The following is a 267,057-nucleotide window of genomic DNA, read 5'->3' as shown; positions in this document are numbered from 1 at the left end:
GAAATAACCAAGAATTTGGAAATGTAATACAATACAACACAGAGAGTCGGCCAACACAACAGTCAACACCCCACCTGGTTGATTGCGTTCCTCCAAAGATTGCTAAATTTGAGAGAGACAAAGCATAGACACACAGATAGACACACAAGCAGAGAGAGACTCACACAGAGACAGAGAGAGACGCACACAGGCACACAGAAAGACAACGTTTCTGTGTCGAGGCCTTAAATAGAGAGAAAGGGGGGGGCAGAGGGGGAGTTGTGTGGAATTATTATTTGGTTCTTTCGGTTAAGTCACGTCTAAAGATAAAATAATAAATTAAATTAAATAATAGAATACGACGTTTCGATTGCAACACAAGCAATCATCATCAGGTATAATGAAATAGCGACATAAAATCTAACCAGAAAACTATAGACAGACATATTAGCAGACAGATATCACCAAGATACATAGCGAGAGCAACACAGGTAACAGAGAGGGGGTGATCGTCTCTGTGGGGTGGCCTTAAATAGACAGAGGGGGGGCGGAGGCAGAGAGAGGGAGGGGGGTTAGAGAAAAAATTAGCATATCAATGAGTGGTCAACAGACGTGGTGCTGCAAGTACGATGGCACGGCAAGCAAGCCTGAAAATCAGGAGAAGGACACACTAAAATTAAATAACCTAGTAAAATATCGAAATGTAATGTAATACAACACAGAGGGTCGGTCAACACACAATTAACGCATAGCCTGGTTGATTACGTATTTCAAAGATTGCTAAGTTAGAATTTAAGTGTGAACATTCTAAAGAGGACACAGGCAGAGAAAACAAGTCGCCAGAGTGAGAGAAAAAAGATAAGCTTAAAACTTCCCCGTAGAAGTGGTTCAATCTTAATTTTAGAACTTTTGTGACTGCAGGAATTATTATTTGGTTCTTTCGGTTAAGTCACGTCTAAAGATAAAATAATAAATTAAATTAAATAATAGAATTCGACGTTTCGATTGCAACACAAGCAATCATCATCAGGTATAATGAAATAGCGACATAAAATCTAACCAGAAAACTATAGACAGACATATTTAGACGTGACTTAACCGAAAGAACCAAATAATAATTCCTGCAGTCACGAAAGTTCTAAAATTAAGATTGAACCACTTCTACGGGGAAGTTTTAAGCTTATCTTTTTTCTCTCTCTCTGGCGACTTGTTTTCTCTGCCTGTGTCCTCTTTAGAATGTTCACACTTAAATTCTAACTTAGCAATCTTTGAAATACGTAATCAACCAGGCTATGCGTTAATTGTGTGTTGACCGACCCTCTGTGTTGTATTACATTACATTTCGATATTTTACTAGGTTATTTAATTTTAGTGTGTCCTTCTCCTGATTTTCAGGCTTGCTTGCCGTGCCATCGTACTTGCAGCACCACGTCTGTTGACCACTCATTGATATGCTAATTTTTTTTTTCTCTAACCCCCCTCCCTCTCTCTGCCTCCGCCCCCCCCCTCTGTCTATTTAAGGCCACCCCACAGAGACGATCACCCCCTCTCTGTTACCTGTGTTGCTCTCGCTATGTATCTTGGTGATATCTGTCTGCTAATATGTCTGTCTATAGTTTTCTGGTTAGATTTTATGTCGCTATTTCATTATACCTGATGATGATTGCTTGTGTTGCAATCGAAACGTCGTATTATATTATTTAATTTAATTTATTATTTTATCTTTAGACGTGACTTAACCGAAAGAACCAAATAATAATTCCTGCAGTCACGAAAGTTCTAAAATTAAGATTGTGTGGAATTCTTGCCCATAGCGGCAGGAGAGAATGGACCCGTAAACAAGCACGGTAGAAATCTAATTTAGTAAAATTTAGCAAAAGTATGTTGAAATTGTTTTGACATTTTTGTTCAAGAAAACTTTGTGTGAGGTTTGTTCGCCACTAGAGGGCTTCAAGGTTCGCGTTTAAAATGTTTTGGAAATGTTATTTCAATGTTTTACGAATGTTTTAACAGGCAACATTTTCGTTCTTTGTTCTTTGCAAATGTTAAAGAAAAAAATGAAGATAAATTTTGAAGACATTTTCAAAGTACAATTTATAATAAATGTTGCAAAAAGAATCCTTGAAGCCCCTTCGTAGGAAGAAACCCTCACGCGACATTGGCATTTAGCTGCTGAAACATCGCTGCTGCTGCTGCCATACACATGAATAGAATAAAGATGCTGGTCCCATTGAACCTGTGGACTGATAAAATGCTACTAGGAATGTGTCTAAGGTGTGCCCTGTGGGCTGTTATAATCAGCGGAGCGAAAAATTTTATACAAATTTTCGTTTCAATGTTTTCTTTGAAATGTTAAAATTCATTGATTGAAAAACAATTATTGAAAATGTTTAAATAGTTTTCAAGGTTCTCGTAAAAAAATATTCCTGAACGCATCTCTGCTGGATTTGAAGCTTTCGTGACTGCAGGAATTCATACTCTTTAGTTATTTGGGTAAAGTCACGTAGGTAGAAAAAATAATAGATCACGACGTTTCGATCGCCATACAAGCAACCGTCTTCAGGTGAAGACGTCGTGATTTATAATTGTTTCTACCTACGTGACTTTACCTAAAGAACTAAAGAGTATACGTTTCTGCTTCATGACACCTTCTTTGCCAGTACCAAAAGATGAAAATATATTTTCCCCTTTTTTCTGGCAACAAAACAGCTGTGTTAAGATGTTATAACACCAAACTGAAACCTTTAACAAGGAATCGTGTCTGTATTAACCGCAATACTTGTGGTCAGAATGCAAAAAAAACACTGATAATATATGCATTAAATTTTGATTTAAAGCTTTCGTGACTGCAGGGATTCATATTCTTGGTTCTTTCGGTAAAGTCACGTAGAAGGGAAATAATAAAATATATAATATTTATTATTTTATTATATCCCTTCTACATGACTTTACCGAAAGAACCAAGAATATAATATATGCATTGTCTTTTAAACGGATTGGTCCACACCAGAGACAGATTTCTTGGAGCCGATTCTCAAATGGTGTTAGACCAGAGGATGCCAGAAGGCGTATATTATCAGAGTATGCTTTTTGTTTGCATTCTGAACACAAGTATTGTGGTTAATGCAGACATGATTCCTTGTAAAAGGTTTCAGTTTGGTATTTTAACATCTTAACACCTGTTTATTGCCAAAAAAAGGGGAAAACTTATTCTCACATCTCTGCTTATGCCCTATGCAAGAGAATATAAATGCTGGTCCGATTGCACCTGTGGACTGACAACATGCTACTATTAACGTGTTTAAAGGTGTGCCTTGTGGGCTATGTAGTCAGCGGAGGAATTAGATTGCGTAAATGTCTATTTTACGTTCGATGGGTGGGTGGCTGGTTGAGTTGGTATGTGGGTGGGTAGGCGGATTGTTGGGCAGATGGGTGGGTGGCTGGCTAGGTGAGTGGCTGGTTCAGTTGGTAGGTGGTGGTGGTGGGTGGGTTGGCCGCTTTATTGGTTGGCTGGGTGGGCGGGTAGCTGAAGGGTTGTTTGGCTGGGCGGGACTCTGGGCAGGACGGTGGCTGGGCAGGTGGATGAGACGCAGCAGTCGGTCTTGTCGACAGGCGTCGATGGTGTAAGGCCGCGTGGCTCCTCTGTGCGCAGCGCTGTATGTGGTTTGCGCACACGAAGAGAACCGCCGTCGAAGTTATTTTAAGTTTGAAATGGATTCCATATTCGCAAGCACATGATCACCTACACTTCTCAAAACAACTAATAATTCGAAATTATTATGAAAAAAATGAAATGTATTTTCAAAAAAATTTTTGTTTATTTTGAGTACTAAGCATTTATTTTGCATTCTATTACAAAAATCCGTATTTTTTACATTTTATGTTTCGTTATGAAAGAAATAATAAATAAATATTTGATCTTTAAACACAAATTCTTTCAATGTTTTCTAACGAGTGTAAAATATTTATATATTTTTGTAACAAAAAAAATGTAATATTTGAATTATTTTTATGACAAAAATATTAAATATTTTTTATTAGCTAATCTATTTTATTTAACGTAAAAGTTTTTATTTTATTTTACAATTTGTAAAAAATGAATTCGTTAAAATGTTTGTTCAAGAAAAATTGTGAGGTTTGTTGGCCACAAGGGGGCTTCGAGGTTCTCGTTCAAAATATCCTGAACACGGCGCTGCTGCTGCCATACGCAAGAAGAGAATAGAGATGCTGGTCCCATTGAACCTGTGGACTGACAAAATGCTGCTATTCACGTGTTTAAAGGTGTGCCTTGTGAGCGATGTAGTCAGCGGAAGAATTATATTGCGTAAAAGTCTATTTTACGTTCGATGGGTGGGTGGCAGAGGTCGCAACCGGGTACCCGATACGCGTACTCTACCCGATACCCGGCTACCCGTACCCGGCCGGGTACGGGTACCCGTTTTCGACCCTGGTGCGGCCGGGTACGGGTACCGGTAGGCCGTGAGTCACTGGTGAGTAACTGTTTGTCACTCATTTCCCAACGTCTTGTCTCTTCTCACAATTCAAGTTCCTAGAATCAACCCACCCGCGCCTGCAACATGGCTTCATCCCAGAGGTCGCAATCGGGTACCCGATACCCGTACCCTACCCGTACCCGGCCGGGTACGGGTAGGGTACGGCCGGGTACGGGTAACGGTTTGTGACCCTGGTGCAGCCAGGTACGGGTAAGGAATCAAAACCCGTTTGCGACCTCTGGTGGGTGGCTGGTTGAGTTGTTATGTGGGTGGGTAGGCTTTTTATGAAATGATTAATAATAAAAATCGATTACTTTATCTTTTAACAAACATTCGTTTAAATGTTTTCTATCGAGTGTAAAATATTTATGTCTTTTTGTAACCAAATATATATATATATTTTAGATTATCTTTTTTATTTCAGATAAATGTTTTTTTTAAAAATCTACGTATTATTTTTACGACAAAATATTAAATAAACATTTTTAGATAATCTATTTTATTTTACGTAAAAGTTTTTTTTAATCTTAGAATTTGTAAATTTCGTCGAAATTTTTGTTCAAGAAAACTTGTGAGGTTTGTTCGCCACAAGGGGGCTTCGAGGTTCTCGTTCAAAATATCCTGAACACGGCGCTGCTGCTGCTGCCATATGCAAGAAGAGAATAGAGATGCTGGTCCCATTGAACCTGTGGACTGACAAAATGCTGCTGACAAAAATATTATTAGAAAAAAAAATTGGTATTTTTTTTTATTTTACGACAAACTTTTTTTCAATCTTACAATTTGTAAAAAAAAAAATAGAAAAATGTTTGTCCAAGAAAAATTGTGAGGTTTGTTGGCCACAATGGGGCTTCGAGGTTCTCGTTCAAAATATCCTGAACACGGCGCTGCTGCTGCTGCCATACGCAAGAAGAGAATAGAGATGCTGGTCCCATTGAACCTGTGGACTGACAATATGCTGCTATTCACGTGTTTAAAGCTGTGCCTTGTGAGCTATGTAGTCAGCGGAGGAATAAGATTGCGTAAATGTCTATTTTAGGTTCGATCGGTGGGTGGCTGGTTGAGTTGGTATGTGGGTGGGTAGGCGGATTGTTGGGCGGGTGGCTGGGCGGGTGGCTGGGCGGGTGGGCGGGCAGATGGGTGGGTGGCTGGTTAGGTGAGTGGCTGGTTCAGTTGGTAGGTGGTGGTGGTGGTGGGTGGGTTGGCCGCTTTATTGGTTGGCTGGGTGGGCGGGTAGCTGAAGGCTTGTTTGGCTGGGCGGGATCTTGGGCAGGCAGCCGGGCGGGACGGTGGCTGGGCAGGCGGATGAGACGCAGCAGTCGGTCTTGTCCACAGGCGTCGATGGTGTAAGGCCGCGTGGCTCCTCTGTGCGCAGCGCTGTATGTGGTTTGCGCACACGAAGATAATACTGCCGTAGAAGTTATTTTAAGTTTGAAATGGATTCCATATTCGCAAGCACATGATCACCTACACTTCTCAAAAGAACTAATAATATGAAATTATTATGAAAAAATATATATATTCAAAAAATGTTTTCATGTTTATTTATAGTGCTCAGCATTTTTTAACATTTTATTTAAAAAATCCTTATTTTTTACATTTTGTTTTTTTTTGTGAAAAAATGAATTTTAAAAATAATTCTCTTTTAACAAACATTTGTTTGAATGTTTTATTTCGAGTGTAAAATATATATTTTTTTAACAAAAAAATTATATTTTTTTAGGTAATCTTTTTTATTCTAGATAAATGTTTTTTTAAAAAAAATCTTTGAATTGTTTTCATGACAAAAATATTATTAGAAAAAAATAAATTTGGAAATTTTTTTTATTTTACGTAAAACTTTTTTTTAAAATCTTACAATTTGTAAAAAAAAATTCGTAAAAATTTTTGTCCAAAAAAAATTGTGAGGTTTGTTGGCCGAGGTTCTAGTTCAAAATATCCTGAACACGGCGCTGCTGCTGCTGCCATACGCAAGAAGAGAATAGAGATGCTGGTCCCATTGAACCTGTGGACTGACAATATGCTGCTATTCACGTGTTTAAAGCTGTGTCTTGTGAGCTATGTAGTCAGCGGAGGAATATATTGCGTAAATGTCTATTTTAGGTTCGATCGGTGGGTGGCTGGTTGAGTTGGTATGTGGGTGGGTAGGCGGATTGTTGGGCGGGTGGCTGGGTGGGTGGGCGGGCAGATGGGTGGGTGGCTGGCTAGGTGAGTGGCTGGTTCAGTTGGTAGGTGGTGGTGGTGGGTGGGTTGGCCGCTTTATTGGTTGGCTGGGTGGGCGGGTAGCTGAAGGGTTGTTTGGCTGGGCGGGATCTTGGGCAGGCAGCCGGGCGGGACGGTGGCTGGGCAGGCGGATGAGACGCAGCAGTCGGTCTTGTCGACAGGCGTCGATGGTGTAAGGCTGCGTGGCTCCTCAGTGCACAGCGCTGTATGTGGTTTGCGCACACGAAGAGAAAACTGCCGCAGAAGTTATTTTAAGTTTGAAATGGATTCCATATTCGCAAGCACATCATTACCTACACTTCTCAAAAGAACTAATAATTTGAAAAAATATATATATATTTCCAAAAAATGTTTTTATGTTTATTTTTAGTGCTAAGTATTTTATTACATTTTATTTTTAAAATCCTTATTTTTTACATTTAGTTTTTTTTTTTATGAAAAATTCACTTAAAAAAATATTCTCTTTTAACAAAAATTAGTTTAAATGTTTTATGACAAAAATATTATTAGAAAAAAATATTTTGGTATTTTATTTTATTTTACGTAAAACTATTTTTTAAAATCTTACAATTTGTAAAAACAACAAAATTCGTAAAAAATGTTGTCCAAGAAAAATTGTGAGGTTTGTTGGCCACAATGGGGCTTCGAGGTTCTCGTTCAAAATATCCTGAACACGGCGCTGCTGCTGCTGCCATACGCAAGAAGAGAATAGAGATGCTGGTCCCATTGAACATGTGGACTGACAATATGCTGCTATTTACGTGTTTAAAGCTGTGTCTTGTGAGCTATGTAGTCAGCGGAGGAATATATTGCGTAAATGTCTATTTTAGGTTCGATCGGTGGGTGGCTGGTTGAGTTGGTATGTGGGTGGGTAGGCGGATTGTTGGGCGGGTGGCTGGGCGGGTGGCTGGGTGGGTGGGCGGGCAGATGGATGGGTGGCTGGCTAGGTGAGTGGCTGGTTCAGTTGGTAGGTGGTGGTGGTGGGTGGGTTGGCCGCCTTTTTGGTTGGCTGGGTGGGCGGGTAGCTGAAGGGTTGTTTGGCTGGGCGGGATCTTGGGCAGGCAGCCGGGCGGGACGGTGGCTGGGCAGGCGGATGAGACGCAGCAGTCGGTCTTGTCCACAGGCGTCGATGGTGTAAGGCCGCGTGGCTCCTCAGTGCACAGCGCTGTATGTGGTTTGCGCACACGAAGAGAAAACTGCCGCAGAAGTTATTTTAAGTTTGAAATGGATTCCATATTCGCAAGCACATCATTACCTACACTTCTCAAAATAACTAATAATTTGAAATAAAAAAAATATATATTTCTAAAAAATGTTTTTATGTTTATTTTTAGTGCTAAGTATTGTTTTACATTTTATTTAAAAAAAATCCTTATTTAAAAAAAAATGTTTATGAAAAATTCACTTAAAAATAATTCTCTTTTAACAAAAATTAGTTTAAATGTTTTATGATAAAAATATTATTAGAAAAAAATATTTTGGTATTTTTTTTTATTTTACGTTAAACTTTTTTTTAATCTTACAATTTGTAAAAACAAAAAAATTTGTAAAAATTTTTGTCCAAGAAAAATTGTGAGGTTTGTTGGCCACAATGGGGCTTCGAGGTTCTCGTTCAAAATATCCTGAACACGGCGCTGCTGCTGCTGCCATACGCAAGAAGAGAATAGAGATGCTGGTCCCATTGAACCTGTGGACTGACAATATGCTGCTATTCACGTGTTTAAAGCTGTGTCTTGTGAGCTATGTAGTCAGCGGAGGAATATATTGCGTAAATGTCTATTTTAGGTTCGATCGGTGGGTGGCTGGTTGAGTTGGTATGTGGGTGGGTAGGCGGATTGTTGGGCGGGTGGCTGGGTGGGTGGGCGGGCAGATGGATGGGTGGCTGGCTAGGTGAGTGGCTGGTTCAGTTGGTAGGTGGTGGTGGTGGGTGGGTTGGCCGCCTTTTTGGTTGGCTGGGTGGGCGGGTAGCTGAAGGGTTGTTTGGCTGGGCGGGATCTTGGGCAGGCAGCCGGGCGGGACGGTGGCTGGGCAGGCGGATGAGACGCAGCAGTCGGTCTTGTCCACAGGCGTCGATGGTGTAAGGCCGCGTGGCTCCTCAGTGCACAGCGCTGTATGTGGTTTGCGCACACGAAGAGAAAACTGCCGCAGAAGTTATTTTAAGTTTGAAATGGATTCCATATTCGCAAGCACATCATTACCTACACTTCTCAAAAGAACTAATAATTTGAAATAAAAAAAATATATATTTCCAAAAAATGTTTTTATGTTTATTTTTAGTGCTAAGTATTTTTTTACATTTTATTTAAAAAATCCTTATTTAAAAAAAAATATTTATGAAAAATTCACTTAAAAATAATTCTCTTTTAACAAAATTTAGTTAAAATGTTTTATGATAAAAATATTATTAGAAAAAAATATTTTGGTATTTTATTTTATTTTACGTAAAACTATTTTTTTTAATCTTACAATTTGTAAAAACCAAAAAATTCGTAAAAATTTTTGTCCAAGAAAAATTGTGAGGTTTGTTGGCCACAATGGGGCTTCGAGGTTCTCGTTCAAAATATACTGAACACGGCGCTGCTGCTGCTGCCATACGCAAGAAGAGAATAGAGATGCTGGTCCCATTGAACCTGTGGACTGACAATATGCTGCTATTCACGTGTTTAAAGCTGTGTCTTGTGAGCTATGTAGTCAGCGGAGGAATATATTGCGTAAATGTCTATTTTAGGTTCGATCGGTGGGTGGCTGGTTGAGTTGGTATGTGGGTGGGTAGGCGGATTGTTGGGCGGGTGGCTGGGTGGGTGGGCGGGCAGATGGGTGGGTGGCTGGCTAGGTGAGTGGCTGGTTCAGTTGGTAGGTGGTGGTGGTGGGTGGGTTGGCCGCTTTATTGGTTGGCTGGGTGGGCGGGTAGCTGAAGGGTTGTTTGGCTGGGCGAGATCTTGGGCAGGCAGCCGGGCGGGACGGTGGCTGGGCAGGCGGATGAGACGCAGCAGTCGGTCTTGTCGACAGGCGTCGATGGTGTAAGGCTGCGTGGCTCCTCAGTGCACAGCGCTGTATGTGGTTTTGCGCACACGAAGAGAAAACTGCCGCAGAAGTTATTTTAAGTTTGAAATGGATTCCATATTCGCAAGCACATCATTACCTACACTTCTCAAAATAACTAATAATTTGAAATAAAAAAAATATATATTTCCAAAAAATGTTTTTATGTTTATTTTTAGTGCTAAGTATTGTTTTACATTTTATTTAAAAAATCCTTATTTAAAAAAAAATGTTTATGAAAAATTCACTTAAAAATAATTCTCTTTTAACAAAAATTAGTTAAAATGTTTTATGATAAAAATATTAATAGAAAAAACATATTTTGGTATTTTATTTTATTTTACGTAAAACTATTTTTTTTAATCTTACAATTTGTAAAAACCAAAAAATTCGTAAAAATTTTTGTCCAAGAAAAATTGTGAGGTTTGTTGGCCACAATGGGGCTTCGAGGTTCTCGTTCAAAATATTCTGAACACGGCGCTGCTGCAGCTGCCATACGCAAGAAGAGAATAGAGATGCTGGTCCCATTGAACCTGTGGACTGACAATATGCTGCTATTCACGTGTTTAAAGCTGTGTCTTGTGAGCTATGTAGTCAGCGGAGGAATATATTGCGTAAATGTCTATTTTAGGTTCGATCGGTGGGTGGCTTGTTGAGTTGGTATGTGGGTGGGTAGGCGGATTGTTGGGCGGGTGGCTGGGTGGGTGGGCGGGCACATGGGTGGGTGGCTGGCTAGGTGAGTGGCTGGTTCAGTTGGTAGGTGGTGGTGGTGGGTGGGTTGGCCGCCTTTTTGGTTGGCTGGGTGGGCGGGTAGCTGAAGGGTTGTTTGGCTGGGCGGGATCTTGGGCAGGCAGCCGGGCGGGACGGTGGCTGGGCAGGCGGATGAGACGCAGCAGTCGGTCTTGTCCACAGGCGTCGATGGTGTAAGGCCGCGTGGCTCCTCAGTGCACAGCGCTGTATGTGGTTTGCGCACACGAAGAGAAAACTGCCGCAGAAGTTATTTTAAGTTTGAAATGGATTCCATATTCGCAAGCACATCATTACCTACACTTCTCAAAAGAACTAATAATTTGAAATAAAAAAAATATATATTTCCAAAAAATGTCATGTTTATTTTTAGTGCTAAGTATTTTTTTACATTTTATTTAAAAAATCCTTATTTTAAAAAAAGATTTTTATGAAAAATTCACTTAAAAATAATTCTCTTTTAACCAAAATTAGTTTAAATGTTTTATGATAAAAATATTATTAGAAAAAAATATTTTGGTATTTTATTTTATTTTACGTAAAACTATTTGTTTTAATCTTACAATTTGTAAAAACAAAAAAATTCGTAAAAATTTTTGTCCAAGAAAAATTGTGAGGTTTGTTGGCCACAATGGGGCTTCGAGGTTCTCGTTCAAAATATCCTGAACACGGCGCGGCTGCTGCTGCCATACGCAAGAAGAGAATAGAGATGCTGGTCCCATTGAACCTGTGGACTGACAATATGCTGCTATTTACGTGTTTAAAGCTGTGTCTTGTGAGCTATGTAGTCAGCGGAGGAATATATTGCGTAAATGTCTATTTTAGGTTCGATCGGTGGGTGGCTGGTTGAGTTGGTATGTGGGTGGGTAGGCGGATTGTTGGGCGGGTGGCTGGGTGGGTGGGCGGGCAGATGGGTGGGTGGCTGGCTAGGTGAGTGGCTGGTTCAGTTGGTAGGTGGTGGTGGTGGGTGGGTTGGCCGCCTTTTTGGTTGGCTGGGTGGGCGGGTAGCTGAAGGGTTGTTTGGCTGGGCGAGATCTTGGGCAGGCAGCCGGGCGGGACGGTGGCTGGGCAGGCGGATGAGACGCAGCAGTCGGTCTTGTCGACAGGCGTCGATGGTGTAAGGCTGCGTGGCTCCTCAGTGCACAGTGCTGTATGTGGTATTGTGGTTTGCGCACACGAAGAGAAAACTGCCGCAGAAGTTATTTTAAGTTTGAAATGGATTCCATATTCGCAAGTACATCATTACCTACACTTCTCAAAAGAACTAATAATTTGAAAAAAAATATATATATATTTCCAAAAAATGTTTTTATGTTTATTTTTAGTGCTAAGTATTTTATTACATTTTATTTAAAAAATCCTTATTTTTTACGTTTTGGTTTTTTTATGAAAAATTCACTTAAAAAATTATTCTCTTTTAACAAAAATTAGTTTAAATGTTTTATGACAAAAATATTATTAGAAAAAAATATTTTGGTATTTTATTTTATTTTACGTAAAACTATTTTTTTAAATCTTACAATTTGTAAAAACAAAAAAAATCGTAAAAAATTTTGTCCAAGAAAAATTGTGAGGTTTGTTGGCCACAATGGGGCTTCGAGGTTCTCGTTCAAAATATCTTGAACACGGCGCTGCTGCTGCCATACGCAAGAAGAGAATAGAGATGCTGGTCCCATTGAACCTGTGGACTGACAATATGCTGCTATTCACGTGTTTAAAGCTGTGTCTTGTGAGCTATGTAGTCAGCGGAGGAATATATTGCGTAAATGTCTATTTTAGGTTCGATCGGTGGGTGGCTGGTTGAGTTGGTATGTGGGTGGGTAGGCGGATTGTTGGGCGGGTGGCTGGGTGGGTGGGCGGGCAGATGGGTGTGTGGCTGGCTAGGTGAGTGGCTGGTTCAGTTGGTAGGTGGTGGTGGTGGGTGGGTTGGCCGCTTTATTGGTTGGCTGGGTGGGCGGATAGCTGAAGGGTTGTTTGGCTGGGGGGGAACCCGGGCAGGCAGCCGGGCGGGACGGTGGCTGGGCATGCGGATGAGACGCAACAGTCGGTCTTGTCCACAGGCGTCGATGGTGTAAGGCCGCGTGGCTCCTCTGTGCGCAGCGCTGCATTGGCTTAGCGTGCATGTCGGGCAAACCGCTGTGGAAGTTATTCGGAGTTTAAATGGATTCGATATTCGCAAGCACGTCAACAGCCAGCACATCTCGAAACAACTTATAATAAAATACATTTTCATATTTTTTTCTTTCAAATTTATCCACATTTATGAAATGTTTTTAACATTTTAAATTTCGAAATATTCATTTTATGGATATTAAATTTATATTAATCTCTACATAAAATTTACATAAATTTGTATTTTAAATTACTTAGGTTGTCAGTTGAGATTTCTTCTAAAACTTCACCTATGTTGTGCATCCTATACAAAATGAACATCTTAAATGTCTTAAAAAATCGCTCTCTCCTCTAACATCTCCCGATTCCTTGGGCCGATTCTATCGGAACATGACTCATTAGATTCTGCCTTGAGGACCTCTACAACGCTCTTGTCATCTCATACTTTTCCGTGCTTCCCGAGGGAAGTTATGAGCGATTGAAGCTTCGTGACAGGCTAATTATAGACTGTCAATGTTGTAAGTTTCCTCTCCAACACGCCGGTGTGCTCTACTCGTAACGAATTGGCGTGTCCTGTTTCCGTGACAAACCTTACTCATTGGCCGTGTCGGGGTGGTGGCGGGTTGAACGACACATTGTTATATTCACCCAAAAAAACCCTCTTGTGGATGTAAAAAGATATATGAATTAAATTGTACGCGAATTATCGCACCGACAATTGGCACGGAAACGATGACACTGCTTGTTCGAATGTTCAAGGTTACGGCTCACCCCCCCCCCCTCCGTGCTGCCGCGCCGGGAAATCGATCGGAACCGGCGTCGCTTTCCCCGTGACGCCACTGCGATGTCCAGCTGTCTTTGTTTTTATTCAAAACACAACAAGTGGTCGAGCTTGTATTTCAAACACATTCATACACGCGTAACAAACCGGTTATAACCGGTTTACCGGTCACACAACAACAACACAACCACACATCGACCAAACCCGACTCCAAAGACACTGAGAAGCAGCTGCCCCCGTCGGCCACTGCGACCGTTCGCTTTTCCGGCTTCCACCTTCCACCCCGGGGGGGTCAACAGCTGCCGTGGGGGGCAAAGTCGGCGCGCTGCCTCCAACCTTTGACCCCCAACAGCCCCCCCCCCCCCCATCATCATCAGCTCTGCGGACAAACGAAGCGGCAGCCACCCCCCCCCCACACCTGGCTCGGCATCGACGAGACGAGCGGGCGACCCTGGGCTCTACCTGGGGGGTGTAACACTTCCATCTGGTGGTCGATTCAGGTACAGCAACTCACCTGGACCACGAGGGGTCCTGCTGCTACTGCTGCTGCTACGAACTCCCTTTGGCAGTGAAGATCACGCGACATGGGAAGCTCTCTGTTGCTCCATCTCTCTCTCTCCTCTCTCGTTTGAGCTGCACGTGGAGTTGGGCGAAACCAAACGAGAGACCGCCGCGGGGGGGAGGGGGGGCAACAAGCAAGGGGGCCCATCGACGTTCACGTTGTGGGCGAATCCATTCACCGCCCCCCCCCCGCCGCTCCCCCCACCTCGGCTGCAAGCTGCGGGGGCCGAACTGGGAGCGAGCAGCGAGGGCGTCGTGGGGCGGCCGCAACTTTGAGAGCCACGGCGCCCGGTGATGGACTCCCCTTGACGATCGCCACCCAGAGCCCCAGCACGCACGGACATCATCGTCGTCGTCGTTGTCAGCAACGGCGGCATTGGGGGGGGGGGAGTCCGGGGAGGAACGAGGACGTTCGGGTGACGTTGAGGCCGACGTCAAACATCACCGCGGAGGTCTCGGGACCGCGCCCGGCGGGGTTGGGGGGTCAACTGGCGGGGTTGGAGGTCACCCGGCGGGGTGGGAGGGTCACCTGGCGGGGTTGGAGGGTCACCTGGCGGGGTTGGGGGTCACCTGGCGGGGTTGGAGGTCACCTGGCGGGGTTTGAGGGTCACCTGGCGGGGTTGGAGGTCACCCGGCGGGGTTGGAGGGTCACCTGGCGGGGTTGGAGGGTCACCTGGCGGGGTTGGAGGGTCACTTGGCGGGGTTGGGGGTCACCTGGCGGGGTTGGAGGGCGAGCGGCTGATGATGACGAGGGACCCCCTCCACCCCGACACCACGAGTCGGAGATGTGGAGCCTCGCGGTCAGCGGTACATCGGCCTGGAAGTCAACTACTCACCCACTCGCCTACTCACCTACTCACCTACCCACCTTCTCACCCACTCACCTACTCACCCACTCACCTAACAATCTACCCACTCACCTACTCACCTTCCCACTCACCTACTCACCCAATCACCTACTCACCCACTCACCTACTCACCCACTCACCCAGCCACTCACATACTCACCCAGCCACTTACCTAATCACCCACGCACTCACCTACTCACCTACTCACCCACTCACCTACTCACCCACTCACCCACTCACCTACTCACCTACCCACTCACCTACTCATCCATTCACCCACTCACCCACTCATCTACTCACCTACTCACTCACCCACTCACCTACTCACCCACTCACCTAGTCCCCTTCTCACTCACCTACTCACCTACCCACTCACCCACTCACCTACTCACCCACTCACCCACTCACCTACCCACTCACCTACTCATCCATTCACCCACTCACCCACTCACCTACTCACCTACTCACCCACCCACTCACCCACTCACCCACTCACCTACTTCCCTTCTCACTCACCTACTCACCCACTCACCTGCTCACCCACCAACTCACCCACTCACCTACCCACTCACCCACTCACCCACTCACCTACTCACCCACTCACCTACTCACCCACTCACCTACTCACCCACTCACCTACTCACCCACTCACCTACTCACCTACTCACCCACTCACCTACTCACCCACTCACCTACTCACCCACTCGCCTACTCACCCACTCACCTACTCACCCTCTCACCCACTCACCCACTCGCCTACTCAACCACTCGCCTACTCACCTACTCACCTACCCACTAACCTACTCACCCACTCACCTACTCACCCACTCGCCTACTCACCCACTCACCTACTCACCCACTCGCCTACTCACCCACTCACTTACTCACCTTCTCACCCACTCACCCACTCGCCTACTCAACCCCTCGCCTACTCACCTACTCACCTACCCACTAACCTACTCACCCACTCACCTACTCACCCACTCGCCTACTCACCCACTCACCTACTCACCCTCTCACCCACTCGCCTAATCAACCACTCGCCTACTCACCTACCCACTAACCTACTCACCCACTCACCTACTCCCCTTCTCACTCACCTACTCACCCACTAACCTGCTCACCCACCAACTCACCCACTCACCTACCCACTCACCCACTCACCTACTCACCCACTCACCTACTCACTCACCCACTCACCCACTCACCTACTCACCTTCTCACCCACTCACCCACTCGCCTACTCAACCACTCAACCACTCGCCTACTCACCTACCCACTCACCCACTCACCCACTCCCCTTCTCACTCACCTACTCACCCACTCACCTACTCACCTACTCACCCACCAACTCACCTACTCACCTATTCACCCATTCACCCACTCACCTACTCACCCAGCCATTTACCTTATCACCCACGCACTCACCTACTCACCCACCCACCAGCTCACCGATTCACCCACCCACTCACCTACTCACCCACACACCGACTCACGCACCCACTCACCCACCCATCCACTCACCCACACACCGACTCACCCACCCACTCACCTACCCACTCACCTACCTACTCACCTACCTACTCACCTAGTGAGCCGTCCATCGACCTTGAACTCACTGCAGCTGCGCGATGCTCGAGACTCTTCACAGACATTGTAACCAGTTGAGTAGAAGCAGCAAGACACGACTGTTGACTCGAGATCACGATGTAAGAATATCGCGCGCTTCCTGATAGCCTAAGTTATAAGAGTTACGCGTGTATAAATGTACTGACTTACACAATTATTCGACTTATACGTAGTGGTGCTGGTGGTGGTTGTGGATATTAATTGATTGTTGTCGTTTTGAACGTGTTAAAGGCGCAGCCCTGCAATTGCTTTGCTTGTGTGATGTGAAACAAAAAAAAGCTTAATAAACTTTAAATTAAAATTCGGTCTAATGTCACTTCTTTAAATAGCGCAATGTTACTTAAACACAACTTAGTCGTTGTACTTGGCAAACATATCACGGTGTAAATGTGTCATAATATAATCGTTGATAATAGGGTTTTCCCCTTTTTTTGGCGACAAACCAATTAGTCCACACCAGAGACAGCTTTCTTTAGATTCTCGTCTCAAAGAATTAGACCAAAAACAACTCCAAAATGCACACGGCAGAAATTAATACACGAACAGGGCATTTATAGTTTGCAGGGTACAGCTACACTATGGGACGCATGAAAACAAGAATAAGGATGACCCTTTCAGGCAATAAATCGGTTTTCAGATGTTAAAACACCAAAAAGAACCCTTTTGCAAGGAATCTGGTCTGCATAAAGCACGCGTAATTGTGGTGAAAATGCAAAGAAAAAGGCATCTTCTGATAATAAATATATGCATTGCGTTGAAACTAATTAGTCCACACCAGAGACAGCTTTCTTTAGATTCTCGTCTCAAAGTATTAGACCAAAAACAACTCCAAAATGCACACGTCAGAACTTAATACACGAACAGGGCATTTATAGTTTGCAGGGTACAGCTACACTATGGGACGCATGAAAACAAGAATAAGGATGACCATTTCAGGCAATAAATCGGTTTTCAGATGTTAAAACACCAAAAAGAACCCTTTTGCAAGGATTCTGGTCTGCATAAAGCACGCGTAATTGTGGTGAAAATGCAAAGAAAAAGGCATCTTCTGATAATAAATATATGCAAAATGCACACGGCAGAAATTAATACACGAACAGGGCATTTATAGTTTGCAGGGTACAGCTACACTATGGGACGCATGAAAACAAAAATAAGGATGACCCTTTCAGGCAATAAATCTGTTTTCAGATGTTAAAACACCAAAAAGAACCCTTTTGCAAGGAATCTGGTCTGCATAAAGCACGCGTAATTGTGGTGAAAATGCAAAGAAAAAGGCATCTTCTGATAATAAATATATGCAAAATGCACACGGCAGAAATTAATACACGAACAGGGCATTTATAGTTTGCAGGGTACAGCTACACTATGGGACGCATGAAAACAAGAATAAGGATGACCCTTTCAGGCAATAAATCGGTTTTCAGATGTTAAAACACCAAAAAAAACCCTTTTGCAAGGAATCTGGTCTGCATAAAGCACGCGTAATTGTGGTGAAAATGCAAAGAAAAAGGCATCTTCTGATAATAAATATATGCATTGCGTTGAAACTAATTAGTCCACACCAGAGACAGCTTTCTTTAGATTCTCGTCTCAAAGTATTAGACCAAAAACAACTCCAAAATGCACACGGCAGAAATTAATACACGAACAGGGCATTTATAGTTTGCAGGGTACAGCTACACTATGGGACGCATGAAAACAAAAATAAGGATGACCCTTTCAGGCAATAAATCGGTTTTCAGACGTTAAAACACCAAAAAGAACCCTTTTGCAAGGAATCTGGTCTGCATAAAGCACGCGTAATTGTGGTGAAAATGCAAAGAAAAAGGCATCTTCTGATAATAAATATATGCATTGTGTTGAAACCAATTAGTCCACACCAGAGACAGCTTTCTTTAGATTCTCGTCTCAAAGAATTAGACCAAACACAACTCCAAAATGCACACGGCAGAAATTAATACACGAACAGGGCATTTATAGTTTGCAGGGTACAGCTACACTATGGGACGCATGAAAACAAGAATAAGGATGACCCTTTCAGGCAATAAATCTGTTTTCAGATGTTAAAACACCAAAAAGAACCCTTTTGCAAGGAATCTGGTCCGCATAAAGCACGCGTAAATGTGGTGAAAATGCAAAGAAAAAGGCATCTTCTGATAATAAATATATGCATTGCGTTGAAACTAATTAGTCCACACCAGAGACAGCTTTCTTTAGATTCTCGTCGTATTAGACCAAACACAACTCCAAAATGCACACGGCAGAAATTAATACACGAACAGGGCATTTATAGTTTGCAGGGTACAGCTACACTATGGGACGCATGAAAACAAGAATAAGGATGACCCTTTCAGGCAATAAATTGGTTTTCAGATGTTAAAACACCAAAAAGAACCCATTTGCAAGGAATCTGGTCTGCATAAAACACGCGTAATTGTGGTGAAAATGCAAAGAAAAAGGCATCTTCTGATAATATTAGACCGAAAATGGCCTAAATGGAAACGGCAGAAATGACTAACACTAACAGGGCATTTATATCCCGCAGTGTACAGCTACACTATGGGACGTTTTACCTTTTCTGGCACACGTACTTGTGGTGAACATGCAAACCAAAAACGTGCTCTGAAAATAGACGCATTGTCGTTGAATCTGATTAGATGCTGGTCCCATTGAACCTGTGGACTGACAAAATGCTACTATTAACGTGTTTTAAGGTTTGCCTTGAGCGGAGGAATTAGATCGCTTAAATGTCTATTTTAAGTTCGATGTTTGATTGGGTTTGTGAGTGGGTAGGCGGATCGTTGGGCGGGTCGCTTGGTGGGTGGGCGGGCAGATGGGTGGGTGGCTGGCTAGGTGAGTGGCTAGTTCAGTTGGTAGGTGGTGGTGGTGGGTTGGTTGGCCGCTTTATTGGTTGGCTGGGTGGGCGGGTAGCTGAAGGGTTGTTTGGCTGGGCGGGACCCTGGGCAGGTAGGCGGGCGGGACGGTGGCTGGGCATGCGGATGAGACGCACCAGGCGGTCTCGTCGACACGCGTCGATGGTGTAAGGCCGCGTGGCTCCTCTGTGCGCAGCGCTGCATTGGCTTTGCGTGCATGTAGGGCAAACCGCTGTGGAAGTTATTCGGAGTTTTAAATGGATTCGATATTCGCAAGCACGTCAACAGCCAGCACATCTCGAAACAACTTATAATAAAATAAATTTTCATAATTTTTTCTTTTAAATTTATCCACATTTATGAAATGTTTTTAACATTTTAACTTTCGAAATATTCATTTTATGGATATTAAATTTATATTAATCTCTACATAAAATGTACATAAATTTGTATTTTAAATTACTTAGGTTGTCAGTTGAGATTTCTTCTAAAACTTCACCTATGTTGTGCATCCTATACAAAATGAACATCTTAAATGTCTTAAAAAATCGCTCTCTCCTCTAACATCTCCCGATTCCTTGGGCCGATTCTATCGGAACATGACTCATTAGATTCTGCCTTGAGGACCTCTACAACGCTCTTGTCATCTCATACTTTTCCGTGCTTCCCGAGGGAAGTTATGAGCGATTGAAGCTTCGTGACAGGCTAATTATAGACTGTCAATGTTGTAAGTTTCCTCTCCAACACGCCGGTGTGCTCTACTCGTAACGAATTGGCGTGTCCTGTTTCCGTGACAAACCTTACTCATTGGCCGTGTCGGGGTGGTGGCGGGTTGAACGACACATTGTTATATTCACCCAAAAAAACCCTCTTGTGGATGTAAAAAGATATATGAATTAAATTGTACGCGAATTATCGCACCGACAATTGGCACGGAAACGATGACACTGCTTGTTCGAATGTTCAAGGTTACGGCTCACCCCCCCCCCCTCCGTGCTGCCGCGCCGGGAAATCGATCGGAACCGGCGTCGCTTTCCCCGTGACGCCACTGCGATGTCCAGCTGTCTTTGTTTTTATTCAAAACACAACAAGTGGTCGAGCTTGTATTTCAAACACATTCATACACGCGTAACAAACCGGTTATAACCGGTTTACCGGTCACACAACAACAACACAACCACACATCGACCAAACCCGACTCCAAAGACACTGAGAAGCAGCTGCCCCCGTCGGCCACTGCGACCGTTCGCTTTTCCGGCTTCCACCTTCCACCCCGGGGGGGTCAACAGCTGCCGTGGGGGGCAAAGTCGGCGCGCTGCCTCCAACCTTTGACCCCCAACAGCCCCCCCCCCCCATCATCATCAGCTCTGCGGACAAACGAAGCGGCAGCCACCCCCCCCCCCCACACCTGGCTCGGCATCGACGAGACGAGCGGGCGACCCTGGGCTCTACCTGGGGGGTGTAACACTTCCATCTGGTGGTCGATTCAGGTACAGCAACTCACCTGGACCACGAGGGGTCCTGCTGCTACTGCTGCTGCTACGAACTCCCTTTGGCAGTGAAGATCACGCGACATGGGAAGCTCTCTGTTGCTCCATCTCTCTCTCTCCTCTCTCGTTTGAGCTGCACGTGGAGTTGGGCGAAACCAAACGAGAGACCGCCGCGGGGGGGAGGGGGGGCAACAAGCAAGGGGGCCCATCGACGTTCACGTTGTGGGCGAATCCATTCACCGCCCCCCCCCCCCGCCGCTCCCCCCACCTCGGCTGCAAGCTGCGGGGGCCGAACTGGGAGCGAGCAGCGAGGGCGTCGTGGGGCGGCCGCAACTTTGAGAGCCACGGCGCCCGGTGATGGACTCCCCTTGACGATCGCCACCCAGAGCCCCAGCACGCACGGACATCATCGTCGTCGTCGTTGTCAGCAACGGCGGCATTGGGGGGGGGGGGAGTCCGGGGAGGAACGAGGACGTTCGGGTGACGTTGAGGCCGACGTCAAACATCACCGCGGAGGTCTCGGGACCGCGCCCGGCGGGGTTGGGGGGTCAACTGGCGGGGTTGGAGGTCACCCGGCGGGGTGGGAGGGTCACCTGGCGGGGTTGGAGGGTCACCTGGCGGGGTTGGGGGTCACCTGGCGGGGTTGGAGGTCACCTGGCGGGGTTTGAGGGTCACCTGGCGGGGTTGGAGGTCACCCGGCGGGGTGGGAGGGTCACCTGGCGGGGTTGGAGGGTCACCTGGCGGGGTTGGGGGTCACCTGGCGGGGTTGGAGGTCACCTGGCGGGGTTTGAGGGTCACCTGGCGGGGTTGGAGGTCACCCGGCGGGGTTGGAGGGTCACCTGGCGGGGTTGGAGGGTCACCTGGCGGGGTTGGAGGGTCACTTGGCGGGGTTGGGGGTCACCTGGCGGGGTTGGAGGGCGAGCGGCTGATGATGACGAGGGACCCCCTCCACCCCGACACCACGAGTCGGAGATGTGGAGCCTCGCGGTCAGCGGTACATCGGCCTGGAAGTCAACTACTCACCCACTCGCCTACTCACCTACTCACCTACCCACCTTCTCACCCACTCACCTACTCACCCACTCACCTACCAATCTACCCACTCACCTACTCACCTTCCCACTCACCTACTCACCCAATCACCTACTCACCCACTCACCTACTCACCCACTCACCCAGCCACTCACATACTCACCCAGCCACTTACCTAATCACCCACGCACTCACCTACTCACCTACTCACCCACTCACCTACTCACCCACTCACCCACTCACCTACTCACCTACCCACTCACCTACTCATCCATTCACCCACTCACCCACTCATCTACTCACCTACTCACTCACCCACTCACCTACTCACCCACTCACCTAGTCCCCTTCTCACTCACCTACTCACCTACCCACTCACCCACTCACCTACTCACCCACTCACCCACTCACCTACCCACTCACCTACTCATCCATTCACCCACTCACCCACTCACCTACTCACCTACTCACCCACCCACTCACCCACTCACCCACTCACCTACTTCCCTTCTCACTCACCTACTCACCCACTCACCTGCTCACCCACCAACTCACCCACTCACCTACCCACTCACCCACTCACCCACTCACCTACTCACCCACTCACCTACTCACCCACTCACCTACTCACCCACTCACCTACTCACCCACTCACCTACTCACTCACCCACTCACCTACTCACCTACTCACCCACTCACCTACTCACCCACTCACCTACTCACCCACTCGCCTACTCACCCACTCACCTACTCACCCTCTCACCCACTCACCCACTCGCCTACTCAACCACTCGCCTACTCACCTACTCACCTACCCACTAACCTACTCACCCACTCACCTACTCACCCACTCGCCTACTCACCCACTCACCTACTCACCCTCTCACCCACTCGCCTAATCAACCACTCGCCTACTCACCTACCCACTAACCTACTCACCCACTCACCTACTCCCCTTCTCACTCACCTACTCACCCACTAACCTGCTCACCCACCAACTCACCCACTCACCTACCCACTCACCCACTCACCTACTCACCCACTCACCTACTCACTCACCCACTCACCCACTCACCTACTCACCTTCTCACCCACTCACCCACTCGCCTACTCAACCACTCAACCACTCGCCTACTCACCTACCCACTCACCCACTCACCCACTCCCCTTCTCACTCACCTACTCACCCACTCACCTACTCACCTACTCACCCACCAACTCACCTACTCACCTATTCACCCATTCACCCACTCACCTACTCACCCAGCCATTTACCTTATCACCCACGCACTCACCTACTCACCCACCCACCAGCTCACCGATTCACCCACCCACTCACCTACTCACCCACACACCGACTCACGCACCCACTCACCCACCCATCCACTCACCCACACACCGACTCACCCACCCACTCACCTACCCACTCACCTACCTACTCACCTACCTACTCACCTAGTGAGCCGTCCATCGACCTTGAACTCACTGCAGCTGCGCGATGCTCGAGACTCTTCACAGACATTGTAACCAGTTGAGTAGAAGCAGCAAGACACGACTGTTGACTCGAGATCACGATGTAAGAATATCGCGCGCTTCCTGATAGCCTAAGTTATAAGAGTTACGCGTGTATAAATGTACTGACTTACACAATTATTCGACTTATACGTAGTGGTGCTGGTGGTGGTTGTGGATATTAATTGATTGTTGTCGTTTTGAACGTGTTAAAGGCGCAGCCCTGCAATTGCTTTGCTTGTGTGATGTGAAACAAAAAAAAGCTTAATAAACTTTAAATTAAAATTCGGTCTAATGTCACTTCTTTAAATAGCGCAATGTTACTTAAACACAACTTAGTCGTTGTACTTGGCAAACATATCACGGTGTAAATGTGTCATAATATAATCGTTGATAATAGGGTTTTCCCCTTTTTTTGGCGACAAAACAATTAGTCCACACCAGAGACAGCTTTCTTTAGATTCTCGTCTCAAAGAATTAGACCAAAAACAACTCCAAAATGCACACGGCAGAAATTAATACACGAACAGGGCATTTATAGTTTGCAGGGTACAGCTACACTATGCGACGCATGAAAACAAGAATAAGGATGACCCTTTCAGGCAATAAATCGGTTTTCAGATGTTAAAACACCAAAAAGAACCCTTTTGCAAGGAATCTGGTCTGCATAAAGCACGCGTAATTGTGGTGAAAATGCAAAGAAAAAGGCATCTTCTGATAATAAATATATGCATTGTGTTGAAACCAATTAGTCCACACCAGAGACAGCTTTCTTTAGATTCTCGTCTCAAAGAATTAGACCAAACACAACTCCAAAATGCACACGGCAGAAATTAATACACGAACAGGGCATTTATAGTTTGCAGGGTACAGCTACACTATGGGACGCATGAAAACAAAAATAAGGATGACCATTTCAGGCAATAAATCGGTTTTCAGATGTTAAAACACCAAAAAGAACCCTTTTGCAAGGATTCTGGTCTGCATAAAGCACGCGTAATTGTGGTGAAAATGCAAAGAAAAAGGCATCTTCTGATAATAAATATATGCAAAATGCACACGGCAGAAATTAATACACGAACAGGGCATTTATAGTTTGCAGGGTACAGCTACACTATGGGACGCATGAAAATAAAATAAGGATGACCCTTTCAGGCAATAAATCTGTTTTCAGATGTTAAAACACCAAAAAGAACCCTTTTGCAAGGAATCTGGTCTGCATAAAGCACGCGTAAATGTGGTGAAAATGCAAAGAAAAAGGCATCTTCTGATAATAAATATATGCATTGCGTTGAAACTAATTAGTCCACACCAGAGACAGCTTTCTTTAGATTCTCGTCTCAAAGAATTAGACCAAAAACAACTCCAAAATGCACACGGCAGAAATTAATACACGAACAGGGCATTTATAGTTTGCAGGGTACAGCTACACTATGGGACGCATGAAAACAAGAATAAGGATGACCCTTTCAGGCAATAAATCGGTTTTCAGATGTTAAAACACCAAAAAGAACCCTTTTGCAAGGAATCTGGTCTGCATAAAGCACGCGTAAATGTGGTGAAAATGCAAAGAAAAAGGCATCTTCTGATAATAAATATATGCATTGCGTTGAAACTAATTAGTCCACACCAGAGACAGCTTTCTTTAGATTCTCGTCTCAAAGAATTAGACCAAAAACAACTCCAAAATGCACACGGCAGAAATTAATACACGAACAGGGCATTTATAGTTTGCAGGGTACAGCTACACTATGCGACGCATGAAAACAAGAATAAGGATGACCCTTTCAGGCAATAAATCGGTTTTCAGATGTTAAAACACCAAAAAGAACCCTTTTGCAAGGAATCTGGTCTGCATAAAACACGCGTAATTGTGGTGAAAATGCAAAGAAAAAGGCATCTTCTGATAATATTAGACCGAAAATGGCCTAAATGGAAACGGCAGAAATGACTAACACTAACAGGGCATTTATATCCCGCAGTGTACAGCTACACTATGGGACGTTTTACCTTTTCTGGCACACGTACTTGTGGTGAACATGCAAACCAAAAACGTGCTCTGAAAATAGACGCATTGTCGTTGAATCTGATTAGATGCTGGTCCCATTGAACCTGTGGACTGACAAAATGCTACTATTAACGTGTTTTAAGGTTTGCCTTGAGCGGAGGAATTAGATCGCTTAAATGTCTATTTTAAGTTCGATGTTTGATTGGGTTTGTGAGTGGGTAGGCGGATCGTTGGGCGGGTCGCTTGGTGGGTGGGCGGGCAGATGGGTGGGTGGCTGGCTAGGTGAGTGGCTAGTTCAGTTGGTAGGTGGTGGTGGTGGGTTGGTTGGCCGCTTTATTGGTTGGCTGGGTGGGCGGGTAGCTGAAGGGTTGTTTGGCTGGGCGGGACCCTGGGCAGGTAGGCGGGCGGGACGGTGGCTGGGCATGCGGATGAGACGCACCAGGCGGTCTCGTCGACACGCGTCGATGGTGTAAGGCCGCGTGGCTCCTCTGTGCGCAGCGCTGCATTGGCTTTGCGTGCATGTAGGGCAAACCGCTGTGGAAGTTATTCGGAGTTTTAAATGGATTCGATATTCGCAAGCACGTCAACAGCCAGCACATCTCGAAACAACTTATAATAAAATAAATTTTCATAATTTTTTCTTTTAAATTTATCCACATTTATGAAATGTTTTTAACATTTTAAATTTCGAAATATTCATTTTATGGATATTAAATTTATATTAATCTCTACATAAAATGTACATAAATTTGTATTTTAAATTACTTAGGTTGTCAGTTGAGATTTCTTCTAAAACTTCACCTATGTTGTGCATCCTATACAAAATGAACATCTTAAATGTCTTAAAAAATCGCTCTCTCCTCTAACATCTCCCGATTCCTTGGGCCGATTCTATCGGAACATGACTCATTAGATTCTGCCTTGAGGACCTCTACAACGCTCTTGTCATCTCATACTTTTCCGTGCTTCCCGAGGGAAGTTATGAGCGATTGAAGCTTCGTGACAGGCTAATTATAGACTGTCAATGTTGTAAGTTTCCTCTCCAACACGCCGGTGTGCTCTACTCGTAACGAATTGGCGTGTCCTGTTTCCGTGACAAACCTTACTCATTGGCCGTGTCGGGGTGGTGGCGGGTTGAACGACACATTGTTATATTCACCCAAAAAAACCCTCTTGTGGATGTAAAAAGATATATGAATTAAATTGTACGCGAATTATCGCACCGACAATTGGCACGGAAACGATGACACTGCTTGTTCGAATGTTCAAGGTTACGGCTCACCCCCCCCCCCTCCGTGCTGCCGCGCCGGGAAATCGATCGGAACCGGCGTCGCTTTCCCCGTGACGCCACTGCGATGTCCAGCTGTCTTTGTTTTTATTCAAAACAAACACATTCATACACGCGTAACAAACCGGTTATAACCGGTTTACCGGTCACACAACAACAACACAACCACACATCGACCAAACCCGACTCCAAAGACACTGAGAAGCAGCTGCCCCCGTCGGCCACTGCGACCGTTCGCTTTTCCGGCTTCCACCTTCCACCCCGGGGGGGTCAACAGCTGCCGTGGGGGGCAAAGTCGGCGCGCTGCCTCCAACCTTTGACCCCCAACAGCCCCCCCCCCCCATCATCATCAGCTCTGCGGACAAACGAAGCGGCAGCCACCCCCCCCCCCACACCTGGCTCGGCATCGACGAGACGAGCGGGCGACCCTGGGCTCTACCTGGGGGGTGTAACACTTCCATCTGGTGGTCGATTCAGGTACAGCAACTCACCTGGACCACGAGGGGTCCTGCTGCTACTGCTGCTGCTACGAACTCCCTTTGGCAGTGAAGATCACGCGACATGGGAAGCTCTCTGTTGCTCCATCTCTCTCTCTCCTCTCTCGTTTGAGCTGCACGTGGAGTTGGGCGAAACCAAACGAGAGACCGCCGCGGGGGGGAGGGGGGGCAACAAGCAAGGGGGCCCATCGACGTTCACGTTGTGGGCGAATCCATTCACCGCCCCCCCCCCCCCGCCGCTCCCCCCACCTCGGCTGCAAGCTGCGGGGGCCGAACTGGGAGCGAGCAGCGAGGGCGTCGTGGGGCGGCCGCAACTTTGAGAGCCACGGCGCCCGGTGATGGACTCCCCTTGACGATCGCCACCCAGAGCCCCAGCACGCACGGACATCATCGTCGTCGTCGTTGTCAGCAACGGCGGCATTGGGGGGGGGGGAGTCCGGGGAGGAACGAGGACGTTCGGGTGACGTTGAGGCCGACGTCAAACATCACCGCGGAGGTCTCGGGACCGCGCCCGGCGGGGTTGGGGGGTCAACTGGCGGGGTTGGAGGTCACCCGGCGGGGTGGGAGGGTCACCTGGCGGGGTTGGAGGGTCACCTGGCGGGGTTGGGGGTCACCTGGCGGGGTTGGAGGTCACCTGGCGGGGTTTGAGGGTCACCTGGCGGGGTTGGAGGTCACCCGGCGGGGTTGGAGGGTCACCTGGCGGGGTTGGAGGGTCACCTGGCGGGGTTGGAGGGTCACTTGGCGGGGTTGGGGGTCACCTGGCGGGGTTGGAGGGCGAGCGGCTGATGATGACGAGGGACCCCCTCCACCCCGACACCACGAGTCGGAGATGTGGAGCCTCGCGGTCAGCGGTACATCGGCCTGGAAGTCAACTACTCACCCACTCGCCTACTCACCTACTCACCTACCCACCTTCTCACCCACTCACCTACTCACCCACTCACCTACCAATCTACCCACTCACCTACTCACCTTCCCACTCACCTACTCACCCAATCACCTACTCACCCACTCACCTACTCACCCACTCACCCAGCCACTCACATACTCACCCAGCCACTTACCTAATCACCCACGCACTCACCTACTCACCTACTCACCCACTCACCTACTCACCCACTCACCCACTCACCTACTCACCTACCCACTCACCTACTCATCCATTCACCCACTCACCCACTCATCTACTCACCTACTCACTCACCCACTCACCTACTCACCCACTCACCTAGTCCCCTTCTCACTCACCTACTCACCTACCCACTCACCCACTCACCTACTCACCCACTCACCCACTCACCTACCCACTCACCTACTCATCCATTCACCCACTCACCCACTCACCTACTCACCTACTCACCCACCCACTCACCCACTCACCCACTCACCTACTTCCCTTCTCACTCACCTACTCACCCACTCACCTGCTCACCCACCAACTCACCCACTCACCTACCCACTCACCCACTCACCCACTCACCTACTCACCCACTCACCTACTCACCCACTCACCTACTCACCCACTCACCTACTCACCCACTCACCTACTCACTCACCCACTCACCTACTCACCTACTCACCCACTCACCTACTCACCCACTCACCTACTCACCCACTCGCCTACTCACCCACTCACCTACTCACCCTCTCACCCACTCACCCACTCGCCTACTCAACCACTCGCCTACTCACCTACTCACCTACCCACTAACCTACTCACCCACTCACCTACTCACCCACTCGCCTACTCACCCGCTCACCTACTCACCCACTCGCCTACTCACCCACTCACTTACTCACCTTCTCACCCACTCACCCACTCGCCTACTCAACCACTCGCCTACTCACCTACTCACCTACCCACTAACCTACTCACCCACTCACCTACTCACCCACTCGCCTACTCACCCACTCACCTACTCACCCTCTCACCCACTCGCCTAATCAACCACTCGCCTACTCACCTACCCACTAACCTACTCACCCACTCACCTACTCCCCTTCTCACTCACCTACTCACCCACTAACCTGCTCACCCACCAACTCACCCACTCACCTACCCACTCACCCACTCACCTACTCACCCACTCACCTACTCACTCACCCACTCACCCACTCACCTACTCACCTTCTCACCCACTCACCCACTCGCCTACTCAACCACTCAACCACTCGCCTACTCACCTACCCACTCACCCACTCACCCACTCCCCTTCTCACTCACCTACTCACCCACTCACCTACTCACCTACTCACCCACCAACTCACCTACTCACCTATTCACCCATTCACCCACTCACCTACTCACCCAGCCATTTACCTTATCACCCACGCACTCACCTACTCACCCACCCACCAGCTCACCGATTCACCCACCCACTCACCTACTCACCCACACACCGACTCACGCACCCACTCACCCACCCATCCACTCACCCACACACCGACTCACCCACCCACTCACCTACCCACTCACCTACCTACTCACCTACCTACTCACCTAGTGAGCCGTCCATCGACCTTGAACTCACTGCAGCTGCGCGATGCTCGAGACTCTTCACAGACATTGTAACCAGTTGAGTAGAAGCAGCAAGACACGACTGTTGACTCGAGATCACGATGTAATAATATCGCGCGCTTCCTGATAGCCTAAGTTATAAGAGTTACGCGTGTATAAATGTACTGACTTACACAATTATTCGACTTATACGTAGTGGTGCTGGTGGTGGTTGTGGATATTAATTGATTGTTGTCGTTTTGAACGTGTTAAAGGCGCAGCCCTGCAATTGCTTTGCTTGTGTGATGTGAAACAAAAAAAAGCTTAATAAACTTTAAATTAAAATTCGGTCTAATGTCACTTCTTTAAATAGCGCAATGTTACTTAAACACAACTTAGTCGTTGTACTTGGCAAACATATCACGGTGTAAATGTGTCATAATATAATCGTTGATAATAGGGTTTTCCCCTTTTTTTAGCGACAAAACAATTAGTCCACACCAGAGACAGCTTTCTTTAGATTCTCGTCTCAAAGAATTAGACCAAAAACAACTCAAAAATGCACACGGCAGAAATTAATACACGAACAGGGCATTTATAGTTTGCAGGGTACAGCTACACTATGGGACGCATGAAAAGAAGAATAAGGATGACCATTTCAGGCAATAAATCGGTTTTCAGATGTTAAAACACCAAAAAGAACCCTTTTGCAAGGATTCTGGTCTGCATAAAGCACGCGTAATTGTGGTGAAAATGCAAAGAAAAAGGCATCTTCTGATAATAAATATATGCAAAATGCACACGGCAGAAATTAATACACGAACAGGGCATTTATAGTTTGCAGGGTACAGCTACACTATGGGACGCATGAAAACAAGAATAAGGATGACCATTTCAGGCAATAAATCGGTTTTCAGATGTTAAAACACCAAAAAGAACCAAGGAATCTGGTCTGCATAAAGCACGCGTAATTGTGGTGAAAATGCAAAGAAAAAGGCATCTTCTGATAATAAATATATGCATTGTGTTGAAACCAATTAGTCCACACCAGAGACAGCTTTCTTTAGATTCTCGTCTCAAAGTATTAGACCAAAAACAACTCCAAAATGCACACGTCAGAACTTAATACACGAACAGGGCATTTATAGTTTGCAGGGTACAGCTACACTATGGGACGCATGAAAACAAGAATAAGGATGACCATTTCAGGCAATAAATCGGTTTTCAGATGTTAAAACACCAAAAAGAACCAAGGAATCTGGTCTGCATAAAGCACGCGTAATTGTGGTGAAAATGCAAAGAAAAAGGCATCTTCTGATAATAAATATATGCATTGTGTTGAAAACAATTAGTCCACACCAGAGACAGCTTTCTTTAGATTCTCGTCTCAAAGTATTAGACCAAAAACAACTCCAAAATGCACACGGCAGAAATTAATACACGAACAGGGCATTTATAGTTTGCAGGGTACAGCTACACTATGGGACGCATGAAAAGAAGAATAAGGATGACCATTTCAGGCAATAAATCGGTTTTCAGATGTTAAAACACCAAAAAGAACCCTTTTGCAAGGATTCTGGTCTGCATAAAGCACGCGTAATTGTGGTGAAAATGCAAAGAAAAAGGCATCTTCTGATAATAAATATATGCATTGTGTTGAAAACAATTAGTCCACACCAGAGACAGCTTTCTTTAGATTCTCGTCTCAAAGTATTAGACCAAAAACAACTCCAAAATGCACACGTCAGAACTTAATACACGAACAGGGCATTTATAGTTTGCAGGGTACAGCTACACTATGGGACGCATGAAAACAAAAATAAGGATGACCCTTTCATGCAATAAATCGGTTTTCAGATGTTAAAACACCAAAAAGAACCCTTTTGCAAGGAATCTGGTCTGCATAAAGCACGCGTAATTGTGGTGAAAATGCAAAGAAAAAGGCATCTTCTGATAATAATTAGTCCACACCAGAGACAGCTTTCTTTAGATTCTCGTCTCAAAGAATTAGACCAAAAACAACTCCAAAATGCACACGGCAGAAATTAATACACGAACAGGGCATTTATAGTTTGCAGGGTACAGCTACACTATGGGACGCATGAAAACAAAAATAAGGATGACCCTTTCAGGCAATAAATCTGTTTTCAGATGTTAAAACACCAAAAAGAACCCTTTTGCAAGGAATCTGGTCTGCATAAAGCACGCGTAAATGTGGTGAAAATGCAAAGAAAAAGGCATCTTCTGATAATAAATATATGCATTGCGTTGAAACTAATTAGTCCACACCAGAGACAGCTTTCTTTAGATTCTCGTCTCAAAGTATTAGACCAAAAACAACTCCAAAATGCACACGGCAGAAATTAATACACGAACAGGGCATTTATAGTTTGCAGGGTACAGCTACACTATGGGACGCATGAAAACAAGAATAAGGATGACCCTTTCAGGCAATAAATCGGTTTTCAGATATTAAAACACCAAAAAGATCCCTTTTGCAAGGAATCTGGTCTGCATAAAGCACGCGTAAATGTGGTGAAAATTCAAAGAAAAAGGCATCTTCTGATAATAAATATATGCATTGCGTTGAAACTAATTAGTCCACACCAGAGACTGCTTTCTTTAGATTCTCGTCTCAAAGAATTAGACCAAAAACAACTCCAAAATGCACACGGCAGAAATTAATACACGAACAGGGCATTTATAGTTTGCAGGGTACAGCTACACTATGGGACGCATGAAAACAAGAATAAGGATGACCCTTTCAGGCAATAAATCGGTTTTCAGATGTTAAAACACCAAAAAGAACCCTTTTGCAAGGAATCTGGTCTGCATAAAACACGCGTAATTGTGGTGAAAATGCAAAGAAAAAGGCATCTTCTGATAATATTAGACCGAAAATGGCCTAAATGGAAACGGCAGAAATGACTAACACTAACAGGGCATTTATATCCCGCAGTGTACAGCTACACTATGGGACGTTTTACCTTTTCTGGCACACGTACTTGTGGTGAACATGCAAACCAAAAACGTGCTCTGAAAATAGACGCATTGTCGTTGAATCTGATTAGATGCTGGTCCCATTGAACCTGTGGACTGACAAAATGCTACTATTAACGTGTTTTAAGGTTTGCCTTGAGCGGAGGAATTAGATCGCTTAAATGTCTATTTTAAGTTCGATGTTTGATTGGGTTTGTGAGTGGGTAGGCGGATCGTTGGGCGGGTCGCTTGGTGGGTGGGCGGGCAGATGGGTGGGTGGCTGGCTAGGTGAGTGGCTAGTTCAGTTGGTAGGTGGTGGTGGTGGGTTGGTTGGCCGCTTTATTGGTTGGCTGGGTGGGCGGGTAGCTGAAGGGTTGTTTGGCTGGGCGGGACCCTGGGCAGGTAGGCGGGCGGGACGGTGGCTGGGCATGCGGATGAGACGCACCAGGCGGTCTCGTCGACACGCGTCGATGGTGTAAGGCCGCGTGGCTCCTCTGTGCGCAGCGCTGCATTGGCTTTGCGTGCATGTAGGGCAAACCGCTGTGGAAGTTATTCGGAGTTTTAAATGGATTCGATATTCGCAAGCACGTCAACAGCCAGCACATCTCGAAACAACTTATAATAAAATAAATTTTCATAATTTTTTCTTTTAAATTTATCCACATTTATGAAATGTTTTTAACATTTTAAATTTCGAAATATTCATTTTATGGATATTAAATTTATATTAATCTCTACATAAAATGTACATAAATTTGTATTTTAAATTACTTAGGTTGTCAGTTGAGATTTCTTCTAAAACTTCACCTATGTTGTGCATCCTATACAAAATGAACATCTTAAATGTCTTAAAAAATCGCTCTCTCCTCTAACATCTCCCGATTCCTTGGGCCGATTCTATCGGAACATGACTCATTAGATTCTGCCTTGAGGACCTCTACAACGCTCTTGTCATCTCATACTTTTCCGTGCTTCCCGAGGGAAGTTATGAGCGATTGAAGCTTCGTGACAGGCTAATTATAGACTGTCAATGTTGTAAGTTTCCTCTCCAACACGCCGGTGTGCTCTACTCGTAACGAATTGGCGTGTCCTGTTTCCGTGACAAACCTTACTCATTGGCCGTGTCGGGGTGGTGGCGGGTTGAACGACACATTGTTATATTCACCCAAAAAAACCCTCTTGTGGATGTAAAAAGATATATGAATTAAATTGTACGCGAATTATCGCACCGACAATTGGCACGGAAACGATGACACTGCTTGTTCGAATGTTCAAGGTTACGGCTCACCCCCCCCCCCCTCCGTGCTGCCGCGCCGGGAAATCGATCGGAACCGGCGTCGCTTTCCCCGTGACGCCACTGCGATGTCCAGCTGTCTTTGTTTTTATTCAAAACACAACAAGTGGTCGAGCTTGTATTTCAAACACATTCATACACGCGTAACAAACCGGTTATAACCGGTTTACCGGTCACACAACAACAATAACACAACCACACATCGACCAAACCCGACTCCAAAGACACTGAGAAGCAGCTGCCCCCGTCGGCCACTGCGACCGTTCGCTTTTCCGGCTTCCACCTTCCACCCCGCGGGGGTCAACAGCTGCCGTGGGGGGCAAAGTCGGCGCGCTGCCTCCAACCTTTGACCCCCAACAGCACCCCCCCCCCCCATCAACATCAGCTCTGCGGACAAACGAAGCGGCAGCCACCCCCCCCACACCTGGCTCGGCATCGACGAGACGAGCGGGCGACCCTGGGCTCTACCTGGGGGGTGTAACACTTCCATCTGGTGGTCGATTCAGGTACAGCAACTCACCTGGACCACGAGGGGTCCTGCTGCTACTGCTGCTGCTACGAACTCCCTTTGGCAGTGAAGATCACGCGACATGGGAAGCTCTCTGTTGCTCCATCTCTCTCTCTCCTCTCTCGTTTGAGCTGCACGTGGAGTTGGGCGAAACCAAACGAGAGACCGCCGCGGGGGGGAGGGGGGGCAACGAGCAAGGGGGCCCATCGACGTTCACGTTGTGGGCGAATCCATTCACCGCCCCTTCCCCGCCGCTCCCCCCACCTCGGCTGCAAGCTGCGGGGGCCGAACTGGGAGCGAGCAGCGAGGGCGTCGTGGGGCGGCCGCAACTTTGAGAGCCACGGCGCCCGGTGATGGACTCCCCTTGACGATCGCCACCCAGAGCCCCAGCACGCACGGACATCATCGTCGTCGTCGTCGTCAGCAACGGCGGCATTGGGGGGGGGGGAGTCCGGGGAGGAACGAGGACGTTCGGGTGACGTTGAGGCCGACGTCAAACATCACCGCGGAGGTCTCGGGACCGCGCCCGGCGGGGTTGGGGGGTCAACTGGCGGGGTTGGAGGTCACCCGGCGGGGTGGGAGGGTCACCTGGCGGGGTTGGAGGGTCACCTGGCGGGGTTGGGGGTCACCTGGCGGGGTTGGAGGTCACCTGGCGGGGTTTGAGGGTCACCTGGCGGGGTTGGAGGTCACCCGGCGGGGTTGGAGGGTCACCTGGCGGGGTTGGAGGGTCACCTGGCGGGGTTGGAGGGTCACCTGGCGGGGTTGGGGGTCACCTGGCGGGGTTGGAGGGCGAGCGGCTGAGGATGACGAGGGACCCCCTCCACCCCGACACCACGAGTCGGAGATGTGGAGCCTCGCGGTCAGCGGTACATCGGCCTGGAAGTCAACTACTCACCCACTCGCCTACTCACCTACTCACCTACCCACCTTCTCACCCACTCACCTACTCACCCACTCACCTACCCATCTACCCACTCACCTACTCACCTTCCCACTCACCTACTCACCCACTCACCTACTCACCCACTCACCTACTCACCCAGCCACTCACCTACTCACCCAGCCACTTACCTAATCACCCACGCACTCACCTACTCACATACTCACCCACTCACCCACTCACCTACTCACCTACTCACTCACCCACTCACCTACTCACCCACTCACCTACTCACCCAGCCACCCACCTACTCACCCAGCCACCCACCTACTCACCCAGCCACTTACCTAATCACCCACGCACTCACCTACTCACCCACCCACTAGCTCACCGATTCACCCACCCACTCACCTACTCACCCACACACCGACTCACCCACCCACCCACTCACCTACTCACCCACCCACTCACCTACTCACCCACCCACTCACCTACTCACCCACACACCGACTCACCCACCCACTCACCCACCTACTCACCTACTCACCCACCCACTCACCTACTCACCCACCCACTCACCTACCTACTCACCTAGTGAGCCGTCCATCGACCTTGAACTCACTGCAGCTGCGCGATGCTCGAGACTCTTCACAGACGTGTAACCAGTTGAGTAGAAGCAGCAAGACACGACTGTTGACTCGAGATCACGATGTAAGAATATCGCGCGCTTCCTGATAGCCTAAGTTATAAGAGTTACGCGTGTATAAATGTACTGACTTACACAATTATTCGACTTATACGTAGTGGTGCTGGTGGTGGTTGTGGATATTAAATGATTGTTGCGGTTTTGAACGTGTTAAAGGCGCAGCCCTGCAATTGCTTTGCTTGTGTGATGTGAAACAAAAAATGCTTAATAAACTTTAACTGAGAAATCGGTCTCATGTCACTTCTTTAAATAGCGCAATGTTACTTAAACACAACTTAGTCGTTGTACTCGGCAAACATATCACGGTGTAAATGTGTAATAATGTAATCGTTCACGTTTTCTTAAGTGAGGACTTACAAGTGTGTGTGTGTATACGACTTGTAATGAATATAATTAATCAAACGATGCGTATTTCCATTGGGAGTAACTCCGCTAATCTCTCTTCTATTCTCGAATTGTGCTTCAGTCGCATCCTACGTAGCTGTTGGGGCCGCTGGTCCCCGAAGTCACAACGAGTCCTGTGCAGCCAATGCAACGCCACCTTCCGTCTCAAGCATCACCTGCAGGCGCACCAGAAGACCCACGCGTCCGAGGGGGGCGCTCACCCCGCCCAGCAGGCGGGGTTCCACCACCACCGTCCGCAGGGGCATTTGAAGACGCACCCGTCCGTGGGTCAGCGAACTCAAGTTGTGGCACAGTACCACGTTCAGGGACATTTGAAAACGCAAGCTTCTGCGAATCAGCAGCCTCGAGCTGTGTTACGCCAACACCCACATCCGCAGGGGTATTTAAAGACTCAAGCTTCTGCAGGTCAACGAGCTCAGGCTGTGGCCCAGCACCACCTCGTTCAGGTGCAACTGAAAACACAAGCTTCCGCGGCCGCTCTTTCAGGCGGTGGCGGGCCAGCATCGTGCTCTGCAGGGGCATTTGAAAACACAGCCTTTTGAAGCGCACACTCGTGTTTTGGTCCACCACCACCACCCGCAGGGGCACCTGGCAACACAGGCCTCTTGGAGGTCAGCAAACGCATGCGGCGAGCAGCAGCAGCAGCGACTCACAACTGCGGGGAACGCGCGGGGTGACGTCTGACAGCGGCAACTGCTGGCGAACTGTGTTTGCACATGTCCACCACATAGCAGACTTCACCACGAATTGAATGCTTGTGGTAATGCACGTGTACACCAGAGGGCACACGTAACACGTCAAGCGCCGGAAATAAAAACTAAACTATCTGGCCGATTTGCACTTCAATTCTTTATTTCTTCACGGATTTTCAAGTAACAAACTACTGCATTGACATCCCAAGCTGTCCCATACGTTTACACCGTTGCATATTTGGTGAACATCGGTGCTGAAATAGTGAAACACACTGCATTCCCAAACAGTGCGCTTCAAATTGGCAACAATCACAGCCATCATTGACTTCAATGCAAAATGCCGCCCCGGTTCCACAAGTCACACAAGCAAGTGGTGTATGCCCTTCGACTCTACTCGACAGAGTCGCGCCATATACAATTCAACTCATCTCGCTGAGACACGTTTAAAGGCATATCAATTAGGGTTTGGGATTAGGGTTAGGAATTAGGGTTAGGGGTTAGGATTAGGGGTTCGGGTTAGGGTGCGGGTTAGAGTTTTGGTTAGCGGTTTAGATTAGGGTTAGGGGTTAAGTTTAGGGTTAGGGGCTAGGGTTTAGGTTAAGGGATTAGGGTTATGGCTGAGGGTTAGGGTTGGAGTCGTTAGGATTAGGGCACCTATGCATGCCAAAATCATCAAAATTTTCATAGCTACATTTTCCAAGAAAGAGTGAATTCCTCCCTTTTGTTTAGCATTAGTATGATATATATTGCATTAAAAGTAGGATATTTCACCATGAACATTTCATGTAAAAAAGAAGCAAATCGGCATATGCCGTTTTTGGCCAATATTGGCCAAATTTTTACAGCTTTCTTTTTCAACAAAAGTGCAATCCTCGGAGTTGTTTAGCCTTATATATCCTATATAATACGTTAAAAAGTTGGAAATTTCACCATGACATTTTCAAGTAAAAAAACAGAAAATCGGCATACCGTTTTTGGCCAATATTGGCCAAACTTTCACAGCTTTATTTTTGGACAATAGTTCATTCCTCTTGTATTTAGCCTTATTATGCTATGTATTAGATTAGAAGTGGAAAATTTTACGATGAAATTTTTACGTCCCACTAAAAGAAAATAGGCATACTAACCTCTGCCGTTTTTGGCCACAATTGGCCAAATTTTTACAGTTTTATTTTTGGACAAAAGTTAATTCATCCATTGTATTTACCCTTAGTATGCTATGTATTAGATTAAAAGTGGAAAATTTTAGGACTAAATGTTCACGTCCCAAAAAAACCGACATACTAACCTCTGCTGTTTATGTCCAAAATGAGCCAAATTCCCATAGCTTTATTTTTCAACAACAAGTGCATTCCTCCATTGTGTTTGCTGTAGTATTCTACATATTACGTACAAAATTAAACATTTCACGATACATTTTCAACTCAGAAAATCGGCACACCTTTTTTTGCCAAAAAGCAAATTGGCATACTAATCTATGCCGTTTTTGGACAAAATTGTGTTAGGGTTTGGGTGAAGGTTAGGGGTTAAGGTAAGAGGTTAGAGGAAGAGGTTAGGGGTTAGGGCAAGGGGTTTGGGGTAAGCGGTTAGGGTGAATGTTAGGGGTTAGGGTTTAGGGTTAGGGTCATTTAGGGTTAGGGCTTAGGTTTAGCATTAGAGTTTAGGGTTAGGGGTTAGAGTTAGAGGTTAGGGCTAGGGCAGGGGTCGGCAACCTACGGCTCCGGAGCCGCATGCGGCTCTTTACGGGCTGCTTCTTGACGATATGTACGTATGTACAGTATGTACATAGATGCATTGCGGCTCTTGAAATACAGAATTTTGTACCGAATTGGAAAGAAATGGCTCTTCTTGTTATTTTGGTTGCCGACCCCTGGGCTAGGGGATGAGGTTCAGGGTTAGGGGTTATGGTTAGGGTAGGATTTGTGGAGGATTAGGGTCAATGTTAGGTTCAGTGTTAGGGGTTAGGGTTACGGGTTATGGTTAGGGGTTAGGGGATGTACGATATGTACGGTGTGAAAGAAGTTCAACATACACACGAACATGGACACTCGCTAAATAACCTAACCATCATGGACACTAACTAAATAACCTAACCATCATGGACACTCGCTAAATAACCTAACCATCATGGACACTCGCTAAATAACCTAACCGACATGGACACTCGCTAAGTGACTTAACCATCATGGACACTCGCTAAATGACCTAACCAACATGGACACTCACTAAATAACCTAGCCATCATGGACACTCGCTAAATGACCTAACCAACATGGACACTCGCTAAATGACCTAACCAACATGGACACTCGCTAAATGACCTAACCAACATGGACACTCGCTAAATAACCTAACCAACATGGACACTCGCTAAATGACCTAACCATCATGGACACTCGCTAAATGACCTAACCAACATGGACACTCACTAAATAACCTAACCATCATGGACACTCGCTAAATGACCTAACCAACATGGACACTCGCTAAATGACCTAACTAACATGGACACTCGCTAAATGACCTAACCAACATGGACACTCGCTAAATAACCTAACCAATATGGACACTCGCTAAATGACCTAACCATCATGGACACTCGCTAAATGACCTAACCAACATGGACACTCACTAAATAACCTAACCATCATGGACACTCGCTAAATGACCTAACCAACATGGACACTCGCTAAATGACCTAACCAACATGGACACTCGCTAAATAACCTAACCATCATGGTGCTGTAGCGCCACCGTGTGGTCATGTGGTACCACTGCAGCGCCTGGCGCGGTGACTGCAGCAGTGGCGCTGTGCGACGTCTTCACGGCTTCATCGCCGCCAACCCGCTTGGGACTAACGCCAGGACGCCGCAGCAGCAGCAGCGACTCACAACTGCGGGAAACGCGCGGGGTGACGCCTGACAGCGGCAACTGCTGGCGTGCTGTGTTGGCCTACACTGCACATGTCCACCACATAGCAGACGTAACCACGAATTGAATGCTTGTGGTAGTAAATCTTGACTTGTGGTACTGCACTTGTCCACCAGAGGGCACACGTAACACGTCAAGCGCCGGTAAAAAAACTATACTCTGCGGCTGATTTGCATTGCAATTCTTTATTTCTTCACGGATTTTCAAGTAACAGACTATTGCATTGACATCCCACGTTGTTCCATACGTTTACACCGTTGCATATTTGGTGAACATCGGTGCTGAAATAGTGAAGCGCACTGCATTCCCAAACAGTGCGCTTCAAATCGGCAAAATCACAGCCATCATCGACTTCAATGCAAAATGCCGCCCCGGTTCCACAAGTCACACAACAAGCAAGTGGTGTGTGCCCTTCGACTCTACTCGACAGAGTCGCGCCATATACAATTCAACTCATCTCGCTGAGACACGTTTAAAGGCATATCAATTAGGGTTTGGGATTAGGGTTAGGAATTAGGGTTAGGGGTTAGGATTAGGGGTTCGGGTTAGGGTGCGGGTTAGAGTTTTGGTTAGCGGTTTAGATTAGGGTTAGGGGTTAAGTTTAGGGTTAGGGGCTAGGGTTTAGGTTAAGGGATTAGGGTTATGGCTGAGGGTTAGGGTTGGAGTCGTTAGGATTAGGGCACCTATGCATGCCAAAATCATCAAAATTTTCATAGCTACATTTTCCAAGAAAGAGTGAATTCCTCCCTTTTGTTTAGCATTAGTATGATATATATTGCATTAAAAGTAGGATATTTCACCATGAACATTTCATGTAAAAAAGAAGCAAATCGGCATATGCCGTTTTTGGCCAATATTGGCCAAATTTTTACAGCTTTCTTTTTCAACAAAAGTGCAATCCTCGGAGTTGTTTAGCCTTATATATCCTATATAATACGTTAAAAAGTTGGAAATTTCACCATGACATTTTCAAGTAAAAAAACAGAAAATCGGCATACCGTTTTTGGCCAATATTGGCCAAACTTTCACAGCTTTATTTTTGGACAATAGTTCATTCCTCTTGTATTTAGCCTTATTATGCTATGTATTAGATTAGAAGTGGAAAATTTTACGATGAAATTTTTACGTCCCACTAAAAGAAAATAGGCATACTAACCTCTGCCGTTTTTGGCCACAATTGGCCAAATTTTTACAGTTTTATTTTTGGACAAAAGTTAATTCATCCATTGTATTTACCCTTAGTATGCTATGTATTAGATTAAAAGTGGAAAATTTTAGGACTAAATGTTCACGTCCCAAAAAAACCGACATACTAACCTCTGCTGTTTATGTCCAAAATGAGCCAAATTCCCATAGCTTTATTTTTCAACAACAAGTGCATTCCTCCATTGTGTTTGCTGTAGTATTCTACATATTACGTACAAAATTAAACATTTCACGATACATTTTCAACTCAGAAAATCGGCACACCTTTTTTTGCCAAAAAGCAAATTGGCATACTAATCTATGCCGTTTTTGGACAAAATTGTGTTAGGGTTTGGGTGAAGGTTAGGGGTTAAGGTAAGAGGTTAGAGGAAGAGGTTAGGGGTTAGGGCAAGGGGTTTGGGGTAAGCGGTTAGGGTGAATGTTAGGGGTTAGGGTTTAGGGTTAGGGTCATTTAGGGTTAGGGCTTAGGTTTAGCATTAGAGTTTAGGGTTAGGGGTTAGAGTTAGAGGTTAGGGCTAGGGCAGGGGTCGGCAACCTACGGCTCCGGAGCCGCATGCGGCTCTTTACGGGCTGCTTCTTGACGATATATACGTATGTACAGTATGTACATAGATGCATTGCGGCTCTTGAAATACAGAATTTTGTACCGAATTGGAAAGAAATGGCTCTTCTTGTTATTTTGGTTGCCGACCCCTGGGCTAGGGGATGAGGTTCAGGGTTAGGGGTTATGGTTAGGGTAGGATTTGTGGAGGATTAGGGTCAATGTTAGGTTCAGTGTTAGGGGTTAGGGTTACGGGTTATGGTTAGGGGTTAGGGGATGTACGATATGTACGGTGTGAAAGAAGTTCAACATACACACGAACATGGACACTCGCTAAATAACCTAACCATCATGGACACTAACTAAATAACCTAACCATCATGGACACTCGCTAAATAACCTAACCATCATGGACACTCGCTAAATAACCTAACCGACATGGACACTCGCTAAGTGACTTAACCATCATGGACACTCGCTAAATGACCTAACCAACATGGACACTCACTAAATAACCTAGCCATCATGGACACTCGCTAAATGACCTAACCAACATGGACACTCGCTAAATGACCTAACCAACATGGACACTCGCTAAATGACCTAACCAACATGGACACTCGCTAAATAACCTAACCAACATGGACACTCGCTAAATGACCTAACCATCATGGACACTCGCTAAATGACCTAACCAACATGGACACTCACTAAATAACCTAACCATCATGGACACTCGCTAAATGACCTAACCAACATGGACACTCGCTAAATGACCTAACTAACATGGACACTCGCTAAATGACCTAACCAACATGGACACTCGCTAAATAACCTAACCAATATGGACACTCGCTAAATGACCTAACCATCATGGACACTCGCTAAATGACCTAACCAACATGGACACTCACTAAATAACCTAACCATCATGGACACTCGCTAAATGACCTAACCAACATGGACACTCGCTAAATGACCTAACCAACATGGACACTCGCTAAATAACCTAACCATCATGGTGCTGTAGCGCCACCGTGTGGTCATGTGGTACCACTGCAGCGCCTGGCGCGGTGACTGCAGCAGTGGCGCTGTGCGACGTCTTCACGGCTTCATCGCCGCCAACCCGCTTGGGACTAACGCCAGGACGCCGCAGCAGCAGCAGCGACTCACAACTGCGGGAAACGCGCGGGGTGACGCCTGACAGCGGCAACTGCTGGCGTGCTGTGTTGGCCTACACTGCACATGTCCACCACATAGCAGACGTAACCACGAATTGAATGCTTGTGGTAGTAAATCTTGACTTGTGGTACTGCACTTGTCCACCAGAGGGCACACGTAACACGTCAAGCGCCGGTAAAAAAACTATACTCTGCGGCTGATTTGCATTGCAATTCTTTATTTCTTCACGGATTTTCAAGTAACAGACTATTGCATTGACATCCCACGTTGTTCCATACGTTTACACCGTTGCATATTTGGTGAACATCGGTGCTGAAATAGTGAAGCGCACTGCATTCCCAAACAGTGCGCTTCAAATCGGCAAAATCACAGCCATCATCGACTTCAATGCAAAATGCCGCCCCGGTTCCACAAGTCACACAACAAGCAAGTGGTGTGTGCCCTTCGACTCTACTCGACAGAGTCGCGCCATATAAAATTCAACTCATCTCGCTGAGATGCGTTTAAAGGCATATCAATTAGGGTTTCGGATTAGGGTTAGGAATTAGGATTAGGGGTTAGGATTAGGGGTTCGGGTTAGGGTTACGGGTTATGGTTAGGGTGCGGGTTAGAATAATGGTTAGGGGTTTAGGTTAGGGTTGGGGGTTAAGTTTAGGGTTAGGGGCTAGGGTTTAGGGGTTAGGGTTATGGCTTAGGGTTAGTGTTGGGGTAGATAGGATTAGGGCACCTATTCAGTTTTATGCTAAAATCCTCCAAATTTTCATAGCTACATTTTCCAAGAAAAAGTGAATTCCTCCCTTTTGTTTAACATTAGTATGTTATATATTGCATTAAAAGTAGGATCTTTCACCATGAACATTTCATGTAAAAAAAGAAGCAAATCGGCATACTATGCTGTTTTTGGCCAATGTTGGCCACATTTTTACAGCTTTCTTTTTCAACAAAAGTGCAATCCTCGGTGTTGTTTAGCCTTATATATCCTATATATTGCGTAAAAAAGTTGGAAATTTCACTATGAAATTTTCAACTAAAACAAGTATAACCCGTAAAAACACTATAAATCCTTTATATGCGTGGCGGCTAGAGTCCTCTCGTCCTCTGGCTTGAGATGGCTGCCACCTATGGGTCAGATGATTGCATGCCACCATTAAGCAATTGGTAATTAAATATAATATTTTTGTCCTAAAAAGTGTAACATTTTGGAAAAAATTTTCAAAATGTCAGCTCGATTGGATCACGGGAAGTGGGTTAAAAAACGACTGAAAGATTTGCACGGTCGTAAGCGCGCAAGCAAGCAAGCAAGTGAACTTAATATAAAGGATTTAAAAATATATTCGCCTGTGGAGGACGCGGTGATCAATCTCGCGAACTTTGGCATGGGAAGCGAGGGCGCTACCAACTGCGCTACTCCGCCACGACCTGTGGAGGTGTCACGCTCAGGCTCCTACACTGTGACGTTCAGCCAAAGCCATGAATGAGTTATATTTGAATAAATGTAAAAAAATATATTCGCCTGTGGAGAACGCGGGGATCGATCCTGCGACCTTTGGCATTGGGAAGCGAGGGCGCTACCAACTGCGCTACTCCGCCAGGGCCTATTGAGGTACCACGCTCTGGGCTCCTACACTGTGACGTTCAGCCAAAGCCATGAATGAGTTCTATTTGAATAAATGTAAAATAAATTTTTTTTGCCTAAAAAGTGTAAAATTTAGAACATTAATTGTCACGCACAACGAGTCTGTGTAGAAAATGTCAGCTCGATTGGATCACGGGAAGTGGGTTAAAAAACGACCGCAATATTTACACGGTCCAAAGCAAGCAAGCAAGTGAACTTAATATAAAGGATTTAAAAATAAGCAAATCGGCATACTAACCTATGCCGTTTTTGGCCAATATTGGCCAAATTTTTACAGCTTTCTTTTTCAACAAAAGTGCAATCCTCGGGGTTGTTTTGACTTATATATCCGATATATTACGTAAAAAAGTTGGAAATTTCACCATGAAATTTAAAAGTAAAAAAAGAAAATCGGCATACTAATCTACGCCGTTTTTGGCCAATAGTGGCCAAACTTTCACAGCTTTATTTTTGGACAATAGTTCATTCCTCTATTGCAGGGGTCCTCAAACTTTTTAAACAGGGGGCCAGTTCACTGTCCCTCAGACCGTTGGAGGGCCGGACTATAGTTAAAAAAACTATGAACAAATTCCTATGCACACTGCATATATCTTATTTTGAAGTGAAGAAACAAAACGGGAACAAATACAATATTTAAAATGAAGAACAAGTAAAGTTAAATCAACAAACTTGCCAGTATTTCAATGGTGACTATGGGCCTGCTTTTGGCTAATGAGATGGTCAATGTCCGGTTCCATATTTGTCACTGCTAGTCGTAACAAGTGATGCAAGTGTGCATCCGTTAGTCTAGATCTGGTTGGAGATTTCAAATGTTTCATTCTGGAAAAAGTCTGTTCACAGACATAAGTGCTGCCAAAGATGGTTGCCATTTTGAGTGCATGGTTCCTGAGACGAGGATATGTCTCAGAGGGGAGAGATGCATAGAAAGTATGAAGGCTGCTTGACTTGAATGCGTCTTTCAGAGAGTCACAATTCTGCAGTTCAGCCAGTTCCATTTGGTAAATTGTATCCACATTTTCAATGTCAATAGAAAATGGGTTACGGAAAAGCTGTATCTCCTGTTCATGGAGATGAAGCTCTTTAAATCTAAATTGGAACTGTTGGGGCCGCTGGTCCCCGAAGTCCCTCCCTGCTCCGTGCCTATGGCAGGGGCTCCGCCGTGCGCCGACCCCTCGCTGCTCTACGAGCCGCTGCTGCCGTCGCTGGGCTCATCGCCCGACGGCTCCCCTCCCCGGTCAGTCCCTCCGCGAGCTCGTGTGAGCGGCATAGCTCGCCGCACGCCCTCGTTCACCTGCAGACGCTGCGGTGTCTCTCCACGGAGCACGCGCTATGAAACGGGGGTCAGGGGTCGGAGGGCGAACGACGCTGCCCTCACACTGCGCGAGTCCCGGCGGCGACAGACGGAGCGGGGGCCTGCGGACGCACCGACCCCTTCCCCCACACTACGAGCGCACACACCTGCACACACGCGACACCCACTCGTGCGCCACTCTACGCAGCGCTCACTCACGTGGCGAACCACGGTGTACACACGCGCACCCACACGTTCCCACTGCTCGACAAGATCACGCGAGACCACGCTTCGCTATTAATGATTTATTATTCGCTACCTGGTAACTAATGTTGAATCAGTGAGTCGACGAGGCTGGCCTATTCCACCAAACCTGTACCTATTCCTTATCTATCGGCTATTATCCTACTTCACCTTCTTACTCCCTGTTAGATGCCCACGGCGGTTCGTTGATCCCGTACTCGCAGCGTGCCTCGATGCGTCTCACGGACGTTCGGGTCGCTGGACTGGAGAGCGTCCTGTCGCCTGGCGCTGGAGAGAAGAGAGCCCGATTTCCCCTTTGCGCCCACTATTTATCCTCCCTACCTCAAAGGGATGCGGCTCTGAACAATGGGCTCGCGCCCCTCTGGCACGCGCACCGCGGCTCCGGGCGCCTGTGATATGCTAATCAGTGTGCGGCGTGGCGCGGCGTACATTCTAATTAATCCCTTTCCCTCCCTAACAATGGTGCCTGCGCGCTCAAGCGTAATTATCCCGACCATCCGTGACTATGCGCAAGAGCCCCTGCGGTCCCGCTACTCATGCTGTCCCGTCCCTCCCCTGCTTGCCCCGTCGACACGTGGGTGGTGTGTGTGGGGGGTGCGCTTCAACCGCGGTGGCCGAATGCCCCTCGCCGCGGCCATGCCATCTTAAGGCAGGTCGCAGCGCCGCGGTGCAACGTAGCGTCGGGGGAGGCCGTCCAATTCCCTGATCGCCGGAAACCGTGAGAGTTAATCCCGATAAGGGTTTCTCGGATAAAAACCGGTCGAACAGGTGACCTTCCCTTCCAGCTCTATGGGGGGGGGGGGGGGAAATGCGTGCGGGTGTGTTCATGTGAGGTGAGGTGAGGGGGACGAGGGGTTGGCTCCGTTGCTTGGTGGTGGCGAGGTCGGGGATGGGGCGCCTGCCGAACGGCTTCGTGGCGGCGGCATCACATAGCTAATCGTGCTCGTGGGAGGTGCGGACCTACCCCCGTGTCTCCCAGTGTTGCCCTGTATCGTCCAGTTTCACTCAAAGTATCCCTGTGTATCCGCACCTCCGAGTAGCGCGGTTGGCTACGTAGGGTGCGAAAGAAGATCAACATACAAAACATACAGCGGGTGCACGCGTTCAAATTTTAAAAAAAAAACTTTTTAAGGAGAACCCATAATCGTGTCAATTTTTTTTTTATATATTAAGCACATTCCTGCGGAGGGCGCTGGTAGGAACGTTGGGTTGCTCGGTCAATGGCCAGGGTCAACGGCGGCGTGGTGTATTCCGCAAATATGGCCGACTGAGGGTGGGCACAATCCGGCGTGAGTAGGTTAAACGTTGAGTTTTATAGGGGCACCTAGGGGTGACCAGCCCCTCCCCACCCAGCCCCACCCTCCCCACCCAGCCCCTTTCCACCCTCCCCACCCAGCCCCTCCCCACCCAGCCCCTCCCCACCCAGCCCCACCCAGCCCCTCCTCACCCTCCCCACCCCTCCCACCCCCACCCACCACTCCCCACCCTCCCCTCTCCACCCAGCCCCACCCCTCCCATTTTTGGATGCACGACGGACGGACGGACACAATAATCCCCTGTGGGCTGGTGTAACCAGGAGGTTCCTACCAGTATAACTTACTGTCGAGTATTGTAATCGGTAAATGTACGGCAATCCCTTCAACTGTTCTGAAGTGTGTATAAGACTTGTGGTGAAAATTCAGTCACGTGATTCGTAATACTGGTAGGAACCACCTGGTTCCACCAGCCCACAAGGGATTATTGTGTCCGTCCGTCGTGCAGGGAGGGGCTGGGTGGAGAGGGAGGGGATGGGTGGGGAGGGAGGGAGGGGCTGGGTGGGGAGGAGAGGGTGGGGAGGGGCTGGGTGGGGAGGGTGGGGCTGGGTGGGGAGGGGAAGGTGAGGAGGGGCTGGGTGGGGAGGGTGGGGCTGGGTGGGGAGGGTGGGGGTGGGAGGGGTGGGGCTGGGTGGGGAGGGGCTGGTCACCCCGTGGTGCCCTTATAAAACTCAACGTTTAACCTACTCACGCCGGCTTGTGCCCGCCCTCACAGTCGGGCATATTTGCGGAATACATCACGCCGCCGTTGACTCTGGCCATTGACCGAGCAACCCAACGTTCCTACCAGCTCCCTCCGCAGGAATGTGTTATTCCCACGCCGAGTGGCTCTTCCCCATCTCTCTTCAATTCTCTCGTCTCGATTTCGACTCCCGTGCAAATGTAATTGACAGCCAGAGCATGGCCATGTCAAGCTCACGACTCACCGACCGTACGGGCGGAATTTAAAATGTCACTATAAATGTGTTTGTTTCTATATATAACCTTGCCTACACTTTGGGACCGTCCATAAATGACGTCACGCGATTTTGGACGATTTTTGACCCCCCCCCCCCTTCGTCACACGGCGTCACAAAAAGTCAGACCCCCCCCTCAAATATGACGTCACAAAGCTCTGCCCCCCCTCCCCTCCCCCCAAAAAAAAAACTTGCTTCAAATCGCTTTAAACTATTGTCATTGTAGTGCGTATTTAATGTGTCGCTGCACTCTGATGTTGTAGGAGAAAACATTTGTAGGGGTGATTGTCACTCACCATTCAACAGCCCTGCAGTTCCACTTATTGTCAATAGAGTGCAGAGGCGTTACCTCGCCGGGGCAAATGCCCATGGGCCAGAAAGAGGCCAACGGCAGATCCCAGTAAACGGATCCTGGGACACATTTCCCGGGCCCGCGGGTGGGGGGGGGGACCGGGGGAATGATGTCACCTTCCAGGATGACCCAGAGTGTTCCAGAAGGAGGGCGTGGCTAGAGCGGAGGAAGCCACCAACGGGTATATAAGCCAGAGCACTCACAGCTCTGGCTCAGTTACAGAGGTCGCAAACGGGTTTTGATTCCTTACCCGTAACTGGCCGCACCAGGGTCGAAAACGGGTACCCGTACCCTACCCGATACCCGGCTACCCGTACCCGGCCGGGTATCGGGTAGGGTACGGGTACCCGATTGCGACCTCTGGGATGAAGCCATGTTGCAGGTGCGAGTGGGTTGATTCTAGGAACTTGAATTGTGAGAAGAGACAAGACGTTGGGAAATGAGTGACAAACGGTTACTCACCAGTGACTCACGGCCTACCTGTACCCGTACCCGGCAGCACCAGGGTCACAAACGGGTACCCGTACCCGGCTGGGTACCCGTACCCGGCTGGGTACGGGTAGCCAGGTATCGGGTAGGGTACGGGTATCGGGTACCCGGTTGTGACCTCTGCTCAGTTATCTCCACACTGAAGACTGAAGCTCGGGCTGGAGGACAGGACCCTGGACCCCAAGCTCCGCTGTCCTTCTAAGGGCCGGAGCTCAGTGAGGTCAGGGGTCAGGACCCACGGACCAGGAGGTCAGGGTCAGTTAGCCTCCCATAGGTCCCAGCCGGAGGACGATAGGGAACGGGTCACCAGTGTGGGTCCCGTATCGTTCGGAGGCCACAGCTCCCTAGGAAGCGGGTGAAGGGACCGATATACCCTTGATGATAGGGACCCTGTAGTAAAAGACAATAAACTAACGTGTGACTCATAAGAAGTTTATTCGTCAGCATTTACAACACTACACATTTATAAAAAAAGACTATTTCATTAAGTAGAACGTGTTGTCGATATTTATTTAAAGTTGCGCATTTTGATGTGACGTCACATTTCTCAAACCTCCCCCGCCGCCTTCGTCACACATCGTCACGAATGTCTAACCCCCCCCCCCCTTAGGTGCGTGACGTCATTTATGGACGGCCCCTAAGTCACGGCCAGGCAAATAAAGGGGAAGCTCCGAGAGGGATCGGGGCTCGTTGTCTGGGTATCAACTGGAAGCTCTTCGCGCATAGTCGTTTATTAAACGTGTTGCCTCCAACTTATTGTGTGTGCGCCTCCGTGTATGTCACACACTACATATGTGTAACAATCCTTATAACATATGTATAACATTATGCGAGAGCCGGGGCACTATAATCCTATACACATATATAATAGCCCAGATCTGTCCTTCTGTGACTGTGATTAATGCCCCCGGATTGGTTGAAGGTTGTCACGTGACCGCGAGCCAGCAGCCAACCAGAGGTGCGCCCATCCAAAACATGTACGCTCCCGGATTGGTTGAAGTGCGTCAGGTGACCGTGACGCACTTCAACCTTCTGGTTGTTGGGGGGTGCCGCAGGCCGTGGTTGTTCGGGGACGCTGCAGACGATGTTGTTGGGGGGCGCCAACAACCTAGTAGTGCCCCGGGGTACTATAGTAGTACTATGAAACCCCGGGGTACTATAGTAGTACTATTACACCCCGGGGTCCCGCCATGAGGTTCATATATGCGTGGCCATCGTGGAGAAGGGGGAGGGGTCGCGAAGGAGAGGCGTGGACACGTGGAATTTGACTCGCACATAGACCCATAGACGACTCACAGAGACCCATAGACTACTCACACAGACACCCATAGACTACTCACACAGAGACCCATAGACGACTCACACAGAGACCCATAGACGACTCACAGAGACCCATAGACGACTCACAGAGACCCATAGACGACTCACAGAGACCCATAGACGACTCACACAGAGACCCATAGACGACTCACAGAGACCCATAGACGACTCACAGAGACCCATAGACGACTCACAGAGACCCATAGACGACTCACACAGAGACCCATAGACGACTCACACAAAGACCCATAGACTCACACACATAGACCCATAGACGACTCACAGAGACCCATAGGCGACTCACACAGAGACCCATAGACGACTCACACAGAGACCCATAGACGACTCACAGAGACCCATAGACTCACACACATAGACCCATAGACGACTCACAGAGACCCATAGGCGACTCACACAGAGACCCATAGACGACTCACACAGAGACCCATAGACGACTCACAGAGACCCATAGACGGCTCACATAGACCCATAGATGACTCACAGAGACTCATAGGCTCACACAGAGACCCATAGACTCATACACATAGACCCATAGACGACTCACAGAGACCCATAGGCTCACACAGAGACCCATAGACTCACACACATAGACCCATAGACGACTCACAGAGACCCATAGACTACTCACACAGACACCCATAGACTACTCACACAGAGACCCATAGACGACTCACACAGAGACCCATAGACGACTCACAGAGACCCATAGACGACTCACAGAGACCCATAGACGACTCACAGAGACACATAGACGACTCACACATAGACCCATAGACGACTCACACAGAGACCCATAGACGACTCACAGAGACCCATAGACGACTCACAGAGACCCATAGACAACTCACAGAGACCCATAGACGACTCACAGAGACCCATAGACGACTCACAGAGACCCATAGACGACTCACACAGAGACCCATAGACGACTCACACAAAGACCCATAGACTCACACACATAGACCCATAGACGACTCACAGAGACCCATAGGCGACTCACACAGAGACCCATAGACGACTCACACAGAGACCCATAGACGACTCACAGAGACCCATAGACTCACACACATAGACCCATAGACGACTCACAGAGACCCATAGGCGACTCACACAGAGACCCATAGACGACTCACACAGAGACCCATAGACGACTCACAGAGACCCATAGACGGCTCACATAGACCCATAGATGACTCACAGAGACCCATAGGCTCACACAGAGACCCATAGACTCATACACATAGACCCATAGACGACTCACAGAGGCCCATAGGCTCACACAGAGACCCATAGACTCACACACATAGACCCATAGACGACTCACAGAGACCCATAGACTACTCACACAGACACCCATAGACTACTCACACAGAGACCCATAGACGACTCACACAGAGACCCATAGACGACTCACAGAGACCCATAGACGACTCACAGAGACCCATAGACGACTCACAGAGACCCATAGACGACTCACACATAGACCCATAGACGACTCACACAGAGACCCATAGACGACTCACAGAGACCCATAGACGACTCACAGAGACCCATAGACGACTCACAGAGACCCATAGACGACTCACAGAGACCCATAGACGACTCACACAGAGACCCATAGACGACTCACACAAAGACCCATAGACTCACACACATAGACCCATAGACGACTCACATAGACCCATAGGCGACTCACACAGAGACCCATAGACGACTCACACAGAGACCCATAGACGACTCACAGAGACCCATAGACTCACACACATAGACCCATAGACGACTCACAGAGACCCATAGGCGACTCACACAGAGACCCATAGACGACTCACACAGAGACCCATAGACGACTCACAGAGACCCATAGACGGCTCACATAGACCCATAGATGGCTCACAGAGACCCATAGGCTCACACAGAGACCCATAGACTCACACACATAGACCCATAGACGACTCACAGAGACCCATAGGCTCACACAGAGACCCATAGACTCACACAGAGACCCATAGGCTCACCCATGGACCCATAGACTCACACAGAGACCCATAGACTCATACAGATACCCATAAACTCACATAAAGACACAAAGACGCATCACACAGAGACCCATAGACTCGCACAGAGACCCATAGACTCATACAGAGACCCATAGACTCACACAGAAACTCATAGACGACTCACACAGAGACCCATAGGCTCACACATAGACTTATAGACTCACACATAGACCCATAGACTCACACAGAAACTCATAGACGACTCACACAAAGACCCATAGGCTCACACATAGACTTATAGACTCACACATAGACACATAGACTCATATAGAGAAACATACATTCACATAGACGACACACAGAAACCCATAGACTCACACAGAGACCTATAGGCTCACAAAGAGACTCACACAGAGACCCCTAGACTCACACAGAACCCCATAGACTCACGGAAGACATTTTTCATGGCAATAAGGGAAATGTGAAGAGGGCTCATTGTCTGAAACGTCGCCAATTATATATTTTTGTATTTTTTAATTAGCTTTTTGTTTGAATTGTGCTTGTGCACTACTTTAAATGCAGCAGCAGCAGATCATTGATCAATTCCTTATTGTGAATTACACCCCTCCGTCACCCACGTGCCCCTCCCCCCGACCTACCCCCCCCCACTCCCCACCAGCTGGCTCCTCATCCCAAAGGTCCCCCGTGTAGTCTTCGCAGACTGTTGGGGCAAGTGCTGTTAGTAGCGAGCGCCTATGAAAGCCGGCACGGCACACGAAGGGGTGGGTGGCCTGCACGACGCCTGGCCACCTTTGTCTCCCCAGGCATCCCATCCCCAGTCTCACCGCGGCTCATCCCTCATCCACTCCTCCCCCCACACATCACTCCCCTTATTCCCCAATTACCCCTCCCCTCTCCCACTCGCCCCTCCCCTCCCCCACTCACCCCTCCCCTCTGCCACTCACCCATCCCCCCACTCACCCCTCCCATCCCCCCACTCGCCCCTCCCCGTCCTCCCACTCACCCCTCCCCTCTGCCACTCACCCCTCCCCCACTCACCCCTCCCCTCTGCCACTCACCCATCCCCCCACTCACCCCTCCCTATGCCCTCACTCACCCCTCCCCCTACTCACCCTCATCCTAAATCCACAGACACAGACGTACCAACGCAGGTCCACTCGGCCTCAAATGAGCGCATTGGTGCCGATGTGTAAACGTCGCCACGAGGGAGACAAAGGCGGCCGGGCGAAGTTGCTTGGGACCCACCCCTCGTGTGCCGTGTCGCCCTTCATCGGCGCCACTCGCATGCCTCCTCCTCACACGGTGCCGCCTGGGATTAATCCATGAACGTGAAGACAAATCCACAGCACAACCCTCCCCAGCAATCCTCCTTGAATCTCCCCCCTCCTTCCCCCATCTCCCCTCCACCTAAAGCGCCTTTTCACCCCCCCCCCCTCGTCTACACCCCCCCCCCCTCGTCTACACCCCCCTCCTCCCCTCTACACCCCCCCCCCCTCGTCTACACCCCCCCCCTCGTCTACACCCCCCTCCCCCGTCTACACCCCCCCTCCCCCCTCTACACCCCCCCTCCCCCCTCTACACCCCCCTCCCCCCGTCTACACCCCCCTCCCCCGTCTACACTCCCCCTCCCCCCTCTACACCCCCTCCCCCCGTCTACACCCCCCTCCCCCGTCTACACTCCCCCTCCCCCCTCTACACCCCCTCCCCCCTCTACACCCCCCCTCCCCCCTCTACACCCCCTCCCCCCGTCTACCCCCCTCCCCCGTCTACACCCCCCTCCCCCCTCTACCCCCCTCCCCCCTCTACACCCCCTCCCCCGTCTACACCCCCCTCCCCCGTCTACACTCCCCCTCCCCCCTCTACACCCCCTCCCCCCGTCTACACCCCCTCCCCGTCTACACCCCCCTCCCCCCTCTACACCCCCTCCCCCCGTCTACACCCCCTCCCCGTCTACACCCCCCCTCCCCCCTCTACACCCCCTCCCCCCGTCTACACCCCCCTCCCCCGTCTACACCCCCCCTCCCCCCTCTACACCCCCTCCCCCCGTCTACACCCCCTCCCCGTCTACACCCCCCCTCCCCCCTCTACACCCCCTCCCCCCGTCTACACCCCCTCCCCGTCTACACCCCCCCCTCCCCCCTCTACACCCCCTCCCCCGTCTACACCCCCCCTCCCCCCTCTACACCCCCTCCCCCCGTCTACACCCCCTCCCCGTCTACACCCCCCTCCCCCCTCTACACCCCCCCTTCTGTGTCTCCCCCCTCCCCCTCTACACCCCCCTCCCCCCGTCTACACCCCTGTCCCCCCTCTACACCCCCTCCCCCCGTCAACACCCCCGTCCCTCTGCCCCCCCCCCCTTGCCCCTCCCCGTCTCCCCCACCGACAGGAGTCCCCCAATCCGGCGGGTGTGGGGCGGGGGGAGTGTGCAGGCCCCCCCCGTGCCCCCCCCCCTGCCCCCCGCCGCCTCGGGTGTGAGTTGTGACTGAGGGGTTAATCCTCTAGAGGAGTGAGAGAGGAGAGGGAGTGTGAGAGATACACAACAATGTGGATGTGAGTCTATGGGTCACTTTGTGAGTCTATAGGTCTCTGTGTGATACTATTGGGGTATCTACGTCAGTCTACATGGGTTTCTATGCGAGTCTATGAGTCTCTGCGCGAGTCTTTTGGCGTCTGGGTGAGAAATCGGTGTCTAAAGTGCACACATTAGAGTAGTTGGTAACTTTATATAAATCACATGAATCTACACGAGACAACGATTGATTGGTAATTTTAATGCGCAGTAATTCGCCCATCCATCTCCGGCAGCTGAAGCGCTCGCGCAGTTTCACAAAGGGCACCCATTTAACGACGCCCGCGGGCAATTGTTTGTCTGGGCCCCACAACCATTCTCTTTTACATAATGCACCCTAATTGACATTGTACACTGGCACTGGTCAGGCGTTTATATTATGACTCTCGTTGTCATCCTCGTCTACGGTCGATCCACTTCTGGATGAAGACCTCCTGTCAAAGCCTGCTCGGCATGGTGCACCCAAAAAACAAACCACGCCGGGCCTCCCAAGGGCCTCATCCAGCAGTGGATTGACAAAGGGGGGCGGTGCCAGGGAAGGAGGCACAGGAAGAGATTACAAATATTACATAGAAAACAGGGCGGATATAGACATGGAGTAGGGAGAGAGGGGGTAGGGAGAGAGGGGGGGGTAGAGAGAGAGGGAAGGGGTAAGAAGGAAGAGAGCAGAGCGTGACGTCTTTTGTGAAATCTTTCATTTAAAAAGGGGGGGGGGCACATAAAGCAAAGCATTGAAAAAGACAAAAAACAAAAACGAAATGATGAACGAAGCAAAGTGCCGACTACACCGAGCATCTTCTTGTTTCCTCTGATCGTAAAAAAAAAGAGTGCGAGAGGGAGAGAGGGAGGGACCGTGGAGGCGGATGGGAAATGTTAATATAAAAGTATAAAATGTAATATGTAAGGTGGCTTTGTCTCGGTGATGGCCATTATGTTCCAGATTGAGTGTCATCACATTTGAAAATGCTCCGAGCCGCAGAGACTCCTATCAAATATTCATACTGTTCACAAAGCCGCGCCTCAATATTCATGGAAGACCAGTGCCGGAGTACGTGTGTGTGTGTGTGCGGTCGTGTACCAGTAACGCGTGTGTGTGTGGGGAGCGGTTAGCGCTACGCTGCGGGGAGGGGAGGGGGAGGAGGGGAGGGGGAGGGAGAAGAGGGGGGAGGGGGAGGGAGAAGAGGGGGGAGGGAGAGGGAGGGGAGAGGGAGGGAAAGGGAGGAGAGGGGGTGGGAAAGGAGGGAGGGGAGGGAGGGGGGGGTTACTTTTTTATGAATATATATTGCCATGTTTATGTGTTCCCGTGTTTTAGAATTAGGAGGCTTTCCGCAATCTGCGTGCCGAGGATGGGAGAGCCACAGCCGCTGGGCGCGGCGGAACGCATCAGCGGTAATCGCGGGTCGCTGAGGATATGGGAAAGGGAGCCCCAGCGAGTCCCGCGATCACAAATCACTCAGCAACACCAAATCAAGTAAATAAATAATCAACTGCGACTGGCACCGCTGGCCATGATTACCTTCCTTAAGGCGATCCCATATGCAGACTTTTTTTTACTGCGGCATTTATCTTGCGGTCTTGGTGGGAGGGGAAACCCTTTAAACCCAAACAGATATCGCGTGCGCCTGCTCGGGATGATAAGCCTCAAATATCAGGGGAAGTAGCCGACCCTCTGTGAGAGAGTGGCTGGCAAGATAGGGGCTTAGTTTTCTAGAGATGTATAGCCTCAAATATTAGGGGAAGTAGCCGGACCCTCTGTGAGAGAGTGGCTGGCAAGATAGGGGCTTAGTTTTCTAGAGATGTTTAGCCTCAAATATTAGGGGAAGTAGCCGGACCCTCTGTGAGAGAGTGACTGGCAAGATGGGGTTAAGCTTGCTAGGGATATTTAGCCTCAAATATCAGAGGAAATAGCCACCCCCTGTGAGTGACTGATAAGATGGGGTTAAGCTTGTTAGGGATATTTAGCCTCAAATATCAGAGGAAGTAGCCATCCCCTGTGAGTGACTGATAAGATGGGGTTAAGCTTGCTAGGGATATTTAGCCTAAAATATCAGAGGAAATAGCCACCCCCTGTGAGTGAGTGAGTGACTGATGTGGCATCTGCTGAGGACACGTGTTACAAAAGAGCTTCACAGCCCATCGGATTCCTCCGGTCTGAATAAAGATTCTGAATAGCGATCCAGACTGGGAGCCAGCAGCGTACAGCGCTGGGCGGCGAGGCGATCTTAGCCAGCGAAGTGTACCGAGGTGAGGGTGGCGTCACGCGAGTCGGCTGCCTTACACCAACAGCACCATATGCGACTGCCCAGAACCACGTGACGGGTATCTGCTGGATGGCTGAGCTTGAAATATCAAACTAGATTCGAAGCTTCGATGTAAAGCTTTCGTGACTGCAGGGATTCATCTTCTTGGTTCTTTCGGTAAAGTCACGTAAAATGGAAAAAACAAAATAACAAAATAAAACATAATATAATAATTCTCACGACGTTTCGGCCACAAAGCAAGTAGCCGTCCTCAGACCTGGTCTTCACCTGATGACGGCTGCTTGCGTTGTGGCCGAAACGTCGTGAGAATTATTTTATTATGTTTTATTTTGTTATTTTATTATTTCCATTCTACGTGACTTTACCGAAAGAACCAAGAAGATAGATTCGAAGCTTTCGTGACTGCAGGAATTACTCTTTGGTTCTTTCGGTAAAGTCACGTAGAAAGAAAATAAATAAATACAAATAGAATACGACGTTTCAATTGCAACACAAGCCACCATCATCAGGTAGGAATGAATGAGAAAACAAACCTAGTAAATTTATAAATATATATTGCTAAAGCAATCTTTGGAAGAACGTAATCAACCAGGTAGGGTGTTGTCTGTTGTGTTAGCCGACTCTCTGTGTTGTATTGCATTACATTTCTAAGTTTACTATGTTTGTTTTCTCATTCATTCGTACCCGATGATGGTTGCTTGTGTTGCAATCGAAACGTCGTATTCTATTATTTTTAATTTATTTTTCTTTCTTCGTGACTTTACTTGAAATATCTGTTCTACGAGACGGGGGTACACCGCGGGATTACAAAACAATTGAAAAACTATTTCATTATTTTATCAGGTAAGGCCCCACTGAGCTGTATTAGCTGGCCACAAAATGATAGCCCAACGAAGTGGCTCGTCGTCGTCGCGTGGAAATTTTATAGCGGTAGCCAAATCCTCTAAACGCGGTGACGTTGATTCTAAATGTGGAGGGGGAAAACCGGAGGACCCGGAGAAAAATCCACTCGACCACGGGCAGAGATACACGCAAACTCGAAATATACAGCAGGCGTCAGGGTCGGGATTGAACCCACGACCTCCTGTAGACCAGGCGAGGTAGTTAACATCTCCTAGCCACCGTGATGATGATGAGAGAGAGACACGCAAACTCCAAATATACAGCAGCAGGCGTCAGGGTCGGGATCGAACCCACGACCTCCTGTATACCAGGCGAGGTAGTCAACATCTCCTAGCCACCGTGATGATGATGAGAGAGAGACACGCAAACTCCAAATATACAGCAGCAGGCGTCAGGGTCGGGATCGAACCCACGACCTCCTGTATACCAGGCGAGGTAGTCAACATCTCCTAGCCACCGTGATGATGATGAGAGAGAGACACGCAAACTCCAAATATAAGCAGGCGTCGTCAGGGTCGGGATCGAACCCACGACCTCCTGTATACCAGGCGAGGTAGTCAACATCTCCTAGCCACCGTGTCGCCCAACTAAAGGCTCTCCCCTCCCACCTGCTGTTCCTATATACACAGCGCATGAGAGCTCGGGCAGAATGCGCCATGGACAGAGTCGGTTGCCGTGCGATTCCCCCTGCCAACTCCTCATTTTTTTTTTCAAACAAAACCCCGAGATAAGCACACACCAATTTCTGCTTCGCACGTCAATAAACAACAACAAACAAAAAAACCCACGCAACTCGTTGCGACGCAACTCTACGCAACGCAACTCGACGCAACTCGTCGCGACGCAACTCATTGGTTCCACTGCCTTCTAAGAAGCGTTCAGCAGCATTGATAAAGTTACGGCGTGGTCCAGTTGTCTTGTGACCACCATTTTATTCTCATAGATTTTATTATTTAAAACAGAAATTAATACGCAAAGAGGGAACAAAAAGCATGTTGGGTGTCAATTAATTGGGCGGGGTGGGGGGTCACAAGACATTTGGCCCACGCTTCCTGCACACAAGAAGATTCGGGACCGGCTTCGATGTGCAGCGTCTCATCCTTCGAGCAACAAAACATCGATGACCTGGGACGAGGTCGCGGGGTTGATGTTAGCGAGCACCTGTGAAGGCCGGCACGGCCTACAAAGGAGGGGGGGGGCAGGAACATGTTCGCCCGACCGCCTTTGTCTCCCTCGTGGCGATGTTTACTACCACACCGCACCAGGCACTCATTTTGAGGCTGAGTCGACCTAGGGGAGGGCCAGGGACCGGTTCAGAAAATCGTCACCGGTGTTGCACCGTGAGCGGGAATCGAACTCGGGACGCCGGGTTCGCAGTGCGGCTCGCAACACCGCTCACCGCTCCCCACTTTGAGTTGTGATTCTGACTGCCACACCGGATGAAAGTTATTTCCCCGTCCACCACCATCACCACCACCATCACCACCATCACCACCACCATCACCACCATCACTCGCTGTGTTTGAGCACAACCTCCACCACCATAGTCCGTCACGATCTCCCAGCCCACACGCGCCCCCCCCCCACATCTCCCATCCCGGCACCCAGAACCTCATCAATGGAAGCTCAACCGTGAACCCCCCCCCCACCACCCCCACTCTCCCCATCCCTCTATTCTCACTCTCGGCTCTCTCCATCCCCTCCCTGCCCCCCTCTCTCCCTTTCCTCACTCTCTCCCCTCCATTAATCTCTCCCCCCACCCGAAACCCACCCTGCACCTCTCTCCCCACTCCCTGCCTCTCTCCCCTCCCTCCCTCCCTCACTCACTCCACCTCTCTCTGCCTCCCTTCACCTCTTCCCCCTCTCCCTCTCTCCCCCTGCCCTGACCTGGTGTACAAAATCAACTTGAAACTTAAAACATAAACACACTACACACACGCCACACACACACTACACTACTACACTACACACACACAACACACACACAACACACACACTACACACACACTACACTACACACACACTACACTCACACTACACTACACACCCTACACTACACTCACACTACACTACACACACACCACACACACACACACCACACACACACTACACACACACAGACGACACACACACTACACAGATGAACCCCGTACATCATTTTTTTTGTTAAACCATTGCTGGGGCAATTGCTGTTAGCGAGCAGCTGTTCATCCCGGCATGGCAACGCCTGACCACCTTTGTCTCCACACGCCACGCCAGACACTCCTGTGATGCTGAGTCTACCTAGGGGAGGCCCAGGACCGGTTCAGATGGTGGCCGTGAGCGGGAATCGATCTCGGGTCGTAGCGCTCACCGATGCGCGACCATTCACGCTGTTTCCACCCCTCCGATTAGCACGGTTGGCTACGTATGGCGCGAAAGAAGTTCACCACACGTACAACATTCACGGGTGCGGCGTGTTATTCCGTTATCCCCGCCTTCCTCGCCAGATCTCATCTCGTTGGTCTGGTGTGCATCTCGTTCAACTGCAAGACGGCCCCGTGATTTAATTGTCCGAAGCGCACCAGGAGAACACGCGGCCACCCCAGCCGCGTCTCCACAAATCCCGAATTAAAGATCGGCGGCAGCAGCAGCAGCTGACGTAATAATCAATTCCAGGAGCGGTTGGTGGAGGAATATTCTTCACTGGCTGGATTAATCGTAGGGAGCGGTGGTGGATTCTGCAGATTTCTTCATCGGGTCACAATCCATGAATATAAACCCGCGGAAGCAGGAGACCTTTGCCACGACAGCGGTTGGTGGGGTTGTGTTAAGTGAATGGAAGTGTGGTGTAGTTCCGCAGATTTCTACAGCATGAATTGGCACCACAATGTGCTGATGACATCACGACACCAGATCATACGCCACAGAATATTTTGTTGATGTAAATGTCTGATGTTGTCAACTGTAAACATCAAACACGAATGCCTTGACCCCCATCTGCTGATGAGATCCGCGCCTTCGTCAAATCCAGCCTCGACTCCCCCCCCCGTCCCTCACCTCCAAACTCACCTCGTGTGCAGGTAAGACCTCCATATAGCAGTGGATTGAGCATGACTGCTGCTGAAAAGATGACGACGATTTGATTATATTCGTAAGTTTATTTCAGAGCTTTACCCCTCTCCCGATTGTTTAGTGCTATTTTGTGAGTGCATAAAATCTCGACGGGCTTACAAGCCATGAACATGTTGACGTATTTGTACACATACATTAACGTTTACGTATTTGTACACATGCATTTTGTTTACGTATTTGTACACATACAGCAGTGTTTATGTTTTTGTCCACATACATTATGTACACATACATTATGCATGTGTGCTTGCATGCATAATGCACCGTATTCTTGAGTGTATGTGGGTGGTGGAGAGCGGTGGCGCAGCGGTTAGGTCGACTCAGCCTCAAATGAGTACCTGGTGCGATGTGTAATTCTAGATTTGAAGCTTTCGTGACTGCAAGGATTCATACTCTTAGTTCTTTCGGTAAAGTCACGTAGGTAAAAAATGAAATTAAAATTTATAAAATTATTTTATTGTTTTTATTTTTTATTAATTTTAATTTCATTTTTTACCTACGTGACTTTACCGAAAGAACTAAGAGTGCGATGTGTAATCACCACGACTCGGGGAGACAAAGGCGGCCGTGCGTGGTGCTGGCCACCCTGCCCCCTCGTGTGCCGTGGTGACCTTTATAGGTGCTGCTCGCTAGCAGCGCTTGCCCCAACAGTCCGTTAAAGGCTGCTGCTACTACTGATGCTGCTGACAATGATCGTGTTGTTGATGATGCCGCTGCTAAGTATGATGATGATGATCATCAGGATGCTGCTGATGACGACACTGCTGCTGCTTCTAATGATGATTATAATCAGGATGAAACCGCTGCTGCTGATGATGATGACGATGATACTGCTGCTTCTTACTGGTAGGAACCTCCTGGTTACACCAGCCCGCAGGGGATTATTGTGTCCGTCCGTCCATCGTGCAGGGAGGGGCTGGGTGGGGAGGGAGGGGCTGAGTGGGGAGGGGCTGGGTGAGGAGGGTGGGGCTGGGTGGGGAGGGTGGGGAGGGTGGGGCTGGGTGGGGAGGGGAGGGTGGGGTGGGGAGGGTGGGGCTGGGTGGGGAGGGGCTGGGTGGGGAGGGGAGGGAGGGGCTGGGTGGGGGGGTGGGAGGGGTGGGGCTGGGTGGGGAGGGGCTGGTCACCCCGTGGTGCCCTTATAAAACTCAACGTTTAACCTACTCACGCCGGCTTGCGCCCGCCCTCACAGTCGGGCATATTTGCGGAATACACCACGCCGCCGTTGACCTTGGCCATTGACCGAGCAACCCAACGTTCCTACCACCTCCCTCCGCAGGAATGTGTTTTAATAATGCTGATGATTATAATTAGGATGAAACCGCTGCTGCTGATGATGATGAGTCGTGCTGATGCTGTTGATGTAGATGCAAAGCACCGGCTACAATTTCACATTCTGGTGGTCAAGTCCAGGCAACCGCGTGAGTAGCAGCGGAGAGTTACCGCCGCGATGTCTCCTGCTTCGCATTCATGGATCGGGGAATTGCGTCGTCATATGTTGTACCGCCCGTTCTGGGTGACCACAGTCGCCAACACCCCCCTGCTACTGGAGAGTTTTAACACATTCCTGCTGCGGAGGGAGCTGGTAGGAACGTTGGGTTGCTCGGTCAATGGCCAGGGTCAACGGCGGCGTGGTGTATTCCGCAAATATGCCCGACTGTGAGGGCGGGCACAAGCCGGCGTGAGTAGGTTAAACGTTGAGTTTTATAAGGGCACCACGGGGTGACCAGCCCCTCCCCACCCCTCCCACCCCCCACTTAACCCCACCCTCCCCACCCAGCCCTTCCCCACCCTCCCCACCCAGCCCCTCCCCACCCTCCCCACCCAGCCCCTCCCTCCCAACCCAGCCCCTCCCTGCACGACGGACGGACGGACACAATAATCCCCTGTGGGTTAGTGTAACCAGGAGGTTCCTACCAGTAACATTTTCGTATTTGTGCATCATCAGGTATCCCGGTATTTACTGCCGTGATGTATGCAGTGGATGCGGTTGAGGGTGGAACCATGAGCAGCTTTGTGGAATATTAAAACCCCAGGGGGATCTTCTGCGTTGGGTCTGTCACAACGAATTGATGGTTCGTGAGTTCTTTTGAACTCCATTCAGCTGCTGCTTGCTGACGCTGATGTCGATATCGCCGTTAGCCGCTAGAGGGAGCCCTTGACTGCAGAGTTGCGTTGTTAAGTGAGAAGATAATTCTTATAATAAAAATGTTGATCATCGGTAAAGGAGGTTTTTTTGGATTCGATCGCGTAAATATATAAATGTTCGTAAAAAAATATCTGGTACAAAATATGTATTACCGAAGCTATCAACAGAAGGTGTGTACAGGATTAACTGCACGTGTGGCAAATGTTATGTTTGGCAAATAGGACGAATGATCAGCACGATACTAAAAAGAACATCAGAGAAATATTAAATACTCCCAAATACAACTGTCAGCAGTAGCAGAACACTCAATTGATGTTTATAATGTTGAAGTTCTGTGCTAAACTATCTACGTGTTTATAAGAAGAATATATATATATATCTACGTGGCTTTACCGAAAGACCCAAATAATACTAATAAGAGAATCTATCGAAATTGAAAGAAATAAAAACAACAAATTGTAACCGTTCGGATAGCTACCGCCTGAGTGCTGTGTGGAAGCGAATGATAAAATAATACATTATTTAAATGCGTGCCTACAAAGGGCAGCGTACTTCAATAGGGATTACCGTTGGTACAGCTATTTTAGTAAACACAATAGACAGGAATGACAAGTTAAAAGGGCTCACATAATGCACATGCATCATGTACCTTGCCTCAGTAATCCCAAACCCCGCCCCATAATTTTGCAAGAGTGAAGAAGGGTGGTCAACACATCTACGCCTCTATATAAGGAACGAAACAGGTGGACTTCTCCACAAATCTGGCTCTCGCCTGATGAAGCTAGTTGTAATTACTGGCGAAACGTCGTACTCTGATTGTAAATGTTGTGGCTTGGCTCTCCAACACAGCGGTTAGTGCTGTACTAGTACACTACACTATACACTACACTATACACTATACTATACACTACACACAACACTATACACTTGTGCTGTACTCGTGACGAATTGTCCACGTTCTGTTTACGTGACAACCCTTATAGTTGCCTGTTACGCGATCGAACCCAAAAACAGTCGATTGTCGTGACACTCGCTGACCCGCCCATGCTGGGCATCTGTGACAAAAAGAGCTTCATAGCTCATCGGATTCCTCTCGTCTAAATAAAAGGTTCTGATTCTGAATCACATCGCTATCTGGCACCGCTATTGCGTCGAACTTGTACCGCGGTGTTCTGCACAGGCTGCATCATTGACCGAGTTCCTACGAAGAAAATTTATATCCCGGGTTCGATCTGTGGGCAAGGTGGTGACCCGAACGGTGACTGTGGATTTGACCCGGAGTCTCACCCAGAGCCCCCTCGGCCACGTTTGCTGACTGCCCACAATCCCCCAGCACTGTGGAGGCAGCAGCAGCATTAGCAGCAGCAGCGCGGGTTGGTGGAACGCCGCGCACGAACGCTGCCAAACGCGCGTCGTTCTATACTCTTTGGTTCTTTCGGTAAAGTCACGTAGGTGAAAAAAAGAATAAAAAATAAATAGAAATAATCAAATGAAATCACGACGTTTCGGAAGCAACACAAGCTTCCGTCATCAGCAAAAAAACTAAAAATTACTGTAGTGGGCAAAATTAAGTTGACTCACTACAGTATCTTCTTGGTTCTTTCGGTAAAGTCACGTAGAAGGGAAATAATAAAATAATAAAAATAAAACATAATAAAATAATTCTCACGACGTTTCGGCCATAACACAAGCAGCCGTCCTCAGGTGAAGAACAGGTCTGTCGGAAAGACAGCGTCTGAATGGGCACCACCATGCTTGGCAGCGTATATTTAAGCTGAGTTGGAGGGGGAAGGGGTGCCTTGACAAAGGAATTTGCATATCAAGAGGAATTTAGCATATTTATGGGAAATGCAGATATGGGATTAGTCACTACAGTATTTTTTTGGTTTTTTGCTGTGGTCCCACCTGATGACGGAAGCTTGTGTTGCTTCCGAAACGTCGTGGTTTAATTTGATTATTTCTATTTTTTATTTTCACCTACGTGACTTTACCAAAATAACCAAAAAGTATGGATCCTTGCAGTCACGAAAACTTCAAATCTAGAATCGCTTCGTTCTTCCTGTGGGCGTAGAGGTGGCGCCTTGTGCTCCTGTGCCCGCCAGTGAGTGAGAAGGCGCTGCAGCACGGGCGCGCTCATCGCCATCGGCTGATTCCGTCCGTGCGGGGGATCGAGCGTTGTCCCCTCGCGCGAGGCGTGGGGGGGGGGGGGTTTCTGGGGGGCGTTTCTCCGGGCTGCTCCGGTGTCCTCCTTCACGAGTGAACGACAAACGCAACTCGCCGCGAATCGTCTGAAAGCGTCTTCACAAATTAACAAAAACATCGATTTAAAGCTTTCGTGACTACAGGGATTCATCTTCTTGGTTCTTTCGGTAAAGTCACGTAGAATGGAAATAATAAAATAATAAAAATAAAACATAATAAACGTCGCGAGAATTATTTTATTATGTTTTAGTTTTATTATTTTATTATTTCCATTCTACGTCACTTTACCGAAAGAACCAAGAAGAAAATAAACAAAAACATCTTCACAAATAAACAAAAACATCTTCACAAATAAACAAAAACATCTTCACAAATAAACCCTCTTGAGTACGAGAGTCACACGACTAGGCGACGCTCCCTTGGATTGACGAATGAAAATAAATTTACGATTCAATTTATTGTCATTATTAAATAACAAAAAAATTCGATTAAAAGCTTTCGTGACTGCAGGGATTCATCTTCTTGGTTCTTTCGGTAAAGTTACGTAGAAGGAAAATAATAAAATAATAAAAATTAAACATAATAAAATAATTCTCACGACGTTTCGGCTACAACGCAAACAAAAAAAGTGTCATTATCCGTGGCTCGACATTGGCCCTCCCAAGGGGCCACAAACTGCGTCGTTTTGTCGGCCCCATGCGGCCGCTTTGACAGCCGGCAAGTTCAAGAATATTTATTTATTTAGTTCACACTAAAGGAATCCGATGAGCTGTAAAGCTCACTGCGGCTGCGGCCTCACGTGCAACACGGGGGAGGGGGGGGGGGGTCGCGTCTCTGGTCTCTCGCTGTCACTTCCCTGACGTCCGCTGGGTGGTGGTGGGTGGTGGTGGGTATTGGATGGTGGTGGGTGGGTGGTGGGTAGTGGGTGGGTGGTGATGGGTGGTGGTGGGTAGTGGGTGGGTAGTGGGTGGGTGGTGGGTGTTGGATGGTGGTGGTGGGTAGTGGGTGGGTGGTGGTAGTGGGTGGTGGTGGGTGGATGGTGGTGGGTAGTGGTGGGTAGTGGGTGGTGGTGATTGGTAGTGGGTGTTGGTGGTGGTGGTGGTGGGTGGTGGTGGGCAGTGGATGGATGGTGGTGGGTAGTGGGTGGGTAGTGGGTGGGTAGTGGTATGTGGTGGTGGGTAGTGGTGTATGGTGGTGGGTAGTGGGTGGGTGGAGCTTTGTTTTGTTTTTGTCAAAAGCAATTCTGTTTAGATTCACGATTATTGTGATCTGGCCACGTTTTTGTATGTGTGTGTCGGGAAAACAATCCGACACGGTTAAACCAAACCATTTTTGTTTTAATCTTGATTTTAAGCGATTTTTGTTTTACCAGCTAAGGCCCACTGAGCCACGCAGCTCTTTATCGGGAGGAGCGACCTGGCTATCGCAAATGACAGCTCAGCGCAGTGGCTTATTGTCATCATCACGTGGACATTTATAAGCGGCCAAAGACTCTAAACGCGTGACGTTGATTCTAAATGTGGAGGGGAAAACCCGGAGAACAATTCACGCGGCCACGGGGAGAGAGAGACACACAAACTCCAAATATACAGTAGCAGGCGTCGGGATCGAACCCACGACCTCCTGTCTACCAGGCGAGGTAGTTAACATTTCGCCACCGTGGCGAGCATCAGCTGGAATTCACAAATGAACCATTAAATTTCGATTTAAAGCTTTCGTGACTGCAGGGATTCATCTTCTTGGTTCTTTCGGTAAAGTCACGTAGAATGGAAAAAATAAAAATAAAACATTATTTTATTAAGTTTCATGTTTTAATTGTATAATTTTTATTATGTTTTATTTTTATTATTTTAATATTTACATTCCACGTGACTTTACCGAAAGAACCAAGAAAATGAGCCATTGTTCAACGTTGGGTTGTGTACATGCGCGGTGATGCATCATTGTGCGCACAGTAGCTATTCGCGTTCCATGCATCAGCAAAGGGCAGCGATCAAAACACGGACCAGAAAATCCAAAAGCTTTTGGACCGGACTGGATTTGGTCTTGCCACCGGTGGAGACTCCTGAATCCATCTTGCGCGCGCCGTGCAAATTCCACTTCGGGTCTTCCAGAAGTAAAAAACACAAATCTACCGCGTGCGTTATATTCTGGCCGTTAAGGGCAAATTGACGAAATGGGGAGCGAATGCGTAAGAGAGGCCGACTCGCGTGGAGATGGAGCCATGGAATGTGCTCGTGACGGATCCAGGGGGGGACGGAGCGCGCGAGGGGGGAGGGGTGGAGGCGATTCCACCCCCCTCTACCCCTCCCTGAGACTCCACGAATTATTATATTATTCATATCTCCCAGAGAAAAGCCATTGATTTATTTATGATCATTAATGTACGGGGCCCCATTTAAACGTCTTGAACTTTGGGACTGACCGCAAAGGAAAAGACCCCCCCGCCGCATAGCATTAACAGACTGTTGGGGCATCTATTAAGGCCGGAACGTAACACGAAGGGGATGGGTGGCCAACACCACACCCGGCCGCCTTTGTCTCCCTTGCGGCGATGCGTTTCCACGTCGCACCAGGTGTACTCATTTGAGGCTGAGTCGACCTAGAAAATAAATAAAAACCCAGGACCGGTTCAGATGATCGCAATCACGAGTGTTGGTGGCCGTGAACGGGAGTCGAACTGGGGACGCCGGGTTCGTAGCGCTGTATAGCGCGCTAACCGCTGCGCCACCGCTCCCCTACACCGATTCGCCCCCCCCACCCTTATTAATTACATCACAGGGTCGAGAGTTGGGTGACAGCTTTGGGGAGTCACTTTAAGATGTTTTCTTGTTCATGTTTTAGTTTTTTGTTTGTTGCGGTTGCACCCGATTCAAGAGCCGAATGGCTCACAGGGCTATACCAAAATAAATAAATAAATGGGTGGTGGTTAGTGTAATCATTAATCCAACAGTGGATCGATCATGGCTGATGATGGAGTCCCCCCCCCACATCATTATTTTTATTTATTTTCGCTATTATTACTACGACGACTACACACCCACCGCCCCCCCCCCTGTAAAAGAGGCACATCACTCACGGACGGACACACGCAGGAGGGAGTCACGTGGTCACGAAACGATGCATTTCCAGTGGGGGACACGGAGGGGCCGTTTGCACTCAGAACTCGTTGTATATTTCCTCTCTCTCTCCTCTCGCGCGCGCGTCTTATTCTTTCGCCTTTTAAATATGTATGACGTTGAATAGAGGAGCCGCTAAGAAGCGAAATCTGTGCTACTTCCGTTTTTTTTTCTTCCAATATCGCGCCATGAATAATGCACCGCGGTATGGGGGGGGGGGGAGAATTCCCGGTGTCAGGGGATACGGCGCGGTCCGGGGTGTGTGCGTGTGGTCTGGCTGGGGTTGGAGGATCACGAGAAGACGGGTGCAAGGCTCATACCCCAGCCAGCAAAGCCTCGCTTGAGTTTCAAGCGATGCGCTACGAACTCGATTCCCCACTCACGGCCAACACCGGTGACGATTATCTGAACCGGTCCTGGGCCTCCCGTAGGTCGACTCAGCCTCGAATGAGTACCTGGTGTGGTGCGTAAACATCGCCACTGGGGAGACAAAGGCGGCCGGGCGTGGTGCTGGCCACCCAGTCCCACGAATAGCACTTACCCCGCAAAAAAACTATCTGCTGAGGCTATATGGGGGATCTTTGTTTTTGTCTCGCTGTCAGCCGCTGTCTGTAAAAAGAAAGTAAATCGTGGCACCAACCTCTTCACCTGCCACCGCCAGCAAAACCCAACTCGCAGCTGAGTAAACAGCCACATCATTGTTGTTTGACCATACTTCACCACGTGGGGCAGTGCGCGTTGCTAAATAGTGGCCTTGGTTCCATTGTCACGGTGGCGAGATGTTAACTACCTCGCCTGGTGTACGGGAGGCCGTGGGTTCTATCCCAACCCGGACGCCTGCTGTGTATTTGGAGTTTGCGTGTCTCTCTCCCTTTCTCTTCTCGTGGCCGCGTGGATTTTTCTCCGAGTCCTCCGGTTTTCCCCGCCACATTTAGAATCAACGTCACGCGTGTAAGACTATTTGGCTATTGCTGTACATCTCCACGTGATAGGCCACTTGGTTGAGCTCATCATAGCCAGGTGGCTTCTCAAAAACAGCTACATAGCTCGGTGGGCCCTTACCTGGTCAAATAAATAAAAAAGCAAGTTCAGTGGAAATAATTTTTTTTAATTACTTATATGATTTTTCTTTTATTATTTTTTTTACCTACATTACTTTACCGAAAACAACCTAAGAGTATGAATCCTTGCAGTCACGAAAGCTTCAAATCTAGAATTAAAGTTCAGTGGCATCGTCACGAACGTCCCACGTTTCCTCTCGACGCGTCAACCGAAATTCACATGCGACGAGTGAAAACGCTCTCCCCTTTGGGCCGAATGCGCTCACAATGACAACAGTAAAAATTAAATAACCACGGACCCCCCCCCCCTTGTCAATCCACTGCTGGATGAGGCCCTTCCGCACACAGTGCGCGGTCGTGATTGGTGGGTTGATTGTGCAGTAAAGGCGCTCTTCTTCCCACCTCCCCCCCTCCAACCCAGCTTAAATATACGCTCCAAGCTTGGTGGTGTTTCATTCTTCACCTGAGGACGGCTGCTTGCGTTGTGGCCGAAACGTCGTGAGAATTATTTTATAATGCTTTATTTTTATTATTTTATTACTTCCCTTCTACGTGACTTTACCGAAAGAACCAAGAAGATGATTGTGCAGTTCTTCACGTCGCTGGAACACAAGGTGGCAACCGTGCTGATCGCGCCTCCGACTGGCGCGGTTGGTTACGTACGGCGCGAAAGAAGTTCAACATTCCGGTAGCTACAATGACCAGGATCTGGTTCCACTCGGAGTCAGGCCTCCTTTGCCTACCCCTCTCATATCTCGACTAACGGAAGTCAGTACACCGGTGGTACACGGTATAAATATATATTTTTTTAATCTAAAGTTTTCGCTATCATTATTTTATTTCCCGCGATTCGCAACCACGTCAGAAAATCTTGCGGGGTTGTAGTGGTGGTAGCGGTGGGTGGATGGTGGTGGATGGTGGTGGGTGGTGGGTGGATGGTGGTGGTGGGTGGGTGGTGGGTTGTAGTGAGTGGTGGTGGTGGGTGGGTGGTGAGTGAATGGTGGTGGTGGGTGGTGAGTGAATGGTGGTGGTGGGTGGATGGATGGTGGTGGTGGGTGGATGATGGTGGTGGGTGGATGGTGGTGGGTGGGTGGTGGGTTAATAGTGAGTGGTGGTGGTGGGTGGGTGGATGATGGATGGTGGTGGTGGGTGGATGGTGGTGGTGGGTGGGTGGATCGTGGTGGGTTGGTGGTGAGTGAATGGTGGTGGGTGGGTAAATGGTGGTGGCTGGGTGGTGTCGGTGCGTCAAAAGCAGTTCTCGGGATGTCAAAGCAGTCGGAAGACGGGCATGTTGTTATACGAGCGGCTGGACACGACGAAGCGTCACGCAGTCTGTTGTCATCCCGCAGCACCGAGCCCGATGACAAACGTCTGGCTCCGGGTTCCAAGGGCAACGTCCGACTCCTCGCGTCCCCCCAGACTCGTGTCGGACGGTTCCTTGATTCATTACCCGAATCGTTTCTGACCGGACGGTGGCATCAAACGATGACGACTCGCGATGGGTGTCACCACCGCCACGTTCGAACAGGGACAACTGCGGCTGTATGAATCTAAAAGTGTCAACTTCTGATGGAGGAGTCCTGCAGGTCACTCAAGGAGCAACAGCCACATCGTTTAGACTGCGTTACGCCGCGTCGCCGTGCACCGCCAATACGTCCGTTTGTTAAAAATGCAATCACCTTCTGTTATTTGTTTAAATCATATAATATCCCCTTGTGTGTCCTGGGCTTTTGGGGACCAGCTTGGACATCTGTGAAAAAGAGCTTTATCGCTCATCGGATTCCTCCAGTATAAATATTCAGATTCTGAGCAATACATTACACTGGTCAACACACTTTTTCTGGCATAAAGTATTCAAACGGTGTTACGGTAATTTTGGGGTGCTGATTCCAAATCTGGCATCAGTTTTTGTCTATCACGTCAGGTTTTTTAGATATCAAATATTGAATTTTCAATAACTGCAGAAGAAAAATATTAAATAAATGTGGATATCTACATAAAATTATATTATAAACACACTATCCTAAAAATACAGCACCATATTTTAACACTAAAGCATTCACTGACTCGCAACAACTTGCAATCAAAAGTGACAGAGTTAATTTCGGGTAAAATCAATGAAAATGGGGTATACCGATAGCATAAAAATGAGATGTGATAGAGCAAATCTGAGATCAGATTTGGAATCAACACCCTGAAATTAGTCTAAAACAGCTGCAAAAGTCCAGGCCAGAAAAAAATGATTTTTTTTGTTGACCAGTGTAATCGTAGCAATATCTAAAATCGAAACGGACATCGCGTTCGTGTGCAGGGTAGAGCAGCATGGGAGGTGGTGTCGGTGGTGGTGCCTTGTGGGAAGCCTTCATCCAGCAGTGCATCGATCATGGCTGATGACAACGATCAACATAATTCGCACCGTGCAAAAGCAGATTTTGTTACGAACGTTGAAGACGTGTTTTAATCGCTATTCTTATTATTCCGTAGGCATAAAAAGTAGTAGGGGAGGGAGGGGGACGGAGAGACGGCGACACGCAACGCGGGGGTGGGATCGCGTTCCGTGGCTGAGCGGGAGAATCAAACGTGCGGGTGTTTGTTTAACAAGGAGGGCGACACAACAACAACAATAATAACAATAACCCACGGGACCGATTGCCATGAGGCCGACTTCAGCTGCGCGGATAACAAAATGTGATGCAAAAACCCGCAATTGGTAAAAAGGAGGAACGCGCAGCTTGGAGCAGACTCTGGTAACGCACGCACGCACGCACACACAAGAAAAGACAAAGATCCTCCGTATAGCTTCAACACATTATTGGGGCAAGTGCTGTTAGCGAGTAGCACCTATTAAAGGCCGGCACGGGCCGCCTTTGTCTCCACAGCGGCGATGTTTACACACCGCGCCTGGGCACGCATTTTGAGGCTGAGTCGACCTAGGGGGAGGGGGAAGACCCAGAACCGGTTCGAATAATCGTCACTTGGTATCGGTGGCCGTGAGCGCGATTCGAACTCGGGTCTTGGGGGGGGGGAGGTGTTCGTAGCGCAGTGCGCTAACCGCTGCACCACCGCTCCCCACGCAGGCGCGCACACATGCTCGGGATTGCCAGGGTTCGCTGTAATTGCCGTGCCCCCATCGGTTTGGTTGTCGCAGCTGTTGGGGAGCTCCATGCACGAAACGAGCACGTGGCGGCTGCAGCCGATAGAGAACAATAGCTCCAGTTACAACAAGATCCATTACACACAGAACACAGCCCCAGCCAACACAGAACACAGCCCCAGCCAAACACAGAACACAGCCCCAGCCCACACATAACACAGCCAACACAGAACACAGCCCCAGCCAACACAGAACACAGCTCCAGTCAACACAGAACACAGCTCCAGTCAACACAGAACACAGCTCCAGCCAACACAGAACACAGCTCCAGCCAACACAGAACACAGCTCCAGCCAACACAGAACACAGCTCCAGTCAACACAGAACACAGCCAACACAGAACACAGCCAACACAGAACACAGCCCCAGCCAACACAGAACACAGCTCCAGTCAACACAGAACACAGCGAACACAGAACACAGCCAACACAGAACACAGCCCCAGCCAACACAGAACACAGCCCCAGCCAACACAGAACACAGCTCCAGCCAACACAGAACACAGCTCCAGCCAACACAGTCAACACAGCTCCAGCCAACACAGAACACAGCCCCAGCCCACACAGAACACAGCTCCAGCCAACACAGCCAACACAGAACACAGCTCCAGCCAACACAGCCCCAGCCAACACAGAACACAGCCCCAGTCAACGCAGAACACAGCTCCAGCCAACACAGAACACAGCCAACACAGAACACAGCCAACACAGAACACAGCTCCAGCCAACACAGAACACAGCCAACACAGAACACAGCCCCAGCCAACACAGAACACAGCTCCAGTCAACACAGAACACAGCTCCAGTCAACACAGAACACAGCTCCAGCCAACACAGAACACAGCTCCAGCCAACACAGAACACAGCTCTAGCCAACACAGAACACAGCCAACACAGAACACAGCCAACGCAGAACACAGCCCCAGCCAACACAGAACACAGCTCTAGCCAACACAGAACACAGCCCCAGCCAACACAGAACACAGCCCCAGCCAACACAGAACACAGCCAACACAGAACACAGCCCCAGCCAACACAGAACACAGCTCCAGCCAACACAGAACACAGCCAACACAGAACACAGCCAACACAGAACACAGCCAACACAGAACACAGCCCCAGCCAACACAGAACACAGCCCCAGCCAACACAGAACACAGCTCCAGCCAACACAGAACACGGCTCCAGCCAACACAGAACACAGCCCCAGCCAACACAGAACACAGCTCCAGCCAACACAGAACACAGCCAAAACAGAACACAGCCCCAGCCAACACAGAACACAGCCCCAGCCAACACAGAACACAGCTCCAGCCAACACAGAACACAGCTCCAGCCAACACAGAACACAGCCCCAGCCAACACAGAACACAGCTCCAGCCAACACAGAACACAGCCAAAACAGAACACAGCCCCAGTCAACACAGAACACAGCCCCAGTCAACACAGAACACAGCTCCAGCCAACACAGAACACAGCCCCAGCCAACACAGAACACAGCTCCAGCCAACACAGAACACAGCCCCAGCCAACACAGAACACAGCCAAAACAGAACACAGCCCCAGCCAACACAGAACACAGCTCTAGCCAACACAGAACACAGCCCCAGCCAACACAGAACACAGCCCCAGCCAACACAGAACACAGCTCCAGCCAACACAGAACACAGCCCCAGCCAACACAGAACACAGCCAAAACAGAACACAGCCCCAGCCAACACAGAACACAGCCCCAGCCAACACAGAACACAGCTCCAGCCAACACAGAACACAGCCCCAGCCAACACAGAACACAGTTCCAGCCAACACAGAACACAGCCAACACAGAACACAGCCCCAGCCAACACAGAACACAGCTCCAGCCAACACAGAACACAGCCCCAGCCAACACAGAACACAGCTCCAGCCAACACAGAACACAGCTCCAGCCAACACAGAACACAGCCCCAGCCAACACAGAACACAGCCAAAACAGAACACAGCCCCAGCCAACACAGAACACAGCTCCAGCCAACACAGAACACAGCCAAAACAGAACACAGCTCCAGCCAACACAGTCAACACAGCTCCAGTCAACACAGAACACAGCCAACACAGAACACAGCCCCAGCCAACACAGAACACAGCCAACACAGAACACAGCCCCAGCCAACACAGAACACAGCCAACACAGAACACAGCCAACACAGAACACAGCCAACACAGAACACAGCCCCAGCCAACACAGAACACAGCCAACACAGAACACAGCCCCAGCCAACACAGAACACAGTCAACACAGAACACAGCCAACACAGAACACAGCCCCAGCCAACACAGAACACAGCCAACACAGAACACAAGTCAACACAAAACACAGCCAACACAGAACACAGCCAACACAGAACACAGCCCCAGCCAACACAGAACACAGCCAACACAGAACACAGCCCCAGCCAACACAGAACACAGCCAACACAGAACACAAGTCAACACAAAACACAGCCAACACAGAACACAGCCAACACAGAACACAGCCCCAGCCAACACAGAACACAGCCAACACAGAACACAGCCCCAGCCAACACAGAACACAGCCAACACAGAACACAGTCAACACAGAACACAGCCAACACAGAACACAGCCAACACAGAAGACAGCTCCAGCCGATACAGGATACAGCCCCAGCCAACTCAAGGCAACACAGAACACAAGTCCATCACACAGCTCAGCACGGTGTATCTTTTCCCACCAGACTTGGCCGCTCACCTTCGTCGACGAGTAGAATTGGACTGGAATCAATAGTCGATGATTACGAGGTGAGCGGGGTCGGGTTGAGAGACAAAGCGCATGCGTGCGTGCGTCTGTGTGTCTGTGCGTGGGTCGCGCAATTTCTGAAGTTCACGATTCCTGATTTCGGCATGGCTTCCAACCCGTTAGAATCCAATGAATGAGAGTAAACAGGTTGCATGACGCCGCGCGTGCCCTGGGTTCGAACTCAGGCTCACGCCGCCCAAGGACTCGGGGACTGACTTAACGCGCAATTCTCCGCAGCGTAAAAAAATTACGTCTGGTTTTGGCCACGGAACGACTTGGCCATAATTGTGTCTTGAAGAGCCTCCACAGTCCCGTCATCGCCAAACAAGTGGCCGTGTACGTGCCGACTTTCCTGATGCTCGAGGCAGCGTCCACGCAAACATCGTCGCGCATCGAACCACTTTGAACTTTGGGTTTGCGATCCGTTCTGCAGACTCGCCGGTGAGTGAGCTGACCGGCAGATATTATTTGCTGGGCCGTGTCGTATGGTGGAGGGTCTTACGGCACAAATTTTGCCGGATCGTTACCGGCAACAACAACAAAAAACAAATTGTGAATCGACTCGTAAAAATTTGCCGTTTAATAATTCACCCCCAATCGGCGATACGATTCCATTTTGTTAACCTCATGATTCTAGAATCCATCGCAAATCAAACCGACATTGATATCTGGCATTCCCAGACAGGAGTCTCCCATCCACGCTGTAACCAACCAGGTTCACACACCTGCTTAGCTTCCAATCATCCTGCATTGAGATGTTTGGCCAGTTTCATTCATGAGTGTGGTGCTGGTAGAACAACGGAGAAAAGTCACGCACAAGAGCAGACATCACGAGACATTTCACATCCCTCCCCCACAGTGATTCTAGTCATCGTCAGGATTCAGGATCGGAGTTTCGATGCTGTTTGGTCTCATTTTTACCACCTCATTTGTATTGTTCTTGCTGTAATTTACATCTCCTTTGTATGGTTCGGTTTGTTCCATTAGCCGATGAATGACGCTCCAGCACTGATTTACTCCCAGTCCAGCCACCGACCATGGTTACGGGACAAGAACTTCGCTCACGGATTCCTTCACCCACGGTGAGGATTTGGTCTACAGGACACGTGTCGTTTCGGCGCATCCTCCGCACCGTGATCAACCACCACACTGCAGGTCATAACACCGCCCTCACTCACTCACCCACTCACTCACCCACTCACCACTCTCATTCACCCACTCACTTACTCATCCACCCACCCACTCACCCACCCACCCACTCACCACACTTGCAGGTCCCAACACCACTTCTCTTTCTGCTTCCCACGCACTGCCTCACTCTGTGATTCCCTCTTCGCCATTTGGGTCTGCGGGCTTGCACTCAGGAGCCGCTATTTAAAATAGAAGTTTACCGTTTGTATAAATTGATGACGATTCGACTCTCACACGCGTGAACCTATGCACGCATCGCGAGAATAATAATAATGAATTTATAAACTAAAAATTTTATTTAGCTGGTAAAACCTCTACGAGATATCCACTATTCAGAGGCGACCTGGACACACACAACGAAAGCTCATCGGCGAAGTGGCTGATATCATCATGATCATCACACGTGGGAATTTATACGGGCGAGCCCAATTATCTAAACGTGTGTTGATTCTAAATGTGGTGGGAGGGCGGAGGAGGGGGGGGGCAAAACCGCAGGAAGCCGGATAAACGATCCACGTGACCGCCACGGGCGAAGAGACAGAACACGCCGACTCCAAATCTGCAACAGCAGGCATCGTCAGGGTCCGGGAGCGAAACCCACGGACTCTCCTGCGTGAACAGGCGAGGGAGATGACGTCTCCTCGCCGCCGCCACCGCCGCGGTTGCCCCGTTCATTTTTTCCTTGACGCGGTGGCGCAAGCTTCCCGTGCCATCGAGGGGGGGTGGGACTTGTGGGGGTTTTGGTGGGGAGCGCGGTAATGTACAGAGGTGAGAATGAGTGCTGCTGCTGCTGCCATTTCTTTGCTTTATCGTGGAACAGGGAGCAGCGTGCGAAGCGGGTTGATCATCCTCTTTTCACAATGTACACGTATCGTGAAAGAAAGTCCGTCGTCGACAGGCAGGTCTTAAACAAAAAAATGTTTATCTTCATTTTTGTTGTTTAATTGGCTCCAGTGGTGGTCCTACGGCGAGGCAGAAACGGCGGCGCTGGGTGGGACGATAGCGCTGCATGGGGGGGGCGAGGGCCGATTACCCAGACAGGCATTGGGGTGGCGGCCTTCCTCGAGTCCAGCGACCAAGGGGAAGAGAAGGCCAAAGAGCAGATGGTGGGAGACTGGTCAGGGCCTCTATGAGTCTCTGCGCGAGTCTATGGGTCTCAGAATAAAAATCATTTTTTATCCTGGAGAAATCTGATGAGCTATGAAGCTCGTTTTCACAGATGTCCAGTCTCTGTGTGTGTCCTGGGTCTCTGTGTGCATCTATGGATCTCTGTGCGAGTCTATGGGTCTCTGTGTGATGAGTCCATGGGTCTCGGAATGAGTCTATGGGTCTCGGCATGAGTCTATGGGTCTCTGCGTGAGTCTATGGATCTCTGTGTGAGTCTATGGGTCTGTGTGATGAGTCCATGGGTCTCTGTGTGATGAGTCCATGGGTCTCTGTGTGATGAGTCCATGGGTCTCTGTGTGATGAGTCCATGGGTCTCTGCATGAGTCTATAGGTCTTTGTGCGAGTCTAACGCCAGACGGTGGAATGAGACTCTCAGGGTAGACCTTGCAGGTGGCTGTGAGTTGACTATGAAGCAGCTGCGGGATCTGGTGGAAGGGAGAGAATGCGTTGGGGATGAGGTGCGGTGGTGATGGTGGTGATGGTGGTGGTGGTGGTGGTGATGGTGGTGGTGGTGATGGTGGTTGTGATGGTGGTGATGGTGGTGGTGATGGTGGTGGTGATGGTGGTGGTGGTGGTGATGATGGTGGTGGTGATGGTGGTGATGGTGGCATCAAAAGCTGTGGCCACGATGACAACTCGATCCGGGGCTTGGTCCCAGGTTATTGGGCTGACTCACAGATTTATTTCATTAAACAAATTACTTCCCTCCCCCCAGAATTTTGGATGGAACCGCCTAACACACGGTCGTTATTCTTCGTCGAGACACGCATCGTGGCCGATCCACGTTCCTCCACGTACACTGACGCCCCCCCCCCCCGCTAAACTACCATCATCACCATCCCTCTGCCACCACCGCCGCCTACGTCGCCATCGCCGTCGCCGCCTAACGCCGAACATCGCCAAGTAACGTGACAACAACAAAAACAGCGGTGGCGGCACAGGAAGACCGGTGAAGGTTAGACGGAAGCCATAGACGCCGCCACGACACTATCGCCAGTAGCTCACCGCCGTGAGACCGCGCCCAGCGGCCAACACGAGAGACCTCCAGGGGCCGCTGGGGCGCGGGGCCTATTCGGCCTTGCGTCCCTTATTGCGCGAGCGAAGCACGTTCTCCTGCCGCTTGGCCTTCTTCTTGGCGTCGCGGTCGCGCGCCTCGATGGCCTTGGCGAGCTTCCACGAGAGGGCGGCGCTGGCCAGGAAGAAGGGCGACAGCGCCAGCAGCACCGTCGACAGGAAGCCGTACGGGTCCTTGGCGGCCCACTCCACGCAGTACTGCAGCCAGCCCTGGAGCGTCTCCCACATTCTGCCGCTGCCGCCGCCGCCGCCGCCGCTTCGGCCCGCTCCTCCGTCTCGTAGCGCCGGCGGGAGTGCTGGCGGGGCGGGCGGGTGGTCGGTCGATCGGGCGGTCGAGCGGAGGAGACGGACGACACCACCGGACGACACCACCGGCAGCAACGTCACAGCAGGACCCTGTTGCTCGCACGAAATCGCAACGGCGCTTGCTTAAAAACTGGGACGGGGCGGTGTGGCGCAAGGCGAGGCAATTTTCAGGCGATCGCCACCGGTAAGAGTCACCGGCGACGCGTTTGCCGCGCGCTGTTGCGATGACCTGGTAGGGCAATGCGGTAGAGTGACGGGAGTCGGTGTTTGGCCACCGAAACAAAGAGTTTTTACATTTCAAAAACGTGCATTTAGATTATTTAGCTGCCATATATTTCCATATGATGAGCCACTTTGTTGTTTGTGGCCCGGTCGCTTATGAAAAATAAGCTGATCGCTCAGTGGGTTTTACCTGGTCAGATAAAAATTTTTTGGTTTTATTTGTATATATATTTTTTAAAGTGATTAATTTACAATTTCCATACTTTGCACTCCTCTCCTGTTTTTGTATTCTTTGTTTTTGTAACGTTGTTAACCACTCTCCCCTACTGGACATCTGTGGAGAAGAGTTTTACAGCTCATCGGATTTCTCCAGCATGAATAAATATTGTTTCAGAGTTTGTTTAAAAGCATGCTCGATGAACAGCGACTGGTCTCTGGAGCGCACAACCTCTGGGTGGCCACGTGACGCCCGCCCGCCCGCTCGCCATCTGATCAGAAGCTGCCGTCCCGGTTAACCGGCAGCGTCTTAATCAAACGACAATAGCCGCGATTATCTCGATCGCGGCTAAGTCCGTGGCATGTACACACGACGGTGAGCGAGGGTGGGGCTCGCGAAGGAACATTCGCCATCGAAGTTTTTTGACGCCCGAGCAACAGAAACTGGCGGCGGTAAGTAACAAAAAAAAGTTTTAAAAAAACACCGCCACCGCCACAACCGGCCGCGTTTTAAAACTCCGCAAGAGTTTTTCGCGCACTCGCCAGATAACTCCGCGCTCCAAAACACGACGGGCCTGCCAGCCAGCCAGCCAACGAGAGGCTGTCAGCACATTTCACACCACGCCCCCCCCTCCCACTCCCTCACCTCGCCTCCCCCCCCCTTGCCCCTCCCTCAAACCCCCATCACCATCCCCCCACCAAAAAAAATAAACGGCGGCACTCAGTATGGGGCCGCCCTCAGCGGCTGCCGGGGAACGCAAGACGGAGTTTTAAATTCCTGCCCGTTCCGTTTATAGGTCGGGATCTTTTTTTAAAAGAGATTTTCCGTGCGCTTGAGGAATGCCGGGCTTCCTGAGACAAGAGGTTGGGAGGAGGAGGAGGAGGATAGGGGGGGAATGTATCCCAGGCCGTGCCCAGCAATCAGATAAGGGACCAGGTTATCACGACCTCACTCGCACACAGATGGCTATAAACATCTGGCAGTTCACCAGCATTGGATCAAGCAAGCTTGACTGCCAGCGAGATGCCGTATGTTGAAAGCGGTCCAGAGTTTTGCGAGTGTTAAACCAATGCTGCTGAGGTTACGCGCTCCCAGAAAGGCCGTGGTGACTGATGGGGATTTTGTCGCACACAAGGAGGGCTCACTGCAAATCTCGAAAATCTCTCCTGCACACGCGGGCGAGCGTTGAAAGAACGACATCACTTCAGGGTTTGAAATTACTTGGCGTGCAAGGTGAAAACGCAAAGTGTCCATGCACGATTGTGACAGCGTTTGTTTGGGTGGCAGGGTGACAGGTTAGAAGGGTGGCAGGGCGGCTGGGTGGTAGCATAGCAGAGTGGCAGGGCCGCAGGTTGGCAGGGCGGTCAAGTGGCAGGGCGGCAGAACGGCAGGGTGGTAGGGTGGCATGGTGGGAGGGTGGACTTGAGGGGATGTATAATTTCAACAGCACTTGCTTGACACAAGCAAAAACCTAGCCCCGTTTCAACACACAGCGTCGCATCGGCAGAGTCGGGCTCGCTGGTCGAGTGGGCTTGGGCAGCAAGCAGCATCGGTGTAAGGTACGGTGGCCCGTGGTTAAGACTAGCGCAAAGCAAACACTGCATCGTTTTCGACAAATCACTCTGGTGGGGGGATTCACAGTCGACCGACCGTAGAGACGTTTAAAAAAATATATCATTCTTTACAAGGCCGAGTCAGTCAGCCAGAATGTCGACATCTTTCCTTCCTGCGAGTGACAATACAATTCCTGGAACTCTCGTGGCCTCTGCTATTCACTGCAAACGTTCACCGAAGCAGTAACCCTACGCAGGCTAAGGTGCCCAGGAAGAGGCCACATCGGCAACGACTCTTCATTTTGTTTATTTTATTGTTTCACCGTCGGATAAAATAATAAAATCTAGTTTTGTGAAACCGTGCGCGCCCCCTTGGCCCCCAACACATCAAACTGGGCTGAAGGGCTTCTTAACAATGTTTTCGCCAGCACCACGAGGCTGGTGGAGCTATGGAGCAGCACAGTAATGAATAAAACACACCACTCGCGTGCACGCACGCACGCAAAGATCCCCCCAACGTATATAGCCTACGCAGACTGCTGGGACGAGTGCTCTTGGCGAGCACCTATTAAAAGGCCGGAGTGTAGACCGCGCGAGGGGATTGGGTGTGGTGAGCACCGTCTCTGGCTGCCTTTGTCTCCCCGCACAGTGTCGGAAGTTATTCGACGCCAAGTCAAATCCGTCCGAGGCCGAAGATCCGTTTTCCCGATATTCCCTGTGTGACGTTGGCCTTGAGCGGGAATCGAACTCATGCCGAAGGGGGGTCTGCAGCGTGGTGCGGACCACTGCTGTGCCACCGCTCACCCCCCGCCACCACACATCTTTGATGAATAACGCAAAAGGCGCGGGCGACCCGCACACGCAACTGGCGATCTGCAACACAACGGTCGGATGGAATGCGATTTCAAGCTCTAAACAAAATTGCTTTGAGACTTAAGTGTTTGCAAGAAATGTGTTTGGCATAAGCGCTCGCCCTAACACTAACCAGAACCAAATGTACACAAAACGCTTTGAAATGTAAAGCTTACAAAAGAGATGCGTTTGAATTAAAACCCGCCCCGACACTAAACAAGAACCAAATCTGCACAAAATGTCTTTCGACCGCTATCGCAAGAAGAAACAAAAGAGCCATTTACCAATTCCGCCCCTCTCAGCGATTCAAAAGATTTGGCACAATTGAGGGGTCATGATCCCATTGGAGAATCGATCCCTTTTTGTCCAGTTTCCACCGCCACGTTTGTATTTAATTTTTTGTCTCGGGTTCCACAGTTTTTGTTCGCTTCGTCCGGCTGTAAGGGAACGCGAGCGCCTTGTTTGCGTGCGACTTTACACAAAACGTAAATAAGAGATTACCCCCACAGAACAAACGATTAATAAAAAAAAATATTTTTTGGCAGGTAAGGGCCCACTGAGCTATGTAGCTTTTTCAGAAGCAACCTGGCTTTGACAAATGGATAGCTCAACAAAGTGGCTCATCGTCATCGTGTGGAAATTAATAGGAGCCAAATACTCAAACCAGATGATGGTGATTCTAAATGTGGAGTTGAAAAACCCAAGGACCTAGAAAAAAATCCACGCGACCACACGGGGAGAGAGAGACACGCAAACTCCAAATATACAGCAGGCGTCAGGGTCGGGATCGAACCCACGACCTCCTCCATACCAGGCGAGGTAGTCAAGATCTCCTAGCCACCATGGTGATGATGATGATGAGAGAGACACGCAAACTCCAAATATACAGCAGCAGGCGTCAGGGTCGGGATCGAACCCACGACCTCCTGCATACCAGGCGAGGTAGTCAACATCTCCTAGCCACTGTGATGATGATGATGATGATGAGAGAGAGGCACGCAAACTCCAAATATACAGCAGCAGGCGTCAGGGTCAGGATCGAACCCACGACCTCCTGCATACCAGGCGAGGTAGTCAACATCTCCTAGCCACCGTGATGATGAGAGAGACACGCAAACTCCAAATATACAGCAGGCGTGTCAGGGTTGGGATCGAACCCACGACCTCCTCCATACCAGACGAGGGAGTTAACGTCTTGCCAACCTTGACGCATGCATGTACCTTCAGCCTAAGTATCGATTTGATCGATAAATAATTTACTCCAAACATTAAAGTGTGTCTGACTAAGCCCCAAGCCTAACATAAACCCAATCTACTCAAAAAATGTGTTTCCAAAGTTATATCTTACCATTAAATGTTTGACCTCATCCTAACTCAAACTATACGATACTATTTTTTTGCTTATTTTACCAGGTAATGCCCACTGAGCTTTCTAGCTTTTTTTTCAGAAGCGACCTGGCCACCACAAACAGATAGCTCAACGAAGTTGCTTATCACCACGTGGGAATTTATAGCAGTGGGCAAATAATCTAAACCAGTAAGGGTGCAGCCCCGCAATTGCTTGCTCATGACACTGCTAGCAGAAGGGCCTCCACCACAGGCAGCTCCAGAAAGCCCCTCTCCAGAACTTCCACGCCACCCAGATGTCTTGCAAGTTGTGGGAGTGCCCACACTTTAACCCACCAAAACACCGGTGTAACGAATGAACAGCATCAGAGCATCATCAGGGTGACGTCTACATCTCCTTAGCAGTGTGACTGTGGCCATAAAACCGAAACTATGGCCCGCACAGTAAACACCACTGTGATCTGCGCTCCTTCAACGGAGGAGGAGTAACAGCAGCACCACGCAAATTCTCTATAGCTGAAAGAACAGGGTTTTCCCCCTTTTTTATGGCAACAAAACTGAATATCTGTAGCTGCTGAAGCCCTCTCGTCGTGACCAGCAGCAAACAGACCCTCGTCATTGGCATCGACCTCCTGAACCACAATGCTGCTGCCATCACGTGCAATAATACAAATAATAATGCCCACCACACACGAATGGCCTGCCGACTGATCGCCCGACTGCGCCATACGCATTCACGCCGCCGGGTAGACAAAGGGGCGGCTGGCCCAGGCTCGCTCAACGTTGCAGCCAGGGCGACGGCCGACTCAAACCGAACCTACAATTCAATTAATTCGTCACGCAACAGTCGGCGACGGAGGACCGTTGCGTCAAACGTGTGATCTCTTGCGACAGCAGTCGCATAAACTGTTCTTGCCGCCATACATCGGTGTCTCGAGTGATTTGTTTGATCCACGGAATCACGGGGGAGAGCACGGGGGGGCAGGCGCCATTCCTATGAGGGTCACAGTCCACTTTGCACGTCGAACCGTGAATCTAAGTGCGCGACTTGCTCGAGCTTGCGCATCGAGACGGGGCGACGCGTCCACAAAGCGGCAGCCGTCTCCCTCGAACCGAGCTCTCGATCGCGGGGAGAACCGGTCACAGATGCGGCGGTGACGTTTCTGACGAAGCCGAACCTACGCAGAATAATTTTCCCAAGCGTACCCTTAGCAAGGGTATGACTTGGAATGATTCGCACGAGCCCAAACCAGCGCTTACATCCAACGCCTCCATCGCAATCAATGGGCCGAATTCCACGCTGAGGACCATTCCAAAAAAAAAGCCACAAGCGAGTTAAAAGTCCAAATTGTAAAGCAGCCAGAGTCCAAACACTATGCTGGTTAGGGCCATACTAAACATTTTTGTTGGCAAGTCGGGCTTTGTTTTGTTGCGATGTGCGCTGTGTGTGCTAATACAAAGGGGAACAGCATCGTTGCTAATCTAAAGCCCCCCCCCATCCCCCATTGCTTTAAACCAATTTTCCGCTTGACCAATCGTATTTCTATTAGCGAGGCTGGGCGTTAACAAAAAAACAACAACAAACGCTGCGCAAAGAGAACAGAGCGGAGTTAAAACTCCGACGGTGAGGTTGCGAAGCGACAGAAACGCACGGCTGATAAAATACGAGCAGCAGATACATCGAAGGGGGGTGCAGCAGCGGTGGTCAAGTGGTCAGCGTGCCGCGGTGCGAACACGGCGACCTCAGTTTGAGTCTCAGACGTGGCTATCGCATATCGGCGGCTGCGAGTGACGTCAGAACCGGTCCTTAGGCCTCGGTCCTATCCTTTGACCCAACTAGCGCTGACCAGCGCGGCGAAGAAACATAAGAATTGTTTGTAACCAACATGGTAGTGGTGAGGCCTTCTATCCATTGGTGGGTTGAGATTAGCTGGAATAAAAAAAAAAGATCAAACTGGATCAATGTAATATAACGTTTTCCCAAAAATTTAATTGTTTATCAAGTGCAGTCTGAACAGATTCTAATGCTTTCCCGCAAACGAGAAAAACATCATATCGAACAAAAAAATGCCTGTGTAGGCTGCAAAGTATATAATCTAAGTCATCAAATACGTAAGCGGTGATTTATAGACAGCACAAAGCAGGATTGTGATTACGGAATCAGTCACCCAAAATGCCTTGCATGTCACGTGACATCAATGCCGAGGCAAAGACGCAGCCCTGCAATTGCTCGCTCACGCCACTACTAGCTGCAGTGCCTCCACCTACTCTTCCACGCTGGTCAGATGTCTTGGGGCAGGTGGGATTACCCATACACGACCTGTCGATCGACTAACTGCGGCGTGCCCACCATACTGCGTGTATCGTGCACGCACGCTCGGTTTAGACCACCGACCCGCAAGAGTGAATACTTTCTGCTGTGCAATTGCGAAAACAATCTTAAACGTCACGCGTCTTCCTTGAAACCAGCCGAACGCATTTCTCTTCTGCAATGCTTAAAATGTGTAATATGCCGTGCACATAAAGAAGCTGATAAGGCTGTAGTGAAAGACACTCAACACAATCAACCAGCAGTTCTCTCCATCTACCGCTCTCCCCCACACCGCAGGGATCTGGCCAAACTTTGTCGAAACTCAACACAAAGCACAGAAGGACCCAAGGGAATCGGTTGCAAATTTGGCAAAACAAAACGTGTTGGGCAAACCAAAACAAAAAAAAAAGGAATCGGCGCTTTCTGGAAAACGGCGAACAGTGCAACGAGTCTCCTCCACCACGGGCTGCGCTCGTAAAGCACACGTCAGCTGTTCCGTCATTTGCCGCCCTCACCGATCGTTCAACCCATCGAGGGGGCTCACTGCTTCGCGACCGACAGCCCCCAGTAGTCGCAAGCACCCAGGGGCGGTGACGTGGCCATAGCCGATAGCACGCGATGTTCCAACCTGAGGTTCGAAACCCGCAGCTGCCCTGGTTAGTAATTCCGGGTGTAGTAACCGGCCATGTGGCTTGTGTTGCGAAGTTGAAATACTGGTTGGGTGGTTGACTAATAAAATAGATAACTCAAAAAAAAGATAAGCAGACACAATATCTCAATTCGCACATATCCGTCTCTCCAGCGTAAAATAAAAAAAACCCACAAGTATTTTACATAACCCATTGATGCCACGGGCTTCTGAGAAGCACACATACTTTCAACAGGACTGGTTCAGTGCAAGCCAAATCGGGACTGGTTTTGCCATTCAGTCTCATCCTTGAAACACGGTCGTGTCGAACAACAGAGATGATCTGGGACAACGTTAGCGTTGCGGGATGATATGTAACATGGTTATACTAGTAGGAACCACCTGGTTCCACCAGCCCACAGGGGATTATTGTGTCCGTCCGTCGTGCATCCAAAAATGGGAGGAGTGGGGCTGGGTGGGGAGGGTGGGGAGGGGCTGGGTAGGGAGGGTGGGGCTGGGTGGGAGGGGTGGGCCTGGGTGGGGAGGGGCTGGTCACCCCGTGGTGCACTTATAAAACTCAACGTTTAACCTACTCACGCCGGCTTGTGCCCGCCCTCACAGTCGGCCATATTTGCGGAATGCACCACGCCGCCGTTGACCCTGGCCATTGACCGAGCAACCCAACGTTCCTACCAGCTCCCTCCGCAGGAATGTGTTGGCTGACCACGTGGCTGCCGTGGGGTAGAGCGAGCAGCTCGCAATCGGAAGTTAGCGAGTTCGATTCCTGGTTTGGGTACTAACTCACACAATCATCCATCCGGGGTTGATAAAATACGTACCTCTTGGTGGGTAAGTCAACAGTGGTTGTCCTATACATTAATTCACCCCCACCATGGGAATATGGAATTTCTACCACTGGGTCAGGGCAGGGTATCAATTTCACTCTTAAAATATAAAATACTCGCAATCCGCTTCACAGTGGCTGTTCATGATCCCTTGACTTTATTAAATCTGCAAAATGAAAACTTGCAAATTACTCAATTGGTAAAACACATGGCCACGAGTCTCTTATGTAAGTCTATGGGGGTGTCAATGCGCAATGCTGTGATTGGCGGACCTGGCCTGAGACCATCAACCTGGCTAATCCAGAGATCCCGGCTTAATCACGGGCTGCTGAAACCTGGACTCGAACCAGGGAATTGTTCCGGCGCCGGCTAGGTCTGTCTGACTTTAACCCACCCCACCCATCACCTATCCCGAGCCGCACGTGGCAATTATGTTAACGACCGTTCTTGCTGAACGTGGTGGTGACACGTACCGGGCGTGAATTCTTTGGCCCTCTATCTCACGTCATTGGTTCGGGACGATAGTTTTCGCGTATTAACGCCGCCCTGGAGGTTGTCATCACGCGGCGGCTCTTTTTGTTGTTGTTGCAAAACGCGCTCAATGGTTCGACACTTTCTAAAACAAAAAAAATGTACGCTGACAATTACCGGACATTAAGTCAGGGGGAGTCACAGAGAGAGAATTACTCATCATTCGGCTGTTCCCACGCATAAAGAAAATAATAGTCGTGTTTACAACCAAAGAGAGATCACTGTTTAAATATAAAATGACACATAATACGTGAGTAGAGAATGTCTACAGAGTGTCAGCTATTACAATGCTGCGTCATTTATCAGCCCACGACAGGCCTTTAATACAGGCATTACAAATCATGGTAGACGTGGATGAATTCCGCTCTAATTTGGGATCATCTACGAGCCGTGGCCAGGTACAGAGTCTAGAGAGTAATATGGGTCCTCGGAATCATTCCCGGCTCGATGACCAAATCACCCGCAATGTGACCCATCTCGTCAGGTCCTCGGTACGCGAAGAAGGGTTGTGAAGAGCCTGAATAGCTCCGAGACGACCACTCTACGTATAACAGGCGTGAACAGGCTGCGGGGACTACAAAGCAGGCAGTTGCAGAAATATACAGAATGTATCTTCTTGGTTCTTTCGGTAAAGTCACGTAGAATGGAAATAATAAAAATAAAACATAATAAAATAATTCTCACGACGTTTCGGCCACAACGCAAGCAGCCGTCCTCAGGTGGAGAACAGGTCTGTCGAGAAGACAGAGTCTGAATGACACACCCGGCGCTGGAACATTTCCCTGTTTTATTTTTATTATTTTATTATTTCCATTCTACGTGACTTTACCGAAAGAACCAAGAAGATGAATCCCTGCAGTCACGAAAGCTTTAAATCGAAATTTACAGTATTTAGTTTTGCTGTGCAACCACGCTCCCTTGTCTACGCTCCCCGCCTTCACCAAGCCAGGCTTGTGCACGGTCACACAACCCAAACGACCCGCATGAATGAATGAATGAAAGAGGACCCCTCATCCAGCAGTAGATAGACAATGGGAGTGTACGTCTACCATTATAGGGGCACATCGGTGATCCATGCCCAGCTGTGGACAGCCAAGGATACTCATCCAGTGTTACAATGGTAAGGAGACAACACAGTAAACAATTGAAAGCATATACTGTGTACACTGTGCACAGTTTGCACAAATCGAGAAAGAATATATATTTTTAAGTGCTGAATGCCGGGCATGATTTACTTATGGCAGCGGCAGATAAATGTTGTTTGAATTGGAGTGATTAGTAGCAATAAAACAAAACACGTTACTCTGTTCATTTAAATAGAGGCGGGGAACCCACAGCTTCATTTAATTCGCCTCGCGGCCGCTGACTTAACGGTCCCCACAACAAAAAACGTTCCTGCGGAAGGAGCTGGTAGGAACGTTGGGTTGCTCGGTCAATGGCCAGGGTCAACGGCGGCGTGGTGTATTCCGCAAATATGGCCGACTGTGAGGGCGGGCACAAGCAGGTGTGAGTAGGTTAAACGTTGAGTTTTATAAGGGCACCACGGGGTGACCAGCCCCTCCCCACCCAGCCCCATCCCACCCAGCCCCTCCCTGCACGACGGACGGACGGACGGACACAATAATCCCCTGTAGGCTGGTGTAACCAGGAGGTTCCTACCAGCATCATTTTTGTTTAGCCCTGCATCAAATCATCTGCTGCGCAAAGTTCTGGTGGTGATGGGAGAGGTTTGCCATGGGCTTGGTTCGGGTTATCGCTCGCCGCTAAAGCTCAATCAACATGCCCAGTTGCGTTTTGTAACAACGGCGCGCGGGAAAGAAAAAAAAACCCCAATAAACTTGCCGTCGGCAATTGTCGATGCTGACACTGCGGAACCAACTTTCACGAAGGTCGATAAAGTAACTTGGGGAGACGACGCGGAATTAGCAAAGTCGCATTGCGTCATTTCAAACGCGCACAACAATCAACGGGGTTCGCGATTGACATTGAACTTTAATATTTTATGAACCACGATCATAATCCACGGCCGCTCCACTGCTGGACTGACGCGGCACGGCATTCTAAACATGTAAATATTTGCTCACTAATCGTCAATTAACTTTAATCTTTAGCGGCCTAGTCAACCACAGAGGCCTACCTCACTGTACCTCGCTGCGCCTAACAACCAAAAAAGAACTCGTCGTTATTATTAAACATCCAACTGTGACACCAAAATAACAAAACAAATGTTTACACGCGCCGCTTCAAGGCGACGCTTGGTGAAGTTGTAAATGTTGTTTTTATTTAAATTTTAAAAAAATTGTTCAACTCCAAACTCTCACCTAACCGAGGTGAAGGTCCGGCGCGAAGCGGGGTGGGAGAGGGAAGTTGGCGACGGGAAGATTCACGAGGTAAGGGACCGCGGCCAACCACTCCTCGTTCACCATCATCATCATCACCATCATCCACGGTCACCATCATTCACCGTCAACCACGATCATCACCATCATTCACGGTTAACCACGACCACCACCATCATCACCATCATTCACCGGCAACCACGATCATCACCATCATTCACGGTTAACCACGACCACCACCATCATCACCATCATTAACCGGCAACCACGATCACCATAATCATCACCATCATCCACGGTCACCATCATCACCATCATCATCACCATCATTCACAGTCAACCACGATCACCATCATCACCATCATCCACGATCACCATTATCCACGATCACCATCATCACCACCATCATCACCATCATTCACCGTCAACCACGATCACCATAATCATCACCATCATCCACGGTCACCATCATCACCATCATCATCACCATCATTCACAGTCAACCACGATCACCATCATCACCATCATCCACGATCACCATTATCCACGATCACCATCATCACCACCATCATCATCACCATTATTCACGGTCAACCACGATCACCATCATTCACGGTCAACCACGATCACCATCATCACCATCATTGACGATCACCATCATCCACGATCACCACCATCATCAACGATGACTTAAAACTTTCGTGACTGTAGGAATTCATATTCTTGGTTCTTTCGGTAAAGTCACGTAGATAGAAAAAATAAATACAAATCAAATAAAAGCAAAAAACCACGACGTTTCGATCGCAACACAAGCGGTCTTCATCAGGCGGAGAGAAGACCGCTTGTGTTGCGATCGAAACGTCGTGGTTTTTTTGCTTTCATTTTAAATTTTCGTTTATTTTTATGTGATTATTTAATAAAATGTGTATTTTCTATCCACGTGACTTTACCGAAAGAATCAAGAATATATCATCCACGATCATCACCGTCAGGCCACGGTCAATCTGCGGCTGGATGAGGACTGCACCGTCTTGAACACATCACGACTCCTCCGTCTCGCGTCGACAAACGTGGCCTCGGGGTAGCGCGTTCGCGGCTTCCTTGCAAGAGGTTCGCGGTTCTAATCCAGAGCCCCCCCCCCCCCCCTGATTAATTCTGCGGGGTGTAATGACCACGGTCGTAATACTACTACACAATGCCTGTACTTAATGTGACGCTGCACTCTGATGTTGCAGGAGAAAACATTTATTAAAAAGTCTATTTAATGAAGTAGAACGTGTTGTCTATATTTATTTAAATTTGCGCATTTTGATGTGACGTCACATTTCTCACCCCCCCCCCCCTCGTCACACATCGTCACAAATGTCTGACCCCCCCCCCCCCAATAGGTGCGTGACGTCATTTATGGACGCCCCCTAAACCAAAATGCACATTATCCACTACAAAAAGGCTGTGTGGCATGTGTACTAAAGTACTCTTATTCATTTTGCAGAGTGACAGACATGCGAAGGAGATATAAAGTTATTTTCTTAACTCAAATTTAATCGATAGCTAACTGCATAGGTCAATTAAAAAACTGTCCATTTGAAAACATGTTCATGTCATTCTTATCAGGCCCCTGGGAGTAAAATAGTCTCCAACTTTTATTATCCACTCTAGCTCTCTGGCCGCTCTACGTATGTGCTATGAAGAAGGGTCATTGCCCGAAACGTTGCCTACCATATATTTCATGTTAAAGGCCACACACACACAGTGATCTTGACGACCGTGTTGAGTTTAAATGAATTTACAAACAGTTCGCCGCGACCCCTTACACATCTTGACGTTCCCTCTGCACGCGAGAGTAGTGACTGAGGCGTGCGCCGTCATTGGCTGCGCAAGGATAAGGGAGGGGGGGGAGTTGGGCGTGAAAGGGCGGGGCGATGAGGAGAGAGGCGGAGCATTGGGTGGAGTGGGCGGGGCGATTGAGGAGTGGGCGGGGCGATGGGTGGAATGGGCGGGGCGATGAGGAGAGGGGCGGGGCGATGAGTGGACTGGGCGGGGCGATTGAGGAGTGGGCGGGGCGATAGGGGTGGGGGAGGGGCGATAGGGGTGGGGGAGGGGATATTGGAGGGGGTTTAAAAGGAACGACCACGTGGATGGGGATTGGCGGTAGGGGCTCGCGTGGTGAGCGGAGTGAGCACGTGGGCCTAGCTGGGTCATTTAACACGCGAGGAGGAGGAGGAGGTTGTTTGGGGCTGGCCTCTGCTCGCGGTGTGTGCATCTGTCTGGATTGTGCATTGCCTTATTGCAGTTTCCCTACAAAGCACGTTTAATTACATTCACGCGTGATTTATTTCGTACGGAATCGCAATTGCCGCACTCTCGTCGTCGTAGTCGTCGTCGTCAGCAGCGGCTAATTAATTATCCGCCAAAATCGCGCACCTTCGATTTATAGCGCGGTTGGCCTCCGTACGGTGCGAACGTAGTTCAGCATGCGTACAAGACACTCGAGTTTAAAGATTCTGATTCTGCCTGCTCACGCCCGTCTGCCAGTGGAGGGGGACCTTCACTAGAGGGAGCCCGAGAGAGCCTCTGTAACGTGACGTTGGCCAGTACGGCTTTCTAAGAGGGGGGAGAGTACCCACCCTTTACCCCACAACTTCCCATCGAATCTTCTTCTTCTGTACGATGCAGAGCAACAACGAACATTTCACATGCGGGCGGTCAAACCAGAAAGCCGCGTCAGGAAAGCTTAGGGACCGTCCATAAATGACGTCACGCGATTTTGGACGATTTTTGACCCCCCCCCCCCAACGTCACACGGCGTCACAAAAGTCAGACCCCCCCCTCAAATATGACGTCACAAAGCTCTGCCCCCCCCCCCAAAATAAAACATGCTTTGAATCGCTTTAAACTATTGTCATTGTGCGTATTTAATGTGGCGCTGCACTCTGCTGTTGTAGGAGAAAACATTTATTAAAAAGTCTATTTAATTAAGTAGAACGTCTTGTCGAAATGTATTTAAAGTTGCGAATTTTGATGTGACGTCACATTTCTCACCCCCCCCCCCCCCCTTGTCACACATCGTCACAAATGTTTGACCCCCCCCCCCTTAGGTGCGTGACGTCATTTATGGACGGCCCCAGAACCAACTGGCGAGTTCTCGATTGTCACTCCAGCGTGAAAATCGAAACACCCCATGGCACCATCCCCGTGTGGTTTAAAACAACACACGTGGTTCTCTTACGCTTACTCTTTGGTTATTTCGGTAAAGTCACGTAGGTATAAAAGAAAAATATTTCTTTTCTTTTATTTATTTTTCTTTACCGAAAGAACCAAAGAGTATGGATCCTTGCAGTCACGAAAGCTTCAAATCTAGACTTTCTTACGCCTATTAATTCGCTGCTGGATTAAAGTGTCTCTTCCCCTCCGTGTTGGTGCTGAGGGTTTAATCATACTAAGGTGGGAAAACCGAGGAACCAGTTTAGATATCAATCGCCACTGATGTTAAGTCAACCGTGACCGGCAATCGAACTCAAATAATCGGGGTTCCTAGCGCATTGTTGTTTGCAACGAATTGTATCTTTTTTTTGATCTGCCTGATTTTATGAATAATGCAACACCGTTTGCAAAATCTAGATCCACATCTCAAGGAGAGAAATCAAAACATCCATTATTCCACTGGCTTTCATGATCTGTCTATAGAAACACTTGCTTGCTTTGCACTTGTGTATCCGTGTGATGCACGGGGATGATGAGGAGCAGGAGGAAATGGTGGTGGGGGGGGCTTACGCTGTTTGTCAATGGAGCAAGCGACGCTTCAAAGCCGCCGCTGGACTCTCTGATGAGTTTAGAAATCTGCGGCAGCACCGTCGTTTCAAGCGAACAACACGGCCTCTGGTGAGGACGCATTCGGAGATGGCCCGAGGGGAATTGGAGTCGTGGGGTTTGTTTCTGCAGGGGGCTCGATGCGAGCCGGCGGGGAGACGAGCTTGGATTGTCGGCTTCGAATACTGTAATGAATAGGTCATTGCCCGAAACGTCGCCTATATATTTTTTGCCTTTACGGGCAATGTTATTGACGAATGTAACAACGTAATTATTGTCGTCGTTGTGGAGAATATAAAAGTATTACATAAGTAAGCAGACAATACGCCTCCCTCCACGTAAAAAAATATGTAACTTTGTTTTACACATCCCATCAGCTTAGACGGCCCCCTGTGAGATGTATAAGCGGGCTCTGCATTGGGTTCATTATGGCTGTGTCGGAGACGCTAAATAATTTAAACATAAAAAAACGAATAATAATTTACATTTATGTGTAAGGCGCCTTCTACTAATGTCTAATAAATAACAATTAGTCCATGTAAAAATGTTACATTACTGTACTGTACTATGCTCCCGCATCTATGCCCACCTCCTTCACCAACCCGTACTAACCAGCGTGGTGAAGTTTAGTCAAATCAATACTCTTGGTTCTTTCGGTAAAGTCACGTAGGTATAAAAAAAAGTAAAATAAATGTAATCACGACGTTTTGGGCGCAACACAAGCGTCCGTTATCAGGTGGGACAACCACAGCAAGCAAACAATTGCTGAAGTGGGCAAAAGGGCTGCTGTGACAAGAGGCCAGCCTTAGCTAGCCTCTTGTTACAGCAGCCCTTTTGCAGTCACGAAAACTTCAAAACTAGATTATATTTCGATTTAAAGCTTTCGTGACTGCAGGGATTCATCCTCTTGGTTCTTTCGGTAAAGTCACGTAGAAGGGAAGTAATAAAATAATAAAAATAAAACATAATAAAATAATTCTCACGACGTTTCGGCCACAACGCAAGCAGCCGTCCTCAGGTGAAGACCAGGTCTGTCGGGGAGACAGCGTCTGAATTAAACACCACCGTGCTTGGAGCGTATATTTAGGCTGGGTTGTAAGGGGGGAAGGGCGCCTTGACAAAATAATTTGCATATCTTGATATGCACAGACGACAGACCTGGTCTTCACCTGAGGACGGCTGCTTGCGTTGTGGCCGAAACGTCGTGAGAATTATTTTATTATGTTTTATTTGTATTATTTTATTACTTCTCTTCTACATGACTTTACCGAAAGAACCAAGAAGATTAACTAAATTATAGTCAAATAAACCCATTCGACCATCACGACGTTGGGGATACCCTCATCCAGCAGTGGATAGACAAAAAAATTACCGGTCTATACACGCTACACGTGTAATTGCAGAATTCCACGTCCCCTTCCCAAATCAAAGAAGATAATCATCATCTCAATGCGCGCTCTGTGTCTCTCAGGTATTGAAACAAGGGGGGGGGGGGGTGCCCATCAATCAATCCACTCAATGGGCGTTGTGTCTGTAGGAGGAGCGGTGAGGTCATTGTGGAAGAGCACACGTGCACACGCGGTCGCTGTGTACACGTGGACCCGTGGCCACTTGATTTAAATCCCAGGCTCGAGAGCCTCTCCTCTGTGTAATTATCGTATGGAACAAAGACAAAGATTAGCTCCCTGGGATAGCCTGCATTAGGCGGCTGGGGTATGCGATGTTAGCGAGCACCTATTAAAGGCTAGCTAGGATTAGTACGATGGTTATTTTGGTTTTGTCTTACGTGGTTTTGCGTCCAAGCAGGACCCCACAGTCTTACTCTCAGGGAGGGTCCTTGTCGATAAACATCTGGCAGTAGACAAGCATTGATTCAAGCCACCCAGCGTGACTGCTGACGAGACAACGGTCCAGAGATCTGCTTGTGTTGAACCAATGTCTGCTGAAATCGGCCGTGCGCCTGATGCAATGTGTAATAATTTAACTTTTATTATTTAAGCGAAACACGTTTATTTATATTATTTACTTTATTCTCAAAAACAATTATCGTGATAAGTGTGTTTTGTATACAAGGCTATGATAAGCGCAGCACACGAGGAGGAGGTGGTGTGGTCAACACAGCCCCTCTCTCCCCCAAAGCCGTCTTTGTCTCCCTCCCAGTTCTAATGTCACCCTGCAACGGGTACTCATGTTTCAGTTGACCTTGTGAAGACACCAGAACCGGTTCGTACAACAAAGATCCCTCGTATCGACTTAGCAGGCTGTTGTTGGGGCACGCACTGTTAGCGAGCACCAACAACAACCGCCATTCGCCACTAAGTGGCGGTGACGTCACCACGACGCTTGTGCCAGGCTATGTGCACCTTGAGGCCACGTGAACTGTCGAATGCCCTCTGGCAGGTCACGGGGCAGACCCAGGTGCCACAGGTTGACTGACGACTGGCTGATGCACCATCTGTGCCCCCTACTGTGCCAACTTGCTGTGCTTTAGGCACCCGGCGCTCCGCTCGTTGTTGTGAGCGTCGCTCCTCCGCACCACACACACACATAGATCACCAATTCCGCATCATATACGGTTCGGTGGGGGGAGAGGGGTGCTATTAGCACCTATTAAGCAAGGCTGACGAAACAAACGAGGAGGGGTTAGTACGGCCAATCCGCCTTTGTCTCCCCACCGGTGTTGTCTTACACACGTGCTCATGCAAGGTTGAGTTGACCTCGTGGATGCTCCCGTGGGCATTTTCAGACAGCACTCGGTAGTGACGTGTTGAACATGCACAGACAAAGAGGTCTGTTAGTCTCTTTCTAGGAAATTCAGAGCCGAGCGATGCAACCCTAATCCAAACACGAGCCCGAATGCAAGACTTTGAGTCAAGCCTACCGTAGCCATAACACGATAGCCATACCCAGATGCCTAATACAAGACTCTTACCTAACATAGCCATAACACTACTGTGTACCCATAGCTCTACCCAGACTCTCAGACGCATGCCTACTACAGCTATAACACTACACCCATACCACTATCCCCAATCCAAGACGTAATTACCATTACCACAACGCTATAGCCATAGCTCTATCCCTAACCACACTACTAATGATAGTCCTAATTCGAACGGAATTCACATCCCTACCCTGACACTAATCGCAGACGTATTGCTAACTCTGACACGTCATAGGTCTACCCCTAACACTAATTATAGCCCAATCTCGAATAATAGACGCGGTCTTAAATCACTCACAATCGCCCTGACGCGAACATTCGCCGTAGATCGAAAGGCTAGCCTAGCCCTACGGTTGTAGCCCAAGTCATAGCCGTACCCCTAACACTCACACGAGCCCTAGCACTAGCCATAGCCCAAGTCATAGCCGTACCGCTAACACTCACACAAGCCCTAGCTCTACCACAAACACAATAGTTGCGAGCCGCATGCGTGCCTATCGCTAGCCGATCCACATCTCTAACACTGATCAGTCCCCGTGTGACCCCCACCCCCCTCGCGCCATCGTCCCTCTCCTACACGCGCCATCATAATGTGCCCGGCAGACAGGGCAGGCGGGGGGGGGATGAGGGTGGGGGTATTGTGGGAATGGGTGGGCGGGGGGATGAGGGGGGGGGGGTATTGTGGGAATGGGCGGGGGGATGAGGGGGGGGGGTATTGTGGGAATGGGCGGGGGGATGAGGGGGGGGGGTATTGTGGGAATGGGCGGGGGGATGAGGGAGGGGGTATTGTGGGAATGGGCGGGGGGATGGGGGGGGGTATTGTGGGAATGGGCCGGTGGGGGGGGTTCGTCATCTGGGTCACGGTGATTGTGGGTCATCGCCGACAGTACACGGCGCGCTGTGACGTAATGCGCGCAGCACTACGCTGTTGTATGTGTGACGTCACACATAATGCTGTGCCGAGTGACGTAGGCCACGGTGCACTGTCCTGTCGGTGACGTCAAAGGACAATATACTTGCGTGTGGACAGTGCGTGTGAGAGATGTGGTGTGACGTCATGTCCATGCTGTGTCTATGTGGGCTGTGATGTGTAGTGTGTGTGTGTGAGCTGTGATGTGGACTGTGTGTGATCTGTGGGTTGTGTGTGTACTGTGATGTGGTGCGTGTATGGGCTATGATGTGTCTGTATGAGCTGTGATGTGTAGTGTGTGTGTAATCTATGTTGTGTGTGTGTGTGATCTGTGGGCTGTGTGTGAGTGTGTGATCTATGATGAGTGTGTGTGAGCTGTGATGTGTAGTGTGTGTGTAATCGATGTTGTGTGTCATCTACGGCGTGTGCATGTGTCTGTGATGCAGAGGGTGTGTGTGTAATTTATGGTGTGTATGTCTCTGACCCGTGATGCAGAATACGTGTGTGATCTAAATGGTCTGTATGTATGTGTCTCTGAACGGTGATATTTGGAGTGTGCATTTGTGTGATCTATGGTGTATCTGTGTAAGCTGATGTGGGCTGCGTGTGTGTGATCTGTAGTATACGTGTCTGTGTGAACTGCGATGTGGAGTGTGTGTGATGTATGGCGTGTGTGTGTGAGATGTGGACTGTGTGATCTTTGGCGTGCTTGTGTGTGTGTGTCTTTGTGATGTGGAATGTAATGTGTGTGTGTATATGTGTGAGCTATATGTGTGTATACGTCACATTGTTCTGTGTGAGATCTGTGGTGTGTTTTGCGTGCGAGCTGTGGTGTGTTTGCACCACCCGTGGTGTGCCCATCGTCGTGTGATAATGTGATGAATAATTATCAAGTGTATGGTGATGTTGTGGTGTGTTTTGGAGTTCCCATTTTCTCCCCGCTGGTCGCGTGGATTTTTTAAAATCCTTTATATTAAGTTCGCTTGCGTGCTTGCGTGCTTGCTTGCTTGCTTAGGACCGTGCAAATCTTTCGGTCGTTTTTTAACCCACTTCCCGTGATCCAATCGAGTTGACATTTTCCACACAGACTCGTTGTGCGTGACAATTAATTTTCGTTACATTTTTTTCTCCAAAATTTAACACTGTTTAGGGAATTTTTTTTAAATATTTAATTACCAATTGCTTAATGCTGGCAGACAATCATCTGACCCATAGGTGGCAGCCATCTCAAGCCAGAGGACGAGAGGACTCTAGCCGCCACGCATATAAAGGATTTATAGTGAAAAACTTTGTTTTTACGGGTTAATTTTTTCCCCTTCCACGTTTAGAATCAAAATGCGTTTAGATTATTTGTCTGCTAGACATTTCCACATGATGCGTCACTTCGTTGAGCTATCATTTGCGGCCAGGTATGAAAAATAACCGATAACTCAGTGGGCGTTACTTGGTAGAATAAAACAGTTCATTTATTTTTTGTGATTTGCTTACTTTTCTTATAATTTGCACTGCTATCAGGTTTTCGTTGTATTGTTTGTTGTTGGAACTTTATGATCCGCCCTTACTGGACATTTGTGGGGAAAGATCTTTATAGCTCATCGGATTTTTTTCCCCCCGGGATAAAGGTTCTAATTCTGAACGTGTAACCTGTGTCACTTGTGCATGTTATGTGTGGGGTGTCGCTGTAGTGTAATGCAAGCTGTAAACTGGCGGGTGTGTGTAAAATGTGGTGTGGAATGTTGCTGAGATGGAGTGATGCGCTACGGGAGGACGTGGAGCTGAGTGAACTTGCCGATGACCGGTACCAGCGGTGTCAAGATCGGCCTCTGTGGAGGAGGAGGCTCGTGAAGGACGCTGCTGCTGGGCATTTGGAGGCAGTCGCCCTCCAGAAACAACGGAGGGCAGAGGAGCGACGCTCACAACAACGAGCGGAGCGCCGGGCGGCTAAAATGCAGCAAGTTGGCACAGTGGGGGGTACAGCTGGTGGTGCATCTACCGGTCATCTCAGTCGGCCAACCCATGGCACCTGCTTTGTCTGTCCCAAGATCTCCTGCACCTAGCCTGGCACAGTAGGGGGTACAGCTGGTGGTGCATCTACCGGTCATCTCAGTCGGCCAACCCATGGCACCTGCTTTGTCTGTCCCAAGATCTCCTGCACCTAGCCTGGCACAGTAGGCGGTACAGCTGGTGGTGCATCTACCGGTCATCTCAGTCAACCCATGGCACCTGCTGGGTCTGTCCCGAGATCTCCTGTCAGTAGCGAGCTTTCGACACTTCACGTGGTAGCCTCAAAGTGCACCTAGCCTGGCACAGACGCCGTGGTGATGTTACCGTCACTTAGTGGCGAATGGCGGGTTGTTGGTATGTTGCTATGTCTCATCATCAACTGGTGTAGGATGTGTGTTTAATCTCTTCTGTGTAATCTGTTGGATTAACCGTTTCGGGTAAAGCTGCCCACCTAACCGGTTTATAATCTACCTCAATACACCACACACAACAAAAGTCAGTAGTACAGTGAGTGTTTATTTCAGGTTAGGTCCATTGAACTAAGAAGCTCGTTTTCACTGGCGACCCGGTCAAAGCGGCAGGCACGTTACATGGGGAGGGTTTACAGGGGCTGCACACAACAGCTGATACCACGTTCACCAGCATGTTACATGGGAAGGAGGGTTTACAGGGGCTGCACAGAACAGCTGATACCACGTTCACCAGCATGTTACATGGGGAAGGAGGGTTTACAGGGGCTGCACAGAACAGCTGATACCACGTTCACCAGCATGTTACATGGGAAGGAGGGTTTACAGGGGCTGCACAGAACAGCTGATACCACGTTCACCAGCATGTTACATAGGAAGGAGGGTTTACAGGGGCTGCACAGAACAGCTGATACCACGTTCAACAGCATGTTACATGGGGAAGGAGGGTTTACAGGGGCTGCACAGAACAGCTGATACCACGTTCACCAGCATGTTACATGGGAAGGAGGGTTTACAGAGGCCGCACACAACAGCTGACACCACGTTCACCAGCATGTTACATGGGAAGGAGGGTTTACAGAGGCCGCACACAACAGCTGATACCACGTTCACCAGCATGTTACATGGGAAGGAGGGTTTACAGGGGCTGCACGAACAGCTGATACCACGTTCACCAGCATGTTACATAGGAAGGAGGGTTTACAGAGGCCGCACACAACAGCTGATACCACGTTCACCAGCATGTTACATGGGGAAGGTTTACAGGGGCCGCACACAACAGCTGATACCACGTTCACCAGCATGTTACATAGGAAGGAGGGTTTACAGAGGCCGCACACAACAGCTGATACCACGTTCACCAGCATGTTACATGGGGAAGGTTTACAGGGGCCGCACACAACAGCTGATACCACGTTCACCAGCATGTTACATGGGGAAGGTTAACAGGGGCCGCACACAACAGCTGATACCACGTTTACCAGCATGTTACATGGGGAAGGTTTACAGGGGCCGCACACAACAGCTGATACCACGTTTACCAGCATGTTACATGGGGAAGGTTAACAGGGGCCGCACACAACAGCTGATACCACGTTTACCAGCATGTTACATGGGGAGGATTTTCCAGGGGCTGCATATAAAAGCGTGGACGTTTTTTTTTATAAACGTGACGAATACATAATAATATAATTAACAACCAAAGCTGTGCACAATGGAAATCGAGTGAGCAATCCAAAATAGCATTACGCATGGCAGCAGTGAGAGGAACTGAGCCTTTTCTGTAGGATGCCTTTCATGGAAGTTAATAACAATTGCTGCTATGCAAGCACTCAAGGATGGGACAGCATTGAAACACTGCGCACATTGACACAGATACTATAAGGCCGATAAAATACACAGAGTGATGCTTAAACACCGCACCAGGCAATCATTTTAGGTCGAACGCAACTTACAGAGTCCGTGGCACGGTGCGCTAACCGTTGTGCCACCGCTCACCTACATACACACATTCACATAAGACCACAAAATAACACACGTTTCATATACGGTACTGTACCGACATTCACACACTCACACACACGTGACGACGTTGACAAATGGACAGGATGACACATTGATGCACACACACAAAGACCCCCCCCCATAGCCTTAACAGACTGTTGGGGCAAGTGCTGTTAGCGAGTAGCACCTATGAAGGCCGGCACGGCACACGAGGGGGTAGGTGGCCAACACAACGCCCGGCCGCCTTTGTCTTCCCAGTGGCGATGTTTACACACCGCACTAGGTACTCATTTGAGGCTGAGTCGACCTAGGGGAGGCCCAGGACCGGTTCAGATAATCGTCACCGATGTTGGCCGTGAGCGGGAATCGAACCCGGGTCGCCAGGTTCGTAGCGCAGCGCGCTAACCACTACGCCACCGCTCCCCATCCTAGGGGACCCCAGACACACACACACGCATTTTAACATACACACACACACGCGTTTTAACAAACACACACGAAAAAACACACAAACACGCAAGACTCGCACAGCTAAACCCAAGACACAAATCCCCCACTACCACCACCACCACCAACCCTAAACGCATTAGATCCTGCAGGGAACTCGTTTTGCGAGTCCATTGTCTCGTGAAGGTCTATAGAAGGAATGGTGCCCCCCCCCCTAACGCCCCTCCTATTCAATTTAATGATTACATTTTCAACCACGGCTGTTGCTATACGGTGGCGTTACGTTGAGAACGATGGCGCGTCCTTATTAGGCGCGCGTGTCCTTATATGGTGTGGCGACTGGGCGGGAGCCTTGGGCCCCCACCCCACCACCATTTGGGGGGTGGAGCTTTGGGTGGTGGGGGTGGGGCTTTGGGTGGTGAAGGTTGGGCTTTGGGTGGTGGGGGGTGGGGCTTTGGGTGGTGGGGGTGGGGATTTGGGTGATGGGGGGTGGGGATTTGGGTGATGGGGGGTGGGGCTTTGAGTAATGGGGGTGGGGCTTTGGGTGGTGGGGGGTGGGGATTTGGGTGGTGGGGGGTGGGGCTTTGGGTGGAGCTTTACGTGGGAAGTGGATGGGAATCCCTTTAAATTAAAACAAAACAAACATCAACACGGTTGCCAGTGACAGCACCGCCGTGTCCTTAAAAGGGATTGTAAAAAAATATAAACAAAGTACTTGAAACATATACAGTTATGTAATATACAAGAGGCGACGTTTCGGGAAATGGACCTTCGTCATAACAATAACCCTTTGTGCGATCACGTTGACTTTTGCTATCACAAAAAGGGTCATTGCCCGAAACGTCGCCTATGTTTTGTTTATTTTAAAGCGTCCGATTAGCACGGCTGGCTACGTACGGTGCGAAAGTAGTTCAATGTACACACGTAGCACCGCCAGCTGATGTTGTTGTTAAGGTTAAAGCAGATTATGTTTGGTGATTACTGTGATGGCAGCGGTGCAACAGCGGGGAGCGGTGGTGTAGTGGTTAGCGCTACGCTGCGCTACGAACCCGGTGAACCGAGTTCGATTCCCGCTCACGGCCAACACCGGTGACGATTATCTGAAACGGCCATGGCCATCCCCTAGGTCGATTCAACCTCAAATGACTGCCTGTTGCGGTGTGTAGACATCGCCACGAGGGAGACAAAGGCGGCCGGGCGTGGTTGCTGTCCTTCAATCCCCTCGTGTGCCGTGCCCGGCCTTCATTGGTGCTCACTAACACCACATGCCCCAACAGTCTGTTCAGGCTTTTCGGGGGGATCTTTGTTTGCCAAATCACGTACAATAACCTCAACACGATCGTCAAACAGTGTGGCCTTAAAATGAAAATATAAGGAAAATAATAAAATAATAAAAATAAAACAATCAAATTCTCACGACGTTTCGATTGCAACACAAGCAATCATCATCAGGTGTGAAAACCACAGCAAGACATTTTTAAAAAAAGTGGCGGTTTTGATTGCTTGTGTTGCAATCGAAACGTCGTGAGAATTTTATTGTTTTATTTTTTATTATTTTATTATTTCCCTTCTACGTGATTTTACCGAAAGAACCAAGAATATGAATCCCTGCAGTCACGAAAGCTTCAAATCGAAAAATGAAAATATACGTTAAAATTAGATAACAGTGAAATGTATCCTTACAGTATACATGTATTTGTAATTCATGTTATAATGCACGTATCCCGGTCCCGTGATGGTTGTTGTCATTTTATTCGCTGGATCGCGTTCGCTTCGTCTCATCAACCTCGTCATTGTTGTTGGTGCGATGTGCCTGCTGTATATTTTCTTAACATTAATGTGTTTTTGTTCCTTAAAGACAACTTTAGCCCGCATCTCTCACGTGTTCCCTCTCCGTTGTTGCCTCTTCATCCGTACGTTGTTCTTCTTACGTTGTGTTTAAAAGAGCTTCATAGCTCATCGGATTCTTTCAATACAAATAAATATTCTAACTCCAGTTCTGTACCGATGCACCACGAATCTTCCCTTGCAAACTCCTAGCTGGGCAACTGGCTAAACCTCACTTTGTTCCGCGCAACAAATACACATTTAATGATTTAGACGCGTTGCCGCCTTATAAAGGTGTCCTTACGTGGTATAATCATAGGCGAAGCTTACTTTATTGAGAGAGGGGGGGCTGGGTGGTATAATCATAGGCGGGGCTTACTTGATTGAGAGGGGGGCTGGGTGGTATAATCATAGGCGGAGCTTACTTGATTGAGAGGGGGGGCTGGGTGGTATAATCATAGGCGGAGCTTACGTGATTGAGAGGGGGGGCTGGGTGGTATAATCATAAGCGAAGCTTACTTTATTGAGAGAGGGGGGGCTGGGTGGTATAATAATAGGCGGGGCTTACTTGATTGAGAGGGGGGCTGGGTGGTATAATCATAGGCGGAGCTTACGTGATTGAGAGGGGGGGCTGGGTGGTATAATCATAGGCGGAGCTTACTTGATTGAGAGAGGGGGGCTGGGTGGTATAATCATAGGCGGAGCTTACTTGATTGAGAGGGGGGCTGGGTGGTATAATCATAGGCGGAGCTTACTTGATTGAGAGGGGGGGCTGAGTGGTATAATCATAGGCGGAGCTTACTTGATTGAGAGAGGGGGGCTGGGTGGTATAATCATAGACGGAGCTTACGTGATTGAGAGGGGGGGCTGGGTGGTATAATCATAGGCGGAGCTTACTTGATTGAGAGGGGGGGCTGGGTGGTATAATCATAGGCGGGGCTTACTTGATTGAGAGGGGGGGGCTGGGTGGTATAATCATAGGCGGAGCTTACTTGATTGAGAGGGGGGGCTGGGTGGTATAATCATAGGCGGGGCTTACTTGATTGAGAGGGGGGGCTGGGTGGTATAATCATAGGCGGAGCTTACGTGATTGAGAGGGGGGCTGGGTGGTATAATCATAGGCGGAGCTTGTATACGGGTGGGCGGAGCTTGTATACGGGTGGGCGGAGCTTGTCACTGGCGGCCCGTGGCTTCACGGCTATGGGGGCGTGGTTTCTACGGAACAAGGCGTAGTGACGTCACTCTGGTCGGAAAACACAGAGGCGCCGTGACGTCACCGGCAGGCGCTCGCGTCCGAGGTCGCGACAACTGCCAATCAGACGCCGTTGCGTCACGCACCGCAGAGCTAAAAAAAACGCGATGACGTTTAACTCTCCCCCAACTCGTCGCATTGCTCTGAGATGACGTCACGTCGCTTTGTTGACACCGTTCCGTTACGTCACTACGACACAGCGTCGTTGTTCCGAAATGTGATGACGTTTACGTGTGTTACTTTTTTGTCCTCAGATGACGTCACCCTCGGTCTAAGGACAGTAGAGTCAATTGTAAACATTGAGATGATTTTGTCATTGTAATGTTTGTAGAACGCGCAGCGGCACGAGGAACACAAACAGACGAACCCAAATGCTTTGGCAGTGGCAAAAGAGCACAAACATTAAATTTAAATAAACTCACCGCGTTCATCAACCATCAACCCATCATCACTCCACTGCTGGATGAAGGCATCCCCTCCCAAGCTGCTGCCAACTCTCCCACGTATCCCGCGATCCAACAATCCACCCAGGATTCCGCCCACGAGGCTTGACCTCGTCGCTCCGTCTCCTGCGGCGGACGTCCACTCACAAGGTCGCGGATTATTGTCATCCTTTGACTGCCGCTCCGTGCTGAGTCTCGACCCCCAGGGGCCTGCCCATCCCTTAGGGCCCTGCCAAGACAACTGCAGGCGAGACTCGAAATTCACTAAATCTCTAGGAGCAAACCTGGAAAAGCAGTTGCGAGTAGCAGCAACATCATCAATACCAGCTGACATCACACGCCTCACCAAAGAGAAGCATCTACACTATGGGAACCTCATTTGCCAGTAAAAAATATGATAATTGGTTCTTTACCCTTCTATCTGGCAACAAAACTGACACCTTTTTACAAGGAGTCATGTTTGCATAGACCGCAATACCTGCAGTCAAAAGGCGTCATCTGGTCCAACCCATATGAGACTAGGCTCTAAGGAAAGCTGTCTCGGGTGTGGATCAATCAACTTTAAGGACAGTGCACATTATCAGAGTTATGTTCTTTTGTTTGTATTATGACTGCAGGTATTGCGGTCTATGCAAACATGACTCCTTGTAAAAAGGTGTCAGTTTTGTTGCCAGATAGAAGGGTAAAGAACCAATTATCAAAGAGAAGCAGTTACAGCCCATCGCATTTGGGGTTGAGTTAATTAAATGTTTGACCAAATATAACAGATTTTGATTTAAAGCTTTCGTGACTGCAGGGATTCATATTCTTGGTTCACGTAGAAAATAATACAAATATAAAACTATTGTTTTATAAAACTATTGTTTTATATTTGTATTATCTTATTATTTCCCTTCGACGTGACTTTACCGAAAAGAACCAAGAATACAAATATAACAGGCTAATTTTGAAGTTGGTAATTTTCTATGGCCCGCGAATGATGTTATAAATATCCACCCTGCCTTACGGCCACACCACGCTATCCCGTGGTTCCCATGAACAGTGAGTTAGTCAGGCGCACAACACCACCACCGTATTTTAAATCAAACGTCGAGGGTGCGTCTATAATCATCCCACGTGCCTTAAATAAGGCGGACACGGCAATTATTACAGCCTCTCAATGACATCGAAACCACCCCTATCCCTTCGATGTAAAGCTTTCGTGACTGCAGGGATTCATCTTCTTGGATCTTTCGGTAAAGTCACGTAGAATGGAAATAATAAAATAATACACATAAAACATAATAAAATAATTCTCCTAGCTTAAATAGACGCTCTGAGCCCAGGAGTCACGTAGGTAAAAAATAAAAAGTAATAAAATAAAATAAAAATCACGACGTTTCGGAAGCAACACAAGCTTCCGTCTTCAGGTGGAACCGTCACAGCACGATAGCTGTATCAAGTGAGAGAAATTCCAAGAACACAGTATTTGTATATAATATTCAGGGCCTACCTTGGCTCCTCCCACCCTCAACCAGTATATATACAAATACTGTGTTCTTGGAATTTCTCTCACTTGATACAGCTATCGTGCTGTGACGGTTCCACCTGAAGACGGAAGCTTGTGTTGCCTCCGAAACGTCGTGATATTTCTTTTCTTTTTTCTTTTCTTTTACTTTAATTAATTTGAATTTTTTACCTACGTGACTTTACCGAAAAAACCTAAGAATATGATTCCTTGCAGTCACGAAAGCTTCACATCTAGAATTTACTCCTCTGCCACGTGATTGGATTGGTTTGAAGCTTGTTTTTATGATGTACAGTTTGCTGTATTGGATAGATTGTGTTGGTGCTGCTGCTGCTGGCGCACCAAGCCGTAGTTAACACGACGAAAGCTGAACACATTCTTCAATAAACCTGTCAACGGCAGTGAAGTATAAATGAGGTTTCGTTTCGGGGACAATGGTCCTTCTTCATAGCGCTGAATTCATATTAAAAGTAAAATTACTTATTGACAAAAAAACGTTACATTTATTTTGATGGTGATCTCAAAACTGCAGATGGGGTTTTTTTTTTGCGTAATGCGAAAAGGCAAAATAAGAAGTGGTTAATTTACTCTTTCTGGCAATAGAAATTAGGTCCCATTTTGCTGACAGCTTTGTGTACACGTTTCCCTGTGCGTTGTTTGAACCTCCGTTTTCCGGCCTGCACTATTCTCCTGTTAGACATGACCTGGAGATGATGATTATGCTGCTGCGTTGACACTGGTGCCCTGGCATAACTAACAAACTCAACACAACACGTTCGTCAGCAACAACAAAAAACGTGCGTGGCCTTTAAAAAAAAACTAAAATATAAATAAACGGACGACGTTTTAGTGTTACGGTCCTGCGCAGCACAAAGTGCTTATCGCTCAGAACATCGCTTATTATACACAGTATTCTAATTAGTTTTGTTATTCTGTTATGATTCGGGTTTCTCATTTACATATTTGATTAAGCGGAACGGAGTCCATAGATGGGTGTGGCTAGCTAGTAGGCGTGACTAAGGCTGTGAGGTGGGGGATGGGGGAGGGGCTGGGGGGGTTTCCACCGCATAGGGGAGCGGTGGGGAGGGCGCGCGCAGTGTCCACTGCAGAGGTGGGGGTGGTGGGGGTGGGGTGGTGGTGGTAGGGTAGCGTGGTGTCCACCGTGAAGGTGGGGGAAAATGTAGGGGGGGCGTGGCTATTAAAGGAGGGAGAGGGCGTGACCATTAAAGGGGGGAGTGAGCGTGGCCATTAAAGGGGGAGTGGGCGTGTCCATTAAAGGGGGGAGAGGGCGTGTCCATTAAAGGGGGGGAAGGGCGTGTCCAATAAAGGGGGGAGAGGGCGTGTCCATTAAAGGGGGGAGTGGGCGTGTCCACAATTAGGGGGCGGGGCATCGTTGTTGGGGGGCGGGGCGTCGCCTTGAGCCGCTTCGCTTCCGTGCGGACGGGTTCAGAGCGAGGCAGCATGGCGGAGCGCTCGGAGCCTCCCGCGAAGCGGCCGTGCTGTCGGCCCTTCCCGGCGCCTCTCTCACCGCGCAGGACCGCGGCGTCGGGCGCCGGCCACAGTCCCGAGTCGCTGTTGGACCTGAGCGCCAAGCGGGTGGCCGAGAAGTGGCCGTTCCAGCGCGTCGAGGAGCGCTTCACGCATATTCCTGAGCCCGTGCAGAGGCGGATCGTGTTTTGGTCGTTCCCTCGCAGCGAGCGCGAGGTGTGCATGTACTCGTCGCTTGAGTGCTCGGCCGAGGACGGCGAGGAGGAGAGCAAGCTGCCCTTCAATCGCGGCGTGCGACTCCTCGAAGGCGGATGCGTGGATAACGTACTGCAAGTCGGTGAGTCGAGAGTGAGGAGGAGGGGGTGGGGGAGTGACCTGTAATGACCGATTGACCTGACCCTGGACTGTGTGGCGTCACCCTACTTGACCTGGCCATGTGTGTGTGTGTGGTGTCTCCGGGTCGTGAGTCGACGAGGAGAGACGCCGATCCCACGTAAGCCGGAGAACGATGCCGGACCACTGGCCGTGAGGCAGAATGCTGAGGCCGCCCCTTTGGTGGTGATGTGACGTGCGCTTGACCTGACGTTCCATGACCTGGGCCTCCCAAAGGCGGTGGAAGCTAGCGTCGTGTGTGTGTATATGCCGTTTGGTGTGTGTTGTCGATATGCTGTGGTGTGTGTGTGTCGACTCAGCCTCAAATGTGTACCTAAGTGCGTTGTGTAAACATCGCCACTGGGGAGACAAAGGCGGCCGGGCGTGGTGTTGTCCACCCACCCCCTTCGTGTGCCGTGCCGACCTTCATAGATGCTCGCTAACAGCACTTGCTCCCAACAATCTGTCCAGGCTACACGGGGGATCTTTGTCTTTGTACAGTGTGTGTGTGTTAGTATACTGTATGTGTATGTACTGTGTGCGCTTGCTTTAAGGCAATGGGGGGAATCGAAGCTTTGTATGTACCGTACTGTGTGTGTGTTTGTACGTGTGTGTGCAGTTCGTCTCGTGTGTGTGTATATTGTGTTGCGTGTGCGTGTTGCGTGTGCATTTTTGCGCATTGTGTATTTGTCTGCCTATTGTATTGTCCGTATGTATTCTGTATCGCGTGTTGTATTATGTTGTGTGTGTTGTGAATATGTATGTGTTTTGTGTAGACGCGTGTGTATTTTGTATATGTATGTGTAATGTGTGTGTGTAATGTGTGTATTGTGTGTGTGTAGTGTGTGTGTAATGTGTGTATTGTGTGTGTTGGGGGTTTAACCGGGTTTCCACCCCCGCTCAGCTGCTCACGCGTGCCCTTCCTGTCTCCCCTCCCCTCCATCCCTCCTCCTCCATCTACACTCACACCACCTCCATCTACACTCAAACCACCACCTCCATATACACTCACACCACCACCATCTCCATCTACACTCACACCACCTCCTCCATCTACACCCCCCTCCTACCACCACCTCCATCTACACCCCCCTCCTACCACCACCTCCTCCATCTACACCCCCCTCCTACCACCACCTCCTCCATCTACACCCCCCTCCTACCACCACCTCCTCCATCTACACCCCCCTCCTACCACCTCCATCTACACTCACACCACCATCTACACTCACACCACTACCTCCATCTACACTCACACCACCATCACCTCCATCTACACTCACACCACCACCACCTCCATCTACGCTCACACCACCACCTCCATCTACGCTCACACCACCACCTCCATCTACGCTCACACCACCTCCATCTACACTCACACCACCTCCTCCATCTACACTCGCACCACCACCACCTCCTCCATCTACACTCACACCACCTCCTCCATCTACACTCACACCACCTCCTCCATCTACACTCACACCACCACCTCCATCTACACTAACACCACCTCCTCCATCTACACTCACACCACCACCTCCATCTACACTAACACCACCTCCTCCATCTACACTCACACCTCCATCTACACTCACACCACCACCTCCATCTACACTCACACCACCACCTCCATCTACACTCACACCACCACCTCCATCTACACTCACACCACCACCACCTCCTCCATCTACACTCACACCACCACCTCCATCTACACTCACACCACCTCCATCTACACTCACACCACCTCCTCCTCCATCTACACTCACACCACCTCCATCTACACTCACACCACCTCCTCCATCTCCACTAACACCACCACCTCCATCTACACTCACACCACCTCCTCCTCCATCTACACTAACACCACCTCCTCCTCCATCTACACTCACACCACCACCTCCATCTACGCTCACACCACCACCTCCATCTACGCTCACACCACCTCCATCTACACTCACACCACCTCCTCCATCTACACTCGCACCACCACCACCTCCTCCATCTACACTCACACCACCTCCTCCATCTACACTCACACCACCACCTCCATCTACACTAACACCACCTCCTCCATCTACACTCACACCACCACCTCCATCTACACTAACACCACCTCCTCCATCTACACTCACACCTCCATCTACACTCACACCACCACCTCCATCTACACTCACACCACCACCTCCATCTACACTCACACCACCACCTCCATCTACACTCACACCACCACCACCTCCTCCATCTACACTCACACCACCACCTCCATCTACACTCACACCACCTCCATCTACACTAACACCACCTCCTCCTCCATCTACACTCACACCACCTCCATCTACACTCACACCACCTCCTCCATCTCCACTAACACCACCACCTCCATCTACACTCACACCACCTCCTCCTCCATCTACACTAACACCACCTCCTCCTCCATCTACACTCACACCACCACCTCCATCTACACTCACACCACCACCTCCATCTACACTCACACCACCACCTCCATCTACACTCACACCACCACCTCCATCTACACTCACACCACCTCCTCCTCCATCTACACTCACACCACCTCCTCCTCCATCTACACTCACACCACCACCTCCATCTACACTCACACCACCTCCTCCATCTACACTCACACCACCACCACCTCCTCCATCTACACTCACACCACCACCTCCATCTACACTCACACCACCTCTTCCTCCATCTACACTCACACCACCTCCATCTACACTCACACCACCTCCATCTACACTCACACCACCTCCATCTACACTCACACCACCTCCTCCATCTCCACTAACACCACCACCTCCATCTACACTCACACCACCTCCATCTACACTCACACCACCTCCACCTCCATCTACACTCACACCACCTCCTCCATCTACACTCACACCACCTCCTCCTCCATCTACACTCACACCACCTCCTCCTCCATCTACACTCACACCACCTCCTCCTCCATCTACACTCACACCACCTCCTCCTCCATCTACACTCACACCACCTCCTCCTCCATCTACACTCACACCACCTCCTCCTCCATCTACACTCACACCACCACCTCCATCTACACTCACACCACCACCTCCATCTACACTCACACCACCACCTCCATCTACACTCACACCACCACCTCCATCTACACTCACACCACCACCTCCATCTACACTCACACCACCTCCTCCTCCATCTACACTCACACCACCTCCTCCTCCATCTACACTCACACCACCACCTCCATCTACACTCACACCACCACCTCCATCTACACTCACACCACCACCTCCATCTACACTCACACCACCTCCTCCATCTACACTCACACCACCACCACCTCCTCCATCTACACTCACACCACCACCTCCATCTACACTCACACCACCTCTTCCTCCATCTACACTCACACCACCTCCATCTACACTCACACCACCTCCATCTACACTCACACCACCTCCATCTACACTCACACCACCTCCTCCATCTCCACTAACACCACCACCTCCATCTACACTCACACCACCTCCACCTCCATCTACACTCACACCACCTCCACCTCCATCTACACTCACACCACCTCCTCCATCTACACTCACACCACCTCCTCCTCCATCTACACTCACACCACCTCCTCCTCCATCTACACTCACACCACCTCCTCCTCCATCTACACTCACACCACCTCCTCCTCCATCTACACTCACACCACCTCCTCCTCCATCTACACTCACACCACCTCCTCCTCCATCTACACTCACACCACCTCCTCCTCCATCTACACTCACACCACCACCTCCATCTACACTCACACCACCACCTCCATCTACACTCACACCACCACCTCCATCTACACTCACACCACCACCTCCATCTACACTCACACCACCACCTCCATCTACACTCACACCACCACCACCTCCTCCATCTACACTCACACCACCTCCTCCATCTACACTCACACCACCACCACCTCCTCCATCTACACTCACACCACCTCCTCCATCTACACTCACACCACCTCCTCTATGTACACTCACACCACCTCCTCCTCCATCTACACTCACACCACCTCCTCTATGTACACTCACACCACCTCCTCCATCTACACTCACACCACCTCCTCCTCCATCTACACTCACACCACCTCCATCTACACTCACACCACCACCTCCATCTACACTCACACCACCACCTCCATCTACACTCACACCACCACCTCCATCTACACTCACACCACCACCTCCATCTACACTCACACCACCACCTCCATCTACACTCACACCACCACCTCCATCTACACTCACACCACCACCTCCATCTACACTCACACCACCACCACCTCCTCCATCTACACTCACACCACCACCACCTCCTCCATCTACACTCACACCACCACCACCTCCTCCATCTACACTCACACCACCACCACCTCCTCCATCTACACTCACACCACCACCTCCTCCATCTACACTCACACCACCTCCTCCTCCATCTACACTCACACCACCTCCTCTATGTACACTCACACCACCTCCTCCATCTCCACTCACACCACCACCTCCTCCATCTACACTCACACCACCTCCTCCTCCATCTACACTCACACCACCACCTCTATCTACACTCACACCACCTCCTCCATCTCCACTAACAACACCACCTCCATCTACACTCACATCACCACCTCCTACATATACACTTGCAGCACACTCACACCACCACCTCCTCTTCTCCGCCATGTACACATCCTTCGGCATCTGCTGTTTCCACCTCATTCTATACAGAGAGAGGGTATATCCCTTCTGCATCTTTTTGACATCTACACCTCCTCATCATCCTGCTGCTAAAGCCTGCCCCATACCTCCGCCTCATCCATCTACGATTTTACAAAATCTCATCCTTATTAGCGTACCTTGCCCACCTCATCTAACACCTTCTTACAACCTCGTACACTGTCCTCCTGCTCCTATTGATTCTCCTATCTGCATTACCTCCATAATCCGCTGCCGCTGCTAATCCTACCCACACACCTCCTCCCCACCTCTTCATCGCCTTCTCTGCGATGGAGCCCGTGTGTGTGTCTTTGTCTCTGTGCTTGCGTTACTGTCCGTGTGCTTTGTCCGTGTCTCTTGTGTGTGTGTTTGGGTCTTTGTCTTGTATTTTCTGTGGCTTTGTACACACACACACACAGTCTGCTAAGGCTATCCGGGGCATCTTTGTCTTTGTACTGTATGTGTTTCTGTGAGTGTGTCTGTACGTGTGTCTGTCTGCCTGTGTTATATCACTCCCTCTGCAATGATCACAGCGGCCCAGGTCTTGGTTCATGGCACGGGTAGAGTAAGATAGACACACACACGTTGTGTTATCTTTGTGTTTATTGTGTCTGCTCCTGTGTTCCTTGTGTGCCTGTCTCTGTGTTTACATGGGGAGCGGTGGGGCAGCGGTGAGTGCTGTGAACCCGGCCACCCGAGTTCAATTCCCACTCACGGCCACCAACATCAGCGACTATTCATATGAACCGGTCCTGGGCCTCCCCTAGGTCGACTCGGCCTCAAATGAGTACCTGGTGCGGTGTGTAGTAAACATCGCCACTGGGGAGACAAAGGCGGCCGGGCGGCCGTGGTGCTGGCCTCCCACCCCCTCGTGTACCGTGCCGGCCTTCATAGGTGCTCGCTGACAGCACTTGCCCCTACAGTCTGTTGAGGCTATATGGGGGGGGGGTCTTTGTTGATACTGTGTATATGTGCGGCTGTCGCTGCTATGTTTGTCTCTATCTAACTCCCTGTGTCGATGTGCGTCTCTCTCTCTGCTTGTACCTCTGTGTGTGTGTCTCTGTGTGTCGCAATCTGTGTGTGTGTGTGTCTGTCTGTTATGTTATATCTCGTGTATGTCTGTCTCTGTGTGTGCCTCTGTCTCGCCATCCCTCTCTGTGTGTGTGCCTTTCTCCATCTCTGTGCGTGTCTCTCTCTTTGTGTGTCTCTGTGTGTGTGACTGTCTCTCTCTCTCTCTTGCTCTCTTATCTATCTGCGTGTGTGTCTGTCTGTGTAATGGCCAGGGGCCTGTCGGGGTCTTGTTTCACGGTGTGGCTCGAGAGAAGGGGGGGCTCCTGGCGAGGAGGCTAGGCTAGGCTCTGCGGATAACGCGATCCCTTTGTCTGCTGGTCGCGTAATGAACACCCGAGGGTGGGCCTGGCACTCCGGGCTGCTGCTGCTGATGATGATGGTGGTGGTGATGTATATGGGGGTGGTGGTTGTGGTGGTGATGGTCGCTATACTGCTGAGGATGGTGGTGGTGATGGGGGGTGGTGGTGGTGATGATGGTGGTGATCATGATGGGGGGTGGTGGTTGTGGTGGTGATGGTCGCTATGCTACTGAGGATGGTGGTGGTGATGTATATGGGGGTGGTGGTTGTGGTGGTGATGGTGGTGGTCGCTATACTGCTGAGGATGGTGGTGGTGGGGGGGTGCTGGTGAGGGTGGTGGTTGCTATACTGCTGCTGATGGTGGTGATCATGATGGGGGTGGTGGTTGTGGTGGTGATGGTCGCTACACTACTGATGATGGTGGTGGTGATGGTGGTGGTCGCTATACTGCTGATGATGATGGTGATGATGATGGGGGGGTGGTTGCTTTCCTGCTGCTGCTGGTGATGAGGGGGGTGGTTGTGGTGGTGATGATGGGGGTGGGGGGATGGTGGTGGTGGTGGTTGTGGTGATGATGGTGGATGCTATCCTGCCGCTACTGCTCATGCTGGTTGTTTATGCTTCTGTTGTTTGGATTGATGATGGTTTTAGTGGCAGCGATGGGTACGAGTCGTGCGGTGTTCGACTGACCGTGGCAGTGATAATGGTCTTAATTGTACTGTTGTTGGAGGCCGTGGTGGTGGTGGTTGTGGTGGTAGCAATTGTGATGGTCGTGTTGGTGGTGGTGATGATGGGAGAGTGATATTGACGTTAGTGGTGGTGGTGATTGTGGTCACTATAGTTTATGGGATGATGATGATGTTGGCAGTGGTTGATGATGGTGATCATTGTAGAGATAGTGGTAGTTGATGTAGTGTTGGTGGTGATGATGTTGGATGCGTAGTTGTGGTGGTGACGTGGTTGTAGCGGTGGTGATGGCATTACTGGCGATGGTTGTAGTGTTGATGTTGGTGGTTATGGTGGTAATTTTTTTGGTGGTGATGGTATCAGTAAGGAGTGGTGGTGACGGTAAATGTGTTCATGTGTGGTGATGCTATTGGATGGTGATGGTCGGAGTGGTTGGTGGTGGTTAGTATATTCATGTGTGGTGATGCTATTTGATGGTGATGGTAGGAGTGGTAGTGCTGGTTAGTGTTTTCATGTGTGGGTGATGCTATTGGTGTTGATGGTCGGAGTGGTTGGTGGTTAGTGTGTTCATGTGTGGTGCTGTTAACGGTGGTGATGCTTAGAGTGGTAGTGGTGGTGATGGTTAGAGTATTCGTGTGTGGTGATGCGATTGGTGGTGGTGGTGGTAGGTGTGTGCGGTGTCGGTGCTGGTGAGTGTGTTCGTGCGTGGTGCGTTTTGGTGGTGAAGGTTGGAGTGGTGGTGAAGGTTGTGGTTATTCACTTTTGGTGTGATGCTATTGGTGGTGGTCATGATGACGTTGATTAGGTTATTGGTCATAGTTTATGCCCCTGTTGATGATGCATGCAGTTGCGTCACTTCTTCTGGTGTTCTCGATGGTGTTTATGGCCTTATTTCCCCTGCTGTTGTTGATGGTGTTCTTGATAAGAGCCGCTGTAGTTGTTAGCATGGTTGATGTCGATGAATGATGATGGTTCAGAATTGTTGATGGTGACGACGTACTGTTGTTGATGGTGGTGATGGCTGTGACGTTGATGTTCCTATCCTGCTGAATGTGCTGATTATGATATCGTGTCTGCTGATGATGATGATGCTGCTGATTTCCTTGATGCAGTTGCTGCTGTTGATGATTATTGATCTTGATGTTGATGAAGCCAATGTGGTAGGATGCTGATGATGCTGCTGTTTCTCTTGTTGATGGTTCTTTGTGTTGCCATAGTTGGGGCTGATGCTACCCTTGTCGATACAGCTGTTGAGTGCACCTATGCTGCTGATTTTTGGTGTTAGTGCTCGTGAGTGATATTGGTGCCGTGTTTGCCTGCTGCTGTTGCTGCAGCCGATGCTGCTGACGATGCTGTTGTTGACAGTTGCGATCGCCGCCGCTACCCTTGCCGCTGTTGACGGTCTCTCACGACTCTACTGGTCGAAGCCTCTGCTACTTATCACATATGCCGCATATGCTGCTGCTACCGCTGCTGCTTCCACCGTTACGCCTGCTGCTGATGGTGATGATGGTGGGCGGCGATGGCGATCGTACACCGGGGCGGCACAGAAGCGAGGACGATTCCCGACTCCCGCACGGTTCTCATAACAATAAAGACGGAGAGAGAGAGAGGTGGGGGGGGGGGCCCCCGCGGTTTTTGCGCATAAAAAAACAACCGAGAGACCCCCCCCCCCCCCCACATCGTCGCCACATCGCAATCGGCGAGAGCGGCGGTGGCGGGCGGCACCTCCCCGTGACCTCCGCACACCGGCGACGTTGACATTGTGGCGTTGCTCTCGCTGGCGCGTCGTCGTCGCCCCCCATGACCGTTGTTGTCTCTCGGCCACGGCGGCCGCCGTGCGGTGGTGAGAATGAAGCGAATGGCGGAGGCAGATTTTTCGGCCGATTGTGTTCGGCGGGGGGGGGGGGGTGGCTGCGACCAGGGGAAGGAATGCGCGATGGCCGCGAGGAGTTAGGGGTCAAGGGTTGTCAGGGGTTAGGGGCTAGGCCTGGCTGTGCGTACGTCACCAACGGGGAGAGTAGAGTTAGGTGGTCGGGGTGTAGGGCTGCTGTCAGGAACAGGAGTAAGGGGTAAGGTTATGGGTGAGGTTACAGTCAAGGGTTTGGATTTGGGTTGGGGGCAGGTGTTTCAGGTACAGAGGTAAGGGTTAGGGTCAGGGACATGGGCCAGAGTTGGGCCTGGAGTGTGTCTGGAACGGGGCTATGGAAGGGGTCAGTAGTAGAGCTTACGTTGCAGCTACAGGCGTCGGGTTATAGCGAGGGGTAGGCCTATGGTAAAGGGTAGGGTGTCAGGTTGAGAAGTGTAGAGTAAGTGTGTCAGGAACAGGGGTAGAGTTCTGGATAGGCCTCGTGTGTGAAGTACTGGATCAGTATCGGGGTTAGCCTGTCTTGAACGGGTAGCGGCAGCGCTAGGCTTAGTTTGTTTGGTACAGGGGTAGCAGCATGGTTAATATGTCGTGAAACAGGGGTAGGGTTGGGAAAGTTTGTCTTGTGGCTGGGTCTAGTGCAGTGTTCTTCACTAATTTTCAGAGGCGATGGGGGGGTGGAGTACTTTCGCCCATAAGACACCATCATTGAGAGGGCCGCCACACATTTGAAACCATTGAGGTTTGACACCAGCACGATGATAGGTGGTGTTGTCACGTGTTGTGTATTGTCGGGGGCAGCACATCAAGGGCCGGTGTTGGGTTATGGGTCGGAATCTTACGCCGCGTTTGGCTTTCATCAGCATCACCAGCTTTATTTTTGCCGTGCCGACCACGGCAACGTGTAGCGGGAGTCGCTGAGACTCTGCGAGGGTGGTGGTGGTGGTGGACGCACCGACTATTAATATCTCCTACTCAAATATTACTCCTCCTGACACCGCACACCTCAAGCTGACGCCGCCGGCACACTGCACTCTCGATCTCTAACTCTTCTGCCGGCCTCATAGTCTCTTCCTGCCCACCACCATCATTGTTGCCTCTTGCACATCTTTCCTCCCCCGTCATGCCTCTCTTCTTCACGTCTCTCCTCTTCTATCTTCATCGTCATCATCAGTCACCTATTCATGTATTTCATCTTGCCGCTCCATCACCACCTCTTCTCATCCCTCCACATCCCACGTATCTCTTCACCTCCGCGGCACCTCTCTTCCCTCTTTCGTCATCACCTCCCTCCTTCGCGTCTCTTCCCACTATTGTCATCGCCTCTTCGCTTTTTCCCTCTTCCCACCGTCGTCGTCGTCGTCGCTGCCGCCATCTCCACTTCTCGCAAAAGCGATCACTGGATGAGTCGCACCCCCCCCCCCCCCCGGCGCCGTACGTGCCGCTGCAAGAGTTTTTCGCGTTGCGTCTCAATTAAAGCGGCGGCTTTACGAACAACAAGCCTCTAAGATGCATGCCCAGTTTAAACCCCCGTTCCTTTTTTTCTTCTCTACCCCGGCTCCCGCACTGACCCCCCCCCCAACCCCCTTTCCGCACGCCCCCCCCCAATCCCTGCGTCTCCATCCCCCCCCCCTTCGTGCCGTGTTTATAATGCGCACTGCCTTCCTGCGTGTTCACCCCCCCCCTCCGCCTTTTCCTCTCTCGCTCTCCCGCTCGCTCTCCCTTTCTCTCTTTCCCCCCCCCCCCCGGTTTTTTTTGTACGTTCTCTAAAAGAGGAGAATTCTCTTTGCACAATAACCGGCTTCCCAGTTGCTTGTGCTCCGCGAGAGCTGCCTTTTGAATTGAATGTACAAAAAAAAGAGGCATGCGATGGGGTCGGGTGGGTGGGTGGGGTGCGGGTTGCTGTATCTCCCTCCCCCAGGTCCCTTTTCTCTCCACCTCTTCTCGTTTTTTTTGTGTTGAATTCAACACGGGGCATTAAACGAATGGAACGCAATGGAGACAAATGCATGCGCGCACCTACATACACGCAAACGCGCGCACACACTCCACTTGCATACACAAACCCACCTGCACGCAAACCCACGCGCACACACACCTACAAACACGCAAACCCACCTGCACGCACATGCACCTACATACACGCTAACCCACGCGCACGCATACAAAGACGCACATACATGCCACGTGCACACACTCACGGGCGCACATGCACACGCGCAAACACATGCACCCGAGCGCGGCCAGGGTGTGGGGAGTGAGTGGGGAGGTACAGGGAGTCAGGACTGGGTGCATGGAAGTGCAGGGGGGTTGGAGAGGGACACCGGGCATCGAAAGGGAGTGCAGGCCAAGGCCGGGTACTGCCAGTGAAGGGGTGGGTGGCCAGGTCGCTTGTGGCCGCTGCGGTGGCTAGGAGACGTTAACTACCTCGCCTGGTCTACAGGAGGTCGTCTGTTTGATCCCGATCCTGACGCCTGCTGCTGCTGTATATTTGGAGTTTCCGTATCTCTCTCACTCTCCCCGTGGTCTCGTGGATTTTTCCCTGTTCCCTTCGGTTTTCCCCTCCACATTGAGAACCAACCGGCATTTTAGAGTCTTTGGCTACTGCTATATAGGTATGACAGCGAAGCTCATCGCTCGGTGGACCTCACCTCGTAAAATAATAAAAATAGTTTAGTTTAGAGTGCGGGGGATTGGCAGGGAGGTGCCGGGAGGTTCAGGATGTTGACGAGTGGTGCCGAGAGCATTGGGGGGCAGGGCGAGTTGGGGCGGGGGGGGGCCTCATCTTACTACCAACATCAACGAGTATGGATCCGTGCAGTCACGAAAGCTTCAAATCAAGATTCAGCCTCCTGGTATTTTCGTCCAAGAGTCCTGCTACTTAGATCTGAAACCCTAACCCCCCCCCCTCACCACACCCCCCCCCCCCCATGCCTCTTAAGCTAAACCCCCGAACCCTGAACCCTAACCCCAGCTCCAACCTGAACCCTGGGTTAGAGTCTGTATGAGGGCAGCATTAACAGCACAATTACCTTCATCGACCGCTTCGTTATGCCGTGGCCAGGGTGAGCTGGGCCGGGGGTGTTGGGGGGGGGGGTGGTGGGGGGCGGTGGGGGGGGGTTGGTGGGGGGCGGTGGGGGGGTGGGGGGGGATTGTGTGCCCAGAGTTTCACTCCTCCTCCGACTACTCCGGCCCTCCTCGCCTCCCTGCGCGCTCTCGTGTCTCTCTCGTGATTATTGGATTATCGAATGATTGGAGCGCTCTCGGGAGCAGTAGTTGCTGGTTCGTGAGACGCTCTTTGTAATGCGGGGGCGGGGGATTTGGAGGCGTTGGGAGGGGGGGGGGAGCCTTACCCCCCCTCCCTGTGAACCGCACGAACGTGAAGCTCCGCTTGTTGATGCAACGGAACAACAACACAACAACGCTACAACAACAACTCCACAACAACAACGACGACGGAGCAACGTGGATTCATAATTGCAACGTAACTTCTTAACGTGACGCTAATCACAAATGGTGACGATGTAATGGTTTTCTTATCGCCTTTGGGTATTCGTCGCCGATATTACGATTCGTGATTGATCTTTGGATCGGCACTCGTAAACGATCATTCCAACCTTGCCGGATTTTATCCCGACCTTCTGGACGTTTCCTGAAGTTGCTTCGAGCAGTTGCTAGGCGGATCGTCGCTTCTCCAATTTGCTAATTTGTCTGTGAGAGATGCCAATCGGCTTACGGGCTGGGCTGCCGCGACAGCATTTGGCGCGTTTGACGCTCGTACACCACATTGGGCGGTCCGACAATATTGGCCAGATCATCACGTGGCCCACACCAGACATCAATTATGGACGTGATTGCCGCTGCTATTTGAGACGCTTGTTACACACACGTACCGTGTGTTGAACTTCTTTCACACCGTACGTAGCCAACCGTGCTAATCGCACGTGCGACAACGGCGTGCCAAAGTGCGCGCGGCGATTTCGCAACTCGCGGCGGCCAGTACGCACATACGCATAAATACAAAGATAAAGATCACCTGTACAGCCGTAACAGACTGTTGGGGCATGTGTTGTTGGCTAGTGGCACCTATGAAGGCCGTCTGCGGCGCACCGAGGGTGTGGGTGCCGATATTTTACTACACACCACACCAGGTTCTCATTTCGGGCCCAGTTGATCTCGGGTGGGGGGGGCAGGACCTGTTCAGGTAATCGTCACTGGTGTTGGCCGTGAGTGAAAATGGAACTCTGTTTTCTCTCTAAAAATAAAACATAATAAAATAAAATTCTCTAGTGAGAATTTTATTTTATTATGTTAGATTTTTATTATTTTATTATTTCCCTTCTACGTAACTTTACCGAAAGAACCAAGAAGATGAATCCCTGCAGTCACGAAAGCTTTAAATCGAAATGGATCTCTGGTCACCGTATTCGTAGCGCAGCGTACTCACGCCTACACTACCGCTTCCCACTGCATACAAAAACAAAAGTTCCCCCGTATAACTTTAACAGAATGTTGGGGCAAGTGCTGGTAAGTGAGCACCTATGAAGGCCGCCTTTGTTAACCCCAAGTACTCATTGAAGGCCGAGTCAACCTCGGGGAGGCCCAGGACTAGTCCGGATATCCGACACTGATTTTAACCGTGAACAGGGTTCGAACTCGGGTGGCTATGTTTGTGACTGGTCTGGGTAGGCATGAACAATGCCGTAGAAGTGTCAACTGGTGGGGTGCGTGGTGTGTGTGGAGCGGTAGCGTAGTGGTTAGCGCGCTGCGAACCCGGCGACCCGAGTTTTATTCTCACTCGTGGCCAACACCAGTGACGATTATCTGAACCCTAGGTTGACTCCGTCTCAAATGAGTACTTACTGAGGTGTGTAAATATCGCCACTAGGGAGACAAAGGCAGCCGGGCGTGGTGTTGGCCACCCACTCTCTCGTGTGCCATTCCGGCCTTCATAGGTGCTCGCTAACAGCACTTGCCCCAAACAGTCTGTTAAGGCTACACGGGGGATCCTTGTCTTTGTGTGTGCACAACTGAAATGGGGATACAAAGGCGTTCTGGCGTGGTGCCTCCCGCACCACCACCCCCCACACGTACCATGCGCGCCCTCGGTAGGCACTCGTGAACGACACTTGCCCCAGCAGCCTGTGTCCTGGATACACGAGGCATCTTTGTGCGTGCGTTTTGGTACCAATCATTTGCACGTGCCTGCCATGTTTTGCATTGTGCCAAGCCACGTCTGCGTCACACGTCACTGTTTGCGTTCGTGAACACGCCGGCTCCCCGTCGTGCCACAGCTTGCTGACGATCTCTAAGAAACGCAAAGCCCGTGCCCCCCCTCCCCACCACCCTCCTACCCTTTATGTCGCGTTGCAACGATCAAACGTTTGTTTAATATTATTGACCTTGGGGGTCTGGTTTTATCATGCAAATACATGTCTATTTTTTCTGCATTACACACATTTGCGAGAGCCCTTTGTCAATCCCACCACTGGATGAAGGCCTAGCCCCAAGCCGTGCCTGTTGCCTGACCACACGTCACCAGGCCGGTCAACGCCGGTTGGTGAATGGTTGCGTAATGAGGAGACCCAGCGTTGGATTGAGTAAGATGTTACTCGCCACTGATGTTAGCCATGGGCGGCAATTTAATGCGGTGGCACAGTGCGCCAACCACTGCGCCACCGCTCCACCACCTTATTCATGGTCGCTGCCTTTTGACCAAATCTCCCGGAACGCAGCCGAGTTCGGCAGGCCTCGGAAGCTAAGCAGGGGTTGAGCCTGCACCGTGCTTGGATGGGCGGCCACTGTGAGATGAGTGGGGAGAGGTAGGAGAGTGCATGGAGGGATGTAGAGTGAGATGAGAGGGGAGAGTGAGTGGAGTGGAGAGAGGGGAGAGGTAGGAGAGTGCGTGGAGGGGAGTATAATGAGTTGAGAGGGAGGCAGGGGCGTGAGTCCGTGAAGGCTCGTGCATGACGGCGAGGACAATCTTTGAGTTGCCGCGAGCCCGGACCGAGGCCCAGTCGGTGACCGTGCATCTCTAGGCCAAGGGCGAGAGGTCACCGCGGCCACAACTGCTGATAGCACCGCGAAAACCTCGCCCCGCCACAACGCTTTCTGCTCCCTGACAGATCCAGTGCGGTTGTTACTGGGGGCGACACCCCAACAGTCAAGGTCCCGCTCTCGCGTCGCGTCGGGTCCTTGCTTGCGCGGCACATTCCCGCCCGCCCCGCTTTGGAGGCCGATGCCGCCGGCCTACCGAGCAGGTGGAGCTTCGCCGGCCGTGTAGGAACCCCGGCGATGTATTTTCCCCTTCTTGCCGTCGTTTGTTTTAATTGCGCGTTGTTGTTGCGGGGTTCTGCAACACGAAAACGCCGCAATAGTTTTTTCCAGCGTCGCTTCAACGGAGGCCCCGGAAGGAGAGAGAGAGAGATGGAGTAGCGGCCTTCGAGTTGACGCGCGCCCACGGCGTGGTTTGAGGGTCTCCGGCGGGAGAGCCGCGGTGGGTCCCGGCCCGTTGCGGTTTTTTTTGCAAGTTGTCCGGCGAGCTTCGTGTCTATCGGACGGCGAAGCGTCGACGAATCAAAAACCGGTGCAAACCGGCGCACAAGGGGAGCCGCCGCCAGCGATCGATCGGGAGGGTCGATTCACCTCCGTCGTGGTGGACAATGTGCGGGTTCGTGATTTTTTTTTTTTCGCTGACGATTGTTCGTCGGCGCGCTCGTTTCGCATTCGTGCGTGTAGTTGTGTTTGTGCATGAGGCCATGTTTGCGCGCGCGCGGTTGTGTATGCACGAAGCTAATTCTCCCTGCCTAATGAGACGGGGGGCTTTGTATCAGACGGGTCGGAGGTTCTGTGTGGGTCAGCGGTTCTGCATCGGGGGGAGGGTCAAGGGGAGGGTGGGGGTCAACGGGGAGGGGGGGGGGATTCTGCATCATCGGCTGGCTGTGGCTGCAAGTGTGAATGTAGTGGCTGTGGACTTGTATGGTAATTCGTCGATTATAATATCCATATCTTTCCATCATGATACATGCATTGAATGATGGCGGTAACAAATGATTATCACGATCATTTACATTTCACTTTGTTCACGGCGCTACATTTTTTGCGTGCGTTTGTAACCACTGCGACTCTTCATAGGAGATGACCACCGCTCTGAACCCGGCGGGCCTGAGGTTGATCCCCGGCCCACGGCTCACATTAGTGGCGAGTGACATCGGAGCCGGTTCTGTGCCAACCCCACATAGACAAAAAAAAATCCTCGCTGACTTGACCGGTTTAGGGGAAGTATGGTCAAACAATCCTCATGACTGACAACCACATGGGGGAGACCTTCATGCACCAGTGGATTGATAAATTGCTGTAAATTATTAATCAATCTTGTATTATGTATTATGTAGATTAGGGTGCCAACTCGACATTCAAGTTGGTTATTTTCGAGGCCCATGCCTCCCCCTGGTTGTATTCGCCTGCCCGGAAACTGAAGTCGCTGCGGAGTTTGAGACAATCGCTCAACGTTACCCATAATAGAGGTTTTTTATTTAGGATAGATCGCGTAAATATAAACGTGTCATTAAACTCGCCACCAGCCGACACAGCCAATTAGTAAGGCTTGTCGCGTGAAACAAAACGTGCCAATTCGTTACGAGTTCAGCTAAACCGGTCGTGTGTTGAAGAGCAAACCCACTGCAACATTTACAATTCGCGTGCCGTGAAGTTTAGCCGGCAACTAACAAAATCCAGCCTCGTCAGGCGACAGCCAGAATTGTGGAGAAAATCCTCCCTCCTGTTTAGGCCTTAAACTTTAGACCGGGTGCTCCACGGAGTCGAACAATGCATTGCAGTCATCCACACACTCGTCCAGAGGGGGCGGGAGGGGGGGGAGCATAGACTCGGCGAAGGAGGGGAGGGGGTGATCCTGAGTAACCGGTAACCACGCTACAGAGTGTAAACGACATTCTCGGCTGTCAGACATTTTTACACCGACGCTGACGAGTCGAGAGGAGGGCGCGCGAGCGAGCGCCAAGCACAATTGAGACTTCGCTTTTTCCACTTGCATTTGCCAGTGGCCCCGTCGGTGTTCGTGCGCGCCACGACAGCTTCCACGTGGTCCACGGTGACCGATGTCTCCCTCGCCCCTGTGCCCAGTGCCGGATGATCCTAGTAGCAAAAGTAGCTACATATATAACTACGGGCTCCACACTTTCAAGGGCCCCGCACTAAATGCTTTCAAGCTATCAATTCCGGTTCAGTGATTCTGCACTTGCTCTATTACCATAGTACTATACCGCCTTCAACTTTTACGAACAACTGGCTGTTTAAGGTTAGCGATTTCCCGTATTATCTGTCTGCATAGCAAATGAAAAAATACAATGACTTTACTATGCGAGTTCAAAATTTGCGTTTTAATATTTGCGTGTTCTTTTCTTAAATGTAGGGTCCCTTAATTTGTGCTACAGGCCCCGCACTAGCTTAATCCGGCACTGCCTGCGCCACAGTCTCGCTCCCTCGGTCCTATTCCCCTTTCTCGCTCCGCTGCACTGCAGGAGCCAACTCCCACTGCATCACACCGGGGGAGTCGTCTTCGCTGTCGCGACACGCAGCTTCCGCGCCTCCCTCAAATCCCGTCTCTCCTCCGGAGCCCGTTCTGCTACTGCTGCTCCCTGCGCCTGCTATGCAGCTACGGCGATGTCTACCCTAAGCCCTATCACTACCTCTATCTCTACTTCTATCCAAGCCAAATTTACTGTATCAAGTGATACAGTAAATTTGGCTGTGACGGTCCCACCTGAAGACGGAGACTTGTGTTGCCTCCGAAACGTCGTGATTTAATTTAGTTATTTTCATTTATTGTTATTTTATTTCATTATTATTTTTTACCTACGTGACTTGACCGAAAAAACCTAGGAGTATGAATCCTTGCAGTCACGAAAGCTTCAAATCTAGAATCGCTATGCATTTCCACGTGATGAGCCACTTCGTTGAGCTCTCATTAGTGATGGCCACGTCGCTTCTGAAAAAGAGCTACATAGCTCAGTGGGCCTTACGTGGTAAACAAACAAAGAAGAGTTCGCAGTTTTTATCGTTTTAAAGTGGATAAAGGGGACCTTGGCATCCGCTGTCGATGAAAGAGGATCACAGGGCCGGACTTTTGGCACCCGTGGGATCCTTGGGTTTCTTTGAGCCCCGTGCGTGGTTCCTATGAGCCGGACCTCCGGCATGTGTGCCGAGTCCAACCGGTGGGGGAATGTTCGAGACGGCGTGAAGGTGGCGTGGGGGGGGGGGGATACGGTTAGGGGAACGGTTGATCTTTGGAACCCCCGCGTGTATAGGAGAATGAACTTGCCACACGACATGTATAATTACGGTTACTTATTTACGCTTGAGTCTGTGTAGGCTCTCTATCAAGAGGGTTCTCCTGCAGTTGGATGTTTGGCCAACCCCAATGCCGTTGTGTGGTTTCACATTTTTACATCGTGTTTACTTATGAATTTACATCACGCTTGCTGCCGTGTTTGTCTGCTGTCCGAGGCACCCGTGACAGAGACCCGCATGGCTCGACCGGGTTATTTATTCGGATAATACACTTTCTGAGTCTGAAATTCGTGCAGGAGAGGGTGGTGAGAGAGAACGTAGAAACTCCACAACAGACAGGTGCCCGGGTCGGGAATCGAACCCAGGTTCTTCTCGCTGGTGAGGCGAAGTGCCACCCCTACCAGCAGTCGGTAGCCAGCCGTGTCCAGCACATTAACAGGTTCTGGCCGGAGCAGTTCAGACAGCATCCGGAGAGGTGCACGTTCCTCTCCTCTCTATCCGATCTCTGTCGCGTTACGCGGCGGACCGAAAGAGTTCCTCTTGGCTGGCCCCCCTCCTTCCCCCCACCTTCAACCCCTCCCCCCTCCACCTCCCCTCCGAATTCGCAGCGCAACCCGGACGCACGTGACTCGGCGATGAGACGCACGTGAGAGGCGGCGACGTTCAAAGCGATAGCGGCAGCCCAGTCGATGCTATCGTGGTCCAAATGCCGTCTGCCCTCCTTGACTGCCGCTGCTGCTTCTCCAGTGGATGGTGCTGCTGCTCCTGATGGTGCTGCTGCTTATGATGGTGCTGCTACCGATGGTGCTGCTACTGATTGCTGCTGTTTCTGATGCTGATTCTGCTGCTGCTCCTGCTGCCGCTATTACTGCTGCCATGCTTGCTGCTGCTATTGCAGCTGCTGCGACTGATGCTGTTGCTGCAACTGCTGCTACTATTGATGCCATTGACGCTGTTTCTGTTACTATTGCCACTGATGAGATGATGGATGCTGCTGCGGCCGATCCGTCCGCTGCCGCCGCTGCTGCTGCTGCTGCACCTGCGCCTCTCAACCGAACGCACAATCTGATCCGAAAATCGACGCGGTCTCGTTGGCGTTGGCATCGGCTGGCCTCCTCGTGCAACGCGATACTCAATTACGGGCGGGCGGCGCCCGTGGTGGCGGCGGTGGCGGCGGATCGCGTGCATGCCTGCGTGTGCATGCCTGCGTGTGCATGCCTGCGTGTGCACGTTGGTTTTTGTCCCCGGCCTGCTGCGAGCGGCTCCCTCTGTTTACGTTTCCCTCCTTGTTTCTGTTTTTGCGCCGTCACACGCCGGCACCCCAACCCCACCCCCAGCCCCCCCCCACCCCCGTGACCGAACAGCTGTGCGGCTCTGCGGTGACACTGGGGGGGTGGGGTGGGGTGCTGTGTGGCGGTGATGATGCGGGTTGTGTTGGATGAAGGGAGTGGGAGGTTAGCCGGGGTAGGTAGGGTGGGGGTGGTGGGAGGACCGACCGTGCCAAAATCCGAGGGCGTTGGGTTGCGTTCGCTCTCGGCGTTTTCTCTCCCTGCGGAGTGAAACCACCCGGCCGCCGGCACGCGGAGGCTCGGGGAGCGTGGGAAAGGCCCGTGGTGGTGGTGGCGGAGGTGGTGGTGAAGGCCCGGTGCTGCTGCTGCTGTTGTTGTTGTTGCGCCGTTGTGCGCCGACTGTAGGGAATTGCTTGGTTTGATGAGCTGTCGCTGTGGCGGAAGACGTGCCTGTGTGTGGGCCTGTGTGCGGGCCTGTGTGTGTGCATGCGTGTGGGCCTGCGTGTGGGCCTGCGTGTGGGCCTGTGTGTGGGCCTGCGTGTGGGCCTGCGTGTGGGCCTGCGTGTGGGCCTGCGTGTGGGCCTGCGTGTGGGCCTGCGTGTGGGCCTGCGTGTGGGCCTGCGTGTGGGCCTGCGTGTGGGCCTGCGTGTGTGTCGGGCGTGGTGCTGGCCACCCACCCCCGTCGTGCGCCGTGCCGGCCTTCATGGGTGCTCACTAACAGCACTTGCCCCACAGTCTGTTAAGGCTACACGGGTGATCTTTGTCTTGTGTGTCTGTGCGTGTGTGCAAAGTGCTCGCTTAGCATTTGCCCCAACAGTTTGCTAAAGGCTATACGGGAGCATCTTTGTTTAGTTTTTTTGTGTTTGCAAAGTGAACCGAGCACTTGCAACCAACCCACTTGTTAAACTACTAACTCACTCCGTCAACTCACCCACCCACCAACTCGCTCACCTAGCAACCCACTCAATCACTGACGAACCAACCAACTCTCTCACTCATTCGCAAGCTCACTCGCTTACTGATCCACCAACTCATTCACCTAGCAGCCCATTCAACCACTGACTCATCCACCCACAAACCCACTCGCTAACCTCGCAACCCACACATTCAACCATGAACCAGCTCACTCACTCACTTACCAACCTATTTACTCACTCACCCACCCACCAGACCACTAACACGTACACCTAGCAACCCATTCAACCACTCACCCACCAGTCCACCAACTCGCTCACCTAGCAACCCATTCATTCACCCACCCACCAATCCACTCACTCACCCACCCACCAATCCACTAACTCGCTCACCTAGTAACCCATTCATTCACCCACCCACCAATCCACTCACCCACCCACCAATCCACTAACTCGCTCACCTAGCAACCCATTCAACCACTCGCCCACCCACCCATTCACTCACCCACCCACCCACCAATCCACTAACTCGCTCACCTAGCAACCCATTCAACCACTCGCCCACCCACCCATTCACTCACTCACCCACCCACCAATCCGCTAACTCGCTCACCTAGCAACCCATTCAACCACTCGCCCACCCATTCACTCACTCACCCACCCACCAATCCACTAACTCGCTCACCTAGCAACCCATTCAACCACTCGCCCACCCACCCATTCACTCACTCACCCACCCACCCCTTCATTTACTCGCCCACCCACCAATCCACTGACTCACCCACCCACCAATCCACTAACTCGCTCACCTAGCAACTCATTCAACCACCGACTCACCCACCCATTCACTCACTCACCCACCCATTCACTCACCCACCCACCAATCCACTAACTCGCTCACCTAGCAACCCATTCAACCACTCGCCCACCCACTCACTCACCCACCCACCCATTCACTCACCCACCCACCAATCCACTAACTCGCTCACCTAGCAACCCATTCAACCACTCGCCCACCCATTCACTCACTCACCCACCCACCAATCCACTAACTCGCTCACCTAGCAACCCATTCAACCACTCGCCCACCCACCCATTCACTCACTCACCCACCCACCCCTTCATTTACTCGCCCACCCACCAATCCACTGACTCACCCACCCACCAATCCACTAACTCGCTCACCTAGCAACTCATTCAACCACCGACTCACCCACCCATTCACTCACTCACCCACCCATTCACTCACCCACCCACCAATCCACTAACTCGCTCACCTAGCAACCCATTCAACCACTCGCCCACCCACTCACTCACCCACCCACCCATTCACTCACCCACCCACCAATCCACTAACTCGCTCACCTAGCAACCCATTCAACCACTCGCCCACCCATTCACTCACTCACCCACCCACCAATCCACTAACTCGCTCACCTAGCAACCCATTCAACCACTCGCCCACCCATTCACTCACTCACCCACCCACCAATCCACTAACTCGCTCACCTAGCAACCCATTCAACCACTCGCCCACCCACCCACCAGGCTAGGGGCAGGCCAGGAGGTGTGTCGTCACTCCAGCGAATCGCAAACCCCCGCTCGGGTTTCCCCCCCCCACGCACCCAATCTGCTCTCACCCACGCCTTTCTATGTTTGTTCTGCGAACGCAAAAATAAATAAGTAAATCATAAAATAATATTACTCTCTACGGTTGAACCGAGTTCCGGTGGGGGGGGGGGGAGGCATCTATGTGTACCCCCTTGGCTGTGTGATCTGAGTTTGCGTGTCTCTCTCCCTCTCTCCCCGTGGTCGCGCGGATTTTCTCCGGGTTTTCCCTCCACATTTTGAATCGAGGTGCGTTCAGAGGACGTGGCTGCGATAAATGTCCACGTGTTGAGCAACTTCGCTGAACTTTCATTTATCGGCAGGTCGCTTCTGAAAAAGAGCTACATAACTCAGTGGGCCTTACCTGGTCAAATGAAAAATAGTCTAGTTTAGATTTTTTTTCGTCGTATTTTGCGATGTTAAGTTCTGCATCTCCCCTTGCTAGCGAGATTCGAGGGCGCCACGGTGGCTAGGATATGTTAACGACCTCGCCTGGTATACAGGAGGTCGCGGGTTCGATCCCGACCCTGACGCCTGCTGCTGTATATTTGGAGTTTGCGTGTCTCTCTCTCTCATCATCATCATCATCACGGTGGCTAGGAGATGTTAACGACCTCACCTGGTATACAGGAGGTCGCGGGTTCGATCCCGACCCTGACGCCTGCTGCTGTATATTTGGAGTTTTCGTGTCTCTCTCTCTCTTTTCCCGTGGTTGCGTGGACTTTTCTGTAGGTCCTCCGGCCGGTTTTGCCCTCCACATTTAGAATCGATGTCATGCATTTAGAGTAATTGGCTGCCGTTTTAAATTTCCACGTGATGACGATAAGCCACTTCGTTTGAGCTCTCATTTGTGACGGCCAGGTTACTTCTGAAACAGATCTACGCAGCTCAGTTGAAGCCTGACCCGTTTTACTCGCTGGAGATGATGGGACCATCTAATCTATGACGGTAAGTTGATGAATCGATAACGATTAAGTCGATTTTTCGGGCCCCTTTATAACCAGAATCTTTATTTAGCCCGGAAAAGGAGAAATCCGTTTGACAGATATCCAGAAGGAAGCGGGTCGGCAAGTGACATCAACAACAAAAAACAATAACAGATGAGATAGTAAGGTGGAGAAGAGTTAAGCGAGTCAATGAAAACAAAACATAAAACAAATGCTTGGGCAAAACAGCAACGAAACATTCTAGATGTGAAGCTTTTGTGGCTGCAAGGATTCATACTCTTAGGCTTTTTTCGGTAAAGTCACGTAGGTAAAAATAAATAATTGAAATAATAGAAATAAAATAATAAATCACGACGTTTCGGAGGCAAACACAAGCTTCCGTCATCAGGTGCAAAGAAACAGCAGCAGCAGCAGCAGCAGCAGGAACGAGCCAAGACCACACAGAGAGAACAGTCCCATCAATCGCGAAGGTGGGAATCCCGCATCCTGCCTTGCAAAGGAGGGAAATCTACCCCCACCCCCCCCCCCATTACAAGCCGTGACCGGCGTGATGTTTGCCGATTAAATAATTATTTCTAGATTTGAAGCTTTCGTGACTGCAAGGAATCATATTCTTAGGTTTTTTTGGTAAAGTCACGTAGGTAAAAAATTCAAATTAATGAAAGTCAACCATTCTACACAGTCAACCATTCTACACAACAAAGACTCATTTCCTGGCAGCGATTTCAGCCGCATCATGTCTACATAACAAAAAGGCTCAGTCCCTTTTACACGCACCTTTCCATCATCCACACCTAGTTTACACAACAAAGGCTCATTCCTAACAGCTTGCTTCAGCCGCACCGAACCTCACAAAAATAATATTCAAGGCCTACCTTGGCTCCTCCCACCCTCAACCAGTATATATACAAATACTGTGTTCTTGGAATTTCTCTCACTTGATACAGCTATCGTGCTGTGACTGTTCCACCTGAAGACGGAAGCTTGTGTTGCCTCCGAAACGTCGTGATTTTTATTTAATTTTTTATTTTACTTTCATTAATTTTAAAGAAATGTTTGTCTGCCGCTCTCGGCAAAAGGGGGAAGCGCTCACGTGCGACGAACCCCGACGAGAGGCGACTTTTCCCGTCCACGCCGGTGATGGTGCCGATCGTGCCCCCTCGTTTGGTTTTGTGCCTGCATGCCTGGCAGTCGACAAGTCAACATGTAAACATTGAAGTAAATAAGTAAACATTGCAGCAAACAAGTAAACAAAGTAGACATTGCAGTAAACATTCCAGTAAACAAGTAAACATTGCAGCAAACAAGTAAACAAAGTAAACATTCCAGTAAACAAGTAAACATTGCAGCAAACAAGTAAACAAAGTAAACATTCCAGTAAACAAGTAAACATTGCAGCAAACAAGTAAACATTGCAGTAAACAAGTGAACAAATAAACAAGTTAGCAAAGTAAACATTCCAGCAAACAAGTAAACAAAGTAAACATTCCAGCAAACAAGTAAACATTGCAGTAAACCTGTAAACAAGTAAACATTGCAGTAAATAAGTTAACAAAGTAAACATTCCAGCAAACAAGTAAACATTTCTGAACGCAACTGTCGATACGACTGCCATAAGCGAAACATCGTCACTGGGGAGACAAAGGCGACCGGGCGTGGTGCTGGCCACCCACCCCCTCGTGTGCCGTACCGGCCTTCATAGGTGCTCGCTAAAATCACTTACCCCAACAGTCTGTTCAGGCTATACGGGGGATCTTTCTCTTTGTAGTGGTGTGTGTGGGGAGAGGTGGTGTAGCGGTTAGCGCGCCGTGCTACGAACCTGGCGACCCGGGTTCGATTCCCGCTCGCGGCCAACACCGGCGACGATATTTCGAACCGCTCCTGGGGGCCCTCCCCTAGGTCGACTCGGCCTCAAACGAGTACCCGGTGCGGTGCTGTGCAAACATCGCCGCTGGGGAGACGACGGCAAAGTGGATGGGCGACGACCGAGCGACGGGTCGGCGAGCCTCCCGGCCGGTGAGCCCCCCGGCCGGTGTGGGGTCGAGTTGGAGGAAACCCGCTGACGAGATCGGCGGACTCTCGGAGGAGCACGCGCGGGGTGGCGGGGGGGGGGGGAGTTATTTTTGTTGGTGTGTGGGGGGGGGCGGTGGCCGGGCTTGCGAATGTTAATAAGCGGAGGAAACCCTTCTTGGCTCCCACTGGTGTTGGGTGTGGGGAGATGCTCCCATCGGGCGTCCGGCGTGAAGCCTGTCTTCCCTCGCGCTGCCCCCCCCCCCCCCCGCGTTGCCCCCCCCCCACGCTGCCCCCCCGGGCTGCCCCCCCCCCCCGCGCTGCCCCCCCGCGCTGCCCCCCCGGGTTGCCCCCCGCGCTGCCCCCCACGCTGCCCCCCGCACGCAACGAAGGAGGAGCCCCCCCGCGTCACCTCTTTGTCGCTCGCATTGTTTGCCGCAGGCCTCTGTGCGAGGCTTTATTGTGCCGCTGCCCGAAAGTCGAGATCGTGAAAGAAATAAAGGTGGCAGGGAACGAAGGGTGGGGTGGGGTTGGGGGGGGGGCAGAGGAAATGTTTTAGAAGGACACCCTCCAAAGACGATTCAAATAAACGGGTCGGCCAACATTTGCCGTGTCTCGTCCCTAGATCAGGTCTGTCCGGATCAGAGACGCCGTGGCTCACTCAGATTCTCACTCACCCACTCATTCACTCAGCTACTTACTCACCCACTCGTTCACTCAGCTTCTCACTCACCAACTCGTTCACTCAGCTACTCACTCACCCACTCGTTCACTCAGCTAGTCACTCACCCACTCATTCACTCAGATTCTCACTCACCAACTCGTTCACTCAGCTACTCACTCACCCACTCGTTCACTCAGCTACTCACTCACCCACTCGTTCACTCAACGACTCACTCACCCACTCGTTCACTCAGCTACTCACTCGCCCACTCATTCACTCAGCTACTTACTCACCCACTCGTTCACTTAGCTTTTCACTCACCAACTCGTTCACTCAGCTACTCACTCACCCACTCGTTCACTCAGCTACTCACTCACCAACTCGTTCGCTCACCTACTCACTCACCCACTCGTTCACTCAGCTACTCACTCACCCACTCGTTCACTCAGCTACTCACTCACCCACTCGTTCACTCAGCTACTCACTCACCCACTCGTTCACTCAGCTACTCACTCACCCACTCACCCACTCGTTCACTCAGCTACTCACTCACCCACTCGTTCACTCAGCTACTCACTCACCCACTCGTTCACTCAGCTACTCACTCACCCACTCGTTCACTCAGCTACTCACTCACCAACTCGTTCACTCAGCTACTCACTCAGCTACTCACTCACCCACTCGTTCACTCAGCTGCTCACTCACCCACTCAGTGACTCACTCACCAACTTGTTCACTCAGCTACTCACTCACCAACTCGTTCACTCAGCTACTCACTCGTTCACTCAGTGACTCACTCACCCACTCGTTCACTCAGCTACTCACTCACCAACTCATTCACTCAGCTACTCACTCACCCACTCATTCACTCACCTACTCACTCACCCACTCGTTCACTCACCTACTCTCTCACCAACTCGTTCGCTCACCTACTCACTCACCCACTCGTTCACTCGGCTACTCATGCACCCCACTTGTTCACTCAGCTTCTCTCTCACCCACTCGTTCACTCAGCTACTCACTCACCCACTCGTTCACTCAGCTACTCACTCACCCACTCGTTCACTCAGCTACTCACTCACCCACTTGTTCGCTCACCTACTCACCAACTCGTTCACTCAGCTACTCATGCACCAACTTGTTCACTCAGCTTCTTTCTCACCCACTCATTCACTCAGCTGCTCACTCACCCACTCGCTCGTTCACTCACCCGGTAACTAACCTTTCACTCACCCCGCTCACTCACCCCTTCGTCTTAATAATTGCTTCCGTGACCGCTGGTTAACTCCCACTCGCGCCCTGTCACCAACTTGCTCACTTGGCCCCCCGCTCATGCAGCATACTCTCCGGCTGCACCCCGGATGTAGTGGTACGCAGCGTATGTCCTCCCACCCCTGCCTAAGGATATCTTGCACGCGTTAGAAGAGGAGGCCAAGTACCTCCCCTTTTTGGAGGGGCTGTCCAGATCTACCCCCTGACAGAGGCGGTGGTGTGAACGAGCAATCGCAGGGCTGTGCCGTTACCCCCCCTCCTCTTCCCCCTCCCCTCCTACCCCCCCCCCCCCCCCCGCTTTTGGGTCCTCGTGACAATTTGCGCGACAATTTAGCCGTCAACTTGCGCCCTCCACCCGCTTCTGCCTCGGCGACTTTCCCGCGGCAGTCGCGTTTTGTAAATGAGAAGCCAAAGCTCCGGGGACGCCTCCGCGCTTGAGTAACGATTTCGCCGCATTAGTGTAATTATTGCTGCCGTCCGCTAAAACTTAGGGTGCCCCCCCCCCACGCACGCTCGCTCGCTCGTCCCAAATAGCAATGAGGTGTAGCGGCAAAGGCGCGGGCCTGCAAGTGTCTGCCCACGCCTCCCGCCATAGGGAGCTCGAGGGAGCCGAGCCAAAGAGGTGTATTGTGGGGCCTACTCTTCCACGCTCGCCCAGACTTCATCGGAGGTTGCTGTCGGCTAAGATAGAGAAGAGGTTGGGGAGCACTTGCGCACACTTTAACCCACCGCACGCGTGCCCAGACTAACTGTGGTTGTGCACGTTCACACTGCGATGGGGGGGGGGGGGTGATTTAAGAAACTCGCCCGAATTTTTTATCTTAATTTTTAACCGCCGCGCCGGGAGATGGAATCGAACCGGCGACCCCTCGATTGCAAGTCCACCAGTGCGCTGACCACTGCACCCCGCGGCAGCAGCAGCGTCCCAGAAATGAGGACGAGTGGTTTTTGTTTTCACGTCGGAAGGAGACGTTTCAAACGAGTCGACAGTTAAAATCGCCAAGACAAATTAACAAAAAAATGTTTGCGGTGCCTTTGTGTCTCCCTCTGCTCTGTGTTGTGTCGTGTTGGGGAGCGGCAGTTCTTCGACCGTAATTCACCACGCCGGTCACAGATGTTAGCCGTGGCCGGGAATCGAACTCGGGATGCCGCGGTGGCGGCACGGTGCGCTCGTAGAGTGATGAGATGATCCCAACGCGCCGTCCTACCACTCCTCCTCAACGACACACAACTATCGCCATCATCATCATCATCGTCCGTGATAGATCCACTGCTGGATGAAGGCTTACCCCCCCCCCCCCCGTCCATCCGTCCCCAAGCGGCCACTGCCTCTTGGGTTGGAGGCCGCGGGCCCAGCGGTGGTCTCGCGCTCGCTGCCTGCCGCAGAGGTTCGCGGTTCGAATCCGGCCGGCCGCCCCGGTTATTGCTCCGCCACGCGTTCGCTGCGGTACGCTGGCACGCGCCGTCTGTCTTCGCAAAACATCTCCTTGACGTCACTCCAAAGGGAGCCGGCCGGCGTTGTCGTCCAAATTTTTCGTTCACCGCAAGTTGTGTGCGCGCGCGTGTGTGTTTCACTTCTTTGCACCGTACGTCGCCAGCCGGGCTAATTGACGGCGCGGTTACACTTGCCAACATCGCCCCCACCACCACCACCACCAACCCCCTCCTCCCCACCACTACCACGAAACGTAGCGGCCCTCCGTCACGATGACAGCGCTGCTGCTGCTCTATGAGAATGGCACGCGAATGCCGAGCGTGCAAAATCGTTAGCCGCTTGCGCCGGAGTAACATCGTAAATATTTGGATGTCGCGGGCGCACGATTCTCGACGTGCTCGCAGCGCGCGTGCCTCCCGACCCCCCCCCAGCGCCCCTCGCCCCGCGTCCCGCCCATGCCGGTCAGCCACGCTCCGCGTTCCAAGACCCAAATATTTATGCGCACTGTATGGCCGCCTGGCCGCCGAGTGGGTCGGAGTTAATTATTTATATTTTTATATCATTTTTGGGGGAGGGGGTTGGTGGGGGGCGGCTGCGGTGAGCCGGGAAGGGCCGAAGAGGGAGGATTGGCAGCGGCTGTCAGCATCCAAGCGTTTGTCGTTCCCCAATGCGCTGGAGAGTTACCGATGCATCAGCTCTGCCCGTTGTCTGTCTGTGACAACAGTGGGGTGGGGGGTGAGCGGACCAAGTGGATCTGGTTTGAACAAAACCTGTTGTTGTTGTTGTTGCCATTTGGCGCTCGTCGCCCTGTAGAGAACCGCCACATTGAGCTCGGAGCGCCGCGCGGCCCCCGGCCCGGCGGGGGCGACTGTCCGGGCCGCGACGTCTCTCGGCATCCCGGCCTCGGCGACGTCTCCTGCACGCGAGCCAGAGGTCGCAAACGGGTTTTGATTCCTTACCCGTACCCGGCTGCACCAGGGTCGCAAACGGGTACCCGATACCCGGCTACCCGTACCCGGCCGGGTATCGGGTAGGGTACGGGTATCGGGTACCCGATTGCGACCTCTGGGATGAAGCCATGTTGCAGGCGCGGGTGGGTTGATTCTAGGAACTTGAATTGTGAGCAGAGACAAGACGTTGGGAAATGAGTGACAAACAGTTACTCACCAGTGACTCACGGCCTACCCATACCCGGCCGCACCAGGGTCGCAAACGGGTACCCGTACCCGGCTGGGTACGGGTAGCCGGGTATCGGTACCCGGTTGTGACCTCTGGCGCGAGCGCTTCCGATATTGTCGCCGGCTAAACGGTTCCAAAGTACGGTCAAACAACGGCGGCAACAACAACAACAACCGCTTGTGACCGACAACGGCGGTGTCGGTCACAAGGGGGGTTTTGCAAAAAGGGCCGCACAAGTGAATCAAACGAGCGGTGAAATATTTTTGCAGGGGGACGCGTGCATGCGCGTTTCGACATCTGTGCGTGCGCCCGATTTTTCTTCCTCGTTTCGCCGAGGGTTGCGCGTGCAGTCCGCCCCCTACTCTCTTTTGTTCCACCGCACATTTCGCAGCCACCGCCGCTGTAACCGTCCACCTACCGAACTACCGCCCCCCCCCCCCTTTTCACCGCTCTGTCTTTTCCGCAACATTCTCTTCCATCTACCCCCCCCCCAACTCACCGCAGCTTCCCCTCCCCTACCCACATACACATCGGGCCCCATCCCAATCTCCCGCAAACGGGAGGAGAATGCAATTTGGGCGCCTGTCATAGCTAAGTAATGAGCTATCGATCCACGCAAACTTGACCTTTGGCGCCGCCCCAGGGGATGCTGGGAGCCAGGCAGGGTGGCGGCTGGCTCCCCCACTTCCCGCGCGCCCGCCAATTAGGTGTGGCGACCGCTCGCCCCCCACCCCCACACCAGCTGCCCCCTGCTGCCCCCCAAAGCCAGGTTGTAATTTATTGATAATAGTGTCGGTTTTGCGGGAGAGGTGGCGCAGCGGTTAGCGCAGTGAGCGGCGAATGCGGCGCTGTTCGGCGCCGCCGCCGACGATCGTTATCTCGTGAATATATTTTGGCCGGGTGGGGGGGGGGGGATGAGAAACGATGACAGGGATTAAAAAAGAAAGAAAAAAATGAATGACCGCTCAACGGTAATCGCGACGTGACGATATTTTGCGAAACGGACGATCCAATACCCGTTGGCCACGGAACGTAGTACAGTCACGGTGTCGTCATACCCGCCCGCAGCATCGCGAGCAACCTTGAAATTGCCTGGCGATGATGTTGCTGCTGCGTTTGGCGGCGGTGGGGCACGAGCACAAACAACAACAACAGCAACAAAACGCGCGACAGGCATCAGAAAAGACTGCGTGCGTGTGGCTTTGTGTTTTTGTGGCCGTGAAATGAATGAAATATATGAAACGGGCGACGTTCGTGGCGCGCGTAGCACGACGTTTCAAGCAGTGGCCCTTAAAAACACTTTCCCGGCAATTGCGATTTGGCCCGAAACTTCGCCGATTGTACGTTTTTCTTTTTCTCTTTTAAGGCCACGGTGGTGTTATATTGACGAGCGCTTTGAGTTTGTTTATTTCGATTTACCCAGCTGCATCGCTCGCATTCTTAGCAATGTGGCGTCGCGGCTCCTCTCGAGCTTTTACGTCGGGATGATACAAATCTACTGTTCAATCTTATATTGTTACTACGCTTCAACGTGATTTTGAAAATATTCGCTATCTTTCGATTTAAAGCTTTTGTGACTGCAGGGATTCATCTTCTTGGTTTTTTCGGTAAAGTCACGTAGAAGGGAAATAATAAAATAAATAAAATAAAACAGAATCAAATAAAATAAGATTGTATTATGTTTTATTTGTATTATTTTATTATTTCCCTTCTAAAAATAAAACATAAAAAAATAACTAAATATTTTATTATGTTTTATTTGTATTATTTTATTATTTCCCTTCTACGTGACTTTACCGAAAGAACCAAGAAGATTCGCTATCTTGGTTATCATCGTCTTCATAATCACCATCATCAGCCATGATCTATCCGCTGCCGGGTAATGAAGTAAATTTTTAACACGTGGGCTTTCGCGAACAATATCATTCATAATAAAGGCTTTTTGGGTTAGGTCACGTAATATAAATGTTGTAATAACCAGCGAAACATCGTACTCAAATTGTACATTTTGTGGGTTTACTCTCCCACACACAAGCAGTGTGTTGAACTCGTAACTAATTGGCACGTTTTGTTTACGTGACAAACCTTATAAATTGGCTGTGTTGGTGGTGGTGGGTTAACGACACATTCATATTTACGCGATATAACCCAACAAAACCCCTCCCTCCGCCCTTTATTGTGAATGACGACGTCATCTTGTCGCCATCGCCATCTCTCGATGCATCCTGCTCCCGCTCTGCGAGCCGATTTCTGTCGGCGCTCCGTCTTTCGCGCGGCTCGGATGCTCCCCGTCTGACGGGCGAGTTTCTCTCGCGTTTATTTTTTGTATCTCTTATCTCTGACCACCCGGCAGTCCCCATCGCTACCGGATTGAAACATTTCCCACTTGGGGGGAAATCAACGTGTAAGTTTGTCCCAAGTGGACGACAAGTTTCCTCCTGCCGCAGGAACATCTGCGGGCCGCTGAAACGGACGCGAGCGTTGTCCGACGCTCGTTGCGTTCCATGGGGGGCGGGGGCGGCGAGCGGCGCGAGACACGGGATTGGTGGCGACGGGGAGCTGCCGCCACAGTGTGATGGCTCTGGAACTTGGTCGGCACATGCCGCCAGTTCAATTCCATCTGCACCCCCCCCCCCTGTGCGCGGCCATAGCAAAATTGGCACGTTTCTTAACTCCTCACCACCACCGCCTCGGCCCCCCCAGCGGTGCCAAATGAGTCCATCGCAGCAGTCCAGTTGGTAAGCGGCGTCGCGTGTGGTGCGTTTTGAGTGTGGGTACTCGCGACCTTTCCAAGACGTCTGGCCTGCGTGGAAGAGTAGGCCAAAATAGCCTCCTAGAGGAGGAGAGGGGGGTGGTGGCTGGGGTCTCTCTGTCTCTTAATGGAGGTCCTTCCACCACCAGCAGCGGTGTGAGCCGGCGTCTGCAGGGCCGCTCCCGCGTTACCTTTTCCCGCGTTCAGAGTAGCGGAGGGAGCAGCACACAGTGCTTGGCTCCCCCCTGCCCCGCCCCCCCCCTTTCCCCTTGTCATCTCGGCTCGGGACGACGGACGCGTTAGACGCAGGCGGTTGAAGAGACGCGTCGTGCGCGGTGTGAACGTCGCGGTGCAGCGGGTCGGAGCGTCGGCACAGAGTGCTAGTGGCGGCCGCCGCCGCCGCTGCCGTGTGTTTGGCATCGCCGGCACTTCCCATCTTCTCGCCGACCTCCCACCCCTCTCTCCCTCTCTCTCCCTCTCTCACCCCCGGTCTCTCTCGTGCACCGCAATCCTGCCACTCGTCGACTAACCGCGGTGAACCTGGGTTTAAACCGATGGCTGTGACTCGGTGGGGTTAGGGGGGTAGGATTCCGACTCAAATTGAGACGATCCCTTTAGGTAAATAACCGCAATTTGGCACGGAAACTCGGCCAACGCATTTAATATCCACGCCGTGCACGGTTGAAATCGTAAACGCGGTGGCTCTGTTGTTTTGAACCCTGACCCCTGGGCTGCGCGAGTTAAGGGGGGGGGGGTGAATTGTTTTTACTTTGGCGAGGCTTTGAACTGAGTAAGTGTGCAAAATTGATATTTCTCTGCGTTAGCGATACGCCGAGACCCCCGAGCCAAACTAAATAACCGCTCCGGCGAAAGGGCCTGACGATAAAAATAAAAAAAACATTCACCCTGCCCCGTAGTGTACCGGTCAGTGTACAGAATTTCCAAATGCAGGACTCGCTGGTTCAATTCCACCTTCTGGCAAGGTAGCATCCCTCCAATGGAATCGACTTCCCCTGTACATTAAACAGTGCCGTCCCTCCCTTCCGTTCCTCTCACGAAGCCTCACCTCTTCTCTGTCGCTCATTCTCTTCCTCTTCCTGTTCCCTCGCCCCTCCACTCTCCTCCCCGTCCCTCCCTCCCCTGTCGCCCTTTCATTATCCCCAAGTAGCCCTCCATCTCATTTCTCAACGCTGGCGTCTTCATCGTTCAATTTCTGTGTCACCCTTTTGTCAGATGCGTCAAGGCGCAGCCTTCAGTGAAGGCGCTCTCTATATACAAATAAATATAAATTAGATCACATTAAATCCCCCCCCCCCCCACACATTTGCTGCGACGGCTTCCTGACGGTGTGGCGAGCGAGCGATCCGGTTGAAACCGTGGTGTAAGTTTCCTAAATCTTACCACCACCGCCACCACTCTCCACCCAGCGTGTGTGTACGTGTGTTGAACTTCTTTCGCACCGTACGTAGCCAACCTCGTTGATCGGAAGTGCGGGGGAAGTCCAAGCATAGTTTTTGTTCATTTTATTATTCTGAACCTATCCACGTGACTTTACCGAAAGACCCAAAGAATATGAATTCCTGCAGTCATGAAAGCCAAGACCACAAACTAAACACAAAATGGGTACCAACACCGCAGGTAAGTTGATCGGCAGGTCACATGAGATGGGGGTAAGGTGTGGGACCCCCCCCACTCCACCCCCAGCCCTCTTCCTATTTCTGGGCACGAGTCTGAAAAATTAGGATCGGAATATTTCTTTAGACTGGAGGAATCCGATGAGCTATGAAGCTCTTAATTTCCATGTGTCCAGTCGAGTCTCGCAAGAGCCAGGCCAGGCGCCCTTTACGATCCTCAGGGTTCTGTAATGCCTGAGGCTCACAGAGCCAGGCCAAGGCGCCCTTTACGATCGGGATTTCTTGGTGATGGTGCGGTTCACATGCGGTCTGCCCCTCCCGCCCTCCCGCCTTCCCCCGCCCCTTCCACGGATGGAAGCAGCTGCTAGAGGAATGGATCAGGTGAATCTCCACTGGGAAGGAAACAGATGGGGAGGGGGGGGCAGAGAGGTGCATGCTGGGTAGTGTGTACCATTGCGTGTGGCGGGGGGCGGCCGTGCGCTGTGGAGGCGGAGTCCTCGCTTCCCGATTTGGGGGAGTGTGCGCTAGAGAGAGAGGGGGGGGAGGAGAGTGCGAGAGAGGGGGGGTGCGAGAGAGAGGGGGGAGAGTGTGAGAGAGAGGGGGGAGAGTGCGAGAGAAGGGGGTGGGAGAGAGAGGGGGGAGAGTGTGTGAGAGAGGGGGGGAGAGTGCGAGAGACGGGGGAGGGGGGGAGAGTGTGTGAGAGAGGGGGGGGAGAGTGTGTGAGAGAGGGGGGGGGAGAGTGAGAGAGAGAGGGGGGGAGAGTGAGAGAGAGGGGGGGGAGAGTGAGAGAGAGGGGGGGGAGAGTGAGAGAGAGGGGGGGAGAGTGAGAGAGAGAGGGGGGAGAGTGTGAGAGGGGGGGAGAGTGTGAGAGGGGGGAGAGTGTGAGAGGGGGGAGAGTGTGAGAGGGGGGAGAGTGTGAGAGGGGGGGAGAGTGTGAGAGGGGGGAGAGTGTGAGAGGGGGGAGAGTGTGAGAGGGGGGAGAGTGTGAGAGGGGGGAGAGTGTGAGAGGGGGGAGAGTGTGAGAGGGGGGAGAGTGTGAGAGGGGGGAGAGTGTGAGAGGGGGGAGAGTGTGAGAGGGGGGGAGAGTGTGAGAGGGGGGAGAGTGTGAGAGGGGGGAGAGTGTGAGAGGGGGGAGAGTGTGAGAGGGGGGAGAGTGTGAGAGGGGGGAGAGTGTGAGAGGGGGGAGAGTGTGAGAGGGGGGAGAGTGTGAGAGGGGGGAGAGTGTGAGAGGGGGGAGAGTGTGAGAGGGGGGGAGAGTGTGAGAGGGGGGAGAGTGTGCTAGAGAGAGAGAGCGGGGAGAGTTAGAGGGGGGGGGGAGAGTGCGAGAGATAGGGGGGGAGAGTGCGAGAGAGAGGGGGGGAGAGTGCGAGAGAGAGGGGGGAGAGTGCGAGAGAAGGGGGGGGGAGAGAGAGGGGGAGAGTGTGAGAGGGGGGAGAGTGTGAGAGAGGGGAGAGAGGGGGGAGAGTGTGCTAGAGAGAGAGAGCGGGGAGAGTTAGAGGGAGGGGGCAGAGTGTGAGAGACGGGGGGGGGGGAGAGTGCGAGAGAGAGGGGGGAGAGTGCGAGAGAGAGGGGGGGAGAGTGCGAGAGAGAGGGGGGGAGAGTGCGCTAGAGAGAGAGAGAGGGGGGAGAGTGTGAGAGAGAGGGGGGAGAGTGCGAGAGAAGGGGGGGAGGAGAGAGAGGGGGAGAGAGAGGGGGGAAGAGTGAGAGGGGGGAAGAGTGAGAGGGGGGGCAGAGTGTGAGAGAGGGGGGGCAGAGTGTGAGAGAGGGGGGGCAGAGTGTGAGAGAGAGGGGGGCAGAGTGTGAGAGAGAGGGGGGGCAGAGTGTGAGAGAGAGGGGGGGGCAGAGTGTGAGAGAGAGGGGGGGCAGAGTGTGAGAGAGAGGGGGGGCAGAGTGTGAGAGAGAGGGGGGGCAGAGTGTGAGAGAGAGGGGGGGGCAGAGTGTGAGAGAGAGCGGGGGCAGAGTGTGAGAGAGAGGGGGGGCAGAGTGTGAGAGAGAGGGGGGGCAGAGTGTGAGAGAGAGGGGGGGCAGAGTGTGAGAGAGAGGGGGGGCAGAGTGTGAGAGAGAGGGGGGGCAGAGTGTGAGAGAGGGGGGGCAGAGTGTGAGAGAGAGGGGGGGCAGAGTGTGAGAGAGAGGGGGGGCAGAGTGCGAGAGAGAGGGGGGGGCAGAGTGCGAGAGAGAGGGGGGGTGCGGGAGTGCGAGAGAGAGGGGGGGGGGGGAGTGCGAGAGAGAGGGGGGGGGAGTGCGAGAGAGAGGGGGGGGTATAGAGTGCGAGAGAGAGGGGGGGGGGAGAGTGCGAGAGAGAGGGGGGGGGGAGAGTGCGAGAGAGAGGGGGGGGGGAGAGTGCGAGAGAGAGGGGGGGCAGAGTGCGAGAGAGAGGGGGGGCAGAGTGCGAGAGAGAGGGAGGGGGGCAGAGTGCGAGAGGGAGGGGGGCAGAGTGCGAGAGAGAGGGGGGGCAGAGTGCGAGAGAGAGGGGGGGCAGAGTGCGAGAGAGAGGGGGGGGGGGAGAGTGCGAGAGAGAGGGGGGGCAGAGTGCGAGAGAGAGGGGGGGCAGAGTGCGAGAGGGGGGGGGCAGAGTGCGAGAGAGAGGGGGGGGGGCAGAGTGCGAGAGAGAGGGGGGGCAGAGTGCGAGAGAGAGGGGGGGGGGGAGAGTGCGAGAGAGAGGGGGGGGGGCAGAGTGCGAGAGAGAGGGGGGGCAGAGTGCGAGAGAGAGGGGGGGGGAGAGTGCGAGAGAGAGGGGGGGGGGGAGAGTGTGAGAGGGAGGAGAGAGTGTGCTAGAGAGAGGGGGGAGAGTATGATAGTGGGGAGAGAGTTTGAGGTTGAGTTGCATAATGATTTGCCACTCTGTACGTCCAGTCCAATGGCTCACCTGGTTTTAATTCATACCCACGCCATGGGGGGAAGGGGGAAAGGCCTTCATCATCTAGCAGTGGATTGACTCGCAGCAGCGGGAGCGGTATCATTTGGCGATGTCACCGCCTTCTCAGAGATGGACGACGCTCGCGACAGGTGAGCGGCATCTCCCCACTCGCTGTGCGCGGGGGCCGGCTGCGTGAGTGGCGGTGGTGGCGGGGAGAAAGGTGGAGGTGGTGGCGGGGAGAGATGGGGAGAGACGGTGGCGAAGCGGTCTCGCCAAGGAGCATCAACCATCATCACACGAACTGCGGTCATCGTCGCAGCAGCAGCAGCGGCGGCTTTTGGCTGGCCGTCGAACAGAGACGGTCACTGCAATTGCGCTTCTGCGGCCGTCTGGAACGCTTTTCCTTCCAGTCTTACAAGCCACTGGGAGCTATGCACTTTTAATCAACTAGATGGATAATTCATCTCTTCAGAACTGTGTTTTATGGTTAGTTTGTTGTCCTTCCACCGGAAGAGAGCTTGGCAGACAGATGGGAGAGAAAGGGGGAGAGTGAAAGAGAGGAATGGAGACGGAGAGAGAGATGTATGGAGAGAGTTGGAGGCACTGAGAGGCATTTGGAGGTTGGATGGTGATGAAGGGGGGGGGGGGGGATGGTGACATAGAAGAGACCAGGAGATGTCTGTGAGAGGTGAGATCAATGAGAGACACACACAGGGAGACCGATACACAGACGGACACAGGGAGGGGGGAGACCAAGGAGATAGAGACACAGAGACACACGGAGATGCAGAGAGTGAGCGAGCGAGAGACAGTCGAACACAGAGAGAGAGAGAGGTGCAGGGGAAGGAGAGGGTTGCAAAGGAGGGAGAGAGGCAGCAGCAGCAGGAGGATGCGTCTTGTCATCGGGTTGCACCGGAGCGCTCTCTCACCGCGATCGTGAATATTAATTCCGACAGCGCGCGCCGGCATGGGGATTGCGGCACCGACACTCGGCTCCAGCTTGGGGTGGGGGGGGCGGGCGGTGTAAGCATGGCGGGGAGCGGTGGTGCAGCGGTTAGTGTGCTGCGCTACGAACCCTGCGACCCGAGTTTGATTTCCCGCTCGCGTCCACCAACACCGGTGACGGTTATCTAAACCGGTCCTGGGCAGCCCCTAGGTCGACTCGGCCTCAAATGAGTAGCTGGTGAGTTGTGTAAACATCGCCACTGGGGTGACATGTGCTGGCCACCCACCCCCTCGTTATAAATCGTTATCGTCTTCGTCTTCAGGATTAGAACGGAGTGAATACCCGAATCGGATGCGAAGAGAGGACAGGTGGGATGAGGTTAGGAGACGGTTGAGTCAGGTGCAGGGCGTCGTGGAGCGATGCGGGAGGGGAGAGGTGATGAGAGGAGAGAGCTTGACAGAGGGATGAGAAGGCGTGGAGATCGGCCGCAGCGATGGAGAGAACCGGGATGGTGGAGCGAGGGTGGGCGGTGGGGGGGCTGACGGATGGAGCGAGCGACGCAGTGGGAGGGAGCGACGGGACGGGGAGCGATGGAGGGGACGGTGGTGGCGCTCGGTCTGGTGACAGCACCGGAGAAAGGCGGTGGGATGGGCGATGCCGGCAGGAAGAGGAGAAACCCCGGCAGGGGTGGGAGGGAGGAGTGGGGTTCTCCTGGAGGGAGGGAAGCTGCCGCCCCTGTCACGTGACCAAGTGGGGGTAGACCGGGCTTGTGGTCGTTGCGTGCGTGAGGGGTTTTTTTTTGCTTGCCGCGGCCAAAAGCGAATTCCAAGTAATGTACGTCTTATTTATTTTGCCAAGCAAGAGAAGAAAAAGCCCGGATCTCGGAAAGCTGCGTTCGCTGTTGAGGGCGCTCGCATATTTTGGCGATTATGCGGCCGCTGGACGTGGTGGTTGGTGCTGTGTGGTGCATTGTGCGTAGTGCGTGCGGCGTGGTGTGTGCGGTGTGGTGCATGCGACGGCGTGCCTAGGGGTGGCGTGGCTCGACACAGCGACCCTGGCGCAACGTGCCGTGAACCCGGTCGCCCAAAAGTTCGATTCCCGGCCACGGCCAACATCGGAGACGAATGTCTCAACCGGTCCCGAGTCTCCCCGAGGCTGACCTCGGCCTTGAGTGCATCACGAGGGCCCGGTGCGGTGTGTAAGCACCGGCACTGGTGCGCCGGCCACTCCACCGTCACCCCCTCCGGCTCGTGCGCCGTACCGGCCCTCGTGGGCACTTAGTGGCAGCACTTGCTCCAACAGCCGGTGTAGGCCGCGTGGGGGATCTTTGTCTCGTGCGCGGTGAAGCGGGGAACGTCACGCGGCGAAAAAAGCTCGGACAGCATGGGGAGGCCTTCATCCAGCAGTGGATTGACAAAACGTGGCTGCAATTTAAAAAAATCAACATCTTCAGCAGCCATTGACGAGCCACTGCTGAATGAAGGCCATCCCTCTGCCAACCCAATCACCATCATCCCTCACTTGTTTGACCATACTTCACCGTGCCGGTCGGGGAGAGCGGGGGGGGGGGCATTGCCGCTGCCACGAGAGGGAGCTCTGGAGAGCGCTCCGGCTCTTCCCGCTGCCACTCCGGCGCGAGATCGAACCGTACCGCCAATCTCTGGGACTGCAAAGTCCGGCGTGCCCGCAACCGCCGTTACGCCACCGGCGGCTGCGCAACCAATGAGCTAGAAGTGCAGGCGGTCCTCGTTTTAGCTCGCCACGTTGAGCGAAAAAAAAACTATTTCCCCATAAAAATGTAACGGTACATTTTTTTCAAGGCACGATGTACTACCACGCACCCACACGCGGTGAGACGGCGGGACAAGGGATTTAGGTTTCGCCGACGCGTTACCGTAGCATTCCGCGTGCTCTATCGCTCGGCTCAGCAGCGCACCTCGAGAAAGTAGTTCGTCATCCACCGCTCAGAAACCGCGTTATAACGGTGCTCGTTCCGCGTTATAACGGCGCACGTTACACATTATAAAGGTGCTCTCCCCGTGTTATAACGGTGCGCGCCCCGCGATACAGCGAAATCGCATTGAGTAAACGCGCATTAAGCGAGGACTTACTGTACAGTCCGTCTACATCGATGGATTTTTGCTGCACTGCCCACGTGTTCTGTGTTTACCGCCCCCCCCCCAAACCCCCCCTCCCACTACCCCCCCCCGCCCCGCCTTCTGCGCCCGAGGTCGCGTAAGACTTCCGGTCAGGGAGGAGTTCATTAACCAGCTGCACGGTGTTGTGTCCGCGTGAGTGCGGCGGTGTGAGCGGGCGGGCGGGCGGGCGGGCGGGCGGGCGGTCGGGCTAGCGAGCAGCCCGGCGAGCAGGTGAATAAGTAAATAAATAAGCGTACACCGGAGTGGCTGAATAATGCGCGAGCGCGCCGCGGAATAATTCATGGCCCCCGCGATTCCGCTCGCGTTTTTGAACGCTAAACACGCAACGCTTAAGCGCCGCTTTTATATCTTTAAAAAAAGATAAAACGACGAGATTTCCCCAAGCACGGCTGTTTACCTCCACGCATCCTTCCCCCCTCCTCCTCTTCCTCATCTTCCTCCATTCAGGCGCCTGGCAACGGTGAGCGGCAAGACATGTTTGCCCGTTTGCGGCCGGTGTGGGTTCGGAAGTCAGAACCTTGAGCTTCTTCCACCACTCAGAGCCTGGGTTCGATTCTCGGTTTTGTCCGTCTGCGGTTAAGGCCGGGTTTTCGAATGTCGTGCTTTTTCTTTCATCGGTTTTGACTTCCCATCGCCGTGTGCGACGGGCGCCCGTCTCGCGTGCGTAGTGGGCGAGCTTGCGAGATCAAAGGGGGAGAGAGTTATTACCAGCTGGCGAATGTACGAGCCTGTGTGGAGTGACTGAGCAAGCGTGTATGCAAATGAGTGTGCGAGTGTGTGATTTAGTGAGCGAGTAGGGTGAGCGAGCGAGCGAATGGACAATGGATTGACGAGTGAGCTCGCTGGTGAATTAGTTGGTAGGTGCGCAAATTAGCAAGTGATGAGCAGATGAATGAGCAAGCGAGTGGATTAATGAGTGAGTGAATTAGTGAGCGGGTGGGCAGGTGTATTAGCGAGTGGGCGAGTCGGTGGGTGAGCGCGTGAGTTATCGCGGGTGAACGAACCGACAATTGCGCGATGTGGCGGGCGGGCAGAGCGTCTGATGCCCACCGCTCGGGGCGGTGTGAGCGCGGCCATCGCCGGCAAAGCGCCGCTCGCAGTTTCCACCGACGACGCTGTGCCTCGGGGAGAGGACCCAGAAACGGAAACAGAAAAAAGAATGAAACAATGATCGCGACGAGGAATTGCGACGCCGCCGCCGCTGACACGCCGCCGACGGACCCAAACGCCAAATTTAGCTGCCGGCGCGGAGGAACGGAAAATAGCAACGAGAAAAAAAACGATGAACGAAACGAGCGCGATAGCTTCCGAGCGCGCGCGCGAGAGAGCGGGAAGTCTGCCCTGCGGTCGACCCCACTTAGGTTGGGGGGGGGGGGGTGACCTGCGTCTGCCCACTTCCTCCCGCCCGTGGCTGGGTGCCGTGGCCAATCGCAACGTGCGTTGGAACGGCAAGGGGGGGTGGGGGGGATGGCATTGGGAGGTGAGGGGGGGGCCCTGCACGTGCAGCTGAACCCCCCCCCCGTACCCCCCTCTTGTTTACCCCCGCTCCCCGTCTCCTGCACCGTGATCCGATTATTCCTGTCCGAGAGCCGATGAGTGGGCCTGTCAACTTGCGAGAGTGGGCCTCCCGAAGGTCGACTCGGCGATGAATGAGTACCTTGCGCAGTGTGTAAACATCCGCTCTGGTGAGACAAAGACCAACAACCAAAGTAGGTTAATCGGGGGAATCTTTGTCTTTGTGTGGTGGTCCAAGCAACTTCTGTTTGGCCCGGATAGAGGGAGCTTCATGGGTGTGGCACGGGCTGGAGAGGAGATGGCCTGACGTGGTGTTCCGCTGGATTTCTGGCTGAGTGGACTTGCTGACGATTGGTATAGCAGTGATATCAAAAGCAGTAGTGGACGGACGGTGCTGCGTGGGCAGTCGTGGAAGGGGACTCCCTCCAGCAACAACAACGGAGGGTGGGAGGAGCGTCGCTCGCAAGAACGAGCGGAGCGACGGGAGTCAAAAACGCAGCGAGGTGGCCGCAGTAGGGGAGCGGGGGGGGGGGTGAGGTGCATTGTAAGTCTGTCCACAAGATCCGTCTTCCTCCCTCTCCGCCACCGCCCTTCACACATGATATCTCCGCCGGAAGGGATAATGGGAAATTATGGCGAGCCTTGGGAGGGCGGCTCGCGGTGGCGTGCCTTAAAATCTGGATGCGGTCTGCCCCGACCAAGGGTTAGGGGTTGCCAGGTGCAGGGCAGAGGTGTTTAGGTTTGGGGTTCGGTGTTGGTGGTGTGGGTCAAAGGTTAGGTGTTACGAGCAGGGGGTTAGGTTAGAGGTTAAGTGTCGGTACTATGGGTCGGGGGTAAACAAAGCTAAATAATTCGTAAAGATGATCCAGTGTGAGTTAAACTTTCGTATAAAGTTGTGTTGCTATTGGGGACTCGCAGTCTGGAAAACCGATCAAATTGATGAAAGCATTGCCCAAGACTTGGGAGAGATAAAACAAGCAATGACAGAACATATTTGCAAATGCGCCGTGTTTGGTCCTGACAGCTGCCCGCCAGCTTTGTTACTGCCGATGAAAGTAAATAGTTCCCTGGACAACCGCATATTGGAAAGTTAGGGATGCACTGCCGATGTTTGGGTTGATCCGAATATTCCTAAAAGTTAGATATTTCATTTCGGACGATCCAAATTTTTCTCCTCCTCCACGTATTTATTTCTCCACATTAATAGATGAAAGTATCTGTTACACAACCTATCGACTGCACAGCACTCTGGGAGAGCATAATTTGAGCAGCATTGATTCAGTACACGCAAGCTCGGGACCGGTTTCCACATTCACTGTCTTGAATCAATCCTGGCAAGCTCCCAGATGCCGTGGACCATGCTTTCCCACCTGATAGCGGACGCTTGTGTTGCGCCTGAAACGTCGTGATTTTTTTTTATTGTTTACCGAAAGAACCAAAGAGAAAGGATGCTGTCTTGAACATATGGGTCCTAGGTGGACGCGAAATTATTTAAACGAGTCAAAAAAATTTTTCCGGATCTATCCGAAAGTATGATGTCAGCGGAAGTGACATCACTCATCTCGCGTGGCGTCCTCGCCAGGAGGGGGTGGTGGGGGGGGGGCTCGGGGCACTGGGCGACGCCGCAATTCAATTACGGTTGCGAAAATCCAAAACGGTAAATCTGAAACTCCATCCGTGTTGGGGAAATATCCTTCTGGCGTGCAATGCACGTGCATGCTTTTTCTTCCTCGTGTTTAAATTTCCGTTAAATCACATTACAACTCTGCATATCCAGTAGCTCTCTCCCGCTCCCCTCTCTCTCCCCTCTCGAAACGCGTCGTTAGAAATTTCCAAGGTCGTGCTCAAGGAAAGCTCGTTCAATCACTGCCGCTGCGCGGGATTGGATTATACGCCGCGGAAAATTATCTCCCGTGAAAGATAAGCGGCGATGAGAATAGGCTAATACGTCTCGCGACAAGCCCGGCCCGCCGCAGCAGCTGACAGGCGCGCACGGCGCTGGCGATGCACCACGTCCCGCGATCGCACGCACAGCTTCTGATCCCCGGACTTGGGGTGGGGGGGTGGGTGGGTTGGAGGACCGCGCAAAGATGACAGCTTGTGCAGGACATCCAGCATGATAATCAATCGTCGTCGCCGTCGTCATAGTAATCCTTATCATCTGGATTTTTCGCAGTCACCCTTGAACGAGAGCTTGCTAGCTCTATAAGACTTCACCCGCCGGCCCCCAAGATACCCAAAATAAAATATTTAATTTTACAGAGTACCTGAATGCTATCTGGGTGGGACGTGTGTGTGTGGGGAGCGGTCGTGGAGCGCTTCACGCGCTGCGCTACGAACCCGGCGACCCGAGTTCAATTCTCACTCATTCATCACTGGTGTTGGTAGCCATATCTAAACCGGTCCTGGGCCTCCCCTAAGTCAACTCGGCCTCAAATTAGTACCTGATGCGGTGTGTAAACAACACCACTGGGGAGACGAAGGGGGCCGGGAGTGGTGCTGGCCACCAACCCCTCGATACCGTGTTGGCCTTCATAGGTGCAGCTCGCTCACAGCACTTGGCCCAACAATCTGTTAAGGCTACACAGAGGGGGGGATCCTTTGTTTTTGCAGGCAGGATGAGTGAGGCCCGATTTCCCACATACTCAGCATTCAGCATGTAGATCTCATCTTGCAGTATCCAGGACCCATTGCCACTATTCGCCCGGATGTCATATCTATCCGGCAGTGTCCGGATCTCGGCAGGTGATTTCCGGAACTCCCTGGTCGTTGAGCGGGAGCCGCGTGTTCCTCCACGCCGCCGCTGATCTCGGTCGGATCGCAGTTGCGCACCGGTGATTGCGGTGAGATCGGCGTTTCGGGGGCTACGGTGGCTCGGAGATGTTAACTACCTTGCCTGGTATACAGGAGGTCATGGGTTAGAACCTGACGCTGATGCCTGTTGTACATTTGGAGTTTGCCTGTCTCTCTCTCTGTGGTTGCGTGGATTTTTCTCCAGATTCCCCCGGTTTTTCCCTCCACGTTTAGAATCACGCGGTGAGAGTATTTGCCTCCCGCTGTAAATATTCCCACGTGATGAGCCACTTTGTTGAGCTATAATTTGTGATAGCCAGGTCGCTTCCAGAAAAGAAGCTACATATCGCTCGGTGGGCCTTACTTGGTAAAAAATAATTGTTTACTTTAGCCGGTGATCGTGGTGATGTCGCCGTTACGCCGGCGATCGTGGCGGGTGTCGCTCGCCGTCCCACTCGCGGCTGAGGTCGCGCCGTTGGCACCGCCGCACCGCCGGGTGTGGCCCGTGCCAGCGCATTTTTTGCTGACGCCACCGCTCGGGCCGGCCAAGATGGATGTTTTTGTTTTTATTATAATAAAATTTTAAATTGTGTTTTTATTTACTTTGGCTCCCCCCCCCCCCGATCCGACTCGCGTTGCACCGCCGCGCGTGCCACGCTGCCGTTCGAACGATGTGCCCGCCGTGGCTGACCGTTGAGGTTGTGGGGCGTGCATACCCCCCGCAGGTAAAAAGTTGCGCCTTGCTACAGCGTACGAGCACGCGCCCCACGTCGCTCCGAATCCAGCGGCCGGCGTTCGTTGCGCAGCTCCACCGCGCGTGAAGGGGGCTCCCATCTCGCGCACACCGATGCGCGCGCAGACACACGCACACACACACGTGTGCTTCATTAGATGGGAAAAAAATTAACGACACACAATCCATAGATAGTGGGGGCGATTGTGGCCATGCAGCCCCAAACTCTCTCGTCGTGGCAGTGGCAGCAGCAGCAGCACCTCTACATTGGCATCCAGACCCTGGACAGATTTCTGCCACTGCCACCGCCACCATACTCAAGAATAGAATAGTCTATGGGCAATGTAAGACTATGGGCAATGTAAGTCTATGGGCAATGTAAGACTATGGGCAACGTAAGTCTATGGGCAATGTGAGTTTATGGGCAGTGTTAGTCTATGGGTAATGTTAGTCTATGGGCAATGTAAGACTATGGGCAACGTAAGTCTATGGGCAATGTGAGTCTATGGGCAGTGTTAGTCTATGGGCAATGTGAGTCTATGGGCAGTGTTAGTCTATGGGCAGTGTTAGTCTATGGGCAATGTAAGTCTATGGGCAATGTGATTCTATGGGCAATGTAAGTTTATGGGCAATGTGATTCTATGGGCAATGTGAGTCTATGGGTAATGTTAGTCTGTGGGCAATGTAAGACTATGGGTAATGTTAGTCTGTGGGTAATGTTAGTCTATGGGCAATGTAAGTCTATGGGCAATGTAAGTCTATGGGCAATGTAAGTCTATGGGCAATGTAAGTCTATGGGTAATGTAAGTCTACGGGTAATGTAAGACTATGGGTAATGTAAGTGTACGGGAAATGTAAGTCTATGGGCCACACAATATTACCAATGTGGTCTGCGCTCCTTCAATGGAGGAGGAGCAGGAACAGCAGCACCACACGAACTCTCTCTCTCTGCTGAAGCCCTCTCGTCGTGGCAGCAGCAGCAGGCTTCATTGGCATTCATCTCTTGAACCAGATTGCTGCTGCCATCATCATGCGCAAGCGTGGAGCTGTTGTTGTTATTATTACAATCACCAAAGAGCGGGGCGCCGAATCGTGCCGAATCTACGGCGCCGGTCCGGCCGCGCTCAATCAATCCCCGTAATCTACGACGTCTCGAGTAATGCGTTTTTGGGGGGGGGGGTGGTGGCAACACCGCCACACCGGCTGGGCAAAGTGTAGCTAGTTGTGGTTGGTGCTTGCGGGCCGACCGTCCGATTCGCTGGCATCGGGCAGCCCGAATAGCGACCGGGCCGCCCTCCGCCGCTGCCACTGCGCGCCGCGTGCCGCGAGAAAAATGAAGCTGTCAGAACAAAGCAGATGTAATGAAATAGCCTGGCAGTAAAAATTCCCATTTCCGGCGCCGCTCTCTTTGTAAATGAAGCCATGCAGACCCCATATGTTATCGGGTGCAGGCCGACGAGCCAATTGTCTGGCCAGGTTTTTATTTCTTCCCACTACCCCCACCCCCTACCACTCCCTCCCACCCCTCCCCTTACTGCCCTCCACTGCCTCCTGCCCCACCAGGGCCCCTCCCCCCTTCCCCCCCTACTTGTGTGGACAACACTGCCCAGACCCCTGCCCGTTTGTAGGAATTTTGAAGGGAATTCCTGTCGGAATGATGATGGTGGGTGTGGTGGCGGTGGTGCCGAGCGTGGGCAGCGGTAGTGTCGCGGTTAGCAGCGCTCTGACTCACGCGGCCGACACCCGGTGACGATTATCTGAATCGGTCCTGGGCCTGCCCTAGGTCAACTCAGCCCCTAATGAGTATCTGTTGAGGTGTGTAAACATCGCCACTGGGGAGGCCAAGGCGGCCGGGCGTGGTGCTGGCCACCCACCCCCTCGCGTACCGTGCTGGTCTCCGTAGGTTCTCGCTAACAGCACTTGCCCCTACAGTCTGTTAAGGCTACACGGGGGGGGGGAGGGGGGTATCTTTATATCTAACTGGTAGTTGTGGTGGTAGGTGTGGTGATCGTGGTGTATGTAATGGTTGGTGGTTGCCGTCGTCATGGGATGGTGGTGGACATATTTGAAAAAGAGCTTTATAGCTCATCATATTCCTCCAGTATAAACACATATTTTGATATTCCGATTTTCTTTGTAACTGTGGCGGTTGCGGTAGTGATGGGGTGGTCAGTGTGTGTGGTGGTGGTGTGCGTGTAACTTTTTTGGCGGCGATGGTGGGGGCTTGGTATGTGTTGTGGTGGTCGCTGGCGGCGGCGGCTGTGGTGCTCCGGGAGTGGCAGGGGGGAGGAGAAGGGAGAGAGAATGCGGTGGTGGTGGTTTTGGTTGTGCGTTTTTTTTCTTCCTATGGAGAGATCTCTAAATGAGACCCACATGACGCTGAGCGGCCAACGGCCCGCGTAGCGGGGGCGGTCGTAATCTCGCGGCCGAGAGAGTCTCTGTTCAGGAAATTCTTTAAGAGCAGTGAAATAATAATAAAAACTATATATATCTAAGCCCTAGTCTCCCTTGGTTTGACGTCAAACGCCAAAAGAGAACCACTTAATCCATAAAGTTGAATCGCCGACGAGTCTGCCATCCGGTCCGGGTTATCGGTAACGGCGGTCGCCGACGCGCTCCGGATCCCTCGCACGAGAACTCCACTCCGGTGCCCGGCACCCGGACAACTTAAACCATCGTGATTAACGTAATTAACTTAACCACCCGTGAGCGAGCGGCGTAGTCGAGTGAGGCGGTGGCGATGGCGGTGACGGACTCGCGCGCCTGCCGCTGCTGCTATCACCGCTGTTTAAATCCTCGGGGCCTGAGGCTCACAGAGCCAGGCCAAGGTGCTCTTTAAGATCCTCAGGGTTCTGTAATGCCTGAGGCTCAGAGCCAGGCCAAGGTGCCCTTTAAGATCCTCAGGGTTCTGTAATGCCTGAGGCTCACAGAGCCAGGCCAAGGTGCTCTTTAAGATCCTGAGGGTTCTGTAATGCCTGAGGCTCACAGAGCCAGGCCAAGGTGCCCTTTAAGATCCTCAGGATTCTGTAATGCCTCAGGCCCCAGCCATCACCCCTCCCCAAAGCCCCCTCCCTCTGCCATCCTCTCAGGCCCTGCGGGAATATGGCTCAAGTCGGTAATGCCAGAAGAGTCCGGCTGGTGGCGACAGCCATCATCAAAAGACAGTTGAAAAAAAAAATGTGAATTAGAATATTTATTGATACTGGAGGAATCCATTGAGTCTCAAGACTCTTCTTCATAGACGGCCAGTAGTTTCACAGATGTCCAGATTTCAAACGTCCGTGCGGGCAGGCGGGCCTGGCGCGGTGGGCAGCCAGTGGAGGGCGCTGCGGCAAAATCCACTAGTTGCGCTGTACTTCTATGCTTCCCAGCCTTCGCCGACTCGCGCTGACCGGCGTGGTAAACTTTGGTCAGTTAGCCTCCGTGGCCCCGCATGGGCACGGGGGGACGGTCCTCGTTCAGCAGTGGATTGACACAAGGGTTGTACATATATATCCATATATATATGTACATATATACAAAGACCAAAGATCGCCCATGTAGCCCATACAGGCTGTTGGGGCTTGGGGCAAGCGCTGTGAGCGAGCAGCACCGATTGAGGCCGGAACGGCACACGAAAGGGTGGGTGGCCAGCACAACGAGCGGCCGTTGGCGGTGTGCACGCACCACACCAGGTCAACTCATTTAAGGCCTCGGGGAGACTCGTGAGCGGTTCAGATATTCGACTCGCGTGTTGGGCCGTGAGCGGGAATCGAGCTCGGACGGCCAAGTTTATAGCCAAGTGCTCTGACCACTGCGCCACTGCTCCGCCGCAGAACACACACACACACGTGCACACGCAAACTTTTTACACGCGGCAAAGTCGAAAGAGTCGGAGTGATTTCCTGCCGAGGCATTTGGTGCGCATCGGTTTCATGGCGATGATAATAATTTTAACGGCGGTTCCGTGATTTCAGACGTCACGGACACGTTGAAGCCCGTGGGCGTAGTGGTGAGCGTGGTCGTGAGCGTAGTCGTGAGCGTAGTCGTGAAGTGGCTTCGTTTACTTGGACTCTGAACGTCAAACCGATGATTGGCACCGCAATTTCACACGGTAATCGCTTGTCCACCCTTCGCGGTGTGTGTGTGGGAAAACGCCCGTGGCCATAGCACGGCGGTGTGTATAGCTTGGTCTTGATAAGGGAACAAATACCCGTGATATTAAAACATCGATGTTGACTCAATCATGATCACAACGATGATGTTGATGACGACGACGATGATGGCAGCTGGGCATCGTAAACAGAGGTTGTCACTTGGTCTCGTAAATTTTTTGCGCACACTGTTACCCAGGGCTTTATTTAGGTTCAGCCGGAGGTCGCAGTTTTCAGTGCGCGCACGCATGTGCGGAACGGTGGTGTAGCGGTTAGCGCTACGCTGCGCTACGATACCCATTGACCCGAGTTTGATTCCCGCTCACGGCCAACACCAGTGATGATTATTTGAACCGGTCCTGGGCCTCCCCTAGGTCGACTCAGTCTCAAATGAGTTCTGAGTGCGTTGTGTAGTAAACATCGCCACTGGGGAGACAAAGGCGGTCGGGCGTGGTGCTGGCTCCCCCACCCCCTCGTGTGCCGTTCCAGCCTTCATAGGTGCTCGCTAACAGCACTTGGTGAACGCAGTGGGGGGTGTGGTCAAGGTAGTCAGGTGGGGTCAAGGTGGTCGGGTGGGGTCAAAGTGGTCGGGTGGGGTCAAAGTGGTCGGGTGGGGTCAAGGTAGTAGCAGTGGAGTTGGGTGAATGGGGAGTGCTGCGGTGGGGTGGTGTGTGTGTGAATGTTCGTATTTATGGCTCTTAAGTGGGTATCGCTATTAGCGTTCGATATTGAATCAGCGCCAATTTTGGTGAACGCGATCTGTGGGCCGGCGTCACGGGACCAGAGCGTGGAGCCAGAAAAAATCCTCTTGTGGTGGTGGGGGGGGTGTGGGGGGGGTATCGAGTGGAGATGGGGGGGGGGTCGGGACGGCGCGGTCGTCGTTTGCACGCCTGCAGACTTCTTTGGTGCTGCCCCTTCCTCGGTAGCTGCCCCTCTTCTCTTCCCCTGCCCATCCCACCCACGGAGGGGCAGGGGAAAGAAGAGGGGCGCTGGCTGGCGGTGAGCGGGAGTTCGGTAGCTGCGTCAAAGGGGAGGTGGGGGGGGGCACACTGGCACGTGGCCGGCACGATTCCAAAATCGCGAGCACGCAGCAGCCGGTTACTGGGGGGGGGGTGGGCTAAGTGCATTTTTTTTGCCAGCGAAGGGAATATGGAATATGTTTTCGGCCTTCAGCCAGATCGAGGCGGCTAAACGGGTGCGGCGTGGGCTGAGGATGTGGAGCCGAGTGAACTCGGGCATGACTGGTACCTATCGGTGTTCACATCGGCCTCTGTGGAGGAGGCTCGTGATAGACGCAACGACTGGTGCAGTTGGAGAGGCAGTCGCCCTCCAGCAACGGCGGAGGGCGGAGGAGCGGCGCTCGCAACCACGAGCGGCGCTAACGATGCTGCTAGTTGGCACAGTGAGGAGCACAGGTGGTGCATCCGCCAGTCATCTCACCTGCGTCTGTCCCGTGACCTCCTGCCAGCAGCGAGCCTTCAACACTTCACGTAGTGTCAAGGTGTACCTAGCTTGGCGTGAGCACTGTGGTGACATCCCCACAACTTCGTCATGAATATTAGACCGTTGTTGTTGTGCGTGGCTCGTGTGTGTGTGTATCCGTGCGAGGAGGGTGTTTGTCTGTGCGAGTGTATTTGCCGAGCTTCTAGTCTTTGTGTTTGTGTTTGCATGCGTGTTGATGCGTGCGTGCGTGCGCACGCGTGAGTATTTTTTGTCCACTCAGCCGCGATCACAGCCCCGTGTGCGCGCGCACACTTGTTTACGTCGGAGTGGTGGCGCAGGGGTCAGCTCGCCGCGCTGTGTTCGATTTCCTGCTGCGCACGGCCACCAAACGTCGCTAGGGGAGTCCTCGGAACCAGTCCTGGGCCTCCTCTAGGTCGACTAAGCCTCACATGAGCACCTGGTGCGGTGTGTAAACATCCCCACTGGGGAGGCAAAGGCGACCGGGCGTGGTGCTGACCACCTCACCGCACACCCCTCGTGTGCCGTGTCGGCCTTCAAAGGTGTTGCTCGCTATCAGCACTTGCCACAAAAAGTCTGAGGCTATACGCGGGAGGGGGAGCGGTATCGGTATCTTTGTCTTTGTGCGTGCGCCGTGTCGGGCCAGTGGCCGCGCGGCGCGTTCAGGTAAGTGGTCAGACCTACGGAGACCGGTCTCCCGCGGTCTCTCGCGATGTCCAGCGATCTCCCGCAGTCTCCCATAGTCTCCCGCGGTCTCTCGCGATGTCCAGCGATCTTTCGCGATCCCCCGTGATCTCCCGCGGCCTCTTTCCGCGGCCTCTTCCCGCGGCCGTCCCCCGCTAATTGGGGGAAGGTGCAATCGCAGAGCGAAACTGTCGGCACCGTAATTAGAGCCCTTTAACCACGCACCTGCGAATCATCCGTTTTTATGCATTGGTGATCTGGAACGCAGGATGATGATTCCCCCGGCACTCCCCCCCCCACCCTCGTTCCCTCCACCCCACACCCCATAGGTCGCCACAACGGCATAGGTCGCAACCGGGTACCCGATACCCGATACCCGGCTACCCGTACCCGCCCGGGTACGGGTAGCCGTTTGCAACCCTGGTGCGGCCGGGTACGGGTAAGGAATCAAAACCCGTTTGCGACCTCTGCACCACGCTGGTGAGACGCTGTGCTTTTAAATCCTTCTGCAGTACTTGGCGATGGCAGGCCCTTGGTTATTTATCGCGGTTATTAGCAGCGTGGTTGTTGTATTGTGACTATGCAGCATTGTTAACCGGCCCAGGCTGGGGGTAACCCTCACCTCATGCAACCCGGCCACATAATTGACAGCCTTTTCGCTCTAAGTTAACCAAACTTGACTTGACCCAACCTAAGCTAGCACTGCCTAGCCGAACTTAACCCAAATTAACTTCTCCCAACCTAATATAAAACGGCCTAGCCTATGTCAAACTAACTGAACTGGACTTATCCTCATCTAATATAACAAGCCACTGCAGCTACGCACTTTTAAATTTAGATTGAAAATTCATTTCTTTATTTTGTTGTCCCCCTCCCTCCCGCACCTTTCGATTTAAGCATGCTTGGCTACGTACGGTGCGAAAGAAGCTCGGCTTGACGTACTTACGCAACCTCGGCCTGACGAATCCACCATCGCTATCCAAACCCGGCCACCCAGAGCCGTGTCGCTGGTCGTCACCCCAAACATCTCACGGCGTCGGTCTCCACTCGGAGGAGGGTGATCGACGGTGAAAACAAAACCGTGTGGAGTGGGACAGAAGTGGCAATTGCATCGGAGTTAAACTAAAATATTTAGTTAATTTACCAGAAAAGGCCCGACCAGAGCTATGTAGATTTTTTTTTCAGAAGAGACCTGGCTGTCCACAATTTATTGCTCAACGAAATGGCTTATCCTCACGTGAAAATGTATAGCAGCCAAACACTCGAAACGCGTGGTGACGTTGTCTCTAAATGTGGAGAGCCCTGGAGGAGAAATCCACGCGACCACGGGGAGAGAGAGAGAGAGACGCAGACTCCAAATATACAGCAGCAGGCGTCAGGGTCGGGATCGAACCCACTGCCTCCACACATACGAGGTGAGGTAGTTAACATCTCCTAGCCACCGTGATGATGATGACAATGACAGAGAGATAGACACGCTAACTCCAAATATACAGCAGCAGGCGTGAGGGTTGGGATCGAACCCACGACCTCCCGCAAGCGAGGTGAGGTAGTCAACATCTCCTAGCCACCGTGATGAAAATGATGAGAGAGAGACACGCAAACTCCAAATGTACAGCAGCAGGCGTCAGGGTCGGGATCGAACCCACGACCTCCCGCAGGCGAGGCGAGGTAGTCAACATCTCCTAGCCACCGTGTTGAGGGACGGCGCCCTGATAATTGAGTCAACTCAGCCGCTGGCCGGAGGGAGGGGAGGGGAGGGTGGTGTGGGGGGGTTGCTGTAGTTTTGGGCTGCCAAACACCCGAAACCGGTTGCCGTGGTGACGACCCAGATGACTGTGACATCACCGTCGGTGCGGGAAAGGTTCAATGCGGCGGAGGTTTTATTTAATTATTTATTGCGTGTACGCCGTGACCACACCTGGGGGGATTTCGCACTTTCTGTTTGCGTGGTGTGTGTTTTGTTTTAACTTCCTTGTCTGTCTCGCCGCCCGTCTGCTGCTGGTGACGTCTGTTGCGGTCGGTGTGTGTGTGCGTGTGTGTGTGTGTGTGCGTGTGTGTGTGTGCGCGTGTGTGTGTGTGCGTGTGTGTGTGTGCGCGTGTGTGTGTGTGCGTGTGTGTGTGCGCGTGTGTGTGTGCGCGCGTGTGTGACTGAGTGCGTGCGATTCCATGAAAGCCAGTTTCGAGGGTCCCGGAGTGCATGTGTGTGTGTGATGTTCATGTGTGTGTGGCACCTGCTGGGTCTGCCCCCGTGACCTCCTGCCAGCGGGCGTTCGACACTTCACGTGGCCTCAAGGTGCACTTGGCCTGGCACAAGCGTCGTGGTGACGTCACCGGCACTTAGTGGCGAATGGCGGTTGTTGTTGTTGTGCACGTGTGTGTTCATGTGTGTGATGTTCATGTGTGTGTGTGCATGTGTGTGGCAAGCGGTAGTGGCAGCTGTTAGCGCACCGCTCTACAAACCTGGTGACCAGAATTCGATTCCCGCTCGCGGCCAACACTCGTGACGATTATCTGAACTGGTGCTGGGCCTCCGCTAGGTCGACTCGGCCTCAAATGAGTAGCTGGTGCGGTGTGTAAACATCGCAAAGGCGGCTGGGCGTGGTGCTGGCCACCCACCCCACCCCGCCAATTCCGCCACCACCACCAGAACCAGTGGCATCAGCATCACCACCAACACCACCGCTAGCACCAGCACCACCAGAACTTCTACCACTACTAGCACCACCACCACCACACCACAACCAACACCACGAGCAGCTCTTCTCCACCAGCAGCACCAGCATCACGACTAGCACCACCAGCACCACCACCGGTACTATCCCCACCACAATCTGTGCCATCACAACGAACACAGCACCACCACACGCGGTCATCAGAAGGTCACACCTGTACCGTGGACAGCTGCCGCCACTGCTGGGCACCTCCTCCCTTCCTCCCCAACGCCACCCTCCCCTTCATCGCTCCCATTCCTTTAGGACTTGCTGAACTGGCTTAGTCGGCGGCGGCGGCGGTGGTGTGGCGGTGATGCCATGGTAGCGTGGTGGCGGTGTTGTGATTGTGGTGGCGGTGTTGTGAAGGTGGTGTTGTACAGGTGGTGTTGTGATGGTGGCGGCGGTGTTGTGGTGGCATTGTAATGGTGGCGTTGTGGTGGCGGTGGTATTGTGGTGGTGGCATTGTGGTGGCGGTGGCGGTGTGGCGGTGTTGTGATGGTGGTGTGGTGGTGGCGGCGGCGTTGTGGCGGTGTTGTGATGGTGGTGTTGTGGTGGCATTGTAATGGTGGCGTTGTGGTGGCGGTGGTATTGTGGTGGTGGTGGTGTGACAACAGTGCTTGTTTGTAACGCCACACACCCGTGGCGTGCGTGCGTGCTTTTAGGAGGAACGATGCAAGAAAACGTGGGAGTCCCCGTTGATTCCTCCGCACGTTCGAGAAACGCATTACTTTTTTTTAACCGCTCGTCTTCCTGTTGTCATGCGGACGTAACCGGTCGTAAATGCACGGCTCGGTGCAGCGGGCACATTCCCACCAGGGAACTTACACGGTGACACCCGTAGACACACACAGGTCCAGTGATTCACAGAGAGCTCAATAAAGACCCCGCGTACAAAGCGTTGGTTACCCGTAGAGGGAAACGAAATGAAGTGACAGCGGTGTAGCAAAACATGGAAATCTGAACAAAATCGACGACCCGTTTCACGTGGAGCAATCGACAACATTTGCGCGATTACAAACGATTGTTAAGTAATGAATTGCCGGTCGCGCAAGTGGGCTCGGGCAGATTATTATTGGACTGGCCATAGTCAAATTGCCAACGAAAGACTTAAAGGAGATGAGTGTTGCGTCTGGTGCGCGTTCTGACCACCGTGGTCTTGTCAGAGTAGCCATTCTTCTGTGAGCGTCACCGTGATGTTTTGTAATGGGGGCAGAGGTGGTGATGCTGTGGGTCGTCCGTGGGTCTCTCTATGCGAGTCACTGGGTCTCTGGTCAGCGGATCTCTGTGAGCCTATGGGTATCTGAAAGCCAATGCTCCCCCTCTCTGCATGTCTATGAATGGTGAGCAGTAGTGTAGCGGTTAGCGTGCCGCGCTATGAAGCCGGCAACCCGAGTTCGATTCCCGCTCATGGCCAAAACCAGTGACAATTATTTGAACATGTCCTGGGTCTCCCCTAGGTAGACTCGGCCTCAAATGGGTACCAATGGCGGTGTGTAAACATTGCCACTGGGGAGACAAAGGCGGCCGGGCATGGTGCTGGTCACCTACCCCTCGTGTGCTGTCCCGGCCTTTAAGTGCTCTCTAGCAGCACTTGCTCCTTTAGTCTGTTAACGCTATACGGGGGTTCTTTGTTTGTACTTGTTGGGGGTGCATGAGCCTATGGGTATCTATGTGAGCCTCTTGGTCTCTCTATAAAGCTATGGGTGTCAGTCCATGGGTCTCCTGTTTCAGTCTGTGGGTCTCCATGTGAGTCTGTGGGTGTCTTTGCGAATTTGAGTCTGCATGCCATTCTGTGTGTCTTTGTCTCCCTGGGTCTCCATGTGAGTCTGTGGGTCCCCTTGAAGGGCGCCACAGGTGGTGAGATCTTAACTACCTCGCCTGATATACAGGAGGTCGTAGGTTCCATCCTGACCCTGACTCCTGTATATTTGGGTGTTTGCGTGTCTCTCTCTCCCCGTAGCCGTGTGGATTTTTCTCCGGGTGCTCTTGACTTTCCCCTCCACATTTAGAATCAATGTCACACATTTGTGAGTATTTGGCTGCTGTGAATATCTGTGTGACATGCCACTTCGTTGAGCTATCATTGGTGGCCAGGTCGCTTCTGAAAAAAGCTACGTATAGCTCAGTGGGCCTTACCTGGTAAAAAAATAAATAAAAGTGGTTTAGTTGAAGTTGAAATGATTCGTAATTCGTCTGACACCGTCATCTCACTCCACCTGATCGTGCCTGGGCAGCTGAATCTCGGTTTCAAATCCTGTCATCTCAGCAGCGCGCAATGATTTCAACACGGCCATTATGATGAACCTTTTCAGAGCGAGAGAGAGAGACTGAAAACCCAGACTCGGAGCCCAGTTCGTATGACACGACCATTATGGAGCCACCCCCAATCGACTTGATGGCATTGTAATGGTACGAGTCTCCTTGTAGGGTCTCTGTGTCTCTGGAAGTATGTGGGTGTCTCTTTACTTATTAGAATCTCCATGCAAGTCTCTAGGTCTCAATGTAAGTACGTTGGTTTTCTGGTGAGTCTACATATGTGAGTCAACAAAATTCTGCAGATATCTGTGTAAATATACGAGTCTCCGTGTAAGTCTTGTGGGTCTCGAGTCTTTGGATCGCTACGTGAGTGTTTGCTTGTTTACGCGAGCCTTTGGAAGTCTGTGGTTGCCTACGTGAGGGTATGGGAGCGGTCGTGCAACGGTTAGTGGCACTGCGTTACGGGCACGGCCAACACCAGTAACAATTATGTGAACCAGTCCTGGGCCTCCCTTAGGTCGACTCGGCCTCAAATGAGTACCTGGTGCGGTGTGTAAACATCGCCACTCGCGAGACAAAGGCGGCCGGGCGTGGTGCTGGCCACCCACCCCCTCGTGTGCCGTGCCGGCCTTCACAGGTGCTCGCTAACAGCACTTTCCCCAACAGTCTGTTACAGGCTATACGGGGCGGGGGGGGGGTCTTTGTACGGGACTTCGTGCAAGTTTGCGACACGGCCATTATGAATCCGCGACGCAATATCTATATATTTTTTTTATCTTGCTCGCCGAGAAAAAAGCCGACGCACGCTCGCCAAGTTTCTCCGTCTTACTCTGAGTTTTTTCGGTAAAGTCACGTAGGTGAAAAATGAAATTAAAATTAATAAAAATAAAATAATAAAAATCACGACGTTTTGGAGGCAACACAAGTCTCCGTCATCAGGTGGGACCGTCACAGCCAGATTTGCTGTATCTGCTGTATATTTGCTGTATTAACGTCGTGATTTTTATTATTTTAGTTTTATTAATTTTAATTTAATTTTTTACCTACGTGACTTTACCGAAAAAACTACGAGTATGAATCCTTGCAGTCACGAAAGCTTCCAATCTAGAATTTCTCCGTCTTGGCATGCGAGCTAGCGGCGAGTAGAGGCTCATGAAATGTGGCCTTGCACATGCTTGGCATGCCATCGCTGGACAGGAGGGGACTCCGACGCGGGGGGGATGTGTTTGCGCCGCAACGCGGATGGACGCGCAATTCACTGCCGCGTGCTTGAAACTCCTCGCTCGCTCGCTCGCTCTCGTTCCCCGCCTCGTTGGTCCGGTTGCTCGTGCGCAACAAAAGCACACAGCCAAATGGAACAAACGAGCGGATGAACGGAGGTGACTGGATGGTTCCGAATGTATATACAGTGTAACTCTCTGTTCTTACGTTTCTACATATATTATAATAAAAACATACATTAGTGTCCATTTGCCGATTTGGCTTTTCACACCTCTGGTTTCAACCTTCTGGGTTCTCAATCAGGCTTGTTTAAACGACCACTGCTGGGATCGCATTACTGGACGAAGGCCCTTCCCATGCCGTGTTGATGATGGGTGCTCGTTTGACCATACTTCACCACGCTGGCCAATGTGGGTTGGTGAAGATTGTTTGTGTGAGACACAGTGTCGGTTCAGAGGTCGCTCGCCACTGGGTGGGGGATCAAACTCGGCTTGCCGGTGAGGTAGCGATCAGTGCAGTGCCCTAATCACTGCACCACCGCTCCCTTCTTCTTTTTGGCGCTTTTTTCCTGGATAAAAGGGAACAACTGCGGTGGCTAGGAGATGTTAACTACCTCGCCTGGTATACAGGAGGTCGTGGGTTCGATCCCGACCCTGACGCCTGCTGAATATTTGGAGTTTGCGTGTCTCTCTCTCATCACCATCATCACGGTGGCTAGGATATGTTAACTACCTCGCCTGGTATACAGGAGGTCGTTGGTTTTATCCCGACCCTGACGCCTGCCGAATATTTGGAGTTTGCGTGTCTGTCTTTCTCTGTCCCTGTGGTCGCGTGGATTTTTCTCCGGGTCTTCCGCTTTTTCCCCTCCACATTTAGAATCAACATTCGTTGAAGGGTATTTGGCTGCTATACATTTCAGCACGATAAACCACTTAGTTGAGCTATCATTTGTGGCCAGGTCACTTGTGAAAAAGAGCTCTCGCTCGGTGAGTCTCCCTAAATTTTGATTTAAAGCTTTCGTGACTGCAGGGATTCATATTCTTGGTTCTTTCGGTAAAGTCACGTAGAAGGGAAATAACAAAATATAAAACAATAAAATTCTCACTTTTTTCAAACTTTCTTGCTGTGGATTTCACACCTGATGATGATTGCTTGTGTTGCAGTTGAAACGGCGTGAGAATTTTATTTTTTTATTTTTTTATTTTATTTCTTTATTTCCCTTCTACGTGACTTTACCGAAAGAACCATGAATATGAGTCTTCCAGAGTGAAATAAAAAAATATATATATATTTACTGTTTAGTTTAGTATGATAGTGAGCACAATGGACTTGCGACTTCTCGATTGCAAGTTGGATTCCAGTTCCTGGCCACGGCAGTTGAAACAACAGTTGAAGTTTCTTAGACCCCCCTCCCACCTGTCCACTCAGCAGTATAAGTGGATAAACACCACATTTCATCGCCTGTGGTGGGGTAAAATGTGGGTCCTCTACCACTTTTCTCAGCAGCGGTAGCAAGCACGTACACAGCTGCACCTTCCACACACTATTAAACTTTTACTGGACGTTTATTTTCACGACGCAGCATGCCACGAATGTTTTTTTTTATTCCCCTCACCAAAGATAAAGATCCCCTGTTGTAACCTTTGTCAACTTTTTGGGGCAAGTGATGTTAGCGAGTAGCAACTATGAAGGCCGATACCACAACCCCCGCTGCCTTTGTCACCCCCCCCCCCCCCGGCGATATTTACACACCGCACCAGGTACTCATTTGAGGCTGAGTCGACCTAGGGGAGGCCCAGGACCGGTTCAGATATTCGTCATTGGCGTCGGCCGGGAGCGGGAATCGAACTGGGGATCGCCGGGTTTCGTAGTGCAGCGCGCTAACCACTTACCTTACCGCTCTCCCACATCCCCCTCACAGCATGTGAACAAGACAAAGATCCCCCGTATAGCCTTAACAGGATGTTAGGGCAAGTGCTGTCAACGAGCACCTATGAAGGCCGGTACGGCACACGAGGTGGTGGGTGGCCAATACCACCTCTGCCCGCCTTTGTCTCCCCAGTGGCGATGTTTTTATCCACCGCACCAGGTACTCATTCGAGGCCGAATCGACCTAGGGGAGGCCCAGGACCGGTTCAGATAATCGTCACTACTGGTGTCGGTGACCGTGAGCGGCAATCGAACTCTGGGTCGTCAGGTTGGTAGCGCAGCGCGCTACCCGCTAAACTACCACTAACCGCTACACTACAGCTAACCACTACACTACACACACACGCGTATCTTTACCCATTTGAACTTCAACCTGTTAATTAGATCCGCTACAAAGCTATTGACTGTCGTGTCATGTTGGAGCCTTTGTCGCGAGTTCAAAGGGCAAGGGTCGCTTTGGGGGGGGGGGGGTGGAGGGGGGGCAGCTCGGCGGCCTGTGTCACATGACTGCCGAGTAGCCATGACAACGGCTCCCCCCCCTCCTCCTCAACACGGCCGCCATTAATCCCCGCGCCCCCCCCCCCCTTTGGGCAATGGGCTCTTTGTCGAGGTTCGAGGGGGCGACTTTTCATCTTTCAAAAAAAGAACGAAACCGCCCAACCTCTAATTGTGTCGTTGTCATGCGCTCGCTTTATTCCTTACTCCCCCCCTCCCACAACGTCCACTGCTCTCTCTCTTTTGCGGCAAGCCTTGACACGGCTCTTAACATTCGCGTTCCAACAAAGCGATTTTCTCTGTCACCCCCCCCAACCTCTTCTTCTTCTTCCGCTGTTTGTTTTTTTTCGTCGTGAAAATCTCGATTACCGCGGTGAAAACGTAACCAACAAAAGAACACGGGAGATTTCTATATACGTGTAATAAAACATCTACGCGTTTTTATTTTTCATGGCCCCCCATCACAAGCGGAAATTCCACATTCCTGTGGCAGCACTGAAGCCCTCTGTATAAAAATGTCTTTCCGGTCGTGTGGAAGGGGGGGGGGAAGCGTTGGAGCGAGTGGGTTCGCGTGCTGTGCCGATGGGCCCAGTGACCACCCTGTGTTTTGATTCGGCGCTAACATCAGCGGCGAAGCGGTGCCCGAACAACTGGTCCTGGAAGCAACCGCCGTGATGATGGTGGTCGTGGTCGTGGTGGCAATGATCGTTGGTGACGATGGCGGTGATCCGCAGTGGGGTGGTGTTCATTGGTGAGCGATGACGGCAGAGTTAATGTTAGCAGCGAAGGTAATAGTTGTGGTGATGATGATATAAATGTTCACGGTGGTCATGATGATGATAGTTGTCAAGGATCTGCTGGTGATGGGTGGAGCGAGAGTGTTGCGGTAAAACCTAGCATCCCGAGTTCGATTCCCGCTCCCGGCCAACACCCAGTGAGGATTGTTTGAACCGGTTTTGGGCCTCTCCTAGGTCGCCACAGCCTCAATTGAATACCTCATGCGATGTGTAAATATCGCCAACTAGTGAGACAAAGGCGGCCGGGCGTGGTGCTGGCCACCCACCCCCTCGTGTGCCGTGCCGGCCTTTATTAGTGCTTGCTAACAGCACTTGCCCCAACAGCTTGTAAAGGCTCCACCGGTGGGGGATTTGTGGTAATGAAGATGATAGTGGTAGCAATGAAGATGCAATTGCGATGACAGTGAGACAAAGGCGGCCGGGCGTGATGCTGGCTACCCACCCCCTCGTGTGCCGTAACGACCTTAATTGGTGCTCGCTAACAGCACTTGCCCCAACAGCCTGTTCAGGCTATGCGGAGAGGGGGGGGGTCTTTGGTAACGCAAATTATAATTGTGGTTCCAGTGACGATGCAATGACGATGACAGTGGTGACGACGACAACGATTACGGTAATTGACCCCAACTAGGAATTTAAACTCGCCGCCTGCCAGTCTCGGGCTTGGAGGCCCGGCGGCGCGGCCCCCCCCTCCGTGATGAAACGGTAGCGCGCGAGCGTTCCGGTTTGTTTCGTGTCGCTCCGCCCGTGTAGACGTCGCGGGCCACCGTGCCGGGCCGAGCGTGGCTATTTAATACTCCGGCGGTCACCGCCAGCAGGGGGAGTAGTCGTTGCCCGAAATGCTCCAAGCGGATCGTGTTTCTCCCTCTACGCTCTCATCAGGGAGGATTGTCTGGTGCTGACGCCCCCAGCTCCGGTGCGTTGTTGGGGCCCGCGTGCGTACCCCTGTGTACGTGCTCGTGTGTGCCAGTCATCTCGGCCAGTCGACCCATGGCACCTTGGGTCTGTCCCTTGACCTGGCCAGCGGACATTCGCGCCTTCACGTGGCCTTAATGTGCACTTAGCCTGGCACAAGCGCCGTGGTGACGGCGGTTTTTGTGGTAAGTGCGCTGCGCTATGAACCCGGCGACCTGGATTCGATTTCCGCTCACGGCCAACACCAGTAACGATTATTTGAACTGGTCCTGGGCCTCCCCTTGGTCGACTCAGCCTCGAATGAGTACCTGGTGCAGTGTGTAAACATCGCCACTGGGGAGGCAAAGGCGGCTGGGCGTGGTGCTGGCCACCCACCTTCTCGTGTGCCATGCTGGTCTTCAAAGGTGCTCGCAAACAGCACTTGCCTCAATAGTGTGTTACGGCTACACAAGGGATCTTTTTCTTTTTGCGCGCGCTGTGGTTAGCTTGCTGCGCTACGGACCCGGCACCGCGAGTTTGATTCCCGCTCACGACTATTAACAGTGACGATTATCTGACCCGGTTCTGGGCCTCCCAGAGGTCGACTCAACCTCAAATGAGTACCTGGTGCGGTGTGTATAAATCATCACTGTTATTATATTAATTTAGAATATGTTAATATATCATATGTTAATATCATATACTATGTACACAAGTGGCCTGGCGTGGTGTTGGCAACCCCTCCCGTTGTGTGCCCTGCCGGCCTTCCCAGTCGCTCGCTCACAGCACTTGCCCCAACAGGCTACTAAAGGCTACGTGAGGGGGGTTCTTTGTCTTTGTGCCTGCGAGTGTTCGTGCTATTGTGACCCACGTCATCATCACCACCATGTTCAATCCACTGCTGGATGAAGGGCTCTCCAATGCCGTTTGGTACCTTTTAACGACCGCACAACGCTAACAATCCGGCCAGGACCCGTGCTCATGAGCCGATTTCATCGCTCCACATCTTGGGCAGACGGGCTCCCAGGACGCCTACGCTTCCCTTTTACTGTCACTCCCATCGTGAGTCTCGGCCGTAAATTTTATCTTCCATCCTAGCCTCGGCGTGCCGCGGCCCACCCTAGCCCCACTCGCCTCTCCGGGACATGTGATGCCTCTTTGCTTGAGCCGCGTTCTCCGATTCACGTGCCGCCGCTCTTCCCGTCTCTCCATAGCGAGATGTTAACTACCTCGCCTGGTGTACAGGAGGTCGTGGGTTCGAATCCGACCCTGACGCCTGCTTCTGTATATTTGGAGTTTGCGTGTCGCTCTCCCTGTGGTCGCGTGGATTTTTCTCCGGGTCTTCTCCGCACATTTAGAATCAACGTCACCCGTTTTAGAGTGTTTGGCTGGCTGTCCATTTCCAAGTGACGATGAGCCACTTCGTTCAGCTGTCATTTATGATAGCCAGGTCACTTCTGAAAAAGATCTATTTTGCTCGGTGGGCCTTTCCTGGTAAAATAAAAACATTCTAGATTTGAAGTTTTGTGACTGCAAGGATCCATACTCTTTGGTTCTTTCGGTAAAGTCACGTAGGTGAAAAAAATAAAAATAAAAAGAAGAAATAAAAATATAATAAATAAGAATAAATAATAATTTGAAAAAATAAAACATTTAATTTTTATGTATTCTTATTTTTTTCACCTACATGACTTTACCGAAAGAGCCAAGGAGTATAAAATAAAAACAGTTATTCATTGCAAGCAGGCGCTTCTTTTGTTCAGACGTTTCCTTTTCCTTCGCACGCGTCGAATAAACCGGGCGAACTGCAATCGATTGCACGCAACTTATGCAAATCGTATGCAAATGCTCCGCTAATGTTACTTTGGGCTAACGGAGCAAAACCAAATCCGCATCTGTTCCCCCCCCCCCCGCCATCTCTCTGTGGTAAATTCACGCTCGTTAAGAACGACACGATTACTATTGTAATGGACCTCAGGTCTGCCCTGCAGCACTTGTCCCCAACAGTCTACGATGCTACACGGTGGGGGCCTGCAGCGATGGGGGTGGGGGGTGTGTTTGTGGCGGTGCTGTTGTGGGCGGCGGTGGTGGCGGTGGGGACAACTACATCCAGCAGTGGATTGACAAAGGGCGGCTATAAATGATTACGTTTTTTAAAAAAGTCTTTCATTTAAAATGTGTTACTTGCGTGCGGTGGAAATCCGCCGGGCCAGTTGTCCTCACCTCCTCACAAACGCGATAATGAATCCCAGAGGGGCGACGGGAGACGGAGGGAGAATTGGGGAGAGTTCACAGCTTTCCCGGAGAGCGACGGGGGAGCTCTCCGGGAAGGGGAAGAGAGCGGAAGAGGGAGGAGGGAGCGTCTCTCCTCTCCCGGCCGCACTCTCTCTCCTCCCCAGCTCTCTTCTTCCCCTCCTCGCTCGTGATCTCTAAATAACAAGGGGACATTACTGTCTCGTGGTAGAGCAGATGAGACGCTGCCCACCCCGCTGCCTTACCGACCAGAGGTCATTTGAAAAGGGATCTGGGCCGGACCTAGTTCTAAGATATCCGCTTCCGTGCACCGTTCTCAAATGTCTCTTTTTTTTTTTGTTCCACTGCGAAACCTCTTTTGCTCATGCCGGGACTGTGCCCAGCCAGCCGCAGCATGGGTCAGGAGGCGTCGCCACCACCACCGGGTTGTGTTTCCCACTGCAGAAATCGTGTAAATAACGCGATCTAACCCAAAAACGTTTATTATGAATAATTTTGGTCGCGAAAGCCTACGTGTTAAACAGAAACCGTGCCGTTACCGACCGATCTCGCACTTAAACAAATGCGCCCTGAAGGCCTCAGCTCCTGGCCCCCGCTCGCCCCCCTGAGCCAGTTTGCTGGTTCTCGCAAGGCCAGCGTGGTGGCATGGCTTGGTTTGGCACGGTAAGTCGCCAGTGGAAAATCACCCAGACTCTTGGGCAGTGGTTCTCAAAAAATGTTTAGCTACTGTGTACCACCCTTGTTGAATTTTGTTTCAGCCGAGTTAACTCCACCCCCCCCTTGCCTGACCTAACATTGCTGTGAAATAAATGTATGAAAAATTTACATCAATTGTCCATTTTGTGAGGTAATCCTAACTAGCTGTTATTAACTATTAGCGAATAAAAATTAATTCAACGGACGCTCTGCGTGCGTGACGTAATTTGTTCGCGATCGCTGGTTACTCTTGTTAAACCCGCAATGTTTACGATCATTGAGTTGAGAAATGTCTTTTATACGCTTCTAGGTTACCGTTTGCATTAAAACGTTATCTTAGTTATTTTATATTGGCAGACTCAAACATGATTATTATTCTCACGTAGCATATCATTTCACACATTTATAAATCACCTGAGGGTACCCCCGTGGGACATGCCACGTGTACCCCCAGGGGTCCGGGTACCCCCCCCCCCCCCCCGGTTTAGCACCCACTGCTCTTCGGGATTCTGCGTTGGCTTGGCCCGGCAGATGTTGCAGTGGAAAAGTGCGCAGTATCGCGAGTCGCGCTTGTGTGCTCGAGATCCGATGGGATGCTTTTTTGTTTTCCGTCGACGCCGATGGCACAATCGGGGAGAACAATTCGGGCGGAAAATATCGCCGGGAAAGGAGGGGAACGTACGGGAAGAGGAGGAGTTGCATGGGTGGTTGTGCGAGTCATTAGGGTGATGGGATGTCTCGTTGGACAGGAGGTGGTGGGCAGGGTTAGGGGTTAGAGGAGGGGAGAAGAGACGAGGGCTCGGTTTGCCTTGATGAAAACAGGTCGGCTAGCTGCCCCGTTTATTCCGATGCCTCCTTGAAGGGTCGTCACGCTCGCAGACAATTCTTCTTGCTGTAACGATCACTATTTTGTGGTGGCGGGGGAGGGGGCTGGTAGGGGGGCCCATTGGGGGGGTTGCCCATTGGCTGTTGTGCTGCGTCGCTGAGGAGAGCAGACTTGGTTAGGTCAAAGGTAAAAGGGACCACGATGCTACCTTCCCACTGGGCCTCACCACGCCTTGGCAGTACCGTGCAATCTTCCCCGGTTAAAGCCGCCGCTCATTCCGAGCCCGGCACCCCTCGGAGGAAAACGCCGAAAACTTGCGCCGCGCGCCGGTGATAAATCCAAACAATTACGCAATAATTTAATTAGGCCTTTTTAAAAAGCCGCCGATTAAGCAGTTGACCACTTGGGCTTTTGTGCCGCCGTTTAGCGAGCGTGATGGAACGATCGCAGATGTTTCTTGCGAGGACCGGTAGCGAGCGAGCGTGCGGGACCGTTTAACCGCCTTAATGAATCACCTGAGTGCCGCTCGCCACCGCCCCCCCCCCCTCCCCCCCCCCCTCCCCCCTCCTGGTTCCGTGCGTTTTACCGATCGTCTGCCACCGCTCGCGTCTCCGTCCGTCTCTTTGTTGCGGCGGCGGCTTCGGCGGCGGCGGCGGCTTACCGTGGCGTGAATATCTCGTGGCCTCCCTCATTTAATACGTCCCATTGAGGCGTCCCCCCCCCCCCCGCCGTCGCAAAGGCCTAGGTCTGGAAACGCGGGTGGTATTGTACGTATGTGTGTATGTTGAACTTCTTTCGCCCCATACGTAGCCGGCCGTGCTCTTCGAAGGTGCGTGCTAAAGGAGGCGACGCAATTGGGGGGGGGGGGGGGGGGTCTGTGGTCATTCACCCGCCCCATGTATCAATGAATTGTCACAATTTGGGAGGCAAGATTGAACGGGCTTCGTGATCGTTCCATGCGTTACTATTTTGGTATTTTTATCAGGTGAGGCCCGCTGAGCTTTATTAGCTGCTTTTTCAGAAGCGACCTGGCCACAAATGATAGCTCAACGAAGTGACTTCTTACGCGGGAAATGTACAGCAGCCAAAGACTCTGAAACGCGTGATGTGGATTCTAAACTTCGAGGGAAAAACCAGAGGACCCCGAGAAAAATCGACGCTCCCACGGGGAGAGAGAGACACGCAAACTCCAAATATACAACAGGCGTCGGGGTCGGGATCGAACCCACGACCTCCTGCATACCAGGCGAGGGAGTTAACATCTCGCCAAGGCGGCGCCTATCCACGTTTTGCACCACTGCCCTCGCCAACTCCTGGTGGCAGGGTGGTCGCCCAACAGAGCGACGTCCAGGCTCAAAACCCTGCTTAGCTGCGAGGACGTGAGAGGAACCGGGGGGCGGGGGGGACGGGGCACTGTCCCAGGTGGTTTGGTCGAAGGCTTCGATGCGTGTTGTGCGCGATGGGGGCTCACGCCACCGCTGCAGCCACTAGAGGCGCGACCACGCACGATCGATTCGTGAACAGAGTCGTGACAAATCATCGCATCACGTGGATGGTTGCGGTGGGGGGTGGGGCGGGGGTAGGGCTGGGAGGGGGATGGCGAGGGGGGAATTCTTCAGCTCTGATTGAATACGTTATTGATTTTGGAATCGAGTCGTGCCAGGGTTTGGTATTCAATACCGGCGGATTACTCCATCTCCGCTGCCAAAGCGGCCCGTTTGGTGAGCGCGGAGTGGGGGAGGAGCAGCAGCGGCCACGGCTTCACATGTCACGTGACCTGCACATTGCACGTGCAATGCTGCCAGCCTTGTCGAGACCACCAACTCAAGAGAACAAACGAAGTTTAGCAGATCTTTATTTTAGTCGGTTCCGTGATTATAATTTTTTTGTCCACTCAAGATTATTTTCGTTTTGCTCGCGGGAGGAATTGTTTCCTAAGGGGCTGTTTGTGCACTTGTACAGATGATTTAATTGCTCGCTCGCTTTTTTAGTAGTGGGGGGATTTTCGAACCCCAACGCGCCCTCCCACAAGTGCAATGTACACGTCTATCCATAGTAATCCTACATTGGACGGATGTGGCGTGCCAAGATAATTCTCGGAACTCTGTTTCAGACTTTCGGCTGAAATTAAGCGCGGTCTGTGCACGTCATATTGCGTATCATTTACTTGGTGATGATAGTGGCAATGATGATGACAATGACTGCAATGGTTTCCCTCGCTCTACGCGGGTTTGAGTTCACGCGATTCTCGCGCTGTGTGTGCTGCCAACCTATTTCTACCCAAAATGCGCTGAACTACGCGCTGTGAATTCACTCTGCATGCAGGGCTATGTGGTCGGACGTGGGACAACATTGTCTATGTGCTCTGTGCGCTACTCGGCATGCAGCTGTCTCGCGCATTGCATTGTGGGTTGGCTGCGCTCCATCCTGCGCGGCTTTGCTCCGTGCGCCGATTTTTTTTTTTTTTCGGAACGCATCTGCCGCAAAGAGCGCGGGAAACCCGGATATCGAGGATGATGGCGACAAAGAAGAAACTGACGGAGCGCAATCGTAATGGTGACGGCGACGCTGACGACGATAATCGCGGAAGAAAAGTCGAAGGCGCAGCCCTGCAGTTGCGTGCTCGCTCCGCTGCTGTCCGCAAGGCCTGCACCAGAGGGAGCTCTGGAGTCCAGCGGGAGGCCCCCTCGAGCAGCCATTTGGCCTCCTCTTCCACGCCGTGCCAGCGCGTCTTGGAAAAAAGGGTGTTAGTGTGCCCACACTTAACCGTGCCACACTCCACCCTGCCGATCACAGACTTAGCCGTGGTGAACCCATTAACACTGCGGGCTGGGTGGACGGAGACTCGGGGTGGGGGAGGGGTTGGGGTTTAAGAACCTCGCCCCCCCTCCACGGTGTTTGAACTCACGTGCCGGGGAGATGGAATTGGCCCGGCGACGTCCCGATCGCTAAGTCTGGCAGTGCTGTTAAACCGTTACACCCACGGCGTCACGGTGACGGCGATGACAATGAGCAAAAGCAAGTGGCAATGATTATAACGATTGCGGTGGCGACGTTGATGACGATGACGTCACCAATGATAATGATGATGATGACGACGATGGTGATGACCTCATCCCCCATCGCTCCTCCACCGTCTCTCATTGCTCGGCGCGTTTAGTATTCGGTTTCAGCTCGGCGCGCGTCAGCAAATGAGGCCCGGGGCTTAATTAGCGCAAATTAGGGCCCTCCTCCGCCTCCTTGCCGGGGGGGGGGGGGTGGGGGGCTTCTGGGAAATCAATACGCCCGGCGAAGTGCCCCTCTTAGGGCCCCCCCGATCACTCAGCCTGCCTCCGGCTGTAACCTTCCACCGAACCCAGGCTCTAACCTGCACTACGTAGCTAATTTCATTAAGTCCAGCGCTTGTGCATTCGCCACTTTATTACAATAACAACAACGATGATGATCGTAATACGTTGTTCGCGGACAGCCCTCTTGGCAATCCGCTGCTAGACGAGGGTTTCTCCCCACGCCGTGAGGGTCGCGGGGGTCGTATGACCATACTTCACCACGCTGGTCAGTGGGGGATTAGTGAGTGAAGGACGGGGAAGCGTACAATCGCACTGCGGCAATGGGTTTCGCCGCACTGCCCCCTGTTGTACTGCAAGAAGTGTCGCCACACAGGAGATTGTGACAGCTGTTACGCCTGGTGTGCCGCCGGTCCCAGCACTGTGCAGGCTGAAAGCTGCTTAGCTTACAAAATCAGACAAGACCAGACGCGTTCCGGCCGTGGTGGTGGTGATTGCATGTCAATGGTTGTGGTTTTTTTGTGTGCCTTTCAGAGTCAAAAGTGTTGAGTTCCTTCTCAAATGAGCATTGGTGCATTGATGTTCATTTCCTGTTCAAAGCTCTGAGCCGGTGGTAGAATTTCCACATTCCTATGGCGGGGGGCGAGAATATCCATTTGACAACCACCGTTCACCTGCCCTCAAACTGGTATTACTTTTTATCGATCACGGAGGGATGATGGGATGAGTCAATCCCCACCCCTGCCGCCCCCGTTTGTTTTGTCGTGGGACTACCTGGCCATGGCAATTGTCTTTGCTGGTGGTGTCTTCGTAGTGGTGTGTTAGTGGTGGTGGTGTGTTGGTGGTGGTGTGTTGGTAGTGGTGGTGGCTGGATCATGTAGCCCGCATGCCCAGCCACCGCATGCCTAAACCGCTTTTGTTTGGCCGGTTGGTGCGGCACGGGCTAGAGAAGAGATGGAGTGATGTGGTACAAGAGGACGTGGAGCTGAGTGGATTTGCCGATGACTGGTACCAGCGGTGTCAAGATCGGCCTCAGTGGAGGAGGCTCGTGAAGGACGCTACTGGGCAGTTGGAGGCAATCACCCTCCAGCAACGGAGGGCGGAGGAGCGATGCTCACAACAATGAGCAGAGCGCCGGATGCCTAAAGCACAGCAAGTTGGCACAGTAGGGGGCACAGGTGGTGCAATCTGCCAGTCATCTCAGTCAGTCGACCCGTGGCACCTGCATCTGCCCTGTGACCTCCCTGCCAGCCGGCGTTTGACACTTCACGTGGCCTCAACGTGCACATAGCCTGGCACAAGCGCCGTGGTGACGTCACCGCCACTTAGTGGCGAATGACTTTTTGATGGTGGTGTGTTAGTGGTGGTGTGTTAGCGGTGGTGGTGGTGTGTTAGTAGTGGTGGTGGTAGTATAGAAGTGGTGGTGGTGGTGTGTTAGTAGTGGTGGTGGTTGTGTGTTAGTGGTGGTGGTCGTGTAGAAGTGGTGGTGGTGTGTTGGTGGTGGTGGTGTGTATTAGTCGTGGTGGTGGTGTGTTAGTAGTGGTGATGTTAGTGGTGCATTAATAGTGGTGTTTTGTTACTTATGGTGGTGGTTTGTTTGCAGTGGTGTCGTCATGTTACTGGTGGTGGTGTGTTCATAGTGGTGACCGCGTCGTGTTAATAGTGCTGCTGGTTGCGTGTTATCGCTGGCGGTGGCGGTGCTGTGTTAACGTTAGCGGTGATGACGCGGCGCATTCGCTCTTATTCTCGGCGACGACAATGCTGCCGCTGTAGACGACATTCCTGGCGCCACTGATGGTGGCCGTGCGGCTTTGCGCTCCGCGGGAACCGCTCCGAAGGCCCCCGCGGCCTCTACGGCTGCGACGGCGTCTCGTCGCACGCAAGAACCCGACAAACGTGGCACCGGGATAGAGAGCTCGCCCCCCCCACCGCCCCCCCCTCCTCATCAGCACTGATGGCTATGTTCATTAGACGCGCTCTCGGGGGGCCGCATTCATTAGAGAAGTGCTCCCCCTGGGACCCCTTACAATATGGCATCACCCCCCCCCCCCTGCAATACAGACGCCCCCCCCCCCCGCCCTGGTTAGAGAAGGAGGATGTCTCGCTCACGTGTTTGGGGGGGCGGGCTCGGGGGGGGGGTGTCGGGCAGGAAGAGAGAGAGAGTCGTGGAGGGGGGGGGTGAGAGACAATTGGGGGGTTTGGATGTAATGGGATTGGGTGGTGGGTGGGGATTGGGTGGTGGTGGTGGGCGGGGGGTGTTGGGGTGGGGGCGCGTGTAGCGTTTTAACGAACCGCCTTTGTTAGGAGAACCTCTTAAATACGCGGCCCAAATGTTGCGAGCGTAAAGTTTATGGGTTTTTTTTTTTGCCGATGCGATAATTAGGTAGGGGTAGGGGTGCCGGGCGGTGGGTGGTGGTGCGTGTTGGGGGGAGGAATTTGATTATCGCGATTGGCAGCCACCGCTCCTCCAAAACCTCTCTCTGCACCGCTCACCCCCCAGCCATTACCACGGTTATTGTGCCGCACCTGCGCAGTTAAGGGCTGCTGCTGTTGCCACGGTGGTGGTGGTGAACGCACTCTGCTTGCAATCCAGAGGTTGCGGTCCGATCCCAGTGTGGGTTATAGTCGTGTGGGTATAGTCGTGTGGTTATACTCGAGTGGAGGGCCCTCCTTCTATCGAATCTGTTGTATTGGAAATGTACGGAATACGTGGCAATTGATAACACCGGTATATAGTTGGAGTGAATCCCCCGGCCGTACTTTCATCTTATTTTTTTAGGAGTTCGCAGTGGTGTGAATGTGTCGGATCGATCCTCGCTCGCGCGCGATCGCCATCGTCGAGTTTAAACGGTGAATCGCCACGGTGCCTGCGACCCGGAGGGACCGTTCACGACGCAATAGAAGAGCGGTGGAACGCACGACCCTACGGTCACACAGCCCAAGCCAAGCAGCAGGCTCCCAGGGCCACCCAGGGCCACCCGAGCCACGCGGGCCAGCTGGGCCAGCCAGGTCTGCCAAGCCAACGTTGACCAACCGAGGCCACCCCAGGCCACCCCAGGCCACCCCAGGCCACCCCAGGCCACCCCAGGCCACCCCAGGCCACCCCAGGCCACCCCAGGCCACCCCGGGCCAGCCAGGGCAGCCAAGCCACCAAAGGCCACCCATGTCACTCAGGGCCACCTTATCGACCGATAGCTTCTCCCAGATGGTATTGTGTGCCCCCCACCCCTCCCCCGGCACTCACCGTCTCGCTCTGACAGAACAGACGAACCTCGCGAGGACGCCTTTGTTTAAAGCGCACGCACGCAGACGAGAAGGACAATAAATAAATAACAAAATGTGAAATCCGCCAGCGTACGCATTAAATGTAAGCCTCTTAGCTAATGCCTCTTAATTACTGCCACAAAGTGAACAACACGGACGGGCGATTTTGGAAATGTAAAATAATAGCTTTCTCAGGGTCACCACCGACTGCGGTTCAGTGTTTCTTTGCCAACGCTCCCGCGCCACCATTGCCGTCGCCGGCACCGCCGGTACTATCACCCGGCGCTGGCTTTTTGTTTGGCGTGAATGCGCTATCGGTGTCACGGAGCCGTCCTCTTTGTGTTCTGCTTTTAAGGCCGCGCGTGTTAAGTGCCCAATCTCCACGGCGGGTAAAAATGTGACATTTGCTTGGGAAATATTTATTATTTTGTGTCCGCGTCGCCATCGCGCGCGTTTTTGTGCGCGAGCGGCAACGTGGCGGTCAGCGCTACGCTGCGCTACGAATCCAGCGACCCAAGTTCGATTCCCGCTCACGGCCAACACCGGTGACGATTATCTGAACCGGTCATGGGCCTCCCCCTATGTCGACTCAACCTCAAATGAGTATTTTGTGTGGTGTGTAAACATCGCTGCTGGGGAGACAAAGGCCGGCGGGGGTGGTGCCTGCCACCCACTCCCTCGTGAGCCGTGCTGGCCTTCATGTGTGCTACTCGCTAGCAGTGTTTGCCCCAACGGTCTGTTGAGGCTATACGGGGAATCTTTGTCTTTGCGGCGTGTGTGTTTCTTTCAAAGGCTTTTTTTTGTTAGACGTCGCGATTCAATGTTGCCGTCCGTTTATTTTTCTTCCTGTATATATATAAAAACAAATGAAACCGAGCGGTCATTCACTCGGGATCGGTGGTGTCAAGCCGCGAGACAAAAGAGTCTTCCGGCTGGGAGCTCTTCCCAGCGAGCAGTGCACCATCCTGTGTCGCACAACAACGAACGCCGGGTCGAGCGTGGTGGCTGCCAGTGGTGAGCGCACTGTCAATCACCTGGAGGGACCTGAGCTGGATTCCCGGTCACGGCTAACGCCGCTTGCGCGTGGTAACTGAACCGTTTCCTGGGCACCCTCCCACTGAACCCCCCACTTTCACCAACTCGCACCGACCAGCGTGGTGAAGTATGGTCAAACAGTCCCCGCGGCCGACGCGATGCGGGAAGGCTTTTGGCCAGTAGTGGATCGATATAATGGGCCGCATCCCGTCGCGTGACGTCAGAGCTCAGTTAACTTGGCCTCTCTGTTATCCACATTTGGAGGTCACACCGTATGCAGTGGATATGCTCCAATCTTAGTGTTCGTCATCTGTCAATCAAACCAAACATTTCAATTCCCAGGGCTGGAATTCGGCCAAATTAAGCGAGAGCCAAATTTTGCTAACCGAGGTGAGGCCATCAACGCCTTGCGCCGTGGAAGTCTGCTAGCGTCTACAGAAGTATTACGGGTTGCTGTGAAGTCTAATGGGTGAAGTCTAATGGGTCCGCATGTGAGTTAATGGGACTCTCTTTGTGAGTCTATGGGTTTCTTTGCATTGCTCCGGGTGTCGTTCTATGGGTCTCTACATTAAATCTCATCTCTCAGTTCTGCTTGTAAATCAGTTTAATCGGCTGCGGTTGAAACTCGGAGGTTGTCGTTGGTCCCGGGCTCAGCGTCTCTGACCCCCCTGAGCCACCTCTTGCTGCCACGCGCAAGTCCGGTTCTTTGGTCACCCCACTGCTGGATGAGGGCCTTCCAACGCCGTATGGGTCATGGGGGATTATTTTTTATGCACTTGGCCACGCTGGTCGGTGCGGGGTCACCGGGGAGCGGTGGCGCAGCGGTTTGCACGCTGTGCTATGAACCCGGTGGCCCGAGTTTGATTCCCGCTCGCGGCCAACACTGGTGGCGATTAACTGAACCGGTCCTGGGTCTCCACCTAGGTCGACTCGGCCTCAAATGAGCACCTGGTGCGGCGTATGAACATCGCCACTTGGTGAGCGGGCGTGTGGTGCTGGCAACCCACCGCTTCGTGTGCTGTTCCGGCCTTGATAGGCGCTCGCTAACAGTACTTGCCAAAGAAATCCATTAAGGCTATACGGGGGGGGGGGGGGGTGGTACTGGTGGGTTGGTAAGTGAGTGTGCGTGTACATACGCATGTGTGTGCATGTGTGCGTGCGTGTCATCGCAAGGTGCACTTAGCCTGGCGTATGCTCCCTTGGTGACGAACTGTGGCTGTCGATGTCGTTGCTGTTGTTTTTGGCGTGTGGGAGGAAGCTCTTTGCAAACGGGATGTTCCATCGTAATTCATTTTTCCAGGTTCAACATATATTTTGCAGACTAAAAGAAATTAAATGTAACAATAAACCCTGTCCCCCCCCCCCCCTCTGTCCCTCTCGCCAGGCTTCCACCTGAGCGGCACAGTGACGGAACCGGCGTCGCAGTCGGAGCCGGAGCGCGTTTACAGCGTCGCCATCAGCTTCGACCGCTGCAAGATCACGTCGGTGTGCTGCGGCTGCGGCGAGCGCGACATCGTCTACTGCGCCCACGTCGCCGCGCTCTCGCTCTACCGCATCCGGCGCGCCGAGCGCGTCCGTCTGCGGCTGCCCATCTCGGAGACGCTGTCGCAGCTGAGCCGCGACCAGCTCCAGAAGCTTTGCCAGTACCTGATAGCGGCGCACCACACCGAGGTGCTGCCCACAGCGCAGAGGCTCGCCGACGAGATCCTCTCGGCAGACTCCGAGATCAACCAGCTGCACGGTGAGAGCCGCCGGCGGTCGGGGGCGGTGGGCGGGGCGTGGGGGACGGGTGGGGGGAGCGCCGGCATCGGCGGAATCGGGTCGAGCGGTGAGATTCGGGATTCGAGTTTGCCGGGTTCGGCGATGTGAGCGGAACTTTGGTGCATGGTGACATGTTGGCCGGCGATGCTGGATTAGTGATGGGGCGTTAACCGGGTATGCGGTGAGATGCTGCTCGCATAGTTAGATCGGCGATGCCTGGGTCATTATCTGCGTTAACCGGATGCAGGGTGAGACGCTAGATCATTGATGCTGAATCGGCGATACAGATGGACTGGATGCATGGCGGAACGCTGGAAGCGATGCCAAATGGTGAATCCGGAATGGTGATACAGACTTGCCGGATCCAGAGTGAGATGTTGGTAGTGATGCCAGACCATTGATTCCGGATCGGCGATACGGATATTTTCTTGGGTGCATGGTGGGACCCCGGTAGTGATGCCAGAAGGGTGAAACAGGGTTTGCCGGGTTGATAGGGTGGGACGCTGGCAGTTTCGGCATAAACGATCGTATCGGTCAACGTGGCTGGCAGGGTGCTTGTGGCCTGGAAAACCGAACCCCTCTCTCCCGCGTTCGGGAGACCAGTTGTATTTTTGTGGCACGCACGAGCAACACGCGTGTGCTCTCGCGCGGCGGTTTTGCGTGTTCACGTCTTGACGTTGTGGCCTCCCCCCGCGTGGTTGCGCAGGCGCTCCGGACCCCACGGCGGGCGCGAGCGTGGACGACGTGAACTGCTGGCACCTGGACGAGGAGCAGGTGCAGGAGCAGGTGAAGCAGTTCCTGTCGCAGGGCGGCTACTATGGCTCCGGCAAGCAGCTCAACTCCATGTTCGCCAAGGTGCGTGTGTGCGTGCGTGCGTCCCTCCCTCGCTCCCTCCTATTTGTTTTTCCCTCCATCCGTCCGACTGTCTGTTACTCCCTCCCTACATTTGTCTGTCCGGCTGTCCATATCGAGGGATTTGCAGCGCTCATCCGCTCCCCCCCATTCATCCTTTGGTTTCTCCCGCGAGGGAGTTAACGCGAGTGTTCGACCGGAGGGCATCCTCAACGAGTCTCATTTCATACGTCGGTGTCGCCAAATATTTCGACAATTTGCCTACCCTCAATATCTCGCTTGCCTTTCAACATTCCTCTCCTCCTCTTCCGCCGGTTGTGCCGCTAAACCAAATCTGTTTTTCGCGTTCGCCCGCCACGTGACAAGTTTTCTTGGTTAGCTCCGTCGCCGGGTGGTGGAGTGTTCGAGTTACATGTTGACATTGCACGCTGCACGATGATCTAACCTCAAAATAAAAAAAATAAAACAGCAATTATGCGTGACCCACCGGAACCGTTTTTTGACATTTACATTTTTTTATTCTCTCGCTCCCTTGCTTGCCCTCTCACTCGCTCCCTCGACCTCCTCCGCTCGCCCTCCTTTCGCCCGCAGGTGCGGGAGATGCTGAAGATGCGGGACTCGAATGGGGCGAGAATGCTGACGCTCATCACGGAGCAGTTCATGGCCGACCCGCGCCTCGGGCTGTGGCGGCAGCAGGGGACGACCATGACGGACAAGTGCCGGCAACTGTGGGACGAGCTCGGTGAGAGACGCCGCGCCCGGCCATTTACCGGGCAGCAGCTATCCCCCTCCCCTGCCCTGGTCCTCGCCCGGTTAATGTCCGTTTCTCCTGCTCGCCATGTGCCTCCGTTGGATTCCCACGGTCGTTTTGACCTGCAGCCGAGCACAGGACTCGCCAAATCTCGATCGCGGTTTGTGCCGTCCGCTCTGCGGCAGACGCCGCTACCGCCATGCCTACCCCCCCCCCCCAACCCACCACCGAATGTAATCCGGTTACTTTAGCGATCGATTCCTATTCGGCGGATAGTCGGTTCCATCGCTCGACTAATCGGATAACAGGAAAATAGTCTCAACTATGTACCCGCGTGCGCCGCTGGACGGGAGGTGATGGGGCGGAATTTGATGACATCATCGGCCGCACCTCCGATTCAGCACGGTTGGCTCTACGTACGGTGCGAAAGAAGTTCAACATACATACAGACGCACTTGCATCGCGCTGGGCGTGCCTTGTAGGCGGGAGGCAGGATTCGGGCACGGGCGTGATGTTTAAAGCGGGCCCTGAGGAATTGACCGCAAAAAGGTTTTCGATTAAATGAATCCACTGCAAAACGAACCACCACACACAGCCTTAACAGGGTTACGAACCTGCGACAGGCGGGCGGCCGGCAAGCCTGTTGTGACCGCTGGACCAGGGAGCCGCTCGGATACGTGTTGACCGGTCCCTCCGGCCAGCGGCCATCGTGGGAGAGGGGCGGGTGCGTTGGAGTAGCAAATTGATTGCTCGTTAACCGCGCGAGGCCCTTTGGACGCCACTGGCAGAACCGGCGGCTCCCGTCCGCCCTTCTTCCCGACCTTGTCCCCGGCCGCGCACCACCGTATATGTACACACACAAATATTTAGTAATTTATCCCCAATTTTATTCCGATATCACCGTCCGCCGGCGCCGCGTGGCGAGACGAAGCATCCGTTGGCGATTTCCGCGAGAGATCTCCCGCGGAGTTCCCGAACGGAGGCGGATATGACGGAGCTACTTCCGAGATGCCTCGCTTCAAGTCCCCTCCCACCGGTCCCCACAGTAGGTGGCAGTGCTGCGTCATGGCATGTTGATCCACTGCTGGATGATTGGGGCGTCACCATCCTGGGGCAGTCCCCGGTCGGTGGAGACGCGGGGAGAGCGAACGCGTTGGGAGCGTGGCGAGCGCAGTACAACATTGGTGGGGGGGGGGGGGGTGCGGGCGATGCACCATCGTGAGCCAGAAGTATTTGACACCTCTGTTCTGAAGTTCGTGGAAAGGGTTAAGTATCGGGAGTCCTGACGCATCCATTGCAGAAAGGTTATGGGGAGAGCAGCAAGAAAGGTTGAAAATTATAATTTAGGCTCCTTTCATTGCGCGTGTCCACAACGGTTAGTAAACATCACGCGGAGAGGGAGCGCGAGAGAGGGGGAAGGCGGGGGGGGAGAGACTGCCACGTATAGCGAGAAAAGTCTTTGCATAGCAATTGCTCCGTATTAATTTGGCGAATTCAAATTTCAGCCCGGACGGCGTTGCCGAGATTGACATCTCATTTCCAAAAGAGGCCTCCGGAAAATTGCCACCGAAACACTGCCCCCCCCCCCCCATTCGCTCTCGAGAAATAAATAAATATGTGCCTACCGCGAGATAAACAAACGGAACCGGCAGCCAGCGCGTGGCGATGCGAACCGCGCGGCACGTCCCGGCGGTGTTTCGCGAGCCTCTGCCTTGCTCGGAGATTCTCGACAAAGCGTGTAAGGGGCATTGCTGCGGTTGGGATGGATGGACCGCGTCGGTCTTTCAGTTGCGTCGCCCTCCACAGGAGGAGCCCTCCGCAGGGGATTGTTTTGGCCTAGTCTTCCACGTGGGTGTGACCTGCCACTACTGGCGGGACGGATTCCTCCAGCATAAATCAATATTCTGATTCTGGTGCGAGTCCGTCTTGGAAGAGGTGGGAGAGATGCCCACAAGCTGCGCGATCGCACGCGACCCACCGATCATAGGCCTACTGTGGTGGCGGCACCCATTTAGACGCCGGCTGGGTGGAGAGTGACGGTGGTGGAGTGGGGGAGGGGATAGGGCGGTTGTGGGAGGATTTAGAAAACTTACCCCTCGGTTTCAACCGCCGCGTCACAGGGAGATGGAGTCGAACCGGCGATCCTCTGGATCACAAGTCCAGCTCGCTCACTCGCCACGCTACCACCACCGTGGCAGCATGCCACCCCGCCCCCCCCCCGCATCGCAACACGACGATCGCGTGCCACGTGCTTCTGCACGACTTTCGGAAGCTTCGCCGGGTTAAGTCCATGAACCTTCAGGAAGCTGCCGCAGCAAATGCGTTACGTTTCAAAGTGACTGACCTTGTCGGATTTCTGGATGACGTGCGAGGGTCCGGGTTAATGGGCGGCCTTGCAAATTGAAATGCGTCGGCTTCCTTCCCCCCCCCCCCGCCCCGCCATCCAAATGAATAAATAACGCCGCAAAATCTTTGACGCGTCAAAAAAATCTCACGACGTTTCAAATCTAAATAATCTCGGCTCTGTTCCCCCCCCCCCCCCCCACCGCCGTTCAATGTTTTGACAGAGCGGTCGGCAAATCTCTCGAGGCCGGGCTTCGGCTCCACCGCCACCTCTTAGAAAAGAAAAAAAATTCAAATTAATCGAACGACCTCCGAATGCTCCTACGCAGCTTTCCTCGGTCGTGCTTAATAGGCACTCGCTAAGCACTCACCCTAACGGTCCTTGAGGCTATAATAGTGGGGGGCGGGGGGGGGGGAATCTATGTCTCGTGCGTGTGTGTGTCTGTCAGTGCGGGGGGGGGGGGGGGGCGTTGTTGCGGAGTGGTTAGCTCCAATACCAATATCCTCCATTCGCCACGAAGTAACGGTGACATCACCACGGCGCCTGTGCCGGGACAGATGCACTTGGAGGCTACCTCGTGAAGTGTCGAAGACTCTTTGACAGGAGGTCACGGGACAGACCCAGCAGGTGCCATGAGTTGACTTCTTGAGATGACTTGCAGATTCACCAGCTTTGCCCCCTACTCTGCAAACTCCGCTGCATTTTATCCGCCCGGCGCTCCGTCAGTTGTTGTGAGCGTCGCTCCTCTACCCTCCGTTGCTATTGGAGGGCGACTGCCTCCAACTGGCAAGTAGCAGCGTCCTTCACGAGCCTCCTCCACCGCTCTACGAACCCGCACAGGCCGCGTCAACAGTTGCGCCCGGGCTGCGTGGCTCGAAGCGTTGGTGGTGGGACACCTCGGTGGGGGGGGGGGCCCCTCCGCTCCCTCAGCCGCCCCCCGCGCCGTTCCAGACGTGCGTCTGGAGCACCCGGAACGGAGCGGCACGGATGTGAGGGCCGTGCGACTGGCACCGTCGATCAATGCGATTTGAATCGGGCAGTAGAGAGAGAGGACCCCCCTCCCGCCCACCCCCTCGTTATCCATCCGTTTAATTAGAACGCTGAACCTGACAAGCAGCGCTTGCCCCTCAACCCCCCCCATCTCCCCTGCCCCCCCACCCTCTCTCCACCCCGAGCCAACCACTGAGGACGTTGATGCCGCCCGTACCCCCCCCTCCACCCCCTACCACCACCTCCTCCCTCGTCTCGCCCTGCTCATCCGCCAGACAACTATCGCCGGGCGTCCGGGAAGGGATTTCATTTTTTTTTTATCCTCTCGGCTCGATCGAGAAATGTTGTCGGCGTTGTGGTGTTTCTGTGTTTGTATTTTTAAACCCCGGCCCCCAGATGGATGACGGTTTCATGGTGTCTGATCTTGACTACCGTGGCGTCCGGCGCAGGCCTCCGACATTTGCCGTTGAACGTCCCCCCACCCCACACAGCCCCCCCACCCTCCTACCCCCCACTCCGCCACCCTCCCCACACAACCCTCCCACCCCCCCCCACCCTGCCACCTCCCACTCACCACCCCTCACCCACCCCACATGGCCCCCCCACCCTCCCACCACCCACTCCCCCACCCCTCACCCACCCCACACGGCCCCCCACCCTCCTACCCCCCACTCCGTCACCCTCCCCACACAGCCCTCCCACCCTCCCACCTCTCACTCCCCACCCCACCTCCCCCCACCCCACACGGCCCCCCCACCCCTCCACAGCCCCCCCCATTGCCCCCCACCACCCGGTGAAGTACACGGCTGAACATCCCGGGCGACCCGGTGTTAAAGGTTTGTAGTTTGCGAGCCGAGTGGAGCGACGATTCGCTGTTCTGCCGGCCGCTTCACCGTGCCGGGAAGCGGTGTGGTGGACGATGTGGTCGTCATCGTCGTCATCGTCGTCATCGTCGTCATTATCATTATTATTTACTCGCTTGGTGGTCGCCGACACGCTCCGGCCTGGCTACAAACGAACTCCGAATCTGTGCTGGACACCCAGGAATGCAGCGTTAACACAATAATGTAATGTTTACGACGCTTGTGTATATCTGGTCTTCGTTATTATTATTGTCGTGATCATTGTTTTCAAATCTCGAGGAGTTGTCACGCGACCCGACCCTCACTCTCCCTTGACCCCTGCCTCTTGACCCCCCTGACCCCTGACCCCTGACCATTCCGCCCCCCCAACCCACGATCTCCGCGGCTGCCGGCTCTGCGCCCTGAACTATGATCCCCATGTGGATACTCGAAGAAAATGTTTTAAAACTATTAAAACTCTTTATTTTACAGCCCACTGAACTGTACTACAGCTCTCTTTCAGAAGCAACCTGGCCACAAATGATTGCTCAAGGAAGTGGCTTATCACGTGGAAATATCTATAGCAGCCAAATACTCAAAACGCACGTTGATTTATACATTTTGTGGGGAAAAAAATCCACGTGACCATGGGGAGAGAGACACGCAAACTCCAAATATGCAAGGGTCGGGATCAAACCCACATCCTCCTGTATACCAGGAGAGGTAGTTAACATCTCTCCACCGTGGCGCCCTCTTTGTATCGATACATCATAACGTGCCCAATCCAGACAACCTGACCCGGTCCGTCCATCTGTGTCTCTTCACGTGTGACCCCTGTGCCAGGTTCTCAGCGCCCTGACCCAGTCCCGGCTGCCCCCCAAGAATCGACGAATCATCGTGTTCCTGATCGTGACACTCTTTCTCTGGGTGCCGACCTTCCGACACATTGACCCACTGACCGTGACCTCCTCCCCCCTGCCCTCCCTCCCTTCCGACCCCTGTGCCGCAGGCGCCCTGTGGACGTGCGTGGTGCTGAACCCGCACTGCCGCCTGCAGGAGAAGTCCGGCTGGCTGCGGCTGTTGCGGCGCTGGCACGAGGTGGACGTGTGTCCCCTGGAGGACGGTAGCGGCGTCGGCGACCTGCCCAGCGTGTCTCCCTCGCACCACAGCCGAGGTGCGGTCAGCATCGTCAGTCAGTCCGTCCGTCCGTCCGTCCGTCCGTCTGGACGTTTGTCCGGATGGATATCACTCTTGTCTGTTTTGTCTCGTCTGCACCATGTCCATCCACCACACTCACCCACTCATCCACCCATTCACTCACCCACCCACTCAACAACAACAACCGCCATTCGCTACTAAGTTGCGGTCACGTCACCACGGCGCTTGTGCTAGGTGCACTTTAAGACCGCGTGAAGTGTTGAACGCCGACTGGCAGGAGGTCACGGGACAGACCCAGGTGCCATGGGTTGACTGACTGACTCACTTAACCACTCACTCACCCACTCACTCACCTACCCACTTACCTACTCGCTCAGTAACTCACCACACTGGAGGTCACAACAGTTGTCTTTCGCCTCCTTCTTCCCTCTGATCCGCTTTGGAATTCCCTCCTCCCAGCCTCTTCTTTTTTTCCCCAAGTTTGCCGTTTTCAACTTTTGTACTGGTAACCACTGACCCTGATTTAAAAACCAAAAGAAAGATCTATCCACTGCTGGATGAAGCCCTCGGCTCGATTTTCCCGGCATCTCATTAGTGACGTGACGCATTACGAGACATCATCGGTGAAACTTTGCCGTTTGCGCTGACCCCTTGACCTCTTGATGACCTCTTGACCCCTCGCCCCCCTCCCCCCCCTGCGCAGACCCCTTGTCCAGGGGCCGGAGGACAGTGTTCTCGCGAGCGGTGGACGCGTGCGGCCTGCACTGGCAGGACGGCCACCTCCAGCGCATCCTGGGCAACCCCGGCTACCACGGCAACTGTCGCCACGCCGACGACCCCCTCTTTGACCCCCGAGGGCGACCCTTGTGGAACGGTGAGGCGGCGGTCCTGCTCGCCGACTGTGGAATGGGATTTTTAGTCGGTGCTGTCATCTCCCTGCCCCAGACTCGATGCCTTCCTCCTCTCCTCTGCCTAAGACCCCGAGACTCACACAAACCCCTAGACTCTCATAGAGACCCGTAGACTTACACAGAGACCCGTAGACTCACACAGAGCCCTAGACTCTCATAGAGACCTGTTGACTCACACAAAGACCCGTAGACTCACACAGAGCCCTAGACTCTCATAGAGACCTGTAGACTCACACAGAGACCCGTAAACTCAAACAGACCCCTAGACTCTCATAGAGACCTGAAGACTCACACAGAGACCCGTAGACTCACACAGAGACCCGTAGACTCACACAGAGACCCGTAGACTCACACAGAGACCCGTACACTCACACAGAGACCCGTACACTCACACAGAGACCTATGATTTACTGTCTATAAAACTGCCTCTATATGACTTCAGATGCTGTCACATGTCCACAGTGTACAAATTCACACAGCGTTCTGTCATCACTTTAACCCGGCACTGTCTCCCTCCCCCGTGTTCCCTTGTCACCCCCCCTGTGTCCCCCCATCATTCTCCCGTGTTCCCTCCCCCCCCCCACCTTGTCTCTCCATGTTTCCTCCACCCCCCCGCGGAGTAGAGCACGTGCCCACGGCGTGTGCCCGCGTGGACGCGCTGCGCTCGCACGGCTACCCCAAGGAGGCGCTGCGTCTCGCCGTCGCCATCGTCAGCACGCTGCGCTTGCAGCAGCAGCGCCAGCACAAGCTGTACAGGCGGCAGGAGAAGGGTGAGGCCTGTCTGCTGGCGTGTACACACGCGGCAGCGGCAGTAGCGGCAGCAGCAGCAGCATCAGCAGCAGTAGCAGCAGTAACAGCAGCAACGGTAACAACAACAACAGTAGCAGCAACATCAGCAACAGTAGCAGCAGTTACAGCAGCAGTAACAGCAGCAACGGTAACAACAACATCAGCAGCAGCAGTAGCAGCAGCAACATCAGCAGCAGTAGCAGCAGCAACGGTAACAACAACAACAGTAGCGGCAACATCAGCAGCAGTAGCAGCAGCAATATCAGCAGCGTAGCAGCAGCAGCGGTAACAACAGCAGGAGCAGCAGCAGCAGCAGCGACAGCCACCGTCCGCCCACTGATAAATGCATTTAGATTATGTTATTTGGCTTCTGCTATAAATTTCCACATTATAAGCCACTTTGTTGAGCTATCATTTGTGGCCAGGTCGCGTCTGAAAAAGAAGCTAATAGTTCAGTGGGATTTACCTGGTAAAGCATGTTTTAGTTGTGTTTGTGTGTCTTTTTAGTTTGTCTTTCCTATAATTTGCACTGCTAGCTTACTTTTGTACTGTTTGTTGTAACGTTCTGACCTGCCCCGACTGGACATGTGTGAAAAAGAGCTTTATAAATTTTGATTTAAAGCTTTCGTGACTGCAGGGATTCATCTTCTTGGTTCTTTCGGTAAAGTCACGTAGAAGACTTTTACGTGACTTTACCGAAAGAACCAAGAAGATGAGTTTTATAGTTCATCGGATTTCTCCTCCAGTATAAATATTCTGATTCTGAGTGGCGGTGACATCACCTCGCGATCGTGCCACGCCCCACCAACCCCGCCCGCCGCTCCCTCCCCGCAGAGATCTTGCAAAAGGGCACTACGTCGGTGACGAGCGTGGAGGGGTGGGTGGGACACCCCCTCGATCCCATCGGCTGCCTCTTCACCACGCTCACCGAGGGAGCCGTTGGCTCGTCGCACAGCAGCGCGTCCAAGACGAGCGGTCAGCGCCGCCCCTCCCCTCTCACCCCCCCCCGCCCCCCCCCCCCCCGTGCTCCCCCTTCATCACCCCACCCAACCTCCACGCCATTCCTACCCCGCGCCAGTCGCAGCGCCACAAGGGGACAGCCGCCACTCCATCGCCACCACCGTCACCGCTGCCAACACCGCCATCATCACCACCACCACCATTACTAACACCGCCACCACCAAATTTTCACCAACACTGTCACCACCAAAGAAGACAAAGACCCCCCCCCCTGTATAGCCTTAACAGACTTTTGGAGGCAAGTGCTTTCAACGAGCACCTGTGAAGGCCAGAATGGCCCACCAAGGGTTGAGTGGCCAGGGCCACTTTTTACACACCGCACCAGGTACTCATTTGAGGCTGGGTTCGACCTAGGGGAAGCACAGGACCGGTTCAGATATTCGTCACTGGTGTTGGCCATGAGCACGGATCGAACTCGGGCGGCCGGGTTCGTAGCGTTGTGCGCTAACTGCTGAACTATGCACACACACAGACACACCAACAACAACAACCGCCATTCACCACTAAGTGGCGGTGACGTCACCACGATGTTTGTGCCAGGCTATGTGCACGTTGAGGCCACGTGAAGTGTCGAACGCCCGCTGGCAGGAGGTCACGGTGCAGACCCAGGTGCCACGGGTCGAGTGACTTGAGATGACTGGAACATTCCACGTAGCCACCCTCAGTGTTTTTTTGTTGTTTCTGGAGGAGCTCCGAGGGTAAAGATTCAATCTCCTGGCTCCGCCAAATGTGGTTTGGCCAGGAGACGTCATAGACGCCTGTTCCCCCGGGGCCTCCGGCACAAGCTTATTAATTAGACGCGCACGCATGCACCAGCATCCTCTCCAAGCGGGATGTCGCGCGTTGACCGGTGCGGCGTGCGAGCTCGCCAACCGTCACCACCACAACTTTCATTAACACCACCACCATTGTCACCAACACTGTCACAACCACCGACACTGCTGCTGCCGCCTAAATTCCATCTACGATGCCTCCATCTGTATATCTGACGTTTGATGGTCACATGACAGCGGTTTTAATTTATTCAGACAAAAGATAATGACTGCGACGGCGATGACGATCTCGACGATGATAATCGCACCCCTCCATGCCTCCATCCGCGCGCATTGTCTCACAACGGACGCACGCGATAGAGACCTCGAACCTCAGACAGGCGACAGACGACAGACGCCGACCGACGATGCCAATGATCACGCCCGCCCCTCCGTCCGTCCGCCCGTCCGCAGACCCCCTGGGTGGGGACCCCAAGGGGATCGACGGCCTGCACGGCGGGGACCCTTCGGAGCCTGCGTGCCCCTGGGAGGGGGTGAGCGGATTCTTCGGCCCCCCACCGCCCTCCTCGGGCCCGTCCCTGCCGCTGTCGGCCGCCGCGGCCGCGGGCTCGGACGCGTGGCCTTGGTGGGAGGGCGTGGGCGGCGTGTCGCCCGACTCGTGCCTCGCGCTGGCCGTCGAGGTGGCCCTGCTCGGCCTCGGCCAGCAGAGGACGATGCCCGAGGGCCTCTACGCCCAGGAGAAGGTGGGCCCCTGCCGCCGCCGCTACCGCCGCTGCTACCGCTTCTGCTGCTGCCACTTCTCATCCGCCTGCTGCTGCCCTCTGCTACTGCCCTCCTGTGTCTCTTGCTTACCCCACTCCTCACCATTGGAACCTCATTTGCCAGTAAAAAATATGATAATTGTTTTTTTACCCTTCTATCTGGCAACAAAGCTGACACCTTTTTTACAAGGAGTCATGTTTGCATAGACCACAATACCTGCAGTCGGAATGCAAACAAAAACAAAGACGCCAAAAGGCGTCATCTGGTCCAACCCATGTGAGACTAGGCTCTAAGGAAAGCTGTCTCGGGTGTGGACCAATCAACTTCAAGGACAGTGCACATTATCAGAGTTATGTTTTTTGTTTGCATTATGACTGCAGGTTTTGTGGTCTATGCAAACATGACTCCTTGTAAAAAAGGTGTCAGCTTTGTTGCCAGATAGAAGGGTAAAAAATACCCCACTCCTGTGTCTATTATTGCCCCCCTGCAGTGTCTTAGGCTGTACCCCCTGTCTCCTTACCCCCCTTCAGTATCTCCTGCTGTATCTTGTTGACCCACCCCCACTGCCCTCCTCTTGGGTCTATTGCTGACCTCCTGCATTTACCGCTGCTGCTGCTGCCCCGTGACTCCTGGTTGCTCGGTGTTCTTTCCGGCAGTGTGTCTCTGCCGCAGAGTGTAACGATGAACGGCGAGGTGTAGGTTATGAGCGCGTGTGTGTTGAGAGACCTTGACCCTTCGGAGAATAGTTTTCTGTTACTTGGTGACCGCGTGTGATGATTGGCTTTCCGGACAGACTGAAATATGTTTTTGAAACCTGGCGAGAGCTCAGCGAGAGTGGTAGTCGGTCACTGCTCGTGGAAGTCTCGTTCACCGCTCACTCGCGTACCAACCCCGACATCACAGCTCCAGACGATTAACCCTTGAACTACCGCCCCCGACATCACAGCTCCAGCCGAATGACCCTTGAACTACTGCCCCTGACATCACAGCTCCAGCCTGACGACCTTTGAACTACCGCCCTTGACATCACAGCTCTAGCCGTATGACCCTTGAACTACCGCCCCTGACATCACAGCTCCAGCCGAATGACCCTTGAACTACCGCCCCTGACAACACAGCTCCAGCCGAATGACCCTTGAACTACCGCCCCTGACATCACAGCTCCAGCCGAATGACCCTTGAACCACCGCCCCTGACAACACAGCTCCAGCCGAATGACCCTTGAACTACCACCCCTGACATCACAGCTCCAGCCGAATGACCCTTGAACTACCGCCCCTGACATCACAGCTCCAGCCGAATGACCCTTGAACTACCGCCCCTGACATCACAGCTCCAGCCAAATGACCCTTGAACTACCGCCCCTGACATCACAGCTCCAGCCGAATGACCCTTGAACTACCGCCCCTGACATCACAGCTCCAGCCGAATGACCCTTGAACTACCGCCCCTGACATCACAGCTCCAGCCAAATGACCCTTGAACTACCGCCCCTGACATCACAGCTCCAGCCGTATGACCCTTGAACTACCGCCCCCGACATCACAGCTCCAGCCGAATGACCCTTGAACTACCGCCCCTGACATCACAGCTCCAGCCTGACGACCCTTGAACTACCGCCCCTGACATCACAGCTCCAGCCGAGTGACCCTTGAACTACCGCCCCTGACATCACAGCTCCAGCCGAATGACCCTTGAACTACCAACCCCGACATCACAGTTCCAGCCGAATGACCCTTGAACTACCGCCCCCGACATCACAGCTCCAGCCGAATAACCCTTGAACTACCGCCCCTGACATCACAGCTCCAGCCGAATGACCCTTGAACTACCGCCCCTGACATCACAGCTCCAGCCGAATGACCCTTGAACTACCAACCCTGACATCACAGCTCCAGCCTGACCACCCTTGAACTACCACCCCTGACATCACAGCTCCAGCCGAATGACCCTTGAACTACCGCCCCTGACATCACAGCTCCAAGCCTGACGACCCTTGAACTACACCAACGTTCATATCTTACAAGATTGCTTACCCTTGCAATTCCCGCCCCTGGCCTAGGACTTGTAGTTTGCCGACCGCTCACCTCACCGCTTCCCCTGACCCCGTGCAGGTGGGGCGGCAGGAGGAGCAGCTGCTGGCTCGACTGGGCGACCTGCAGCTCACGCCGGCGCTCATCGGCGTGCTGCGCCGCCAGGCCACACTGCTGCTGCAGGGTTCGTGCTGCCCACAGACACGGACCTCGTCCCACGGAGTGATGATGACGACGATGTCATTGTTGATGATGTTGATTGTTCGACGACGAAGATGATGATGATGGCAAAGATGTCAGCAGTGTTGATGATATTGCTGGCAATGATGGTGCCGACGATGATTATGCCGACTTCGGTGATGATGATCATGAGTGATGAGAGTGTTGCCAACGATGACGATGCCCCGGGGTAATGGCAGCGATCGTGACAGGGATGACAATGATTTCAGTGACCACCCCATACGATTACGACATCTATTGTGCTGTCAGTAATGACGACAGCGACGATAACAACGACAACGATGATATTGTCCACGACGATGTCGGAAACCGACGATGACGACGATGACGACGCTGACGATGACGTTTTGGCGACGACCGCGCGCGAGCAGGCGGCCCGTACAGCGGGCTGGGCGAGGTGGTGCACCGCGAGAGCGTGCCCATGCACACCTTCGCCAAGTTCCTCTTCACCGCGCTGCTGCCGCACGACTCAGAGCTCACCTACCGCGTCGCCCTGCGCGCCATGCGGTGAGACGCCGCCGCCGTCGAACGCAGCGACCGTCGACAGCGCCAAAACATTGCCACAAGCGTCAAAACTCAATCGCTGCTAACATCGACACCATCACCGCAAACGTCATCACCATCACCGCCACTACTAACATTGCCACCATCACAACTGTTACCAACATTCGCAACACTACTACCACCACCATCATCATCATCACCACCACCACCAAAGACAAAGACCCCTCGTATAGCCTTAACAGACTGTTGGGGCAAGTGCTGTTAGCGAGCACCTATGAAGGCCGGCAAGGCACACGAGGGGTGGGTGGCCGGCACCACGCCCCCGACCGCCTTTGTCTCCCTAGTGGCGATGTTTACACACCGCACTAGGTACTAATTTAAGGCTGAGTCGACCTAGGGGAGGCCCATGACCGGTAATCATCACTGGTGTTGGGCGATGGCGGGAATCTAACTCGGGTAACACCGGTTTCTAGCGCGGTGCGCCAACCTTTACACCACCACCACCACTGCCGTCACCGCCAACGTCGTCATCACCACCACCACCACTACTGCCGTCACCGCCAACGTCGTCATCACCACCACCACTACTACTGCCGTCACCGCCAACGTCATCATCGCCACCACCACCACTACTGCCGTCACCGCCAACGTCATCACCACCACCACTACTGCCGTCACCGCCAACGTCGTCATCACCACCACCACCACCACTACTGCCGTCACCGCCAACGTCGTCATCACCACCACCACCACCACCACTACTGCCGTCACCGCCAACGTCATCATCGCCACCACCACCACCACTACTGCCGTCACCGCCAACATCGTCATCGCCACCACCACTACTGCCGTCACCGCCAACGTCATCACCACCACCACCACCACTACTGCCGTCACCGCCAACATCGTCATCACCACTACTGCTGTCACCGCCAACGTCGTCATCACCACCACCACCACTACTGCCGTCACCGCCAACGTCATCACCACCACCACCACCACTACTGCCGTCACCGCCAACATCGTCATCACCACTACTGCTGTCACCGCCAACGTCGTCATCGCCACCACCACCACTACTGCCGTCACCGCCAACGTCATCACCACCACCACTACTGCCGTCACCGCCAACATCGTCATCACCACTACTGCCGTCACCGCCAACGTCATCACCACCACCACCACCACTACTGCCGTCACCGCCAACATCGTCATCACCACTACTGCCGTCACCGCCAAAGTCGTCATCGCCACCACCACCACTACTGCCGTCACCGCCAACGTCATCACCACCACCACCACCACTACTGCCGTCACCGCCAACGTCGTCATCGCCACCACCACCACCACTACTGCCCTCACCGCCAACGTCGTCATCACCACCACCACCACTACTGCCGTCACCGCCAACGTCATCACCACCACCACTACCACTACTGCCGTCACCGCCAACGTCGTCATCACCACCACCACTACTACTGCCGTCACTGCCAACGTCATCACCACCACCACTACCACTACTGCCGTCACCGCCAACGTCGTCATCACCACCACCACTACTACTGCCGTCACTGCCAACGTCATCACCACCACCACTACCACTACTGCCGTCACCGCCAACGTCGTCATCACCACCACCACTACTACTGCCGTCACCGCCAACGTCATCACCACCACCACTACTACTGCCGTCACCGCCAACGTCATCACCACCACCAACCACTGCCGTCACCGCCAACGTCATCACCACCACCACCACTACTGCCGTCACCGCCAACTTCGTCATCACCACCACCACCACCACTACTGCCGTCACCGCCAACGTCGTCATCACCACCACCACCACTGCCGTCACCGCCAACGTCGTCATGGCCACCACGATCACCGCGGTGACGCTATGGCGCTGCCCCCTCAGGCTGCCAGTGCTGGAGTCATCGGCGGGCCCCGGCGAGGCGTCTCACCCGTACCACATCCCTTCGGTGGTGCCCAACCGCTACCCGCGCTGGTTCACGCTGGCGCACATCGAGTCGCAGCAGTGCGAGCTCGCCTCCACCATGCTCACCGCCGCCAAGGGTACGGCACCCACGCAGCACCGGCGCACCGGCACAGCCGCCAGTATGGCATGCGCCGCATGTGCGTTGAGCTTATTTCGCCGTGCTGATCAGATGTGCGGGGGGGAAGGGACAACGAACTAACACACACAAAGCAGTTCGAAGGAAATTCGTTTTAAATGGAGATTTACTGGGGCACGATACACCCTCGCAATGCTGCGCCACACACTGGCGCAGTGTGCCAGCCCGTGGTACCACCCGCTCTCCGCAGCTCAAATCCGCACGCACACGCGCTCACGCGGACGGACGCACGCACGCACACATGCGCTGACGCACGCTCTCGCGCACGCACGCTCTCGCACACACACGCGCTGAGGCACGCTCTCGCACACACACGCACGCTCTCGCACACACACGCACGCTCTAACAGAAGCACGCACGAGCACACTCAGTTTGGCAATCGCTTTTACGAGAGACGCGTTCCACGCATTGGGGCTTGTTTGTTGTCCTTGGTTTTGTTATTTTTCCACTTCGTTCGCTCTCTTCCCGAGTTCCTTTTGGCGACAGCGGCACGGAGGGTGGGGGGGGGGCCTTCATCCAGCAGGCTGATGACAGCAGCGGCAATGTGCCCACGAGCTGAGACGCCAGTGATGTCTGCTAGCCACGAGAGGGCTTGCGGAGAGAGTTTGTCTAGCTCAGGGGTCGGCAACCTCTCAGAGTAGAAGAGGAAGAAGAAGTAGAGCCATTTGTCTTTGACCAATCTCGTTATGAGAGCCGCATCGCACGCGGCAGAGCTACTTGTACACAAAACACCGCTGGTATACGGCGGACGACAAACGCAATCTGACTTAAATCAACAAAGCAGGTGATGGAATAAACTGCGGCTATTTAGTCCCCCCCCCCCCCCGCTTCAGTTAATCTTTAAGAATAACAGTTCGACTATTGTCGATTTTGTTGTCGCCAAAGACATCCACAGCAACCCCGTTCCCTGCCATATTTAATCAATTATCTTTACGTTAAATTACGTTTAAGGTTTACTTTTATATTTATTTTTTATTCAGCGGCTGCCCGCAAAGGGGGGGGGGGCATCCAAAGAGCCCCAAGGGGGGGGGGGCATCCAAAGAGCCCCAAGGGGGGGGGGGGCAGCCAAAGAGCGCAAGGGGGGGGGGGCAGCCAAAGAGCGCAAGGGGGGGGGGCAGCCAAAGAGCCCCAAGGGGGGGGCAGCCAAAGAGCGCAAGGGGAGGGGGCAGCCAAAGAGCCCCAAGGGGGGGGCAGCCAAAGAGCGCAAGGGGGGGGGCAGCCAAAGAGCCCCAAGGGGGGGGCAGCCAAAGAGCGCAAGGGGGGGGGGGGCAGCCAAACATCCGCAATGTTGCCTCCGGAGCCGCAGGTTTGCCGACCCCTGGATCTCGTTTTCGCATTTCACCGCCTCCTCTTCCCCCCCCTCCTTCCTCTCCTCGTCTCCTCGCCCGCCGCAGGGGACGTGATTAGACTGCGGGCCGTGCTGGACTCCATACAGAAGCACGTCCACTCGTCGTCCCACCTCTTCAAGCTGGCCCAGGACGCGTTCAAGATCGGAACTCCGGCCGACGGGCTGCCCGACATCACGCTGCTCAACGTGGCACTCGAACTGGGCCTACAGGTCTCGCCCATCACCCCCGTGACCCACCAACCCCCGTCACCCCCTCCGCCCCCACACAGCTTTGTTGAGCTATCGTTTGTGGCCAGGTCGCTTCTGAATATGAAGCTAATAGCTCAGTGGGCCTTACCTGGTAAAGTATATTTTTATAGTTTAGTTTACAAACGCGACTTCCGTGGGCAAGTCGCAGAGGCAGAAGCAGACTGCGCAAATAGGTGGCTAAAGTATCACGAAAATTGTCACACGAACCTAAGGGGTAAAGGTGCAGCCCTGCGATTACCTGGTAAAATTAAAATAAAAAATTTGGAAAACTCTCCGGTATGCGACCGTCGTCATCCAGAACCGACAGTACAACATATATAACGACGCAATGCCCCGATCGGCAAATACTAAGGAGACATCGCGGCGATGATCGACTCCGCTGCTACTGACGGGGTTGTCTGGCTTGACCGGCTGAATGTGAAATCGTAATTGTTGCTCTGCGTCTACATCAGCAGCCGCACGAAACAAGAAGATTGTAACGGGCCCTGTCAGGGTCACTTGAGCCTCTTTGATATCGGCGAATGTCCAAAGCACCCAGCACCCATATATGGTCACAGCGGAAAATCAAAAGCCAAGCCACAGCAGTGCGATTGTGGACATGCAAGCCAAACTATAGACCACATCGTGAACGCATGGAGATACACAGAGACCCATAGAGATACACAGAGATACATTAAAGCCAAGGCACGGCGGTGTGACTGTAACCATGCGAACTCGTGAGTCGCCCGTGACGCAGGGATTGCCACGCCGCGTGTGCGCAGGTGATGCGGATGACGCTGTCCACACTGAACTGGCGCCGGAGGGAGATGGTGCGATGGCTCGTGACTTGCGCCACGGAAGTCGGTGAGTTTTGTGCCGTCGCCGGTTCTGCCCCCCCCCCCCCACCGTTCCCCCCACCTCATCCTTCGCCAAACCCGTTTGCGAATCGTCGTCGCCGCCGCCTCCATGTCATCACCGTGATCTACCCGGTGCTGGGGTGAAGGCCTCTCCCCCGAGCCGTCGTTTCCCATCGCTGGGCCTCTCTTAGAGAGATTCCCCGCTTGGCGAGCTCACTCCGCTGGCTGCTTCGCCTTCACGGGGCAGGTAGCAGCGGACACCCGAGTTCCATTTCCCGTCAGTGGCGAAGTGACATCCAGGCCGGTTCTGGGACGCTGTGTCACCGATTCACAACGGAGCAGCCTGGGTGAAGGTAACGGTCAGACAATGACCCACCCCCCGACTCGCACGCCGTGTGGAGGCCCCTCGTCCATCAGTGGATTGACTAAGGGCTGTAAATGATTACGATGACTACACTGTCATTGTACAGCGATGATGGACAGGTGACTAACGACAGCGATGATGATGATGCCGGATAATGGCGACGGTGACGACGATGATGCACAGTTGGGTCGCTAAGTTCGCGAGGTCAGCCGGCACGACGACGATGCCGGCAGTGTGGCCGCCTTTGTCTCCCCTGTGCTGATGTTCTTCCCTATCCGTCTTCGCTCTCTCTCTGTCACCGGTGGGGGGTGGTGCAGGCGTGTGCGCGCTGGTGAGCATCATGCAGAGCTGGTACACCCTCTTCACCCCGACGGAGGCCACCAGCCTGGTGGCCACCAGCGTGCTCTCGCCGCCCACGGCGCTGCGCCTCAGCCTGGACTACGGGCAGCGCGAGGAGCTGGCGCAGTGCGCCCGCACGCTGGCGCTGCAGTGCGCCATGAAGGACCCGCAGAGTTGCGCGCTCTCCGCGCTCACGCTGTGCGAGAAGGACCCCGTCGCCTTCGAGACCGCCTACCAGATCGTCCTCGACGCCGCCAGCGCCGGCACCGTGGGCGGCGGCGGCGGCATCGGCATCGGCGTGGGGATCGGCGGCGGTGCCGGCGGCGGCGGCTCCGGCATGGGCCACGCGCAGCTCTTCACGGTGGCGCGCTACATGGAGCACCGCGGGTACCCGCTGCGCGCCTACAAGCTCGCCAGCCTCGCCATGGCGCAGCTGAGCCTGGCGTACAACCAGGACACGCACCCGGCCATCAACGACGTGCTGTGGGCCTGCGCGCTCAGCCACTCGCTGGGCAAGCAGGAGCTCGCCGCCATGATCCCGCTCGTGGTCAAGGGCGTGCAGTGCGCCACCGTGCTCTCCGACATCCTGCGCCGCTGCGCAGCCAGCCTCCCCGGCTTGCCCTCGCCGGGAGGCCTCGGCGCCGCCATGCGGGGGCGGGCAGCGGCCGCGGCGGCCGCCGCGGCCGCTGCGGCCGCCGCTTCGGCCGCGGGAAAGTCCGGGGGCGGCGGGGCGGGCGGGGGCGGCGCTTCGGCGTCGTCGACGGCGGCCGCGGCGGCGTCGGTGGCGGCCGCGGCGGCGGCGGACAAGGGCGGCCCGTTGCGGCAGCTGCTGGACGCGACGCTGGCGGCGTACGTGAGCACGGCGCACTCGCGGCTCACGCACATCTCGCCGCGCCACTACGGGGAGTTCGTCGAGTTCCTGGGCAAGGCGCGGGAGGCGTTCCTGCTGGCGCCCGACGGCCACGCGCAGTTTGCGCAGTTCCTCGACGGCCTCAAACAGACGTACAAGGGCAAGAAGAAGCTCATGCTGCTGGTGCGCGAGCGCTTCGGCTGACGCCGGCGTTTGGCGTCTATTGGCGGCGATCGGCGGCAGCCGGGTTCCTTCCTTGACCCCTCGGCCCCCCCCCCCCTCCGCCGTGTCGGAGCGGCCGGGGGGCGACGTCCGTGCTGCGAGGAGGAGGGCGATGATCGTGCGTGTGGGACGACCTGACGACTCACTGTTTACATGTACAGATCAATGATGACGCACCGGCGATGGTGTTTGGCGGAGCAACTCTGAAGCCTATACATATATATATAAATGTTATATATACCCCCACACGTAGCTTGCACGCTCCGGTAAAGTATTTTTTACTTTTCGTTCATGTTTTTTGTTGTTGTTGGTTGCCGTTCTCTCCCGGGACACGGCGAAACAAACTCGACGGCGTCAACGCCGGCGCCAAACCCGCCGGGGCTGTCGTCGACGCCACCGTCGCCGTAACGACGGTCCACCGCCGTTACCTCTTCTTGGTTTTTGTGTTTCCGCCCTCACGTTTTGTCCACGTTATTTTTGTTCTTCCTTCCTCCCCTCTGGCACTGGAATCACGTGCCGACACGGGGGGCCCAGGCGACATTCCTGATTTCCGAGCGCAAGTCCGGACCCCTCCGATGATGACGATGGCATAGACGGCGGCGGTGGGCGCCGATCACCGTACCGCGCTCGCTTGTTTGGCTCGCCCGCCCGCCCGCTCAACGTGCGCGAGGATTTGGAGCAAACGGTGCGGCCCTAACCGGACCAGGCCTCTTGGCGTATAAATCGCGAGGCAGCGGAATCGTTTTAAAAAAAAAAAAGCGTGACGAAACGAACGTACGAACTCAAAAAACGAAACCCCGCCCCCCCCACCCGTCCTCCTACCTGCATAGGATGCAAACCTTAACCACGCTGCTTTGTTTACAAGTGCAGGTGTGTGTCGTGACTTCACAGCGGATTGTTAACCGTCCGTCGCTCTCCTTACGCTCCGGTTCAAAATCGCGACGTCGCACACCACTGAGAGAGAGAAGCACGGCGGCAACACGAGAGAGAGAGCGGCGCGCGCGGGGCTACCGCCGCTCCGCGTCGTGGCGGTACCGCACCGCGACGATGACGATGGTGGTGACGCGGCGTTACCCCCACCGCGATGACGTGCGGCGATGACGCCGATGATGGTGGCAAGGCGCCGAGCGTAGATCATAGGAAACACTACTGGGCGATCCATTTCTAGACACCCCGCTGATTTCCTTTTCACGGAACACCCCCTCCCCCCCCCCGACTTTATTTGCGATGGATACCATGGAAGCGAGATGGTTCCGCATCATTGGGGGGAGGGCGGGCAAGCGTCGGGAGATTTCTGGCAAGCGGATATTGAGGTTCGGTGGGAGACGCGTCGAGTCTTCGAGCGAGGGTGACGGTTTTCCCCGTCGGCGTCTCCCGATTTGCGTCGGCGGGGTTCCTGTAAATGGATCGCTCCGCGTGAATGATTCGGCCGCGGTAACGGTCCGCGGAAACACAGTATTTGAATGATGTTGATGAACGCGACGACGATGACGATGACAATAATAATGATGACGACCCTCGGCCGGTGACTCCGACGGACGGTGACTCAAACCGCAAAGATAATTCTGATCTTTTCGAAATCTCAGAGGACTGTGGAGGTGAAACTCCGTCCCTCGCCACTCTACTTCCACTTCGCCCGGAGTCGCTCGGCCCCGTCGCTTTTTGGAGGTCGCAAGTTCAATCACCCCCCACCCCCCAACTCGGCCCATCATGACACGCCTGGGTCAATGAAATAAAGAACTGCCCTGTGCGGGAAGTCGACAGCGATTGGTTTTTGGATATACGGGCCCCCGGCCATGGGAATGTGGAATTTCCAGCGCTGATTTACCCCCCCTCTCCCGGGGAGGCCGCCGCCAAAGACGAAAACGACGCTTTTGACCTTTCACCTTTTCACGCGGGCACTGGGCTCCGCTCGAGAGGGAGTGAGAATCGTTCCGCCAATTCTGACCACGACTGCCACCCCCCCCTCCCACCCGACTCCGCAGAGAGGACCAAGCCGATGGTCGCTCGGCCTTTCGTCCGTGCCGTCATCTTCATTACGTTCTACTCGTCTCCTTCGCCGCTGCTTTTCATAATTTATCGTTGTTATCGTCGTCACGCACCATGGTTGTTGCTGCTGCTGCTGTCACCACGAGCATTGCTGCTCTCTTCGCTATGGACGTCCCCCCCCACCCCCGTTTCATCGTTTCCTTACTTTCTTCGCCCCCTCATTGTACCTCTTCATCTGCGTTCATAGATACTTTCGCGCTTATCGTTAACAGGTTTTTATTTTTTGCGTTGCGCGTTGGGGTCTTTCAAAACCGACCGCCGGCGTTCGCGTGCCTGTCCAACGCTTCACCCTTGTCGTTTAACTTCGTCCACCTCGTTCTGCCCCCCCCCCCCCCCCACCTCGTCATTCCTCCTGTCCGCCTCCGCGACTTCTCACTTGTCGTTTTGTGAACTTCCGCGCGCGCGAACACGCTTTATACCCCCTCCACCTCAGCCCGCAGCACCGGGACTCGCGAAGATACAAGGAGGACCTCCCACGGTCTCCCCCGCAGAAGTTCTCTCCGCCTCGTCGCTCTTTTGTCTCGCGACAGAGAAGCGACCTTCGTTTCATCCGCGCTGCTCCCCCGTTCCGTTCGGCGGTCCCGCGTCCGCATCGCAAACGCGTCCGGCCGCGAAGCTCTCTCTCGCTCTCGTTCCTGTTTACCTCCCGGGGGGGGAGGCAGGGGTGTGGGGGGTAGTAGGAGCCCCCCCAGCCCCCCCCCTCCCCACCACCACCCACCCTCGTTCGCCGGCACAAGTCTCCGCGGGCGTTGCATGGCGTTCGCGTCGAAGATCCCTACCCACGGGGCACAGCGGGCGAGCGCCATGGGGTCGTGACCGACGGCGCGGTCGATTGATCGACTTTATAACACAAACCAAAATGTGCGTGCGTCAGCGGCGGCGGTGATGATGATGATTATGACGACGATGACGACGATGATGATGATGATGATTTAATAAGCAAAATACCTCCTGTTAACATTATAGAAGGCTTTAAAAAGAAAAGAGAATGATTCCTATCTCCATTTGCCTGACTTGAAGCTTACAGCAGCAATGCGTAACAAACAAAAGTAAGATATGTTACCTCCCGGAGAGATGGCGTACGACGGTGATGCGTGTGCTACGGCGCCGGACAACAACAACAACATATATAGAGAAAAAAACAAAAAAACAGAAATATCGGTCACACGCGCAAAGTTGTAATCTTTGAACGGTGATTAACGCAAAAAAGAAAACGGCGAAAAAACACGAAAAAAACTGTCGGAAAAAAAAATACAAAAAACACTCACAAAAATGTAATCTTCAAATCTAAACGACAACGCACGTGACACCACGAACCGTTATAACACACCAAGTAGGGCGGTCATTGAGAATGTACACTCTCAGGGAAAACCAGTGTGCATAATGTGCATTACCATATACTGTATATATATAACCCTAGGAAGCTGATACACGTAAAACAAACAATTAAAGGTTTGAAGTAATTAATGTAAAAAGTATATTAATTTATAATAAAGAGAATAACATACTTGAATCCGTTGGGGCTGGGCACATGGCACATATCAGAATGACTACAGTTCTGTCGGGTTTCTGGGTTGGGGGGGGGGTGGCAGCAGTGGGGGGTGGGGGGCACTGTTAGGGTTAGCAGGATTTTAGGATTTAGTTTGGGGGGCCATCTCCTAATTGGGGTTCAGTTTATCGAGAGGGGGGCAAGGCGGGGTTGGGGGGGGGGTCGGTTGTGGGGGGTGGCCGACTTGTTCAATTATCTCTGTGCCCCCCCTCTCCCTCCTCTGCCCCCCCCATTCTCTACCCCCCCCCCTCCATTCTCTACCCCCCCCCCTCTCTCCTTGTCTTGTCGAATACGACAGTAGAAGCAAGTCAGCCAATAATTAAAAAGCCAGAAGATGTAACTATGCAGAATAATTATGATTGGCTGCCATGGGGGGGGGGGGGGCTTTAGGAACGTTGAGCCGGTTATGTGCGCGGAAATTTGGGGGGGGGGGGGCACGGTAGTGCCGGAGACGTCGTGGGCACGTCCGTAGGAACGTCGTGTGGACGTCGTGTGGACGTCGTGTGGACGTCGTGTGGACGTCGTGGGGACGTGGGCACGCGGCGAGCGTGTCAACTTGTATTTATGATCGGCCCGCTTCCGAGAGAAAGGCGGCGGGACCTGTAAATTAGAATTGTGACTTTAAAAAAATTAAATGAAATGATAATGATGGTAACACATGGGATTATGACGAAGGACACGAAAAAAAAACCACCGTGAGAAAATAATGAAAGTAATTATTATCATGATTACGTCCTGTGTCTCTCGTCGTCGCAGGTTGGAGATTTCTCCGCGTCTTTGTTTCCCCCCCACCCCCCTCTATGTTTTTTGTTTAAATTGTGTTCCTCAGTTGGTGTGTTTGTTTGTAATCGCGTGGCATCTTGTATCCAGGTGTGTGTGGGGGACGTTGATCGCACAGACTGTTACACAGCCTCTACAGTACAGTATTGTCCTTCGTAAAAAAAAAAAACGGAACGAGACCCTGGGGGGGGGGGGGGGGTGGTCGGTAATTGGGTACTCGACTCCGACTCCTCGGACACGAAAGTCTGTCCCGCATCGCGACGAACACCGCGACGCCAACCCCCAGCCACACGCCTCGCTCACGGTGATTGTTGTGATGATGATGATGATATTATAACGTTTAATTTTCATTTCCTCGTTCCAAATAATAATCTGACAACCTCAATGCCGCGGCCGGTTTTATACGTCGGAGTGATTTTATTTTTCACGATAGTTTTGGGGGGGGGGGGGGCGGGCGGGACTGAAATTTATTTTTATTTTTTGCGTGTGAAGATATTAAGAAGACGAAGTTGACTATAAGTAAATAAGAGAACGCAAGAGACGCGTCGTGCGAGTTACGCGTTTGACGCCTTCGACCTCTGGATTTATTTTCGTGGCAAAGCTCGCTCGCCCCCCCCCCCCCCCCCGCCAGCCACAACCACCACAACCATCACCCCACGTCTGCATTGCGTTTCAAGACGAGCCTCCGTGGGCAGCGTCTGTCGATTCCGTTTCTGTGATTTTTGTGAAAACCGCAGTGGTTCCACTCCAGAATCTACGTGGACCCCCCCCCCCCATGCCCCTCTCTCACCCTGAACAACACCGTCTGATGAGGCGTGCTGGAGAACGACGTTTGCGCCATCGGTGCTCGGCCAATCACCATCCAGGACGAGAAGAGGAAGGAGATCCCAGCTGTGCTGCTGAACTCACGAAGGGGCTAAACCACGACCTTTGACCCCCCCCCCCAGCGATCCATCAGCAGTTTTCGTTAAGTGCGGTTTGTTATTTTATTTTCCTTCCCGCAGCTGGACATCACTTGATTGTTTTATTTTTATTTATTTAGTCGTGGGGTAGTTTTTTTTTTAACAATGCTGTATCGTTCCTTCGCCGCCCCCCCCCCCATTCCTTTCCCCCCTACGCGTTGCAGATTGCACAGAGGCTGCTTTGTGGGCAGCTCCTCTTATAACATTCGGTTCTGGTTGTCAGATTTCAAAATAGGAAACTGGGAATGGGGGGCGCCCCCCACCCCCCTCCCTCCCCCGCCCCCCCCCCACCGCCGTATTCTCCCTCCCGGGTTCCTTGAGTTTCATCCCATGATTGCCCGTCTGTTGCCTCTTTCGGTGGCATCAGCGGCACAGTGTTTAAGATATTTAGTCAACGCAGTGTTGTCATTTTTATTTGACTTGCTTCAGTCGATCTGACTGAAATCCACAGGGGCGCGTCAAACTTGACTGAAATCCCGCAGATTGTCATCGACTGGAACCAGCGGTAACCCAAAGTTGTATCTGGACCAAGGCTAAAACCCTCAACTTTTTTTCATTTTGTGACGGACCACCGCGCGACCCGCTGTGTTGCACCAATCGTTTGCGTTTTTTTTGTTTGTTCAAAAATGTTAAAACTAACTCCCAACTCGTGACAGCGTCTGCAACGGGGTCCGCAGACCAGGCACGCACCACGCGCGGACTGCCAGGGTGGGAGCCACTCCTACAGACTCGGCGACTTCGATTAATCGGCAACCAATTGCTGTCCAAATTTACGCCGATTCAGGCCACGACTGACTGGAGCCTGCTATCGTCAGGGGCTGTCAATTTGAACCCTTTCCCATTACGATGACGTACACGCGTCATCGGAAAGGCACCGGAAGAAAAACTAAAGTAAATAACTTTTTTTCTTCTTGGTTCTTTCGGTAAAGTCACGTAGAAGGGAAATAATAAAATAATAAAAATTAAACAATACAATAATTCGCACGACGTTTAGGCCACAACGCAAGCAGCTGTGACCGAAACGTCTTGAGAATTATTTAAATGTTTTATTTTTATTATTTTATTATTTCCCTTCTACGTGACTTTACCGAAAGAACCAAGAAAATGAATCCCTGCAGTCACGAAAGCTTTAAATTGAAATTTAAAATAACCTTATCGGTTAGAGAGGCTCCCACAAGGCCACGCGCGAGAGGGCGTGTGGAACAGTTCGGCGCCAGCTATCGCAGGGAGGAGGAGCGGTCGTGTTGCTACGGTTGTCTGCGGTGAGTGCAGTGTCTTTCTTAGTAAAAGACGGCGCTACGCTTCTCTAAATAACATGAACGCTGAACCACTCGCGCGTTCTGAGATTGAGCGGTGAACGAGATGCCCCACACCCTGCGACTTGCAAACGTCTCAGAACGGGAAAGGGTTGAAGAGAAAGTTCAGGACTTAAGAGAATTGGGACAACTCGTTATTTAAAATTTGCTGTACGGTTGGTTGAAATTTTACGGTTATTCATTTCCTACCCCTCCTTCCTTCCCCGCGTTCCTTTCCTCAACGCACGTTTCATTTGTTTTCTTCTCCGGTCTCTCAGCGGTCGCGCCGTTCTGTTTGACGCGGGGGCAGCTGGCAGAGCGTTTGCGACGCGATCCGTGTTGGACAGAAATTGGCGCGTGCGTGCGTGCGTGCGCGCCGCTCGCGTGCGTGCGTGCGTGCGTGCTCGCGCCCTGTATTAAACAGGAAGGGAAGCAAAATTATATAAGGATATATATTACAAAACGATAGTGAATACGAATAATAACGTCAGTGTTTTTTTTATGCTTACAAATTAAGAAGTGGAATTGGGTTGTCGTCTTAATTCTTTGTTTTGAAAGTTGTAAAGGGGGAGAGGTTTAAAATGACGCGAGGGTTTGGGAGGGCTGACCAACACGCAGAACAGCCGCAGCAGCAGCATGGGTTAGGTGATGTTTGTCGCTGTAAGTTGTACAAAATCTGTCTCTCTCACTTTGTATCTAAAAAAAAACAAATGTGTTATTTATTATCATTTTAATTCAATCACGCACTCCCCCCCCCCCGCCTTCCCCTCCCACCGGCCCCCCGCCACTCTGTATAAATGTTCCCCAGAGTAAAACGAGAAAAAAAGTTGAGAAAAAAAAGATCGATAAAAATTCTTAAATGGAGAAAGAAAAAAAAGAACCCCCACATTAAAAAAATAACTTAGGAGAAGGAAAGGCGACACTGTGATATTAATTTTATTTATGTAACAGTTACAGTTTTATAAAGTATAAATGTTGTTTAGCCGATTACTGCGGCCATGGTATGGTAAATAAAAAAAAAGTTTGATAATGTATTGCGGTTGTGGATTCTGTGTGTTCTCTCTGTATCGTGACCTTTGGGATGGTTCAGGGCGGTGACCATCCTCGTGCGTGGATTAAGCCGGTGCACAACGGAGCTTGGGGAAAAACAACTGCTTTGTCCACGGCTTTAGGGGCCGTCCATAAATGACGTCACGCACCTGGGGGGGGGGGGGGTCAGACATTTGTGACGATGTGTGACGAGGGGGGGGGGGGTTGGGAAATGTGACGTCACATAAAAATGCGCAACTTTAAATAAATATAAACACGTTCTACTTGATTAAGTAGACTTGTTAATAAATGTTTTCTCCTACAACATCAAGAGTGCAGCGCCACATTAACAACGCACTACAATGACAATAGTTTAAAGCGATTTGAAGCATGTGTTTTTGGGGGGGGGGGGGGCAGAGCTTTGTGACGTCATATGTGAGGGGGGGTCTGACTTTTTGTGACGCCGTGTGACGAGGGGGGAGGGGCCAAAAATCGTCCAAAATCGCGTGACGTCATTTATGGACGGCCCCTTAGAGCGTGTTTGCGCAAACACAGGAATGAAGGTGCACGATATTTTACGGATCGTAAACAACCAAAATCGCATTTCGCAAAATCACCGTGGCCCAAGCCGGTAAACGATGAACGCTTGGCCAAAGTTAGCGGGCCTAACGGTCCCAACGTTCAGCCTACGGTTGGCATATTACTGTTAGGAACCTGGTTACACCAGCCTACAGGGGATTATTGTGTCCGTCCTTCCGTCGTGCAGGGAGTGGCTGGGTGGAGAGGGGTGGGGCTGGTTGGGGAGGGGCTGGTCACCCCGTGGTGCCCTTATAAAACTCAACGTTTAACCTACTCACGCCGGCTTGTGCCCGCCCTCACAGTCGGGCATATTTGCGGAATACACCACGCCGCCGTTGACCCTGGCCATTGACCGAGCAACCCAACGTTCCTACCAGCTCCCTCCGCAGGACTGTTTAGTGGGAACGTGCCACGGCCAGGGCGTTGGGGGTAGTTGGTGGCCCTCGTCGCCCGTGGTCGATCCGCCCGCCCGCCTCGCCCGGGTTTGTTGACCTCCGGTGCCGTGACATTTGACCCCCCGCTCAACAGAGTGGGGCCGAGTTCGACCCCGCGACGAGGTGTCGGGCCTCCTGTGTGCAGCAAAGCCTGGAAGGGTGGAGGTGGGACCGTGGGAGGCGCAGATTACTGCCACAACGAACCTGGCGAGCAGAGTTCAAGGACAGTGCTTATCATTATCAGAGCTGTTTCTTTTTGTCTGCATTTTGACTACTTGTGTTGTGGTTATTGCAAACATGATCCCTTGTATAAAGGTGTCAGTTGTTGTACCAGTTGAAAGGGTAAACACCTATTACTATATTTTGCCACTGCTAAAGGAGATCTCAGTGTAAATCTTACCTGATGTTGGGGTCCTCCTCTAGTCCGACTCGGCCTAAAATGAGTAGCGAGTGTGCGGTTGTGTGTGTGTAAACATCGGCGCTGGTGAGACAAAGGCGGCCCGGCCGTGCTGCGTATCACACGCCACCCTCTCGTGCGCTGTGCCGGCATTCGGGGCCGTCCATATATGACGTCACAAAAAGTCAGATCCCCCTCAAATATGACGTCACAAAGTTCTGCCCCCCCCCCCCCAAACCATATTTCCATTTTGAAAATAAAACATGCTTCAAATCGCTTTAAACTATTGTCGTTGTAGTGCGTATTTAATGTGGCGCTGCACTGATGTTGTAGGAGTGTTGTTATAACAATTAGTGTTAGTAAGGTTTGTCACGTAAACAGAACGTGCCAATTCGTTACTAGCACAGCACTACACCGGTTGTGTGTTGGAGAGCTAACCCACAACGTTGACAATTCGAGTGCCGTGACGTTTCGCCAGTAATTACAACAACCGGCATCATCAGGCGGGCAGCCAAGAGTCGTGGAGAAATCCTCCTGCTTCGTGCACAGAGGGTCACGTGTGATGGCGTCACCCGTGAGTCAATCAGGTGCGAAGAGTGGTGGCGGGTTCAACGACACATTCAGCAGACCCACCTCTCTCTGCCCCCCCCCTCTCTCTCTAAGGCCTCGACACAAAGGCATTACTAATTGGCTGTGCCCGGGTGGTGGCGGGTTTAACGACACATTTGTATTCACGCGATATACCCCCCCCCCCCCCCCTCTGTTATGGGCAGTGAGAAGGATACAAAATGGGACCTCATGGGACCTCCTTTGCCAGGCCCAAAATATTAGAATAGGTTTTCCCCTTTCTTCTGGAAACAAAACAGCTGTGTTAAAGAAGGTCCCGCGATGTCGCTGCTCACCCCGAGCTCTCGTTACTCTGATGGTGGCATGTCTTTGTGCTGTCCGCCTTTTGGCGTCCTCTGGTCTAACACCGATTGAGACGAGGCTCAAAAGAAAGCTGTCTCTGGTGTGGACCAATCAGTTTCAAAGACAATGCATATATTATCAGAGGATGTTTTTTTGTTTGCATTCTGACCACAAGTATTGTGGTTAATGCAGACATGATTCCTTGTAAAAGATTTCAGTTTGTTTTAACATCTTAACACAGCTGTTTTTCTATATTATTGCTTCTTTCGGTAAAGTCACGTAGAATAAAAATAATGAAAATAAAACATAATAAAATAAAATTCTCACGACGTTTCGGCCACAACGCAAGCAGCCGTCCTCAGGTGAAGAAACAGAGCTGTCGGAAAGACAGCGTCCGAATGAACACTGCTAAGCTGTTTCTTCACATGAGGACGGCTGCTTGCGTTGTGGCCGAAACGTCGTGAGAATTTTATTTTGTTTCATTTTTATTATTTCCCTTCTACGTGACTTTACCGAAAGAACCAAGAATATGAATCCCTGCAGTCACGAAAAGCTTTAAATTTAAATTCACAGCTGTTTTGTTACTAGAAAAAAGGGGAAAATCTATTCTCGTGTCTATTTGGTGTTTGAACATCTTACCACAACTCTACCAGCAAGGGCACAATGCCGACAGCATTCAAATGTTTTTTTTCACAGCGAGAAGACTGGTCTCGCCCCCCCCCTGGCGGCGGAGATGTGCAACTGGCACCGAGAGAAAAACACTCGTGCCACCCCCACCATCATGCTCATTGTTTTCCTCCCCTTTATTCCCACCGTGCGAGAGCCATGTGATAATTCATCGTACTCCACCGCAGCGGAGGAGACCTGGAAACCCACTCACATGTTGACCAGTGGCCAGCAAGGTTCACCCCGATTAGAACTGGCAACAAAAATAAAAGGTTTAAAACAGACGGCTCGGAAAGTTCACCGTCCCGATGGTATTCTTGGTTCAGTCAAAATTCGTCCCTTTGGTGCTGCTGCTGATGGTGACGACGATGCTTCCGTCACTGAAGCTGCCGATGATGATCATTGTGTTGTTACCGAAGCTTTTGCTGAAAAGGCTACAGCTGATTCAATCTGCTAATTATACGGAAACAGATGGTGGAGAAGACTCTCACGATCTCAATGATGACGACGGTGCCGCTCTTGCTAATGCTCCTCTGATTCTCGTGTTCCTGCTGCATCTCGTTGGGGGCGGGGGTGGGGCTTGGGGGGGGGGGTGGTGCATTTCACCCCCGTCATGGTGGGGGTTGGCGGATCGCACAGACATTGCGCCGATGTTTCCGTTGAGATGACCACGAGACGGCACAGCGCAGCAAGTGGGTTGTTTTATTTCGATGTAAAGCTTCTTTCGTGACTGCAGGGGTTCATCTTCTTTGTTCTTTCGGTAAAGTCACGTAGAAGGAAAATAATAAAATAATACAAATAAAACATAATAAAGCAGCCGTCCTCAGGTGGAGAACAGGTCTGTTCTCCACCTGAGGACGGCTGCTTGCGTTGTGGCCGAAACGTCGTGAGAATTATTTTATTATGTTTTATTATTTTCCTTCTACGTGACTTTACCGAAAGAACCAAGAAGATGAAGTGGGTTGTTGTTGGGTCCCTTCATAGCGGCTAGTTTGAGAGTGTGGAAGCCTTCAGTCAACTTCGGCTCAGTGGGAAGGGGAGGCGGACCCATACTCCGTCTGCATTAGCAGGAAGATTGTCATATTATTTTCTAATATAGGCCAAACAGAGTCGTTATTTTTATACCGGAGGGGGGGGGATCCGATGAGCGATGAAGCTCTTTTTGTTGGGGGGCAGATGTCCAATAAAAAAACGGCGTTATTTCACAATCTGTCCGGACCAATCATCAAAGCTGGTGCAGGATTCCGCGATGAGGTTCAACACGATATCCACGTCACCGACACCCGTACACACACGAGACGAATTAACCCGCCCGTCCCGGTTACATCCGGGACAGGTGGGAACTCTGTCGACGGAGGCCTTCGCCCCAGCTGTGGATACATCGTGGCTGCTGTTAATGACGATTCGTCTCCCTGCTTGAAGGAGGAGCAGCGGCGGCAGCGTTGATCTCCGTAGGCGCCCCTGAGCCAGCGGTGGGTGGGGAAATCCACTTGCCTATGACAGGGCCCAGTCCATCCATCCTTCAACAAGATCGTCATTTGTATGCTAACAAAAAAAAGATCACCCACGTGGTCCTAACAGACTGTTGGGGGCGGCAAGTGGGCCACTAGCGGACACCGATGAAGGCCGACACGGCACACGAAGTGTTGGCGTGGTCATCACCACGCCCGCGCGCCTTTGTCTCCCCCGACGCAGCCTTAACAGACTGTTGGGGTGGGGGGTGGGGGGGGAAGTGGGCCACTAGCGACCACCGATGAAGCGCACGCCAGGAGGTGGATTCTGAGACAAAAGGCACCACCGCCGAAGAGGGGGGGGGGGGATGGACAATGACGGCTTATGTCTCGCTAACCCTCCCCCCCACACCGATTGTATTTTCTGAGCCGCCGTTTGACAGTTCAAATGAAAAATAATTACACGGCAAATGTTTACAGATTGCACGTGGCTCCTGGGACCATTCACGGCTCATCGCACGCGCGGGTGTCGCCCCCCGCTGCCACTACACCCCCCCCCCCCCCCCGGACGTCCGCGCGGTCGATTGGGAAGCGTTCGGAGCGATCCCGGGATCCTTCTCCCTCGAGAATCGGCTTAATCCCACCGCACTCGTAATCGCGTAATTGCTATTTTTTTGTTCTTCGTTTCATTGCAATTATAATTAAGTTTGTTTTTCGGTTCCAAGGAAAAAAACACACGAATTGGCATCGCCGGTGCATTGCCGGCCGTGTAAACACGCGACTTCCCGTGGAGCCCACGAACCAGGCTCAGGGAGATCATCTGGAACAGCGAGCTCAAATGGCCGAGATGTTAACTACCTCGCCTGGTATACAGGAGATCGAGGGTTCAATCCCGACCCTGACGCCTACTGCTGCTGTATATTTGGGAGTTTGCGTGTCTCTCTCTCCCCGTGGTCATGTGGATTTTTCTCCGGGTCCTCCGGGTTTTCCCTCTGCATTTATAATCAACGTCAAGCGTTTGGAGTATTTGACCGCTATAAATGTCCACGTGATAAGCCACTTTTGTTGAACTATCAATTGTGATCGCCAGGTCGTTTCTAAACAAACAAAAAAAAGAGCTATACAGCTCAGTGGGCGTTACCTGGTAAAATAAAAACTTTAATAGTTCAATAATCTCTCTGGGAAATCGATCAAATCGGTACCACCTCGTGGGGAAGTCAATGTCGTCCCTTGGATGGACTCGGCCCCCACTGTAGGAATGTGGAATTTCCACCACTGGCTTTGCAGGGCTGTCGATGGGGGATGTCTACCCAGCTGTATAATAATAATAACCACACACCACATGTGTGTTTGTTGTCTCAACAGTTGCAAACCACCGAGTTCAATTTGAATTTTGTTTGACCAGGTTGAGAACTCTGGAGAGCGAGGATAATTAGCAAGTGACCATGGGGCATTCATCCGCTGCCAGTAGAGGGGTGACGATTGCTGCTGCGTGTCGAATTCCAATTGAGTAGTTTGCGGTGTGATTTTTGTGGAATACCGTAATACAGTAAAACCTTTGATTGCGAGCATAATTCGTTCTGGAAACGTGTTTGTAATCCAAAGCACTCGTACATCAGTTGTGATCACGTGACGCTCAGCAGACAAAGCGTATACACGTACTGCTCGTATTGCAAGACCTCGCTCGTTTATCAAATTAATATTTACTTTAAAAATTCGCTCGTCTTGCAAAACACTCGCAGACCAAGTTACTCGCAATCCAAGGTTTTACTGTATAATAACCTCCACTTTATAAAGCGCCTTTAATGCTGAAGTTATCTCAAAGGGCTGTACGTAAAAAATAAAACTACACTCACGAGGGATAGTGTGGCAATTCTGGGCCCGTACGCGAGCGCACGACGACCTCCTTTTGCGAATGCCGTCACGGAATCATTAACGACCACCGTGAAGTGAAGCAGGCAGTGCCGAGGAGGTCAGCGCTGCCATCCTGGACACGTGTGGCAAAGAGCTTCAGAGCTCATCGGATTCCTCCGGTCTGATTATGGTCATTATACACCGGCGGTATTAACCGGGGCGGCCGCTAGATTCGAAGCGCGAACACCCTCTGCAAAAACAGCAAGCGGCGAACGCGCCGACCGTGTAGGCCGTAAACATCTCGCAGCTCTCGCACCAAATTGAGTGCATTTATTTCAATGTCATGGTACAAAGCGGTAGTTATAGAGGGTCCCCCCCCACCCCACCTCACCCATTAGAAGTCGATCTCAGGACAACACCGCCGCATTGGTGCACCGCCCTCTAGCGCGTTTCGATTGTCAAAAGCAAAACCGGCGTGGTTTTCATCCAGAAGGGGGTTTTTTTTTTGGGGGGGGGGGGGGGTTAGATCGCGTAAACATGAACGTGTCGTTAAAACCGCCACCACCGGCCAAAACGTCGTACTCGCAATTGTAAAATGTCGCCGTGGGTTTAACTCTCCAGCACGCAAACGGCCAGTGCTGAACTAGTAACGAATTGGCTCCGTTTTGTTTCACGTGACAAACCTTGATTTGATTGGCTGTTTCGGGTGGTGGAGGGTTTACCGACACATTCATATTTTACGTGATCTAACCCACGCGTGGGAGGGCGTGTTCACGTGTTCACACGTGTTCACGTGTGTTCACGTGTGTTCACGTGTGTTCACATGTGGGTAGGCATGTTCACGCGTGTTCACGTGTGTTCACGCGTGTTCACGCGTGTTCACGTGTGTTCACGCGTGTTCACGCGGCGTTGATGCTGCGCGAGTGCCGGTGAACGGCGTCCACGAAGGCTCCCAGGTGCTCGGGCTCCATGTCGGGGTAGATGCCGTGGCCCAGGTTGGCGATGTAGCGACGCGTTCCAAACGCCCGCACCATCTCCCCCGCCAGCTCGCTCAGCCGCTCCTGCACCACGGCGGCGACGGGGGGGAGAGAGAGGCAGCACGGGGTCAGGGCGTGCGAAGCACGGTGTGACGTCGTGGTAGTGGTGTGACGTAGGGGTGTGACATCGTGATAGTGGTGTGACGTCGTGGTAGTGGTGTGACGTAGGGGTGTGACGTCGTGGAAGTGGTGTGACGTAGGGGTGTGACGTCATGGTAGTGGTGTGACGTCGTAGTTAGGGTGTGAAGTAGGGGTGTGACGCTGTGGTAGGGGTGTGACGTCATGGTAGTGGTGTGACGTCATGGTAGTGGTGTGACGTCATGGTAGCGGTGTGACGCTATGGTAGCGGTGTGCTTGTGACTGTTATCGAAAGGAAGTTTCAAAGCCGCCAGGTGAATGCTGCCCGTGTCACTGGCTCGGGAGTGGAACCTTGGGCGAGTAGAGTGCGCAGGGATCCAGATTTCCCTGCAACGTCACCTCGTCTCCCGTCTGCAGCCTGCAGGACCAAATCGACAAGACCACAGCGCCGTCGTCAGCCACGGCCGTCACTCCACCGCTGGATGAATCGCCTCCCCAACGGCGTCGCCACCACTCACGGTCCGGCAACGCCACGGCCTACGCAGCGCCACCTGCAACGCGATCCTCAACGCGTCGCTCCGTCTCCACGGTGGACGTCCTCTGGGACGTTAAGTCTCGACCACGGGGCATCATCCCATCCCTTCTAACGATGTGTCCTGCCCGAGCCCACTGACTTCTTAATCAATAATTGTAATGCTTATGAGAGCGGTATCAATGATGACGATGATGATGGCGGCGATGATTATAATGACGAATTGACCCACACAGAGACCCCACAGACTCACGCAGAGACCGATAGGCTCAGGCAGAGACCCATAGACTCACACAAAGACCCATAGACTCACACAGAGACCCATAGACTCACACAGAGACCCATAGACTCACACAGAGACCCATAGACTCACACAGAGACCCATAGACTCACAGAGAGACCCACAGTCTCACGCAGAGACCCATAGACTCACAGAGAGACCCACAGTCTCACGCAGAGACCCATATGCTCAGGCAGATACCCGTAGACTCACACAGAGACCCACAGACTCACACAGAGACCTATAGATAGACAGAATCCTACAGATCTGCCCAACCAGCCTCCCACCATCTGCTCTCCAATGCCCGTCTGTCTCTTGTTGGTCAACGATGGCGATGATTGGTGGCGGTGACGACGATGCCGCTATTGTTTTGTCCTCACCGTGCCAGCTTGGGGCTGACGGTCCAGTCCAGACCTACCACCTCGTAGCCGGAGTTGGCGAGATCCTTGAGCGCGAAGTGGCCGTCCTTCGCAAACACGATCTGCGAGACGGAGGGACCGGGAGGAGGCATGCAAATAGCGGTGAGGGGGGGGGGTGGGGGGTAATGGATTTAGAGTTCACGTCGTCGCACCCCCCTCCACCGCCCCCCCCTCCGTCGCTCCCCCCCCCCACTCCCGAGGAAGTTAATAATCCAACCAGCAATGACCAAATTCAGCGGCGAGCTCCAACTCATGAGTGGGTGGGTGAGTGGATACGTGAGTGGGTGAGTGCGTACCTGAGTGGGTACATGAGCGGGTGAGTGAGCGGGTGAATGAGCGGGTGGATGGGTGCGTGGGTGGGTAGGTAAGTGTGTGCGTGAGTGGGTGGGTGTGTTGTTTTGACCTGCAGTGTGGTGCTGGTTGAACAGTGTGCAGGATGAGGCGAGACAGTGTCTGGCAGAGACCTCAACACAGGTGGAGGAATCAACGAATGACATTCACGGGAACAGTGACCATGAAAGGAGCGGTAAAGAGCGATAAGGAGGCAACTGACTGCCAGTGAGTGATTGACTGCAGTACATTTAAAAAAAAATGTTCTCATGAATCAGATGTAGATTAGTCAATAAGTTAAATCCTCTTTAGAACGAAACGACGATGACGAGTATGACAACGATGGCGTCGTTACCATGGGGACGAGCTCAAGGCCCGCGTCACGCAGGCCCTGCTTGACGCGAGTGGCGATCTCCCGCAGGTACGGCAGCGCAAACTCGGAGAACTGAGCCGGGCCCAGGCAGCCGGCGTGAGACTCAAACACCTGCAGAGCCTGCGCACAGACAGACAAAGATCCCCCGCACCTGACCGTGTAGCCTTCACAGACCGTTGGGGTAAGTGCTGCTAGCGAGTAGGACGTATGAAGGCCGGCACGTCGCACGAGAGAGTGGTGTGGTCAGCACCACGCCAGCCGCCTTTGCCTCCCCAGTGTTGATGTTCAAGGGGCGCTTGATACATTTAAATTATTGTTATACTCATCGCCGAGTGCGTAGCATAGTGCGCTAGCCACTACACTACCGCTCCCCACACTCGCGCTACTCTTACACTGATAAGAGTAACCATGACGACTGATTCAATGAGGACTATTTTGTGAGTTCACTCACAACGCCACGAGTTCACAACCTCGGCTCGACAGTCGCCCCGGGAGCCGATAGAATGGGTGCCGCTCTGTGGCAAGTCGACAGCGACGGTCCTGTGAAGCGACCAGTCCCTGGCCATGGGAACGTGGAATTTCTGACACTCGGTGAGGGCCGCCGAATTTGAACGTGGAGGAGCGGTGTTTGACGCTCGTCCGAGCGGGCAGACGCTCGGATTGTTTTAAACCGTTAGGATCATCCTAAGAGCGATAATTATCAGCTAACGAGGATGCTTCATTGTTAACGGGCCGATGACAGATTAATGGCGGCACAGAATAAACGGTGTCTTCGTTAGGAGCGCCCGTAATTACCTTGCGACGCCTCCTCCTCCCCCCCCCCTCGCCACCTTGCCTCCCTCTCTCGCCCAAAGTATTCGCCAAAAGAGCCAATTTATTTTAAGGATTTCCCGAAGCGTTCCAGTTATAGCGTTTTTGCGGGAAACATGATGAACATGGTGATGGTGGATAATGCTGCTGTGGATCCAACGACGATTGGGGCGGATGACCAGGGGTGGAATGTTACAGTCAAAGTGACATCCTACTCAAATGACCATTGCGGGAGGTGGAAATTCCACATTCCTATGGCAATGGTGAAGTCTATCCATAGGAGCACCACTTACTTCCACACAGAGTGGTACCTATTTAATCGACACTGGAGGGATGATGGGCCGAGTCAAGGAGCCTCCACGTGCTGAATTCACATTGAGGTCATGAAGAAGCTGCCAGCAAAGGAGCCATCTGTAGTAATCGGATCCCAGATCCCAAATTCTACGGGCGGGCCAAAACACTCTCTCACCCTCGAGAGCAGTGGTTCTTCTTGAAACCTGGGGTGCACGCACCCCCGGGAGTGTGAGATGCCCTTTCGGGGGGTCCGAGACATGGCCAGATTTTTTTAGAAAGACAAATTGCGCACGGGCACGTAAGTAACTACTTTGTTTCGTCAAAGACTATGTATTTAACATTACATCTTTTTTTTTACGATTGAGAACCAAAGGGTTGCAAGGCTGCAGAAACGTTTAAGAACCACGGCTCTATCCTACTCTCTCACAATTGGATTACCGCTTGAAAACCTGCGCGGTAGAAACACGGCCGGTAACAAATCGTCACGAACAGCGCCTTTTACCCCCCTTTCAATATTTATTTAACTTCAATCTTCCCGGAGCGGGGGGGCTTTGCACATGTCTGTCGAGTGTATGTGTCTATGTCTGTATGTTGAACTTCTTTCGCACCGTACGTGGCCAACCGTGCTAATCGGAGGTGCGGTGGTGGTGGCGAAGTGCTTGGCGCGCCGCGCTGCCAACCCGGCGATCCGAGTTCAATTCCCGCTCACGGCCACCAACACCGATGACAATTGTCTGAACCGCTCCTGGGCCTTCCCTAGGTCGATTCGGTCTCAAATGAGTACCTGGTGCAACGTGCAAACATCACCACTCGGAAGACAAAGGCGGCCGGGCGTGGTGCCGAACACACCACCTCGTCGTGTGCCGTGTCGGCCTTTATCGGTGCGCGCTAACAGCACTTGCCCCAACAGTCCGTTACGGCTATACGGGGGATCCTTGTCTTTGGTGGTGGTGGTAACGATGGTGAAATGTGGTGAGGTGGGGGGGTTGGGGGGGTTGGGGAGGCGGGGGTGGGGCAGCACCTGTGCCCCGGCGGCCACCTGGCCCACCAGGTACTCGACGATGACGCGGGTGAGCGAGGAGAGGAGGCGGTGGCTCGCCTCCGGGTGCTGGTAGAGCCACCGCTTGGCTCGCGACTGCGTGGGGGAGCCTCCGCCCTCGATCATGTACGTCATCAGCGTCCACTGCGAAAAGGGGAAGACTTCACTCAACGTTTTGGAGGGTCCTTGAGCCTTAGGCCAAAAAATGGCTATCGGTACTACGCAGGGTGGCAAATGCTACCGATGATTTTCCGAATTTTTTTAAATCTCTGGATCACAAAAACACGTGATGGCAAGGTCACCGTGGTAGCATTGAGAGAGTTCTCATTAAAGATGGGTACCGCAAGAGAGGGAATATTTTTTGATTTAAAGCTTTCGTGACTGCAGGGATTCATATTATTGGTTCTTTCGGTAAAGTCACGTAGAAGGGAAACAATAAAATAATACAAATAAAACTATAAAAATTCTCACGACGTTTCGATTGACAAAAAGTGGCGGTTTTTTCTAATTTTCTTGCTGTGGTTTTCACACCTGATGATGATTTCAATCGAAACATCGTGAGATTTTTTTTATTTTTATTATTTCCCTTCTACGTGACTTTACAGAGGGAATATTGTTTGGGAAAATAAAACGAATGTGATCTGACACGTATGGATGTACGTATGTATGTGTGCTGAACTTCTTTCGCACCGTATATAGTGAAGCGTGCTATTCGAAGGTGCGGGATATGAAAATAAATAGCGAGTGCGTCTGTCGCAGTGGTTTCCTGCTCACGTGAGCAATGAAGCGTTTGTGCTCATCTCCCGTTTACAGCCCTGCCAGGGCCAGGAGTGGAAATTTCACGTTCCTAGAGTCAGGGCGAGTCCCTCCATAGGACAACCATTCCCGACTTCCACAAAAAACTGGTACTAGTTTTATCGGGCCCAGCGGCATGATGGGCCGAGTCAACTCTACAACCGCTATTTGAACTCTTGCCTCCGAGTCACCTTGCCGGATATACAACGTACCCGTACGTGCGCACGTTATCGTGTACCCGTGCATCCCACACACGTTGCACACAGCAACGCATGTGCGTGTTTCCCATGCTGCGCGTCGGAGGTGTAAGTTCCACATTGCCATGCCCGGTTCCCCGTATTCTTCCTAACCAACAACTATATACGGGGGTAAAGGTGAGGGTGTTGACTGTGTCCGATTGAAGTCGCGACCCTGCGGAGTCGCTCGGGCGGTTTACACTGCAATAGACGGGGGGGGGGGGGGGGGGTGTCCGGGGGGGAGGGGCGGAAGTGGATGGCGGGGGGGGGCGTTACGCACGGGGGCCCCGGAGAAGCCGATGAGGGGCACGCGGCCCTCCAGGCGGTGCCGCGTGAGCGTGATCGCACGGAACACGTAGCCCAGGTGCTGCTGCACGTCCACGTGCTCGCGGAGACGCGACAGCTCGGCGGGGTCGGCCAGCGGCTGCGGGAAGGTGGGGCCCTTCCCCGGGGTCATCACCACCTCCATGCCCATCGCCTGGCACACGCGCCGACATCGCCCTCGTCACACACGCAGCGCTCGCCACAAACGAACCGCGATACAACTCGCTGGACACTCCGGTCATCCTCGCAGCAGCAGCGGTGGCGGCGGCTTTTGACGAGCCGGCGAACAAAGACGGTTGTCACCGCATCGCGAGCTTTGAGGTGCGCTTCTGCCAGAGGTGGGACAAAGTCATTGTTATGCAAGTCCAAGTCGAGTCGCAAGTCATCAAATTCATGACTCGAGTCTGACTCGAGTCCAAGTCACATGACTCGAGTCCACATCTCATAGGTGGGACAAAGTCATTGTTATGCAAGTCCAAGTCGAGTCGCAAGTCATCAAATTCATGACTCGAGTCTGACTCGAGTCCAAGTCACATGACTCGAGTCCACACCTCTGGCTTCTGCGGCCGTCTGGAATGCTCTTCCTTGTGATACTAGGAAGCCACAGGAGCTATGCACTTTTAAATATAGATTGAAAACGAATTTCTTTACAATTGCGTTGTGTTTGGTTTGTTGTCTTTCCCCCGCACCTCCGATTAGCACCGTTGGCTACATACAGTGCGAAAGAAGTTTAAAGACATAGAATGCGCAATATGCAGGTACCCCCAACGCCCGTGTGAACGTTTATAGACTGCTGCGGCAGGTGCTGCAGCGACGAGCAATGAAGGCCGGCGCGGGCCTAGGAGTGGCTTGTGTGGACTAGTTCAGAGATCAATCGCCGCTGGCGAGATGTTAGCTACCTCGCCTGGTCTACAGGAGGTTGTGGTTTCAATCCCGACCCTGACACCTGTACATTTGGAGTTTGCATGTTTTCCCCGAGTGAGATTTTTCTCCGGGTCCTCCGGATTTTCCCTCCACAGTTAGAAACATGCATTTAGAGTATTTGGCTGCTATAAATTTCCACGCGATGATAAGTCAATTTGTTGGGCTCTCATTTGTGGCCAGTGGGCCTTACCTGGTAAAATAGAAATAGTTTAGTTTAATAGTTTAGATGTTTGTTGTGTCAGCCGTGACCGGTATTTGAACGCGGGTCGCCAGGTTTGTCGAGGGGTGTGCTGACTGCTCAACTCCACTGCTCCGCACGCCGACACCCGCAAAGACAAAAATTAAATTCCCCCGTATAGCTTCAAAGAGACTGTCGGGGCAAGTGCTGTTAACGAGCGCCGATTATAGCCTGCACGTGTGTGTGGTCAACACCACGCCTGCCTGCCTTTGTCTCCCCAGTGCTCATGTTTCCCACACACTGAACCAGGTACTAATTTAAGGCTGAGTCGGCAGAGGGGAGGAGGCCCATCAACGGTTCAGATATTATTCGCAATTATTGCTGGCGAGTTGAAACCGAACTCGGGTCGCCGGGTCCGTAGGGCAGTGTGCCAACCGCAGCGCCACCGCTCGACACAGACACACGCACACCCACGTACACACACACGAGGACCCGCAGACACAATTGTGAAGCACACGTGCACATTCACATGTAGGCGTACACACACGCAAACATCCACAAGACACGACACATCCCCCGTTGAGCCGTATCATCTCCTCGTGGTAAGTACTATTCTACATGTAAAGCCCTTTAAACAATTCGCTGATGGATGAGAGCACCCCTTGCACCGTGCACGGGTCATGGGGGTTGTCTTGCCATACTTCACCACGCTGGTCAGTGCGCGTTGGTGAAGGCGGGCAGCGTAGCCGACGGAGCAGCGGACGGTGCACCAATGGATTCCTCTCTGCAATGCCCCTCCGCTGCCCACAACATAGCCCCGCAGCAGCCTGTAACACCTGTTGTTGTTGTTGTTGTTTTGTTTAACGCTAGGCAAGCACTCATCACAAGTGCTACCCAGGCTACAACCAGCTTTAGCTGCCCAGATCCAGTGGGGTTTGGGCGACTCGGGTCGTAGGCGTGGGGCGGCGAGATCGCCGTCGTCATTCGCGCGACCTCTGACCTGCGGCACCACCAAGATGTCGGAGAAGATGATGGCGGCGTCCAGCGCAAATCTCTGGATCGGCTGCGGAAACAAAGAATAAAAATGAACGGAACCAACGCGCGCGGGTCTCCTTCATCGTAGCCGGCAAACGCGCTGGGGTCTTCCCTAGGCCGCCGCTGCCACCATCTCCGCCCCCCCCCCCCCCCATGCTTGTTGACCCACACGGTTTACCCCGTATTCTTGTACAGGGAAATTGAGTTTTCAGGTCTATACGGCGTACAGCCGTTTCAATACGGGCTAATTAAAACATTTTCTATTTGTGTATTTCCCTTGTGATGGGACTTTGCAGGATGAACGTTGATATTTAAAAGGGGCACGGGGTAACCAATAAGGTCTGAATTGGTCTGATAAGGGGTTGACAGGGATGCCACCCCCACCGTGGTCTCGTGCTGCAACGGTCCGTCGAGCGCACGTGCTACTCGCCAATACACGCGTGGAATCGTGCACCGAGGAGGCGATTATTCCCGGTTCGTAGAGGACTCGTGAAGGCCGCTACCACAGCGGTGTGATGGCGGGCAGCGCACTGCACCTGCAATCCAGGGGTCGCCGTTTCGATTCCATCTCCTGGCGCGGCTGGTTGAAACGATGGCGGGCGTTTTTGTAATCTATCTTTCCTCCCACTTACCAACTCGCCACCACTGTCCACCCAGCAGTACAAATGTGTACGCCACGGTGGGGTACAGTGTGGGTTACTCACACCTCTTTTTATTTTAGCTCCTTGTCCTTCCCCCCTACCTCCAATTAGCACAGTTGGCTACGTACGGGGTGGAAGAAGTTCAACATGCGTACATACGTACATTACAACAACAACCGCCATTTGCCACTAAGTGGCGGTAACGTCACCACAACGCTTGTGCCAGGCCATGTGCACCTTGAGGCCAAGTGAAGTGTCGAACGCCCGCTGGTAGGAGGTCACGGGGCAGACCCAGGTGCCACAGGTCGACTGACATGCGTCTGCCCAGCATGAGAATAGAAGTCCAAAATTACGCTCTCGAGGGGCTCTGTCTAGAGGTGGCTATAGTTTGAGGCCCTTCCACCAGCAGTGGTGTGAGCAAGCAATTGCAGGGCTGCGTCTTTACCCTTCACTTACACTCAAATGCACTGAACGCGAATGTAAACACCTGCATCCACCTTCTACACGTGCCACGAGGACGAACGGGTTTTGATTTATTCGTAGCGACCGTGTGATCAAGCGAGACGGGCCGAAACTTCTCCCTCTTGTCTTCTTGGTTCTTTCGGTAAAGTCACGTAGAATGGAAATAATAAAATAATACAAATAAAACATAATAGAATAATTCTCACGACGTTTCGGCCACAACGCAAGCAGCCGTCCTCAGGTGAAGAACAGGTCTGTCGAGAAGACAGCGTCTGAATGACACACCCCAGGCTTGGAGCGTCTGTGTCATTGAGACTGTCTTCTCGACAGACCTGTTCTTCACCTGAGGACGGCTGCTTGCGTTGTGGCCGAAACGTCGTGAGAATTATTTGATCATGTTTTATTTGTATTATTTTATTACTTCCATTCTACATCACTTTACCGAAAGAACCAAGAAGATGAATCCCTGCAGTCACGAAAGCTTTAAATCGAAATTTTCTCCCTCTTGTGTTTGTTGTTGTTGTTAACAACGCATTCATCGCGTTTCCCCGCCGCCATTGCCGATTTGTTCACCTGCAGAGTCAGCTTGCAGCAGAGCTCGGGGTTCCGACACGTCTCGAAGAAGTCTTGCCCGGCCCGCGTCTCGCGGAATTCTGGAAGAGGCATGCGACAACATTAATTGGTTGAATATTAACGATTATATTAATGATCACATTGCGCAGATTCTAAACTGAAACAATACCATATTGTATTTCACCTTAAAGCCCACTGAGCTATATGGCTTTTTTTCAGAAGCGACCTGGCTATCACAAATGATAGATCAACGAAGCGGCTTATCGCGTGGAAATTGATAGCGACCAAATTACTCTAAACGCGTGTTTCTAAACGCGGAGGGAAAAACCAGAGGACCAGGAGAAAAAATACACGTGACCACGGCGAGAAGATGGAAATTCCAATTATACAGGCGTCAGGGTCAGGATCGAACCCATGACTTCGTGGATACCAGGCGAGGTGGTTAACATATTGCCACCGTTGCACCCAAATGTCCTTCCGCAGCCGTCAGGAACGCTCTTTTGATATCAGGAAGCCACTGGAGCGACACACTTTTAAATCATCATCTAGATTGAAAACTAATTTCTTGAGAACTGCTTTGTGTTTAGTTTGTTGTCTATCCCCCGCACCTCCAATTAGCGCGGTTGGCTATGTACAGTATGAAAGAATGTCAACATACATACGGAAATGTAGAGACACAGAATGGAATTATGCTTTGATATACTTGTATTTATAATGCTCCACAGTAACGAATAATGTGACTCCCCACTCTGTGCGGGTCGTGGGGGCTGGTTGACCATACTTCACCGCCCTGGCCAGTGCGGGTTGGTAAAGCTGGGGAAGCATAGGCGCCGGAGGGTAGTGCAGTACAATAAATGATATTGCCGCTCTAGCCGCCTTCCGCTGACAGCGTAGCCCCGCGGGATCCTGGAGCACCTGTTTTATGCATTTGTGGTCGCCCATCCAAGCACTGTGCAGCCTCAACCCTGCTCAGCGTTGGACAGCTGATGAGATCGGGCGCGTCGCGGGTGATTTGATCACAGGCAAGTGACCAAATAGGCAGTGGTGTCGGGATAGACAAAGGGTCAACTCGGAATCAGACTATTTATTTATTACTGGAGGAGGAATCCGATGAGCTATGAAGCTCTTTTGCACGGATGTCCAGGAGGGGCACGGGGTCAGAACGTCAAAAAAAGAAAAACAATACGGAACACAAAAGGAGTGCAAAGTCTAGGAAAGGTAAACAAATGACTTAAAACTGATATGGTGAGGCAGATTCTGTGTTCATGCCTCAGGGTGGAAATAAGATTTCAATAAATCTCACAAGAACAGTACGAATTACATAAGCCCAAGATGTACAGCTAGATGATGTAACCACCTGCTTGACTGCAAAGTGTGCTCCTGTGAATGCACCGGCGGGACGTATTCAACGGACAGTTGCACGGCCTCAGATGTACAGGTTTGAGACGCGTTCAAGACGTGGGTAATCGTTGGTAGAATCGTGAAGTGGATTTTTTTTTTTACTTGGGCAGAGTTTGCCGACCACTTTAGGGTCTCTCGGATGCCACGGTGGCAAAACGTTAACTACCTCGCCTGGTATACAGGAGGTCGTGGGTTTGATCCCGACCCTGACGCCTGCTGCTGTATATTTGGAGTTTGCGTGTCTCTCTCCCCGTGGTTGAGTGGATTTTTCTCCAGGTCCTCAAATTTTCCCTCCATGTTTTAGAAACATACGTTTAGAGTATTTGGCTGCTATACATTTCCACGTGCGGTGCCACTCGGTTGAGCTATCATTTGTGGCCAGGTCGCTTCTGAAAACAAGCTATAGAGCTCAGTAGGCCTTAGCTTGTTAAATAGTGACTTAAAGCTTTCGTGACTGCAGGAATTCATATTCTTTGGGTCTTTCGGCAAAGTCACGTAGATTCCCAAAAAAATAACAAAACACTAAAAACGATGACGTTTCGATCGCAACACAAGCAGTCGTCTTTTCCTGAAGACGACCGCTTGTGTTGCGATCGAAACGTCGTAGTTTTTTGTTTGTTATTTTCTTTGAACCTAACTACGTGACTTTACCGAAAGACCCAAAGAATATGGTTAAATAGTTTTAAATAGTGTGTCCACCTCTCTCGATAAGGGACAGAAACGTTCTTGAGATACCGCGGTGGCGTCGGATGTACGCGGGATGAAAGCGCCATTTCCTCCTCGCTGGGATGGTGGTGATGACGCATTCAGTTCTGTGTGTGTGTGTCAATCCATCGACTTCTATAAATGAGCCACTCTTTCTTGAAACGTAGATAATTACCATCACAATGACAACCCGTGTTTATTAGAGATGGTTTTGAAATTATGATCGTGATGTTGGCTAATTGGTGGAACTGCCCTAATTTAAAATGACAGTATTCATAATGATAAAATACAATTATTGCGAAAGGCATTGGTGTGTTTTTTTTGAAGGCCCAACCAGACAGGAATTTCATAACAAGGGTGACCTGATTGTCTGCTAAATTTAATAGACAATAATTATCGGTGTTCTGTCAAGCCACAGTCGACCACACTTCACCAAGGCTGGTCGGCGCAGGTTGGTGAAGGACTAGAGGAAGGACCAGGACCGATTCAGTGAACACCACTCGCCGCTCATGTTGGCCAGGAATCGAACTCAGGTCACCGGATGGATAGCGCAGTGCGCTAACCAATGCGGCAGTCGCTCCGCAGCTTGTCTTTGAGATTTGTCATTATAAAACTCAGAAGATATTCGGTGAAAAAATTAAGCCCCTGTATAAATGTGGTCAAAGCGTGTATACGTGGGTATGTACTCCATTTTTCCCAGCGACCCGGAAAATATTTCCGCGCCCGGCACAACACATCGAGCATACCTGTCGCTACGGCTGTGGCTGCGAGTTCCGTGCAACCTATTCCACAGTCTAGCAGCGAGCCGGAATTTTTTTTAAATTGAGAAATGAAGCGTTGAACGCACCTGGAAGGTACCTCCCCGCTTGCCGCATGCACCACACGGGCACGAAGTCCGTCTGCTCTCCGCGCGCCGCCTTCAGGAACGCGTCATTCTTCAGCTCCGGGAACTTGGCCGGTCTGCCGGGGGAACACGACAACCGCAGCGGGATTTACCATTTGCGCTTCTCGTTTACACGGCGGCGAGATGTTAGCTACCTCGCCTGGCATACAGGAGGTCGTGGGTTCGATCCCGACTCTGACAACGCCTGCTGTATATTTGGAGTTTGCGTGTCTCTCTCCCCGTGATCACGTGGATTTGTTCTCCGGGTTCTCCCTCCACATTTAGAATCAACATGCGTTTAGAGTATTTGGCTGACATACTCAACTTCATTGAGCTATCATTTGTGATCGCCAGGTCACTTCTGAAAAAAAGCCATATAGCTCAGTGGGCCTTACCTGGTAAAATATATTTTTTATAGTTTAGTTTAGAAACGCGACTTTCGCGGGAAAGTCACAGAGGCAGAAGCAGACAGAGCGCAAATAGTTGGCTAAATCATCACGAAAATTGTCACACGAACTTAAGGAGTAAAGGCGCAGCCCTGCGATTACTTGTTCCAGCCACTGTTGGCCAAGGCCTTCTACTATAGGGAGCTCTAGAGAGCGCCCCTCTGCAGCAGTGAATCTCAAAGTGTGGACCCCACACCACCAGGTGGTCCGCGACGGTCCTCCAGGTGTTAATTCTAGATTTGAAGCTTTCGTGACTGCAAGGATTCATATTCTTAGGTTTTTTCGGTAAAGTCACGTAGGTAAAACATTAAAATTAATGAAAGTAAAATAATGCAGCAAATCTGGCTGTGACTGTCCCACCTGATGACGGAGACTTGTGTTGCCTCCGAAACGTCGTGATTTTTATTTTATTTTACTTCCATTAATTTTAATGTTTTACCTACGTGACTTTACCGAAAAAACCTAAGAATATGGTCCTCCAGGTGGTCCGTGGGGCTGTGATGCAAACGCAGGTTGACCCGGATAATAATAACAACCTTTATACACTTTTTGTTTTGGATATTCATTAATATTTTACTGATATTTAATTTTTAAAAATGGATTTAGGTAAACTACCCTCATTAAACTGCCCTAAACCTAAAATCTAAATGACAACTTCATCGGTAAACAAAACCTTATAGCTGCGCAAAAAATGGATCCGGTCAAATTAATAATATTTCATTACTGGTATTTATAGGGATAAGTGAATGCATTTTGTCACCAGGGGTGAGGGGGCTCGGTGGTCCGTAGAAATGTTTGCATCGGCTGAGTGCTATGCGGGCCAAACAAGTTTGAGAAACACCGCCCTAGACGGTAATTTTCGACTTCTATTCCACACTGGCCAAACATTTTGTAAAAGGTGGGCACACTTGACTCCACCACATGCACCTTCTTCTTGGTTCTTTCGGTAAAGTCACGTAGAATGGAAATAATAAAATAATAAAAATAAACATAATACTAATTTTTTTTTAATTATTCTTTATTATTTTATTATTTCCATTCTACATGACTTTACCGAAAGAACCAAGAAGATGAATCCCTGCAGTCACGAAAGCTTTAAATCAAAATTTAACCGCCACATGCCCCTTGCTGATTGACTCTGGTCTCCCCATTTATACTGCTGGGTGGACAGAGGCGGGGGGGGGTGATTAAATAAAATATCTGCCCATTGTTTCAAATGCCACGCCGGGAGATTGAACCGCCGACCTCTGTATTGGAAGTCACACCAGTGTGCTAACCACTACAACACAGCAGCATCCCCTTGCAGGGATTATTATTACCCATAATGGACTTACAAGTTGATGTTATGCTGTTCCCGCTTCGTATTCTCATTATAAAGCTATCACTCATTCCCCATGCATTAATTCCATTCGTCATCATTTACTGGCATCAATTTCACTTTTACCGAATTCACGCACCATCACAGATTTGCCCCCATTGCTTCCTCTCATCTATTTCATTCACCTCATCTCCACCGTTACATTCACACACGTTGTGCCGTTGCTAATGCTTTGTAAAGCGCCGCGGTTAAGGCGTTATAAAATTCCATTAAGATGATCTACGACGAATTAATAAGTACTATTCTTGGTTCTTCCGGTAAAGTCACGTAGAAGGGAAATAATAAAGTAATTAAACAAACTTTTATTTCCCTTCTACGTGACTTTACCGAAAGAACCAAGAAAGCTTTTAATCGAAATTTAATAAGTACTGTTTATTTGAGTAATGGTTTTAGAAAGGTAAATAGATGGATCCCTAAAATGATTTGCCACTCGCAATGTGAATCAGGGCAGTGATGGCGCAGTGGAGATGGCCAGGGGCTTCGATGGAAAGTCTTGGTTGCTGTAGCTGAGGAGTTGCGTGGAGGAGAGTAGAGTGAGATTGAGAGAGATAGGAGAGCGCGTGGATGGAAGCAGAGAGAGAGATGAGAGAAAGCTAGTAGAGTGCACAGAGAGGAGTAGAGTGCAATGAGAGGGGACACGTAAGAGCGTGTGAAGAGGGGGAGTGAGACGAAAGGGAAGATGTCGGCAGGAGTTGGTGGAGGATCTTCAAGACGGTCAGTGCAAACGATGGTGTACAATGGAAGTTTTCTGGTTCAATTAACGCGACTTGCAGGCATGCCCTCCCGTGTATCTCATCTTGCAGCCAGGAGCAGGGCCGCTTGTGCTGTCTTGCCCAAACAAGTCGAGTCTTGCTACATGCGACCGACCGTGTTGTGTAACTGTCAGTTGGTGAATATGTTGCACAAGCAGATTTTTTTTTTATAATATGGGAAAGAAAACCTTATCTCTATAGGACTGAGGCCGGGGAGCCTCTGTGCATCGTATGATGAATCGTGGAAGGTTTTTTTGTTAATAATGGCTAGTTTAATTATGTGATGTTACTGAACACATCTAGAAGACAAAGATCCCCCGTATAGCTTCTTACAGGCTCTTGGGACAAGTGCTGGTAGTGAGCACCTATTAAGGCCGCCACAGCATGCAAGGCGTTGGGGTGGCCAGCACCATGCCCGGACGCCTTTGTCTCCCCAGTGCTGATGTTTACACACTGCCACAGGTCCTCTTTTAAGGCCGTGTCTACCGGTTCAGATATTCGTCACCGATGTTGGCTGCGAGTGGGAATTGAACTTGCCGGGTTCGTAGCGCAGTGTGCGCTAACCACACCGCCACCGTTCCCCGCCGAACACATTCACACACTTGCAGACGTGCACGTTCTAAGTCTGTAACGTATGCAAAGTTACGTAAATTCAAAATCTGATTTATATTTATACAATAAAATGTAAATTAGTGTAATTTACAAACACAAAGGGACACTTTACTTTGCCGATTTTATATATTCAGAATGTTCTCACATTTTCACAAAATAACATGAACTAGTTAAAACATTTTTTTTAAGTGTGAATATTTTGCCAATATTTGATGCGATAACAGATTAGTTGAAGCTGACATTGAAAAAAATGAAATCGGCAGCACAATGTCCACCACCACCACCGTCATTATTATCCCCGTACGGGACATATGCTCTGTGATGACAAACCTCGAAATATTAAACGGGACTTGCACTTTGAATCCTACAAGATTATTGAATTGCTTACGTACTGAATTATTCAAATCAATACCCCATGTCTCCATTCAAAGACACGTTTAGCCTCAACGGGTTCGTGTCAATGTTAGAGGCCTCGAATGCCTGCTGGTCGGGGTGTGGGGTGTTATTTGACCATACTTCACCACGCTGGTCACTGCAGGTTGGTAAAGGTGAGGGGGGGGGGCAGATATTGTAGTGATCGTGCGGTACAAAAATTAACTTGTCCGCACTAGGTAGAGACATGTCCAGCGCGTGGCCCCCGTAGCCTATAGCACCTTGGCATGCATGGGGGGTCACCTATCCCAGCACCATCCAGGGTCAACTTTTAAGCTGCCGGGGTGATTGGGGGGGGGGGGGGCAATTCACAGACGCACCCTACTATATCGATTTAAACACACATTTTTACAAGACCGTAACTTTACTCTTTGGTTCTTTCGGTAAAGTCATGTAGGTATAAAATAAAATAAAATAATTATTTTTTACCGAAAGAACCAAAAAAAGATTCAAATCTATATTAAGACCGTAACTGGTAACACAAATCAACAAAAATAGGGAATTGCCTTTTGTTTGACGAAGCTGCTCAGAGCAAATCATTATTGACAACAACAAATAACACGCACAAGCGTGTCAGTGTCACCGTGACACCGGCGAGGCGCCGGGCCGGCCGCCTACACGGCGAGGTCAGCCGGGTAGGAGCATCTAGCCGAGACCGGTGTGTACTCCGATCGCTAGGCCTCAACGTGTCGTTAAAGCACGCGGCTTAATTCCCATTTTTATTTCTCCACAAATGCAACGACCATTATACATTTACGAGTCATCCTGAAGTTAAACACTTGAGGCACCTGCAAATTGCCGTAAAAAAGCAGCGTCACGATGACTCTGCACGTAGCTTGCACTATCACACGTGTTTACATTAACACGTTGCGTACAGCTCCCAACGCGAACACTGTGAAACACTGCGCTGTGTGCAAGTTCAAGCGGCCTGACGCTTAACATCATTTACACTCACACACGCCCAAGTATGTAATTGTGCACTATGTGCGTGCGTTAGTGTGAACATATCTATAAGGAGTGTGCACGTGAAGTCACGGCGGGCACGGTCAAGAGACACGTCCACCGCGGAGACGGAGCGAGCGACTTGAACAATGAGCCGAGCAGCAACAGCAGCAGCTGCAGCTGTTGCATCGTGGGCGATCGTCCCTTTAATCCAGCAGTGGATAGAGCACGGAGGGAGCGCTACTCACAGGACGTTGTTGGACTCCATGTCGCTCGTCTGCTGCGATTGCGACATCGCGGGGGAGGGCGTGACGCTTGTTTGACTCTGACTCTCGCGTCGCTCTCTCACTCTCTCTACAATCTCATCTCTCATCTCTCCCTCTCATCATTCTCTCTCTCTCTATACAATCTCATCTCTCATCTCATCATTCTCTCACTCTCTCTACAATCTCATCTCTCTTCTCAACATTCTCTCCACGTCGCTCTCTCTCTCACTCATCACTCTACAATCTCATCTCTCACTCTCATCATTCTCTCACTCTCTATACAATCTCTCTCTCATCTCATCATTCTCTCCACGTCGCTCTCTCTCTCACTCATCTCTCTTCAATATCTCTCTGATCTCTCTCATCTGTCTTTTTTTGTGCATTGGTACATTTATTTCTGGAGAACAAAAAAGTCAGTTACAAAATGTCACAAAGTCTGGTAGAGTAAACAACATTTGCTTTTTGCGATGTCAACTTTAGTGTGCAAATTTATGTTTATTTATTCACAAAGTGGACGTCAAAAGCAGCAGGAAAATGTTTTTGATTGACAAATATGTCACACACTCAACATGACAAGTTCCGATACTGCCGAAAAAAGTTCGCATTGAGCACACACAAACACCACACGACTCTGTTAACAGCTCTTGGGCATCTCACATTCGTGTGATGTCCCATACTTCGTTACATTTGGAACCTGGGCTGCTGCAAACTCATCGAATGTGTGAAAATAACTGTTCAGCAAAGCTATGGTTAAGATGAGAATCACTCGACCCACTGACGCTGACATGCAGACGAGATGCATTTATGATGAACACAGCCAAAAACAATTTCTGAAGAAAACACGGACTCGTCTGGATTGAAAAGTCCTTTACAAAGACAATGCTTCGAAAGTTTGTTTTCAAAGCAGTCCCTACATTACAGGTAACAACAGTGACTATGACAAACACTGAGAATCTTACATACAGCAGCCAAAATGCTATGATTTTGGGGAACATGAAACCCATTCACATATCTTACAGCTGCAATGGAAGCTCATCACGTTATATATAGTAAAAACTATGAGAAAGAATTTGTTTCATCCAATGCCCTGAATAGCTCAAGTTGTATTTCCCCTGGACTGCTTCTACCAAAGACCCACCTACTCTGCAATGACCCCCCACCCCCCCGACGTTTCCCAATATCATCTGAACACTTCAGCCACTGGACTCCTTGAGAAGTGCATCTTGTCTCTCTCTCTCATCGCTCCCTCTCATCATTCTCTCACGACGCTCTCTCTCACATCGCTTTTTTTACGATCAGAGGAAACAAGAAGATGCTCGGTGTAGTCGGCACTTTGCTTCGTTCATCATTTCGTTTTTTAATGCTTTGCTTTATGTAAACCCCCCTTTTGAAATGAAAGATTTCACGCTCTTCTCTCCTTACCCCTTTCCTCTCTATCTACCCCCTCTCTCCCTACTCCATGTCGCTCTCTCTCTCGTGCTCTCTCTCTTTTTTTTTAAACTACGACAAGTGCTGCATCTGCACGCAGCCCTTCTCGCAGTCTTACGGCCTCCGACGGGTAGCTCATATCAGCATGCAGAGCTCTCAGTCTTCTGCCACCGAGCACACGGCCTCCTCCATCGCCCACTGCTTCTTGAAGGCCGGCACGGCGTGGGTCAGCCGCGCATGCCGGAACTCCAGCCCACACAGCCTGGCACCGACCAGAGCGCGGAAGATGCCCAGGCTGCTGGCCAGACGTTTCCCCTCCAAGGCCACCTTCCTCGCCCTGTATATGGCGAGCTTGGCATAACCGACGAGCACGTTGACCAGCCCCTGTAGATGTTGGGGTCCGTCGCCCCTCGGGTATCCAAAGATGAGGACCGTCGCTCTCTCTCCAATCTCTCTCTCATCTCTCCCTCTCATCATTCTCTCACGTCGTTCTCTCTATCTCTGCGGTGCCAGGGAGGATCTGCCCCACCAGTACTTACACTGCCAGCGGCTCAAACCAATGTTCCGCCTTTTGGGGGACATCTTCATGAAACTGGGGGTACCCTTCTACAACATCAGCTTCGTATATGGGGTGCCTTACCTGGCTAACAAGCGCCATGACCTCGCCAACTTCGCCTGTGCTCAGGCGAAGATGGCGGTGTACAGAACGAGGTAAAAGATGCTGGAGGGTGACACTGACGGCTGCTCTGTGCTTCCAGTGTTCCGGGGCCTGCTCAAGGCGCGGCTCCGGCTGGAGCACGCCATGCACCACACACGTGTCGGTGATGTGCACGTCTTCTTCGAACTCTGGGGAGCCGGACAAGCCCCTCTCTGCACCAGCGTGGACGGCACCCTCGTGTTCACCTTCTGAAGCGCTCTCTCGTCACCGTGGCGTGCGCGATGACCACCACCACCACGTGGCTTTTCTTTCGTGTTGTGCGCGGTGCTTTTAGCGCCACAATGCGTAGATTTGTAGCGTTTATTTTCATTTGTTTGCTGGTGACTTTGTGTATTTCATATCGAAATCGCCTTCAGTGCTTTTGCTGTTGGCGGCAATAAAAGTTGTTTAAAAGTCAAAAAGTCTCATCTCTCTCTCATATCTCTCTGTCTCATTTCTCTCTCATCTCGTCTCTCTTATTTCATCTCTCTCCCATCTCTCTCTCTCTCTAATATCCCATCATCTCTCTCATTCATTAGTCATGCTCCGTGTACTCATTATCGGTTATGAACGTAGAGGCTTGCAGTGGTGGGGTGGGTGGGGAGAGAGTCGGTGGCGCAATGGTTAACTCACTCGTCGAACAAGAAGAGTTCTATTTGTGCAAAAATAAGAAATAGATTTTTACCCTTTCTGGCCAATAACACCAATACTCTTTGGTTTTTTCGGTAAAGTCACGTAGGTAAAAAAATCACGACGTTTCGGGGAGTGGGGCTGGGTGGGGAGGGGCTGGTCACCCCGTGGTGCCCTTATAAAACTCAACGTTTAACCTACTCACGCCGGCTTGCGCCCGCCCTCACAGTCGGGCATATTTGCGGATTACACCACGCCGCCGTTGACCCTGCAGGCCATTGACCGAGCAACCCAACGTTCCTACCAGCTCCCTCCGCAGGAATGTGTTATACTGTCGTGTGTGGGGAGCGGTGGCGTAGTGGTCAACGCTGCACCACGGCCTACCAACAACCAATGTGTACGATTATCTCAACCGGATCTGGGGCTTCCTTAGGTCGACTCTGCCTCAAATGAGTACCTGGTGCGGTGTGTAAACATCGCCACTGGGGAGACAAAGGCGGCCGGGCGTGGTGCTGGCCACCCAATCCCTCGTGTGCCGTGCCAGCCTTCATAGGTGCTGCTCGCTAACAGCACTTACCCCAACAGTCTGTTAAGGCTACACGGGGAATCTTTGCTTTGTGTCCGTATAAAAATGTAAAGGTTCAGCCCTGTAATGTCTTGCTCGTGCCACTGGAGAGGTCGTAGAGGATTCTCAATGTGATGTGAATAAGGGATATCGCCCGAAACGTCACCTATCTTATCCCCTTCCTGGTAGCTTAATACGTACCTTAGTGTGTTGATGTTTTCATGTGTGTGTGTTATTACTTAGCAAGCTAGAAATCCAGGCTTGTAAGTTGGCAGTGGACTCGGAACGATGGTATCTTGATAAGTAATTTAGTGCACGAGGCCAACCCCCCCCCCCCCCCCTAATTAATAATCATGAGCTGAACAATTATTTTTATTGAATATTTCAGATTTACTGCAATATATACACCAATTGACTAATGACTGTCTAGTTAGTAGTCTGTAGTCTTGTCCAGGTATGTACTGTCAATTGACTATCTAGTATGTCGTAATATTAAAATTAGTTCTCACAACACTTCGTACGAATCGAAAACCAACACTGAACATTACCGATTCGACTCCAGCACCGCGAACGTAAGAATCGTTATTATTTGTTTAATTTCGGTAATCGTAAAATAAGAATCGATTCTGTCCGTGCAACCCCCCCCTCCCACACACCCCCACCAGGTTCCGAAAGCAAGCGACACCGGACCAAGATGGCGGGCGAATCGTCGAGGTCTTCGCGGGGTTCGGCGTCTTCGTCGTCTTCCGCGGGCAGCGTGAACGCGTTCGCCAACGACGGCAGCTTCCTCGAGATGTTCAAGAAGAAGATGGAGGAGCAGGAGGCGAGGAGACTCGCGGGCGACGCCGCCGTCCAACGCGACGACTGCGTCGGCGGCGACGACGACGACGATGCGGCCTCCTCCACTAGGCCGCCGCCTCCGGCCCCCGCGCCTTGCCTGGCGCCCGCCCCGGCTGAGGGCGAGGGCGTCCCGGTGAAACTAAATTCGGAGCCCGGCCCGGCCGAAGAGAAGAAAAGGCAGATGTTCGGCCTTGTAAGGATGTGGCGGGTGGCGGAGAGTTAGACGCAAGAGAGCGCGGAGTTTAACGCGATCGAGCTTGTATGGGTCTTAATGTTGTTGGTGATTTGATTCCCGGCTGTGTGAAATCCGCGTTAAGGGGTTCCCTTGAGTTGACATCCTGTGTAATGGGAACACTTAAGGGATTTATCCAATTAAGTTGCATTCCTGGGATTATTTAAGGGTTCTCCTTGCGTTTCCGCCAGTGTCATGCCATTTAAATGAAGAAAAAACCCCTACGTATCCATTTAAAGTCATTTTGGGTACGTATGCTGAACTTCTTTTGCGCCGTACGTAGCCAGCCGTGCATATCGGAGGTGCGGGGAAGGACCACGGCTGACAGCGTGAACATTTATGAGTATTTCTCCCTTTGCATGAAAGGTGGACGCTTTATTTCTTTAGGAATTACAGTCCCAATCGGTTGACGTATTTTCCACGCGTAAAAAAAAAGTTACGATTACACGAATAATTACCCACTTGGCTCTCTTAAGGAACTTAACTTGGCGCAGCGCACGTGCTTGGAGATTCGGTGACCGAAACAGCTCCCAGGACTGTGGAGTGAAACGTCGAACATTATTCCAAACCATACGCCGTAGAGCACAGCAGCGAAACACGTTCGCGGCTTTGCCGTTTGAATGAAAAAATCCAAGCAACTGGCCATAATTTCACGCTTTTATTTACCAATTTCAATTGGTTGCATTCAGGAGGAGAGATCCGATTGTGAATTATTTAGAGTGGAGCACTGGTATATGACAACTCGAACCCCTTGCCGTAGGGGATACCGGGTCCCCTTTTCTCGGTGCCGACAAGAAAGCACCCCTCGCTTCCCGCTCGCCAGGATGTGTTGTGGCATGTCGGCTTGAATAGGGGTCAACATTGCTCATCACGATCATCATGATAATCGCCGTAATCATGACCAACGTCACCATCGTCATTGCCACCATCACATTCCTGTCAAGCCATACGGTTTACACGTATTTTTGTACAGGGAAATAGAGTTTCGGGTCCGTACGGCGTACAGCCGTTTCAATAGGGGCAACACATTTTTTTTCTCTTTGTTTCTCCCTTGTGATGGGACTTTGTAGGATGAACGTTGAGGTCTGAATTGGTCAGTAAACACATTGTCCTGCGGAGGGAGCTGGTAGGAACGTTGGGTTGCTCGGTCAATGGCCAGGGTCAACGGCGGCGTGGTGTATTCCGCAAATATGCCCGACTGTGAGGGTGGGCACAAGCCGGGGTGACCAGCCCCACCCCACCCAGCCCCACCCCCCACCCAGCCCCTCCCCACCCAGCCCCTCCCTGCACGACGGACGGACACAATAATCCCCTGTGGGCTGGTGTAACCAGGAGATTCCTACCAGTATCAGGTAGGCACTGATAAGGGGTTGACAGGTATGCCATCATCACCATCAGTCATTCCCATAATCAGCAGATATTGAACAACCTAAAACTATATATTTTTTTTTTTACCAGGTAAGGCCCAGAGAGCTTATATAGCGTTTTCAGAAGCGACATAGCCACAAATGATAACCTCAGCGAAATTGGCTTCTGAAAAGGGTCCAAATTTCTCGAAATGCATATTTCTAAATGTGGAGGGGAAGAGCCGGAGAAAAATACACGAAACAGTGGCGAGAACATGCAAACTCCAAATATACAGGCGTCGGGGTCGGGATCGAGCGCACGACCTGTAACAGTATTACCAGGCGAGTTAACGTCTCACCACCTTGTCACCCCTGCACTGACCTGCATTGTTTGACCAGTGCGGCGAAATATTGTCCAACAGCCCCACCATGATCGTCGTGGCGTGGGGGAAGCTTTGATCGAGAAGTGGGTTGAGAAAGGGTTGTGAATTGATTTCAAGTGGACTCATTTCTTAATGCGAACACAATGTGTGTGAATGCAAGCTGACATTGCAGTCATCCTTAGCCAACTGGAGCGCATTGTATGGGTTCATGGTTGAAATGTAAAATGCATGAGGGGTTTTTTGGTGAAAAAAAAAGCAATTCGTGAATGTGATGTGTTTGAAGCCATTTTTTCTTATTTTCCTAATCGGTGGCTTATTTATTAATCTAGAGACGCAATAGTGAATTGGCAAAGTCACAGCTTTGGAATAACCGCATGGCTATGACGAGAAGCAGAGACGATGTTACAGCGTTATAACCCTACAAAGTCAAAGTGACTTCCTGCTTCATATGGCGTTGGCAGTGTTCAGCTTCCATAAGATGACCAACTTTGACTTCCCCACGAAGGGGTAATAATATATTGGGCGCTGCTCGCTTTACCGCTGAGCTACCTGGCCGGATATATGCACTATATCCACACGTGTGTGCGTGTTGTGTACACGTGTATCGTGGACATGTGCATGCAGTAACGAGTGTGTTCCCCATGCTGTGTGTCGGAGGTCGAAATTCCCCCGACTTCCAATATTTTTCTTAAAAACAACTGCATGGTTGAATGGTCGAGGCCAAATGTGCATAATTGGAAATAAAGATGTCTACGTTTTATCTGGCACACACTTGGCGTGTGTGGTCACGCTCTTGAGAGCATTCTAACGTGTTGACTGCACGCCAGTGATCCTATGCTCCTTCCATTTGCCATCGTGGGGCCCCTCCCACCTATAAGCCAGTAAAGCCGGGTCCACACCTGAGCTATCGGTTGCATGCAACTAAATCACTTTATATGTGGACGTCTATGCAAGTAATTGTAGAGACGGAGTCTGCTGAAAAGACATCTGCAAAGCGATTTGCTCGTGACGTATTTCAAGCTTGTTGCCATCCTGATTACGCCAATTTAATTTTCTCGTGCGAATGCTCGCCCGAATATCAATTGCGCGATTCGGCCGTGCAACAAACTACCCCCCCCCCCCCCCGGGTACGTGGGCAAACCCGCCGACGGCGCCGGTGAGTTGGCTGGTCGTCGTGAGCGATTTGGTCATGTGACCGGTGTGAGACCCGGCCTGGGTAAGGCCACGTGGTGAGGCCCCCATCCCGTCGTGGTTACGCGCTTGCCCTGTCTCTCTTGTGTGTGGTTCGACAGGGAGGAGACCCTCCCCCGGACCTGATGGAGGCACCGGCGGTTGGCGGCGCCGCGGCGGCGGGCGAACTCTTGTCGCTCGTGGACGATCTCGCCGAGCGCTCGTAACGCTTGTTAGTCTTCTCCCTCTTCCCCCCTTCCTTACCCGCCCATGCCCCCATCTTCTTCCCCGTGACCCACCTATCCTCCTCCCTCGCCTTTCGGCCACCCCTGTCCCCCACCCCACCCTCCTCCTCCCTCCCCCCCACCCACCTACCCCCACCCTCTTCGTCATTAGATTGGGCGACGACGAGGTGGGAAAGTCCTCAAGACGGGCATGGTGGCCAAGAAGCACAAGATAGACGAGGAGGTATGTTGGGCGCGGTGGCAGAGTCGGCGTGGAGGGCTCAGCCACTCACGGATTGAGGTCCCTGTCATTTTATTTAAAATTGTCACGCTCTGGTTGACCTTTATCGTAAGGTGAATTCAATATTATTCCAGTTTGTGTCGTTTATATGAAAGAAGTGTCATTCCAAAATCCTCTTTTTGAAAATCTGAAGCCCTACTGGCACAGTTCACTGGTCTGTTTTATCTGTCTGGATTATATTTGAGAAGATTATGTAATATATTGGATAAGATTATCCAATATAATACAAATTTTTGTATAAAGTTATGTTACAATTTGGGACTTGCCCTCTAGAAAACCAGTGAAATTTATCCACCCATTGCCCCAAAACCAGTATTAAAAGGAGACCCACCTTGGCATCCTGGCTCCATTAGCAGAGAATCGCTCGCTGACTCTCTCCGGCAGGGCTGCTATTAAAGCCCCGTGGTTTCCTCATCACTGCCTACGAACGTATTGCTTCCTGCGTGCCTGGCCCGAGAAAGCACTCCCATCGTCAGCGCTAACTAAAAACTTCCGAGCACAACAGCTTGTTCGGAAGCCTTGATGAAATTTTGGGCGCGCGCATGATTTTTCTTCCTCGCCCACCCGCCCCAATCGGCCCGCGCGTGGCAGCAAGTGCGCCAGTGGCGCTAACGTGGGAAAGCGTCTGTGTGCCCCCCCCCCTCCGATTCTCGCAGGAGGAGGCGGCGCAGAAGGGCGACACGTGGGCCAAATACATGGCCGAGGTGAAGAAATACAAAGCACACCAGTGCGGGGACGATGACAAGAATCGGCCACTGGTCAAATGACGAGGCTCCCCCATCCTTCGGTGGGGGAAGGGGGGGGGCGCCGCCACCACCGCGCCACCCTTGTGTGGGCGAGCTGGCGCTTGACCCTGTTAAAGTCGTGCGCAGGGAGCTCACATGCATGCCACCACTCCTCTAACACGCAGGCCTCCTTCAAGAAACGGTAGCCAATTTCCGAGCGAGGGGGAGAGAGAACAAAAAAAATCCAACCAACCGCTGTCGCCGCTGCTTAGTTTCACGTCGCTCGCCCCGTCACCCATCCCGCCCGCCTTCCCGTGCGTGCGCCATCCCGTTCGTGCATGCACCTTCCAATCTGTGCGTGCGCCCGACCGCTCATCTGCCCCCTTTTTTTGTTTAGTCTCGTGCTCCCCTCCCTGCCCCCCCCCCCCCCCCCCCGATTGTCCCTCGCCCAGTAGGGGCAGTCGTCCGAAGCGGATTTAGCGAGTCGCTGCGATTTTATTGCTAACGGACAGTTTGGCCATTCCGCTGTACAGTATGAAGTCTGGTGTTGCTGCGTATTGTGTATAAAGTATTTGTGTTGAACCCTCAGATGTCTTGTCTTGTGATTTTTTCGAGCCACTTTTAGGTGATCGGTCAATCGGTAATCGCAAGGTTGTGAGATAAATTACGATCTGCCCTTGACTCATCCCAGCATCATCAGCCTTGATCTACATCGTTACATTGGCCTTCTACCCCCTAATTCTGGCCAAATTCCCTGGTTCTGTTTATTTCCTGCGTTCCATACACGGTGGCACATTGGGATCCACGGGTGAAATGTGCCTTACAAATGTGTATTGCAATATCATCATCAGTCTTTATGGTTAAAGGCCTCCGCAAGCTGGCAACTAACCATCCTGCAAATACAACGATCCATCGAGCACCGACATTACGGTGTGAAAGAAGTTCTGCATCTCCCCGTTGGACGTCTCGGTGTATTTTCTGTAGCTGTCGGCCCTGTTAGCCTCGACCGCAGGCCATCCCGTTCCAGTGACGTGTCCTGCCCAGGCCCATTATTTAAGTCAATGTGTTGAATCTAACTTTGTGGCATATTCTCCGATCCAGCGCCTCGCGCCGCTGGTTTGCTGTGGCAAAGTCCCGGATGTGCCGCGTTTGTAGGAAAGGAAAGGAGCTCGCTGTTCACACGCTGGACCCTGATGATCTCTCCGTGCTGTCCAGTGGCCAGAGGTCGCAAACGGGTTTTGATTCCTTACCCGTACCTGGCCGCACCAGGGTCGCAAACGGGTACCCGTACCCAGTCGGGTACGGGTAGCCAGGTATCGGGTAGGGTATCGGGTACCCGGTTGCGACCTCTGCCAGTGGCCTTTCCAGCCACCACCTCCCACCCTCTCCATTGGTCGCGGGTGCGCAGTGCGGGGTGCCCCTCACGCCTGCCCCCCTCTACTCGGTCGTGTATGCACAATTGGGCAAAGAGCTGGGATAATCAGGCTATTATCGTCATGAAAACAATAGGTTTTCCCATTTTTCTGGCAATAAAACATGTGAAGATGTTCAAACGCCAAATATGTTTTTTGCAAGGGATCAAAAGGTAGCTACTGTATTTGGTGTTTGAACATCTTGACACCTGTTTTATTCCCATAAAGTGTAAAAGCTATTGTTAGTTTTTTATACTCTGATACTGGCAAAAAAAACGTCCCATATATATTTTTAAAATTAAGTTACAACAACAGCCATCCTGTATGGATTGTCCGTCTGGCCTTTGTCATAAGAATATGGAATTTCCGCGACGAATACTATGTACTGTCCATAAGGGGTTGTTTGGGTTAAATCGCGTAAATGTAAATGTCGTTAAACCCGCCACCACCCGACAGCCAATTACTAAGGTTTGTCACGTAAATAAAACATACCAATTCGTTACGAGTACATGAGTACAGCACACTGGTGTGTTGGAGAGGAAACCAACAACATTTACAATTCGAGTACCACGTTTTAACGACATTATGCGAACTAACCCAAAAACCTCTTGTAGATAATATTGGTCGCGAAAGCCGACGTGTTAAACTATGTGTAGGGCAGGGGTGGGGAACGTCCGGCCCGTGGGCCGTACGAGGCCCGCAAATCATTTGGTGTCTGGCCCTGCCAAGGCAACCGCAGGCGGGACTCGAAATTCAATAAATCTAGGAGCAAACCTGGAAAAGCAGTTGCGAGTAGCAACATCATCAATACCAGCTGACATCACACGCCTCACCAAAGAGAAGCAGTTCCAGCCATCACATTAGGGGCGAGTTAATTAAATGTTTGACCAAATATAACGGGCTAATTTTTAAGTTGATAATTGTGTATGGCCAGCGAATGGTGTAGGGGATCTGCGAGCCATCCTCACGCACTCGCACCACGCAGACATGAAATCTCCGCACTCGGCTTGGCACACACAAATCACACGCACGGGAATACACTGGACGGGGGTCAAGGGTTAAAGGGCACCGACGTGACACGGACTCGGCGTGCGAGACGGAGTTGGAGGGTTTAAAAGGGGCTGCGATGAGACGCGGTTTCGGGGTTGGTTTTAGGAACGAGTGTGGCTGTGGGTTGAAGAATAAACAATTGCGTAACCTGTCTCCAACTCCTCTCTATATGTACTGAACTACGTACCGTAGTGGGTTACGACTGCATCGGCAATGGCCAGCAGGTGGCGACTATTGCGCTTGCGAACGCTTGGCGCAGCTTTTTTCAATGGGCCCAACGTTAGCGCGTTGGCCGCTTGTTTCAAAGATTTGAGGTTTCAATCCGGCCGGCCGCCCTGATTAATATTTGCGGTGTGGCATTCACTATATAGAAATAAACTACACGTCGTCGTTTGTTTCACTCACAGTGGACGTTATAGATCATCTGACGTCATTCGAATTGGTCCAAATTTGCCAAAATCAAAAAATGACGCCAGAAACTTAATTACTCAATCGGGATTGCACACACACACAGGTGAAATCGTCGCCCCCTACTGGCAGACTAAAGTCTGCATATAGGTCAGGTACTGAGTTACTTTGTGCCGCAGAGGGACAGCTACCTCTGGGGGTGCCCATACACTAGACCGCTTAGCGTTAATCGCCCCCTACTGGAAGACGAGTATCCCGCATGTAGGTCAGCTGCTCAGCTACTCTGTGCCCCACAGGGACAGCTGACACTGGGGAGTTCCCTTTCTAATGCGTTGGAGATGACACGTACAGCTCTCTTGATATGCCCCGGCGTATAGAAGGGATGCGATATCAATCACAAATCATTGTCATTTTGGTGCCCTTTCTGTGTGGATCAGAGGTCACGTGAAAATATCTCTGGTAGCTTTACGATATCCACTTTCCATTGGCAAACAAGAGGCTCGCACACTGCTCTCTTCGGGAGATTATAATTATTCGTCCAATGGCACGGCAAGAACGATGTCCCTAACCGTGCGGAACGGAGCGTCACTTCTAAAGAAGAAGGGATATCAGAGGTGGCTCTGTAATACCCGCTTCCACGAGCCGTTCTCGCAGTGCTCTGCGAAAGCTCCGAGCGGGAACGTCGTCTGGTGACACGACACCAATAATGATTTTGGTTACCCGAAACAAAAATGTATCGTGAATTATTAATACAGGCAGTCCTCTACTTACGATGGAGATGCGTTACAACGACCCCATCGTGAGTCAAAAATATCGTAAGACGAAGATGGACCAGCCTACCCAGGAGTCTTAAAGAATGGTGATAATTTAGCAAAAAGAGCAATTTACAGTACCGTACTGTATAAACTATATACTGTATGTATGTATTAATTACAATACTGTATTGCACCGTAAAATGTAAAGTAAAAAAACAAGGTAAATTCTTAGCCTACGTATATGAACTGCAATTTAATAGAAAGTTTTTTCAGAAAACAATCCTACCAGCTATAAAAAAAAACTTTTAACATGCATTGAACGTATTGTATCGTGGTAACCCGAAAATGAAATCGCTAAAGCTACGTATCATACATACAATTGTGTCGTATCGCTATCGCCATCGTAAGATCGAAATATCGTAAGTCGGACCGTCGTAACTCGGGGGCTATCTGTACACGCCAAAATATTTAAATGAAAACATTTTTGGGGGGCAAAATATAATTCAGGTTGGGCGGTGACACGATGTCGTGTGCGTGGCCTGTGTGTTACGCGAGGAATGTACGGAGCCGAGCTATGCGTTGTGGAATCTTGGACGGCCTCCGATATTCGTCGTCTCGTCTAGTCTTGTAAATTTAAAAATAAATATAACAATATTTTAAACCGGCGCGACATGGCAATGCGTCTTAAGTGTCCTGCGCATCCTCACCAGAAAGACACTCTCGCTCTCCACGGTGCCAAATAGGGAAGTTTGAAGGTTTACAAGTAACCACACGCAAAATTCCTTCGCGCTTACGGAAGGCGAGCATTCATTCAATACGTTGCACCAGCCGGTGCTAATATTTTTTTAACATTTAAGAAATGTTAAACATGGACCGCGGTAGTGGAGAGGGGGGAGCGGAAATATGTTATTCATAATAAAGGTTTTTGGGTTAGATCGCGTTATTAGTAAATGTGTTGCAACCCTCCACCACCCAACACGGGCAATCAGTAAAAAATGTGTCATGTTGACAAAAGACAAATAGCTCACTACTTTAGCCTACGGGTTTGTTGAAGAGTGAATCCACAACATTTTCAATTTTTGAATATGACGTTTCGCTGGTCATTACATCCAGCATCATCGGGCAATTTCCCAGAATAGTGAAGCCCTCACTTGCTCCCGTTCTTAAATAGAGCAGCAGGGTGACGTCATCATTTAACCCAATCAGGTGCAGAGATCAGAGGCGGAGGGGGGGGGGTATTATAATTATATAATAGATTAGTAATCAGTTATGTTAATTTATATCACACTATAAAAAGGTTTGCTGGCTGGCTGGGACGGTAAAGTCCAAAGGATGTACGTGTATATATAATATATAAATATATGTACAGAGTGGCCCAAAAGTCTGTTTATTTAATATATTTGAAAACTGGCATTAAAACTATTTAACGTTTTACCATTAAAATTGTGTCTATTAATGTCATGACGGATATATAATTCTGAGAAACTTGCACCGTTGTTTCACCTGCCGCACCAGGAGGTCGAAATGAACCGGCGACCTCTGGATCGCAAGGTCAGTGCGCTGACCGTCACACGGCCACTGTGGCAGAATCCCCAAACATTACATCGCACCCGCTGCTGTATTTCAAACATCTTTATACAAATGTATTGACAGGGTGCCACCTGTTGGCCTGGAAGGGTAATCGCGGGTATGGGAAAGTTATATAATGACTAACTAGAAGGGGGGCGTATTTGGAGTAAAGGTGAAAGGCGGAGTCAGTCGGGAAGCTCCGGGAACCTGCTCGAAGGTTCTGAAAAGGGGCGTGGCCGGAGGCGGGGCTTGGCCACGCCGGGAGGTATAAAAGGGGGACGGAACCAGAGGTTCGGGGCTGTTGCGGGTCCTGGGTCCTGGCTGTGTCGTTGCTCGCCGTCATCTCTCTTCGTCGTCCGGCCCCATGGCCGATCCTCTGCACGGCTCTCATCGTCGTCGTCACTGCGCTAGTCAGACAGCTGTGTAGTTAGACGCCGACGAGGGGTTGTGTAGAAGGGTCGGCTATGTGTAGCCATGTAGATCCGTTTTGTATAACGCCCAGTGTTGTGCCCAGTGTGAGAACAAATAAGAAGCTCTATGCACGACGTGTCTCGGAAGTCGCTCAATACACACATGTAAAAGTGGCAAATATATATTTCTTACTGCTATCTATTCGGTACACTTCGGTGCACTTTCACTAGCAGCCTGCATATTCCTTTGGACGTCACCACTCGTCCATCCATCCCTCCAGCCAGCCAGCAAAACCTTTTCTAATATTAGTACAATATTGGCAAGAATAATGACGGAATGGCGTCCACGGAATGGAAATCAGGGTGGACGTCCACTTGAAGATGGAGCGATGAAATCAGCAGGCGTGCAGGTGCTGCGTGGATTATTAACAATAGTACTGGATCGCGAGAGATGGCGAGCGCATGGGGAGGGAGGCCTTCATCCAGCAGTGGATTGGCCATTGCTGATGATGAACACGATTATGGATAATGACGATGCGCTGCAAAGCACAGTGGCTACATGCACTGCTCGATATGAAGTTAGGCGACTCGAGCTCGATTCCCGGTCACGGCTAGCATCAGTGGCGAGCGATGTCTAACCCGGTGGGTGCGGTGGCTCCATTCTCTCAACAAACCCGCACTGCCCCAGCCTGGTGAGGTATGGTCAAACAAACAAACCCCATGACTGACAACGACGTTGGGGATACTTTCATCCACCAGTGGATTGACAACATCGCACAGGTTAAATAAATTGTTAATTCATACATCTTAAATAAAATACATTTGCGTATTCACACACTCACACTCAAGTGAGTCGGAGCAGGCGACTCGCCTCGGTTGCATACATCACTTCAGAATTTTTTTTTATTATAGGGGAAAGGTGATAAGGGCTGCAACACATTGCTAAAAGGGCGGGGGGGGGGAAGTGCTGCTCTATAACAATGCAAACATCAATGGGTGTAGCCACGATGAAGAACTCGACATCAATAAAAAACTAAAGAGTACGAAAGTAAGAGACATCTTGCGTGGTAAGGCACGGTCGTGCGGCGGCGGTGGCATCGCGGGCGCCAAGTGATGATGGTACGTTCTTTAGATGTTTTTTTTGGGTGTTAGAAAGTGGTCACGGTGAGATTAAGATGCGGGCGACGAGGGGCAAGCCGGCGGCTCTGAAGGCCTCCACAAAGCTGGGCGCACGGAAGCGCCGCTCTCTCTTTTTGTCGTTTTGTGTTTCTTTTTGCTGCGGCGGCGGCGGCGGCAGAACAACGGCCTCAAGTCGATCTAGGAGATCAGCCGTGTTGGTCAATCCCCACCAGGCTGGAGAGAGTGGCGGGCTCGTCTTGGCGATTATGGTTGAGGCAACAAACAATATCAATGCAGCCTAACACGTAGTAGGGCTTTTGTAGTAGGCTTTCGCGACCAATATCATCCATAATAGTAGGGCTTTTGTAGTAGGCTTTCGCGACCAATATTATCCATAATAGTAGGGCTTTTGTAGTAGGCTTTCGCGACCAATATCATCCATAATAGTAGGGCTTTTGTAGTAGGCTTTCGCGACCAATATCATCCATAATAGTAGGGCTTTTGTAGTAGGCTTTCGCGACCAATATCATCCATAATAGTAGGGCTTTTGTAGTAGGCTTTCGCGACCAATATCATCCATAATAGTAGGGCTTTTGTAGTAGGCTTTCGCGACCAATATCATCCATAATAGTAGGGCTTTTGTAGTAGGCTTTCGCGACCAATATCATCCATAATAGTAGGGCTTTTGTAGTAGGCTTTCGCGACCAATATCATCCATAATAGTAGGGCTTTTGTAGTAGGCTTTCGCGACCAATATCATCCATAATAGTAGGGCTTTTGTAGTAGGCTTTCGCGACCAATATCATCCATAATAGTAGGGCTTTTGTAGTAGGCTTTCGCGACCAATATCATCCATAATAGTAGGGCTTTTGTAGTAGGCTTTCGCGACCAATATCATCCATAATAGTAGGGCTTTTGTAGTAGGCTTTCGCGACCAATATCATCCATAATAGTAGGGCTTTTGTAGTAGGCTTTCGCGACCAATATCATCCATAATAGTAGGGCTTTTGTAGTAGGCTTTCGCGACCAATATCATCCATAATAGTAGGGCTTTTGTAGTAGGCTTTCGCGACCAATATCATCCATAATAGTAGGGCTTTTGTAGTAGGCTTTCGCGACCAATATCATCCATAATAGTAGGGCTTTTGTAGTAGGCTTTCGCGACCAATATCATCCATAATAGTAGGGCTTTTGTAGTAGGCTTTCGCGACCAATATCATCCATAATAGTAGGGCTTTTGTAGTAGGCTTTCGCGACCAATATCATCCATAATAGTAGGGCTTTTGTAGTAGGCTTTCGCGACCAATATCATCCATAATAGTAGGGCTTTTGTAGTAGGCTTTCGCGACCAATATCATCCATAATAGTAGGGCTTTTGTAGTAGGCTTTCGCGACCAATATCATCCATAATAGTAGGGCTTTTGTAGTAGGCTTTCGCGACCAATATCATCCATAATAGTAGGGCTTTTGTAGTAGGCTTTCGCGACCAATATCATCCATAATAGTAGGGCTTTTGTAGTAGGCTTTCGCGACCAATATCATCCATAATAGTAGGGCTTTTGTAGTAGGCTTTCGCGACCAATATCATCCATAATAGTAGGGCTTTTGTAGTAGGCTTTCGCGACCAATATCATCCATAATAGTAGGGCTTTTGTAGTAGGCTTTCGCGACCAATATCATCCATAATACAGGTTTTTTTAATTTTGGGTTAGATCGCGTAAATATATAAATGTGTCATTAAACCCGCCACCGCCCGACACAGCCAACTTGCCTCGGCCTCGCTGTGCGCTGCGTTGCAACACTATCCGAGTAGTTAACCTCGCATTCAATAAACCTTTAGAGCCAGGGTGAACATCCGACTCCAAACGCATTTAATGAATAGAACGAGGTGAAACTGATGGACAAACACAGCACAAAATACAGCATCTGTTAATACTTGCAATATCGATACAATGAATGAACACCAGGAGCATCATAACATTGTCTTAGATAACATGCAACTCAACGATAGGTCCTGGATGGACCAGGCACCTACATTTGCCCTGAATAGCTACACAAGAGAATACGCTACTGTGTTACATAAGGTCACATCGTGTAATCACCATACTGCAGCCTAAATATACAGCGCTGCACATAACACTGAACTCTAGATGAGATACTTCTTCATCCTTGCTCTCAAGATCACATTAAAGTTACTTAGGTACAAGTCTGACTCGACTTATCCAATTACAAGTAACATTCACAATAATGCAAGTGGCAAGCTTCGTTGTTAACTAGGCCTCATATTTATCGTAACAATTTAACAGCATTATAAAGGCATTGGCAGCATTATAACGGCAATCCTAACATTATGACAGCATTCCCCGTATTATAAGAACATAAACGAACTTACAGACAATGCTTCTTAAAGCCCCACAATGAACAGATGCACCTGTCTTCACTGAGACGCTATTTATGCCTCCATTTTGTACTCTGTGTAATGGCTGACACCCTGCCTCATGGCTTAGAGAACCTTAAATCGTCACTTCCTGATCATTTGACCAAACTCAACACCATATCAGGAAGTTCCTGTGTAATCAACACCCCCATACCTGCCATGGGGCAGAACAACTAGTAAGGGTTGTCATGTAAACAGAACATGCCAATTCGTTACTAGTGAAGAGGAGACTTGAGATGGTTACGCAGGATCTTTATTTCCAAGGCAACTCACACCGTACTTCCACTCATCATCGAAAACCAACCCCGAACCCTCCAAATCCTCTCCCTTATACAGCTCGTCTCCCCACTTCTTTAACACTCATTCCCTCTCTCGGGTTTTCCAGCCCTTGTTAACCCTCCCGGGAGTTTCCCTCACTTTGACGAGCCTTCTCGGGTTTTCCCCACTCTGTTAATCCTCCTGGGGACAATCCGCTAGGAGTGTCCTCCACTCAACAATCGGATTGCGTGTCGTACACGGCAGCGCTCCCGTGACCCTTAACCCGAGGTTGTGCGGTGTTTGTGTGTGAGGATGTCCCGAACATCCTCTACACGAGTTCTAGATTTGAAGCTTTCGTGACTGCAAGGATTCATGCTCTTAGGTTTTTTCGGTAAAGTCACGTAGGTAAAAAAAATGAAATTAGAATTAATAATAGTAATAGTAGAAATAAAATAATAAAAAAGCACGACGTTTCGGAGGCAACACAAGTCTCCGTCATCAGGTGGGACCGTCACAGCTAGATTTGCTGTATCAAGTGAGGCAGGGATTCCAAGATGCTCGAGTGTTGGAGAGCCAAGCGACAACATTTACAATCCGAGTACGACGTTTCGCCAGTAATTACAATTGGCTTCATCAGGCGACAGCCAAATTTGTCTGTCGTTAATAATAAATGCACGCTTTCGCGCATTCCATGCAGCGCCACGCGAACTCTGCCGAAGCCCTCTCGTCGTAGCCAGCAGCAGCAACAGCAGCAGCAACAGCAGCAGCAGCAGCAACAGCAGCAGCAGCAACAGCAGCAGCAACAGCAGCAGCAACAGCAGCAGCAGCAACAGCAGCAGCAACAGCAGCAGCAGCAACAGCAGCAGCAACAGCAGCAACAGCAGCAGCAGCAACAGCTGCAGCAACAGCAGCAGCAACAGCAGCAGTAGCAGCAGACCTCGACATTGGCATTTCAATCCTGAACCATATATCTGCCGCCAGCATAGCTAGAATAGAATGCGTTATACAACGGCGCGACGTCCGGTGACTCACACATTCCTGACACGTGTTTGTTTTGTAATTTACGGTGGTAATTGTCGTGGCACTTGTCAAAGGTGTAAACTCGAAACCAAATCGGCCGTTGCACATGGCCATTAACCACAGTGGCGGGTAAAGTGTGGGTAGGGGCCGTCCATAAATGGCGTCACAAAGCTCTGCCCCCCCTCCCCCCAAAAATATTAAACTTGCTTCAAATCGCTTTAAACTATTGTTATTGGAGTGCGTATTTAATGTGGCGCTGCACTCTGATGTTGTAGGAGAAAACATTTATTGAAAAGTCTATTTAATTAAGTAGAACGTGTTGTCTATATTTATTTAAAGTTGCGCATTTTGATGTGACGTCACAATTCTCAACCCCCCCCCCCCTCGTCACATATCGTCACAAATGTCTGACCCCCGCCCCCTAGGTGCGTGACGTCATTTATGGACGGCCCCGTACTATTGTTTGGGCGGTGACACGGCCGAAGCAGCAGCAACTTTCGCCGCTCGTTGTGGCAGAGGTTCGCGGTGCGAAACCCAGCGCCTGCCCTAATTAACGGTGACTAGGAGATGTTGACTACCTCGCCTGGTATGCAGGAGGCCGTGGGTTCGATCCCGACCCTGACGCCTGCTGCTGTATATTTGGAGTTTGCGTGTCTCTCTCTCTCCCCGTGGTCGAGTGTATTTTTTTTCCGGGACCTCTGGTTTTTCCCCTCCACGTTTAGAATCAACATCACGCGTTTAGAGTATTTGGCTACTGCTAGAAATTTCCACACGATGATGAGTCGCTTCGTTGAGCTATCACTTGTGGCGAGGTCGCTTCTGAAAACAATCTTATATAGCTCAGTGGGCCTTACCTGGCAAAATAAAAAAAATAGTTTCGTTTAATACTGCGGGGTGTAATGACCACAGGAATAATAACAACAATAAATATTCCCGCAGACCGCCCTTCCTCACCTCACAGCGAACATTAAAGATCCCGTGCCATTGCGTGCCGGCCTTGAAGATCAACATTTGCTGAATTTAAAAACGACACCGCAGTTTGCTCAGTTGGGGCTATAAGACCAAGATATCTCCCCCGTGTAGCCTTAACAGACTGTTGGGAGGGGCAAGCGCTCTTAGCGAGCACCTATGAAGGCCGGCTCGGTACACGAGGGGGGGGGGGGGGGTGGCCAGCACCGCGCCCGGCCGCCTTTGTCTCCCCAGTAGCGATGTTTACACACCGCACCAGATAGTCATTTGAGGCAGCAACAGAATGCCCCGGAGGTCACACTTGCAAATGAGACCATGTCCGGGTGACTCGGGTTCTCACCCGGTTAAATAAAATAAACTCAAGCAAACTCCCACCTCTTGCAAGACGTACTCGCCAGAGTGGCAGCGCAGGCTGAAAACCCTCTAGACCCGATGAGGACCTCAATCTGGAGCCTCGGTTAGCAACCCCATGGGAGGGCTGCCTGGCAATACGAGATGTTGTCGGCTTTGGCTGGAAGGTGACCAGATGATGTCAGCAAAGCAACATGAATTATTGAATCCATCTTTGCGGAGCTTTGACTTGTCCCTTCACATGCCCCGTGGGGTGTTCTCCGAGTCATCCGGTGTGGTCCCATGCAGGAGGCCAAGCAACTTGAGGTCGTATGCAGGATGACTTGGGTTCGAATCCGACCCTGACGCCTGCTGCATGTTTGGAGTTTGCGTGTCTCTCTCTCTCTCTCATCATCATCATCACGGCGGTTGAGATGTTAACTACCTCGCCTGGTATACAGGAGGTCTTGGGTTTGATCCCGACCCTGAAGCCTTCTGTATATTTGGAGTTTGCGTGTCTCTCTGCCCGTGGTCGCGTGGATTTTTCTCCGGGTCCTCCGGGTTTTCCCTCCCACATTTAGAATCAACATCATCACCGCGTTTAAGAATATTTGTCTGCTGTACATTTCCACACGACGATGATGATGAGCCACTTCGTTGTGCTATCATTTGTAATGGCGAGGTCGCTTCTGAAAAATAGCTCTACAGCAAAAGTGGGCCTTACCTGGTAAAATAAAAAATACTTTAGTAAAAAAAAAATTATGGGAACCTCATTTGCCAGTAAAAATATGATAATTGGTTCTTTACCCTTCTATCTGGCAACAAAACTGACACCTTTTTACAAGGAGTCATGTTTGCATAGACCGCAATACCTGCAGTCATAATACAAACAAAAGAACATAACTCTGATAATGTGCACTGTCCTTAAAGTTGATTGATCCACACCCGAGACAGCTTTCCTTAGAGCCTAGTCTCATATGGGTTGGACCAGATGACGCCAAAAGGCGCACAACTCAAAGACAATGCACCATCAGAGTATGAGAGCTCGGGGCAAGCATCTACACTATGGGAACCTCATTTGCCAGTAAAAATATGATAATTGGTTCTTTACCCTTCTATCTGGCAACAAAACTGACACCTTTTTACAAGGAGTCATGTTTGCATAGACCGCAATACCTGCAGTCATAATACAAACAAAAGAACATAACTCTGATAATGTGCACTGTCCTTAAAGTTGATTGATCCACACCCGAGACAGCTTTCCTTAGAGCCTAGTCTCATATGGGTTGGACCAGATGACGCCAAAAGGCGCACAACTCAAAGACAATGCACCATCAGAGTATGAGAGCTCGGGGCAAGCATCTACACTATGGGAACCTCATTTGCCAGTAAAAATATGATAATTGGTTCTTTACCCTTCTATCTGGCAACAAAACTGACACCTTTTTACAAGGAGTCATGTTTGCATAGACCGCAATACCTGCAGTCATAATACAAACAAAAGAACATAACTCTGATAATGTGCACTGTCCTTAAAGTTGATTGATCCACACCCGAGACAGCTTTCCTTAGAGCCTAGTCTCATATGGGTTGGACCAGATGACGCCAAAAGGCGCACAACTCAAAGACAATGCACCATCAGAGTATGAGAGCTCGGGGCAAGCATCTACACTATGGGAACCTCATTTGCCAGTAAAAATATGATAATTGGTTCTTTACCCTTCTATCTGGCAACAAAACTGACACCTTTTTACAAGGAGTCATGTTTGCATAGACCGCAATACCTGCAGTCATAATACAAACAAAAGAACATAACTCTGATAATGTGCACTGTCCTTAAAGTTGATTGATCCACACCCGAGACAGCTTTCCTTAGAGCCTAGTCTCATATGGGTTGGTTCAATCAACTTTAAGGACAGTGCACATTATCAGAGTTATGTTCTTTTGTTTGTATTATGACTGCAGGTATTGCGGTCTATGCAAACATGACTCCTTGTAAAAAGGTGTCAGTTTTGTTGCCAGATAGAAGGGTAAAGAACCAATTATCATATTTTTACTGGCAAATGAGGTTCCCATAGTGTAGATGCTTGCCCCGAGCTCTCATACTCTGATGGTGCATTGTCTTTGAGTTGTGCGCCTTTTGGCGTCATCTGGTCCAACCCATATGAGACTAGGCTCTAAGGAAAGCTGTCTCGGGTGTGGATCAATCAACTTTAAGGACAGTGCACATTATCAGAGTTATGTTCTTTTGTTTGTATTATGACTGCAGGTATTGCGGTCTATGCAAACATGACTCCTTGTAAAAAGGTGTCAGTTTTGTTGCCAGATAGAAGGGTAAAGAACCAATTATCATATTTTTACTGGCAAATGAGGTTCCCATAGTGTAGATGCTTGCCCCGAGCTCTCATACTCTGATGGTGCATTGTCTTTGAGTTGTGCGCCTTTTGGCGTCATCTGGTCCAACCCATATGAGACTAGGCTCTAAGGAAAGCTGTCTCGGGTGTGGATCAATCAACTTTAAGGACAGTGCACATTATCAGAGTTATGTTCTTTTGTTTGTATTATGACTGCAGGTATTGCGGTCTATGCAAACATGACTCCTTGTAAAAAGGTGTCAGTTTTGTTGCCAGATAGAAGGGTAAAGAACCAATTATCATATTTTTACTGGCAAATGAGGTTCCCATAGTGTAGATGCTTGCCCCGAGCTCTCATACTCTGATGGTGCATTGTCTTTGAGTTGTGCGCCTTTTGGCGTCATCTGGTCCAACCCATATGAGACTAGGCTCTAAGGAAAGCTGTCTCGGGTGTGGATCAATCAACTTTAAGGACAGTGCACATTATCAGAGTTATGTTCTTTTGTTTGTATTATGACTGCAGGTATTGCGGTCTATGCAAACATGACTCCTTGTAAAAAGGTGTCAGTTTTGTTGCCAGATAGAAGGGTAAAGAACCAATTATCAAAAAAAAAATTGTTTACCGTAAGCCACGTTTTCAAAATGGAATTGCCGAAAATATCCAAGTGTGGCAGTACCCTCCGTAAAAGGAGTCTCGTGCCTCGGTGCGACTTTCCTGGGTATATAAGGACAATGCGATTGTTGTTGTTGTTTTATTATTAGTAGCGCTAAGTATCTTTATTATATAACAGTGGCTAAGCCCAAGCGGAAGCGCAGTGCTCAGGTCTGGTGCATAATGCGCCGCCCGGTATGTGTGTGCCGTTACATCCGTCAGATGCTTGCGCATGCCTGTGCTGTGTCAACTGTGCATGCGTCTTCTGTGCTCGTGTAGTATAGCGGTTAGTGCGCTCACGGCCAACACCAGTGACGAATATTTAAACCGGTCCTGGGCCTCCCCTAGGTCGACTCAGCCTCAAATGAGTACCTGGCGCGGTGTGTAAACATCGCCACTGGGGAGATAAAGGCGGTCGGGCGTGGTGCTGGCCACACGCTCACTCGTGTGCCATGGAGGCCTTTATATGTGCTCGCTAACAGCACTTGCCCCAACAGCCTGTTTGGGCGATATGGGGGGTCTTTATCTTTGAGTGTGTGTATGGGGGGCGGTGGTGTGGTGGTTGGCGCGCAGCGCGACGAACCCGCCGACCTCATTTCGATTTCCGCTCACGGCGATCGACACCAATAACGATGATCTGAGCCAGTCCTGGGCCTCCCTGAAATCGACCGAGCCATAAACGAGTGCCTGGCGCTGTTTGTAAACATCAGCGTTGCGGAGACAAAGGTTGGCTGGGGCGTGGTGCTGGCCACCATATCCCCTCGTGTGCCGTGCCGGCCTTCATAGGGGGTGCTCGCTTACAGCACTTGCCCCCAACAGTCTGTTAGAGGTTATACAGGGCACCTTTATCTTTGTGCCGCGTTTCAGCATTGCTCAGGAACGCGGGAGGGCTTTTGTGTCACCGTGGAACCGTGAGTAGCAAGGAGGAGAGATTTACCCCACCATTAGAAACCGCGTTTTCTCCTTAAAAGGTGAGCAATGCTGCGCTGCGAGGGGAGGTATGATTCAAGCGACGCAAGATGAATGACGTGAGAGGCACGCAGACTTGTGTGACTCCACTGCTGGATGAAAGCCTCCTCGCCACGGGCTTGCTTGGCCATCACTTCACCACGCTGGTCAGCGCGATGTGGCGAATAGATGGAGTTGGTGAAGTGATGGATTTGGTGGAGAGATGGAGTTGGTGAAGTGATAGATTTGGTGAAGTGATGGAGTTGGTGAAGTGATGGATTTAGTGGAGAGATGGAGTTGGTGAAGTGATAGATTTGGTGGAGAGATGGAGTTGGTGAAGTGATAGATTTGGTGGAGAGATTGAGTTGGTGAAGTGATGGATTTAGTGGAGAGATGGAGTTGGTGAAGTGATGGATTTAGTGGAGAGATGGAGTTGGTGGAGTGATAGATTTGGTGAAGTGATAGATTTGGTGAAGTGATAGATTTGGTGAAGTGATGGATTTAGTGGAGAGATTGAGTTGGTGAAGTGATGGATTTGGTGGAGAGATGGAGTTGGTGAAGTGATAGATTTGGTGGAGAGATGGAGTTGGTGAAGTGATGGATTTGGTGGAGAGATGGATTTGGTGGAGAGATGGAGTTGGTGAAGTGATGGATTTGGTGAAGTGATAGATTTGGTGAAGTGATAGATTTGGTGAAGTGATGGATTTAGTGGAGAGATTGAGTTGGTGAAGTGATGGATTTGGTGGAGAGATGGAGTTGGTGAAGTGATAGATTTGGTGGAGAGATGGAGTTGGTGAAGTGATGGATTTGGTGGAGAGATGGAGTTGGTGAAGTGATGGATTTGGTGGAGAGATGGAGTTGGTGAAGTGATGGATTTGGTGGAGAGATGGAGTTGGTGAAGTGATAGATTTGGTGGAGAGATGGAGTTGGTGAAGTGATAGATTTGGTGGAGAGATGGAGTTGGTGAAGTGATGGATTTGGTGGAGAGATGGAGTTGGTGAAGTGATGGATTTGGTGGAGAGATGGAGTTGGTGAAGTGATAGATTTGGTGGAGAGATGGAGTTGGTGAAGTGATAGATTTAGTGGAGAGATGGAGTTGATGAAGTGATGGATTTGGTGGAGAGATGGAGTTGATGAAGTGATAGATTTGGTGGAGAGATGGAGTTGATGAAGTGATGGATTTGGTGGAGAGATGGAGTTGATGAAGTGATGGATTTGGTGGAGAGATGGAGTTGATGAAGTGATAGATTTGGTGGAGAGATGGAGTTGATGAAGTGATGGATTTGGTGGAGAGATGGGGTTGGTGAATTGATAGATTTGGTGGAGAGATGGAGTTGGTGAAGTGATAGATTTGGTGGAGAGATGGAGTTGATGAAGTGATGGATTTGGTGGAGAGATGGAGTTGGTGAAGTGATGGATTTGGTGGAGAGATGGAGTTGGTGAAGTGATAGATTTGGTGGAGAGATGGAGTTGGTGAAGTGATAGATTTGGTGGAGAGATGGAGTTGGTGAAGTGATAGATTTGGTGGAGAGATGGAGTTGATGAAGTGATGGATTTGGTGGAGAGATGGAGTTGATGAAGTGATAGATTTGGTGGAGAGATGGAGTTGATGAAGTGATGGATTTGGTGGAGAGATGGGGTTGGTGAAGTGATAGATTTGGTGGAGAAATGGAGTTGGTGAAGTGATAGATTTGGTGGAGAGATGGAGTTGATGAAGTGATGGATTTGGTGGAGAGATGGAGTTGATGAAGTGATAGATTTGGTGGAGAGATGGAGTTGATGAAGTGATGGATTTGGTGGAGAGATGGGGTTGGTGAAGTGATAGATTTGGTGGAGAGATGGAGTTGATGAAGTGATGGATTTGGTGAACCGTACAAACTCCACATATGAGTCGGGGGGGGGGGGGGTCGCGTTGGCCATACCTCTCCGCGCTGGTGAACGCGGCTTAGTGGTGATGTGGGGGGAGGAGCGCCTCTCTCGCTGCGAGGCTGCGAGGTTTCACTCGCCACGCAAGATGAGCCGTCGCCGGGAATCGAACCCGAACCGCTGTGCTCAGAGGGCATTTCGTAAACTCGCTGCACCACCTTTTCGGCCACGCACGCAGTGGCATTGTCGTGAGCCGTGGTTCAATCCACTGCTGAATGAAGGCATCCTCGACAGACCGAGCTACGGGGGGCGAGGGGGAACCCAGGACCGGTTCTGATATCACTCGCCACTGATATCAGCCGGGAATCGTCGGCTTTAGTTTCGAGTTCCAAGATGATTCTGTTCCACCGGTGGGTTATGACGGACGAGAGACCGGAATTGTGAGTCTCATCGGCCTGCCCGTGCCGGACATCCGTGAAAAATAACTTCATAGCTCATCGGATTTCCTCCTGCAGTCGAGATTGTAATTACTGGCGAAACGTCGAACTCGGATTGTAAATGTTGTGGCTTGGCTCTCCAACACACCGGTGTGCTGTACTAGTATACTACACTATACACTACATTATACACTACACTACACACTACACTGTACACTACATTATACACTACAAGCCCGATTCTGACGTGCAGGTGCGGGCAAAGCAGAACAACAAAGTTCGCGCAATGAAGCACAAAGACAAATCGGTCCGTCTGATGAAGATCGCTTCTGTTGCGATCGAAACGTCGTGGGTTTTTTTGCTTTTATTATTTTCAATTTATTATGTCATTTTTTTATTTAATCATCTGTTATTTTTTATTTTATTTCCTACCCACGTGACTTTACCGAAAGAACCACGAATATAAATAAACCACCCACCCTCCCTCCACCCACAACTGTGCAGAACCTGGCATAAGGAAGGCGGCGATGGCTCGTCGCGGTTTCTCTGGCTGACGTTCGCAATGAGCTGTGCGTCGCAGTAGCCGGGGCAGATAAAACATTTTTAAACCCACCCGGAATGTGGATGTTTATTCGTGGGTTTAGCTTGACCCACACCCCCACCACCCCGAGGTTCGTTTTCCGGCGATAAGGAGCGGGCGATTGCTGCTGCTTCTACAAACCCGGCGACCCGAGTTCGATTCCCGCTCACGGCCACCGACAAACCCGCTGTGACGATTCAATCTTGAACCGGTCTGGGGGGGGGGGGGCGGGGGTCGACTCGGCCTTCAAACGAGTACCTGGTGTAGCGGTGTGCAGCGAACATCGCCACTGGGGAGACAAAGGCGGTCGGGCGTGGTGCTGGCCACCCACCCCCTCGTGTGCCGTGCCGGCCTGCGTAGGTGGTGCTCGCTAATAGCACTTTCCCCTACAGTCTGTTAAGGCTATACGGGGGATCTTTATTTTTGACGGTAATCAATAACAGTCCAGCACACACAGACACACATAGACACAGACACACACACATAGACACACACACACAGACACACACATAGACACACACACATAGGCACACACAAACAAACATACACACAGACAGACACACACAGACACAAACAGACACACACACAGACACACACACAGACACACACACACACAGACACACACACAGACACACACACAGACAGACACACACACAGACACACACACAGACTCAGACACACACAGACATACACACAGACACACACAGACACACACACAGACACACACACATACACACACACAGACACACACACACGCACGGACTGGCAGAGACACACGAGGCGTGGCCAGGCTTGCCCGGCCCCTGCGTGTGGCCTTCAACCCATAAAGACCGCCGCGTCTCGAGGCCTCGTCTCATTCGCGGTTTGACGCACGGAGAACACCCACGCGCGAGCCTGGGTCAGGGTGCAAACTTCGACAGAGAAACGAAATCCTCTCTCGACCGGCATCCCTGACACATCAATCGAGGCACGCACCTCCAGCACTGCAATCATCATCAGCAGCATCATCGACAGCATCATCGGCAGCAGCAGCAACAACATCATCATCATCAGCAGCATCATCACTTCCACCTTGCCCCCGCTTCGGGGAGTTGTCACCACCATGAAGTCGACCACGCACTCCTGGATCTGTTCCTCCTCGATCTCCACCACCACCATCATCATCACCTTGATCTTATGCTCCCTCCTGTGCGCGTCCCACGCGGCGAGGCTCCATCATCAACATCACCACCATCAGCACCTCCAACATCAACATCACCACCACCACCAACATCAACATCACCACCACCATCAGCACCAGCAGCAGCAGCATCACGAGCCGGGGCTGCAGGTTCGCGACTCCAGGACCATCCAGGAGGAGACGGAGCCGTCTCACGCGCCCCTCCGTCACCTCTCCGGTGAGGTGGAGGCGATCAAGAGGGAGATCCTGGAGCGGCTGGGGCTGGAGAAGCCCCCGACGGTGCCCGACGTTTCTCGCGGGGGGCCTCTCCAGGCGCGGCAGGAGGAGGAGGCGGCGGCGGCGTGGGCTCGGTACCACGAGACGGTCACGAGGCGAGCCGGCACCGGGTCGGGAGTCACCGGAGGAGGAGATTATGGCGAACCGGAGTCGAACCCAACCACCTTCACCTTGACGGCTCACACAGGTGCGTGGATGGTGATCCCTCGCCTGGTAGGCGGGAGGTCGTGGGTTCGATCCCGACCCTGACGCCTGCTGCTGTATATTTGGAGTTTGCGTGTCTCATCATCATCATCATCACGGTGGCGAGGAGATGTTAACTCCCTCGCCTGGTATACAGGAGGTCGTGGGTTCGATACCGACCCTGACGCCTGCTGCTGTATATGTGGAGTTTGCGTGTCTCTCTCCCCGTGGTCGCGTGGATTTTTCTCCGGGTCCTCCGGTTTTCCCCTCCACATTTAAGAATCAACGTCACGCGTTTAGAGCATTTTGTCTGCTGTACATTTCCACGCGATGATGATGATAAGCCGCCAACTTCGCTGAGCTGTCATTTGTGATAGCCAGGTCGCTTCTGAAAAAGAGCTCCTATAGAGCTCAGTCGGCTTTACCTGGTACCAAAAAAAATATGTTTTAATTTTTTTTTAATTTTAATAGTAGAAGAAAGATGATGATGAACAGTGGCGTGAGACGGACGGGTCAGCTGCCGGACCGAGGATTCAGCGCGTTGCACAGCGAGCGGCTAGCGGCCTCAAATTGTTGGTGGGGAGGTGTCGGATGAAGCGAGTGCGGGGCCTGTATGATGATGTTATCAAGGAGCCCTACATTTAAAATAACACAAATATTAAAACGCAAATTTTTAACTCGCATAGTAAAGTAATTGTGTTTTTTTCATTTGCTATACAGCCAGATAATACGACAAATCGCTAACCTTAGACACCCAGTGGTTCGTAAAAGTTTAAGGCGGTATAGTACTATAGTAATAGAGCAAGTGCAGAATCACTGAACCGGAATTGATAGCTTGAAAGCATTCAGCGCGGGGTCCTTGAAAGTTCGGGGCCCGTAGCTACACGTGTAGTAGTAGCTACTTGTGCTACGAGGATAATCCGGCACTGGAGGGGGGGCGTGGAGGCTTGAAGACCGGTTCAAACATCACTCGCCACTGATGTTTGCCGTGCCCGGGCGAAGGGGCTCGCTGCGTGGTTAGCGCTGCACTGCCAAGCCGGGCGACCCGAGTTCGATTCCCCGCTCACGGTCAATAACTACCGGAACGAATTTTTGAATGGGTCCTGTGCCTCCCCTAGGTCGACTCAGCCTCAAATGAGTAGAGTACCTGGTGCGGTGTGCTAAACATCAGCATTGGGGAGACAATGGCGGTCGGGCGGGGGTTCTGGCGACACACACCCTCCTTGTGTGCCATACCGGCCTCAATAGGTGCTCGCTAATGGAACTTGCCCCGACACTTAGCTGAAGGCTATATAGGGGATCTTTGTCTTGTGTATAACGAGTTTGTATGTGAACAATGAGTGGAGCGGTGGCGCAGTGGTTAGCACGCTAACGCTACGAACCCGGCCACAGCTCTAATACCAGAGGCTCGAGTGATATCTGAACCGGTTCCTCGGCCTCCCCTAGATCGACTCAGCCTTAAACATGATTACCTGGTGCAGTCTACATAGTTCCAGAAAGGACGCGATCTAAAATGATACTTATATTATTTAAATGCGGCCATGAATCATATTTAAAATGTTCTTAAAACATAATCATCATTGAAACACATTTTACTCATCAAAGAATCAATTAAGAATTGAATAATCATCTTTAACATTAGATTTTTTAAAAAGGTCTTTGAACAATTAAAACCATCATGTTATATTAAAAGTCATATATTTTTTTTAAATGTATTTCATGAAGCAGTGACGTGAACAAAATATTGCCTGCCTGGCTGGAACTGTAAAGTTTGTTTCCCATCAGTATAAGTGATCAATGAAGTTATGTAAACATATAATCATCACAATTCACATTGCTTTATCTCTACATCGCTTTGATGCATTGCTCTTATAAAGTAATTGCATCATTATCAATACAAATAACACACATTGACAGAGTCTGAAAATCATCATCGCTATTGCCCT

At 51.5% G+C, this 267,057-nt stretch overlaps 5 protein-coding genes and 1 long non-coding RNA gene across 8 annotated transcripts in view; 3 read left to right on the top strand and 3 right to left on the bottom strand.

Moving 5' to 3' along the window:
* Positions 1 to 78,941: 78,941 nt before the first annotated feature.
* Positions 78,942 to 90,573, bottom strand: LOC144733274 (small integral membrane protein 15-like). The gene is made up of 2 exons (XM_078615079.1): positions 90,490 to 90,573; positions 78,942 to 79,752 (listed from the first exon to the last, which is right to left on the bottom strand). The coding sequence occupies exon 2, from the start codon at positions 79,582 to 79,584 to the stop codon at positions 79,351 to 79,353; it is 234 nt and encodes a 77-aa protein (XP_078471205.1). The 5' UTR covers positions 79,585 to 79,752; positions 90,490 to 90,573; the 3' UTR covers positions 78,942 to 79,350.
* An 18,504-nt stretch (positions 90,574 to 109,077) lies between these two features.
* ZSWIM5 (zinc finger SWIM-type containing 5) lies at positions 109,078 to 211,895 on the top strand. The gene is made up of 16 exons (XM_078615078.1): positions 109,078 to 109,449; positions 183,541 to 183,897; positions 184,624 to 184,772; positions 185,361 to 185,511; positions 190,706 to 190,870; positions 191,558 to 191,728; positions 192,389 to 192,535; positions 193,389 to 193,529; positions 194,801 to 195,090; positions 197,224 to 197,326; positions 197,754 to 197,889; positions 199,802 to 199,959; positions 201,413 to 201,576; positions 202,377 to 202,458; positions 203,133 to 203,827; positions 203,963 to 211,895. The coding sequence occupies exons 1-16, from the start codon at positions 109,086 to 109,088 to the stop codon at positions 204,206 to 204,208; spliced, it is 3,519 nt and encodes a 1,172-aa protein (XP_078471204.1). The 5' UTR covers positions 109,078 to 109,085; the 3' UTR covers positions 204,209 to 211,895.
* LOC144733273 (uncharacterized) lies at positions 211,780 to 216,590 on the bottom strand. The gene is made up of 2 exons (XR_013588335.1): positions 212,844 to 216,590; positions 211,780 to 212,060 (listed from the first exon to the last, which is right to left on the bottom strand). It is a non-coding gene; the product is annotated as an uncharacterized LOC144733273 (long non-coding RNA).
* A 1,891-nt stretch (positions 216,591 to 218,481) lies between these two features.
* On the bottom strand, positions 218,482 to 236,448 carry UROD (uroporphyrinogen decarboxylase). Of its 2 annotated transcripts, none has more exons than XM_078615074.1 (10): positions 236,340 to 236,448; positions 231,494 to 231,606; positions 228,541 to 228,620; positions 226,830 to 226,892; positions 224,684 to 224,881; positions 223,355 to 223,516; positions 221,212 to 221,349; positions 220,488 to 220,588; positions 219,647 to 219,713; positions 218,482 to 219,241 (listed from the first exon to the last, which is right to left on the bottom strand). In XM_078615074.1, the coding sequence occupies exons 1-10, from the start codon at positions 236,384 to 236,386 to the stop codon at positions 219,080 to 219,082; spliced, it is 1,131 nt and encodes a 376-aa protein (XP_078471200.1). In that variant the 5' UTR covers positions 236,387 to 236,448; the 3' UTR covers positions 218,482 to 219,079. The 2 variants fall into 2 exon arrangements, with proteins under 2 accessions (XP_078471200.1, XP_078471201.1); XM_078615075.1 differs by lacking the exon at positions 236,340 to 236,448 and adding an exon at positions 235,938 to 236,255.
* Positions 233,915 to 245,486, top strand: TRIR (telomerase RNA component interacting RNase). 2 transcript variants are annotated; one of them, XM_078615076.1, is made up of 5 exons: positions 233,934 to 234,067; positions 238,544 to 238,717; positions 240,343 to 240,710; positions 244,045 to 244,116; positions 244,830 to 245,486. In XM_078615076.1, the coding sequence occupies exons 3-5, from the start codon at positions 240,372 to 240,374 to the stop codon at positions 244,938 to 244,940; spliced, it is 522 nt and encodes a 173-aa protein (XP_078471202.1). In that variant the 5' UTR covers positions 233,934 to 234,067; positions 238,544 to 238,717; positions 240,343 to 240,371; the 3' UTR covers positions 244,941 to 245,486. The 2 variants fall into 2 exon arrangements, with proteins under 2 accessions (XP_078471203.1, XP_078471202.1); XM_078615077.1 differs by lacking the exon at positions 244,830 to 245,486 and having other exon boundaries at positions 233,915 to 234,067; positions 243,771 to 244,112.
* Positions 245,487 to 263,958: 18,472 nt separating this feature from the next.
* The window catches only part of LOC144733415 (uncharacterized), a 5,745-nt gene continuing 2,646 nt past the window's right edge, over positions 263,959 to 267,057 (top strand). Inside the window, exon 1 of the mRNA XM_078615326.1 lies at positions 263,959 to 265,115. Coding sequence (XP_078471452.1) covers positions 264,575 to 265,115 — 541 coding nt within the window. The 5' untranslated portion in view covers positions 263,959 to 264,574. The remainder of the gene's footprint in view (positions 265,116 to 267,057) is intronic.

The sequence above is a fragment of the Lampetra planeri genome, chromosome 46, assembly GCF_965212315.1.
Source record: "Lampetra planeri chromosome 46, kcLamPlan1.2.h2, whole genome shotgun sequence".
NCBI classification, from domain to species: Eukaryota; Metazoa; Chordata; class Hyperoartia; order Petromyzontiformes; family Petromyzontidae; genus Lampetra; species Lampetra planeri.
This window is presented reverse-complemented; position numbering and strand designations above follow the sequence as displayed.

Bases quoted from the DNA above. Each gene is read 5' to 3' on its own strand.
- TRIR (XM_078615076.1), top strand. From the start codon at position 240,372: ATGGCGGGCGAATCGTCGAGGTCTTCGCGGGGTTCGGCGTCTTCGTCG. The intron at 240,711-244,044 runs GTAAGGATGTGG...CTTCGTCATTAG, and splicing joins AAAGGCAGATGTTCGGCCTT to ATTGGGCGACGACGAGGTGG. The intron at 244,117-244,829 runs GTATGTTGGGCG...CGATTCTCGCAG, and splicing joins AGCACAAGATAGACGAGGAG to GAGGAGGCGGCGCAGAAGGG.
- UROD (XM_078615074.1), bottom strand. From the start codon at position 236,386: ATGTCGCAATCGCAGCAGACGAGCGACATGGAGTCCAACAACGTCCT. The intron at 221,350-223,354 runs GTGCTGCCCCAC...GTCTGTGCGCAG, and splicing joins AGGTGGCCGCCGGGGCACAG to GCTCTGCAGGTGTTTGAGTC. The intron at 219,242-219,646 runs GTTCCACTCCCG...GCCGTGGTGCAG, and splicing joins GCGCACTCTACTCGCCCAAG to GAGCGGCTGAGCGAGCTGGC.
- LOC144733274 (XM_078615079.1), bottom strand. From the start codon at position 79,584: ATGTGGGAGACGCTCCAGGGCTGGCTGCAGTACTGCGTGGAGTGGGCC.
- ZSWIM5 (XM_078615078.1), top strand. From the start codon at position 109,086: ATGGCGGAGCGCTCGGAGCCTCCCGCGAAGCGGCCGTGCTGTCGGCCC. The intron at 192,536-193,388 runs GTGAGGCCTGTC...CCCTCCCCGCAG, and splicing joins GTACAGGCGGCAGGAGAAGG to AGATCTTGCAAAAGGGCACT. The intron at 195,091-197,223 runs GTGGGCCCCTGC...GACCCCGTGCAG, and splicing joins GCCTCTACGCCCAGGAGAAG to GTGGGGCGGCAGGAGGAGCA.